This window comes from Rhinolophus ferrumequinum, chromosome 3 (assembly GCF_004115265.2).
Source record: "Rhinolophus ferrumequinum isolate MPI-CBG mRhiFer1 chromosome 3, mRhiFer1_v1.p, whole genome shotgun sequence".
Lineage (NCBI taxonomy): Eukaryota > Metazoa > Chordata > Mammalia > Chiroptera > Rhinolophidae > Rhinolophus > Rhinolophus ferrumequinum.
The window spans coordinates 62,106,959-62,395,316 of NC_046286.1; the positions used below are offsets into that span (position 1 = coordinate 62,106,959).

Sequence of the window (288,358 nt, forward strand, 5' to 3'; positions counted from 1 at the left end):
CTGCAAAATTTCAGAATACTGGCGTCAAAAAGGAAGATCCTACATGCTGTTTTCCTTGACAAATATTGTAGAACTAGTTAACTCTTTAAACTATGCTCTATTACAGTTCAACAAATATTTCTCAAGTGTCTACTTTGTTCAAAGAACCAGAATTCAGGGCTTTCACCTATTTTTTAAAAAGCGCAAAGGCTCCAGACAAATAAATCAGAAGCTCTGGGGTTGGGGCTCAGGTACTGGTAGGTTTTAAAAGTTCCCTAGGTGATTCTAAGGTGCAGCCAGGTTCAGAACCACAGTGCCACTATTGGGTCAGATGACAGCAAGCTATTGGATGACAGCAGGCTTAAGCACCAGTCCCTGTTCGTAAGCTTACAATTAAGTTGTCGAGTATTTAAGTGGTTAAGTACAATCGATCACAAAGCAGAGTGAGTTAAGTGTGTAAGAGAGGATTCAAACGAGGAAGGGATTTCTGGTAAGGGCTGCACTATCCAATACGGTAGCCATTTAAATTACTTAAAATAAAAATTTCACACTCACCACATGTCAAGCTCAAAATCCACATGTGGCTAATGGCTACCATACTGGACAGCACTATACCTGATGATGACATTTCCATCATCACAGAAGGGTCTCTTGGCCAGTGTTAGGCTAGAGGGACCAAAAAGAAGACATTTACAGCTGGACAGTTGAGTGAGAAAGCTGTCCAGACAGACCTGGGCAAAAGTATAGCTACGGTCAAGATGAGGAATGTTCAAGAGTCAGAAAGCAGAATTTGGCTAGAGCTTGATACCTGGACATTACAGCCTTGAACCAACACCTCCAAATAAGAAGAGGGGTTCTGGAATCCAGCTACTTGGCTACAGCTCTGTCAATAAATGGATGACCTGGGCAAGTTACTTAGGGTTTCCAGGACTTGGTCTTTTTGTTTGTGCAATGGGGATAATATTACCTATCTCACATGAAAAAAAAGCTTTATTACAATGCCAATACCTAGAAATTGCACAATAAATGAAAGCTATTATCATTACTGTTCCAAAACACATTCCAATAAGCTGTGAAAGCATAATTACCTGTGTGGCTCCTCTGGTGGATTGCTAAAAAGTGATTATACTTGAAGACTTTGCCACAGTCTTTACAACGGGCCTCATGGCCGACGGGGCGCTTTCTCCTTCCACAGACCCGCTTGGTGGAACTCTGGTCATCTTCATCCCCAACAAGTTTGTAATCTTTAAGTTTGATGGATCTCTGAATCCTCCGCTTGCTGAACCGAGTCTGGTGGTCCTGCCCATCCTGGGTCTTAGGATCACAGTTCTCATCTTTTTCAGCGGGCATTCCTTCCCCTCTCCCTGGGTCACAAGCAGGCTCAGACTCTTCCATTTCTTTTGCTGGAATCTGTTCATGTGGTACCCCATTTTCTCCCTCTTTAACCACAAAGTTTTGTCTGTTCTGAACTGAATTGTTCACTCTCAGCTGTACTTCTTCCTCTGCAGCCAGTTCTGATTTCCCCTCCTGCAAATTGTTGACTTTTCTTGGTCTTCCCCGTTTCCGCTTTGGAGGATCATTTTTCTTATTAGAAATAACAACCACTGGAACACCAGCCGTGTTCAAAGTTGTTGGCTTTGGGGAGCTATGGTTATTTTGAAAGTCTGTGTAAGCCTTTACCAGGTCATTGACTTTTAGGAACTGAGCAGTAGCCAGAATTTGTTCTGTACTTTTCTCACTGGCCTGCAGACAACCTGTGTAAATGAATTCCAGCAGGATACCAAATGTGTCGGCTACCATGCCTTCCAGCATATAAATGGACTGGCCAATCTCCCCCTCTTCAGCAAACATCATGGAGAAGTATTCGCTACTGGCAGCCAGTAAGGCTTTGTGGGCCCGGAAATGCACATTCTCCACGATTAAAGTAATGTCACAGAGAAAACCTTTCTTCCTCTGATCCTCAAAACTGGCCAGGACAGTGTCACTGTGAGTGTCTGAGTGTACAACAAGCTGCCCAGGAGGCTCTGATGATGTTTCTGCCATTTTCTTTAGAAGCCAAGGATTAAGCCTGAAATAAGAAAATGACTGAAAAAGAGGAAGCATTGACTAACAAAGTTAATCCCAGCCCCAAAGAACCTACTATTCACTCCACACTATTCACTGCAATGTACCACTTACCACTTTAAAAAGTACATTTAAAACTTAGCTTTAGGTTCTCACCCCTGTTGACCCATTACCTAGCTGCGTGAATTTCCAACATCCACTGTTACCTCTCACGGTCTATTTTCTCCTCTGCAAAATGAAGGTATTGGGACCAACCATCCTTCAAGTCCTTCCCAGCACTAACTTTCCATAGTTGTACAAATATCAGAATGAGAACTAACATCTCCATTTCCCATATTATTAGCCATTTTGTTCTGCGAAAACAAATATGAAAAGGGCGAAGAAAATGTACACGTGTGAAGTGAATTTTGGGGTAGCCGCAATTAAATAATAACGTGGGGCGCACGGAGCCTCGCTTTGGAAGGGCGGCGTGGATCGTCCAAGGCGGGCGCGCGGCGCGGAGCGGCGAGCTGACGACTCCCGGAGCTGGGGGCCCTCTGAGCTGGGAGCGGGGGTGGCCCTCACGTCCCGGGCCGGACCCGGAAGCGGACCGCTGGGGAGGGGTCGACGCGGCCGCAGGTCCCGCACCCACGGAAAGTGGGTTCCGGCGGACCTACCTCTCTGCAGGCCCGGCGAGGCCTGGATCGCGGCCGGCCCACCCAACAGCCTGGCGGGCGCACCCGCGCCGGGCCCGCCCAGGTCTTCAGCTCCGTGGGGCCTGAGGCTGCGGTTCCTGCGCCGCCCTGACTTCACCTCTTCGGCCGCCGCCGCCACAGCTGCTGCCAACCCGGAAACAGCGGCATTGGAAGCCGCTTGCGCGAAGACGCCGGACCACGTGGCCCACGGAGCAACCCCCGGCGGGGCGGGGCGGGGCCTAAAGTCCCCGGCGGAGCCGCCAGGGGAGCCCAGACAGGTCTAGTGTTTGCAGGGAATTGGGGGAGATGGGCAGGAATGGCGTTGTCACTCTGCAATAGTGTAAGTTTTATATCACCTTGGAAGCCGAAGCTCACATTGAGGTCTCGAATGTGTGACTGAATGAAATAGCCTTTACGTTTTTCTCTTTTTCCTCCCCCTCTTCTTCCTCCTCCTGCTCCATCATCATCATCATCATCACCTAATGCTAATATAACCTATTGTAATTCTATGTGCAAAGACTAGTGAGAATGAAACAATATTTAAAGATAATGATGAGAATTTTCCAGCATTGGTACAAAACACAAATCTACAGATTTGGGAAGCATAACAAATTCCAAGACGACTAAACAAAAAATCCACAGCTAGATATATGGTAGTCAAACTGCAAAACATCAAAGATAAAGAGATCTTAAAAGAATGTGGAAAGAAAATACTAATTACCTCTAAAGGAAACCCAGTTACACTTATAGATAACCTCTAAACAGCAACAGTAAATGGTATTTTCAAAATTCACCAATTTTTCCCTTTTAAATATTATGTTCACAGCAAAACTGAGCAGAACTACAGAGTTCCCATATACCTTCTGCACCACATATGCACAGCTTCCCCTGCTATCAACCTTTAGCATCAGAGAGGTACATTTGTTATACAACTGATGAATACATTGACCCAGCATTACCCCTCAAAGTCTACAGTGTACAGTAGGGTTCACTCTTGGTGTCACACATTTTATGGTTTGGACAAATGTATAATGACATGTATCCCCCATTATAGTATCATATAGAATAGTTTCACTGTCCTAAAAATCCTCTGCGCTCTACCTATTTATCCCTCTGTTCCTGCTAACCCTTGGAAACCATTGATCTTTCTGTCTCCATAATTTTGTCTTTCCTAGAATGTCATATAGTTGGAATCATACAGCATGTAGCCTTTTCAGTTGGCTTCTTTTACTTAGTAATATGCATTTAAGGTTCTTCCATGTCTTTTCATGGCTTAATAGTTTATTTCTTTGTAGTGTTGAGTAATATTCCATTGCCTGAATGTACCACAGTTTATCCATTCACCTAATGAAAGACATCTTAGTTGCTTTCAAGTTGTGGCGATTATGAATAGAGCTGCTATAAGTATCTTTGTGCAGGTTTTTGTGTGGACATAAATTTTCAACTCATTTGGGTAGATACCAATGAGTATTACTGATGGATCATATGGTAAGAGTGTGTTTAGTCTAGTAAGAAACCGTCATGGTGTCTTCCAAAGTGACTGTACCATTTTTGTATTTCCACCAGCAATGAATCAAAGTTCCTGTTCCTCATCCTTACCAGCATTTAGTGTTGTTGGTGGTTTTGATTTTCACCATTCTGATAGATACGTAGTAGTATCTCATTGTTGTTTTAATTTGCATTTCCCTAATGGTATATTATGTGGAGCATCTTTTCATATGCTTATTATACATCTACATATCTTCTTTAGTGAAGTGTCCATGTCTTTTGACCATTTTTGACTGGGTTATTACACTGAGTTTTAAGAATTCTTTGTATATTTTGAATAACAATACTTTATCAGATATGTCTTTTGCAAGTATTTTCTTCCAGTCTGTGATTGTCTTCTTATCTTGACAGTGTCTTTTGCAGGGCAGTTTTTCATTTTAATGAAGTCCAGCTTATCAATCGTTTCTTTCATGAATCATGCCTTTGGTGTAGTATCTAAAAAGTCATTGCCATATTCAAAGTAATCTAGGTTTTCTCCATGTTATCTTCCAGGAGTTTTATAGTTTTGCATTTTACATTTTGATCTGTGATCTACTTTGAGTTAATTATTGTGAAGGGTGCAAGGCCTGTGTCTAGATTCATTGTTTAACATGTGGATGTCTAGTTGTTCCTGTACCATTTGTAGAAAAGTCTATCTTTACTCCATTGTATTGCATTTGCTCCTTTGTTAAAGATCAATTGACTATATTTATGTAGGTCTATTTTGGGGGTCTCTTTTCTGTCCCATTGACCTATTTGTCTATTCTTTCACCAATTCAATTACAGTAGCTTTATAGTAGGTCTTGAAGTCAGGTAGCATCAGTTTTCTGACTTTGTTCTCCTTCAATATTGTGCTGGCTATTTCGCGTCTTTTGCCTCTTTACATAAACTTTAGAATCAGTTTATTGATATCTGCAAAATAGCTTACTGGGATTAAGATTAGGATTCCATTGAATATGTAGATGAAGTTGGGAAGAACTGACATCTTGACAATATTGAGTCTTCCTATCCATGAACGTAGAATTTATTAGTTCTTTAATTTCATTCATCAGAGTTTTGTGTACTTTTCCTCACATAGATATTGTACATATTTTGTTAGCTTTATACCTAAGTATTTATTTTATTTGGATGCTAATGTAACTGGTATTGTGTTTTTAATTTCAAATTCCACGTGTTCATTGCTGGCATATATGAAAGCAGTTGACTTTTGTATATTAACCTTGTATCCTGCAACTGTGCTATAATCACTTATTAATTCCAGGTGGGTTTTTGTTGATTATGGTGGATTTTCTACAGAGACAATCATGCTATCTGCAGACAAAGAGTCTTATTCTTCCTTCCCAATCAGTATATCTTTTATTTCCTTTTCTTGCCTTATTGCATTAGCTAGGACTTCCAGTATGATGTTGAAAAGAGTAGTGAGAGTAGTGAGAGGGGTCATCCTTGCCTTATTATCTGATCTTAGTGGAATATCCTCTTATTTCTCACCATTAGGTATGATGTAAGCTGTAAGTTCCTATAAATGTTCTTTATCAAGTTGAAGAAGTTCTCTTCTACTCCTAGTTCACTGAGAGTTTTTGTCAAAAATGAGTGTTGGAGTTTGTCAAATGCTTTTTCTGCATCTATTAATATGACCATGTGATTTTTCTTGTTAATGTGATGGATTACATTAATTGATTTTTGAATGTTGAAGTAGACTGGCATACCTGGAATAAGTCTCTCTTGGTTGTGATGTATAATTCTTTTTATTCTTGTTGGATTCAACTTGTTAATTTTTTTGTTGAGGACTTTTGCATCTGTGTTCATGAGAAATATTGGTCTGTAGTTTTTTTGTAATGTCTTTGTCTGGCTTTGATATAGGATAATGCTGGCCTCATAGAATGAAGAAGTAGTCCCTCTGTATCTATCTTCTGAAAGAGATTATAGAGAACTGGTATAATTTCTTCCTTAAATGTTTGGTAAATTTCATTGATGAGCCCATCTGGGCCCAGTGCTTTCTATTTTGTGAAATTATTATTTATTGATTCAATTTCTTTATAGATATAGGCCTATTTAGACTGTCTATTTCTATTTTTTTTAAATAAAATTATGATAAGGAACAAGGGGAAAATCAACAGAATTTTGGGCAAATACTCAAAGCATTAACACCAACAAACCTCTATTATAGAAAGGAAAATAACCCCAGAAGGAAAGTCTGAGATGTAAGGAACAGTGAGAAAACAAAACAAACAAACAAACAAAAATATAAACATGAAGAAAACCTAAGCCAACACTGATTATGAAAAGAAAGTGTCTAATTTGGATAGTAAACAAGTAGACCAGATAAAAAATATTGAATAAAAATAACATTTAAGATGGGAAGCTGGTGATTGGTATTAAGTGTTTTAAGGACAGAGATATTGATTACCTTTAGACTAAGTGTGCATGTTAAGAGTAGAGATAGTCACTCAATGGATATAAATAGAATGCATAACTTCAAAAACTTTAAAAGAGAAAATGGAATTAAAAAATCCTTAGTCAATCCAAAAGCAGGAATAAAAAAGAATTGGAGATGTTGAAAAGTTAGGCAGGGCTGTATCATTTAAGGTCTCTTATACTGTGTTAGAGTTCTTTAGAGAAACAGAACCAATAGGAGATATAAAGAGATTTAGATTTATTATAGAAATTGGCTTACACGATTATGGACGCTGGGAAGTCTAAAATCTGCAGGCGTCGGCCAATAGGCTTAAGACCCAGAAGAGCTGATGGTACAGATGAAGTCTGAGGGCATGCTGCTGGAGAATTCCCTCTTGCTCGTGGAGGTCAGTCTTTTGTTCTATTCAGGTCTTCAACTGATTATATAAGGCCCACCCACATGGAGGACAATCTGCTTATTCAAAGTTCACCAATTTACATTTTAATCTCATCCAAAATACCCTCCAAGTTGACATGTAAAATTAATTATATACATGCCAAGAGTAAGGAGTTTGGATTTTATTTTAACTGAAATTGAAAGCCATTGGAAGATCTTAAAAGGGACTGATGAAATCTAATTCATGTATTTAAAGACTACTCCAGGTGCTAAATGAAAACTAGATCTTAGAGGGACATGAATAGAGGCATAAAGATTAGGTGAGAGCAGTGCAAAACATGAGAAGAGCCCAGACTTATGGTTTATTTTGGAAGTAACTCTCTTTGACAGGACTCGTGGAGAGAGTAGATGTGGGGAGTGAGGGAAAGAATGATCTCTAGATTTGGAGCCAAATCAACTGAGTGTATGATATTACTATTAACTGATCTGGGGGAAAACTGGAAGAAGAGAAATTGGGTGGATAACAAGTGTGGGGTGGACATACTAAATTTGAGATGTCAGCTAGATAAACAAGTAAATATACACAGTAGGCAGTTATAGGGAAGGGTCTGGAGTTCAGAAGTGAAAATAGAATTTGAGATATTGATATTAGATTTAGCAGAGTACAGATTATAAATTATTATAAATAAGATCACTTACAGAGTGACTATTGATAGATAAGAGAGCTATCTAGACTTTTCTCTTTTCCCTCCAAATCCAATCTCCACCCTTCTCCCCATCTATGGCCCTGAGGGGCTGTAAGGACTTCTTCAACAGAGCCCAATACCTACCTGGCTTCTGGGTGGGTTGGGTCAATGGAGGATCTGGCAGGAGTTTGAAGGAAGGAGAGGGTCATGATCAGTTGGCAATTAGAAGTTGGTAGAAGTCCTTTGTCATTAAAAACATCCCTGCAAGCTGTGATGGTTGACTGATAACTGTAGCTGGAAGAAACTACAGTCCAAGGCTCATTATGATTTAAAGGGATTTGAGGGGAACAGGAGGGTAATTGACAATGTTCAATACAAATAGGGCATCTTTATAGGGATTTTATAGCACAAATTCAGTAATGCTCCAGTTTCAAGGCCCCATATGTCTTGATTTTATTATGAAATACATCATACAAAATATATGTAAAACAAGCTTCTAGTTTTTAATTAACATTGTTGAAATGACAAGGATCAAAGACAATATGGATGAACCTGAAGAACATCATGCTAAGTGAAGTAAGCCAGCCAGAGAAAGACAGATACTGTCTGTTTTCACTTTGTAATGGTTCAGAATGAGTCACCCCAAGATGTGCCTCTGGTATGTGGATTGAGCTAAAGGCATCCAAGAGCCTGCAGGCTCGAGAGAAACTTCTGCCACCAACCCACCCCAGCTACCTAGAAGAATTTAAATCAAGGGCCTCGTCCATAGTAAGTGTTATCACCATAATAACGTTTTATGATCTATATATAGGGCAGGCAAACTTCTACTTACTGCACATCTGTTTACCTTACTGTCCTGTGAATGACTTGCTTCCCCCTTGAAGCCCCAAGGTACCTTACCTTAGCTCAAAATGCCATCTATACATCATTTTAATTTTCTGTCCCTGAACCTCTCTTGTATGTGGGGTTTCTGACTCTCTCAGATATGAGGGGTTCTCATACTACATATGTCATTAAATTTGGTTATTTTCTCTTGTAAATCTGTCTCATGTAGATTGAATTATTAGACCAGCCAAAAGAACCTTGAGGGTAGGGGAAAGTTTACATGAAATCTAAAAAAGAAAAAAGGTCAAATTCATAGAAGCAGACAGTAGAATGATGAATGCTACGGGCTGGAGGCAGGAGAAATGGAGAGATATTGGTCAAATGGTACAAACTTTCAGTTATAAGATGAACAAATTCTGAAGATCTAATGTACAGCATGGTGACTATTGTTAATACAGAACTATGAACTCGAAATTTACTAACAGAGTGGTTCTTAAGCATATTAACTACACACACAGACACACTAAGTATGTAAGGTGATGGATGTTAACACATCCATCAAGTTAATTAACTTGATTGTGGTAAATATTTCACAATGTATACCTACATCAAAATCTTCACGTTGTAAGTATATATCGTTTTATTTGTCAATTATACCTCAATAAAGCTGAAAAAAGAGCTAACTCACTCATTTTAGAGATTAAGAAGCAAAGGCTCAGGGAAATTGAGATTTACCTAAGGTTACACAGGTTACAATTTTTATTTTTTTATTTTTTATTTTTAAATGATATTCTTTTTTTAAAAAATTTGTTTTAGAACTTTCATTTCCTTTTTTTTTTTAACTTTTATTTATTTAAGTGTGTTTTTCCAGGACCCATCAGCTCCAGGCCAAGTAGTTGTTTCAATCTAGTTGTGGAGGGTGCAGCTCACAGTGGCCCATGTAAGAATCGAACTGGCAAACCTGCTTGTTAAGAGCACGGCGCTCTAACCAACTGAGCTAACTGGCCACCCCCACAATTTTTACTTTTTAAAGAGTCAATATTGCTACTTCACAGTCTAGATTCCTTATACTGCTGCTGCTGAAAAGTTGATAATCATATTTTTAAAATCTCATTCACATTAAAATTTAGTAAGTTTTCTTCTAGCATATACTTCCTGATAATGTCATATAAGGCTCTAAATTTCATCCTTCTAAAAACTCCAGATAATTTCTAATTATAAAATAACGTATAAAGCATACTTTCTTGAATATTTAAGAAAAAGAAAAGAGGCAGCCACTTTGTTATCTCAAAATCCATTTATTTTGTTGGGAAAATGATAAAGTATCGTATGTTCATGAAGTTAACAACTCCTTATTTTGAAAGTGTAACCAATATTTCTATTTTATTTATATCAATGTTAATTTTGTTTCTTGACGCTTTCTAACATTTACTGAGTAATTTTCTTTAACAGAGACTGACTTTTCTACTGAAAATGTTAAAAAGGAAAATGAAAAATAGATTAAGTAAAATAAATTACCTAAATATTCTAAATGGAATTCTAAATGGAATAACCATTTTGTTGAAGCATGAAAGTTTAGGCCAAGAGCAAGAAACATTAAAATTACCTTAAAACATGCTTACAGAAGAGCACTCCTTCCTGGATGGCAGATATTTGAGTCTATTTGAGGTCTGGCCCATGGTACATCACTCAGGAGGGAAAAGTACATTAGAAAGGGTCAGAGTTTCAATCTATTTCCTTCTCTGCCTTTTAAGTAACTCTCGAAATTCTGGTTGCAGTTACCCAAGCAAACTATTCATTAATTGGGTCTATATTTTTAAGAGAGACAAATGTCCGTAATTTATGATCAAAGTCAATAGCTCTAAACTGAGGTTCCTTATATTTTCTGGTCATCTTGGCACCCAGGTATGTAATGAGTTCACATCTCTCCATAAACTGCTCCATCTTCTTCTTATACTTTTTTCTTGTATATTCAGAACCTTTGGGATTAAAGGCTGTAGAAAATTTCACAGAATTGTGAATGTTTTCTGTTAGGTTAGTGAATCATTAAATTACAGAGAAAGAGAACTGTGTGTGTGATTGAGTTGAATAGATATCCAAATCCCAAATAAAGTTTGGGGATTATTCTATTTTTAGATACAATTGCTTTTCACCTTCCTTTATGGCATGGATTATTGAGAGCTGACTATATTATTCAGTGTCCCTGCTTTAAAAACTAGATATTCTAAAAAACTAGAAATTTAGGTATTTTCATTAAAATATTTACACACATACACACACACACACATACACACACACACACACACACACACACACAACACCATTCAAAAGACCAACCCAGCTCAACAATCTTATCTATCACATACCAAGGTCTGACAATTAAGTTTGTGAACTTGTTGCAATGATGTTGCTAACCTTTTTTGATATCAGAGGGATTATTCATTATGAATTTGTACCAACTGGACAAACAGTTAACCAAATTTACTATTTGGAAGTGTTGAAAACGCTGTGTGAAAAAATTAGATGATCTGAACTTTTCGCCAACAATTCATGGCTCTTGCATCACAACAATGCACCAGCTCACACAGCACTGTCTGTGAGGCAGGTTTTAGCCCTTAAACAAATAACTGTATTGGAACACCCTCCCTGATCTGTCCCCAGTGACTTTCTTTCTTTACCTGAAGATAAAGGAAATATTGAAAGGAAGAGATTTGATGACATTCAGGACCTCGAGCGAATATGGCCAGTTCAGAAAGAGTTTCAAAATTGCTTTGAAGGGTGGACTAGGTGCTGGCATTGGTACATAGCTTCCCAACGGGAGTACTTCGAAGGTGCCCGTGGTGATATTCAGCAATGAGGTGTGTAGCACTTTCACTAGGATGAGTTCGCGAACTTAATTGACAGACCTCGTGTACTACAATTAATGTTAAATTATTTCTGAGTAGTATACTATTAAAAAAACCTACCTTTCAGATGAAATGCAATATAGAGTAGCGCAGATCTCTTTATACTTAAGAAAGGAAATTTGGGCTTTAAGCATCCTGCTGCATTCATTGCTTTAATTAGAGAAGTTGCGATACCCTGCAGGTAGGGAACAATTTAAATCATGTGCATATTTGAGTTTGGTTTCTATTCTTAGTGGCAAATAGATAAAGAGGTTATTCTTTGCCTCAAATAGCCTCCTGAGGTTGGGAATGGGGCTTATAAAGATGGTTAGCCAATAGAAAAGACAAAATACAGAAAAATAAAAATTACAAATTGGCTTAGTGCCAGCTAGGTAATGGGTAGATGGGCTTCATTACACAATTCTGTCTATTTTTATACATTTGACATGTCACGAAAACTTAAAAAGAAAGAAGGGGACAGTGGGCTTTGCGTTGTCTTGGCCCATCTCTGCTTCTATTGTTCAGAACTGGCCGGACTGGCTCCCACTATCAGGACCCTTGGCCAAGTGACAAGGGCTTCTAGACACGACAGTTACCACTGCAGTTAAGATTCTGGAGTCTGGGGGGGCAAAGAAGGTGTGAGGCCCCCCTTCTAATACAACTTGGCCTTTATGGGAATGCCCCTCTCTGGGTGGGCCTCTTCTTGCCTTTTGATATTAAACCAGATTGAAGGCCAAACATCTAGGAGAGTTGAAGAAAACAAAGTAAGAATTTGTGAGAAAGGTCTGAAATTGTACCCTGGGCACTTATTTTATAGAATTAAACATAGTGGTTGGCTACCGAAAATTTTTACTATGTTTAAAAAGATTTATATTTAGATAAATAAAATATGACTTGAGTAGATAGCTTTATCTGGATTTTGAGCAAAATATGGGTTTGGTGGTTTAGTCATAGTGACAGATCCGAGCAGGGAATAAACTTCTTAGAGACTGAATCTGTACGTTTCAAATTAAGAAAAGTTTTACAGACACTGAAATTCAAAATACAAACCAAACTACAAGTCAAATGTAAATAATTTTATGACAGTCTCCTCTCTCCATTTTAGTGCAGGTATTGGGGAACTAGCTATGGAAGCAGGGGCTTTTCACACATCTTACTTTCACAACCACCCATAAACAAAATAGGTTAAATGTGGATTTGCAGCTTAAAATCAGAAAACTCTGCCTTGAATTTCATCGTAACCAAAATCAAATTATTGTTAAAGAAGAGATCACTGTACTCTTCTAATATATATATATATATATGTATATACGTAGAAAATTATGTCACTGAACCTGTTCCAGATATCCAGGTAAAGGAAGACTAGTAAGATTGATCGGTTCCTTTAATGGGGGAAGTTTGTACGGAAGCTTCTGATTCCAGTATTTCAGTGGCAACCTAAGAAGACAAAGTTTATTAGAGGGATGCTCACAAATATACTCATTGTGTGCACATAGGAATGTAGATACACAAGAGACAATTAAAAGATAAAGTTCGCCACCTGTTTTCCTCCACTGGAGAAAATGATACAAGTGGGAAGACAGTGGCTCCTAGAAATTCATGACCACCACCTTCACATAGGCCCCTAGCCCTGCTCATCTCGTCTCAATTTTCTTATTTTTCACAACTATATAAAATTTTCTTTATTCTCCTTAGGCTTCTAACTCTCCCAAATAACCCCTTACGTGCGTGTGCACACACACACAAACACAAACACACACACAATCTCAGCATGCTGCATTAAACCTAGAAGATATTCAAGAAATATTTGTGACTTAGTCAATGGTCTCACCTCAGAAATTTTTGGAGTTTTTCATTACTCTCACAAATATATATACGATCACGATATTCTATGGCATATTTAATGTTACCAGGTACTAAGGCTTCATATCTGAAAGCAAAAAAGAAATCTATTGTATAATTAACATGTAGTACTGTACAAATAGAATATCAAAATGTTTTATTTTTCTACCTATGCAACTCAAGGACGAAATAGAATATTTTCCAGTTAAACAATAGTGATCTTTTGACCAAAATGTTAAGATTGTTATATGAACCTCGTATTCTGAGTGGACATATCATCCTGTATTTCCAGGAGGCTGAGGACTTGCCTTTGTTTTCCATCCTGATAGGTCACAGGACAGTAGCCGTGGAGCTCAGGACACTTAGGGAATCGTTTCTTCAGCTCTGACAGCGTCAGCCTTTTGGGGATCATATCGGCAGATGGGAGTGGATAAGGTGCTAATGGAGGCACATAGAATTCTGGGTTCTCCAAAAATTTCTATGAGAAAAGGATTACAGCAACAAGACATTTAAAACAAGAATACCATGCCAATCAAAAACCCACTGAGGCTCTCCTGATACTCTCCCCATTTTCAGTAGCTACGTTTGAGAGCCGCTTTCAGCCCTACAATGACTCCTTCCCTGGTTGGAAGTTCCTGAGAGTAATACTCCCAAGCGATCGTATCTACAGTCTCCCCTAAACTGACTCACTCACTCACTCTCACTCATCCATTCATACAAAAGTATTTGTTGAACTCCTACTATGTGCCAGGCACTGGAAAGCACAGTCACCTGCCCACTTATCTTCCTGTCCTGAAGTATAATTAACTAGTTGGATGCCCTTTGGCAGGTGGGCTGACTTCTCCAGCTTTAGTTATCACTCTGTAAAATGGAGGCCGCAGACAAGATACATGATCTCTACTCGCACTTCCAGTTTTAAAATTCTGTGATTACCATTTAAATGAACAGGAAGAAAGCAATGTCTCCTTAATAAAGTGATCAAAAACTCCCAATTCTTCCAACGAAAAGAAAATGTTCAGAGGCATCTGATTAGTTTACTACTACCAACCTTTTTATATCATCAAATTATGGACATTATAATATCAGAACAAATCTGTATTCTAGTCCATTAAACAAATATAAGGTATACAGGGAATTCTAATGATAGAAAAAAACTTAAAGCACAGAGACATGTCAACTCTTGCTTTATTCCTGACTTTGACTTCCCTTCTGCGCCCTTAAAGCTGAATTCCTAGGTGCCCACCTGCGGGCTGAGCCCTGATGCTCAGCATCCCCTCCATTGGTGGGGCACACCACTGGGTCTCCCCCCACTGTTAGGCTGGCCTAGGCCGAGCGCCCACCACTGACTGACCCACAAAGTTCTGCTTTGTGCCAAAATCTGCCCTGGAATGCAGCCTCAGCACTGGCCTCTGAGTTGCCTCAGCGGTCCCAGAGTCACAGGTTCCAATAACGGGACTCCTTGACCCCAGTCCCTGGGTGTTCCCAGCTGCGCCCACCCCTTCCTATTTGATGAATTCCGAGACAGGCATTTCCTTTCCATAGTAAACATCTGGAGTGAGGAGCAGACTTACATTCAGTTTTTCCCGAGAACTCATTTTATAATAGTGCCCTCTGAACTCTGCTGCAAATTCCAAGGACTCAGTTACAGAGCAGTCAATTAATTCATACGATTCTGCCAGGCTGACGGGGCAGAATTGTTCGAATTCGCCCAGGCGAGAAATAAGTTCCTGAGGTGTGATGCATAACTTGTCAATGCAGGCGGCTTTCCCTATTATTAACAGATTATCTATTATATATGTATATATATATTTTTTTCATAGAAAACATGAGTTTTTAAATTAAAATAATTTCAATTGCACAAGCAGTATACAAATGCATACATTGTAAAATTCTAAACAATAGAGTAAAAGTTAGTTTCTCTTCACACCTCTGTCTTTTCAAACCCTGCTGAGAGGTAATCACTGTTGAGTTTGTATCCTTTTCAGACATTTTTCTATACATTTGCATGTACACATGTGTGATTTTTGCATGTTGTATGCTTTTGCCACTATACTGAAACATTATTCTGCAACTGGTTTTTGTCAGTTAGTTACGGACTTTGACATCTTTCCAAATGATTTACCAAATTCTTTTTAACTGATGCATAGTGTTCCATTATATAAATATACATATAGTTTACTTAACCACCTATCTGTAAATGAATGGTTTGGTTGTTTTTAATTCTTAGCTATTATTTATTGCTTGGATTCCTGATCCATAGAAACTGTGTGTGTGTGTGTGTGTGTGTGTGTGTGTGTGTGTGTGTTATTTTAAGCTACTAAGGTTTGGAATAATTTGTTATGCAGTAATAGATAAATTAATACACTGTTTCATCTGTTATTTATGGCACAGATGAAAAGGTTAAGAAGCCCCAATATTGCTTTCCTACGAAGAATATTACACCACTATAATGCTATAGTGGTGTAATATTATTATTCTAAAGTATCACAATATATAGTACTATGATATAATAATATATAGTATTATTAAAGTATAAAGTATTATGTAGTGCTGTAATATTATACTATGTGGTACTATAGTATTACCATGCTATATATCCCTAGGTTGCTCTTTAGCTCAGATGTTCTGAACCTCACCAATCCTGACAGGTTTAGAAATTTAGAATCACCTGATTTCAAGTCCTAAATGACACTCAAATACCTTTCTCTGATTCTTGGGATATTCTTGATGACATTTGGCAATGTCTATATATTCTATTCTGGAATATGGCAGAAGGTGGAGAATCTCTTTAATCTTCTGGCCCTGACCTTGCTCCATCTCATTGGAGTAAACCTTGGCCCCTGATAGGGGAGGATCATTTGTGTAACATTAAAAGGAAATGTGGAATGAAAAAAATCTCAACTACATTTGCACACTCAGGTACAGACTAGATTGTCAGGTGGAAGTTGAAGCAGAAGAGCAAGAGGTCACTTCAATTAGATTAAACTATTCAAGGCAGAGAGGCAAGTATATATGGAATAATGAAGTGGATCCCATGGTTCCCCATCCAGATCCCTCCTCAGGGCTCACACACCCAGCCCCCAGCTGCTGGGAACATTGGTGTTGAAGGCTCAGAGTTGCACTGGGAATTGCCCCTCTGTTACAGGTTATACCCCCAGAGTGACTTATGGTCAGTGACAAGCCACTGGGAGGATATAAAGCCCGGCCCCTTCCCTCAATTGGGGAAATTTTGAAAATCCATCCCGGCTCCAGTGCTCCCCTATAGGACTTGCTGAGGCTTCTGTTTCCACTAGAAAGCAGGTTAGGTTCTCCCTCTGCCTAATTCTACTGCCCTTGCCCACAGGCGTATCTCCTGATTAGGGCTGTCGGATTAAATACAGTACTCCCCCATGCAATAGTTGGGACATACGTATACTAAAAATCATTCGTTATTTATCTGAAATTCAAATTTAACTGGGCATCTTGTATTTTTATTTTTTAAATCTGGCAAATCTACTCCTGAGACTACTTCCTGGTAAAGCTTCTGCACAAAACTTTTCATTTTTAGTCTGTTTCCAGGGAACCCAGTCTAAGGCAGGGAGGGTGAAATAAGGTCACAGAAAATGAATGAGGCACGATTTTTGCTTTCAAAGTCTGCTGTGGAATGTTTTACTAGTGTGATGCTATCCGAAACTTATTGGGAGTAGGTTTCTAAAAATTTAATTCTTCCTTCCCTTGCATTCTTATCTCATGCCTTAAATACACAGGGGAAACAAATTCCCAATGTACAGACAAACAGGAACCAGAGATATTTGTTATTTCTAAATAATAAAGCCAGTCAAGATTCAATGATACAATTATTATCAGAATCCTCGCTGCATTTTTCCTTGTACAAGATTCTCTCAGTCATGTTGCTCTATCATACCTTATAGTTCCTCTATAAGTTTCCAAAATCAAACAAAGTCATTAAACAGACGTCTGTGAGACCCCTACAGATAAATTCTTTGGAGTCATCATCACTCTTTTTAGAGGTATCAGATGCAGGTAACTTCTCTTCTATTTGTGTACTTTTGGAGAAAAATCAATAAACTTACAGGAATATATGATCAAACATTTTCTTTCATGGATTCCAAATATAGAGTAAAAGAATTTTGTGCTCAAGTTTTTTTATAGACTCAACATTTATATAATACTCTAATGAATGTAAATAGTAAAAATAACTTTAATTCTAGATTCCAAAACAAAATTTTGCCAAGTGTCACTCCACTGACCTCATACAACTACCATTCTTAAAAGTAGCTTTTTACATAGCATTCCACACATTATAAACTCTTCTAGTGAAAGACCATGTATTATTTTTATGTGCAAGATTCACACAGGTACTCAAAACATGATAGCTTGAGTAGCAGCAGTCATTTATTAGAACAAATATACATGTCTGCAATAATTGGATAGTACTATGTTTCAAATACTGATTAAAATTGTGGGAACAAATGTTCAGATTGAGTGAATTATGGTAACATGAGCCAAGCATGTGTAGCTTTAAATTCATATTTTATTCTATTTTAACAGTTAAATGTTTTCTCACCTGCTTTTATTTTTTCCAGGTATATCTGTATATGTTTATTCACCATTTGAATGTTCTTCATGACTTCATTCCATACCCACCATTTGCTGTGAAATCCATCAATCACATACCAGTTCTGCTGTTGCTCTTGGTAATATTGCCTAATCGCATCAATATTTTTGTGGTAACTTGAGTTCTTGACAGCGGTAATCTGCGTGCTATTGTGTAATGGATAAGGCAAGCTAATAGAGAAACAGAAAAGAAAGTGCAAAAGCTGTTTAAAACATACTTTCTTCTGGATGACTGAAGCTCATTCCTTTATCACTGTTTTCATCACATCCATTACCTTTGTTCCTTTTTTTTCTCCAGGAGCAATCTTTTGAAAATCTCCTTGGAAGGCACATCCAACTCAAAAATGACCATGGGGATGATTGACCTGGCTTCCAAGAGACTCATTTGGTATTTAGTTACAGGGAATCCATCGATGATAACACTAACGAGGAGAAACGTGAAAATAAAAATTTCAGGTTTCCTTTTTCTCATACCTTTCTGTCTTCCAGAACTAGTCTCTCTTTCGGAGTCGTCCCATGCTCTTATGTAACTCGATTTATCTTCTTGGCATTTTGTCCTCTTTAACTCTCTATTTTTCATCTTAGTCAGCCCAAGACCCTGGATGAGGGCAGCAAACATACAGACACAGCTCTGGATTCATACACTTAGCGTCACAGAGCTAGGTTTTGGCAAGATTTCAAGAGATAGATAAGACACATAACACCTTGAATATTGTGTTATTCAATTGAGGAGGCCAGGCCAGGGTGTAGAAGGGGAGGGGGGAGTTGGTGAGAGGAGCCCTGTGATATTTGGGAGAGAATCATTCCATCAGGACACCTCACGCCTCTGAGCAGAAAAGATGGAGAACTGAAGTTAGTCCAACAGTCGGAGATAATGAGAGTGTTCCTATCAGACTGAGGAGGAATAAAGGCTGTCTGCAAATTCTGGGAGGAGTGGCCCCCAAATTCAGGAAACACTCTGAGGTGGGAGCCACTCTGAGGTGGCTGACGGTCATCAAGAAGGACTAGTTTGGAGCAAGTCACAGGATGCCCTCCCTCTGTGCCCTCTAGCCAAGTCTTTAGGCACAAAGTACCTCTAAGTTCCACGGTCGAGAGGCCTGGAATTTAATATAGCCAGGCCAGCCCAGTAGAGAATGTATGGGGGTGCCATTGTTGTTGGTTTTAAATTGTTTTTTGAATGGAGAGTAGCTCAACTTGTTTGTTCTTGAGGGGCCCTCAGGATTAGGGAAATTCAGGGTGAATGGGCAGTCACTGTCTTGATATTAAGGTGAAATGAAACCTTTGGGACGAAACCAAGATTGCACTTACTGAGATTTCTTGTATGCAAAGCTGAACAGCAGGGAGGAGGTAACTCAATTTGCATGAGTCCTGGGGTCGTCTCTGGGGAAAAAGATAATCTGGCACCCCAGAATCTGCTCCCCATAACTGAAATTAGAACTGTCCAAGGACTTTATTAAGGATCAGTGGCAGCGAAGGGCAAGAGGGCGCCTAATATCAAACAACCTTGAGTAAATCAGGGGAATTCTAGGTCAGTGAACTGGGCTCAGGAGCAGAGCCTTAGGTGTCACTGGCTTTTACTACGAGGTGTGACCAGTAGCTGTGCCAGCGGAGCAGTGGGTGAGCTGGGGAGTGTAACTGAAGAGACAAGCCCAAGCACAGAGCTCTCCTGTACAGATGTGGCATTAAAGGGAAGGTGAGCTGGGCCAGTGAGAGAGCATCTCCATTGGACCAGTACCATCCAGGGGACAGGGAAGGGCCATTCCTTCATCACTGCACAGGGCAGTGAGAAGCTCTGCTGGGCTGTGGAAGTCACAGCGGCCTCCTTGGTTGGCTGTATAAGGCTGGAGACTTTTGGACATCTCAGGGGTTGCTGCAAGGAGTGAAGTGGCCTGCTTGCTAGCCTGGCATGTGAGTGTTCGAGCCAACTTTTAGCTTGACAGAAAATTAGAGTATGAGTATGTAACCATAAAGGTGCCCAAAGTTTGAGAAGCAGATCCCACCCTTCCCAAGAGCTGTAAACCCTACTTAAGGTGTTTTAAGTTCCAGTGAATAATTTTTTGGAAGAGTTAACCCTCCACCCACCCCTTGTACCCACTTACCCTGCAGTATTACATACACTTTCCATCAGACAGATTTCTAAGGACTCAACAGCCAGTTCATCAGGTGCTGTCATTCCTTTCTGAAGATGCCAATTTAACATAAGTGCCAGCTCTGTGTCTGGTTGGTTGTTTAATACAGAACGCAAGGCTTCTCCTACAGACAAACGCTTCAAGCCATATTCACTGGAAATTTTTTTGGCAACTGAAAAAACATTAAAACTTTAAACTTACTCCATTTCACAAATTCATCAGTGAACCTTAGTTTCAGATTCTGGTTAACTGATATCTACAGCAAACTAATTTTCACATTCCTGAAAGAGTAACTTCAAAAATTAAAATTGCTACATTTTACTGAATTAATATTGTCAAAAATCAATCATTATTAATACGTAAGGTATGTGGCTGATGGATCTGGGCAACAAGCCAACTTTGTGGGGTTTTATCATAACTGAATCAACATTTAAGTTTTCCTTCTGTATGAAGTAGCAATTTTTTTGAGAGCTTTACAAGGCATCTGATGTGTGCTATTAATATTTGGTATTATGTCCAAAATAACTCAGTTAATCCTCTAGGAAACAAAATTTTTAAAATTATAGTGGCATACCTGACATTTTCATAGTAATTTACAACGTATGAGGCACTTTTTCTTCTGTGACTATATTTGATATTTTCAACTATTCTACCAGGTGGATAGAATGAATATTGAAATTCCAGTTTTATAGATGAGAGAACTGAAGCCCAGTTGAATGGAATGCTTTGTCCACGATCACAAAGATGTTGCCATCGGTTGAAAGAGGACTAACCTTGGCCTCTGCTTCTCTTATATGAGACCAAGCAATGACTCCCAGTAACTAGTACCAAATGTGGGTGTGTTCTCAAAAATAGAAAATTACAGACCCATATCGCTGATGAATACAGATGCAAAAATCCTAAACAAAATTCTAGCAAGTCAAATACAACAATGCATTAGAAAAATTATACATCACGACCAAGTGGGGTTCATCCCAGAGGCACAAGGATAGTTCAACATACACAAATTGATCAATGTGATACGTCACAAAAGCAAAAGATAAAAATCATATGATTTTTATCAATAGATGCAGAAAAAGCATTTGACAAGCTACAAAATCCATTTATGATTAAAACACTCAATAAAATGGGTACAGAAGGAAAATACCAAAACCTAATAAGGGCTATATATGACAAACCTTCAGCTAATATCATAAATTAATGGTGAAAAAATGAAGCCTTTTGCTTTACGTTCAGGAACAAGACAGTGTTGCCCCCATCACCGCTGTTATTCAACATAGTATTGGAAGTCCTCGCTAGAGCAATCAGGCAAGAGAAAGAAATAAAAGGCATCCGAAGTGGGAATGCAGAAGTTCCATTATCACTTTTTGCAGATGACATGATTGTTTATTAAAAAAAACCCTAAAGACTCCACCAAAAAGCTATTAGAAACAATTAACAAATACAGTAAAGTTGCCGGCTACAAAGTCAATGTACAAAAATCCATTGCATTCCTGTATACTAACAATGAAATTTCAGAAAATGGAAAAAAAATTCCTTTTGCAATTCCAACAAAAAGAATAAAATACCTAGGAATAAACCTAACAAAGGATGTAAAGAACCTGTACAGTCAAAACTATAAGACATTTTTTAAAAGATATTGAAGAAGACACAAAGAAATGGAAAGACATTCTAGTCATGGATTGGAAGAATCAACATAGTTAAAATGGCCATATTACCCAAAGCAATATATGGATTTAATGCAATCCCCATCAAAATCCCAATGGCATTTTTTTAAAGAAGTAGAACAAAAAATCATCAGATTTGTAGGGAACCACGAAAGACCCCAAATAGCCAAAGCAATCCTAAGAAAAAAGAACAATGCTGGAGGTATCACACTCCCTGACTTCAGCTTGTGCTACAGGGCTACAATCATCAAAACAGTATGGTATTGGCAGAAAAACAGACACATAGACCAATGGAATAGAATTGAGAACCCAGAAATAAACCCACATAAATATGGACAGATAATTTTCAACAAAGGAGCCAAAAACATACAATGCAGAAAAGAAATCCTCTTCAATAAATGGTGTTGGGAAAACTGGAAAGCCATGTGCAAAAGAGTGATACCAGACTGCTATCTGTTTCCATGTACGTACTAAAATTAACTCAAAATGGATCAAAGACCTAAACATAAGATCTGAAACGATAAATTGCATAGAACTAAACTTATGGACCTTGGGTTCAAAGAGCATTTTATGAATTAGACCTCAAAGGCAAGGGAAGTAAAAGCTAAAATAAATGAATGGGACTATATCAAACTAACAAGCTTCAGCACAGCAAAAGAAACCATCAACGAAACAAAGAGGCAACCAACAGAACGGGAGAAGATATTTGCAAATAACGCCTCCAATAAGGGGCTAATGTCCAAAATATATAAGGAACACATACAACTCAACAACAAAAAGACACACAATCCTATTTAAAAATAGGCAGCAGACATGAACAGAAACTTCTCCTAAGAAGACATACAAATGGCCAACAGATATATGAAAAAATGCTCAACAGCACTAATCATTAGAGAAATGCAAATAAAAACCACAATGAGATATCACCTCACCCCTGTTAGAATGGCTATCAACAAGACAAACAGAAACAAGTGTTGGAGAGGCTATGGAGAAAAAGGAACCCTTGTACACTGTTGGTGGGAATGTAAATTGGTGCAGACACTATGGAAAACAGTATGGAGGTTCCTCAAGAAATTAAGAATAGAATTACCATATGATCTAGCAATCCCTCTCCTGGGTATTGACTCAAAAAAAAACCTGAAACATTTATCCGGAAAGATGTATGTACTCTGATATTCATTGCAGCATTATTTACTGTGGCCAAGACATGGAAACCACCAAAGCGTCCTTCGACAGATAAATGGATAAAGAAGTTGTGGTATATATATACAATTGAATACTATTTTGCCATAAGAAAAGATGAAATACTGCCATTTGTGACAACATGGATGGATCTTGAGATGATTATGCTAAGCGAAATAAGTCAGACAGAAAAAGTAGAGAACCATATGATTTTACTCATGTGGGATATAAAACTGAAAGCAACAAAGGAACAAGACAAAGAAAGAAAGAAACAAAAACTCATAGACACAGACAATAGTTTAGTGATTACCAGAGAGTAAGGGGGGAAAGGGGATATTAGACGAGTGTAAAGGGGGTCAAATGTATGGTGATGGAAGGAGAACTGACTCTGGGTGGTGAGCATACAATGGGATTTATAGATGATGTACAGAATTGTACACTTGAAATCTATGTAATTTTTACTAACCACTGTCACCCCAATAAATTTAATTAAAAAATGTGGATGTGTTCTGTTGAGGTCTATATACCCCGCCTCATCGCTGTCTGGAGACAGCATGTGTATAGGACACAGACACACACACACACACACACACACACACACACACACACACACACAAAGGGAGAGAGGGAGAGAGGAAAAGAGAAAGAGAGAAAGGGGGGGGGGAGAGGGAGAGAGAGAGAGAGAGAGAGAGATAGAGAGAGAGAGAGAGAGAGAGACCATCTAATCCCATGGGAATGCAGATGAACTGACCACAGTTAACCCCACTCAAAAGGGAAGTCCCTGTGAGAGCTACAGAACCCTTAGTCTCAACTTTGACACAAATGCTGGAGTCAAACCTATTGTTTTAAAGCCCTAAAAATAATTAAGCTTTTAAAATGTGACATTTTGTTAAAAAATTAACCTGTATTTTAACAAATAAATTAGAAATCAGATTGTTTCATCTCCATTTTCACTTTTTGGCTGCTGTTGTAGGATCTTAGTTTGAATGTCAATGTTCTGCTTTCTTTGGGAAATATCATTATCTTTGTGAACATTTAGAGTTTGACCATTAGGGCCTTGTTATAATAAGAAGTTTAAATAGGCAAAACAACCTTTTCATCTAGAGGTAGAACACAAAACTCTCCTTTATCATTCCTCGTGACAAATTAATCTTTGACCTCATCTTTCCCCATCATTTTCTATTCAGTCAGTCATGAAGTCCCACTGCTTTCCTTTTAAATACCTCATTTCGACCATCCACTGTTCATGTTGACTATTTGCCTTTATAAAAAAACCACACACCCAATCCAAAGTTATGCAAAATTCAAACATTAGAGGAATACATTTACCAAATGCCTTTTCAGCAATATTAAGATAATAGATTTTTACTCTTTAAACTATTAATATGTTAAAGTATTAATATTTATAAAATCTTTTAAAATAATTTTATGCTAATATAATCTTAATATACTGTTATTTGATTATATTCATAAGTAATACTAGTTTGTAATTTCCTTTCTTGTATTTGTTAGGTTTTGATATCAGGGTTATGCTAATTTAAAAATGTGTTTTTATTCTTTATACCTTTTGGATTATGTGGATTATATTCATTAATAAAAAAGAAACTCTAAATAAATTGGGAAGCATACTGTCTTTTCCCTTGCTCTGGAAAAGCTTATAAAAATATAGGAAGTATCTCTTGAATATTTAACCCTTTGAAAGTTTGCTATAATTTTCCTCCAAAACCATTTGATACTGGGCTGTTTCGGAGTGGGGCTATACTTTTGAATGCCTCCTCTTCAATGACTATGGGCTCTTTTAGATTTCCTATCTCTTTTTGAATCAATTTTGATAGTTGGTTTCCTGGAGAAGTGGCACTACTTTTCGGGGGATTCATTTATGTTTATGGATAACAAAGGCAAACACACCCTACCTGTAGTTTTCCCAGATTTTGGAGGCCCCACAATTGCAATCCTAACGGGCATAGTAGGCTTAGGTTTGGGTTGGCGTATATATTTGATTGGGTTCTTCATAAATTTTTCTTTAGTTTCCTTACTAGAAAAAAAATAAATATACTGACGATGGATTACAGGATAAAGTGGATTCTGTGAGTTTTCCACTGGCTTGATGGTCTCTCCTTCACTTAGCTGCAATATACACACATTTAAATTAGGAAGTTAGCTTTACTTCATACATCATTTCCCTCAATACATTTGAAAAACAACAATTTGTAAAATAAATATTTCTTATAGAATGAAACATTATAATCATATATTGATACTAAAAAACTGTGTGAAAAGAACAAATTATTTTATACCCACATGTAATTAATGTCATCTTTCTTAAGTGGCTTTCAGTTTATGACAATTATAGTTCTTCTATTTCCTTTATAATGTATTTAGTGTATACTGAATGTTTATGCCAAGCAATGTAAAGTTGTTTGGATATATTCATGGGCTTATTTATCTTTACAAATAGGTCCATTCCTAAGGTGGTGTTACAGATGGAAACATGCTCCCCAAAATTTATAGGTTGAAACCCTAACACCCAAGTGAATGTATCTGGAGATAGGCTTTTCAGGAGGTAATTAAGGTTAAATGAGTCAGGAGAGTGTGTCCCTAGTCCAATAGGACTGGTGTCCTTATAAGAAAAGGAAGAGGCACCAGGCGTGTATGAGTGTGAGCACAGAGAAAAGGCCATATGAGGACATAGTGAGAAGTGGCTGTCTACAAGCTAGTGAGAGAGGCCTCGCCTGAAAACCGCCCCGCTGGCACCCTGGTCTTGAATTTGCAGCCTCCAGAACTGTGACAAAATAAATTTCCATTGTTTAAGCCACCCAGTTTGTGGTATTCTATTATGGCAGCCTGAGTAAACAGGTGGGATCCTGGGGTATCTTTTAGGGTGTACTATCCTGGTAGGACAAATCCCACTGGCTTCTCTTCCATGTTTTTATACAAATGAAATTCCACGCACATAAACATTAACAGCAGCCACAAAAGGGAAAAATATACTAAACGGCCGACTAAGGTATAGGGAAGGGATGGAGTGGGAGGGGTAGTCCCACATCTGTATCGCTGATGATGAGAACTGGGTAATTAACTGATGGTAGTAGGTTTGAAGATCTTTTTTTGACAGCATCAGATGGCCAAGCCTCAGCCATTCCTGGATTTGACAGAGTAGATGTGAAGCAGTGTGATAATGTCACTCTTCCCCCAGAACTACTCCAGGACAGTTGTCATCCTTCAGTGGTATTATCAACACCATCATGACCATCACTCTTGGGCTGGAGTGACGTTCACGGCTGGGAGTAAATGCTAAGGATAAGGAGTAACTCGGAGAGGGTGGGAATATCTGCCCTACGCTTCGTATTGGTAACAAAAAAAAAACAAAACTGAACATTTAATGGTTTCATTTCAAATTCCTTACAATAGTTTCTGCTGTTGCCCAAAATACCTCGCATGCTTCCTCCTCTGCAGGTCAGGATACCCACAGTATTATCAACTCAGAAATATCAAATTGTCAGGCATTCAGAAAAATTCCCAACAGCCCTGAAAAATGATTCCTTATAAGCTTAAACCGCTCCTATGACCATGCACTCATTACTCCACAAAGCACTTTTGTACAATCCCAACTATATTTGGACATGGACTCCCCTTTCTTTCTCCCTAAATGGGGTTCTCACTTTGCCTGCTTCTTTCTCTCTCTTACCCATCTCAGAGAGAAGGCTAGGGCATGACTATTTTTCACAAGCTTTTCAGGTGATTCTAATACAAGCTTAACTATCCAGTTCTCTGTGGAGGCAACTGCCATGGTGTTTTATATTTTAGCATGATATTTGAAAAGGTTTCTCTTGAGATTCTTATGGTTAAGATAAATAAGATAGCACAATTAAGTACAACTGAAACTGATTGTGTCAATATCAACCATGAAAGAGGTTTCAAGAAACATGCACATGGCTCCATTTTGGACCCAGCCTCCAAAATACTTTTTGTCAGCGACCAATAATAGTAATACATATTCATAACAGCAATAACTCACATTAATTGAGAACTTACAAAAAAACCAAGCAGTGTTGCAAGCATTTCACAGTGATTAACTCATTTAATCATTGTAACAATATTGTAAGATAGAGACTATTCGTATTCCCATTGCAAAAATGGGAATGGCTCAGAGAGGTTACGTGATTTGTTCGAGGTCACTTAGCTAGTAAGGGGTGTTTTTGAACTCAGATAGTCTGGCTCCAGAGGTAACGGTCTTCTCCACTGTGCCACATCACTGACGGGAATGAGAAGGTACGCTAGTCGAGTGAGCCGCTCACGACTACATGACATTTCTTCATTGTCTACGTGGTGCTTAATAGTATCTGACAAGAACCTGTGCGCTCACTTATTGCCTATCCAACTAGAATATAAGCTCCATGACAAAAGAAAGCTTGTCTGTCTTGTTCACTACTTTATTTCCAAGAACTAGAGTAGTAGCTGGTATGTTCTTTGTTAAGATTTGTTGAAAACCATCCCACAATTGAAGGTATTAAATCTGTTTGTCCATGTAAGTACTGTATTTGCCAAAATATAGTACTTAGAAATAAGTTTGTTAGAAACATCAATGGCACATTCTGTATGGTGTCTCACACTTTCTGGAGGGCTTTATACTCTTACATTTGATGTCAGTGGCTTGGTGGCATTATTCTTCCATCTTACAGGTGAGGAAACAGAATCAAAGAGGTTAAATGACTTGCCTAAAATTACATAGCAAATTAGTATCAGAGCTCAGCTCTCTAGATGTTTAGTTTGAAAATATTTCCACTATCTTCTTCTGCTACTAAGTTAAAACCCAGTTGGAATTGGATTATCTCTATAGAAATAGACAAAAGAAATGAAAACCTTTCAACTACTTTTCCCACTTCAGAAAGGCAAAACAACCACATATTGTTATAGCTAGCTAAGAATACTGTACAGTGCTTCTATTTTTGAAATTACCTCGTCTTCCTAGACATACTTAAATAAAAGAAATAAAAAAAGAACTTCTTTTTTTTATGCATGCTTTCAGCTGCATTTGTTGACGTTACCTTTACAGGGTCCCAATAGCCGAATGTGCTTATATATTTATAGGTAACGCTGAGCATTTTCTGGGCAAGGCGTGATGATATTGGATAACATTTCTCAAAAATGCTTGCACGATTCTCCACCAGTGGTTTCAGTTTCATGTTCAACAAATATTGTACAATGTGAATTTTCCGAGCTCCATTAATGAGAAATACTGGTATTAAAAACTTGTCAAATTCATCCTGATTAGAAAAATCATGAAACCAAATATGTTTTAGTGGGAAGAAGGTGGTAGTACTGTCACAGCATACAGACATTGCTACGTCAGTCTAGAGCACAAATAGCTTTCAGTTTCCGAGTGAATGCATGCGGGCAGCTATTAGGTTGGTACAAAAGTAATTGTGGTTTAAAAGGTTAAAAATAATTGCAAACAAAGCAATTACTTTTGCACCAACCTAATAAACCCTTTGACCCTATGTGCCTTCCATGCTGCCCTTGATTTATTAACTTGTTTTCATAATTGAAAGTAGTACTAATAAAAGGGAATATAGCCCGAAAACACACATTTCTTTTGAAACGTGAAAAAAATAACCAAGGCATAAACCACATTTCTTTTGTTTCGTTCTCAAATGTCACTTATGAATTATGAAAAATGAAGGAAAATTAATAACCTGTATTCCTTGTAAATTAGTCATATCTGTTTCATATTTTTCTCCCAGTTCACCTTTCAGGCGTTCAAGTGCATCAGTCTCCTGTTCTTCTTCTTCCTCACTCATCGCTTCCTCATCTTTTGGAAATTCATCTTCGAGGATGTCGTCAATATAGTCATCATCATCATCTTCTTCAGCCCCTTCCTCACTAAGTTCTTCATCGTCTCTAACAACCTCAGGGAGAAAAGACTTCCTTTTACTATGCATATAAAATAGGTAACAAATCATACTGCTAACTAATCATCTGGAATATTTTGTATCACTGGATCTTAGTTGGTACGGCATGGCAACTTTCATCTAGTAACACAGTAAAATTTTAAATATCTGGCACCCAAAAATTTAATGCCTTCAAGATTCTGCCACCGTTGTGACCCCATATATAAATACACAGACAAGATATCAAATGCTATTTATGTCTATGGTTGTCAGAATCTTACGTTTTTGATGGTCTTCAGTAAAAATATTTAATGTAACTAAGAGTATAAAGCACTCACTAGCTGGGTTAGCTTGGACAAGATCAGTTTCCTCAACTGTAAAATAGGAATAATAAAAGTACCTACCTCACAGGTTTGTTGGGAAGATTAAATAAGTTAATACATGTAAAGCCCTTGGAAAAGTGGTCATGGTAACCATGCAAATGACAGCTATCATAGTTACTATGTTACTTTGTTTAAAGCATGTACTAATAGATTAGTATATGCCCTCTGGGAGGTTACAGCCTATATGAGGAAACAAGAACGATACATAAATGATTATTAAAGACTGTGACAGGATATTGATAATAAGTGGTGGTATATAGTTTTCAGTTTGCACAAAACCGAACCCTATAATATTGATCCTCCTGCACTGCCTCCACACTCTTCTCCCTGAAGTATTCCTTGTCTCAGAGCACTGCTTTCCAGTTGGAAACCTGAGTTATCTTAACTCCTCCCTCTCCATCTCTGCACATCCAGTTTCCCAGGACTGTCATCTAAAATAACACTCAGGGGCCGCCGGTTGGCTCAGTGGGTTAGAGCGTAGTGCTCATAATAGACCAAGGTCACTGGTTCCATTCCCACATGGGCCAGTGAGCAGCGCCCTCCACAACTAGATTGAAAACAACAACTTGACTTGGAGCTGATGGGTCCTGGAAAAACATACTGTTCCCCAATATTTCTCCACCCCCCCAAAAAAATAACGCTCTAAACTCCCTCCTTCTTGGTCCCACTCCACTGTTTGCTCTCTCATTATCTCTTGCCTGCTAATTTTCTGTTAGCTCGGTATTTCCTAATCTTTCTAATTGATTAGAACCTGGTTCGTTTAAAAGGCCCCTGGAGATGGGATTTGAACTTGAAGGTGCAGGGAGGAAGAAGAGAGGATAGGGCCCATCCTTGCTCTGGTTTGAGGCTCCTCTCACTACAAAAGGAGGTTGGCAATGGGATAGTGTTTTTTAGTTCTGATTCTTTTTCATTTGAATTTGGAAACCATTTGGTCCTCTTACTACGTCTTCCTTTTCCTTATATTGTGACCATTTTTTTTTTTTTTATCCTGAGATTTGATTTTCTAAGGGTTATTGGAAGTACGGTGGGATGAAGCCACAAGCTGGGGACACCTTAGTCCCCGATAGACTTGGCTCGCCTCTTTGGTTCTACTTAGTGGCTCTTCCAATTTGTTTGTTTAATTAAAATAAATAAGTAAATAAACTATATAAGTTTAAAAAAGAAATTCAATTTTGCTATAAAGATCAAATTATACAACATTGTATAGTGTACAAAAGTCTCTCTTCACACTCCCATCTTTGTTTCTAGTCTACCTGGAAATGATTTGGATTAACAATCTGATTGGGATTCTTTAGCTGTTTACACACACACACACACACACACACACACACACACACACATTTTATTTTATTTTAAATACAGAGGGTGCCAAAAAAAAGTATACACATTTTAAGAAAGGAAGAAACTATTAAAATTGTAATAATGTATACCGATAACAAAAGATGAATACAAGTCACAGTTGACTTCTGAAATTACAAGAGGTGCTCAAAGTGGTGACCATCCACGTCCAGACACTTCTGAGCACGGTGAACTACTACTGCCTGAGCAACATGGACTATCTCTTAAAACGTGTATATATATTTTTGGCACCTCTGGTATAAATGAGATTGTCCTATTTTCTACAACTTGCTTTAAACATAATTTAGCAATAAATTTAAAGTTCTGTCCATCTCAGAACACATATCTCATTATTTGTATTTAGCCATTCTTGCATTTAAAAAATGTGTTGTTGTTATTGTTGTTCTAATAGAAACCAATTTAGAAAGTAACCAAATAAATAGTAAAAGGTAGTCACTTTTGACTCTTGTGATATTTGGTTTCTCTTTCCTGCTAGTGATGATGAGGAATTTAACTAACTTATATTATTCCTCTTTCCTTTCTCTTCTGCCTGTTCCCTAGTTTTTTTTTTTTTTTTTTTTTTTCACCCTCATCCCCCACCCCCCAACCCCTTTACCTTCTGGTAACCACCAAATTACGTTCCCCAGATTAATATTCAAGCCCGTGGCCATCCTATGGTCACCGATTGCCCTCCAATCCCCTCACCCTCCTCCCCACCCCCCACCCCTCCCGCCCATCTAGCAACCCTCAGTTTTTCCTCATTGTCTCCCAAACTGTTTCTGATTAGTTCATTCACTTATTCTTTTCTTTAGAATCCGCAAATAAGTGAGATCATATGGTACTTATCTTTCTCTGTCTGACTTATTTCACTTAACATAATGTTCTCTAGATCCATCCATGTTGTTGCAAATGGTAAGATTTCTTTCTTCTTTATGGCTGCATAATACTCCATTGTATAAATGTACCACAGTTTCTTAATCCAGTCATCTACCGATGGGCATTTTGGTTGTTTCCATGTCTTAGCTATTGTGTATAGTGCTGCAATAAACATAGGAGTGCATAAAGATTTTTGAATTGAAGTTTTGGATTTCTCCGGATAGATACCTAGGAGTGGAATTACTGGATCATAAGGTAGTTCCATTTTCAGATTTTTGAGATACCTCCATATTGTTTTCCATAGCGGCTGCACCAATCTGCAATCCCACCAACAGTGCATAAGCGTTCCCTGTTCTCCACATCCGCGCCAGCACTTGTTGTTTGTTGATTTATTGATGATAGCCATTTTGACTGGGGTGAGGTGGTATCTCATTGTGGTTTTTATTTGCATTTCTCTGATGGTTAGTGAGGTTGAGCATTTCTTCATATGTCTGTTTGCCATCTGTATGTCCTTTTTAGAAAAATGTCTCTTCCAGTCCTCTGCCCATTTTTTAATTGGATCATTTGTTTTTTTTTTGGAGTTGAGTTGAGTGAGTTTTCCATAGATTTGTGATATTAATCCCTTATCAGATATATCATTGGCAAATATCTTTTCCCATTCAGTAGGATCCCTTCTTGTTTTATTGATGGTTTCCTTTGCTGTGAAAAAACTTTTTAGTTTGATATAATCCCATATGTTTATTTTTTCTCTTAGTTCCCTCGAGCGAGGGTATATATCAGTAAAAATCTTACTCCGGGTAATGTCTGAGAAGTTTCTTCCTATATTTTCTTCTAGGTATTTTATGGTTTCAGATCTTACATTTAAGTCTTTAAGCCATTTTGAATTTATTTTTGTATATGGTGTAAGGAGGTGGTCCAACTTCATTTTTTTGCATGTGTCTGTCCAGGTTTCCCAGCACCATTTATTGAATAGACTGTCATTACTCCATCGTACATTCTTGCTTCCATTGTCGTAGATTAAATGGCCATATAGGCATGGATTTATTTCTGGACTCTCTATTCTGTTCCATTGATCTATGTGTCTGTTTTTATGCCAGTACCATGCTGTTTTGATTACTGTAGCCTTGTAGTATAATCTGAAGTCAGGTATTGTTATACCTCCCACTTTGTTCTTATTTCTCAAGATTGCCTTTGCTATTCGGGGTCTTTTATGGTCCCATATAAATTTTAGGATTATATGTTCTATTTCTGTGAAAAACGACGTTGGCAGTTTAATAGGAATTGCATTGAATATGTATATTGCCTTAGGCAGTATGGACATTTTAACTATATTAATTCTTCCTATCCATGAACATGATATGTGTTTCCATCTATTTATATCTTCCTTCATTCCTTTCTTCAGTGTCTTATAATTTTCTGAGTATAGATCTTTTACTTCTTTGGTTAAATTTATTCCCAGGTATTTTATAGTCTTTGGAGCGATTGTAAATGGGATTGTTTTTTTAATTTCTCCTTCTGATGTTTTATTATTGGTATATACAAATGCAACTGATTTCTGAATATTAATTTTGTATCCTGCTACTTTACTAAATTCATCTATCAGCTCTAATAGCTTCTTGGTGGAGTCTTTAGGGTTCTCTATATATAGTATCATATCGTCTGCATACAATGATAACTTTACTTCCTCCTTACCAATCTGGATGCCTTTTATTTCTTTTTCTTGTCTGATTGCTGTGGCAAGAACTTCCAGAACTATGTTGAATAGAAGCGGAGATAGCGGGCAACCTTGCCTTGTTCCTGATCTTAGGGGGAATGGTTTTAGCTTTTCCCCATTGAGTATGATGTTAGCTGTGGGTTTGTCATATATGGCCTTTATTATGTTGAGATAAGATCCCTCTATTCCCACTTTCTTAAGGGTTTTTATCATAAATGGCTGTTGGATTTTATCAAATGCTTTTTCTGCATCTATTGATATGATCATGTGATTTTTATTTTTCATTTTGTTAATGTGGTGTATCACATTAATAGATTTGCGGATGTTGAACCACCCCTGCATACCAGGGATGAATCCCACTTGATCATGGTGAATGATCTTTGTAATGTATTGCTGAATTCTGTTCGCTAATATTTTGTTGAGGATTTTTGCATCTATGTTCATTAAAGATATCGGCCTGTAGTTTTCTTTTTTTGTGGTGTCTTTGTCTGATTTTGGGATCAGGGTGATAGTGGCTTCGTAAAAAGTGTTTGGGAGTCTTCCCTCCTTCTGGATTTTTTGGAAGAGCTTGAGGAGAATTGGTGATAATTCTTTTTTGAACGCTTTGTAAAATTCACCTGTAAAGCCATCTGGTCCAGGGCTTTTGTTTGTTGGGAGACTGTTGATTACTGATTCAATTTCCATGGTGGTAATCAGTCTATTCAGGCTTTCTGTTTCTTCTTGAGTTAGCCTTGGAAGGTTGTACGCCTCTAGAAAATTGTCCATTTCTTCCAAATTGTCAAATTTGTTGGCATATAGTTGCTCATAGTAACTTCTTAAAACTCTTTGTATTTCTGCAGTGTCCATTGTCACTTCTCCTCTTTCATTTCTGATTTTATTAATTTGGGTCCTCTCTCTCTTTTTTTTAATGAGTCTGGCTAAAGGTTTGTCGATTTTGTTTATCTTCTCTAAGAACCAACTCTTGGATTCATTGATCTTTTGTATTGTTTTTTCTGGTTTCTATTTCATTTATTTCTGCTCTGATCTTTATTACCTCCTTCCTTGTGTTCCCTTTGGGCTTATTTTGCTGTTCTTTTTCCAAATCCCTTAAATGTGAAGATAAACTGTTGATTAGTGATGTTTCTTGTTTCTTTAGGTAGGCCTGCAAAGCTATGAATTTCCCTCTTAGGACTGCTTTCGCGGCATCCCATAGATTTTGGGTCGTCGTGTTTTCATTTTCGTTTATCTCGAGATATCTTTTGATTTCTTCCTTGATCTCCTGCTTGACCCATTCATTATTTAGTAATAAGTTATTCAGCCTCCATGAATTGGTGTGCCTTCCAGTTTTTTTCCTGTAGTTCATTTCTAATTTCATAGCATTGTGATCAGAGAAGACAATTGGTATGATTTCAATTTTCTTAAATTTATCAAGACTTGTTTTGTGGCCTAACATATGATCTATCTTGGAGAATGTTCCATGTGCGCTTGAGAAAAAGGTGTATTTTGCAGCATTGGGGTGAAATGTTCTGAAAATATCGATTAAATCCAAGTGGTCCAATGTATCATTTAAGGCTGTTGTTTCCATATTGATTTTCTGTCTGGAAGACCTGTCCCTTGTTGTCAGAGGTGTGTTGAAGTCCCCGACTATAATAGTGTTACTGTTGATCTCTGCCTTTATGTCAGTCAGTACCTGTTTTATATATTTAGGTGCTCCTATGTTGGGTGCATAGATGTTTACTAGGGTTATGTCCTCTTGTCGGATCGATCCCTTTATTATTATATAGTGCCCATCTTTATCTTTTAGTATGTTCTTCATTTTAAAGTCTATTTTGTCAGATATAAGTATTGCAACTCCAGCTTTTTTCTCGTTTCCATTTGCATGAAATATCTTACTCCAACCCTTCACTTTCAGCCTGTGTGTGTCTTTTGTTCTGAGGTGAGTCTCTTGTATACAGCATATACAAGGGTCTTGCTGTCTTATCCAGTCAGCCACCCTATGTCTCTTGATTGGAGCATTTAATCCATTTACATTTAAAGTGATTATTGATAGGTACATAGATATTGCCATTTTTAAATTTATAGTTAGGTTGTTTTGATCTTTCTTCCATTTACAGAAGTCCTTTTAGTATTTCTTGCAATGCTGGCTTGGTGGTGATAAATTCCTTGAGCTTATTTTTTTCTGGAAAGCTCTTTATCTCTCCATCAACTTTAAATGATAGCCTTGCTGGATAAAGCAATCTAGGTTGTAGGCCTTTGTTTTCCATCACTTTGAGTATCTCCTGCCACTCCCTCCTGGCCTTCAATGTTTCTGTAGAAAAATCATTTGATAGTCTTATGGGAGTTCCCTTGTATGTAACCCTCCGTCTTTCTCTTGCTGCTTTTAGGATTCTCTCTTTGTCTTTAAGCTTTGCCATTTTAACTATAATGTGTCTTGGTGTGGACCTGTTTGGGTTAATCCTGGTTGGAACTCTCTGCACTTCCTGGACTTGAATGTTGGTTTCCTTCATCAGGTTGGGGAAGTTTTCAGACATTATTACTTCAAATATGTTCTCAATCCCTTGCTTGCTCTCTTCACCTTCTGGTATTCCTATGATGCGCATGTTGTTGCGCTTGATGTTATCCCAGAGGTCTCTTAGGCCATCCTCATTGTTTTTTATTCTTTTTTCTTTCTGTTGTTCCGTTTGGGTGATCTCTGCTACCTTGTCTTCTAAGTCGCTGATTCGATCCTCTGCTTCATCTAGCCTGCTGGTAATTCCTTCAAGTGAGTTCTTAATTTCGGTAATTGTGTTCTTTAGTTCTAACTGGTTTTTCGTTATGATTTCTACATCCTTCTTTATGTTTTCTCTAAGCTCATTTGTTATGATTTCTACATCCTTCTTTATGTCTTCTCTAAGCTCCTTAAACATTCTTATCACCAGTATTCTGAACTCTGTCTCTGAGAGGTTGGTTACGTCTGCTTCATTTGGTTCTAGTTGTGGAGGCTTCTTCTGTTCTTTTATTTGGGACGTGTATCTTTGTTTCCCCATTCTGGCTGACTGTGTTTATTTTGATATATTAGGTAGATCCCCTAGAGTTCTTAGTTCTTGCTAGGTTATCTTATGTAGTATGTGTCCTTTATATTTGACTCGCACCACGTCGTCCTCCTCTGCGTGTGCTCCAAAGGTGAGTCTTGTGTTGTGGACACTGTCCCGTTCAAGAAGATCTTTAATTGCTTCCCGCTAGTGAGCAGGTGGGGTCAACTCCTGGGCTGACCCGCCGTGAGACTTGGCTCTGCCCCCCGCAGGGCGCTCTGCTGCGTGAGGGTTGACCACCTCAATGTGATTTGGCCTCTATGGGCTCCAGAGCCTGCAGAGAACCCCCTCTAGGTGTGTAACCTGCAGGTCAAACCCGGCTGCACTCCGATTTGGTCTGGAGTTGGCCCCCGGATATGCCGAGTCCCGTGCCACCCAAGCTGGGCCCCGGCAGGGAAGTCCCAGAACAAGGCAAATCACCAAGCACAGCAGCAACGACAACAGCAAAGAAAAAAAAATCAAGTACATTCACATGCAAAAAACAAACAAACAAACAAAAAAAAACAGCCGATAACGCCCGCTCGACACAGGCAAAGATATCAAAGATACAAGACAAAGCAAAACAAAACCAAGCAAAGCAAAACAAAGCAAAACAAAAAGCAGCGACCGTCTCGGCTTGAGCCCACCAAGCAATGACCAGGTTGTCCTCTGCTGTACCAAAGAGCCCCCTGCTTATTGCGCAGGCAGAGCAGGTCACCTGGTGCCCAGAGAGATTTTGGGACTGCAGACTTAAATGCGTGGGCCTGAGGGGTCTGGATGATAGTCTCCACAAAGTCAGTGCAGCTTCTGCCCTTGTCCGCACGTATGCACACCGAGAGTAGGACCACCAGCCCTTTGTCCAGAACTCCAGAGTCCTAGGGCACTTCTTCAGTGTGTGTGTATGGGTGCGGGCGGGAGATTTCTGATCTGCTGACCGTGCCTCACAAGCTGGGCCCCGGCAGGGCAGTTTCAGAACAAAGCAAATCACCAAGCACAACAGCAACAACAACAACAAAGAAAAATATCAAATACGTTCACATGCAAAACCACCTGATAACCCCCACTCGACAGAGGCAAAGATATCCAAGATATAAAGACAAAGCAAAACATAACAAAACAAAGCAATACAAAAAGCAGCGACAGTCTCGGCCTAAGCCCACCAAGCAATGTCCAGGTTGTTCTCTGCTGTACCAAAGAGCCCCCTGCTTATTGCGCAGGCAGAGTCGGTCACCTGGTGCCCAGAGAGACTTTGGGACTGCAGACTTAAATGCGTGGGCCTGAGAGGTCTGGATGATAGTTTTTACAATGTCAGTGCAGTTTCTGCCCTTGCCTGCACATATGCACACTGAGAGTGGCACCACCAGATACGTGACCAGTACTTTTGAGTCTTAAGGCACCTCTTCAGTGTGTGTGTGTGAGTGCGGGCGGGAGATTTCTGATCTGCTGAAAGCCCAGAGCTGCGCCTGCCTCACTGCTGATCTCCGGGTGTGTCTCTGCAACTGCACCCACCCCACCCTAGGCAAGCCAGGAAGGGTGGGGGCTGGGGATGGAGGGGTCTTCACTCTCCCAGCCCAGCCGCGTGTCGCCCTCTTCCCGCAGGCCAGAAAAGGTGGTGGCTGGGGGTGGAGGCGTCTCTTCTCTCCTAGCGCAGCCAAAATCACGCACACTTCCCAGTCTGCCTGGGTCAGGGCTGCCCGTCAGGCTTCTCAAAGCCTGAGCGTTAGAGACCACTCCTCGGTTCAGGGGCCGGTTTAAGTCTCTGGAAGGGCGGAGTAAGATTGGAAGAGCGGGGCGGGGGAGGGGCCCAGGTATGGAGGCTATGTTCTTTGTCTGCGCTAGGGCTCTCCCGGTGGGAGAAATCAGCCGTGGGACGCAGGGAAAGAGCCCGCCTCCCGGTCTCTGCGCTCTCCGCTCCGCCTGGGCTCCCGTGCGTGCCCGGCACAGCGGGGCTCCGCAGCGGTTTCCAGTCCCAGTCTCTGGAAGGGTGGGGTAGGATTGGAAGAGCGGGGTGGGGGAGGGGCCCAGGTATGGAGTCTGTGCCCCCCGTCCGCCGCAGGGCGCGCCGCCTTCCGGAGGGAGAAATCAGCCGTGGGACGTAGGGGAAGAGCCCGCCTCCCGGTCTCTGCGCTCTCCGCTCCGCCTTGGGCTCCCGTGCGTGCCTGGCACAGCCTGTTCCCTAGTTTTAATCATATTTTTAATTCTTCATTCTGCTTTGACTGCCTGAAACTTTAAATATTATTGCCAAATATCTATTTATTCATGTCTATTTACAAATTTTGATTTATGTTTTGATTCCTCACGATTCAAGAGGATGTCCTTACTCTTCCTTGACTTTTTTCTCTCTTTAGTTTCTAAATTTTTGTCATCAATACTATTATAGTTCTGTCTTGTCACTGTAGTTAAATATTTAATGCCTCGTGTAGAAATTGATTCTAAAAACTGAAAGCAAATAAACCGCTTTAGATTGATTCTGGAAATGGAAATCCAATAAACAGCACTGCCATCTTTAATCACGTAATCCTTATTCACTACAGCCGCAGATATAGTGACAGAGGGGCTACCACTCTTTATCAGTTTCCATGAACTCTTTTTTTGCTCTCAGTTTTTTCACAACATCCTCTTCTTGTTTTATGGATACAAATTCTTGAATTTTCTGAGGGAAACTGAAATATTTTTAATGTGTAATAATATTCCCTGTATGGTCTATTTGTTTGAGAGTCAACTATTCTGTTTGTTCATATTAGCTCTTCTTCGTGCTGATACTTTTCCTCGAGTATATGGTAATTCTTGGTTGTTCATTCATTTTTATGAACAAAGGAATAAGTTGATTAACTCAGAGCAACTGCAAGCTCTGGGTATGTGAACAGGGCAAGCTGTATTACCCTTTCATTTGAGATGTAAGGCAGGTTGGATCTTGCCCCAAATAACGCAGGGCACCAATCAACATTCTGTGGCACCTAGCATATTCTAGGCAGATTATTTAACTACTTTAGAAATTGTTTACCATTTTTCTTCATGGGGGCAAATTTCACTGTTATATGAGGAGCTGGTGGGGGCAACCTTAAATAACTTTTATGTAATTAACCTCTTGGACTTTCTGGACAATCAAATTATATGCAAATGATGAGTTTAGTTCTTACCTTTTTTAACATGTATGCTATTTATCGTTCTTACAATATTGCTTTGGCTAGTTCCTTCAGTACAATGTTAAAATTTTTTAAGCTTAATATCTTAAAAATCTTCACAGCAGACGATCTGAGAGACCCACAGGTCAATTCTTCTTAGGGAAAAAAAGTTTTTATTTTTCTGTAAATGTCAATTTGACCTTTTGGAACAGTGCTTTCTCCCCCTGACATATTGCATCTTTTAGTCCTTGTGTTAGGAGATGCATGCTGTAAAATTCATGGTTTCAAAGATGTGCCTCTAGTATGAAGGAATAAGTTCACTTAGCCTCTAGCTGATAATAACCACAAAACATGGAACACACACACACACACACACACACACGTACATTTTATCTGTCTTTCTTGCTCATTCAAGGGGCTTTGGAGAGTCAACAAAGGCAGATTTTGGAAAGTAGTAAAATTTTGAGAAAGCAATTGGTTTAGGGTGAGTTCTCTGATTTTGTGCATTTTATCACAGGGCAGCCTGCAGTACAGTGGTGGTGGCAAAGGGTGGCTAAAACTCTGAGAGAAAGCTTGCTGTCTTTCCAGCTGGGGCAATCAGGGGACAGAGGCACAACCAGGGCACTGGAGAATGAGAGTAGATGCCAGAGTTGAGAGAGCTAGAGAAGGGAACACCAAGTTCAGTTTGTAAAGACTGTCCAAGTCTCAGGCTAATATCTGAACCTGCACATATGGGCTGTTTGAGAACAGTATAAATTGAACCGCCACCCACTGCAGGCATGACAAAATTTGCAGGTTTAGTCTTACCAAGTTAATTGCCTGCTACAACGAAAAAGCAGCCCTTTCTGGAGGCATATAACAGAATTCAGAATCCCCACAACATAACATTCATAATTTTAGGATATAATCCTAAATGAGGATCATGAGATGTGATCCATTCTCATAAGGAAAGAGATAATCATCAAATACCCAGTCCAGCTGTTAGAGTTACCAAACAAAAACTTTAAAGCAGTTATTATCACTATGATTAACAAGTAAAAGGAACATACACTCATAATAAAAGAAGAAATCACAGGAGGAAAATAAAAAAATATAAAAACAAATCAAATGAAAATTTTAGAAGGAAAAAATATAATATTTGAAATAAAAAATATTGGTTGGGCTTAAAATAGAATGGAGATGACAGAGAGAGGGAAGAATCAGTGAATTTGAAGACAGATCAATAGAAACTATCCAACTTAAGTTTCTTAAGAACAGAGAAAAAAAGGGTTGAAAAAATTAACAGCTCCAGGGACATGTAGAACAATAGTGAAAGATATAACCTATGAGTAATGGATTTTCAGAAAGAGAAGGCAGAGCAAATGGGGCAGAAAAAATATTTGAAGAAATTATGTCTGAAGTTTTCTGAAGTTTAGTGAAAGACATAAATTTACAGAGTAAAGAAGCTCAGTGAACCCCAAACTATATAAATATGAAGAAATCAAACCACTGAAAAGCAAAGATATAGAAAAAAATCTTGAATGCAGCCAGAGGAAAACAATTCAGATGATCACCTCCTTCTCATCCCTTTGGCTCCTATCATACCAGAGGAATGAAGGAAGAACACCAGGTAAATACCTGGATAAATGTAAAAGAGGATTTATTTTCCTCTTAACATATTTAAAATACACATGACTTTTAAAAACAAAAACTATAATTTTTTTCTTGTGGGGTTTATAATGTATTCGGTTGTAAAACACATGCCACTGGAGCATAGAGGATGTTGGCAGAGTGGGGTGGGTGTAAATGGATTTAACCAGTCACAAGGTTTCTGTAACATTACATGGAACAATATTACCTCTAAGTAGAGTGTGAAAAGCTAAGAATGTGTATATAATTTGAAAGCAACCACAAAAAAAATAATACATAGAGGTACAACTAAAAAGCCAATAGATAATTTAAATGGATTTCTAAAGTATTTTCAAATCATCCCAAAGAAGGCTGGAGAGGGGAAACAGAAAAGAGAGGAGACAAACAGAAAGCAAAAAAATTCATGGTCTCAGAGGATTAGGACTAGATTTGGGGTATGTTGTCATGACTATCAGTAGGGGAAGGTAGGGGGAACTTCTGCATCTGGGTGGAAGGTTATGCCAGGAGAGTGATACAGATTATAGTCAGAATGCTTACAAGTAGGGAGGAAATGAAAGAGGAAGGAATGAAAAAATGGAAGAAGGAGAAGTAAAAGACCTATTAGAGTTTGGAGGCTCTTCCCAAAACTGATGCTCACTATTCAGACAGTAGATTCCTTTATTACACTGGGGAGGTAAGGCTGCCTTCTAATTCTGGATTCTATTCTATACTACTGTCAACTATTTGGTTTTCAATGCCTTGAAAGTCAATCCCCAACCTGTGCACCCACGCACACTTTTGCTTGCTGTTCCATCCTAAAATGTCCTCCCACATAGGCCTTTGGGCCTGTGCACTCTGCCTTCTCCCTAGAAGCTCTCAGGGATGGTCCAGGCCTGGTATTTGGTCCTGAACCTTGTTTCGACCTCATTTGAATCCTGACTTTGGCTTCCCCTCAGTACTTACGGTATGTATCGCTACTAACTATTCACTCCTCCTGGTTTTTCCCTGGCCATGGCTACTCTACACCTAATAGAAGGGATGCAGGCACCAGAGAAGGAGCCAGTAGACAGGAAAAGAGCCAAGACACTTGAGTGAGGAGTAAGAGTAGAAGCAAGGCCTCTGAGGACGATGAAGATAGGCAATGTAAATCTCTATATGAGGGGGTTTGGCTTATAGAATATTCTATAATTAACTTTTATTGGGGTGACAATTGTTAGTAAAGTTACATAGATTTCAGGTGTACAATTCTGTATTACATCATCTATAAATCCCATTGTGTGTTCACCACCCAGAGTCAGTTCTCCTTCCATCACCATATATTTCATCCCCTTTACCCTCCTCACCTAGCATCCTCCTCCCCACTTACCCTCTGGTAACCACTAAACTATTGCCTGTGTCTATGAGTTTTTGTTTCTCATTTGTTTGTCTTGTTCCTTTGTTGTTTTCAGTTTTATATACCACATATCAGTGAAATCATATGGTTTTTGACTTTTCCTGTCTGACTTATTTTGCTTAGATTATAATCTCAAGATCCATCCATGTTGTCATGACAAATAATAACCAGTGTTTGAGAAGCTGTGGAGAAAAAGGAACCTTCATACACTGTTGGTGGGAATGCAGATTGGTGCAGCCGCTATGAAAAGCAGTAGGGAGATGCCTCAAAAAATTACAAATAGAATTACCATATGACTCAGCAATCCCTCTCTTGGGTATCTACCCCCAAAATTTGAAAACATTTATCTGTAAAGATACATGTGCTCCAATGTTCATTGCAGCTTTATTCACAGTGTCCAAAACATGGAAACAACCAGTGTCCTTTGATAGATGATTGGATAAAGAAGTTGTGGTATTTATACACAATGGAATACTATTCTGCCATAAGAATGGATGAAATAGTGCCATTGGTTCTTGACTTTTTCTGTCTGATTTATTTTGCTTAGCATAATAATCTCAAGATCCATCCATGTTGTCGCAAATGGCACTATTTCATCTTTTCTTTATGGCAGAATAGTATTCCATTAAAAAAAAAAGAATATTCTATAGTCACATTGGGAGACTAAAGTTTCACACGATGGCGACATTTTCCTATGAAATTAACGGAAGTAGTCACCTTGAGACTTTGAAGTGACTTCTAATGTTAAAATGTTTTATTTGCTGCTAAATAGTCAGCCAGTAAAGGCAAGGGTGAGAAGACAAACCTGGGAAGGGCTTTATCTGCATATGGTTCCCCGATTAGTTGTAAAGAGGTGAGTCATGGAGCTGCATATTCTGTACAAAGAGGCAAATGATGGGAAGGCCCCTGGTTCTGTTCACGAAAGCAAGCTCCAAGGTCTGTTTTGTCAGGATGGATTTGACTCAGTGTCGCATTAACTGATTATAACAACCACATTATGTGGTCTTTGAGATACCACATTTTGTTTAGTCTTTTTTTGTCTGAGACAGTAGCAGGACATATCTTATAAAATTCTCATAAAGGAGTTGGAAAGAAAATCAATACACAGTTTTAATCTTTGACTTACCAAAAATCTCAGGAATTGTCTTTCAAAAGTCAGTTTGTATAAATTAAGTGTGTGGCATACATAGCCAATTTCATAAAATATTAAGTCTCAAGAGAGCTAATTTACAAAAACCTGTTTAATTTATAAGATAGAATATTGAATCTTGGAATGAAAAATAAGAAAGCCCCCATCCATTCTAATGTTAACAAATGGAAAAGTTATAAATTAATAACATTTAAAATTTATCCTGAAAACTAATTCTCTTAAGAAAAAGAAGACTTAAGTAAACAATGGTAAAGAAGGGAAATTAAAGTATTGTTAACTAGGGGAACTAGGTATTATTAATTCTTCCCATTTTACAGTGAATAAACCTAGGCTCAGAGAGGTTAAGTAACTTGTTCAAGGTTATACAGCAGCAACAAAACAACTATAAGTTGACTGCCTACTATGTGTCAGCACTATGTTCGGCATTAGATAGCCACCAATGAACAAAGTCAGCAAGAACCGGAGAGATTATACCAGTTTAGGTAAACTCGACCCTGAAGTCTGAACTCTTGGTAATATGTCTGAGACATCTGAGGTGATTCATAAGGGGACCACTAGGGGCTCCCAAGGGCCTTAGATAGTTAACTGGTTGATCCCATGTTAGGATGTCTGACTTTTTGATCCTAAACATTAGCATGACTTCTTGAACAGAGTAGAGTTTCAGAACATGTTTGTTCAGACAATGAGCCTTAGAACGAGGCCAGAGATTTCTGTGAATTTTGTTCATGGCTGATTCTCCAGTGTCTGAAATAGTGTCGGGCACACAGCACTCAATTAAGATTTGCAGATGGACTCACTGACTGACCGAATGGATTAATGAAGAACAAAGCAAATAATGAAGAGGGTTCTTGTTTCTTAGATGGTACCATAACTTTCTCAGTCTAATGGTTTTAGATCAACTTCTGGTTATAAATACTTTGTTTGGACAAACAAATAATTGTTCTGGCTGCTCTTCTGCAATGTTTGGGCCCACAGTTACAGCTGCATTGTATCAGGAGTCTTCCGTACATAAACCTAGCATATCCACACCAGGGGACACATGGCTGAAGATGTAGTTATCCCTCTTTTCTCCTTCCCCTTGTTGGGTTGAACATTTTTATACAGATGGGAATCAGATTAAAGAAGAGACAGCCTTGAAAAGATTTTATAATGGTGCCTTGAACTAGAAGGAAATGCAAAAAGGCAGAGACTACCATATTATTTGCCTTGGTTACAAGGGTTACTTATAAACTGACTGTATAAATATGAGGCTCAGGTCCTTTACAGAACTAGCTGGTCTAGTCACACCTCCTCTTTAACTCCTGCACCCCCAAACAAGCTTGGCTGTAGCATTTGGGTCAGCTAGGTCAATTTGGGAATAGTTCCTCCTTAAACAAAACAACATCCACTATCTTGAAGGTTTATGTTTTTAAAAAATCAGCAGACGGAGGAAGGAGCTGTACTGCACAGTATATGAGTCTGAGGGTTCACAGGCTCTGCCCCGTTCCCTTCTTTATCTTGAGATAATCTGCATTTTAGTCCCAGTGCACCTTTACAGGTTCTCTGTCTACATCTTAACACCCAGCTCCCAGCCTATCTCCCTGTGGCATGGGACAAAGATTGATAAAAACAAAAATGTGTGAAAAGCAAAAATAAACATCCAAAAGAAGCATAGTTTAATGTAGCATTATATTTTGTATTAGATTATTTAAACATCTTTAGTGGTTTTCTTTCAGAGTGTTCATTTTTCTGATTTTAAAAATAATAAAAGGTCATTGTAAACTCTTATGGAATAACAAAAAGGATAAAGAAAATAAAAATGATATATATTTTCACTACTTCTACATAAACTGTGTATCATTCAAGACTTTTTTCTATGCATCTTTTTATTTTATACTGCACACACACACACACACACACACACACACAAAATGGGTGTCCTGCTTTAAAAAAAAAAAAGTCTTACTTACCTCCGCTTTCTTTTTTTTCTCTTTCTCTGCTAAAAGTTCAGCCCTTCTTCTAGATATCATATCATCCTATTAAGGAGACATTTAAATTTTTAATGGGTAATGATAAAATGACTTTCTATGTATTAGTATATTTACTTTCCCATATATATATTTCCCAAAGTGGGAATAACATTTGGATGGAAGGATGGTGAGCTTTCCCAAACAGTATGTGAGGGTGGTCATTATGCTCCGACATCCTTGTATCTCCAAACTGCTTGGTCAGCCATTTTCATACAGACGGATAAAGAACATATCGGGCCACACACTCTTCTACCAACTTTGGAATTCCTACTCACATGTATTACTTATTAGTTTGCTTTTGGTGAAGAGGTGGATTTTGCACATGGAGAAATAGGGAAAAACTTGGAGGCAATCTGTTGGAAATGTTTAATCTTTTATCAAACTATAAAATATAAGAGCCTACTAAAACCTAAAAATACGCATACCAGTGGGGAAAGCGTATGCACTTTGGATACGTTCACAGACATGATGTATGGGCAGTCCTCCGAGCTTTCCAGGGACCTCTAAATCTAATGCGATGGATCCTTTGATATATCCCCAAGGTTCACATGAAAACTAATCAGTCCCACTTTGATTCGGGGGGCTCATTGGCTCAGGGCTCTCCAAACTGGAGTCCCTTTAAGTCCTGAGAGATTAGAGTGATGCCTGAAGACATGCTCTGGGGGCTCAGGTCTAGACCAGCAGGACCCTGCTGCTTTTATCCGGCAACTAGTGAGTATATACTCTGGAGAACTTATGTTTTGTTGACACTCAACAAATACTTGTAGATAAAACGATAAAACTGAATGGAATAAAATTCATTTAGTTTTTGAGCCCCCCCAGAGATTCTATAGCTCTTTACAGGGTGAGAGGTTACAAAAACTCTTATTCCTTTTTTTTTAAAAACCAGAGTTTTACCAGAGGTGCTTTAACTGCAGAGTTGTGAAAACACAGTCTCCTTTGTGTTTTTGTAACATACATAGAGACCACTGTAGATACCATAATGAAGTGCAAAGTACGTACAATAACACACATATGTATTTTGAATCTATTTCTCCTCTGATCTTTTCACTCAAATTAAGTTGTGTTTAGTAAAGTTCAACTAATTATTGTATGTCTGCCAGATGCCATCTCTGTTCTGAGCACTGCAATACATATATTCTTCCATTTTTTGTTTAAACCGTATCTGCCAGGCAGACAGTTTTATTCTACCCTATAGGCAAGTTAATGAAGTCAGAGGGTTTAACTCATGCAATGTCACACGGCCAGTGGAGGGCAGTGTAAGAAACTTCCAGATATAGGAAAAGAAAAGCATAAGGCATGTTGGGTGCTACAGTTGTTTCTCAGTGGTTCCAACTGAGAAAGTTAGAAAGAGGATTTGGAACAAGATTGGTAGGCTTTCAATGCCAGACGAAGGAGTTCAGACCTTAACAGGGTGGCTATATCCAAACAGAGTTTTAGGAAGACAATCTTCTGGTGGCCAGAAGAATGGCCTGCAGGGCCCAGAGATGAAACCAGGAAGGAAGAGGAGGAGGTCACTGCATGAGTGCCGGGTGTGAGCTGAGAAGGAGGGGAACGAGGACAGCGCTGTGGGTGTGGAACAGGAGATGATGCATGATTTATGAACTAGCTCTTGAAACCTCCTCTTTTCTGTTCCATATCTCTCAAGTTCTCAGGGCAGGAGATGTCCAGGAGGGAGCTTCATTGCCCTAGAGCTGCTCTAATATGGTAGCTACTAGTTACTTGTGACTATATTAAAATTAATTAAAATTAAGTAAAACTAAGTATTTGGGTTCTCGGCCTCTCTAACACCATTCAAATGCTCAGTCCTCACCCGTGTGGCTCGTAGCTGCTGTTTGCAGGTGAAGACACCGGCCACAACAGTCCCACTGTCACAGGGCTCCGTGACAGCGCTGGTCTAGAGGTGTCCAGGACACAGTGAGGTAACACACAATGTGCTGTGGTAGTCCCTCTTCTATATTTCTGTTCCATTCCCACGCGGACAGACACTTTGGCCCATTTTCTTCAGAGAGATCAGGCAGCAGAACAGGGAAGAATGTCATCAAGAACAGTGTGAAGCTGGGTACCTTTCCACATCTCTCTCATTGCTTCCATAGTTTTTGGATGGCTGAGAGCTCAGCTTGCCTCCATTCTGGGTGGGATAGGGGTGGTCTGGGACACGCACTCTTAGTGTGGTAGAGCAGAAGGATGGATGGCAATGCCCTTGAAGGGATTTCCTCCAGCTAACTCCAAAAAGAGTTTGCCGATTGTGTCTCAGCGATGGAAGAGGAACGTCATGGTTTTTAACACTTTGTCTACAATGAGGATTGAGTTGTGAGAATGTATTAAGCAACTTAAGTTATATTATCTCAGAATTGGATTTAACTGATCAGCTCTCTGTCACTACAGAGAGGTTTTTTCCCCACAGCATTCCTGCCAAATGTCAATTCAGCCTGTGTTTATTGACAAATAGCTCACTGCTTTCAATCTTGGTTCTTTTTGGAAACTCTTACTAATAATGAAATACATCTCTCTGTACCTTCCTCCCGCCAATGGTTGTTCCTTCCCTTGAGGCCACATGGAACTACAAGCTCTCTTCAGCGTGAAAGCCCTTCAAAATAATTGAACACTGCTCTCATGTTCCATCTTAGTCTTCCTAGTTCCAGATTCGAAAGCTCCATTCTTTCTACTCCAGCCCAGATCTATAGATTTGCCATGTCAAGACATGTCATATAAATGTAATGAATCATGTAGTATGTACTATTTTTGCCTGGCTTCTTTCACTTAGCATAATGATTTTGATAATCATCCATGTTGTAGGATGTATCCACAGTTCATTTCCTTTTAATACTAAGTAGTAGCCATTATATGGATGCAGCACTTTGTTTATTTATTTAATCAGTTTTATAAAATGTTAAGATATTTAAAGTGTACATCGTGGTGATCTGATATATGTATACACTGTGAAAGGACACCTCCCATTTAGTTAATTAACACATGCATCACCTCACATATTTATCTTTTTTTTTTTTTTTTGGTAACAGCATTTAAGTTCTCTTTTAGAAAATTTGAATTATACAATGCCATGTGATCAACTATACATCAGATCTTCAGACCTTATTTATCTAACAGCTGAAAATTTGTACCCTGATACCAATCTCTCCCTATTTCCCCCAACTCCCAGGTTCCGGCAACTACAATATATGTGTGGGGTTATTTCTGGGCTCTCTATTCTTTTTCATTGATGTATGTGTCTAGTTTGCTATTGAACCTTTCTCTGTTGGATTTTTCAGTTCAGTTATTGTACTCTTCAACTCTGTGATTTCTGTTTGGTATTTTCTTATATTTTCTATCTCTTTCTTGAAATTCTCATTTTCTTCATGTGCTGTTCTCCCTCCTTGCTGAACATATTTATGACCATTATTTTAAACTCTCTATCAGGTAAATCACTTATCTCCTTTTCAGTAAGGTCTGTTTCTGGAGTTTTATCTTGTTCTCTTGTTTTGAAATAGTCCTTTGGTTCTTCATTTTCTTTGACTCTCTGTGTTGGTTTCTGCACATTAGATAAAACAGACACCTCTCCAAGTCTTGACAGAATCGTGTTGTGTAGAAGATGGACCTTATTGATCATCCTGGCCTGAGTTCTTGGCTGTCTCTCAAACCTTTGTGATTGTTCAAGCTACCTTCTGTGTTCTTTGTGGCTCCCAGTAGTTGAGAGTGTGTTATGACCCATCAATGTCCCAAAGGGGAGATTGCAGTCAACACAGGCTGATGGGAAGCTGAAACTTTGGGCAGCAGATATTTTGATATGGGTGATATGGATATTTTCTTATTCGCCCAATGTGTAGGAATAAAAGGTACAAACTCGCTCAGCTAGTTTCTGGGTTTCCTTCAGAGGGAATTGCTTTGTGTATAGCTATAGCTTCAGTGTGTCTATGGGAGGAGTTCAGGAGGCTCCTATGTCTCCATCTTGGGCCAGAACCCAGGGCAGTCTATCTGGATGTCTACCTCATTTAGTTTATCCATTCATCACTTGAGGGCATTGTATTTTTTCCACTTTTTGGCTATTATGAAAAATGTTGTAATGAACATTCATATACACATTTTTATGTGGACATGTTTCATTTCTGTTAGATTCCTAGAAGTAGAATTGTTGGCTTCCCTATGACACTTCTGAACACTGTACGGAATACTACTCACATTACAGTTTTAGAAAAGACATTCTAAGCTAATATCTGGATCTGTTTCAGTATAGGCTAATATGGCCTTCACGGTGGTGTCACAATTCCAGGAGCTAGTGAAAAAGCCACTGAGAGTTTTAATTCTTTGTGTTTCATGCTTGCTCCACTTGCTGCCTCTTCCACTAGCTCCTGTGTCTGGTACAGGGATACTTTAGTGCTACTACCATCTTTACTTTTATTTGCCTTGGAGAGAGAAGCATTACATGTTGATAATCACATAGGCCTCAAGTAATTCTTAACTCTTTAATTATAAATACTCTTAATATTTGTAGAAAAGTGTTTTCATATTGACTGTGGTGTTAAAATCAGAAAACTACATTTTTTTTAAAGACCACTTTTTAAATTGAATAGATGCTCAACCAATTTACTCCTATATTTTTTTTACATACCTTGATTTTTGCCTTCATTTCTTTAATGAGATTTTTCCTGTCCAATTTCTTCTTTTGTTTCAGCTTCCACTTTTCAATTAGGGGAGGCAGAAGGCGATCAGAAACATCTTGATCATCAACTTGTATAAAAACAGCAGCATCTGGGAAAAATCCATGTTCCCCCAGAAACTGGACCTCATCAGGATATCGTGGGAAACCATCTAATATAAAACCTGTGGAACTAGGTGGAAATTTAATAATTTACTTTATTTGTTCAAAATATTATATTATGGATATTGATTTAAAAATGAAAGAGTATCGATAAATTCCAACTTTATACAAGATGTGCAATGAATAGTTTAAAGTTTACTATAGCATCTCTTCTTTTAATATTTCTTTTTTAAAAATATTTAATAAAAAAATATATTTTTTCCAACCACCTGAGCCATTAGGCAGGCCCTCTTTTAATATTTCTATCTGTATAAAAATTATGTGTCTTCTCTCAAATGTATATAATTAATTTAAAATTATAATATTTTATACTTATATTTATACTATAGATAAGTTCTCTTTAGTTATAAATAGTCTTAGTATTTGATGAAACATTAAGAAAACAAATTCTCTGCCTGAGAGGAATGTCCAGCCAAATGAACGTGTCACTTTTTATGTAAAGGAGGGCTTGGCTAGCCCACCTCTAGTGGGAATCCACTTTTAGTAGTTTTTCTTTTAACAATGCTTCCTTTCATGAGACAATTCATACCGTCTTCCCCAGGTCCTCTTGTAACCAATGACAATTATTAATGTATGTATCTGGTTCATATGTGTAAGGTGATTCTATTCAAATAGGATTATTAAACTTGTTCAAGTATGATGAAACTTTAAGAATCCTGAAAATAACTGGAATGTTAACACATTTTCATTATGGAGTACCTATAAACAATCAGGCTTTGAGAACTTGGCTTTGTTTAGCTGACAAAGTCAATATTTTGAATGAGAATTTATACTGTTTATTTAAAATTTGGTTTGTTTAAATATTTGTATTTAAATATGTTTTCTTAATATGAACAGGACCTTCATGAACATTTGACAGTTTCAGTCCTTAATTGGCATTTTAAAATGTTTTCTCTAAGAAATAAAAGGCATCCAAATTGGGAATGAAGAAGTTAAATTGTCACTCTTTGTAGATGACATGATGCTATCTATATATAGAAAACCCTAAAGTCTCCACCAAAAAGCTATTAGAAACAATCAACGAATACAGTAAAGTTGCCGGCTACAAAATCAACGTACAAAAGTCCATTGCATTCCTATATACTAACAATGAAATCTCAGAAAAAGAAACAAAAAACCAATTCCTTTTGCAATTGCAGCAAAAAGAATAAAATACCTAAGAATAAACTTAACCAAGGAGGTGACAGACCTATATGCTGAAAACTACAAGACATTTTTAAAAGAAATTGAAGACACAAAGAAATGGAAAGACATTCCATGCTCATGGATTGGAAGAATCAACATAGTTAAAATGGCCATATTACCCAAAGCAATACACAGATTTAATGCAATCCCCATCAAAATCCCAATGGCATTTTTTAAAGAAGTAGAACAAAAAATCATCAGATTTGTTTGGAACCACAAAAGACCCCGCATAGCCAAAGCAATCTTAAGAAAAAAGAACAATGCTGGAGGTATCACACTCCCTGACTTTAGCTTGTACTACAGGGCTACAATAATCAAAACAGCATGGTATTGGCAGAAAAACAGACACATAGACCAATGGAATAGAATTGAGAACCCAGAAATAAAACCACATAAATATGGACAGATAATTTTTGACAAAGAAGCAAAAAACATACAATGGAGAAAAGACACCTCTTCAATAAATGGTGCTGGCAGAATTGGATAGCCACGTGCAAAAGAATGAAACTGGACTGCTATCTGTCACCATGTACCAAAATTAATTCAAAATGGATCAAAGACTTAAGTATAAGATCTGAAACAATAAACTGCATAGAAGAAAACATAGGTACTAAACTTATGGACCTTGGGTTCAAAGAGCATTTTATGAATTTGACTCCAAAGGCAAGGGAACTAAAAGCTAAAATAAATGAATGGGATTATATGAAACTTAAAAGTTTCTGCACAGCAAAAGAAACCATCAACAAAATAAAGAGGCAACCAACTGAATGGGAGAAGATTTTTGCAAACAGTGCCTCCGATAAAGGGCTAATATCCAAAGTATACAAGGAACTCATGCAACTCAACAACAAAAAAGCAAACAACCCAATTGAAAAATGGGCAGATGACCTGAAGAGACATTTCTCCAAAGAGGACATACAAATGGCAAACAGACATATGAAAAAATGCTCAACATCATTAATCATCAGAGAAATGCAAATAAAAACCACAATGAGATATCACCTCACCCCAGTCAGAATGGCTATCATCAACAAGACAGTAACAAGTGTTGGAGAGGCTGTGGTGAAAAAGGAACCCTCATACACTGTTGGTGGGAATGCAGATTGGTGTAGCCCCTATGGAAGCCAGTGAGGTTCCTCAAAAAATTACGAATAGAATTACCATATGACCCAGTAATCCCTCTCCTGGGTATCTATCCAAAAAATCTGAAAACATTTATACATAAAGACACGTGTGCTCCACTTTATTTACAATGGCCAAGACATGGAAACAACCAAAATGTCCTTCGATAGATGAATGGATAAAGAAGTTGTGGTATATATACACAATGGAATACTATTCGGCGGTAAGAAAAGATGAAATAGGACCATTTGTGACAACATGGATGGATCTTGAGAGTATAATGCTAAGCAAAATAGGTCAGACAGAAAAAGCAGAGAACCATATGATTTCACTGATATGTGGTATATAAACCACAAACAACAAAAGAACAAGACAAACAAATGAGAAACAAGAACTCATAGACACAGACAATAGTTTAGTGGTTACCAGAGGGTAAGGGGGGTGGGGGGTGGGAGGTGAGGGTCGGGGGATCAAATATATGGTGATGGAAGGAGAACTGACTCTGGGTGGTGAACACACAATGGGATTTATAGATGATGTAATACAGAATTGTTCACCTGAAATCTATGTAATTTTACTAACAATTGTCACCCCAATAAACTAAAAAAATTGAGAATAAAATACTAAAATAATTTTTAGAAAAATGAAAAAAATGTTTTCTCTTATTAAATGGGCAAATTCTATGTATTATCCATAAAATATGTGTCCTTTTCTTTGGAGATGCCTTCAGCATAGTCTCTTCTGTGAGGAACAATTTCATTCCTACGGTTCCAGTTGTCACTTCCTTGTCAATAACTTCTAAATCTTTACCTCTACACCCAACCTCTATTCTGAGTTTTGATTCGAAATTTTCAAAAACCTGTGTAGTTTTTCTTTCTGACTGCCCTTCAGGAATCATATATGCATCATTGTGTCAAGAATCATACTCATTGTTATCCTTCCACACTGCTATTCCTACTAACTCACTAGTATTCAGGTGGCAAACTTCAGAGACATTTGGACTGCTCCCTCATTCTCCCATATAGTAGCTAAATCCTGGTGCATCCTCTTCTGTATGCAAGTTTCCATTTCTAACATTACACCTTAGTTTAGGCACTTACGCCTTTCCAGACTAACGTACTAGCCTTTTAAAAATATGCTGATGTTTTTCCTGATTATAAAAGCAACAAATCTCACTATAGAAAAAGTAGACAATACTACATAAAAGCATGAAAAAAGGCAAAATTATCCATAATCTCATATTCCGTTCTCATGTTGACATTTTGTTTTCTTTCTTTCCAGTTTGTTCTTTATGTGTCCATCTCTCAACCATATTACAAATAACTGTATCTTCTTTGTAACTTAACATTATATAATAACATTTCTTATGCTACTACAAATTCTTCATTATAATACATTTCAATGGTTGCCTAATGTTCAGCTATTTTATCTGGGCTTTCAGAATTTCACCTTTTACTTTTGATTCTTCAAGCCATAAGTTTTTTTTTTTTTTTTAAGGAAATGTCTGGTGTGAGGTCAGGAGCTAAATTAATGAAGAACAACTCATGACTACTGCTGTAGGCAACTTACCTAAGTTCACTACAACTACTGATCTCATTTAGGGATCAGGAAATTAAAATTAAAGCTGATGACTAACAATCCCACTTACTCATTTAGTCCCTAAAGGCCAGGGACTAAGGGAAAGAGGGTCCCAAGGAGCACTGGGACTGGCTACTTACTTGATTTCTTTATGAAATAGTGTATCTCCAAAATTAGATGATAAAAGTTTCTATTCCACAGGGTAGTAGTAGGGATTTAGTAAATTAATATGAATAACGTATAGAACAGTACCTGGCACGTAAAATTTGTTCATCGATGTTTATATACTATTAATACTGTAAATATCATTTCCCTGTCTGATGGTGGATAAGGAGATTCTGGTTGGGAAAATGAAGTGAAGTTTTAAACTCTGGTGACCTGGAGATTACTACATATGTCCTGTCTGGCATAAGCCTTGTTCCTGGCTTTCGATAAAGGGATAACACCATATACAGCTATTAAGTGATTTTCACGGTAATTATTAAAAGGTGACAGGGAAAAGGGTCCAGCCCACCATTAGTGTACATAGGTTTAGAACATGGGCAGTCAACTGAAACTACACATTAGAATCATTTGGGGAGCTCTCAAAAATACCAGGGCCTGGATCCCAACCTTCCACTCCTAAAGGTTTTGATTTAATTGTTTTGGTTAGGGTCCCTGGCATCAGTGATTTTGTAATAATCCCCCAGATGTTTTTAATGTACAGAATCACATAGTTTAAATAAGAATAAAAGAGAAAATTCTTCAATTGATGTTGGATTACAATTTTAACTTTTGAGAATAAAGCAAATACAAGTCAATAAATGTATAAACCTATGTAGATTAAGGTACCGTATTGGTTCTTTAAACCACCACTCAGAAAGAATTGCTTCAAGAATTTCTGAAGGCAACAGCTCATTTTCCATTAGGTTTAATCTGATTGCTTCTTCTTCTTCTGTAAATTTTATTTCTGAAGGCTAAAAACAAAAATCAGAAAACAAAAAAAATTTTAAATTCTATATTAATAAACAATACTATATTATATAGTCGATTAAGATGAGACCTGCTTTCCAAAGGTTATTTTCTGTACTGTTGCTTGTAAACCTTTTAAAATTTGAGCTCTTTTCTTTAAACCCATATTGAATATGGTTTTAAATATTACATTATATCTACGATAGCTAAGAGGAATTACTAATGATTAGTATAACTGATTTTCATACATGGCCTCTGGATATCCGTCTCATCATTTTTGCTAAAACCTTGTTCAATCTAGATCACACATCTGTATGGCTTAACTGATTTTTGTCATCTATCTTCTATTTATTTAACCTAGATCCTGATTAAAGGATGGGCTAGCCAGGCAGCCATCTCAAATACAATATGTACCTGGGTCAATTTACAGGGGATCATTTAAGAAGAAAAGGGTCTAGCTATATCAGAAATGCTTAAAAAGTGAGCTACAATTAAGAACTTTTTCCCTACAACCCCAGATAGAAACTGTCTAAGAGATACATACAAACTTTCTTATCAGGGATCATTAGAAATTAATATTTTGAGATCTCCATTGGCACTGGAGCAGATTTTTATGATATATGGTTTAAAAAACCAGACAACACAATAATGGAAAACCTTATAGTCGAGGTGAGATATATCAAATAACATAGTCTCAAATAAATGCTATATAACATTCATGTCAGGAAAAGCTTTTCTGATTTTTATTAGAGACATGTAAAACTCAATTTATATTCTAGATGAACAGTAAGCTCTGCATCTAACATATGGGGAGGATGACTCTTAAATGACTTTTATGGGCTAATTCTTTCTGCTTCTTAGAAATTTTCCAGAGTTTTATACTGCATATATTCTACTTTCCAGAAGTAATACCAGTACACACAACTATTTGCAAAGACAGTATTAATATTAGTACCGGCTTCTTTGTATTTTCTTTCTCAATCGTGACATTGGCCTGAAATGCAAGCTCTTCAAGTTCTTGTTTTCTAATTTGTTCTTCCTCAGCATCTTCCTCAAATTCAGGTCCAATTTTCTTTTCAGTTTTGAGCATTAGTTTTTCTTGAAGAAATTCTTCAAACTGAATGTGAAAAATGCCCAATTTTTCTGCCAAATGTCTTCCACAGACAGTTTTGCCAGAGCCATGGGGGCCCAGAAGGCATATTCTTAATGGAGGAGCCTGTGGGGGGCAGTCAGGGAGAGGTGGGGAAAGGGAGAGTGAAGGAAAGGAAGTTTTGAGGAATTAAAACAAATAAGGCTAATTATTTGCCCTCCCTAAGACTGAAATATCACTTCACAAACTCAAGGATGTTCGACATTAGGGTATCAATTATCATGATTCATGGCATTGGAGCAACAGCAACCATAAGATCACCTTTATATCATGTGCCAAAGGGCCTTTAATAAAATAAAATGAGCTGTTTTAAAAAATAATTAATTTAAAAAAATGGAAAAGATACTTTTTTGACATGATAAAAAGTCAAACAATAAATTTTATTAAAACGGTATGTCAAAATGATCAAGCATTATGTGATCTATGTAGAAATACGTAAACTTCCTATGATATAATAAATGAAAAAAGATTATAAAACATTATATACACTAGAAAGAATATATACCCATGTGGAAGAGGAAGAAAAAGTAATACATAAAAACGAGGACTCTTGTCTAAAGCTCACGCTTTTATGTGTGTGCTTTGTTTTAAAAAATGAATAAAATGTTGCCACATGTTCTTTTATTATTATGCTAAAATATACATCACATAAAACTTACCATTTGAAGCATTTTTAAGTGTACAATTCAGTGGCATTAAGTACATTTGCCACTATCTCTCTCCAGAGCTTTCTCATCACCCCAAACTGGACCGCTGTACCGATTAAACAGCAACTTCTTTTCTCCCCTCCTCCCAGGCCCTGGCAACCACTCTTTTATTTTCTGTCCCTATGAATTTACGTATTCTAGCTAGCTGTATACGTCGAATCAGAAAGTATTTGTTCCTTTGTGCCTGGCTTTAATAAATATTTTTTAAAGGACGTAGAAAACAGTTCCAATGGTGATAAATAAGTAAGGATTAAAAAAAAAGTTCCCACAAACTTCGGAAAAGATTAATTGTTCTATACCCATTTAAACCAGTTTTAAAACAGTTTAACTGATCAAGGACACCACCTCAGGGAACACTCTTTTGCAATGTTTGAATCAGTGTCAGCCCTTGCTCTTGAGAGTCAAGCAATCAGGCACGGACTTGCCCCTATAACCATGCCTCCGAGTGTGAAACAGGTCACCAGCAGTCTCACCTGAATAATCATATGTCAACCCACCGAATGCCAACCCACTGAAAGAACACCAACCCCTAAATCCCATACCTCCCCTAAATCCTGTCTTATGATCAGCAGACTGCTCTGCTCAAAGAGACTAACCGGCATAGCTGTTTAAGGAATAAAATACATGTAATAATAAAATAAAATATAAATAAAATTCAATAAATGTATAAGCAGTAAATTCAACTGTGTCTTTTTATTTCAGCTAAAAAGACAGATATTAAGTGCCAGTTTGACACAAGGCATAACCATACAAATCAAAACAGATAATTATTTTAGGTTATATTCCCAAAAGTTGTTTGTGGAACTTAGATATTTTCACTACATCATTATATCATATTGAGGACCTCACTATTAAGTTAAATGGTGGATGTACTAAGTCCCCCCAAAAGAACACAATTGTTAGGACAGGAAAATGGTTCTCACTTTTAATGGTTCGTTATGAGCCACGTACTCCTGAGGATGCTCCAAAAATTTTTCTTTAGCCTCAGGACTTGAAAAGTAGTAGATCTTTTCTCGATATTTAGCTGCTTCTTCTATGTTGCCTGGTTGTAGGATGAAGTTTTCTTTGAGAACCACTGGACAAAAGTGCTTTGTATCTCCCAAATGCCTTTTCTTCTCTTTCACTCTCTCTTCATTCTAGAAATATTATTTAACATTTGGGAAATAATAGTTTAATACTAAATAGTTTAATACTAAACAGGGGATTGGAAAATAAGGTCGCTTGAATAATATTTAACCATAACAATACACCTTTAAAACAATTTGTAAAGGCCAGTTCTTATACTCTTTCAATTAATTAAAAAATCAGTTTCTCATATCCATCTAAGTTCACATCTCAAGCTTCTTTATTTTCATAAAGGAAATAAAGCAGCACTGAGAATCAAGGCGTCCCCAGCCCTCTACAGACACAGGTGTAATGGAAAACTCCAGGGCGTGCTGGTGCAGGGTCAGTTTCTCAAATAAAATTACTGCCAAGAAGTAACAGCTGAGTCAGGGTCACAACTTCTTACCCACTGAAAATGAGATGAGAGCCGTTTCAGGATTTGCTTTGTTTCCTTCTAAGTGGATATATAATCAAGTAATTTGGAACTATTTTATTTCAGTCCATTGGAAATGTGTAATATATTTTCAATTGTGAAAAATAAAGAAGCTATGTATAAAGCCTTTAAGCATTCCTGTAATTTATTTAAAGCAGTGGAAGTACATTTAAAAAATAATTTTCTGTGTTATAACATACATGCTTATTGTAAAATTATTCAAAACACATCACAATGCGTGAAGAATGAAGATTTCCTCTCACCTACCTTTTCCCTTCTAATACTATATTAACAATATACATACAAAAATAGATATTTAGGCACAAATACATAATTTTTAAAACTACCAATGGAAATACTTTATATGATTATTCTACTACATGCATCTATTTTCCCCCAAAACAAAATATAATGAACAACTTTCTGTAAAGATAAAAAAATGAGACTAATCTCTACCTTTCTTGTATCGCTCTTTTTTAATTTTTTTAATTTTTATCATTCTTATTTTTTAAATTTTATTTTAAATGTTAGTTTTCTAAATTACATTTTTCATTCAATATCATATTAGTTTCAGCTATACAGCATAGTAATCAGACATTTGTATAACTTACAAAGTGATCACCTTGATAAGTTTAGTATCCACTTAACACCATACATAGTTATTACAATATTACTGACTATATACTCTATGCTGTACTTTATATCCCTGTGACTAGTATCTTGCAACACTCTTGTTCAATGTTATATCAGGATTATGCAAGCTTCATAATGAGCTGGGAAGTATTGATCTTTTTCTATGATGTAGAAGAGTTAAAACAACATACGAATTATCTATTCAATGAAGGGATATTTGAAATGACCTAAAACTTCCCTCTATTATTTTTGTTTGTTCAGCTTTTATCTTTATTTCTAAGAAAATTTAATTATTTTGTATATTGACAATCCTTTTCATCTTGATTTAAAATTTATTAGTATAAAGTTCCTGTAATTTAAAATTACCCTCTTCTTAAAATCTGATTATATATTGGTAAATTTCTGTTTCAAATGTTATGTATTGCTTCTTCTTTTTACCTAATTTGACTTGTTAGAAATTTGTCTATTTATTGCTCTTGCTAGTGAACCAACTTTTCATTTTTTGAAATTAGGTCTATTTTTAAAATTTGGCCTTCTTTTCCTAGTTCATTAATTTTTGCCTTTTATCTCTTGCTTTCTCTTTTCCTTTGGTTTATTTTGTGGTGCTTTATTCCAGGTTCTTGACTTGAATGCTCAATTAATTTTTCCAGTCTTTCTTCTCTTTCAATAAATGCTCTAGGGGCACGGTGGCTCAGGTGGTTGGAGCGCCATGCTCCTAATGCCCGAGGTTGCTGGTTCGATTCCCACATGAGCCAGTGAGCTGTGCCCTCTACAACTAAGATTGTGAACAATGGCTCTCCCTGGAGCTGGGCTGCCAAGAATAGCCAGAGGTTGGCGTGAGCTGCCATGGGCTGCCGCAGGCTGCCGTGTGCTGCCAGGAGTGGCTGGAGGCCAGCGTGAGTGGCCAGCAACCGGCGAGAGCTGCCGTCAGCGGCCCAACGATGACTAATGACTGACTGCCTCAGCCGGTGGGGAGCGCAAGGCTCATAATACCAGTATGGGCCAGGGAGCTGTGGCCTACACAACTAGACTGAGAAACAATGGCTTGAACCGGAGTGGGGTGGGGGGAGGCGGAAGGGGAAAAAAAAATACTCTTAAAGTAGGGTTGTCAGACTTAGCAAATAAAAATGCAGGTTCTCCAGTTATATTTGAATTTCACAAAAAAATAAGGTTTCTAGTATATACCATACATAAGTATGTACCTTATATTAAAAAATTACTCATTTATCTGAAATTCAAATTTTTAATCTGGCAACTCTAATTTCTACTTCTGCCATGCAACAAAGCTTTTATATGTGATCTTTTAATTATCATTAATTACTAGTCTGTAACTTCATTTTTGATTTCTTATTTAACTTATCAACATTTAGAAAGAAAATATGTGTATTGTTAAAATTTCAAGTGTTTATATTGGGGGAATAGCGAAGTACTAGCCTTCCAGGGTTAATTTTTTGTTTTATTACATTGTGATCAGAGATGGTGATCTGTAAGATTTCTACTTTTTATACTTCATTGTGATTTTCTTTGTGAGCAAAGAAAGCATATGAGCATTAAAGAGAATGTTCATTCTTTATGGGTGTAGACTTGAACACTGACAGGTGACTGGATTTAAAAAATGGGGTATATTTACATACAATGGTATATTATTCAGCCGTAAAATAGAAGGAAATCCTGCAACTTGCAACAACATGGATGATCCTTGATGGCATTATGCTAAGTGAAATGAGTCAGAAAAAGACAAGTACTGTATGATCTGACTTATATGTGGAATCGGAGAAAGCCGAACTCATAGAAACAGAGAGTAGAGTAGTGGTAGCCAGGGATTGGGGTGTTGGGGAAATGGGGCGATGTTGGTCAAAAGGTACAAACTTCTAGTTATGAGTAAGTTCTAGGGATCCAATGTATGGCATGGTCACTACAGTTAACAATAATGTATTATATACTTCAAAGTTGCTAAGAGAGTAGATCTTAAATGCCCTCACCACACAAACAAAAAATTGTAATTAAGTGAGATGATGGATGTGTTAACTAACATTACTGTGGTGCTCATTTTGGAATATATATATATATCAAACCATCATGTTGTACAACTTTAAACTTACACAATGTTATTTGTCAGTTATTTCTCAATAAAGCTGGAAAAAAATTTTAAAAAGACTTTAATAAACACTAACATAATTTCTAACAGCTCAAGGCCACATCCCTAATATGACCCTACTCTCTTTTCGTGCCTGCCTAACTCAAGGCTGCCCAAAAAATGGACTGTTTGTTCCAGCCGGCACCTGAGGACAGGCTCTCTGTCTCCTCGTCTCTATGGGAGCAGAGAATCCTGACTTACATAACTGCTACCTAGCAGACACAGCTGGCTCAATTGTTAGTCAGTCAGTTAACTGACTGACTGACTAACCAACGCTTTATAATTTTTCACTCCTGCTTGCCCCGCTCCTTATTCCTTAATTCTCTCTTTCACTTCTGTATGTCCATTCAACTCAATCAAAGTTGATTTCAGCTCACACTGGACTCTTTTCCCTATTGCAATAGTTATGACTGATTAAAATTTGTTCTTAGCACTTTAACTAGTGCCCAGTTTTGTTTATTTTTTACAGTATAAAATATCTTTTTGCAGTAAAACATGCATTTCTCCTTGAATTCTATCTACTTTTATTGATATTCAGAATGCCATTTCTTTTTTTGTTGCTAGCATTTGCTTTTTATATCTTGATCCATTTGATCTATTTTGTTTTTACAGTTAATTGTTGTAAATGGCATATATTTTTTGACTCCAGTATTGACTCAGAATGGGTTGGCCTAGAATTATCCCTAAACAAATTTTAGAAGCAGAATGTGTGCTGTGATGATGGTGGTGGTGCCGTGCCTTGGAGCAGGGGATTCTGGAAAGGTGGTGATCTAAAGACACTCCTTCCTTTCTCTAACAACTCCTTAGAGTGAAATAACTGCTGGGGCAGGTGGTATCCATGCACATCTGAGGGAAGAAACCTGTGCAGCACTCTTTACCACTACGGGCTGGATGAGTACCTGGGGACAAACATCAGAGGGACCAGAGTACTAAGGTGGTAAGTCCTAAAAGGAATTTTGTTTTCAGAGATCTGTGGATTTCCTGGGGAACGTTAGCATCAGCAGCTTTCACCCAGGAGTGTTTGTGGTCTCTCTGACCTGCTCAAGACCAAGAAGGAGCTGTATGTGTGAGAGGAGTCCTCCTTGACTCTGAATCTGTGCTAATACGAGGATTCCAAACGACTAGGCTTGTCCAGGCCTCAGCAACAAATAGGTGGCCTATCTGCTACTACACTCCTGACCTATGCGGAGAGCAGTCACTTTGCCTGTCACAATTTTTGAGGATGTCACTGAGAGCACCCCAGCAATAGACCTGAAACCCCACAGAGAGAAAAAAAATGAGAGAACCACCATCTATAGGCTAAGGGAGCCTAACAGACTGAAAGATCTGTTAGATGAAATGGGCCATAAACACTGCAACACAGAGTTGGAAAAAACCCAATCTCTGACTACTCATACCTCTTCTTCTTCCTCATCTTCTTCTCCTAGCTCCTCATCAGCTTCCATTTCAGCCTGATAGTCTTCTGTTTCTTCTTCAAAATCTTCCAAACTTAGCTCCCATCCAGTATACTGGAAAGGTTCTATGAGAGAGAGAAAGAGAGATAGAGAGATAGAGAGATAGAGAGAGAGAGAGAGAGAGAGAGAGAGAGAGAGAGAGAGAGAGAGGGAGGGAGGGAGGGGGGGGGGAGAGAGAGAGAGAGAGAGACAGAGAGAGAGAAAGGTAGATATGGGAATACAATTTCATGATAAAATTATATTAGCATACTACAGTTGTCAAAGATTAAGAAAATGAATCATGATGACTGATCTCTTAGCTGAAATGTGTATGCAAATCAGCCTTTACAAAGGCTTTATGTGACAACTGGCCAGTGTGGCCAGTGCTGCTTGTGCCCCACCGCTTTTCTGATTGGTGGGTGCCTGTGCTGTGGGAGTTGTTAAATATTTTAAACATCATCCCTGGATATATTGAATGTTGTACGTCATGGACCATCAAGAAAAGCTTTAAACTTTCACAGTACATTTAATAATATTACCAGCTCTTGACAGTAAACGTTAGGATTACAGCCCTTACTTTCCATAGTCTCAACTACTTTTTGAAGTAGTTGCTCTGGAGTTTTCCCAGCAATCTCCAAGTTGAAAATCTGAGTGGAAGATTCAATGATTACTGTTTCCAGAGGTTTCCAGACAGAGCTGAAAGATTTAATCTTCTCTTTCATTGGTTCCATTTCAGGAACATCAGGATAAGCATCTTCTGGAAATTCGGGTAGTATGACTTTTGAGTAAAGGTTAAAGGAAAAAAAAAAGAGGCTTCAAACATGGTATCTTTAGCCATATTGCCAAAATAATTTATACTTTATAATATTTTAAAAACATTTGAAAGAAATAAACTTAGTGTTCTGAGCAATAATGTACATTTATAAATTCACATTTTAATTATGCTTCATTCCTTGTATTGGCTGTAGATAAATTATTACCTATTAATAAAATTATTTGGCTAATTAATGTGCATTTCATATAGTAACTTTAACTGTTAATAAAATAAAATTTGATGAAAAAAGTATTATAAGCTGGCTAGATACATTTTTAATGTAAGAAGCTAAATAAATATAACACATCAATTGGCAAACAATGTAGAAAAAAGTAAGTAGAAAGTTGGTACTATGCCTAAAATAAGGGACTAGACCCTTTGTAGGAGAATATGAAAAACACTTTTTATGCACTACTTTTATAAACTAACCTGTTTCAGGTAATTCAATTTCCAGGTCCTCTTTGGATTCTTTTGGAATTTCTGTTCCAAGTGTAGTTTCCCCAGTAGGCTCAGACACTTAAAAAAGAAATCTAATAGTTAGTGTTTTAATTTTAAAACATTGTTTCTTTATCAGAGTTTTGGCACAAAGAAAATTTCAAACACAATTTAAATTGTATACACTATGTTTAATTGAAAAATCCAGTTCTTGTTAGGTAAAGTATGGCCTAAAAATACCTAATAGTATAAGGAAGAAAATGAAGAATATTCTTAACTATACTAAAGGACATTGACCAGAATAATAATTGACACATGGAACATACAATTCTGATTGATAAGTCATGTCGACAGCATTGAGCTAGAACTGACTCTAAATGGAATAAGATGCTGGCTTTAGAACATCCAAAGGAGGTTCCCTGGGAGAAATAGTAAGGAGATAAAAGGCAATAAAACTAAATTGTCCCCTAGATCAGTTACATTAGTAAATACTAAATGTGAGACACTATGGAAACTGGAACTCTGGGGATATGTTTGATGTATTATATTTAATGGATGTCAGTTGCTCTTATTTCTTTTGATATTTTATGGACTATCTTGTAAAAGGTAGATGGTGGGAGAATTGTCAGCTTAATTGGTCAGATCCTAAAGAAAATAATGGGGTTTCTGGGTGGCAGCACAAGTAAATAGAGGTGTGGCACTCTTAAAAAAAAATTGGGTATTTCACCCTGCTAGCTCCTCTGTCTGGCACAAGGAAATCTAATTTTATTCTTATTGTCCCATAGAGCTAATACCAATCCTTGTGGTAAAAATGATCTATGTTGAATTTGAGATTTCTCGGTGTGAAAATTCCCCCTACTCCTCGTTCTTTTCCCAGCTAACAGCAGGTTTCCAGCTCTGAATTGTTCCAGGCTGGCATCTAGTTCCAAGTATCTGAAGACCTTCAGTTTATAGCATTAGTTTCGAATCCAATACTAACTCTGCTTGGAAGCGTTCACGAGCCTCACTCCCTCCACGGTGGGGTCCCCTGTATCTTGCTGCTTTAAGCCCACTCTCTGGTCCTGAGAGTGCCTTTCATCACCCACAGACTCCTTCTTGCCCTGCCTCATGCCAGCAAATTGCACCTCAGCAGCAGGGCTGGCTTCCCGGGTGTGTGACCTGTGCAGTTGTACAGAGCCTCTCACTCAGAATGGCCTCATGTTTAGTTTAATGCTCTGTGGTTGTCAATTTGAAAATTTTAATAATTTTTATCTTTGAACTGTGTTTTGTAAGCAAAATCCAAAGTGACTTCAACAGGACAACAGGGCACGCATATAATAAGCAGAGCTATGCACAATATGTGTTTGCCAGATCTTCCCATCTCATTCTTATGAGAGTTCCTGATGCCCCATCATGAGTGCAGAATTCCAGGGGACCCACGATGCGTGGGAGTACATGTGACTGAGTGGTGACAGCAGGCAGGGGAGGATGCTGAAGCCCTGAGAGACCATGCTTTCCCTTGGAACTAGAACTTGCTTCAGATGTAGAAAAAAGGTTAGAGCACTCAGAGAGACATGAATGACCAAGGAATCCCATCATATCCTTTCTTATTCTTGTTACTTTCCTGTAGTAGTTAAATACGTAGGCTGAAAATGATGACAGAAGGAAAAGAAAAGACAGGGCAACCCAATGTCCCTTTCCTTTCAGTCTTTCCTTAATCATTAGTAAGTTAAAGGTAGAGAGTGTTGGTAGAATATGTGCATATTAAGAAGTGAAATAAAAAGCTGATTTAGTTTTGTGCACAAAACGGACTCAGTGTTCTGGTGAGAATGAAATACCTATGTATGAGCTGTGAAATGTGAATTGTGTCATTTCAGTGATTCTGCATATGAGTTAAATGCTCATATTTTCATTTAAAAATGGCACTGCACAACATAAAGAAGAATGGTAAAATTCATGCTAATAATTTAAATTTTTAGTTTTTCTTTACTTAGAATGACATTAAATAGCAAATAAAAAGCAAAACATAATAAGTTGAGAGAGAGATTATGGAAGAAAAAGCTTTATATTTTCCTACCTTTAATGGCACTTTCCCCCTACTTTTTGAACAATGTGTCCCACAAATGACATAGCTGGCCCTGTTCCCGAGTGTCAGGACGGGCAGAGCAGAGCTGGCTTCCTACTGCACTTCAAACCATGTGTTGGAGTAAATGGCTGCTATCTGGAGGCTCCTTTTTCCATTCTTAGCCTGCTTCCATTTTATTAACAGATAAACATACACACACGCGTGCACACACGAACACACCAATAGACATGAATAGAATTAAGGACATGGCTGTCAATCAAGTCTAACCTGATTCAGGGACCAAGGACACTTCAGACTCCTCAGGTAAGGACCCCCCAGTCTCCTCGGCTACCTCAAGGGCCTCAGACCCTTCGGGAATCATAGTCTCATCACCTTCAATCTCCTCTTCAGCCTCAGGTTCAGGCTCCTCTGCTTTTAGAAAAAATAAATTATCATTCAGATAAGGTCAGCAAACATTTAATTGGGTGCCAAGCACTCTGATAAGTGCTCAGACCCTAACAAAGAATAAGGAATGGTCCCAGCCGTCCCAGAGCAAGGGGTTTACTGAGGGAAAGAGAGATACTCTATCTATGTATTTTACCTGTTAAAATGTAGTGGTAAGTAAAGGATTATCGTCATGTGCTCAAAGTGTTATGGGAGCACTAGCAGAAGGGTTAATTTAAAAGAGGAATTGTTTGTAGCAGTCCCAAATATTATAACAGTAAAAAAGTGGAAATAGCCCCGATGTCCAGCCAATAAGGGAATGGTTAGATCTGCACTGTCAGATATGTAGCCATTAACCATGTGTGACTATTGGGCACTTGAAATGTGGCTGGTTTAAACTGAGATGTGCTGTAAGCATAAAATACACAATGGATTTTACATTTAGTATGAAAAATTAAATGCAAAATATCAATAATTTTTGCATTGATTACATGTCAAAATAGAATCTTGGATATTGCATATTAAATAAAATATAATTAATTTCACTTGTTTCTTTTTACTTTTTATGTGTCTACTAGAAAATTTATCATTACATATGTGGCTTGCATTATATTTCTATTGGGCAGCACCTGGCTAGACTCTGTTTTCTTACAGCTAATAAGTAATAGAGTATATTGATCAATATGTTAAATGGAAATTTAAAAAGCATAACTCCAAATTTTCTGTAGTTGCTGATAACCACTATCAGAAATATGTGCATGGAAGTCTTTCAGGAAGGAGATGGAGTAAATGGTGGTGTCAGAAAAATCTATCTCCCCAACCCTTTAATATATTTGTGAAATTGACATAAAAACAAGGTACTTTCTATGCAGAGATGATATGAGAAAATAAACGAGCTTGTTTTCTGGATTCTTGTGGGAATCCCAGTGAGTACCTTCCAAGAATCACATTCTAGTGGTGTGTAATACCTCTGGCACGGGGATTTGTACCTAAATCTGGGTGATATAAGGATCCTGAAGTGTCCTTATATCTCGAGGTCTGACCAGGACTGCTAAACATATATATTCCTTTCGAGTATATGACTTAGAATGTGATGAATCTTTTGTGTTATATGAAGAATGTTATGGTGATACACAGGAGGGAGAAGCAGCATTTGCTGAATCCTATTAGGGTTTGGGATGAAGTTATGTGCCCTACACCAGAATCTCAAAATGTCTTTCAACTAAATATCTCCTAGAGTAAAAAAAATTAAAAAATAAAAAATAATTTAGAAAATCATATACCTCCAATATACACCTATTTAGTTATTTGTAAGTTGTATAGTAGGTACTTTGTAAAACATACAAATAAAAAAAATTTATATAATGATGCAGAAAACTGTAAAAAGTTTCAATACTGTTTTCTAGAACCCTAATGGATAATGTGAGTACCATGTAAGTCAGGAATGGACTGAAAAGTGTTCTATGATCCTTGTACTATCTGTGATTTTGATTAAATATATGTTGTATTACTATCTATAGCCTCATAATAAATTACCCCCAAATGTAGTGGTTAAAACAACAATCACATATTATCCTTGTAGTTTCTGGGGTCAGGAATTTGAGAGTGGCTTATTGATGGTTGTGGCTCTGGGTCTCTCGTAAGTCATACTGAAGATGTTAATCAGAGCTGCCGTACCCGAAGGCTTGAGTGGCGCCAGAGAATCTACTTCCAAGGTGGTTATTTAAAATCAGAATCGAGATTTTTGAGGAACAGAGATAAGCCTAAAGTCCTGACCCACAGACCGTGCGTATAATAAAAATGGTGGTTGTTTTACAGTTTTGAGGTGGCTTTTTGCACAGCAATGGGAAACTGAAACAGATACTCTACTCTTTTGAGCTATGGACCCCTTTGGAAGTCTGGTGAAACTTATGGACCCCTTCTTAGAATAATGCTTTCAATCTTATAAAATAAAATATGTAAGAAGCCAATTATATTGAAATAGTCATAAACATATCAAAAATTTTCTTGTGTTGTAAGAAATTTGTGCATCTTTACTAATGCATTAAATAACAAGAACTAATAGCTGGTTTAATAACTACCACAATTTGGGAGTAGGGATATACATAAATAAGATATATAAAACTAATATGGTGTAAAAATATCTTCATTTCTATTAGTGACAAAGTCAACTTACCGCTAATACTATTGTGGGTTTTTTTGCCTATATTAATTTCTAGTCTAAGGAAAAACTAAATTTCAATTAAAGGTTTAGTTAAAATAAAGTTATGATTCGTTTCTCATGCAAGTTACCAGACCCTTGAATTCTATCCTTGGACCCTAGGTTAAGAACTCCAGTCTTAAAAGAAACTTTTAGTAGTAAGTTCTTCTATAAGTTTAAGTGCAAAGACAATGGATATAGTAAGAGTTTGACTGTTTTCTCAACTTCTATAGGATCCTTTGAATAGAAATAATACCAATATGTGTCATCTATGACAAGGGCAACTATTTTAAGACGTGCTGCACATGTTGTCCTGCTGTGTACCCAGCCTTAGAGGGTGCGTGAGTAAGTATCTGTATCAGGAGTCTTTTTCCTATGAATTCATTACTACATATAAATTATTGTCCAAATTGGAACACTTTGAGAATTGAAAGGAGGTCAAAGAAATACATCAGAACCATAACCATAAACCTGAACTCTCTTGGGCAATTAGAGAAATATGGTCAGCCTGTCTATCATTCACTGAAATAATGCAGCTGCTTGCAGTAACAATACAAAATTAAATGACAAATTATTAGTCATATCAATCTGTGTTTTGCCTTTTCTTTTCTCATTCATAGCTTCCAGTATTCTTTGATTTTCTTCTTCTAGTCTCAATGCTTCTTCTTTGGCTTTTCTGAAATAAAAAAGTTCAAAATTTAATTATCTTAGGAAATTCACACATTTCACAAAATTATAGGATATAAGGCTTACAGTGGTAAAAAAAAAAGAGTAAATTGTTTATAATATTCATTACACTTTTTACTTTACAATGTAAATATTTAATTTACTCATATTGAGGTCAGTTAATTTTCAGGATTTTTGTTTTGAAAAACAAGTTGGAATACTGCACTTTGAAAAACTTTGACTATTAATTAGGAAACCTGTCAAAATTAAAAAAGGATTGTCTAACTCCAAGTGGAAAAGCCAAATGGGAGAAATTGTGCCATTTCCTTTTTTGATTAAAAGATAAATGTTGATAACATAATGTCAAGTGAAAAAAGTAGAATATAAAACTATGTATAATAGTTTCAATTCTGTAATTAAAATATACATAAATGATTAAAAGACTAGAGGAGAATTAGTCAAATTGTTATAATAGTAATTATCTCTGGATGGTGGCATTACGAGAGTTTTTAATTTTATTTAACTTTTTTACATTTAAAAAATTTTCTGTACTGAATAAATAGAAAATTTATTCATAGAAATTTAAAGAGATTTGGAATATGGGAACTTAAATATCTGGAAGGAATCTATTTTTCTTTAGGGATGAAGAACTCAACCTGCCTTAATGGTGAATACAGGTATAAGGAAAGTTAGTAAAATGATGGAGGGAGGCAGTATTTATAAAATTAAAATGTGTGTACTTTTGACATAGAAATTCAGTATCTAGGAATTTAGCCCTCAGGAATCAGCAAACTATTGCACAAAGGAATGTGTACAACAATGTTGCATTCTTTCAAAAATAATTTCATTTTTAAAACATAATACCAAAAACTGTACCAAGTTTTCACCAACAGGGAACTAGTTAAGTAAAGTAGAGCCCGTTCACATCAGTGGAACACTCTGGGACAGTCTTCCCTATAGGCTTGTCATTCTCTCATATTCAGTGTTCTTTGTGTCCTCTTCCCCTTCCTTTGAAAATCTAGTTATATACTATATTCTCTTCACAAGACAGTATCAGAACTCTTCTCCCAACAGATGTGTTTCTTGTTAATAGGGGGTGTTCTCCGACTGTATTCCGAATCCTGTGATTCAGCCTCAAGTTTTGATGTAATTTGAGTTCCCTTTGTTTTGTTTTTTTTTAATTAAAGTTTATTGGGGTGACAATTGTTAGTAAAGTTACATAAATTTCAGGTATACAATTCTGTATTACATCATCTATAAATCCCATTGTGTGTTCACCACCCAGAGTCAGTTCTCCTTCCATCACCATATATTTGATTCACTTTACCCTCATCTCCCACCCCCCACCCCCCTTACCCTCTGGTAACCACTAAACTATTGTCTGTGTCTATGAGTTTTTGTTTCTCATTTGCTTATCTTGTTCTTTTGTTGTTTTTGGTTTATTACTACATATCAGTGAAATCATATGGTTCTCTACATTTTCTGTCTGACTTATTTTGCTTAGCATTATAATCTCAAGATCCATCCATGTTGTCACAAATGGTCCTATTTCATCTTTTCTTACCGCCGAATAGTATTCCATTGTGTGTGTGTGTGGTGTGTGTGTGTGTGTGTGTGTGTATCTCACAACTTCTTTATCCATTCATCTATCGAAGGACATTTTGGTTGTTTCCATATGACCCAGCAATCCCTCTCCTGGGTATCTACCCAAAAAATCCGAAAACATTTATCCATAAAGACAAGTGTGCTCCAATGTTCACTGCAGCTTTATTTATGGTGGCCAAGGCATGGAAACAACCAGAGTTCCCTTTGTTTGTGACAAGACCTCTGAGATGACTGGGCATTGTTTCTGAATTTTTTCCCCATTTTGATCATGTATGAATTGGCAGTTCACACAGGACTTTTTTGTGAGACTCCCCTCATCCAAAATCTGGATAAGGCATTTTGGTTGTTTCCATGTCTTAGCTATTGTGTATAGTGCTGCAATAAACATAGGAGTGCATAAAGATTTTTGAATTGAAGTTTTGGATTTCTCCGGCACACCTGAAATCTATGTAATTTTACTAACAATTGTCACCCCAATAAATTAAAAAATAAAAAAAATAAAAAATAAAAAAAATAAAAAACAAAATCTGGATAAGGTATACTGCTGCTAAGAATCTAAACCTGGCAAGAACAAGGAAGACTTTTGCTGCCAGTTATTAGATACTTCGATAAACCACTTGGATAGATGGGTCAAAGACTAACTAATGGTGACAACAGAAATTATTCTGCATTTGACTAGCACATGTGGAAACTGATGCTGGAAAGATGTAGGATTCAGTGTGTCTTAAGATATTTGGCTCAACATGGAATTCTTAATCCTGTTATCTCTTATTCTAACCAAGTTGCAAGGTCTTTGAAAGAGTCTCTGACCATTTTTTTTTTCTGGTTCCATTTCAGATTTCATTTTCTGTAATATATGAAAAAAATGTTTGTTCTGAAATACTCATGTTGAATTTAAAAGGGAACATACAGACACATAGAAAAGCCTGCTTCAATCTGGGCAAGTCTTTGACATTAATAAGTTTAAAAAGATATAAACATTTAAAACCAAAAGCAGTAAAAAATTGATTATAGACATACCTCAGAAAATTCTATATGGTAAAAGCAAGGTGAAAGTAGAGTTGGGAGAAAGTAGAAAAGATCTCTTTTTCCTTTAAAAATAAATAATAAATGTAGAGTGATGTCAGAAACATGGCAGCATGAGGGGTCCCCCTTGATATCTCTCCTTGAAGTTACGACAAGTTGAACAGCTATAATTCAACAAAGGATTCCCTACATAACACACAAATATGCCTGATAGATCGACATTGAAACATCTGATGGTGGACGAATCAGGGCAAACAGGAGATGCGAGAAGGGAGAAGTGCAGAGACGGGAGCTGTGGGATGCAACCCAGAGCTCACTGCGGTCCCAGGAGATGGGGGGATTTAGACTGCAGATGCACTCTCTCTGTCCCCAGCAATCCTGCCTGAGTGACCAGCATATAATATGGCTGAACCCAGCGATCGGAGCAGAGACCTCGGGCAAAGACTGCATACAGAAGCACAACAATTGTGGTCTAACAGCCCTCACTGCCAGGCAGAAAACAAAGCCAGGGAGCCTGGAAGTCTCCCCATACCCTCCCAGAGCTCGCCTCTCCCACACCTTCCCAGTGCTAGCAGCAGGCTCCAGAAAAAAACTGTAGCATTATCAGATATTAAAGAATATCTACAGTCTTGAGAATTGGAGAGATAGATCCTGAGCACCAGACACACACTGTGGATAATTCCAAAGACGAGGGAGGAGATACAGGGGTGAGGCAAATAGAGAAATATGGTCACCCTGTCTATAAATCACTGAAATACTGCAGTTGCTTGTAGTAACAACACAAAGTTAAAGGCAGTCACCATTACTCAGAAGAAAACAGACACAAACACACTAGCGACCTCTCTTGAGCCCACTCTGCCCCCAACTTTTGCAGCTGATCCCAGCAGGGGCATACAGGGCTGGTGAGGCGCACAGCGCTACATCTGGCTGTGGGGGCAGCACTGGGGTTTTGGGGGCTCAGAACCCCATCACCCACCACATCCTCCCATGGGGAGTGGTACTCTGAGATCAAGGCAAACTGGTCACAGAGGAGACGCTCACCTCCCCAGGAAACCTCCCACCACACAAGAAGCTGGGACAGGGCAAGAGAAAATAGAATGCTCCAGCGCTACCTACTAGAAAACAAAAGAGAGACATGTTCATATCAACCTGCTGCAGAATTCATTCCTGTAAATGCCCAGGAAGAGAAACCATCCATCAGTTACCATGAATAACCAAGGTAACAAGGCAGCTCAAAAAGAAAATGAAAAATATCCAGAAAACAAACTTAAAGACAGGAAGGAGTGTAATCAAATATTCAAACTATTGAGAGAGACAAATTATTAGCCAAGAATAATATATCCAACAAAGTTATCCTTTAGATATGAAGGAGGAATAAAGATATACAGAAGCTGAAGAAATTTTCCACCACAAAGCCTGCATTACAATAAATACTGAAGGAGGCTATTCTACTTGAAACAAAAAGACAAAAGGATAAAAACTATACATAAAATTACCAATAGAAAGACAGCAGCAGGAAATGGCAACCCCTACACAGAACAGGGAACTATACACTTAAACAAAACATAAAAGGTAAAAGAAATAAAAAAAAAAGAGAGAGAGAGATTGAGAGAGAGAGAGAGAAAGAGAGAAGAAGAAGAAGAAGACAATTTGCTACTGCAACTCAGAAATGAACTCACAGCATAAATAGGGATAATTTGTGACCAAAAAAAAAAAAACATAAAAGGGGAGGGAGTAAAGATCTGAATTGACAAAGGAGAATGGAGATAAGATGCATGCTGAAGAAAATGGACTACTGTATATATGAAACTTTCTTTCACATAAATTAATGGTAACTACTCAAAAATAAATCTAGAACTGAGACACATAACATAAAAAAAAGAGGAAACAGAGGTAATAAATTATAGAATGCCACTAAAGTAAAATAACAGAAACACAAAGGCAAAGAAACAATGGAAACAACGAGCTACCAGAAAACAAAAGATAAAATGGCTATCGGAAACCCTCATATATCAACAATCACCCTAAATGTAAATAGACTGAATTCATGAATAACAAGGCACAGAGTAGCAGATTTGATTAAAAAACAAAACCCAACTATATGCTCCCTTCAAGAGACAAATATAGATTCAAAGTGAAACGGTGGAAAATGATACTCCAAGTAAATGGCATCCAGAGAAAAGTAGACATAGGCATATATCAAACGAAACAGACTTCAGTATGAAAAAGGTAACAAGAGACAAAGATGGACATTTCATAATGATAAAGGGGACAACACAACAAGAAGACAACACTTACCAATATATATGCTCCCAATCAGGGAGCATCAAAGTATACAAGGTCAGACAGACAATTAAGTTTGTGAACTTGTTGCAATGATGTTGCTAACCTTTTTTGATATTAGAGGGATTATTCATTATGAATTTGTACCAACCGGACAAACAGTTAACCAAGTTTACTATTTGGAAGTGCCGAAAAGGCTGCATGAAAAAGTTAGATGACTTGAACTTTTCACCAACACTTCATGGCTCTTGAATCACGACAATGCACCAGCTCACATGGCACTGTTTGTGAGGGAGTTTTTAGCCAGTAAACAAATAACTGTATTGGAACACCCTCCCTACTCACCTGATCTAGCCCCCAATGACTTTTTTCTTTACCCAAAAATAAAGGAAATATTGAAAGGAAGACATTTTGATGACATTCAGGACATCAAGGGTAATACAATGACAGTTCTGATGGCCATTCCAGAAAAAGTTCCAAAATTGCTTTGAAGGGTGGATTAGGTGCTGGCATCAGTGCATAGCTTCCCAAGGGGAGTACTTCAAAGGTGACTATAGTGATATTCAGCAATGAGGTATGTAGCACTTTTTCTAGGATGAGTTCGCGAACTTAATTGTCAGATCTTGTATACATGGGCAGGTAATATTAGACAAAGGAGCCAAAAACATCCAATGGAGACAAGAAAGCTACTTCAATAAATGATGCTGGGAAAACTGGAAAGCCACATGTGAAAGAATGAAACTAGACTGCTCTCTGTCACCATATAACAAAATTAACTCAAAATGGATCAAAGACCTAAACATAAGATCTGAAACAATGAATTGTATAGAAGAAAGCATTGGTACTAAACTTATGGACCTTGTGTTCAGAGAGGATTGTATGAAATTGACTTCAAAGCCAGGGGAAGTAAAAGCAAAAATAAATGAATGGGATTATATCAAACTAAAGAGCTTTTGCACAGGAAAAGTAACCATCAATAAAACAAATGGCAACCAACAGAATGGGAGAACATATTTGCAAGCAACACCTTCGATAAGGGGCTAATATCCCAAATATATCAAGAACTCATACAACTCAACAAAAACAAAAAAACAAACAATTCAATTTAAAAAATGGGCAGAAGACCTGAACAGACACTTCTCCCAAGAAGACATACAAACGGCTAAGAGATGTATGAAAAAATGATCAACTTCGTTAGCTATTATGGACATGCACATCAAAGCCACAATGAGATACTATCTCTTACCTGTTAGAATGGCTACTATCAACAAGACAAGTAATAATGTGTTGGAGAGGTTGTGGAGAAAAAGGAATCCTCATAAACTGTTGGTGGGAATGTAAATTGGTACAGCTACTACAGAAAACAGTATGGAGATTCCTCAAAAAATTAAGAATAGAATTACCATATGACCCAGAAATACCTCTTCTGAGTCATCTCCCCCCAAAATCTGAAAACATCCATAAAGGTATATGTACCCCTATGTTTACTGCAGCACTATTCATGGTGGCCAAGACATGGAAACAATTAGTGTCCTTAGATAGATGATTGGTAAAGAAGATGTGGTACATATACACAGTGGAGTATTATTTGGCCATAAGCTTTCATCTTTGAAATACTGCCATTTGCAACAACATGGATGGATCTTGAGATTATCATGCTAAGAGAAATAAGTCAGACAGAAAAAGTCGAGAACCATATGACTTCACTCATATCTGGGATATAAAACTGGAAGCAACAAATGAATAAGACAAACAAACAAAAAATGACAGACACAGAAAACAGTTTAGTTGTTACCAGAGTAAGGGGATGAAGTGTGATAGAAGAGGGAAAAGGCGGTCAAGTATCTGGTGATGGAAGGAGAACAGACTCTGGGTGGTGAATACACGATGCAATATATAGATGTTGTATTACAGAACTGTCCACTTGAAACCTATATAATTTTAGTAACCCATGTAACCCCAATAAATTTAATAAAAATTTAAAAAATTATAGACATATTTATTTTTTATGCATTTAAAATGTAGCAGACCTTTAGTCTAGAAATCACATGAACTTTGTTTTAGTCTTATGTCATTATCTTCATCTGTTCTCAAATATTTGACTATTTCTCATACACTGGAAAAAAGTTACGTAATCCCTTAAATCCTAGAAGATTTAGCTCTATTTGAAAGAAAACTTGTAAAAGCTAAAAATAAATGCAATCAGTTTGCAAGTATTACCTGAATTAATAATACTTTTTAGTCAATATGTCAAACAATCTCATTAATTAATCTAACTAAATTATACTTTGTATATTTTTGTGTTAAGTCCCTAAAGAAATGGCTAACTTAGAGGAATAATGAAAAAAAAATCCTCTGACACACTTATCAGTTATCTGCCCCCCTATCCTCCAATAACCCATATACTGGCTTCATAATTTCCAGAGTTTAAAGAGCTCTCCTAAATCCCAGCTCAAATTGTTAATATCTGAAGGGGAAAATGAAATAGCATTTGAGAAAGCTCGTACAGGTGCCATCATTAATTGTAGGAGGTTTAGTGGATTAACATAAAGAAATTTAGTTCTTAAATGTCTCAGTCTTTGTCACATTGAGAAGTAGGAATCCCAGTGGACAAATTAAAATGTCAAGTATCTAACATGTTTCAGCTAGGAAGAACAATTAGCAAATTAAGTCACTGTTTCTTATTATACTTTATTTCTCATTCTGAAGAACTTATATAGTTTCAAGGAGCGGAGTACAGCATTAGGAATAGAGACAGTGGAAATGTAATGGCTGTATGCGATGTCAGAGGAGTATTAGATGGGGGGATGGGAGGTTATCACTGTGTGAGGGATATAAATGATGAATGTCTAACTATTACATTGTTTTGTACATCTGAAACTAAAAAAAAAAAAAAAAGGAAAAAAAAAGAACTTGAGAGTTCTTGACCCCAGTCATGAAGAAACAGGTAGGTGTTCATATTTTTAAAAGTTCTTCATTGTACCCAGATTGGAGAATAAAGTCCTGATATTAAATCTGTGAATATAGTAAATAACTCGTCTAGTCCTTTCCTTATGTAGGACTTAGTCAAGCTTTGCATTTTAGTCCTATCACATAAGTGTATTTTCATTTAGTTTTTATCATATTATTTCTTCAATTTGTGGATTCTAGTTAGCAAAATTATTTAAGTCACAGATAAATATGGTGAAAAGAAAAAAAAATCTTATCCGTGCTCTTTTTTTTAGTATCTCTTAAGAGTGGACATTTGATTTAGAATGACTTTGATATGGGACGGTGAAAACATCCATAACTCTACGTTAGACATTCTGGAATTATTTGTGAAGTTACTGTTTTTCTTAGAATTAATTAGAATTGGATCAGTTAGATCACCATTTTGATATTAAAGAGATTTCATAAATATGAATCGTAAGTAGATATTTAACAGCTTCATAAAAGATTAATTAACCTGTTTTGTTATGCCAGGCAGATTTTACCTTGCTGCTTCTTTCTTTGCTTTTTCCTTTTGTAGTTCATCTAATAATCGTTCTAATATCTTAGAGTCAATTTCAGGTTTATTCTCTAAATATAGTCTATTAAGTAAACACTTTCCTGAAATATAAAGAGAATAATATTAATTTTGATGCTCTATAAAATATAGTGAGATGTACTTTGGAAATTAATAATAAAAAATTAATTCTCCCTATATCTAAACATTTTCCTTTAACCATTTATCTAAATAGAGCCCAGTTTCTTTAAAGTATTAAGAGACCAACTTAATCTTTTTTAAAAAGTATATATTGGCATGGTATAAATAACCAAAACATGAAAAAAGGCAGTATATTGTATTTCCACCCTGGAAACTCTTTTCAAATACATTTTCCTAAGAGGCAAAATGACAGAATATTCTTAGCCCTTGTGTCAAAGATTAGTTTACCACATAGGTGGGGGTTTATTTCTGGACTCTCTATTCTGTTCCATTGGTCTACGTGTCTGTTTTTATGCCAGTACCATACTGTTTTGATTATTATAGTTTTGTACAAAGTGAAAAAATAATTAAAATTTAGTTCTGCTATCTTTAAGTAGTTAATATTTCCCATTTGAGGTGAAGAAGGGCTAATATATAGTCTTTGCCCTAGACCTTACATGTATTTCATTTAGAAGTGCTGACTGAAGGGGACGGTGCTAATTTTCATCTCTAAAGAATAATCCTAAGGGCCTGATAGAACATTCAGTGATCCAGCACATTATGCTGGCCATCTGCTTGGTGGATGGATGCCTTATTTTGTGTATCTCGGGATCGTGAAAGGATTGCTGAGGCGGTATTTGTACCTATGGAGGGTGGAGATTTTCCCATTTTATATTTTAAATAAAAATATTATCATCAATAAAAACTTCAATTTCAAATTTGCATGATAAATATTTACCAACCATTGTTTTCTGTATTTGATAAGCAAACTACTAAATCTGGTGTAATTCCTTTCTCAACTAAGACTGTCCACAGTTCTTTTATAATAGGGCAGTTGTCCAGTATCCATCTTCCATATTTTGGGGCACCAGAAAACCTGTTCTTGTTTTCTTCAATTACCTGTGAAAAACGACACATTGATATTACCATGATAGCTAGACAAGTCAAGGGTGCTAGCTTGAGAAAACATTTCTGTGAACCTTAACCAATTATCTTTTGAGTCCTTCTGACTTTCAGAAGAAAAAAAAAAGAACCTCTTAATTTCAAAAGATAAACTTAAAGCAAGAAAGCTGTAAGTTTTAAAAATTAAGAATGGAAAGGAAAAGGCTTTGTTAAAGAAATATAACAACATATGTTTTTGCTATATGTTATTCAGTATTACAGAATTCAGATCCTAATTCAGAAGGTCTGGGATGAGACCCGAGGTGCATTTCTAATGTGCTCCCAGGTGATAATGGTCTATGAACCACTCTGAGTAGCAAGGTCCAGCTTGCCATTTTTAGTGACAACTTCCCTTTTGCTTTTCAGCCCTCAGTGAGAGCTGAGAGGTACTGAGATAGTTACTAATAGCCGTGGAGGGAACTGGGTCAAAACAAATCTTTCAGTTCAGTTCTGCTAAACTTACCCCAACCAACAACCAAACAGCAATAGCTTCAATACAAGTATAGATACGAGTAATGTGGATCTGTCAGTACAACGATTCTGAGGGTTTGTGTGCCATCAGGTAATCCCAGGATGTTAGAAGTAAGTCAAAGGGCTCACGTACCCCTCTGGCCCATGCAGAATTTCAGATTATGTGCTTTATGAATTTACATCTGAATGAAGACTTTTGAAAAAATGAATTTTAAACACTTTGAAATGTGTAACGTAAGAGAATTAAGGGGTAAAAAAAGAAAGTTATAGAGAAGAAATATAAGTGAAATAAGTCAGAGAAAGACAAATATTGTATGATTTCACTCATACGTAGAATCTAGAAAACCTGAATTCATAGAAACAGAAAACAGATTGGTGGTTGCCAGAGGTGGGGAAATAGGTAAAGGGGGTCAAAAAGTACAAACTTCCAGTTATAAGATAAATAGGTCCTGGAGATATAATGTACAGCATAGCAACTATAGTTAACAATGTTATACTGTATATTTGAAAGATGCTGAGAGAGTAATCTTAAAAGTTCTCACACACAGACAGAAAAATAACTATTAATATGTGAGGTGATGGATGTTAACTAAACTTATTGTGGTGATCATTTTGCATATATGCATATATCAGATCATTAATGTCAAATCATTATGTTGTACACCTTAAAAAACTACAATGTTATATGTCAATTATATCTCAATAAAACTGGAAAAAAATATAAATGGTTAATAAAAACTTTTACTGTCCAAGTTTCAAAGATACGAAGATTAAAGCAATATCAATATATAAATTATGGTTTCCCCATCTCATTTAATTAAAAAAAAAGACATCATAGTATTTTATCAAATGAATAAACCTTAATTTGTTCAATTATCCTCTTACTGTTAAACATTTATATAATTTATAATTTTATCATAACATTGTGATCATGTGATGAATATCTGTATATAAATCTTTGTTCAAACATATATTTCTTTATATATATAAACATATATATACTTTTTATTAAAGTTTATCGGGGTGACAATTGTTAGTAAAGTTACATAGATTTCAGGTGCACAATTCATCATCTGTATATCACATGTATATCACATATATTCTGGGTGTGTGTTCACCACCCAGAATCAGTTCTCCTTCCATCACCATATATTGATCCCTTCTACCCTCATCTCCCACCCTCCTCCCCCCTTACCCTCTGGTAACCACTAAACTAGTGTCTGTGTCTATGAGTTTTTGTTTCTTCATTTGCTTGTCTTGTTCTTTTGTTGTTTTCAGTTTTATATACCACATATCAGTGAAATGATATGGTTCTCTACTTTTTCTGTCTGATTTATTTCACTTAGCATTATAATCTCAAGATCCATCCATGTTGTCGTAAATGGTACTATTTCATCTTTTCTTATGGAAGAATAGTATTCCAATATATTTCTTTAGGTTGGATTCCTAGAAGGGCTTTTAGGTCAAGGAGGATAAAGGAATAAACGTTTTAAAGGCTTTCAATACACATTGCCACACTGCTTCAAAAATGTGTGTATTGATTTTCACTTCTCCCATCTGACTATATAACTAGAGGCTCACTAGTATGAATTGTTATAAGTTTAAAAAAAATCTTTGCCAATTTTATAGGTGAGAAATTGTATCTCATTATTTTAATTTTCATATTTTTATTGACACTTGAATATGAAAATTCTCAATTAAACATTTATATTTCTTCTTTGATGAAATAATCTGTTTACATCTTTTGCCTGCTTTTATGTTGTGATATTAGATTTTCCTTGATTTGTAAGAAATCTTTATATTAAGGAATTAATTTCATTTTATTATAAATCTTTCTCCAGTTTGATCTTTGCCCTAAAATTTTGATTTTCATATTTTTTTTATAGAGAATCATTATTAAGTATCCCCTCTATTGAGATTTTGCTTTAACAGTTCTTCCACTGCATTTGTTCCCTGAGTACTTGACCATTCAAAGATCATTTCAATATCACCACACTTTCTTCTAGTTAAAAAAAAATGCCATTTTTACATTTAACTAATTAATGTATATGAAGTTTATTTTAATTTTGATATAAGGTGAGTATCTAAATTAGTTTCCCCGAATAGTTAATTTTATCAACAGTATTAAATAATTCTTCCTTTCCTTTTTGGATTGTGATTTAACTTTAACACATACTCAATTTATTATCTATATTGAGGTCTGTTTCTGTACCTTTTCTGTGCATTTCAACACATTTTACTAGCTGGTAGAGCAAGTCTCTCTCTATTATAATTTGCCAAACTGTTCTTACCTAGTCTCAACTCTTAGTTCTTCCCAATAAATGGTAGAGTTATTTTGTCAGTTCCCAAAATATACTGAGATTTTTATTAGAATTGCATCAATCTATAAATTAATTTGAGAAAGACATCAAACAATGTTGTCTTTATATGTAAAAACTTAGTAACTAACTAGTTACTTTTTGAAAATAGGTTTCCTACTCACAGAGTAGAAATGGATGACAGGTCTCTGTTCCCTTGAGAAACAATCTCATATGAGCTTTGATGTCAAAAGCTCATGTGATTTAAACTCCCCTACAATCTCAGAGTCACAGTTCACCATCTAAAAACATTATTATATGTTCTTTTAGCAGAAGCGTTTTTAGTAGTACTCCCTATAGATTGTATCCTCCAAAATAAACTCTGAAGGGAATCGAGAAATTTTTCAGTGAGGGCAAGGATGGGACTTCCATGGGGCCATAGATGTCCCTCACTTGCATGTCTCCCCGCCCCGGGATGCTTTGTTTCACGTCCTAGGCAGAGCTGACAGCCCCTGCCTTTGTGAAATTCCTACATCTTGTACTATTCTATTTACTACTAAGCACAGAATTCACTTATTGGATTATCCGTCAGCCTTCCCCCACCTGATAGATAACTCCTTAAAGGGAAGTTCTGATTCATCTTCAGATCCCTAGGATCTAGCACAGTACAGGGCAAAGAGTAGGTGCTCAGAGTGATGACAGAACAACCTGATGAGATGCAGAGGAAGTTGAAAGATCTCTACTGGAAGCTCAGAGGGGGACAGCAACTCACCTTGGGTATAGCCTGGGGCTTGTGGAGACAACCCAGTGTGTTACAGAGTGGTTCTATACTCTCACAGAATAGTTTTTTTTCCTTCTCACATAATAATTGTAAATTGCATCATTTTCAAATTACACAGAAATATAGAAGTTCATTGAGAGTCCAAAACTGATTTGTTCTCTGACTTTGCTCTGAATGGTTACTCAAGGTCTCTATACAAAGCAGACCCCTACGGATATCTTGTTCTTTACAAACAAAAGATAAGCATTCTGATTTGCCATCAGTAGGACATAGTATCTGAGGCTTTATTTTCCCCTCAGATTGGAAAATAACTTGTGTCTATCCATCTCCATTACGAATACACATTCCCAGTGATTGGATGAAATTATCTATGGGGCAACATTTGTCTTGGTTTACAACTAATTAGCTCATAGATGAAATATCTAGCTTTGGTATTGGCTTCACTCGTACCATCTTTTAACCAAGTGAACTGAATTAAAGACAATAACAGTTAATGAAGAATTAATTTCATAGCTATGAAATTATACTGCGTAACTGTTGATAAGTGAAAATTTACCAAAGAGCATAAGCAACTGTTCTCTGGGGTACACTACACATAACAATGTTGACTATAAAATAAACATGCATTTGAAGGCTATAGATTTCAGTACTATCAAATGAGACTCTAAATTAATTACATACATATAAAAGGTTAACTTTCTCAGTTACTGCTAAATTAATGATAAAAATGAACAGCCTGGATTTCTTACCTCTTCTAGGACTTCCTCTAATATTTCAGCATGTTTTTCATATGGCTGTTCAAAGTTCATATCCTCTGTCATTTTCACAGTCTCTTTTATCATGGAAAGAACCTCTGGATGATCTGCAGTTACCTCTTCTATTGAGTCTTCTATTGAGTTTAAAGTAAAATAAGTTAATAAACTAACGCCATTAATAACTTTAGTGGACAATTCTATTTGCAATAGAGTATGATTGTTAATACGTGACGATCTTTGTGTTACTGCAGCACATGATAAAAGAAAGGGGAAACAGACGAGGGAAGAAATGTCAGGTCAGGAATCACAAAATATCAGAAAAGTGGCTTAAAGCCAGTGCATCAGAATGAAAGTGAATGAGGTGAGAAGTCAAGTCAGGCAGGAGTCAAAACCAGGAAGCCAGGGAGAAGAGGTAGGGACCAAAGAATTCTAGGAGTCAAGCTAAAACACAAGCATCTAGGGAATGATCAGATGACCACTTCTGATTGTAAGCATGAGATGACAAGGGACAGTAAGAGGACAGGAGGTACGCAAGTTGGAGGAAAGAGAAGAAAGGGTGACGTAGGCTGGTTTCTCAAGTGTTTCACTTGGTTCTGGCCCTCACTGCATGCTGAATGTCTCCTTACAAGGCTGAGCGGGCTCACAGGCTGCATGACGAAGCACACGAGACAAGAGCTGGGCAGCTCCACCTGATTCTGCTCTCTCTGTCTTTCCTAGTGTGCTCCCTGAGGAACTGCCCCAAGGTTCCATGTGTCAGGGTCTCCTGCCAGAGCCCAGTTGATCCCAGCCCAGAAAACCCCCAACGGGCCTTTGAAGAGCAGCGTCCAGCTGCCCTCCCTGCCGTGAAACAGGAAGTCTGTTCTCAGTGATGGAGAGATCCGGCAGTTCCTGGACAACCAGAGTGGAAGAGGCAAGAAGTCATGGTCTTCCTGTAGCCTTGGGAAGGGGGGCATGGAGAGGCAGAAATAGTCAGGCAAAGATACTAAATGTGCTAGAAGCTGCTAGCTTTCCACCCAATGTCCCTTTTCCTCTTGCTTAGTAACAGAACCTTGATTTTGTCGGGGTCAGCACTGTGCCCAGCTTAAAAAAAAAACCAACTTCCAACTTCTGACTGCTGAGTTATGGCTTGCATAGCCCATAGATAAGATGCCAGCAGAATTTTTTGAGGGGCAAGTCTTCCTCCTATCTCTTTAAAGAGGAATCACTCAGCTGGGGGAAGTGCCAGTTTTGTCCCTTGCCTTTTCTTCCTTCCTGTTAGGCACAGTGATATGATGGCTGGAGCACCAGCAGCCACACTGTAAATTGTTCTGGTAGCCACATGCCAGGAATGGCAGAATAGAAAGATAGATCTCCTGTCTTCCCAATGTTCTTTTTCACAAAAACAATATATTACGTGTTCTTTTTTCTGTGTTCGTGCACATCCAACTGTTTACAATAGAGTAGCGTTTGAGGTAGAATAAGTTGGGTATTAACAACGCTGTTTTGAAAAAATGACCTTTCTCCTCCAAAATTCTGAAGGCACTATTTGTGCTTTTTAGATCCACAATCTAAGAGAACCAAATTACTCAAATATTAATTTACCTTTTTTTGAAGCCAGCTTTAGATCTTGACTAATGTCCTGAGATCTTTTAATCATAGACGTTTCACTGATTTCTTTTTCATCTGTGAATAAACATTGTGAACACCTAAATAACAGCATTAAATTGTAGGTGATTCCCAAAGAAGATTATGGTATGGGTCCAGGGACCTAGGACTCGTGTTCTTAATTTTTATTTTAATTAAAGCTTATTGCAGTGACAATTGTTAGTAAAGTTACATAGGATTCAGGTGTACAATTCTGTAAAATATTACCTATATCTCACATTGTGTGTTCTCCACCCAGAGTCAGTTCTCTTTCCACCACCATATATTTGATCCCTTTTATCCTTATCTGCCACCCTCCTCCCCTCTTACCCTCTTGTAACTACTATAATATTGTCTGTGTCTATGAGATTTTGTTTCTTTATTTGTTTGCATTGTTCTTTTGTTGTTTTCAGTTTTGTATACCACATATCAGTGAAATCATATGGTTCTTGACTTTTTCTGTCTGACTTATTTCGCTTAGCATAATAATCTCAAGATCCATCCATGTTGTCGCAAATGGCACTATTTCATCTTTTCTTAATGTTTTAAATTAAAATGATAAGCATAATAATCAAATAGGTACACATATCTATCAGCAGTAGAAAATAAAGATAATAACTTAGTTAACCTATAACAAAACCAAGAGTAATTTCAGTTTCATATAATGCTAGTGGGTCTAAATTGAAAAAAAAAAACAACAAACCTCAAACTTTCCCTTCCGGAGGTAACTAACAGTGCCCTGGCTCCCAGAGGTAAGGGCTGTGCTTATCTCAGATACATGGGGCAGGGAGGGTGCCCTTCTACCAGGGAACACTGGCAGTGCTGGCATCCCTCCAGCAGTAGGGAAAAGCACTGACACTTGCTTCTAACTCAGACTGCCTCCCCCAAGGACAGAACAGACAGCATGAGGCAGGGGCGATCTTAGTGTCCTGGTGCTGGCAACTCTGCAGTCGCAGAGATGGGGCTCCCAGATGTCACTTGGCCAAAAATGTAATATTGAGGGTCTTTCTGTGAAATGTGAAAAACGTGTGTGTGTGTGTGTGTGTGTGTGTGTGTGTGTGGTGGATGGGTGGGGGTGGGCCTGTGTGTATGTTGGGGAAGAAGAGTGCCATACATAAGTTTCTGACTGCTCAGTTCAATTCCTACTAGGCTTGAAATAAACAGCAGGCAAGCACACATCTGCCTGAATCAGGAGGAGGGAGCAAACCAAAAATATCAGCTCTATGTTATATAACACAAGAAATTACAGATGCACTTAAAAAGTAAATACAAAAAGGTTGGACCAATTAAAAAAAAGAATATAAATGTATATTAAGTCTCTGATTGAGAGAAGACGTTTTAAGCCTGAAAATAAATGAAATAAAATCAACAAAAGGAAAGTAATGATTTGACTACAAAAATATAAAAAATTCCTCTACTTCATAAACAGCAAGGTGATTTAAAGGAGAAACTCTCCAATTTGGAAAAAGAATATGAAAAGTAAGTGATTAATATAGAAAGCTTATACAGGAACCATATAACTGATACAACAGTTTAGAAAAATAGGTTAAAAAAAAAGGTCACCTCAGAAAAGAAGAAACATAAATGGTTAACAAATATTAAAATTTTAAACTTGAGAAACAGTTAAAAAAATTAAAAAATAGTATTTAAAGAGACAATACCGAGGAAACAAAAACATGTACTTTGTATATTACCAAGTGGAACATAGTTTGGAACAACTTTTATGCAAAGCAACTTGACTCTGTCTACAGCTTCTTACTCATTAAACCAGTGACTCCACTTATGTCAACATGCAGACAAAACTTAAAGTAAAAAATTCATTGAAGCATTATTTTTAGTAGCAAACAAATCTGAAAAATAACTTGTTTCCAACATAAAGAACTAGTTAAAACTATTACCTACAAATAGGGAAACTGTACAGTAATTGAAAATGATGGAAGGAGAACTGACTCTGGGTTGGGAACACACATGCAACATAAAGATGATGTATTATAGAATTGTATACCTGAAACGCATATAATTTTACTAACCAATGTCACCCCAATAAATTTAATAAAAATAAATATAAAAAGAAAATGAGGGTTAAAATGTTTCCTAATAAAGTAATTTAATTAAAAATGTTACATTATAAATAAAAATAGGTAAAAATAGTTTACATTTATTAATATAAACATAGTAGGTTTCAATTAGGTTAAACATGTGTAAATATATTTAAACATATATTAATATGCAAACATATTAGCTTTCAATTAGGTTAAAATATGAATAGAAAAATTTTATAAAGGTAAATAGCACTAAATGGTAACATTTCACAGCTAAAACTCTGGGTTTATGATGGCTGGATTCTAACACAATAGGAAGTAGCAAGCTTTTAAGAAAGAATGTTACAATGATTGTATTATGTTTAGAAACATTAAAAAATTTGTGGTGGTTCTAATCATATTAAGCTCCTCTGTTTCTACATTTTCTTCTTCATTCTAGTAAACCTAGTTTTGTTCTATAGCTGTTCAGTTTAAATCTGTAAGAGAGAAACTAACTTTTTTCTCCTGAACTTTCCAATAAGGGGGATAGTTTAAGCTTCAATATAAACATTATAAAATATGAAATAAATGGAAATAAGAACCATAAGCATGGCATTAACTAGTTCATTTTGTTACCATCTTGACCAATTTTAGCATCTTGATCGATAACACACTTCATTTTCTCTTCTTCGTTGTCCTCTAAAAGGTTTTCTCTTTGGGATTCGAGAGTAAGCACTGCAATGCTTACAGTGAAAGAATAATATGCTTTATCAGCTAATCTGTTTATATTAATATTAGGAAAGACTTGGCCAATAACAGCAGTAATATATTTCTTTACCATCTTCATCAAGTGAGGAGGGCATCTCTTCTAAGCCTTTATCACTTGGGAAATTTTCATACTCTGACATTTCAAATTCTGTTTCGAGTTGTCTTAAAGCTGACGTGGCTGAAAGATAGTAATTTGCTGTGTTAGCAAAAGACACTTGGGGTAAGGAGACAGGTATAGTGATTAAATCCTCTGCTTTAACGTCAGGAAGACTTGGGTGTGAGTTCTGACTCATTAAGCGTGGCTTTGGTAAATCATTTGATCTCCTTGCCTCTATTTCTACTGCCCAAAATGAGGATCATCAAACCAAAAGCATGTTTGCAGGATTAAATACAATAATGGATGTTAATACTTAACTTAGAAAATGCTTGGCACACAGGAAGCCTGCACCATGTTAGCTGCCATCCTCTGTATTACTATAATTTTCTGCGTTAAAAAAAAACCCTCAATATTCTCCACTGAACTTTTCTTAAAAATATATTGAAGTAAAATTCACTAGCAAAAATGTTCCAATTTTTTAAATGTTAAGAAAGGTTAACCCTATTGTCAGATTTAGAATAATTTGTGAATTTGAAAAAGAAAGAGCCTTTACGTTTGCAGCCTATGAGAGATAGCATCTATTTCTATGTTCTGGTGGGAGAAGGCAATTTGTGGAATGCTTTAAAATCTATGATTTTATGCCGTAATGTGATATGAAAGGAATCACTACAGACTCCAAAAAACATTACACAGCACTGTTCTTCCTCCAGGAGCCAGGCAGGCTACCTTCCTCTTTAATCTAGGTTTCTGTTTAATGTCTCTCTCCTCTTCAGAGGTCTTCCATCGTCATTCTAATACTCCAGCCCCCCGACTGCACTCATTGCCTGCCCCATAACCGTCTACAAATTTGTCTGTGTTTACTTGTGTGTTTTTGCCCCTGTACTCTCTGTTAAAATGTAACTACCACAAGGACAGGAGCTTCATGTCTGTAGCCCAGTGCCTAGAATCACATCTAACACCAAGTAGGTACTCTAGCCTGTTGTTGAATGAATTAACAAATCCATTTCATCCAGCCTTAAATAGGGAATAACAAGCCATTTTAGTAGTCTGGGTCATTATTCTCAAGCTTTAGCTTGTAGGTTGGCTAAGAGTATTTTTAAACATTTTGATTTTTCATTTTGAAGATAATATACTAAAAATATAAATTAATTCTGGACCATCTGGATGATCATTTGGATGGCACGTAACTTCAATGCTCTTTTTGTTGTTTTTTTGTAATCCCTTGGGCACCATATTGAACTATTGTCTATAGGCTAATGAGAAAAAAGAGAGGCAGATTTATTAGGCAATAATGTGTTCTTACTTAGCAAAAGCTCAACATTGCCATGTAAAAAGAGATAATTTCCTTGCTATTTAAATAGTTTCAAGCATAGAAAATGATGGGAAGCTTCCCACTTTATGTAAAAAGTTAGTGAAACCCTGAGAACAAAATCTGACAAATACAGCACCAAAAAGAAAATGTTATATACAATTACACTTATAAATATAGAAAAAATCCTAGATTAAAAAACAAAAGAAAAAATATAAGAATAATGACTAAGGTTTATTTCAGAACTACAAAAATGGTTTAATTTGGAAAATACATTAATATAACTGATCAAATCAATAGGTCAAAAGATTAAAAACTGATCATCTTGACAGAGGCCACGAAGGCATTTGATAGTGTTCAACATCCATGCTAGATAAAAACACTTAATAACCTTATGGAGAAACATTGGAAAGAATCCATTTAAACAGGCCCACTACCACTGCTGCTATTTAATATCATTCTAGAACTGCTAGCACATAATTAGTCGAGAAAGGAAATAAGCATAAATAATGGGAAAAGAGGAGTTGAAACTATAATTCTTTTTCAAATGATATGAGTGGCTATCTGCAAAAGTTAAGAGATTCTTAACTTAAAAATCTACCAGAACTAGAAAGTCAGTTTAATAATGTGGACAGTTACAAACAAATGTATAAATATTTAACAGTTTTCTAATATGCTGGTAATAACTACTTAGAAAATATAACAGAAAAGTGATTACATTCAATAGTAACAAAATGACAAAATATCTAGGAATAAACTTATTAAGAGAAATGTAGGTAACACATGAAGAAAGCTACAAAATGTTAAGGAAGGATAAACTATTATACCAAAAAAATGGAGATTTCATTTGTCTGCATGAGAAGGCTTAATAGTAAAGATGCAAATTCTTGTCAAATTATTGTTTAATGTTAACATAATCATCCCACTGGGATTTGTTGTATTACAGAACTTGAAAAAATTCTACATGTATCCCAAAGCCTAGTACAGCTCCTGGCACACAGTAAGCATTCATTTTATGTAATAAGGGAAAGAATACTCAGCAATAATTTTAAGACAAAATGTTTTGTGAAGAGACTTGCATTACTAGTTTTAAATGCATCATAAAGCTTTAATAAGTATATTTGTATTAAAGGCTGTACTAGAAAAATGAATAGACTAGAAAATTCAGAAGTTTACACACACATATGAAATTAATATTAACGATGGCATTTCAAATCTCTAGTAAAATTATGGATAATTTAGTAAATGTTATTTGTAAAATTGGTCCACCATTTTGGAAATAATGAATTTAGATCCACATCTAACACACAATTTATTACAATAATTACATATTAATTAGAAAGAAGCATTATTTTAAAATGAGAGAATGCAATTTTGCACATATCATAGAATCACAATTAATCATTACAACATGAATAGAAAAAAGAGGGCTGGAGAATGCATCAAATTCTTAACAGGGGACATCACTGGAGAGTAAGTATGAGTGAATCTTTTTTCCATTTGCTCTTTCCAGTTTTCTGTGACCACCAGAGACAGGATAAGAGCACAGACATCAAATTGAATCTCAATCACTTGCTGGCTGTCAATTGTAGACAAGTTACTACACCCTTCTGAGCCTTAGTTTCTTAGTCTACTAAAAGTAGAGATGAAAATACCAACTTCACAGGTGTGTTATGAGAATAAAATATAGGGCGATGCATGCAGTGCATTTAGCATAGCCCTGTCGTATAGTAAATGCCCAATAAATATTATCTATTGTTACTTTTGTAATGAGAAAAACTTCATTAGGAGAAGAATTTTGGAATTGAGGCAGTGATGCCCGTATTAGAGGACAGGACACTGCCATAGCTCCTGAAAATCCAAACAGTAGTGGTTGAAGCTAGTCTAAAATTGCTGGAGTTAATCTCAAATTTTGGATCCAGATCTTAGAAAGTGAGAAAGATCCCATGTAGCGTATAGGAAGCGCTGCACTGAGGGTATCCCACCAAGAGGCGATGTTTAGATTAAGCTATTTTCACATGTTCTAATGGGACTGGTTACAAGGGCACCAACTATAGATATAAATTCTACCAAAGCCAATCAATGAATTCAAAAATAGCCATGAAATAAGGTCTCTCATTTTTCCTTTAGAAAAACAGAAAAAAAACCCCCAAACCCTTGTGTCTTTCTAAAATAGTATGTTGAAGAGTGAAATACAGAAGCAGCAGAATGGTCAGCAGAAAGAACACTGGGATTTTGGAAACGAGGGTTCAAGTCTCAGCTATGCTACCAGCCTGGTGCAGGAAGCCATTTAACCTCCATGTGCCTCAGTCTTCTCATCTATAAAGTTAGAGAATTGTTTCAATTGACCACTAAGGTTTCTTCCAGTTTCACCGATGGATAACATTTTGAATTTAAAATTGCTATTTTCCCCAAACAGAAAGATTTAATTTACAATCAGAGCTGATACACCAGCCCCAACAACAAACAACAACAATAGCAGCAACAACAGCAAACTCCATGAGTCAGGTGGAGCGGTGGTGGTGTCACAATTGGTGCAGTTAAAGGTAAAAGTTCTGCTCAGTCACTGGCCCGTAAGCTGACTCACGAAAGTAAAGAAATTTAAACTTGGAAGCTCTTTCTGATTCCTTTCCTTAGAAGTCTAGAATTGAAATTTTTTCTCTGTTTATGAATCAGGTTTATGTATACTCATTTCTTCAACCATTTATTAAGAGGCTACAATGTGCCAGGTGCGAGAGATATCAAGACAAGTGAACCAAGTCCTTGCCCTCAGGTAGCCAGGCTTAACCTTAAAAAACGTATTTTAAAAAGATGGGTCACCTTGTTTTTTAGCTTCTAGTTCTTTTAGAAGCCGTTCTTTCACACTTTTAATGGCTGCTTCAGTGGCCTCAGCTATGGTACTTTCTATTAATGTTTTAAGGGCTTCATCAAAACGCGGTTGAACAAGTTTGGCATAGTCAACTACCTGTAAAGAGTATTTGAGAAAACCAAATAAGCACAAGTTACCATGAAATTTAACACATTGTTCATCTATATCTATATCTCAAAAATTTTAATGCTGCTTGAAGTATGTTATTTTCAGAATTCACTGGGTTTTTGAGTATTTGCTTTCATAGAATTCAGTCACATTTTTCATGTAGGATTATATATTTATATATATCATATAATATATATTCAAGTTACATATATATTTTTAAAGTCAATTTTGTGTGTATAATTTACATACAAAAAAGTACCCACTTTAAGTATACAGTTTTATGAGTTTTTACAAATATATACATATAATAACAACTACAAGCAAGATATTACCCCACAAAGTTCCCTCATGCTTCTTTATAGTCAGTTCCTGGCTTCTGGCAACCACTTTCTGTTTTCTGAATTTCACATAAATGGCACCATACAGTGTGTAATCTTTTCCAAGCTTTTCTCCTTTATCATAATGTTTTTGAGATCTATCAGTGTAATTGTATGTATCAGTAATCTGTTAGTTTTTATTGTTGAGTAGTATTATTATATGAATATACCAATTTTTATTCTTTTAGTTATTGATGGACATTTGGGTTGTTTCCAGTCTTTGGCTATTGTAAACAAAGTAGTAATTAACATTTGTGAAGATATCTTTTTGTGGACATATATTTTCATTTCCCTTGGATAAATATCTAGGAGTGGAATTACTGGGTCATATGGTAAGTGTATATTTGACTTTACAATAACCATTAAACTATTTCCAAAGTAGTTGAACTATTTTACTTCCCTACCAGCAATGTATGAAACTAGCAGTTATCCTACCTCATCACCAACACTTGGTTTGTGAATCTTTTAAATTTTAACTGTTCTGAAGAAGTGTCTCATTGTAGTTTAAATTTACATTTCCCTAGTCACTAGCAATTTTGAACTTTTTATTTGCTTATCGGTCATTCACTTATCTTCTGTTTCTGAGCAAATGTCAACTTTTGCCCATTTAAAAAATTGGAATTTATATATATTCTCATATATATTATCAGGTAGATAATATACTTCACACTGAATTGTTAGAAATCAATTTCTATATGCCTTTTAAGTTTACATATTTCCATACTTCTAGATTCCATTTTGGCTTTTCTTCAAAATACTTATATTACTTTACTCCATGCCAATAAATATATATCTACACCATCATTTTTTAGTAGATGCACAGTATTGTATTAGGTGAATATATTACAATTTATTTAACTAAAATACCAATAATATATCTTTAGGTATACATGATTTTGCTATTATAAACTAGGCTATGATGAATACAGTTATGTATATATCTTCGTCTGATAGTTCCTTTAGGGAAAATCTATAAAATAGAATTGCCAGTTCAAATGATATACATGAATTTTAGGCTTTTATACATATTTCTAATTGCCTTCCCTAATGGTTATTCTTTCACCAGCAGTATATGAGAATGTTCTTTTCCCCATTTTAGTCACACACCAATATTGGGTGTTAACAGTGATCCTTCAACTCTAATAATGAGATTGACAAGACGTAACTGGTTTTTTGGTGTCTTTCTGTTTATTGGATATTTTTATCGATTATTTTGTAAATCATCTGTTTGCTATTTTTTTCCATTGGGGCTCCATCTGCATATTGATTTGTAAGAACTCTTTCTGTGTTAAAATGATAATTCCTTTGTCTGACACGTTGTGATGGTTTTAAAACATGTCCACAAATTCTTTAACACTTCTTCCTTCAGAAGATGGAGTCCAACTCTCCCCTCTTCAGTGCAGGCAGGACTTAGTGACTTGCTTTAAATGAAGAGGATGATGCATTTTTCACTAAAATATTCACGGGGATGTAAAGTACAGCATAGGGAATATAATCAATAATATTGTAATGAGTATGTACGGTGTGAGAAGAGTACTAGATTTACCAGGGGGATCACTTCGTGACTTACATAAATGTCTTATCACTGTGTTGTACACCTGAAACTAATATAATATTGTATGTCAACTGTAATTGAAAAATAAAAAAAAAATTATCTAAAAATGGGCAAGAGACTTGAACAAACACTTCAGAAAGAGAGTATCTGAATGATAAATAAACATATGTTCATTTAATGTTCAGCGTCATTAGTTACCCGGGAAATGCAAATTAAAACCACAGAGAGATATTAGAATGGCTAAAATTAGAAAGACTGCTCATAACCAAAGTTGGCAGGAGTGTGGAATAACAGAACTCGCATGCATTGCTGATAGGGCTGCAAATCAGTAGAATAGTTTGGAAAACAGTTTGGCATTATCTATACAAATTGAACATATGCATATGACCCTGTGTCCCAGAAATTTTACCCCTAGATACAGCTCTGAAATATTTATAAAGATATGCACATGTGCACTGACAGACATGTACAAGAATGTTTACAGCAATATTACTCGTAATAACCCACACTGGAATTAACCCAATTTTTATTGACATTCAAATGGACAAACAAATTATAATTCAATCAATATAATACAGTAAAACAATAAAAATGAATAAACTATAGTTATGTGCAACAACATGCACAAATAACATGTGTAAATATCACAATCACAATGTTAAGTGAAAGAAGTCAGGCACCAAGAACATACATTGTTTAAGCCTACAAAGTTAAAAGAACAAGGTGCCAAACTAACCTATGGTATTTGGATGTATGTTTACATGGTAAAACCATAAAAGAAAAGTACAGAAGTGAATACCATAAAGATCAGGGCAATGGTTACCTTCGTGGAAGGAGCAAGAGGACTGGTATTGGGAAGAGGCATGAGGGGGGCTTCTGGGGTGCTGGCAACATTCCATATTTGACCTGGGTGGTGGTTACATGAGGGTTTGTTTTGTGATAATTCAGTGAGCTTCACTTTTCTGTATGTTTGCCATATTTTACAATAAAAAAGTTAAAAGCAAATAAAAATGTTACCCCCGTGTTTAAGAGAATTCAATACCACTTAGAATAAATTCAAACTCCTTCCCGGGACCTGTGTTACTCTGACTACGTCTTCCGCCATTCATGTGGTGCCATTCCCCCTTTCACACCCTATACTCTCGCCACCCTGGCCTTCATACAATTTCTCTGTATTTCAATCCATCGTCAAATGCTACCCCAGGTCTACCCGCTTCTTACCACCTCCGCAGCTACGGCTGAGATCCAAGCCAAAAATAATTCACTTACTGAGGGTGGAGAACAAGGTGGGAGAGGTCAATGAATTGACAGGCCAGCGGTTTGGGAGGGTCATCTTTGTAGATACTAAAATTACCAAGAATTATGCCAGGAGTGAGTATGTGGAGAGAGTGACACTGAGCCAAGAGGGGTATAATCCAGGAAGCGGCAGACCAGTGGAAGCGAGAGAGACGACGGTGGCATCGCCTACATGATGTAACAGTAAAATCTGGGGGCTTCTGGGAATCAGGGAGGGGCTCTGGTCTGGAAGCTACAATCAACAGCAAGAAGGATGCCTCACCCACTCCAAACCCAGTGGAACAATTACCCCACTGACAGTGTAAGGTTCAGAAAACTGAGTACAAGTCCTACAAATTGTAATTAGTTACAGACAGGCGCAAAGCCAGCCAAATAGTTACCTTTCCTTTGTAATGGTCTGCCAGCAAATTGCTAAGTGTTGTTTTCCCTGAAGACTGAGGTCCAAATACGAATACTTTAAATGGTGGCGCTGGCATAGGTGGAAGGAGATAGGGACGCGGGTTCAATAAAAATTTTTTTAATGTTTCTTCTGATGACAGACAGTATATTTTACCTAGAAAACTTAAAATATGTCATAATCGTAAACAACTGAAAAGAGGCATGGGCAAGTTTAAAACCGAAGTTCTGAAAATCTTACGTACCTTACACAAAAGTCTGGCAATCCCAGGTTAATGTTACCTTCTTTTAAACTCACGGGACACGTCCGTCCCCATCTGCTTCTCTGCCATCTGTATCTTGGTGCAATATGTTTACAAGATGCAAGAGTACGGAACAGCTCATCCTGTTAATAACAAACACTACATTAAATATGTGGACATAAGCTTTGCTGAAATGAACAATATTAAGTATTTCATTTCTTGTTTGACAGTGCTTTACTACGTAAGAAATAATTTAGAAAGCAAATTTGGCTTTGTTTCTTAATTGCAACCATTCTATACTTGTCAAAAATTTAATAAAGTAGTTTCCATTTCTGTTATAAAACCTTGTTTAAATTTTACTGAGTATTTTCTATTATAAGGTAGAATGAGCATACAGTAGATAGAGTGTTTTCTATTATCTGTTTCAGAAAACAGATTCTGAAAAGTTCTCATTAAAAAGGTTTGAAAATGTACCAGATTCTTCGCCAATTTATTTAAGTTTTTAAATAGTAAGATGTTAGACTCTGATTATCTTTCAATTTACTTAGCTCTTTCATTCATCTTAAAATGTAAAGTTGCCCTCAGCAATCCTTTTTGTTGGTAACCTCCAGAAAAGTAAAGAACCAATTCTCTATAGACAACAGATGGCTAAAAAGTTCACTGTCCTTGTACCACCTTAGCAGGAGATGAGAGAACTGGAGAGAGATGGCATGGTGGGCAACTTCAGGGTCCAGGGTGGCTCCCGCCCACCTTCAGATAAGGATCTTACATTACTGGCTCCAGAGTTGATTGGAAGACCATAGAATGGGAGCTATGGTCTTGCCGGGACCGCTGCAGCATCAGAGAGCAAAGAGGCACGTACAGTGCAGCGATGCTGCATGAATGTCCCCAACTGAATGCTGGGAGAAGCAGCTAAGTGTAAAGGAATGTGTCAGCTTAGGGGAGCTGCTTGAAACCCAGAACCTCGTCAGTGGGGTTACCCCGCTTCTCCATGGAGTCTACAACCGATGATCCAGTCAAGTCAGGAAGCAGCCACTCTTTTCTTATCATCCCCATTTCCTGTCCCAACTTGGGAAAAGTGTTGAATAGCAGACAGTGTTTCTCTCAATGTCAAGACCCCAGAGCCACATGTCTAACAGGTGCTGAGTCGCAATGAGAAGATGAGTTTTTAAATGAGTTGGATAACACAGGCTTAAAAACAATCAGGACTGTCTCTGGTTAAACAAGGCAGAAAACACATGCATTTGTGTTTGCTGCTTTCTGAAAACCTCAGGAAAATAGCAGCAGAGGAATGAACTCTGGTCTCTTTTCCCTTCCAGAATAGATCGAATCCTCCAATTAAAGCCCCCGTGTCCTTGCTTCAGCACCATACACTCAAGCCCTGTGGACCTTCTTGCATTTAGCAATTATAAATGGATCACCGTCATATCCCTAATATGGGTACATCAGTGACAGGAACCCAGCAGTTATTCTAAAAAATTGGTTGAATCATTGAAGGAATGAATGAAGGCTTATAGAGCTGTGGGCTTTTATGTCTTTGCTTTTTTTGGTACTGCAAAAATTTTTAAGTGCACTTGGTTTTTTTCTTTCTCTTTATTTTTGTGGTTGGTTGTTCTGCTTTTATTGTTTTTCTTTGTTTCAAAACTTTTGTTGTATTTAGTGTTTATTAGAATATTGTGCTAATATTATAGCTTCTTTTCAAAAATCAAATCCATTTTTGTAAAAGGCATCCTGAAACTCCTTTTAAACCTTGAAAAGATACAAATTAAGGTAACAACATACAGTAAAAAGGTACACTTTCAAACAGTTAAAAATAACTTACATTTTCCATTGCCTCAGTCATTTCTTCCTCTGCACTCTGGAGTTTAGTTAAAATAGCTGCTTTTCTTAGGTTCAGATATTTAAGTCGATCCATAACTGTCTAAATTTAAAGAATAAATCTTTAAATTCATTGGCATTTGAATATTCTGAAAAAGTGATGAGCTCATGAGTGGAATACTTCCTTGCTTCTTCCTAGCTTTTGGTTGTTTGCTGGCAATCTTTGGTGTTCCTTGGCCAATCTCTGCCTTTGTTGTCACATAACTATCTTCTCCCTGTGTATCTGAGGCTCTTCGCTTATAAGGACACCAGTCATATTGTATGAGGGCCCACCCAGCTTCACTATGACCGAATCTTAACTTGATTGCATCTAAACAGATCCTATTTCCAAATAAGGTCACATTCATAGTTATGGGAGGTTAGGACCTCAAAATCTTTTCGGGGAACACAATTCAACCTATAACAGTCTATCCTCTGGTCCCCAAATAACCATGTCCTTAGAGGTCTTGCTCTACGGGACCTCTTTAGGCAGAGGAAAGACAGCCATGTGAAGACAGAGGCAGATATTGGAGTTATGCTGCCACAAGCCAATGGATGCTTGAGGGGTAGTATACCAGAAGCCAGAATAAGAAAGGATGGATCCTCCCCTAGAGATTTCGGAGGGAGCATGTACCTGCCAACACCTTAAGTTTGGACTTCTAACCTTCAGAACTGTGAGAGAATAAATCTCTGTCATTTGAAACCATCTAGTTTATGATACTTTATTATGGCAGCCGTTAGAAACTAATGCTTAGGCAACCCTAGACACTCTGTGGAAGAGTCTGAAACAGAGCCTGAGATGAGAGATGGTGAGATAGACAAAGTCCTGTTGGTATACAGCAATCTGTGGTGGATTGTATTCTTTGCTCACAATTTCCCCTTCCCTCCCTACCCTTGTTAATTCCCTAGTTCACGTTGGGTGGAGTATACTTCCCTATCGACTGGTATTGAGCTTTTCCATGCAACTTGTTTTGACCAATAGAATGTGGACAGAAGTGTCAGGCCCTAAGCCAACTGGGGCCCTAACAGGCTTGGCAAGTTTCAGCCAGGCCTATTGGAGTTTCTGCCCTCTCCTTGAGGAAAGTGTCCCAGGTTGCAAAAAGTGGTCAAATTCTGGATATACTTTGAAGGAGAAGCCTGATGTGTATACTTGATGGATTGGATGTGGGATGTGAGAAAAGGAGAAGAGCAGCTGGAAGGATGGATTTAACAGTTACCGAGAGGACAAAACTGTAGGAGGAATGTATTTGAGGCGGGATTGTAATGATAGTGAATCACGGGTTTTATCTCGTACATTTAAAGCTAAGATGCATATTAGACATCTGTGAGATCATGGAAAATAAATATTGGTCTCTGCCTTGGTATCTGGCACAGAGGTCGCCAAACCCTTGTAAATTCCCGAGTGATAAGAGCACTAGGAGCATCTGTTGTTCTAATATTTGGTCTCTGATCCATTCCTGACAAAGGGCTCCTAAAACCCTTGTGATTTCCTAAGTGATAAGAGCCCTACGAGCACGTTTTGTTCTATTGAGGAAAGCCTGCGTAAGTTCCTGGATGGCTGCAGGATGGGGGCTGGTTACCAGAAAGGTCAGGCCATGATGAGAAGCTTGGAATTTTCAGACCCACCCCCTAATATCCAGAGAAGGGAAAGGGGCTCGAAACAGAGTTAATAATTAATCATGCCTACGTAAGGAAGCCTCCATAAAATTCCAATAATACAGGTGTGGAGAACTTCCAGGTTGGTGAACACATCCACAATGGGAGGATGATACATTCCAACTCCATGGGGATAGAAGCTCCTGAGCGTGGGACCCTTCCAGACCTTGCCCCATGTATCTCTTCATCTGGCTGTTCATCTGTTATTCTTTATCGTATCTTTTAATAAACAGGTAACATAAGTACATGTTTCCATGAGTTCTGAGAGCCACTCTATCAAATTAATTGAACCTTAAGAGGGGGTCGTGTAAACCTCCAATTGTAGCCAAGTTAGAGAGAAGTTGTGGTAACCTGGGGACCTACTACTTGTGATTGGCACCTGCAGTGGGGTGGGAACAGTTGTGTGTGACTGAGCCCTTGACCGGTAGGACCTGACACTATCTCCAACTAGATAGTTTCAGAATTGAGTTAAATTTTAGGATACTCAGCTGGTATCACAGAGGATTGCTTGCTGTGGGGAAACCTCCACACATTTGGTGACCAAAAGGGTCGGAAGTGAAGTGTTCTGTGTGAGAGTAAAGAAAGATTCACAGGTGGAAACAGAGTTTTTCCAGTACAACATCCAACTGGATATATTGAGTAGTAGTTGATTATACAAGTGTGGAATTCAGGGGAAAGGTCCGGGGATAGTAGTAAGAATTTAAGAGTCACCAGAGGTTGTAAGGTATTGAAAGCCATTGGACTGGATGCAGCCTCCTAAGCAGTGAGGGAAGGCAGAGAAGAATGAACGAGGAGTGAGCTCTGGAATCCTCCAACTCTAGAGGTTGGACATGGAGAGTCCAGTGAGGCAGAAGGGCGTATAGTAGTGTGGGGTGCAAGAAGGGAAGAAAGAAACAAGGCAAATGCTGCTGCTAGGTGAATTAGATCAAGACTGAAGAATGAACAGTGGCTTTGGTCAGGAGAAGGTCACTGAGGGTCTTAGCAAGAACACATCCCCACTGAAGAGCTTCTCTACCACCAGCATTTACTATGTTGCCATTAATTACATCAAACCAGAAATCTGGGCATTATGTCTGACTTTTCTCTCTCCCTTCACACCTACGTTAAGTCACTCATCAAGTTCTGTCATGCAGACTTCTTAAATACCTTTTAGGTCCGTCTTCTGTCCATTCCCTCAGTCACTACCTTGGGTTAGGCCACCACCTCTTACTGGACCTACTGCAAGCGCCAGAGCTTGTCTTCTTAACCACCAATTTTATTTTTCCTCAGTTTTTTTCTTTGCATTGCAGTCTGAGTGATCTTTCTTTTTCAAACTGAAGCATATTTTAATTTATTTTTAAAGTAATTAAAAAAAATTTTCAGTTGCATTTGACATGCAATATTATATTAGTTTCAGGTGTACAACATAGAGTTTAGACATGTAACTTACGAGGTGATCACCCTGAGAAATCCAATACCCATCTGACACCATACATAGTTATTGCAATATTATTGACTATATTCCTTATGCTATTGAGTGACTTTTCTTAAATACAAGAAGGATCATTTTCATTCTCTGGCTTGAAACCTTTCGCTGGCTGCCCATTCCCTCACATTAAAGAGTTTAGGCCTCATCTTTACAATCCCTGCTTATTCCTTGGCACGATTCTACCTGTCCCATCCCCTCTTCTCCCAAACCCCACCTGTGTTCCAGTCCTACATTCAGTTCCTAGAACTCACTGCGCTCTTTCTTGCCTCTGGAGCTTCACACAGACTCTTCTCTCAACATGGACCATTGTCCCACCTCCCTACCCTCTCCTACCCTTCTAGGTCTAATTCTTACTCATCCTTAGAGTTCCAATTTAAAAATAATTTCAGACAAATGGCCCTCTTCACGAGACTAGGTTCTGCCCTTCTGCCATTTTACAATCCCACGAGCAATGTATGTAGGTTCCAATTTTTCTACATCCTTGCCAACACTTGTTAGTGCCTGATTTTTTTTTAAAATTTCAGCCAACTTAGTGAGTGTGAAGTAGTATCTCATTATGGTTTTGTTTTGCATTTTCCTAATGATACTTGTTAAGCATCTTATTGTGCTTATTGGCTGCTACTTGCTTTTAAGTGTCTTTGAGGCACTTTTTGTCATACAGAGATATTAAATTCAAATGTAGTTTTAGTTAAATATGGATAAATGAATAAATACAACATCAAATTTTTAAGTGTCAAAATGAAAATTTCAAAAATAAATGGTTTTAAAAATGCAAATGTATTTCCAATGTTTTATTAAAATAAGTACAATCCAGTCAACAATTTTTTGATTTTCCAAACCATGGGATATTCTGACTGAACATTACACTTACCGTGAAGAGCTCCTCTGGGGGCTTATTTCCATCTAGCTCAATGAGATACTGGGAATTGTGTTCAGCCATTACTTCCTGAAGATAACAGAAATTTTTTAATGCAGGATCATTAGGAAAACTAAATGCAAGACCAGAATCTTAATATACTATGCAAAAATCTTTAAAGCTAAATTGTTTTATACATGATATGATGTATGTTAATTTCAATGTTCAAGAGATCTTTTACCAAAGCCTAAAATAGTCATCTTACCATGAATTTTATTTTTTCTCTCTTTTTTTCAGTTTTTCTCTACACTGAAGTCTTAGAGTCCTTCCCATTAGAAAAATGTTCTGGGACATCTGTTTCTCTGCAGATATTTATAAAATAATTTATCAAACTGATAGTTAAAAAATGGGATTGGTTCACTTTACAGTCCCCTGGCTAAGGGGAGGTTCAGGATCCAGATCTCTGTCCACCACCTAACCATAACCTCTGTGCATTCTTCTATTAGATTGTTCGTTTTCCCTGACATTCACGGAAAGTCTTTAACCCATATCTATCACAGGAATGGCAAATATTTTACCTGCCTATGATTTATCTTTTGACTTTGTTTATGGTAGCTTCTGCAATGTAAAACATTTTTATAATGAAATATATGTTTTCATTGTTTCTGGATTTCCTTTCTTGCTTAGATTTTCTCTATCTCAAGATTATACTTCTATTCATCTAAATTTTCTTAGGCTATTTTTTTGTTTCTAAGATTAAAATCTAAAATCCACTGGATTTTATTTTTGTACATTGGCAATGCTGAACTCTATCTGAGCTCTGTGTTCCCAAAAAGTAGGAATGGTGAGAGCTAAGACCCATCTCCACTGTTCTTCAAGGACTCAGATAAGATTCATCTCCAACCTTCCTCATGATTCCCATAAAATTCGAGAATGGCTCTCTTGTTTACCTGCCTCCATAAAACCCCAGGTCCCCTTCCTTTTCTTTGAGAAGTTCCTCATTAATGAAGGTTCTCCCTATTACAATAGTCTGAACAAACATATGCCAGTATTATTTATTTAACCATAAATAACCGTGTTCTGAACAAGGAAGCACTCTTTCCTCAAGCCAGATTCTGAAGAGTGGACTTACTAAGTCGAAGGGTATGAACACTCCAGAGGCTAAAGATACACACACCAGGTGAAACCAGGAGTCAAGTTGGGATTTAAAGACAGGTAAGAATGAGGACTTGGTTTTGGATTACTCCTGAAGCAGGATATAAACCAGAAAATTATGCAGGTTAGTTTGCTCCCACTAGTTTTCCTCACGTCTCTTGGAGGCATACTGAATTTTGCTGGTGTTGGTCTCTCAAGTGAATTGATATCTCAGCCAGGTCAGAGGAGACTAGAACTGCTGGCTCCTACCTTTTCTGGCTCTCCCCCACCTCCTTCTAAACATACCAGGACCCTGGAATTACTGTATAAGGCAAGTGTTTTACTGTTAAGCAAGTTACCTAGGCCTAAAGTTTAGGTTCATGGCTTTGAAATTTTTGCTTTGTTGGCACCAGGATAATCAATTCTTATCTATGTTTTGCAGCAGGGCCTAGAAGTTTTCCACTCCTGGACTTCTTATGGACAAGCTATTAAAAAATGACCACACTGATTTCTGTTCCTTTCAACAGGGTATGCATGAGTGTTTGCTTTACCTTATTCTTGCTAGCATTAGAAATTCTTATTCTTTGTTCATCTTTTAAAATTTGATCATGGAAGTGATTCTTCATTACTTGGATGAGTATTTCTTTATAATCCGTGAAGCTGAACATTTTTCTAGAGACCTTTTACTCTTTTGTCTTTCACTGCTGCGAACTCTGTTCATATTTATGGCCTATTTATCTTGGAGGGTGAGAACATACAGGTTTAAAAAAATCAATTCTATGACTTTTTCGTAACTGATGTGGATATATTTCCAGTTTGTTGTCTTTTGAGCGAGGTTTTTTTAAAACAATTTATTTCCAAGTCTTATATGTAATGAAGTTGAAGCTATCATTTTTCGTTTTCCTTTGTGATCTCATCACTTGCTCATCTGAACATCTGTCAAGCATGTACCACTTGCCAGACTTTGGGCACTGCACTGGGTATCGGCGATGCTAGGATGAAAGAGCTGGTCCCTATCCTGGAAGAGACTGTCTCTGTTTATATTCCCCCTATGAACATAGTTTTCTAATTTTCTGAATCTTATTTTGATTATGTTTTATTTCTTATGCTATGCCAGCCACTTAAGGATGATGCAGGATATTTTAGTTGAATGAAAAAAGAACATTATACAGCATGGTATTGGCAGAAAAACAGACACTCAGACCAGTGGAATAGAATTGAGAACCCAGAAATAAACTCACAAAAATATGGATAGATAATTTTTGACAAAGAAGCAAAAAACATAGAATGGAGAAAAGACAGCCTCTTCAATAAATGGTGCTGGCAGAATTGGATAGCCACGTGCAAAAGAATGAAACTGGATTGCTATCTGTCGCCATGTACCAAAATTAATTCAAAATGGATCAAAGACTTAAGCATAAAACCTGAAACAATAAACTGCATAGAAGAAAACATAAGTACTAAACTTAGGGACGTAGGGTTCAAATAGCATTTTATGAATTTGACTCCAAAGGCAAGGGAACTAAAAGCTAAAATAAATGAATGGGACTATATCAAACTTAAAAGCTTCTGCACAGCAAAAGAAACCATCCACAAAACAAAGAGGCAACCAACTGAATGGGAGAAGATTTTTGCAAACAGTGCCTCTGATAAGTGGCTAATATCCAAAATATACAAGGAACTCATACAATTCAACAAAAAGCAAATAACCCAATTGAAAAATGGGCAGACGACCTGAAGAGACATTTCTCCAAAGAGGACATACAAATGGCAAACAGACATATGGAAAAATTCTCAACATCACTAATCATCAGAGAAATGCAAATAAAAACCACAATGAGATATCACCTCACCCCAGTCAGAATGGCTATCATCAATAAGACAAATAGTAATAAGTGCTGGAGAGGCTGTGGAGAAAAAGGAACCCTCATACACTGTTGGTGGGAATGCAGATTGGTGCAGCTGCTATGGAAGGCAGTGTGGAGATTCCTCAAAAAATTATCACATGACCCAGCATTCCCTCTCCTGGATATCTACTCCCAAAATCTGAAAACATTTATCCATAAAGTCATGTGTGCTCCAATGTTCATTTCAACTTTATTTACGGTGGACAAGACATGGAAACAACCAAAATGTCCTTCGATAGACGAATGGATAAAGAAGTTGTGGTATATATACACAAAGGAATACTATTCGGCAGTAAGAAAAGATGAAATAGCACCATTTGTGACAACATGGATGGATCTTAAGATTATAATGCTAAGCAAAATAAGTCAGACAGAAAAAGTAGAGAGTCATATTATTTCACTGATAATGTAGTATATAAAACTGAAAACAACAAAAGAACAAGACAAACAAATGAAGGAACAAAAACTCAAAGACTTAGACAATAGTTTAGGGGTTACCAAAGGCTAAGGGGGGGCTCTAGAAGAGGATAAATGGGGTCTAATATATGGTGATGGAAAGAGAACTGACTCTAGGTGCTAAACACACAATGTGAGATATAGATAATATATTACGAAATTGTACATCTGAAATCTATTTAACTTTCCTAACAATTGTCACCCCAATAAACTTTAATTTAAAAAAAAAAAGAATGCTATAGATAGACATGTAAATTACTCTTAAGAAGCTATGTTTAAAGGCCCGGGATAGAAGAGGAGGAAGTGAGGAATAAAGGTCATACATAAGAAAACAATTAAATTTGGTTCTCATTTTAGGGAGTAGATGATGAGAATGAAAATGATCCACTTACTTGTCTTTAAAATATATAACATTAAAAATCAGCATAAATCAAATTATTTTAATTTCTCTATCAGAAGGGAAGAGGCAATGTGACAACTGTTTTTCATTTGTCTTTGTAGTTCTACAGCTTAGCCTGGTGTCTGCCCAAATACCCAAGTTTAATAAATGTTTGTTGAACAAATTTCCAACACAAATTGGACAGTCTTCCCTGGATTTTTGGCTGTATAAAATATGTTTTTCATATATTGACTTTTAGTAATCATATTTTAAAACTTTCTTATTGCTACATATAATGGCCTTATCATGTTTACATATAATCAACTTTGAATGGGATAATGATAGAAACCAATCTGGGGATAATTCTTCTTTAGACTGCAATTTAAATAAGTTAACAATTCCTTTTAGAATAAAACATGCACCCTAAGTGTACATTTCTTTTGATAAACCCATAAATTACAGATTGAAAATGTTTTTACAAAATAGTCTCTTAACATGGGTTTTCCAACCTGCAACCATAAGTGAATTCCTGTAGTGGCTTTTGAAAAAATGCAGCACATTTATCACTTTTCAGCAACTCTGCTGCTTTGTAAAATAATACTGTTCTGTGAAACAGCTTTTGGGATGGAAGCCTTTTTTAATAGCATTTTACCAAGCTCAAGAGGAGCAGAATCAGGCAGATGAATAAATGTGAAAGCTACTTAAACAATGACAGAACACAAATGCGTATCAATATTCCCATTTTCAGCAATATATCTTGTTCTTACTTCTAAAGTAGGAAGAACTGTGTCCTTATAAAGTTTAACCATGTTCTCAACATTTTCCAAATAATCCTCAGGCCTCTGAATTAGATGTTGAAGAATTTCAGCCACCATCTGCATTTCAGCAATAAATGCCTATATGGAAAAGAAGAGATTTTATATATTTTTATCTTAATGACTACTTAATTTACAAGCCACATGCCATTTTGGGTTGAGAAGCAGGCAGAAGGGAAAAATCAGAGACTGAAGATTTTTATTTGAGACACTGAACACCCTGAGGGGCCCTTTATCAGATGGAATAAAACTTTAAATTGACTTTGAGACTTATTCATTTCTTTTTGTTCCTCAGTAAGTAGGGAAGAGCGGGGGGAAAGTATCAGATTTTTAGAGACAAAGAAATTAGATTTTTTCTGAATATCTGAGCTTCTAGTTCATTTGTTTGTTCATTCAGTAAAGATTGACTGGGTGCCTACTATGTGTCAGGTACTTCTAGGAGCTTGAGATACTACAGTGAATAAAACTAAGTAAGATGCCGGGGATGTAGAGCACACATTCCAGTTGGGGAAGACAAAACATAAACAGTAGACAAATAAATACAGAGGGTTTCAGAAACAATGCATACACATTTTAAGAAAGGAACAAACTGTGTTAAAATTGTAATATTCAATATATACCGATAACAAATGATGAATACAAGTCATGTGTATACATTTTTTTGGCACCCCTGGTATATAACAGGTAGGCGGTGGTAAGCAGGAAGAAGAAAGGTAATGCAGGATAGAGGGAATGGAGAGTAATGGGAGAAGTGTTATTTTAATCAGGTAGTCATGAAAGAAGTAACATTTGAAGAGAGCCCAGAAGGAAATGAGGGAGAGAGCCACACAGATTTCTGGAGAACGAACATTTCAAAGCAGAGGGAATAGTACATGTAAAAGTTCTCAGCCCAAGGCCTGGAAAATGTTCACTATCATATTTATTATCCTATTATTATATTTATTATCTAATTATTAATTCTAGTTTTTAATCAATGCATACATATCCATGTCTTATACCATTTGAACCACATTATCTATTATATAAGCCATTTACTAACTTATTTGAAATGCTTTAAATACTATTTTAATGGTCAAATAATATATTAATATCCTTAAATATGTGATTATTTAATCATTATTCTAGAGTTGGACAACAACTTAGAATGCTTCACATTTTTCACGATTATAAATAACGTTTCACTGAATACCTTTGTACATAAATCTTTATATTGCTAGCATTTTCCCTTAGAGTAGTTCCTAAAAGTAAAATTACCAGACCAAAGATTAAACATTTCAAAGTGGCTTAATACACACTGTCTTTTCCGAAAGATGCTATCGTTCTTCTCTCTCTAGCAGAGGGCTTTGCTAGGATTCTCGTGAATTCAATCAGTACACAACTTCTTATTAAGCACCTACCGTACGTCAGGACTGCTACAGGCTCGGGGGATATAGTCCCTGTTGCATAGAGCTTATCTTCATTGGGGCAGACAGATAATAAGCAACTAAACAAATACAATTTCAGAAAGGGATAAACGCTACGAGAAAAAGGCAGGAGGGTAAGGGGTGACCTGTGCTGTTCAGCTTGGTAGCTACCAGCCACTCGCACCGACTGAGAACGGAAATGTGACAGGTGCACACTGGAACGTGCTCCAAGTGTAAAGTGCACACCAGATTTCAAAAAGCTCACAGGAAAGAAGTGCATCATTCTCAGAATTTTTAAGTTGATTACATGTTGAAATAAAAGTTTGGATATATTGGTTTAAATAAATTACTAAAATTACTTTTGCCTGTTTTTTACTTTTTTAAAAAAAGTGGCTACGAGCACATTTAAAATCATATATGGCGGGGTATATTTCTGGGTTAGAGTCGCTTGCTGGACGGTCTCTGGAGATGTCATCCCTGGGGTGAGATGTGGCTGATGGGAATGAGTGAGCACATGAAGAGGGGCTGGAGGAGGGTGCGGTCAGCAGAGGCAGAGGAAACAGTAAGCACAAAGACGAGCTGAGACTGAGGTCAGCACAGGTAAACACTAGCTGGAAGGCCAAGGTGGCTGGAATGTGGGGAGCAAGTGGGGAGAAAAGGTGGGGCTGAGATCTGAGAGGCTGGGGCCACGGCCTTTTAACCATGTGAGGGTATTTGGATTTTCATCTACAGGTAACAGAAAGTCATCGAGGGTCATATTTAAAAAAAAAAAAAATGGCTCTGGCTTCTGTAAAGAAAGGAATGGGATGGGGTGGGTCGAGGAAAGTGGAAGCTAAGAGAACATTAACAAAGCTATTATAGCAGTTCAGGGAGATTGTAACGAGCTGTGGGAATACAAGGGTGAACACTTCCCCATCATCCACCCAGGTGGGAGGCAGGTTTGCTTCTGAACATGGCTGTGCCACCAGGCAGGGATCACAGCAAACTCGGGCCTGGGGGCTAATCCAGCCTGAAGGCATAATTTAATTATCTCCCACAGCATTGGCCTACATGATATTTTAAAATTTTCATATTAATTGCCAACTACTCGTATTTTAAAACACTGATTTCAGCTTCTCTGGAAAAACCAGACTACTGGTAAAAGCAGGCCAGCTTTCCCTCGTGGCAATAGTTAGTTGTCTGGGCTGGAGGTGAGAGGCAGCTGTTCTCTGAAGAAGGGCATACACCCTATAGCTGTCCAGAGGAACTTTCTGCAATAATGGAAACGTTCTGTATCTATGCTGTCCAATTTGGAAGACATAGCCACATCTGGACACTGAGCACTGGAAATGTGGCTAGTGCTACTGAGGAACTCAATTTTTAATTTTGTATAATTTTAATTAAACAGCCACATGGGGCCAGAGGCTACCATACTGGACAGCGCAATCCTAGCCTGCCTCGTCCTCCCTCTTCCCTGGCCAACATCACACACTGACATAACCGTGGCCCCTGCAACTATGAGAGTGAAACCATGAGAGTCTCTCACTGTCTTTGATTTAAGATGGTGTGCTGCATTCATGCTAAAATGATGCATGTTTATTCCTATTAGCTATGAGGTTTTCTTTTTTAAAAAACCAGATCTGGAATAGATACTGACAATTATTTAATGCCATAGTTGCACAGGGAAGATTATTTTATGTTTTTAAATGGGCTTTCTTATATTAGCAGGCTTTTTAAATTGAGATACAATTGATATAACATTATATTAGTTTTAGGTGTACAACATAATGATTCGTTATTTGTATACATTGCAAAATGATCACCATAGTAAGCCTAGTTACTATTCATTATCCCATATAAACAATTTGTTTCTTGTGATGAGAAATTTTAAGATCTGCTCTCAAATGAGAGAACAAATGTCAAAAACACATGGAACCTATTAGTGGTGGAGCCAGCAGGATAACAAAGCTGAAGTACACAGAGTCACGGAAATAAGACTGTGATATGAGTGAGAAGGCCGCTCAGTACCCTACAGGGCAATCAAACTGTAGCCTGCGGGATGATCTGGTCTCCCTGGGAAATGATTTGCAATGTGTCCATCTATAAATTAATAGAGTATAGGCCGTAATAGAAATGGCATTTACTTATAATAAATTTATACTACATTATAATGATATAAAATTATAAATTAATTAATTTATAATAGAAATCACAGGTATATTTCAGTAGAGTCGGGACTGGCAAACTATGGCCCATCCCACCTCTGTGGGCCAAATCCAGTCCACCACGTGTTAATAGATTTCTTAATCTCCAATTGTCCTCATTCCATCATGGTAGAAGCTTCCTTGGGTGCCTTGCTGCATTATGCCGACTACTATTGACTTGAGGACTGCTATAATGTGTGAAATTGTGTGAAATTGGGTTATAGAGGTCTTTTTATGTGCTCTCTTTGTCAGTTTGGAATCGGGGTTATATTAACTTCACAAATCGCATTATGCTTGGGCTACCTGCTCCCCACAATACACTCTGTCTTTTATGACTCTAACTCCTCACTCTAACTTGCACTGTGCTTGACACAAAGTGGGTGACCAATAACTGTGTTGCTATGAAATGAAGCCGATCAGCTGTCAGGATGTGGAGGGACTTCCATTCTGAGAAGGAGGCTAAATTTGATGACCTCCAGAGTATGATCTACTAGTTCTCGAAAACATGAAATATGTTTGCTATTTCCTCCAGACTGAATAATAACACAAAGAAAATGTAATTTCCTCTCGTATCTGCTATTTTCCTATTATCCATGCTATCATTTACTTTAACTGTTGTGAATTTTAAAGTGTAGTATATGGTACTGGGATATTACCTCTTCTTCTTCTTGCTCTTCTTCCTCTTCCCCTTCCTCTTCTCCTTTTCCTTCTTTCTGGGCTTCTCTCTTCCTTTTCCTACGATTCCCAATGGCTTCAGGATCCCACTGATCTCTTGTGTATATGTGCCCTGTAGCATTGTGCTGCCTTTGCCCAGAAACTCTTTGGCATAAATCAAAATCACGACACTAAGGAACAACGTTAGTAATCATTTAGAACATGTTAAATATGCCTTTATTTCCTTCATATACTATGCAATACACAAACCCCAAAATTCCTTAAAACCCTAAGCGAGTGCAATATTTATTGTCAGTGTCATTTTGTATCAGGTTTCATCACAAGGCAAGAGAGGCACAAGACACGACTTTTATGCTATGCCAACACTTATCTCTATCCAAAATTAATACATGTGAGAAAATATCAGAAGTTTTAAGATGAAAAAAGAGGGTTATAAGAATAGCAGAAAGAGGTAGAGAAATAGAAAAGAGAATCAGGTTAGTCTGCAAGAGGATTCTGTCAGATTAGTTTGAAAAGGCTGAGAAGGGAGGGAAATGGGGAACATCCATATATTTAGAACAAAAAATATAGTGCATTTACAATATTTACGATCACTTAGAGCATCACGAGTGTAGTATTTCATAAAATGGCAGTCATGAATGGGACCTACAAAGTCATCTCTTCTAGTCTAACCTTTTCATTTTGTAAATGAGAAAACTGAGCCTGGATGATAAAAAAAAAGCCCAAACCAAAGTCTAATAGTAATTTTCTTCCTTCAATGTGCTTTCCCATGTATAATATTTGATTCTATTCTTACACTAATCTTGTAAGAGAAATGACCCCCTATGCCGATTAATGCCATTCTGCCAATCAGAGGACTGCTCTGGTAGGTGAAGACACAGAATAGAGAATCAGGCTCGTCTGCATGCGGATTCACATCACACCGTCCTGAGTAGGGACATGACGTGGGACCAGGCCTTCTGATTCAGAGCCCAGCTCTGTGGCACATTATTAATGATAACTTCCGTTATTCTGCTCTGAATAATTTTCGGGATAAAAGACTCTGGTTGACATTCTATGGTGGTTCTCAAACATTAGGGTGTAACCGTGTATGGAGACTCATAAATAGAAATTTCTGCTGTCGTGATTTATGAAGTCTGGAGTGAGGTTTAGACATTTTAACAAGCATCCTCAATGATTCTGATGCCGACAGTTTATGTACCACATAAAGAAGCAAGAACCTTCCTCGCTCATTTTATGATTTCTTCCGGCCACCTCTATGTGGCGATGTGATGGGAATTTATTGAGGTAAGACTTTTATGTCGGTGTCCAAATTTTCACAAAAAAGATCTCAACCCATTTAGGTAATTTTTAATATGTGTATGTATTTCCCTTCTCCAGCAAGCCAGAACACTCACTTGTGGGTCCTTGACAAAGACGATTGCCTTCAGTTGTCTCCTGTTTCCACTTACAGGAAGTAATTAACAAGAGGGTGAACCTGAAGGACATGTTTCAGAGCCGTGGTCCTCAAGCTTCAGCAGGTGTCAGAGTCACCCGGAGAGCTTTTCAACAGATAGCTGGACGCCACCCCTCGAGTTTCTGACTCATAGTTCTGGGGTGGGGCCTGAGCATTTGCATTTCTAACAAGGTTCTGAGTGCTACCAATGTAGTTGGCTCTGGGACTGTACTCTGAGAATTACTGCTGTAGTAGATCACTGGTTCTTAACTTTTTTTTTTTAGTACAGACTCTTTTAGAATATGATGAAAGCCATAGGCTTTTGCTTCAGAAAAAATGCACGTATACATAAAATTTTGCATGTAATTTCAGGAGGTTTATGGATACTTAAAGATTCATGGATCCCAGGCTAAGAACTTCTGCTCTAGAAATTCCAAGCTTTATCCCTAAATAAGGCCAAACCATCAGAGAAGTGTGTTATACTGAGTTCTGTCTCATGGTAGGCCCTGGGATTACACTCTGGCTACCCTGTAGAAACTGCTGTGGATACCCACTCTTACACTTATAATATAAATGATACCCACTACCTCACTTATAACATAAATGGGGTTCAAGACTTCACTCTCTACATTAACAATCTCTTACATTAAGACCCATGTAAAAGACATTTCTCTCATTTTTAGTGGGAGTTTTGTTTTTCCTGAGGAATGGCTTGTCTTCATGGACAATGTGAATTTTATATAACTGCTCACGTTTCCCCTTCCATTTTGGCTGATCCAACTTACAACCAAATTGATACCTCAAATTTAGTAAGCACTTGGGGCCGTATAGCCTGTGGGCCCAGGTCTTAATTTCTTATATAGTCTATATTTTCCATAGCTTAGACTTTCTATTTGGCTTCAGTTAATTGCTCTTTCCTTCTCTCCATTATACACATGCTCACACGTGACATTCCCAGGATTACACAGGGGTTTTGATTGGCCTCTGACCATGACCTGTGGCTGGGGCTGCAAGTCCAGCACGGTAATGCGCCCCTCCCTCACAGCTGACCCTAACACACCACTGGGTCTCAACACCTCAGCTGAGAACCATCTAATTTATTCTGAGCTGTCAAGCCTGTTGGAGAATCGGGCAGTGTATGCATATAGAAGCTTGTCATTCAATTTTACATAAACAAGTAGTCCTCACCTCTCTGAATTCTTATCAACCCCATGGGGCAGCTATTATCATCTTTGTAAAGAGGAACTTGAGACTCCTAAATGTGACTTACCAAATTCTCACAGCTGAAAAAGGAGAGAATTGGGAACAGCACTCAGCCTTGATTCTTAATCAATTCAGTAACGTTCTTTAACACTCATACATCCAAATTATTTGTTTGTTCTTTCATTTTATTTAACTGGCAAACTATTGTGTCATCTATTGTACTAGTTGCTGTTTATATGAGTAAGACATGGTTCCTGCTTCAAGTAAGGCAGAGTCCAGAAGGAAAATGGGCAATGACAAGATAGTGAGGTAATATGATAGAAAGAAGAGAGTAACACGAATGGTCATCAGAGAAGTATTTAACTTTCCTGTGGTAAGTACTAATGTGTGTGGGGAAAGGAGAGAGGGAGGTGGAGAGGAAGGGAGGGAAGGAAGGAAGGGGAGAGGGAAAGAGAAGGAAACAGAGGGTAAGAGAGGGAGAGAGAGAGAATATTAGTTAATGTGTGCTGGTATGTAGGGGGTGGTCATCAGGGCAAGTTCTGAGGCAATGACGCCTGAACTGATTTTCAGAGGATGACTATGGTCAAGTCTGGTGAAGAGGCAAACAGATGTGTCCTGTAGATAGAGCTGCAGGTGCAAAAGCACAGAAGGATAAGAAAGTATAACTCAGTCCCTATAATTGATGCATAAGTTATTATTTCCCTAATAGCTTAACATTTTTGAAAGCATTCCTTTAATTTCACTATCATCAAAAAGACTGGTTAACTATACAAAGAAAAACAACTAATATTCTTACCTTAATATTGATTATAATATCAGGTTTCAAAGCTAAATTTTTAATTAATTCCATTTGCTGCAAAATAGTCACGGCATCTTCTGAAAGTGATGGTATTTCAGTGATAATATAACCTGTAGAGTAAAATAGAATTTTAAAGTTTTATAATAATATCCACATATGAGAGCTTGGATTTATTATTACTTTATAAAAAAATCATCTAGTTATTGATGAACACTAGCACAGGTCTTAAAATCATCTGCCAAAAATCTTTAAATTTTAAATCTTTAAATAACTATGAATAGTATTTTTCTGATAAATAAAATCATTGGGCTAGAAGGACATATCTTGAAAAACTCCAAATTAATTTATTTTCGGCACAGGAGGTGCCTAGGGAAGGAAATTCTATGCTAACAATTGTTTTAACTCATATTAGGAAAGCTCATATAATGAATGGTAAAGGTATATCATAGGGATTGTGTGGTATTTTTCTTTCTTAATGTTTTATAACATAACAGGGTATATGTGTTTATCACGTATATGTAAGTTATAGAGCATGACAAAACACCTCGCACACAGTGTAAGAAATTATCAATATGATTTGGGCACAGCACATCCATTGGGTTGCATTCCTACCTAGACACCCAAATCTCCTCATTGAAATTCACGCTGCTAACCAACATCACATTAATCTTAATATATTTCTCTAAGTATGTCACTGTCTTGCTTGATAAACTTTTTTCTTATTAATAGAATAAAGTCTCAACTTCTTCAGTGGGAATTCATAGGCCTTCAACCAATTTTCCCGCTATTTTAGTAGAACATTTTTTTTTCTTGGAATAATAACTGACAGATAAATTATGGTTATTCAGCTTTGAATATTTGACAGACATTTTGTAAAAAGTGAATGGAGTGAGACTGTTATGTCAAGGACAACAACTGACAGTATTTGTTGCTAATTATAAAATTCAAGTGAAAATTCGAAGTTTGGAAAACTTGTATCCACTGCCATAAGCGTAATAGCTTCCCAATTCTTCAAACTTGTCCTGATGAGATTGGTGGTGGTGTTAACAAATGGGATTTTTTTGATATTGTATAATGAAACGGGCCAACTTTTGGAAAGTGTGCATAACTCAGTGAACAAATATTTTGCAAACGACCAATGCATAATGCCACACAATCATGCATGGGTAAAAGACCCATTCCAAGTGCAAGACAGATCAATAGATTTTAATGGAACAGAGTTTGAAAAGTTCATTAATATGGTTTCAGATTCCACAATGCAACTACTCTTTAAGAAACTTCCGTTTGTCAAGTTTGGTGCAGAACCAAGAATATCCACAATTATTCTAAAGACAATTAAAATATTCCTCCGTTTTCCAACTACATATCTGTGTGAAGCTGGATTTTCTTCATGTACTTCAACAAAAACAATGTATCACAATAGATTAAGCAGAAGCTGATGTGAGAATCCAGCTAGGTATTCTCTTAAACCAGATATTAAAGAGGTTTGCAAAACTATAAAACAATACCACACTTCTCACTACATTTTTTGCTTTGAAGAATGATTATTTTTATAAAATATGTTGTTCATGTTAACATGTAACAGTTTTATTATTTTTAAACAAATATTTAAATCATGCCTTACTTTTAATTTCTAATGTGATAAGTATTGATAGATGTAATCCATGTAAGCAAAAGCTCTTTGGGGACCTCAAAAATTTTTATAAAATGGAGTTTTGAGAACAAAAAGCTTGAGAACTGCTATCCTATACAATGCCTAGAATAATATAAGAGCTGCTAAGCGTCTGTTGATAGATGAATGAAGGTGTTTAATAAGCCAACCTCAAAATCCTCATTTAAGAAAGAACATGCTGACCATAATCTTTCATTTTGAAAAATCAGATCAATAATTATCATGGTAATCCAAAATCTCATTAAATGCTTAGGCGTATGCCAATTTCTCCTAAGCTTTCTCAAACTCTTTATTTCTGCTAACTATGTGTTGAACACTGTCCAGAGAAGCAATCCTAAGTAGTTTAACTTCAAAAGGCAGAAAAGGAGACTTATTATCTTGGATTTGGATATATGAGCTGTAATCATGATTCCCTCCCGTCTTGCTATAATCCTTAGTTTCCAGCTTGGCTTACTTATTTGCTCTTGCTGTCGTCTTTGAAACACTTTGAAAATAGTGGCGGTATCCTAAGGTATTCATCCTATTTGAGGCTCTTTAAATGAGCTCAAGATACCCCTGCAAAAATACAGCCCTGCATGCATTGGCACTGTCTCAGGAATCAGGTCAGATGTCGCTGCTTGCTTCTTCCTGCTGTTCTTGCTTTTTGCTTTCTTGGCTCAGCACTCCCCTAGTTTGGTTTGACTCCTGTTGTTAATCTAGCCCCCACTTGATTAACAATCTTATTTGAACTTGTTTTCAAGACTTTGACCAGTGCCTCCTCTGGGACATGATGGCTGGCACTGCCTCCCCGGTCTGGCACATCACAATGGTGGGTACTGTGGTGAAGGGGACAGCTTGGCCTAGCCCTAGATTGAATTCATCCCTTGCCAGCTCACCCTTTCTGATCGGACAACTCCTGAGACCTGTCAGTGTCCAGAGTTCATGCCCTCCCCTTCTAAACACAATCCCTCCCTCTCGTCCCTCTGTTGGCAGCGCTGTCCAACATCTGTGTATCACAAGCAGATGACACAAAAATGCCTGGTATTCTGGTTACTGTGCTCTCCAGGACCCTGTGTGTTACTACAACCACTGCCACTGCCTGAGGCCTTATCAGGCATTCCAAGCGTGACCATAGGTATGCTAAACCTCAGGTGTCCTTGTATCTCTAAATGAGTTTCACACTTGGTCTCTTTCCTGAGGGAGGGTAACAGGAGAGGGGGTTGTTTCCACAGTCTGGCTCTCTCCGGACAGGTCACTGTTTGGGCTGCCTGAATGTCCTGAGCGAGGGATTTGGGGGCTCTACCCACTGAGATATGACCAGTTATCATCACATCCAAACCCTAGAAATGCATCTATGGAAAAGACGTGGGAGAGACAGTTATGTCACTTAAGTGTGTCTCACCCGTGAAGATTTACAGTAGAATAACAGTTCCCTAGACCTGACTCTGAGAAGATCTCAGGGGGATGCTTCTTTGTAAACAGACCAGAACTGCTCGTTGCAGAGACAAGAGTGGGAAGACAAAGCCCAGATGAGGACTCCCGGCCCCTGTCCCACACCTCCAGACATCATCACCAAGTCCTTGCCCTCCATGCTGAAGATAGAGGCATGTCAGACCCCACGCCACTCCTCGCTGGGAGCCTGAGCGTGTACTATCGGAGACAGAGCCGGCAGTCTGCAGGCTAGTCCCCAGCTTGCATCACCCCCACCAGGAGAAAACTGAAAGACCGTCCACCCCATTGCCCAGGGGGAACCAACCAGTCCATACTATCACTTTGTCCCCTCTTCCTGGCACGGTAGGAAGAAGAAGGTATTCCCTATTTCCACAAAACTGAAGATGGCATGCTACTGCTTTCAGACTGAGGTGATGAGAGTCAGAGATATCAGGAAGCTCCATGTCCAGCCAGTTCTTAAATCCATCCGGCCTCAGGCTAGCTTGGCATGAGTGGACACATTGGTGATCAATGATGTGCAAGACCATGCACAATGTGATACACTTGGGGTAGGGAATGCCCAGACCAGGGCTGTCCAACTAACTCCACATTTTCCTCTTGGGCGAGGATGTACTTCATGGAAGCTGATTTTGGCTCAAGGCCAACACAGCACAACAGGTTACAAATGAAAGGATTGTAATTATAGATTGCGTACGTTCCTTCTAAACAGTGATAGAAGCTCCCAGTGTAAAAGAGCTCTGGTGCAGAAAAAAACTGAGCTTGAACTTGGCAGTGCTCTACTGTGCAGTGCCCCCCACAGCATACATCTCCCTTGAGGGATCCTGGAGTCATCAATTACCCAGCCTCGTCCAGGCCCTAGCCCAAGTTACTATCCCTGCTTTGAAAGCCTTTAACTTCCAATTTTTCCTCTACCATCTGCCAGGCTGCTGAGTACGACCAAACATCAGAAGGAATCCTTGCTGAGCAGAGACTTTCAAACTGTGTCTACCAGAGTGCTAGGTTCCCAAGAAATTCCTTTGGGGATGCTACAGGATGGGTGAGGGGAGGCTGGGCAGAAGGGGCTCCACTGTAGTTTTTAAATGGGCTCAGTTGTGTACGCCTAGAACATGGCCATGCCCTTGCATGCTGAGAGTGGGCCCTCAGACTCCAGAAGTCATTTGGACCACTTTTCCTCTGCCAGCTCCCAAGTGAAATATAGGAAGTCTAGGGGACAGAGAACTTCATTAAATGATGGCAGGGGATGCAACCGCAAAATCCAGAATGTAGAAACACTAACAGACAAATAACCAGTTTCTTCAACAAAGAAAACACAAGATAATAGAAAGAGATAGGGGAACTGGTAGATTAAGTTCAAAAAGAATTCTTATCTTTCTGAGATATGTACAAAACATTTACAGATAAACTGATATGCTATGGATTAGCTTCAAAACAAAGTAGGTTAGGGGAGGGGTGTAAGTAGAAGTATATATGAAACAAGATTAGACAAAAGTGGTCATTGCAGAAACTGGGTGATGGATACACATGGGGGCGGATTTTATATCAATCTCTCTCCTTTTGTTTGAAATTTTCCATAATAAGAAGTAAAAAAGGTTATGAACTTTGTGCATAACATAGCTGAGTAGGTTTATTTTTTCATGTTTTTTTTCCTTTCTCTTTTTGCCAATACTCATAATTTATGCCATCTTTTTGTAGCCATGTAAATCACTCTAAATTTTTGAAGAGGTAAGATGAGATAAAGTATAAACAAAAAGATATTTGCCTCCTTACCTTATACATGCTTCATTTTAAATCATTATGTTCTTTGAGGTCTTCTAGTGGGGGGTGCCAAAAAAATGTATACACATGACTCGTATTCATCTTTTGTTATCGGTATATATTGAGTATTGCAATTTTAATACAGTTTTCCTTTCTTAAAACGTGTATACATTTCTTTGGCCCCCTCTGTATTGACCTACGTTGAAATTCTGTGATTGTCCTTTTTACTCATTTAACCTCCCACATCCTGGGTGTTTTTACCAAGTTCACCCTCTTTATCACTGATCAGTAGATAAAGTGTATGTGTGTATATATATGTATATATGTATATATATATATATATATACACATATATATATACATATATATATACATATATATTAATATATACACATCTATAATAGATGACATACAGACATATGTCTATACATGGATGGATATAGTTCATTCTATATATCACCTATACAGGAGAGATCTTTCTATCGATACAGTTTGCAGTGACAAGTCTGCTTTTGCTACTACTATCATTGATTTGCTTTGTAATTATGGTTTTCACTTTACTGCACTTTTCTTTTATCCCTATATTTTTAACAATCACTACGTTCTCTCTTAAATTAATGAGAATGTAAAACAGCTTTCTAAATTTTTCTTTTTCTTTCATTCAATAAATCTATTTCAGATGGGTGATTTCCTCCCAAACACATCTTTACTTTTCTTCCTGCTTTTGCAAATGTCATAGTTTGCTCCTTTGTTTTCCATCGCTCTGAGCCCCAGTTTTCCTTGTTCTGAGAAGTTAGGTCCAGAGCCCAGGCTCCACAACGTGTGAGTGCAAGAGACCTCTCGGGCCCAGAGTCAGAGGGCAGGCAGGCGGGGTGAACAGGCTCACCTGGGGCTATTCTACTTCCTGCTCCTGCCTTGTAAGTGTGGATTAATGCCGAGAAAACTAACTATTGACAGGACTTAATAATAAAACTCAGGGTGAATGTGAAAGCAGTCAGCAGAGTGTGTCAGCACTGTAAGAAGGACCGCAGCAGAGTTTTATGCTTTTGCTGGATAACACAATGCTATTATTAGGTTGGTGCACAAGTAATTGCAGTTTTTGCAATTATTTTTTAACCTTTTAAACCACAATCACTTTTGCACCAACTTAATAAAAGAAGATTGGATCATATAAACTTAATCTTTTTATTTTTTATTTTTTGTTTTTACAAATGTAGAATATGAATAATGCAAATAAGTAAATAAGCAAATAATATCTGAGCTGCTCAACTGAATTCAGGCTCTGGGATCTGTACTAGGGCAAAAGAAAGAGCAACTCCAGAAATTATTAGTGCCTCAGACAAACCATGAGTTCTAAGGCTGCTTTGATAGCCACTGATGTATAAAAACAAACATACCAAAGTGGGCAACTTCTAGGGAGTTCAGCTTCTCCAACATTAGCTTTGTGACAAGTTCATCTGGAATGCTTTGCCCACTGACCAGCATCGATTGCAACTAAGAACAAGCACAGGTATTGCACATTACTGAATAATATACCTATAATACAGAGTTGTTGTTTTTTTAATCATAATAAGTTTGAAATTTAGATTTATTTACCATAACTCCTGATTCGGTTTCACTGGCAATTTGTTCTTCCAAAACTGTTAAAGCTAAAATATGAATTCGAAATATTAGCACAAATGGGCATCAGAATTGCCAAATTAAGAAACATATTTGCGTGCTTTGTAACTGGGAACAAAGATTAATATTTGTTAATAATATCACTTTAGAGTTTACAAAGCACATTTATACACATTATGTCATTTAAGCCTAACCAAAGTGTGAGGCAGCAGAATGTATTCCACAGAGCACATGTCTCTGCCACCTGCTAGCTAAAGGATCTTGGGGAAGCTAACTTCTGAAACACACCTCTGCACTTTTGTGCGTATGCCCTGTGTGGTACACAAGAGAATGTAGGATGAAATGAAGTTGGGTATATGACAGAGATTTGGAAATTGTAAAGTATCACACAAAGTACACACTAATATTATTAGTCCAAATACTTTTTTAAGCTTTCAGTTATATCCAGAGCCCACTAATTTTACACATTGATTGTATAAAAGGAAAATAGACATCAGGAAATGTTAAAATCGATAAACATTGATTAGAAAAAGGGGGCCTGAGGCTGAAATTTGAATAACGTGTCTCCTTTTTAAGAGGAACTATTCCATCCCTTGGTGGGAGACATCCTGGGATAGCAATGACAGGGCCATGACCCAGGGGAGGACCCAGGAGCTCAATTATGTCCTTCGCTGCTAATACTCTATTGAACATTTGGTATTCTTTAAGATTTCTTAAAATGAATTTTTTTGATCAAAGAAAGAGGCAAATTTAAAAGTTGTGTGTGTGTGTGTGTGTGTTATGCTTTCCTTAAAGAAGCATATCAGATTGCAATAGCACGTGGAATGCTCATTTCATAGCATTCTTGCCAACAATAATTGTAGAAAATTTAAAAATTCACTGCCCATTTGATAGACAATATGGATCAGTGTTTCTTTAATTAGCATTTCTTTGAATAACAATAAGGTTAAACTCTTTTTTCTTATATTTGTCTATTTTTGTTTCTACTTTCATGAATTGACAATTCATTCTTTTGCTTAATTTTCTATTAGGGCATAAATAGTTTTATTGATTAAAAGAATATTTATATATCAAGATATCAATCTTTGTCTTATGTATTGCAAAGAATTAAAATGAATTTATAAATAACAAAAAATAAAATTCATCACTGAAGATAATTAAGTAATGGAAAATATTCCCAAGAGCAGCTGTGAGAGTTCCTTCTCTTCTCATTTTTCATAGGGAGACACCACAAACACACATATCCCCAATAGCTCTAAATTATAAAATCAGAGAATTGGAAGCAGTAGAATGGAGTCAAAGACACTTTATAAACCCTCCTAAACTCTATGAACAAAACCAGGAGTAAAGAGAAATGCAAAACATGGTTGATGTTATTATAAACATAACATTCACTTTGTTGAATGTGATGTGTGACAAAGCAAATACACGCAAAATGTCAATCATAGAGTCTAGATGGTGAGTAGATGGGTATATGAATGTTCACTGTATAATTCTTTACATTGTATGCATGTTTGAATGCATAAAATATTGGGGAAAAGAGTAAAATTTACCTTCTACACGAATACATCTCCTTGCTTGTGCTATCTGCTGGGCTAATGTTGTCTTTCCAACTCCCTTAAAAAGAAAGATGTTATTTAATACCCAATACAACAGCTATTTGCCAGTGAAACAGGTATTCTCATTTTTAAAGCTTCTATTGATGGATACAATATTATCAAGTAAATTTTTTCCCCACAAAATAAATGAAGAGTAGAACTTAGATATTTGTAGTTTCATTTTTCTCTACTAATTGTTGCATTTGCTGTATTTTGTGAAGTGATTTAAATAATTTTTTAAGTTAAGAAAATAGCCCTGAAACCAGGAAGCTGTACCAAAATGGTATGCCAAGTATTATACACTTTTTATTGTCAAATTTTGTAATTTTGAACACAAATTATTGTGATTATATTGAGATTCATGATTTTATTTCCTTCCTAAAGTTTATAATCATGAATGCTTTAACAGACTTCCATTTATTAACTTCCAAAGAGCAAAACAGTCCTTAATGGACGTCTCTGAAAAGTATATTTTAAAGATAAAAGATCATTTTCATGATGTAACATTTGCATCTGATTGTTTTCACTGTTGATTTTTTAAATTCTGTTATGTTTTTACAAACATAATGAAAGTTACTGGAACTATTTCTTGGTATCTGCCCCAGGGTCCATATAAAATTAAGTCAAATACAGGATGCAGCCCTTAGTCTCTGCCATTCTGGAAATACTCTTTAAGCAGTTCAGCTCCTCTAATAGTAACTACCAACTGGCTCTCTGACTGAAAATAGCTCTTATCTAGAGGTCCTTACTAGAAGTGCCTAGAAAGGCAAGCTATCTTCTAACAATCATTTTTGGTTTCTTCCTGTTTTGTGGAAAGACAATACACAGGTCCACTAACACACTACGAGCAAAGGTGAGACACCTTTCCTCTCAATAGCTTCAGATAGCAACAGGAGAACCTCCCATTTGTCCCAATAGTGTCTTACCTTCACATATCCAGAGAACCTTGCAATAAATTTCACAGAAAGTTTTATATGCAGATTGAGTCTGAAATAACCTTGGATCGCTTACTACTAACAATTGTCATGGTGCGGTGCTTTGATGAGTTAATTTCTTCATAATATAAAACCATAGAAAAATGCAAACTAGGTTCCTTCTCAATTATAGTGTACAAGAGAGGAAGTTATCAATTTATAACCAATATGGTATCAGAATTTAAGTTATACAATGAAAGTCTAACAAACACTCAAAAAATTAGCACACTGTGGTTTTCATTCTTGCACGGTAATGTAAGATTATGATTTTAAAAATAAATATTATATTAAATAAGTTAGAAGAGGTAACTTACTGGTTTCCCAAATACAATAAAGCAAACAGGTTTTGACAACAAAAAGTCTTTTTCAGCTTCATCTTCATTAAATATATCCACAAAAGGATGCTCTTCTATCTTCTCTTGAGAAGTCATAATACAAAATACTATAATAAGAAAGAGTAAGCGTATTAAAACACCTAATTTAGCTGGAAAAGGTAGTCAGGATAGGGAGTATTAGAATATCCTGTGAATTTACTTAGCCCAGAAGGCATCTCACACCACTAAACACATAGATTTTGCCAATAATTGAAAATAACTTAAACTCATCTAACAATATTAGATATAAAAAGAGACAGGACTATGGAGATAATAATGCTGCAGCTATAGATAATAAGAGGATATCATAAACAAAGTTATGCAAAATAAATTTGAAAACTTAAACAAAATTGATACATTCCTAGAAAAATCAGCTTCTCAAGGAAAAAAAGAAAACCTGCATAGTTCTATAACCATTAAGGAAACGGAGTCAAGAACTAAAAATCTTCCCACAAAAAACCAGATGGTATTATTGAAGAGATCTAGGTATTACAATCTTACAAAGACTCTTTCAGAGAAAAGATAAAGTGTAGACTTCCTACATAAATTTCTGCTTCTCATATAACCTCCATACTTAGACCAGAGAAGAGTGTGAAAAAGCAAATTATGTGCCAATTTCATTCATCAACAAGATTTAGAAATCCTAACCAAAATATTAGCAAATTGAATCCAGCAATATATAGAAAAGATAACAACATCATGACCGAGTTGGGTTTTCCTGAGGAATTCAAGGCTGGTTCAATATGAGAAAATTTATATTAAAAAAAAAACTAAAGGAGAAAAACTATGTGATCATCTTAACGGAAAAATGTAAGAAACAATACAATACCTTTTAGTGATTAATAGAAGAAAGCCTCTTAGCAATTAAGACTAGAACAGCTTTAACCCGATAAAGGATATGAACAAAAAGACAAACATTATATTTAATAATTAAATATTCGATATGTTCCTTTTAAGGTCATAACAAGATAAAAGAAAGAAAACTGTAATAATTCCCAGTTGATACAATTACCTACATAGAAGACTCAATCACGGATAAATTTTAAGAATTAAAAAATGAGATAATCCAATTTGCCTGATTCAAAATCATTATATAAAATTCAATTGCATTTCTATACACCAAAAAAATAGCTAGAAAATGTAACCAAAGATAAATATGACTTACCTTAACCTCAAAAATATAAAATAACCAGGATTAACTATAACAAAAGATATATAAGCCCTTCATGGAAAAATTACAAAATCTTATAAAAAGACTTTAATAAACAGACTTCAAAAATGGAACAAAACTATGTCCCAGTAGTCTGGGGCACTGTTCATGGAACAATAAATATGGATTGAAGCGATATACGCTTCCAGGTAAATGGGCTTAATATACTAATATTATTTTAAGATGTCATTATAAAACAAGACATTGCAAGAAACATTACTAGTATATTAAAAAGATTTGAGATGAAGACTTCATGAACTAAAGGGCTGAAATTTTAAGTATTTTTAACACCAAAAATAAGTATTAATACTATAAAATGTAGTTCTAAGGGGAAAACGCTAAATATTTTAGCGAGATGGTACATTTATGTAAAAATCTCTATTATGTACTAAAACCAGGGCTCTAAGGCCTGGGATAGGGCTTTCGAGGTAGATGCCTAAATGCCTTATATCCTCAAATTACCCTGAATGCTCTGCATTACCAGAAAATTTCTGGTAACGGAAATAGGTCATTTCTGGAAGATAGCAGCCTCTTCTTGCCTGGCTTGAGGCAGATGCCTCAGAAGACAATGCTTGCCCTCCACAAGACTTGCTTTCACCTTCCCTCATAGTTTCTAGAGAAATAACTGGGGTCAAGTGTCAGCCCAGCCCAACGGGGAGGCACTGGTACAGGAAGAAAGGTATCAGGCACTGAAAGAGCTGAAGGGTCTGGCGATGATGTGTCAGGAGAACGCGCCTTGGAGATCCTGGGGGTGCTGGGTAGGGCAATGTAGACTGGATAAGTGTTTATTGATACGTGGGCTCTCTCCCAGGACTCATGCTTTCACATCCTGGCTAGGTCACCTGGAGCGGGTCCTAATTCACTTGGTCAAGGGTCTGGAAGGAACAAGATTGGAAGATAAGAGGAAAAGAGTTTGGGGGATGAAGCCTGTAAATGGACCTATGAAAGTAGTGTAGAGAACATATTTTAAGATGACCTCTAATGAGTTACACCCTTGTATAATTCTCTTTTTTTGAGTGCAGGTGGAGTGTCACGCCCATGATAACATTACGTTATATAAGACTCCACCTTAGTAGACTGGAGAGAGATTCCCTGGTTGGCTCTGAAGAAGTAAGTTGCCATGTAGTAAAAGGACCATATGGCATGGAACAGTGGGTGGCCGCCAGAAGCTGAAAGCAGCCACCGGCCAACAGCTAGGAAAACTGGGACCTCAGTCCTTCAACCACAAACAGATGAACTTTGCCAACAATACGAACTTGGAAGTGGAGTCTTTCCTAGTCGGGCCTCCAGATGAAAATGCAGCCCAGCCAACACCTTGATTGCAGCCTGTGAGACCCTTTACAGAGGACCCAGCTAAGCTACACCAGGACTCCTGGACATGGAAACTGAGAGAAAATAAATGTGTGTTGTTTTAAGCTGCTAAATTTTTGGTAATTTGTTATGCAGCATAGAAAACACAAGTGGATACAAAATATGTGGATCTTTGTTTCTCACAAAGCGTCCATCTCAGAAGAGGCACTCATCAACCAGGCACTCGTCTACAGGATGATTATCCAGTGGATGCCAATCAGTCTCTGTCGTCGGTCACCTCAGTGCCTGCCTCAAGGCTCATGAATGCAGTAGGCATGGTCAGGATGGAGGCGATGGAGGCAACGCTATGCATGGGCTCAGCGAGGCTTCCTCTCATCAGGCTGATCCAGCTACTACCACCCCTGGATGTCCTACCTGTCCACAGCAAAGACTGAGAGGATAGGCCCTCAATACATCCATTCAGTGACAAATTGATTGCACAGGACCCCTTCACCTTGGAGAGGGCAACAGGTTACATGTGTTCCTACTATGGGTTTGCCTTCCCTACCTACAGTGCCTTGGCCAGCACCACTTTCTGAGGGGTTGGAGTTGTCTTATTTATCACGGGATCCCATATACTAGTGCCTTGGATCAAAGGACCTTCTTTACAGTAAAGGAGAGATGATAAGAGAGATCCACTGATCCTACCGATGCTGCTCAAACTGAATGCTGAAATGGCCTCTTAAAGGTACAGCTAAAGCACCAGTTTGGGATTGTGTGGGACTGAGACACTGTACTTCAAGATGAGGAATATGCTTTAAACCAAGGATTTGGCAGGAGTGGTCCCTCCCACCATCACTCTCAGTGATTGACAGGAGGAATTGATACCACCTTTCCTCACAACTTGAGGTTCTGCTGGACGGGAGGTCCTGATTTTTTACTGAGGAGAGAGATGCTTCTAGCAGGGGACCCACTTAGTTTTTACTCAACCTGAAAATGCTGTTGCCACCTGGTCGTGTTTGGTGCCACATGCCCTTAAAGAGTTATTGCACTGGCAGGTGGAGGTAGGGCTGCTGCTACACAATTGGGGCAGGGAGATGTATGTCTTAAAGTTGGGATTCCCTGAGATCCTCTTGATGCTTTCGTGTCCAGTAAATGGATAATTGTAGCAACCACAACCTGATAAGGAGATGATAACCAGAGGCTTACACCACTCAGGGATGAAGGCTGGTTACGTTACTAGGAAAACAACTTAGACCAGGAGTGCTGGCCAAGGATAAGGGAAGTTTAGAATGGGTGGTAAAGGAGGGAAGTAATGAATTGTCAGTTACAGACCTAAGATTAATTGTGTGGTGGATTCTGTAGCTTGTCTTACTAATCATATTTTTGTGAGTCCTCTTCTTTTAGAAATTGGGACCAGACACCACCTTGAAGAATCAGTGATGGATGGTGTGAACTTAAAATGGGGGAGGAGTGGATATGAGTGGTGCAAAGGTTGGAACAGAGATCTTATTAGTGCCCTGCCCATATCTATTTGGCATACACCTTTTCCATGCATGGCCAGCCCAACTTCCAACTGCTGGCATGTGTGATTCTTTGCCTCTCTCTGGCTGCCAGAACCTATTCTGCATGAGCACAGGGCAGACTGAAGCTCCAGAGAATTAATGTTCTGCCAGTGCAGGTCTCAGCCAATAACTGGTAGGGGTTGGTGAATAAATACCCCAGGTCCCTTGCCCCTTAAGAGGAAATAACTGACACATACATCCAAGTATTCCCCAATGAATTCAGCCCACAAAGAAATTTGCTTGATAATATTCCCTTTAGTAGCTTCCTTCCCTTCCCTGTTGTTGTTTGTTAGATTATTGCCCATATAAACCATTGCTCTTCAATTTTTTTGTCTCAGAATCTGCTTCTGGGTGAACCAAATTAAGACAAGATTCAAATGGAAGTGCTTAATTATAATATAATATAATAATTGAAAACTATATATTGGAAAACTAGAATTCCATGGCTATTTTAAGAATTGTTACCCTATCAACAAGCTCCCAAAAAACAGAAGTCCTGGACTAGATGGCTTCACAGGTGAATTTTATAAAACATTCAAAAAAGAATTAACACCTGTTCTCCTCAAACTATTCCAAAAAATCCAGAAAGAGGGAAGGCTCCCAAGCACATTTCACAAGGCCACTATTATTCTGATCCCCAAACCAGGCAAAGACATTACTAAAAAAGAAAACTACAGGCCTATGTCCCTAACGAACACAGACGCAAAAATCCTCAACAAAATACTAGCAAATCGGATTCAGCAACACATTAAAAAGATCACACAAGTGAGATTCATTCCTGGTATGCAAGGTTGGTTCAGTATCCACAAATCAATTAATGTGATACACCACATTAACAACATGAAAAATAAAAATCATATGATCATATCAATAGATGCAGAAAAAGCATTTGACAAAATCCAGCAGCCATCTATGATAAAAACTCTTAGCAAAGTAGGAATAGAAGGATCATATCTCAACATAATGAAGGCCATATATGATATACCCACAGCTAACATCTTATTCAACAGGGAAAGGCTAAAACCTTTCCCCTTAAGATGAGGAACAAGACAAGGCTGCCCACTTTCACCACTTTTATTCAACATAGTTCTAGAAGTTCTAGCCACAGCATATGACAAGAAAAAGAAATAAAAGGCATCCAAATTGGAAAGGAGGAAATAAAAGTGTCTTTATATGGAGATAACATGATACTATACATAGAGGATTCCAAAGACTCCACCAAAAAACTATTAGAACTGATAATCAAATTTTGTAAAGTAGCAGGATACAAAATTAATATTCAGAGATCAGTTGCATGTGTATATACCAACAGTAAACTATCAGAAGAGGAAAATCAAGAAATTAATCCCATTTACAATTGCTTCAAAAACAATAATTTACCTAGTTATAAATGTAACCAAAGAAGTGAAAGACCTGTACTCAGAAAATTATAAGACCCTGAGAGAGAAATCAAAGAAGATACAAATAAATGGCAACACCTACCATGTTCATGGATAGGAAGAATTAATATAGTTAAAAAACGTCAACACTACCTAAGGCAATATATAGATTCAATGCAATTCCTATCAAACTACCAGTGACATTTTTCTCAGAAATAGAACATATAATCCTAAAATTTATATGGAACCATAAAAGACCCCGAATAGCCAGGGCAATCTTAAGAACTAGAACAAAGTTAGAGGTATCACGCTACCCGACATCAAATCATACTACAAGGCTATAGTGGTCAAAACAGTGTGGTACTGGCATAAAAACAGACACATAGATCAATGGACCAGAATAGAGAGCCCAGAAATTAACCCATTCATACACGGTCATTTAATCTATGATAATGGAAGCAAAAATTTACATTGGGGTAAAGACAGTCTATTTAATAAATGGTTCTGGGTAAAGTGGACAGACACAGGCAAAAAAATGAAACTGGACCACCTCCTTATGCCATATACAAGAACAAATTCAAAATGGATTAAAGACTTAAATGTAAGACCTGAAACCATAAAACTCCTAGAAGAAAATATAGGGAGTAAATTCACAGACATTATTCTGAGTAATATTTTTACTTGAGCAAGGGAAATAAAAGAAAAAATAAACATGGGATTACATCAAACAAAAGTATTTTCACAGCAAAGGAAACTATCAATAAAACATAAAGGCAGCCTTCTGAATGGGAGAAGGTATTTGTCAATGATACATCTGAGAAGGGGTTAATATCCAACATTTATAAAACACTCATTCAGCTCAACACCAAAAAAACGAGCAACCCAATTAAAAAATGGGCAGAGGACATGAAGAGACATTTCTCTAAAGAGGACATGCAGATGGCCGATAGACATATAGAAAAATGCTCAGCCTCACTAATCATTAGAGAAATGCAAATAAAAACTACAATGAGACACTACCTCACTCCGGTCAGAATGGCTATCATCAATAAATCAACAAACAACAAGTGTTGGGGAAGTTGTGGAGAAAAGGGAACCCTGGAGCACTGTTGGTGGGATTGCAGATTGGTGCAGCCACTATGGAAATCAGTATGGAGGTATCTCAAAAAACGAAATGAAACTACCTATGTCCCAGCAATTCCACTCTTAGGTATCTATCTAGAGAAATACAAGATACTAATTAGAAAAAATATATGCACCCCTATGTTTATTGCAGCGCTATTTACAATAGCCGAGACTTGGAACAAGCGAAATGACTATTGGTAGATGACTGGATTAAGAAACTGTGGTACATTTATATAATAGAGTGAGTATTACGCGGCTATAAAGAAGAATGAAATCTTACCATTTGCAACGATATAGATGGACATAGAGAACATTATGCTAAGTGAAATAAGTCAGAGAAAGACAAATACCATGTGATCTCACTTATATGGGGAATCTAAAGAACTGAATAAATTGAGCAAAGTAAACAGAAACAATCTCAGAGATATAGAGGAACAAGTGATGGTCGCTAGAAGGGAGTGGGGGGAGACGAGGTAGAAGGGGAAGGGATTAGAAAGCACAAACTGGTAACTACAACATGGCCACGGGGATATGAAAGAGAGTTTGGGGAATATAATCAATAATGTTATAAAGATTTTGTAGGGTGGCAGATGGGCACTTGTCTTGTTAGGGAGACCACTTCATGGATGGTGTAGATGCTTGACAACTGCACTGTACACCTGAAGCCGAAGCTGAATAATATTGTATGTCAACTGTAATTATATAGATATAATATATATAATTATATATGTTATATATATATATATATATATATATATATATATATATATATATATAGTCACGGGATATGGAATACAGCATAGGGAATGGAGTCAATGGAATTGTAATAGATATATCGATCAGAGAGGCAATAGATTGGGGAAGGGGGTTACCACTTTGTCAGGGGTGAATGTCTACTAATTGGATTATTTTGTACACCTGAAACTAATTAAAAACACACAAAAGAATTGTTATCCTAAATAACAACATTGTGCAAATATTTAACTCATATTCAGAAGAGCTGGTTTCCATTATGAAATGGAACAGGACTAAATATTTTTCCCAGTTAAAAGATCCAAGTCAATGCAAAATGCCAGAATTGACATGGTCACCTTCCTAGTTCTTAATAAAAGTTGTATCAAATTGTGAAAGAAAATTTAAAATATTTTAAAAGTTCTGTAATTTCTCCATTTTGAATTTACAATATTATCTCTAATATCACATTGTTATATAATCTCTAATATTACATTTTATGTGTTTACACTATAATTTAATACAAATTTTTAAAATTTCCTCACGTTTTTAGTAGTTGAAAAACTCTCTAGCAGTGGGTTGTGTCCAGTTTACAGGAGGCTCAACTCCTGGGAAACCTAGCACTCTGCATAGGCTAGGTTAGCAGCCACTTCAGTACATTTTATGCTCTCACAGTAGGTGCTCAGTAAATATTTGTGGAATGAAAACATTAGTCGCTGAAAGGGTGATTTTTAAAAAGCGGAATTTACGCACATCTCCAAGTTTAGTTATGCAAGAAAAGGAACTGGTCTGGGGTCCCTGCAAGAGGTGGGATTCCCCTCAATCTATCCCAAAATGCCTCCAGGCAGTGGACTACGACCCCTACTTACCTGGTCGCAGTGGACCCCAGCGGACCCCACTGACTAGCGGCAGCCGCCTCCGGGGACTCTCGGATTTGTTGAGCGGTTGCCGAGGCAACCCCTGGCGGTGCTGCGTACAGGGCCTCTAGGGGTGGGGTGGCAGCGAGGGCGGGGCTTTAAGGGGGGGGTGGCTTAAATTAAGAAAAAAATATTTTATTTTAAATATTCACCTTTTGTAATCATAATTGTATTCATGAATACCTAATTTTATATTCATAATTATAATGCAATGCTTTTCATAAATATGGAAGGCGACAGAGAGGGTACATGCATTGCCCATTTATGTTCACAAACATCAAATGGAAAAAACCTTATTTTAGCGCAGAACTGCCTGACTCCAAAGCCAGCGTTACACTACACTGCACTACACTACCCTCGAGAGTTTACTTGTAGAATTTACACACGGTTAGCCTCAGGCACAAATACATGGCAAAGTCCAAAATTTCCAACTTCTGGTGATTTTTTCTAAAATTCCTTGAACCACTCACTTCTCGGACGATATGGATTTTGTGACTCGTAAGGGTAAAACAGACAACAAGGAGACGTGAGGGGAAAACACCGACAACTCAGTAAAGCACCATCACAAAGGTAGGTTTCCAGGAAAATAAAGGCAGAAGGAGACAGTGGAAAAACAGACCAACTTGGGAATGGATCTGTCTGCAACTTGGAAAAATACTTCAAAAGAAGTAATAGAGCTCCAAGTCCCCCTTTCCAAAAAAAAGGACCAAATACACGAGAGACTTAATTAATCCGCTACCTTTCCTCCGCCGTTTTTTTCTCCTGCCCGCACTAAAAATGGCGTCCTTCGCTTCCTTCCTTTTCAGTACGCAGGTTCTGGGAACCTCTACCCTAACTCTCTATGGTAAATCCTCCAGCCCTGCCCCGATGGGGCGGGGCTGGCCTGGAGGTGGGACGTCGGGATCCGGAAACACCTGAGCTGTTGCGGGTCATCTATATCTTCATCTTTAGGGCCCTGGAGTTGTCTAGGGTCTGAGGTGTCTTCTCTCTGGGTCTCCTTGGGCAATCGCAGGCTGCCGCAACCTGGGCCGCACCGCCTGGTGCCCTTTCGTGGGGCCCCCCATTTGCTCGGGCCATGCCCACGGCCGCCGCTCCCATCATCAGCTCGGTCCAGAAGCTGGTTCTGTATGAGACCAGAGCTGTGAGTACCCGACGCGACGGGGTGCGGGCGGGAGGATGGCGGGCGAGTGAATATGAGGCCTTAGGGCAGAGGCAGCGTACCCCCCACCCCCCATCCTCCAGTTCCCTAATCCCAGCCTAGGGGTATATGTCTGAGGGGGGCTTTGCCCTGCTGTCGCACCCAGGACACTGGTGCTTTCGCATCTACGTATTTCCATTTAAAAGCCACGGTTGGCACATGCTGGAAACAGCTGCTTGTGGTATCTCAGAAACTGTTCATGAGGTTCTGTAGGAGTTACTGGATTCTTTTCAACTTTCAGAAAGTTTGTTAGAGTTCTACAGTTCACTAGTTACAGGACAGGCATGGGTATGAAAAGGTATTTTTGACCTATGAATGGGTAACTTGTCTGTTTTACTATTCCATGGCATGCCGTCACTATGATCAATGTTAATTACCAGTAGTTTTATTGCTGAAATGTTCGGTTTTCTTTATTTGAAAGGAAAGAAAAACTTGTTTTGTTTACATACAGCTGATTTGTTTGGATAAAATTATTTTGCTTTTCAATAGACTTTTTTCCAACACATGTCTTTTATTTTATTACTTCAAGTGGCCATGTAAATAGTTACTAGTCGAATAGCAGATCAGTTTTTATGTTTAGCTTACTAGTTCCCTAAAATTTAGGGAATGGTGTTTATAGAAGTACAGTACATATTTTGTCATTTGTGTGGTTGGAAAATAAAGCATATCTTTTCTAAATTGGTGTATTGGGCTCTGTTTAAAATTGCACGTCATGATAACAAGATTGCATATGCTGGAAGCCTGCGTAATACTCTTTCTTATGCTATGGAGTGTCTTATGAGGCACATTTTGTGGAACTTGGATTGTCTTCATTAGATAGAGGAGTACAAGAAGGTGCTTAGCTTAATAGTTTCTCAGTTATAACATGGTCCTAATATCATGTCTGCCTCAGGTCATCATAGTGTAGAAACATTTTTGACCCTAAATTAATTTTACTAACAACTTCATTTGATGAGATCCAGACCAGAAGACGAAATTATCTACTATACTGTATTTGCAAATATCTTCAGTTTTTCTCTGAGAAGAGTCATACAGAAGTTATCATTCTCACATGAAAGCAAAACCTTCAGCTTTCTGTACAATATGCTGGTAAATGTCCCTAGTTAGAAATATAAACACTACTGAAAACACAGAAATTTCAGCTCATTAATAAGCTGAGCATTCGTGAGGACTGGCTGAGATGTTCTTTCTAAAGCACAATTCATATAGGGCTCTTCTGCTCAGAAACCTTCAGTGGCCCCCATTTTGAGGAGAGTAAATGCTGAATCCCTTAGTTTGACATATGATTGGTCGTCAACTTGTCTGTCCGATCTTATATCTAGTTTAATATCAATTCAGCAAACATTTATTGAGGATTAACTGTGTACTTTTATGTGCTTTACTTTGCAGCAAAATTGTATTTCTTTCAGTTCCTTTTCCGCTGTTCTCTCTCCTTGTAATGTCCCACCCCTTCTTCTCCTGTCAAAATCTTGCTCGTCCGCATAGCCCAGATCTGGTACATTGCTTTGAAAAAGGTAGGCTCTTAATAGATGCTCGTGGAGGGGGTTTAACACAAAGAGATTCGTGTTCTAGAACTCAGCTGTGACGCCTCAGCCATCTAAGTAGTGGAGACTAACTCTAACCAGCTTAGAGATAAAAAGCAAATTTATCACAAGGATGCTGAAGGAGCCGTTGCATAGAAGAACCATGGAGGAGCCTAACTCTCCAACCTGTGGGAAGACAGAAACACACATCAGGGTCTGAGAACCCTCTCAAGAGCGCTACCAAGGACGGAGCATAGTGCTGACAGAAGGAATCGGACTCATCTATGATTGGGAATCTGCTCCTGGGTGGACAAACCATCGTGGCCAAGAAGGGTCTGGCAGTAATGACTTGTCTATGGAACCATTGCTTTGTTTCAGGGAATGGTTGGGCCAAGGCAACCTCCTGAGCCATGTCTGCTGCATTTAATCTTTGAACTTCAATTTCTTCATTAGTACAGTAGGTGAATTTTTGACTTAAGCAAAGATATAAGCAAAAGATTTTTTTGAGTAATAAACTCAAAGTTTAAGGGATGTAAATAATTCAGAAAAAGGCATGAAATTACTGGCAACTAAATAGATCCTAGGAATTAAAAAAAAAAACTAGCAAGTTGTATTAATGAGAATTATCACTAACGCTCATGGAGCACTTGTATGCGAGGCATTGCAAAGCAGTCTACATAGATTTTATTATTCAGTCCTCATAAATCCTCTAAGAGGTAAATGTTGTTCCACTACTACTACTACTATTATTATTCGGTGAAGAAAAAAATGAGGCAAAGAGAGATTAGGACAGGGCTACTGAGAGGGGTCGGTAACTGCTGCTAGGCATAGTTTGTAACTGGACTGTGACAGACTGTGACAAATTGTACATAGAAATTGAGTAAATGATTAGAAACTTTTATAGCAGTTTGACAGTAATTATATTTCTGAGGCATCAGATAATTTAGAACATTTGGCTTGTGGTTTTTCTTTTTGGTTTTTAGCTTTTTTATTATGGAAATTTTAAGCATATACAAAGTAGTAAACAGAATGAGATAATAAACTCTATATATCCATCACCCAGATTCAAAATTACCAACATCTGTCATCTTTTATTATCTCTAAGTTGTTCCATTTGCTACCTACCACTTCGCTATATTATTGTTTTCATATATTGCTAGATTCTGTTTGCTAATATTTTGTTAAGGATTCTTACATTTATGTTCAGGACATTGGTCTATCATTTTCTTTGACATCTTTGCCTGATTTTGATATCAGGGTAACTCTGGCCTCATAAAATGAGTTGAGAAGTGTTCCTTCTCCTATTTTCTGAAAGTGATTGTATAAGATTTCTATTGTTTCTTTCTTTAAATGTTTTCTAGAATTTACTACGAAAAGCATTTGGGTTTGGAGTTGCTTTGTGAGGCAAATTTTAATAATGAATCAATTTATAGAGCAGATATAGGGCTATGCAGATTTTTCATGGGTCTTGAGTCAGTTCTGATAAATTGTGTTTTTCAAGAAATTTGCCTATTTCATTTTAATTGTTGAATTTATTGTCATCAAGTTATTCCCTTATTAACCTTGGGATTCTCTAGAATTTGTAGTGAAACTCCTTCTTTCATTTCTGACATTGGTGTTTTGTGTTTTCTCATTTTTTCTTGATCCATCTTGCTAGGTGTTTATCAATTTTATTATTCTTTTGAAAGAACCAACTTTTGACTTGGTTAATTTTTCCTATTGTTTGTTTTCTATTTAATCAATTTCTGCTCTTAAGCTTATTTTCTTCCTCTTAGGAATTTTAGATTAATCAGTTCATTTTTTCTAGATTCATAAGGTAGACATTTAGATCATTGACTTAATTTTTCTCTTTTCTAATAGAAAACGTTTAAAACTATGAATGTAAATAAAAAATAGTCAAAAGACTACAGAGACAGTATTAGGTTGATACAAAAGTAATTGCGGTTTTCGCAATTATTTTTAACCTTTTAAACGGCAATTACTTTTGCATCAACCTAATATTAATAGCCTGAAAGATGGGTAAAATAGCATATTCTTACATGCAAAAAATGTATAGATTAGTTTGTAAAATAAAACACCGGACAAAAAAGAACAAGGACATGAATAGGTAATTAGCCAAAAAGAAGTATGAATATGAAAAGATATTCAACTTGCTATTAATGAAGGCAATACAATGAAAATAGATTCCCATTTTTCACCTGTCAGAATAGCAAAGATTGACCCAAGGTCATTGTTGGCAAGTACGTGAAAGAAATGGGCATTCTTGTTTGGGTTTCTGGGAGTGTATTAATTGGTTATGAAGGAATTAGGGACACATTAAGGAACAAAAGAGACATTGGGCAAGATCAGTGGCTCTTGTCCTGAGTCTGCATTTAGAAGGATAGTTGAGTAGAACTGCTCCTGAGGTGAAGTTCAGGCTGTCATTGTTACCTGTGTTTAGAGGTGAAGAAGTTTGAGGACTATTTGGAGAGGAAAGGGAGGCAGGTAGCAGGCAGGAAGTGTCGTTGGGGTCTTGTGCAGGGTCTGCTTCCTCCCAGACTTACCTGTTCTCCCTGGCACCCAGCACCTTCATGCTGCCCTTTGGCTCCTGCAACCCAGCTCTAGCCCTTACCTGCCCTGTGACCCAGTCCCACATATGAACTAAGGCCTGACCCAGCCCTGATATTCATGCAACCCAGTGCAACTAGGAGTTTTAGCAACCTCAAGTTTTCCTGGGTGAAACTGCAATTTACCTTAGATGATTTACAATGTATAGCTCTTGCTTCATGTGTGATGCCCTAGGGGGTCTTACCATTGCAATAAGTGACCATTTCATAACAAAGAAATGAACGCATAGCAGTTGACTTTAAAATTGGTAGCTGAATAGAAAGAATTGTGGCAGATTATTGTGTCTGCATGTGTGCTTTGCGGGGGTGACGTTAGCATCACCTTTACTCTTACTGGCTCAAAACTGGTTGTATGTATGCAGGTAGGCAGATAGGTAGTGTGTACTTAATTCCTGTCTCGTTCCAAAAGGATTTAAGGAAGCTTCCCCCTACTTCCCACCCCATCATATAAAATAGTATAAAGTAAGAACCACATCATGAGGAATGCAGCTTACTCAATGAGCCTTCATATTAGCCTTAATTTGTGTCATTAGGGAACAGAATTAGGGGTTGGATCAGGGAATGAAATTATACAAAGTAGGGGAGAGAAGCATAGCTGATTTGGAAGGTGTGGTTGGAGGTGCCAAAGTTTCACACTTGTAGGTACAGGGGATTTGAAGCTTCCCCATCAGTAAAGCTCTGCATCTGTAGAGTGGCCTTGGAGACGTGCCTTTTGCCTAGCAGCGGACCATTTCCCTTTCTGGGCTGCATTACTGATTGTGGGATTACTGGAAAAAGTGAGGAGGCAGGTCTGTAATACTGTTAGGTAGTGAGAAGTAACTTCATGATGATCTTTAAAAATAATACCTTTATTCTGATAGTTCAAGTGGAGTTTAACGTTAATTGAAGTTATCAGACAACCTAAAATTTCTTGTCTATCAAGAAGACTGATTTTCTTCCCTCAAATGAAAAGTGAGTGATTAATTAGCCTGTCATTATAAAAGGAGATAATAATGTTAATAGATACCGAATTTCCTGTTAAACGGGTTACCTATTGTATTCCATTTGGAGTTCATGTATATATTTTAGAAACATGTGCATCTTTATACTAAGTTAACCACTTGTAAAGCTACATATTGACATTTTAAGTGTTTTCTTGAATACCGATGCTTAACTTTCGGAAGAGAGCAAGCTCAGGTCATCTGTCTTAATGGGCGTTTTAATATAGCTTTTGTTTGGCTTCTTAATTCTGCACCCCAACTCCTACCAAGCCCCCAACCCCCAACACATCTATAAGCACATACACAAACGTTTTCCCCTGATTCATGCGCACCTGCGTGTATGTGGGCATTCAGGCAATCCAGCGGACGTAAGCCGGGTCAGTGGAAATCCTGTACACGCCAATTACTGCTCCTTTTCGTTCTCTGTTGCTTTTGGGCATTTTATTTCCCTCCTTTTTCATCTTTACCCTTTGAACTTCAGACTACCTGTACTTGAGATGACCTTCTTTCTACAAGCGCTAGCTCTTATTAAGTACTTAACAATGAATTCAACCTCAACTTTCCCAGATGTTTAAAATCTCCGGTAGGTCCTCTTTTCGGTCTCGTCTTCTTGAAGCAATGGCTCGAATCTAGACTGCTTGCTCCTGAGGGCTGCAGCAAGCTGCTGTCCTGCCTAGTCACCATCATCCTACAGCTGCCCTTGTGATGATTTCCTTATTTTCCCAGATCCTGTGTCTTCCTCTTTCTTGACTTTATTCCCTCATTTTGGTGGAATGCCTCTTCCAATTGCTTCATGAGAAAGGATTCATGGACGATAAATTATTTTGCGCCCATGCAAGTTTGAAAATGTCCTCATCCTATCCTCATGTTTGATAGATTTAATGTTAAATTAAAGATTGAAATTAATTTTCCCTTAAAACTTGAAAGGTATTAATTATGTCCCTGGCTTCCACCTTCCGGTGTTGCTTACTGAGAATTTCTACTGTTATTCTATTCTTGATCTTTAGTTTCAAGCTTGTATTTTCCTCTTTAGAAGCTTGTGCTACCTTCTTTTTATCTTGTTTTCTGAAATTTTACATTCCTACCTCCAGAGATAAGAGATGCCACACATTTTGACACCTTTTGGAAGTTCTGTGGTGTAAGTTGGATTGCTTCTTGACTTTCCCATTGCCAGCGTAGGATTCAGCTTTCTTGGGCATGCTTTTCAGTTTTAAATAATTTTTTTGCTGCTATCTCCTTCACTTTTCCTTTTGTTCTTGGGGCATAAAAGTACTTCATTATAGTTTTAGTGAAGTGTTTTGGGAGGAACAGAGGTGGTCACTCTTCCATCTTTACCCAGAAGACTATCCATTTGCTCTTCAACCAGCTGGGTCATGGATCTTGCCCCCATCAGCACTGAGACCACCCACGGAAAGGCCACTCTGCAAATTTCAGTTGTCAGATCCTTTGGGCACTTCTCTCTCCTCATCTTACTTGACCTCTCAGCCGCATTTGATGTGGATCTGACTATTCCCTCCTTTTCCAAATGATTTCCTTTTGCTTTGATGACTCAACCTTGTCTTGGGTTTTTTCCTAATCACTGGCTCTTCCCCTCAGTCTTCTCAGCTATTTCCTTCTCCATATCCAGCCTCTAAATAACGAAGTGTCTCAGCCTATTTTTGAGCTCTGCCCCACCTTCATTCTCCCTAGTAGGTTTCAGCCAGTCCCTTGACTTTAAATGCCATGTATGTACCAATAACATGCAAGACAAAGGCAGTCAAGACAAAGGTCATGCAAGACAGGCAGGGGGACTATTCTAGATTAAAATATTTTTTAAAAGACATGGTAACCAAATGTTATGCATGATCTGTGATTGGATTCTGGTTTCTAAAAAGCCAGGTATAAAGGATATTATAGGGATACTTGGGGAAATTTAAATATGGATTGTATATAGATAATATTGTATTATATTGTATATAGATACAATGTATATGGATTGTATATAGATAATATGATTATAGAGGAGGATGTCCTTGTTTTTAGGAAACACAAGTTGAAGTTTTTAGGGGTGTTGTGTTATGATCCTGCAACTCATTTTCAAATGGTTCAGAAGGAAAAAAGCTTATCTCTAGAGAAAGGGAGTAAACAAATGTAGCAAAATGTTAACAACTGGTGAATCTAGGTGAAAGGTATATGGGTTTTTATTGTATATTCTGTTCATCTCACTGTAGGTTGGAAAAGTTTTCAAAATAAGAAAATATAAAAATAGCAGTGGAGAAGAATTTAAGGAAAAGATATTTAAGGACAATTTTTAAGCCCCCAAATGCTGAAGTCCGTTTTGAAGCAAATGGGTTGTAATGTAACAAAGTCTAAGGATATTCTTACATAGTTATAGAGTTGATATATTTAATAGGAAGAAAATTAAGCCGAGTAGAAATAAGGGCTTTCTGGAAGTTACTATCTCTTTTAAAAATTTGGTGTGAAAGTCAATGGTCAACTGCCCACCAGAGGGCAGTGCAGGAGAGTGATTCTGTCCGGAGCACAACAGCTGAGGGCTGTGCTTTTCTTTCCCACATAACTGGCTTCCTCTTCTCTGCACAAAACATTTTTAGGATTCTTAGACTATTTTAGAAGAGAGAAAATGTAGGTATTTATACCACATTCCTGTTTCTTTCTCACCACTCAGATCCGCTCCAAAATTCTGTGGATTTTAGCTTTGGCTCCCCTGCTTACTAGAGGCTTTGGAGGGGTCTGGAAATGGCAGGTGTTAAGTCTGCCCTCCTATATGTATCTGCTCCAAGGGCCAGAATGCATTTGCCCACTAACAGCTCAAATCTCAGGAAATGTGTGTGTGTGTGTATGTGTGTATTTTTTTTTACGAACTGCCAAATCATAGTCTTACTGCAATTAATCTTCAGAGTTCCTAGGATCTATTAAAATTTCAGGAATTTCATTCCGGGATTTTACCTCCCATAAAGCTGTGATGTTCTTCCTTACTGAGTGGTTGACCAAAAGAGCCGTCTTTCTGTGTGCTTACCCAAAAACTATGGGTTCGTGTAGATGTTGTAGAAAGTTACCCAGCAAATTAAATGATTAGTCTGTGGTGGGCAGTGTTCTTTCACCTACCATTTACCCAATGCCTGTGGAACCAGGCTGTACCCCTAGGCTGGAATTAAAAACCACAGAGGTTAGGGTGTTAGCCCTCGTCCCCTGAGCCGCATATAATTAGATGAAGGGGACAGACGTGCCCCCAACAAATTTAGACAAGGCCTTCAGAAGTAAGTGCTACATTTAGATATCCATAAAAGTGCTTTGGTGGGGGCCGGTGATGAGAGGATTGTTACAGGCGGACGTGGTGGGTATCCCTTGTCTAGCGTGGCTCAGTATATACCGAGTCCTATTTTAGAGGTCCCTCAAGGCCACACTCCACATCAGGACAATACTAGCCTCTTTGGGTAGCTTGCTTTGACCCTCCCCAAATGGATTAGGTGCCCATCCTGTCAAGTTGTCATTGCATCCAGTTCATATCTCTATTATTGCCTGCTACTCATGGTTGTTGATTTGCATGCTCTTCTCTCCTGAGGACAAAGACTGATTACTAACAGATGTGTACATTCTTCTATTATCTGGTTCCATTCTGGTCTTACACATGCTTTTCTTCCACTGAGGTCCTTTTTTTTACTGTTTTTTCCCCTTTTTCTCAAATTTAATGTCATAAACTCGCTGATATCTTACAAAGTATAGGAGAGAAAAGAAACTAACACTCATTGAGTGCTTTGTGTTGAACACTATTCATTGTGTTAGGTGTCCTAGGAGCATTTTCTCACTTACCTGTAATCTTGTTCCTCTAACAAAAACACCAAGCTTCTTCCTTTCATGTCTTTGCACTCGCTGCTGCTTCTCCCAGGAACTGTTTTTCCTTAGATCCTCAAGAAGCCGGCTCCCTTTTCTGCTAACAAACATGTATAGTTTGCAAACCATTCTTCTGAAGTTAACCTTATTACCTGGTTACCCCTCCCCTCTGGGCAGGGACTCAGGGAAGAAATTAGATGAGGCCAGGCTGAGAATTTGGAGCTCCTCCCTCTCTGTCTCCTTGCCTTTCTATACCCAATGCATCAAGTCCTGGTCACTTGAAGTGCCAGGACGTCTGGAAGTAGTTTACTAATTTTTATTACAATTGCTTTTCTCCCACCTCATTATAACTGGTCGTGTCATCCAGACTTTACCTCTCCTAGGAGATGAGGGATTCGGTTTATTGGTTAGCCTTCCTCTTGAGATAGAACTAACCCAGCATCTTTTAACACATAGTTTTGTTCTTTATAACCTGGAAGTCTAGATCAGACCTTTACTAACCGATATATACTTAATAAAAAACTCGTCATTTCTACAGATTTAGTGTTAAAACAATATAACCAAGTGCTTACATTCTGATACACAGTAAAATCTTACTAAAATCTTACCCATCCTTTATGGTTCAATTTAGGTCCTGACTCCACTGACATTCTCTGCATCAACAGTAATCCACATTAATCTTTCTTGCTCTGAATTGCTATGGTCTTTACACTTCACTTTGGCCATTAATCTAGAGAATTTTATTTAATTGCTTTGTGTATCTTATCTCGTTTGACCAATGAGATGGTAAGATGCCAGTTGATTGTGGCATTGTCTTCTCAGTTTTTGCAATGTTGAAGACGTGGCACTTTTTAAAGGACATTTCTGAAGGAAAATATATTTAAGTAAGTTATTTTTGTTAATGGAGATTTATTCTCTTAAATGCAATTTTAAAATGATTCATCTTGTTTAGGTTTTCTTAAATGCATTTTCATTTAAATATAAGATTATTCTTTTTCTACAGTTTTATTATTCACTTTATTCTCAGTATTCATGTAAGAAGACTAATATGTTCAGGTATAATGATCCAAGAAAGTGTTTCTTTCAGAAAATAAAGAATATTAATTATTTCTTGTAGCTTATCTATAAAAAGCCATTTGAGAAAGTGCACTCATTTTAAACTTTCATAAGATTTTGGAGTGGATTTTTACATTGCTATATTAAAGTCATTTTCAGTCTTCTATAGAAAATGTGTAAAGATTTATTTGATACATTATCAATATTTTAATAGTGATAATTGAGCATTTCTAATTATATGCTGAGCTTTCTAATTCTTACCAGAGCTGCTCCTTCCTGGCAAAGTTTAAACATCAGTCTCCAATCAGTTAGGTTAATCTCTATATAATATAATTAAATTCATCTGACCTGGTTACTGGGTACGTTTCAGATATCAGACTGATGCTTATCATGAAACCACTAAGAATATTTCAATGTTAAAACTGACCTTTTGAATCAGCCTTTCTTTTAATGTGCCAGTGTTAACAGAAATGTTTCTTTTAAAAATTAATCTCACTTTATTAATGTATTTATTTCAAAAACTGACATGATTATTAAATGTGTTTAAGGCAAAATGCCTTAAAAAACTAATGACATTCCTTTTTATTTATAGAGATACTTTCTGGTTGGGAGCAATCATGCAGAAACAAAATACCGTGTTTTGAAAATTGATAGAACAGAACCAAAAGATTTGGTCATAATTGATGATAGGGTAAGTATCTTGCAAACCTGAGTACAAACATAAACTTTTGTACTTGTTTAAAGGATATGAAATATCCTTACACCTTCTAGTGATACGTAATTTTTTTATCATGCGTCTAACAATTACAATTATTTTTCATGATTGACTAGAATTTGAATCTCTAATGTGGTTTCTACAAATTACTGATGTCAAGTAATATGCCAGCATGACACTTTGTTCTTCATTTTGATTTGTTTTACAAAGCAAACTCTTTGGCTAAGAATATATTTTCTTAAAGGTGACATTTTAATAATTCAGTAGAACTCTTAATATTTCATTACCCAAGAGAGTATTTATTACTATGCTTTAATAGGAAGTTACTTGAAGTCACAAAGGACCTCCCTACTGCAGACTTTATTATTTTGCTAAAAAAATCACCTGCACGACCTCTCTTGATGACTTACTATGCACTAGAAAAATGATAAAGTATTTTTATCCAGATGTTATATTACCCAGTCAGGAATACGAGACTTAATTTGAGTGGCACAAAAACACGAGGCTGTTAGTCAAAATATGGTGGTGTTGAACAGTTAATTTTAACTCTTTCAAATGAGAGAACCTAACTTACCCTTTGTATTAAAGTTCCAGTTCATGAATATTTCTGAAAACATGTAGATTCCTGGTTTTTCAAATGTATTAGTAACTACAGTTTGGAACCAATTTTCACTAAGCTCTTGCAAAATTTTCTGTGTTATAATAATTTTAGATAAATTCTATTTTGTGATTTCCTGCACTCCTGGGTGTCGTGATCTCTTGTACTCCCCAAATCTGGGAGTTTTTATTAATACAATGTAATAATTTATTTGGGGGTAGGAATGATTGATCAGGGTTCTCTTTGAGAATCTAAAAAAGCTACAGGCCTTCTTATAAAACATGCACATACAACAAAAACTTTACCTATAATTTTAGGTTTACAGAGTTCTTGAAATTTGTGAATCCCTTAAATCTCTGGTTCAGGAGATAAGGTTTGATACAGTTTTATGGTATAGCAACCTGATCTGATAACCACCCTTCATTGCCAATAGTAAATAATTGGTTGCCTTTTTAAAATTGTAGCTTAGTCCTGCACTGTTATATACTTATCTGTGAAATAACTAATGATTCTTGTAATGATTCTTTTAATTTTCAGGAGTAAAGAATAAATAATCAATGTAAAAAGTAAGCACAACCTTACAGATTAAATTTGCTTATTTTTAGCATGTGTATTCTCCACAAGAAGTGAGAGAACTTCTTGGTCGCTTGGATCTAGGAAATAGAACAAAGATGGGACAGAAAGGTTCCTCCGGGTTGTTTCGAGCTGTTTCTGCTTTTGGTGTCGTGGGTAAGAAACATAACTCCCTCTTACTACCTTTTTTTTTTTTTTCCTACATAGACTTCTTAAGACTAGTTTGCAAGGCTATATAAATGCTTTATACTTATAACCCATTTTCTGTAGCTTTGGTTGTTTAAAACTTCATTATCCATCAATCAGATGTCAAACAGCCTTTGTATAGCATCTGCTATACACTCAGCGCTGTGCTGGTGTCATCAAGGATGCAAACAAATGCAGACAATGGTTGGGGCCGTTAAGGAGTTTGGCTTGTTGAGGAATGATCTTGGATTGTAAACATCTGCCCTGCTGTTCATCAGATGGAAAAACTAGCTTGAAAATTAACAGTAATTTTTCCCAGAGACATGCTACAGTGTAAAGTGTCCTAACTTCCTTCCGTGAATGACTGCTGCATTCTTGCTCGTTGAGAAACTTTGTTCTCTAGAATCAGACTGTCAGACACTTTGCTATTTGAAATTTTGTCAGTGAGAGAAAACACCCCCTCTTGCCTGGATGATCTAAGCCGCTTTGACACAGAGAAGCAGCCTCGATTTACAACTCAGATGCAGAGCTTCAGATAAGGGGTTTGTGGACACAGCAGTCTACAGGTGTTCTAACTACACTGTTTTCAAGGAAACGGGACACTGATTCGGCTTCACAGTCCAGACTTGATATTCGTCTCTTTACATACGGTCCTGCTTTGTATGATCCTCTTCATTTCAATTTTACCTAAACTCTTCCCTCAAATCCTATAACTCCATTACTTTATTTATTCATGAACAAAGATAGATATGATTTCGGCCTTTAAGGAGTGTGCTGTCTGGCAGGTGGGGCCTCTGTGAGTGCCCCACAGTGTTCTGGTATGCTCGTCCCTCACTGCAGAGGATCAGTAAACCCGTCTGTGCTGTACTGCGGGTTTGTTCCTGCGCGTCTTAGGATGATTACACTGGGGTGGCAGACAGAAACCAATGCCCATGAAAGAACTCCAAGGTTCTAATTAAGGGCCGAGCAATGTAGTAAAAGCTAAATGGTGTTGGAAGTTACATAAGAGGTAGATCACTTGGGTCTGGCATGGCCAGGAAAGGTTTCCTGGAGAAGATGAGACTTGGGCTGGACCCTGAAGGCCGAACAAGATTTGGATGGATGTGGGGAGAAGAGGAGAGAACTCTAGTAGGGCTGTCAGCAGAGGTACAGGCATGAAGAAGCCTGTGGGTCCTGGAACGTTGGCAGGCAGTGGTGTGAGGCCCAATGGGGCCTTGGAAGCGAAAATGAGGGCAATTGTATCTCACCTTCTCAGTTGGCAGAACTATATTTCAAGTCTATTTTTTAAAACACTTACAAAATGACCTCTGTGCCTCTTAAACCTACTGTACTGCATACATCATGGAGTGACCGATTGCTTTCTACAAATATTAAAATTAATATGGCCCTAACTATGCGGTAGTTTCAAATTCTTATGTTAGTAGGTTGGTGCAAAAGTAATTGTGCTTGTTGCAATTATTTTTAACCTTTTAAACCGCAATTATTTTTGCACCAACCTAACAGTTTTTCTGAGTAGCACTTTGTATTTTGTAATTCTGTATTTGTTGATACTTTGATTATATTCTGCCATATTGGAAGTTTGTTTTTTTTCGGTGTGCTTTCAGAACTCTTCATATGTAATCCCTGTAAGTCCATTTGGTGTCTTAGATGGCTGCCAGGGAAGGTCAGGTGTGGTTAGTTGATAGTTAGTTTCATCTCCTTAGGACTGGCCCCTTTTCTACACCTTCTGCTCAGTCCCGAAAAGTACCTTGAGGTTACTTACATGTCTAATAGATAAGTGTTTGTGGGTATGTGCGTGTCTGTGTATGTCATATGAGTTCACATGTTTAAATTCCATAAATTCCATATATATTAAATTTCACTTTAAGTGGTGATTATATTTTAAAGAAAAAATTTGGAAGTAAAATGTGTCTTAAATACAGTAGGTAGGCTCAATTTAAGTTACTTAATAGGTTAAACTTATTCCTTTAAATGTTGATACTTTACTACAACTTTTTGAAATAGAAATTTCCTAAGGCATATGTAATATTGAATGCCTCATTAGCCAGGGTTTATTATTCAAAATTGAACTTTCTTTGATGATTAAGTATAACACAGTGAAGATCAGTTATTGAATAGTGCTTAAAAATAGGTTCCCTTGGGTATTCTGGAGTTATATTTGGGCAGTTTGCCTTTACATTAAATGGCCCCTAGTCTGCTATACTGTTGTTTTTCTGGTACATTAGTCACTCTTAATTGTCCTTGGCACATTTGCTTTTAGCAATATTCTTGCCTCATTTTAAATCTATTGATAAATAAGCTTGTAAAATCAGAAGCTTTATTTTTATCAATTGATAACCAACTTTGTAATCAGATATTTATTTTATACATAAGTATTGATTAATAACCTCTGAGTAAGGGCTGAAGGTGTCTCCATGTTTCTTTTAAAGGTGACATACTTAGGTGTTATAATAGATACTTTTGCTTAGGCCTCTCAGGTGTGAGACTCTTCCTGGAGATGAAGTCACTGAAAGAGTGACCTACCAGTAAAGTAACAAAGCAATGTACAAAGTAAGCATTTATTATTTTTAGGGAAATGCCTTTTATGTATTTTAATACAACCATACTGTCCAGAACTTGTCTGCACCTTGGACCACATGTGAGTCATCACACAAGTTCAGTAATACCCAAACTAGTCTATACCCTGTTTGAAGCATGTTCATTAATCATGCGCTCAGATTTTGTAGCAATCTCAAATTGTTGTAACGTTTCTAAACCTTTACTTTCAGTTTGTTCATGAGCTGGTACCAGAAGTTCATGGACTCTCACTCATCCCTAGACATGGATTGATCCAGTCCTGTAGCGACCTTGCCCATTTCCGACCTGCTCTATTGTTATCTGACGGCCAGCAGGAAGTTTGGGAAATCACTGGATGGGATGAAGAGCATCTTTCACAGAAGTTGCTTTATCAGGTCTAGGGGCACGTCGATAAAGTGCCCCACGAGTTGGGGGCTCGTGGCCTGTAGTCCTCGCTACTCTCCTCAGCTGGGATTGGGACCGCCCCAGCCCCTTTCAATAGCCTCAGGTCTGTCTTTTTTCTGCCTGTGTCACCTGTCAGAGGATCCTCTTTTAAGCTGCTAGTACACTGGAGAAAAGTGGTAGAATAAGAAGTTTTATTACTTCTTATATAAGAAGCCGAATAAGTAATGGACTCAGTTATTATTTAAAATTGTACACTTAGAAATTGATTGCAGATCTAAGTTAATAATGAAAACAACAGCAATATCAAAGTGTGAGCCTCAGACTAGCAAGGGAGCAATAGATTTGGTGTTAGGGAGTCCCTCTGGTTCCAGAGGGCTCTGTTGTGTAAAAGCCCTAGGTACCTTGTGGAGGTTTTTCAAACCTCGCCGCCAGAATGCTGTTCTCCCTATAGGCTTTCAAGATAATGACTAGCTGGCATGGTGATTCCATCTCCCTAAACAGGGTATCATGTTCTTCCCTGTGGGTGGGCTGGCGGGGTCCTCTCCATAAGTACATAGAATGAAGATGAAAAAACTTGTTTTGATGTCCGTGTGTTAAAGTGATGAATAGGCTGACTCTTGGCAGATGTCTGTGCCAAACTGAAACGTTTTCATTGTTGGCTGTCTGTATTTGATAGGAACCTTTTAAAAAAGAGAGTGCTGCTTCCAATTTGTAGTAAAAAGGAAGGAGAAAATACTCTCATATGTAATATAATATACTGAAGGCATTTTTTTTTTCTGGGAGAAAAAAATCTCTTTTGTGCAATATATTTACTTTCCTTTATACAAGTTATAAAGGGACAGGTAGAGTGATATTAGTCTACAGCTAAAAACGTAAAATTAAAATTCAGTTGGAATGCAAGTCGAGAGAAATTATTATAGAGATTTTTTTATGTAAAAAATAAGTACATAGCAAGAGTAAAAGGGAAAATCATTCATCTTGGAAATATTTATTACTTAAACCCAATTATATTCTCTTTTTGAGTGTTTTTATGCTGCTTCTGAGAGCCTTACTTTTGTAAGTTTATCCTTCTAAAAGGATAACTACTTCCTAACTTGCTATTACTGTGATTTTCATTCCCATTCCTAGATCCTTTAGCTTTAGTCAGGGAATTTTTGGCTAGTCTCTAAGGTGAGCAAAGGAATATAAATGAACATTTTTTAAAAAGTACTTTGTGCTGTGTGGATCTCTAAAATATAAGTATTTTTCCTTGTTAATAGCATTTTTTCTCGGTAGTGTGGCTCCTTGAAGCGTAAACTCCTCGAAGCATCTTTCTAATATATTTCAGCTCATTTATGTTAGTGTATTCAATCACTAGTTTCCTTTTTTGTCAGCCACGAATAACAAGATGCAGACAATGGGTATTTGTCAATTCTAGAACAAAAATTCATAGCACCAGGATCCTAGCTCAGATTTTATAGAATATAACACTCTGAGAGACAGACAGAGACAGACAGCAACAGAGAAAGAGAGAAAGAGAGAGAGAGAGAGAGAGAGAGAGAGAGAACAAGCATATTCACAGGTGCACAAAAGAAAGTTAGTTTTGAAAGATATTTACACTAGATACAAGATTCTTGATTGACAGTTTTTTTTTCCAGTGCTTTGGATGTGTTATCTCACAGCCTTCTGGCCTCTGTGCTTCTGATAGGAAGTCAGCTGTATATGACTGTATCTGACTAGCCCTATGAGTGAGCTGGGTGAGGGGGATCGAGACCCAGTATTCTTGACCATTTATGCTGGGGTAGAGTCTCTACCCTGAGTAGGAGCTGAGTAGAAGAAATGAGCCCAGATCTCAGCTCTTGCTTGGAATAGAGCTTCTGTAACGCAGAGCTGAAGGGAATGAGGAATTCTGGTGGCCTGCACCTCCTGAGCAGAAACCATGGCCCAAGACTGAGGACTGGGCAGAGAAAGGGGAGCACTATCTTCTTGGCTGCACCTGCCTGGAATAGATACTCTGTCACACTGAACTGGGTGAGAGGTACGGAAGGAAAGCAGGTAATTCAAATGCCACAGACCTTCTGTTTTTACCAAAGTTTAGTAGATTTTCTTGAATAAGTGTCTCTCTGTTTGCTAAATTGCATTAGGGCAATTTCCAGAAACTTTCAACTTAAAAAAAATAATAATTTTCCCCAGTTATGGTTGTTCCACTGGAGAGAGGGTCCCAAACTCCTCGTGTTGCTATTCTGGGAGTGACTGCCGACCACCACCACCACCACCTAGAGAGTTAATTTTAACTCCCAAAGCAAAAGTTCGGGGAACCAGAAAATTTTGACCAAGGCTCTGTGGTAACTAGTGTGTTGCTGAGAACTTAGTGTTACTGAACATTAATACATACAATCTTTCATTTAATCACTAGTATAGAACATGTGCATTCCAATGATTTGACATAAAATGTAACTTTATAATACTCCAATACTCCAACATTCATAAAATGCTCAACTATCAGAAGTGATATTTGTGGGAGTTGCATGAAAGATATGCTATTTACTGGATATGTTGTCTTGTTTGATCAACTAGTTTTCTGGGAACTGGCACCAACTCCCCCTGCCCTACTTAAATCATCTACCGGTAGTTATTGTATTGAATGGCTTCCAATGTAATGTTACTCTATTCCTTGGCTACAGTTGATTGGTCGAGGGATGGGCACCCAATCCATGTTGGGCCAATGCAAGTACTTCCTTAGGAATTCTGGAATTGAGCTTGCTAAAGAAGTTGTTTCTTTCCAGGGAAGCTTTTGGATGTAAAGCCTAGAGCTATTAGCAACTGTGTTTCCCACCACATGATCCAGAGAAGTGGAGGAACCTGGTCTATGGAGAGAGATGAGAGTGGAGCAATGCAGAGATGCATCTTGACTAGGGTTTTTTCTGAGGCCCAATCATATTGTTGCCCATTGGTGTCATGGATCACCTCAGTATCCTTCATATTAATTCCCTTTTTAAAAGCTGGCTCAAAAATGAAGCTGGACCACCTCCTTACACAATATACAAGAATAAATTCATAATGGGGTAAAGACTTCAATGTAAGATCTGAAACCATAAAACTCCTAGAAGAAAATATAGGACGAAAATTTGCAGACATTACCTGGCGTAAGATTTTTACTGATATATCCCCTCGGGCAAGGGAAGTAAGAGAAAAAATAAACCTGTGGGATTACATCAAACTAAAAAGTTTTTTCACAGCAAAAGAAACCATCAATAAAACAAAAAGGGATCCTACTGAATGGGACAAGATATTTGCCAATGATATATCCGATAAGGGGTTAATAACCAAAATTTATTAAAAACTCACTCAACTCAACTCCAAAAAAACAAACAACCCAATTAAAAAATGGGCAAAGGACATGAAGAGACATTTTTCTAAAGAGGACATACAGGTGGCAAATAGACATATGAAAAAATGCTCAACCTCACTAACCATCAGAGAAATGCAAATAAAAACCACAATGAGATACCACCTCACCCCAGTCAGAATGGCTTATCATCTATAAATCAACAAACAACAAGTGCTGGCGAAGATGTGGAGAAAAGGGAACCCTGGTGCACTGTTGGTGGGATTGCAGATGGGTGCAGCCACTATGGAAAACAGTATGGAGGTATCTCAAAAGACTGAAAATGGAACTACCCTATGACCCAGCAGTTCCACTCCTAGGTATCTATCCAGAGAAATCCAAAACTCTAATTCAAAAAAATTTATGCACCCCTATGTTTATTAGACCCCTATGTTTATATGCACCCCTATGTTTATATACTGTACTAATTCAAAAAAATTTATGCACCCCTATGTTTATTGGATCCCTATGTTCATATGCACCCCTATGTTTATATACTATACACAATAGCCAAGACATGAAAACAACCGAAATGCCCATTGGTAGACAACTGGATTGAGAAACTGTGGTACATTTATACAATGGAGTATTACGCAGCCATAAAGAAGAATGAAATCTTACCATTTGCAACAATATAGATGGACCTAGAGAACATTATGCTAAGTGAAATAAGTCAGACAGAGAAAGACAAATACCATAAGATCTCACTTATATGTGTAATCTAAAGAAAAGAATAAATGAACGAATTAATCAGAAACAGTCTCAGAGACATAGAGGAAAAACTGAGGGTTGCTATTTGGGGGTTGGGGGTTGGGGATAAGGGGGAAGGTGAGGGGATTAGAAAGCACAATCAGTAACCACAAGATTGCCACGGGGATACGAAAGTCAATTTGGGGAAAGTAATCAATAATGTTGTAAAGATTTTGTAGGGTATCCAATGGACACTTGTCTCATTAGGAAGACCACCTCAGGGATGATGTAGATGCCTGATCACTGCACTGTACACCTGAAGCTGACCAATAATGAACGTCAACTATAATTTTGTGTATATGTGTGTGTGTGTGTGTGTGTATAGTTACAAGAAGTGGAGTACAGCATTAGGAATAGAAACAGTGGAAATGTAATGGCTGTATGCGATGTCAGAGGAGTATTAGATGGGGGGATGGGAGGTTATCACTGTGTGAGGGATATAAATGATAAATGTCTATTACATTGTTTTGTATACCTGAAACAAACAAATAAATAAATAAAAACTGGAAACAATCTACATAAATAAATAAATTAAATAAATAAATAAATAAATAAATAAATAAATAAATAAATAAATAAATAAATAAATGAAAGCTGGCTCAAGTTGGGTTTTGCCTCTAGTAATCAAGAATCCATGAAATTTGTTCTTACTTTTGAGCAACATATTTCAAAGTATGTTCCTCAGAATATGTATTTATCTATTGGCTAATTTCTTTTTGAAAAGGAGATGAGGTTTCTTGATCAAACAAATCTATGGTGATGCTTAATCTTTGTCCCTCCTCAAGATTCACAGTGCATGTTCGCACAGTACTATAAGTTCTGAGAATTAAAGTGGTTTTTACATACGTGTTACTAATGCATATTGATTTATTTTACAGATGTATGTACAAAACGTAACATAGTATGAAAGTTACAATCTTAGCCATTTTTAACTGTACAGTACAGTGGTGTTAACTATTTGTACCTTGCTGTGCAACAGATCTCCAGAACTTTTCATCTTGCAAAACTGAAACTCTTATACTCATTGAACAACTCTTCTTAATCTTGTACATATTTTTGCTTACAGCCCTTAAGTCCTATTTGGAATGACACTTAATGTGAAAGAATGAATGAAGGAAATAAAATTGTTTAGAGTGCTTTTTTTAAGTGAGATAAATGTCATTTTAGATAGTTCTAGAGAATAGTTCTAAGACAACTGAAAATTTGTATGACTATAAATCATAGAGAGAAGTAAAGTAGGAAATGTGTCAAAATCATTTTGCTTTTAAATATATTATCTAAAAGCATTACTAAGTTTAGGAAACATTGTCTTTTCTGTTCTGTAGGTTTCGTCAGATTTTTAGAAGGCTATTATATTGTGTTAATAACAAAAAGGAGGAAGATGGCAGATATTGGAGGTCATGCAATATATAAAATTGAAGATACAAATATGATCTATATACCCAATGACTCGGTACGAATTACTCATCCTGATGAAGCTAGGTATGTGCTGGTGGTAACTACTATTTTTTTAAATGTAGTAGAGCAATTAGAAAGCTAGAAAAGATTATAAATGTTATGTTAAAAACACTTTCCAACTTAAAATTATGATGGTTCACAAGTTTTTTCGTTGTTTTTGTTACTCTCCTCTCTCCAACCTCAAAGCATTTACAAAGCACATTGTAAAAACAAGAACAGTATTTACTTCTGTCTTCCCCAAGTCCAGGTACCCTCCCCCCCAGCTCGCGACCCCCCACCCCCACAGGTAAGTGCATGACTTTCCCTCTGTGGCATAATCAGTGATGAGGAAATGGTCAAACTATAAGGTTAAGAGTCTCTGAAAGGATGATCAACAGACTTAGAAATTGCTTCAGATGAAATCACTAATCCAGTTATGGATTGAATTCCTCAGTTTTAATGAACATATTTACAAACATAAATGTATATATGAGTTTATGGTAAGCTATAAAAAATAATAGTATTTTATGCATGTAATATGCTTTTATTTTTTTTAATTTGTTTTTTAGGTATCTACGAATATTTCAAAATGTGGACCTATCTAGCAATTTTTACTTTAGGTAAGTTTGAGCTTAATTTTTCTCCTATCACTCACTTAAATGTTTATATTATTTTCCAGGGTATAAAAACGGAATCAGAGGACACAGTATATTTCCTGTATTCTTTTTTTTAAATGGCCAAATAATATTCCATTGTGTATATGTACCACATTTAAGTCTTTATTCCATTTTGAGTTAATTTTTGTGAGTGGTGTAGGACAGGGGTCCAGTTTTGTTCTTCTGCAGGTGGTTATCCAGTCTTCTCAGCACTATTTATTGAAGAGACTAGCCTTTCCCCATTGCATCTTTTTGACTTCCTTGTCAAATATTAGTTGACTATATATGAGTGGGTTTATTTTGGGACTCTCAATTCTGTCCCATTGTTCTGTGTGTCCTTCTTTTATGCTAGTATCATACTGCTTTGAATGCAGTAGCTTTGTAATAAAATTTGAAATTAGGAAGTGCTATGCCTCCAGCTTTGTTCTTTTTTCTTAGGATTGCTTTGGCTATTAGGGATCTTTTGTGGTTCTATATGAATTTTAGAATTGTTCTTTCTATTTCTGTGAAAAATGTCATTGGAATTTTGATAGGGATTTCACTGAATCTATAGATAACTTCAGACAGTATGAACACTGAAGCAATATTAATTCTTCTCATGAACACAGGCTATTTTTCCATTTAGTTGTGTCTTCTTCGGTTTATTTCATCAATGTCGTACAATTTTTAACCTACAGATTTTTTTACTTCCTTGGTTAAATTTATTCCTAAGTATTTTTTTTTTTCTGATGCTCTTGTAGGTGGGATTGAAAAACCAACTTCTTAATACAGTTTTTATCCCAGTGAGATTAGTTGGCAGTAAATTAATTGCTCTATCAAACAAATGTCGTGAAAATGAATTTCACAGATGAAACAAATCAATTTCAATGAAATTATATAAGTAAAAGAAGAAATAATAATTAAAATATAATGGAGGAGTCTTCAGGCACAATTATAACCACCGTAAAATATGACTAAAATATTTTACATATTTGTATAAACCTAAAGAATCTAGATACCTTCTGAAATTATATGCTAAAACTATGTAGCTAGAAAGATACTTATGAAAATTATTAAGTATGTGAATCAGAATTGTAAAGGGTTTCTTTTGGCTTAAAGGCCAAATTTTACTTGCACAGACTGTTCAAACTGTTAGAATTTCCTGGGTGGCTGTCACTTTCCTAAAACATGTTCCACTGTAATGGCTTATGTTATATTCTTATTCCTGTTTTATTACAAAGTCAGTTATAGTACCACCATTAATAATTAATACAATTATTTTAGTTCATAGGTAAACTGGAGTACAGACCATGCACTATTGAAGTAGATACTGTAACATCTGTAAACGATATTCAGATATATATGAGAGGGTGACCCTTTTTTACAAAGCCATGAAGTTAGATTGATTTTAATGTGAAGCAAAAAATGTACTTTGCAAATCAATGAACGTAGATTATTCACATTATATTGTATATGTTATATTTCTAGCCATGCAGGTGCCTAAGTCATGCAGTGATTTTTGAATCAATTACATTCATGGTTTACTCTGTTTTACGGTGTTCACTTGAACAGCATTGCTTTTAGGTAAAGTAACAGGTGCTAAGTAATTTAGTTCACAGTTTTTAATTCCATATGGGAACCAAGACCCTGAAATATGTTTTGCTAATGTAATTCTTATTAAGTTTCAGTTCTGTTCTCAGTTACAGCTATGATTTGTCCCACTCACTTCAATATAATCTCACTGTCTTGCGAATGCCCCTGGAAATGTTAAAGTCAGAAACGACCCAGACTCGCCAGGAGAGTTTCGACATCTTTGAAGATGAAGGATTAATTACACAGGGTGGAAGTGGTAGGTGGTTTTCAGCACATCTAATGTATGTTAATGTGGCTTCCATATAATGGCACTCATAAAATTCATTCACATTTCCCTCATATTTCTGCATCCCTCATTGCTCTTTGTCCTTACATGAGGTTGTTTCAGATATATGAACTTGACCAATTCATTTTTATAGAGATTAATCACTGGGTGATTTTATTTGTAGGCGAGCCAGGAAATGGTATGCTGACATCTTGTAGCAAATTTTCATGTACTTTTTATGGAATACATTCAGGTCTACACTTTGGTGAAGCTGAAATGGAGAATTTTGTTTCTAAGTACTGGAGAATACACACTACTCCCACCTTATTTTCTTTTATAGAGACCAGCTCAGTATGGGCTGAGTTTTAGAGAAAAATTACCAGGAGTTGTCTGTTGTGTCCTAGCAATTTACATACAATGCCTCTAATCACCATTAAAACTGCTCAGTAGGTATAATGCCACTTTTAAAGAAATAAGGACTAAGCAGGAAACGGAGGCCTGGGATGAAGCCCACATGGCCAATACCCAGAGAATCCAGTGCAGCGGGTCAGAGGCTATTCTTACGTTGGTCCCAGTTTGCCCCCCCGGGTCCCGTATAGGCCCTGCTTTTGTCAGGCCCACTGTAGGACCACTGCAGGACCACGGTGCGACTAGTTTAGGGTGACACTGGAGATCCTGGACTAACCAGTCTCACAGCAGAACTGGCATCTTTATCCTAAAGTTTTGGGTTGGTCTAGAACTCTAAAGCCAGAGGCCTTGCTAAAGTGAATGTGAAGGAACCATTTCAAACTTATAGCCAAGGCTGTTTAGCTGAATTAGACTTACTATGGAAGCGTAATAAGTCAGCAGCATCTCGGGCACCTTGCTTTATGCAACTTAAATGATAGTGATGAACATGGGGGTGCAGGAGGTAGGATGTAATCTAAAGTTCCAGAAGTTTTGTCCTTGTAGGACACACAAGAAGAGGCTGTGCTCTGGTACCATTTTGCCGAAGGTTCCGATCCACCCCAAGAAGATTTAGACTGTTACTTAAACTGAATGCCATCTCTGTCATTGCCCTGGACTCTTGTCAGTTTATTGGATTGACTATTGCTTGAGCTAAGATCAAACCCCATGCACCCTCCCTACCCCAGAACAGCTAGATCACATAAATTTGCCCTTATTCAGAACCCGAATTGTAACATATATTTCTAGATACAGGTAGAGAGTAAGATAACGTGTGCCTGAATATTTGCTTGCAACGTTTCTTCTAAATATCACCTTTTGTAATAGAAAAGCTAAAAGGATTACTAAATTTTCATCCCAGATATGAGTTTGAATATCTGTTCTGGGATCTGAATTAAGCCTCTGAAGCCACTTACTTTTGTACTATCATTAGAGCAATTCTACTTGATAGATACGAATAACAGTGTGTATTAGGTTTTTATAGCTGCTATAACAAATTACCACAAACTTAGTGGCTTAAAACTATATAAATGTATTATCTTACAGAAGTCAGAAGTCCAAAATAGGTCTCAGTGGACTCAAATTTGGGTGTTGGCAGGGCTGCCTTTCTTTATTGAGAACTTAGTGGAAAATCCATTTTCTTGTCCTTTCCATCTTCTAAAGGCTGCCTGTCTCACACTCCTCTTTTCCTCTTCATTTATAAGGATCCTATGATTATATTGGGCCGACCTGAATAATCCAAATAAACCTCTCCATCCAAAGTCATCTGATTAGCAACATTAATTCCATCTGCAACTTTAATTCTTCCTTGTCGTGTAACGGAACATATTCAGAGGTGCTGGTGATTAGGACGTAGACGTCCTTTTTTGGTGTTGGGGGGCATTGTTCTCCTGCCACACAGGGGAAAACTGACAGGAAACATAGAAGGTATGGGGGTAGGTAGAAAAATAAAATAATACATTTTTTAAAAAGTCTCTACTGGGTCAGGTAGTGTATTAGTTACTTTGTGTATATTGTTTAATCTGAACAATATTTCTGAAATGAGTAGTTGTATCATTTTACAGTTTAGAAAATTGAGGTTCAGAGACATTAAGTAACTTGCCAAAGATCACAGAGCTGGTAAGTGACATAGACAGGACTCCAATCCGAGTCTGTACTAAGCATGCTCTTTGTAATACATTAAAAGGACAGAGAAGTTTCCGCTTTTATGACTCAAACCAAATGTATTTGTCATAGTATATAAACACGCTTAACATATGTTTTGAGAATAAACGTAGTATTGATTGCCTGCTATCCAGAACTGTTACAACCTTTTAAACCATTATTATAAATATACTCATTTTTTGCTTTATATAACTTTTATAAAACTCATTGATGTTTAATAAATGTATCTAGATATACTGAAATCATGTTTGATAAAATTCATTTCTTTATGTACAAAAAGCCTGATGCACTAATAACACCACTTATGGAAGTATCAATAAGCACTTTATGTACATTGTCAGCCTATTCCATCTTTACAACAACCACATGATCCAGGTCCAGGTGAGGAAGCAGGGGCACTGAGATAGTAAGTGACAGTGCTAGTCACACGTGCCACCCTGTGATGAGAGCAGAGCCAGGATTTGAACCCAGGCACTCTGACCCCAGATCAGCGCTCCCAGCCACTGACTGCTCTGTGCTGTCTCTTGGCCTTGTTTGTATATTCATACAGGAGTCCTTAATTTCCCTCTTGTTTCCTTTCCTTTTAGGTTAAAAACTCACAGATCAGAAAATGTGTTTTTTCAGAATCAGCACAGTGTTCTGGGTAATGATACAAATGATATCCACTGAAAATGGCAATGCTATTAATCAGGCATCTTATTTTGAAGTTAAAAATGGGAGTTTAAGATCTTATAAATGAGTTGAGTATCAACCAATTTCCTTATCTTTCTGATAATCACTTTTTATTTTTCAGGTGTATTTGGGATCTGTAGTGAGCCTTACATGAAGTATGTGTGGAATGGTGAACTTCTGGATATAATTAAAAATACTGTGCATCGTGACTGGCTGCTGTATATTATTCATGGATTCTGTGGGCAGTCAAGTATCCTTTTTTTTTAAAAAAAGATACATATTATTAAACTTATATTGTAGCAATTTGTAGAAAGCTATAGATGAATTATAAGATTATAATTATCACGATAGGTACCTATGGAAAACTTAACCCATGATGCCATGTAATAGAAATACAGAGAGGAGTGCAAATCACTTGAAGAGATCTATTATGTACGCCGAAAGATAAATAATAAGGAAGAAGATGCAATGTGCCTAGTAAGTTGTATAGGTGGTAAATATCATTCTTACCCGAGAGAGGGAGCAGAATTACTGACAGGTTGGGAGGATGGGGCAGGCTCCTAGGAAAAGTTGAACTTGGCCTGGGCCCTAAACAAAAGTCAGGCCTTAGCAGCGAGTAAGGAGCAGCGAGTAAGGGTTGGGGAAGCATTATGGGTGCAGAGGTGGAAGAGTTTATGGGAGCGTTCTTGTGGCTTGTGTTAAAAACCCCTTGAAGGTACAGTGTAAGGGGAAGGAGACTGCTAGGGGAGTCAGATTGCCAGTTACTGGGTTGCTTTGGTGGTCAGACTAAGGACTTCGGGTTTGGTGCTAGAAGTTTTGAAAGTTTTTTTTTTTTTAAGCGGGTCATGTACAAAGCGGAGCTGAGTAATCCCTGAGTTGACAGCCATTTTTAAACTGGATTAAGACTAGAACAAGGGAAGTGAGTTATGAAAAAATTGTAGTGGTTCAGGCATAATGTAATAAAGGCTTTAATTAGAAAGGGGCATAATAGATTAAATAGAAGTAGCCTTGGGTTAAGCAGATGAGGTCAATTTTATAAATACTATTTTTCCTTTCCATTTAATTTCTACCGTGTTTCCCCGAAAATAAGACCTAGCCGGACAATCAGCTCTAATGCGTCTTTTGGAGCTAAAATTAATATAAGACCCGATCTTATTTTAATATAAGACCGGGTATAATATAATATAATACTGGGTCTTATATAAGATCGGGTCTTATATTAATTTTTGCTCCAAAAGACGCTTTAGAGCTGATGTTCCAGCTAGGTCTTATTTTCCAGGAAACAACGGTAGCTATGTTGAAACCTTTCAAAGAAGTGCTATTATGAGGCTTAGGAATGCAAGTGTATACTTTCTAGAAGTGGTACCGCCTTCCTGGTGGCAAGTGAGGGAGAGGAGAGGCTACATAAAGATACAAAGCGAAGTTTGAAATGAAGATGAGTAAGATTCCTGTGCTACAGTTTCTAAAGGCAGTTTCTAAAAGGTAGTTCTAGGCTGTTTTGTATTGCCAAGAGCTAACTCAGGGCCTGGCATATATTGAACACAATAAACGTTTGTTTTTATGAAGTAGTGAATAGCACCATAGATTATAATTTGAAAGCTCATTAGTTTAGATGATGAATCTGGTCTCCTAGTTTATCAAGCATGTAGTGAATTCTGGAAGTCTATATGATGATACAAGTAATTAAAAGTAATTACTATCCATTGAACATTTACTACAGGCCAGGCACCAGTTTTACACACATTTCCTAACCTAGTCCTCCCAACCACCTAATACAATTAGTTACATTATTAATACTTACACCATTTTATGTTACAAGAAGGTGAAACAGGCTTAGAAAGTTAAATGAAGTGGTAGAACTAATAAGCTGTATGTTGGTTAAACGTGCAGTGTTCAGTGTTTGCAGTTAGGTGACACATTTGGATTGTTTTAAACTCACTCCATTCGCTCAGTATTATATATTGCTTTTAATTTAAATAGCCTGTTAGGTGACATGTTCTCTTTGAGAGATGTATGCTCTCTGAAGACTAAGGGAGGTTTAGTTGTACCTCTTTACATCCTTTAGTTGGCTATAAGGAGAGACCAGGTCTTCCCTTGGTCAGTAACCTTACACCTGGTTACCATTTCCTCTGAAATTCTTAGAAACCACCCCTTAGGGAAGTGTGTTTTTGCCTTAAATACTTGCACCATTCGAAGCATAGTTGGACTCAATGCTGTTCATTCTTGGGTGGAGCTTTTAAACTCAAGATCTGTTTAAATGTGTATTTAAGGTATAATGATCCTCTTGGTTTTGTGTGACAGTCATGAATGCTAAACAACTTTAACTTGATTTCTAAGAGTTGTTGATCTATGGACGACCAGTGTATGTCACTCTAATAGCTAGAAGATCCAGTAAGTTTGCTGGGACCCGTTTTCTCAAGAGAGGTGCAAACTGCGAGGTAAGATGGAGAAATAACAGTGCTGCTGGTATTTTAACCTTTTACATCAGCTTTGCTAGCAGATGAAGCAAAGTGGAATTATAGAAGGTGGAATGTCTTAGGTTGGGACATTATCAAGAGAATAATTTTCCAGAATATCTTCTTATATATTAGTCATATTTCTCACAAGGTGTTCTAAAGAATCAGCTATCTTAGAATGAGTTATACAATTCCTTAGGGAGTTACGAAATGTCTAATGTTTGGGAGGGCTCACCCTTTCTGTAATACATGAGAAAATGTACATATTTAGTGTAGAGACTAAAATAGCAAAGCACCTCCACCCAAGGAATAAGTGGAGGAGAGCACTGTTGTTGGGAACGCATCCATGATAAGACTAAGGAGAGCAAAGCATGGGAAACCCTTTACCCGCTTCCCTCTGCTTTAGTTTGGCTCAAGAGAGACTCCTTATTCTGTTCCCTACCAGAAAATAACAAAAATTCATCTTTCCTGCGATCAGTCATGTAATCCCCATGGAGTGCTCCATCTGTTTGCAGTAGGTACTATTTGAGTCTTAAGCAGATGTGTGATTGAGTAGACAGATTGAGTGAGACATTAGTTTTTGATCCTGGCTTAAAATAGCAAAATTGTTCCTAGAATTGTATCAATAATGAAAATAGCTGTAACAGGTGCTTTAAAAAATCAGAATTTTGTAGCTATATTATTTACTTTCAGATATTCAAAGGATAACCAAACAGACATGTTGTTTATGCCTCTAAAATTATTTGTCATATCCATATATACTCTTTTTTTAATGATTATTTTTTTCAGTTACAGTTGACAATTCAGTATTTTATATTAGTGCAGCATAGTGGTTAGACACTTGTATAATTTATGCAGTGATCCATATATGCCCTTGTAAGTAAAGTGACCTCAAGACCCTTTTTTCCTTCTGTGTATCAGGCCTTATTTGAATCTCACTCTCGTCCTTTCATTCCTTCTTGGTCTTCAGAAGCAGACTTTTTTTTTTTTTTTTTTAAAGATTTTATTGGGGAAGGAGAACAGGACTTTATTGGGGAACAGTGTGTACTTCCAGGCCTGTTTTCCAAGTCAAGTTGTTGTCCTTTCAGTCTTAGTTGTGGAGGGTGCCGTTCAACTTCAAGTTGTTGTCCTTTCAGTCTTAGTTGTGTCAGGCGCAGCTCAGCTCCAGGTCCAGTTGCCGTTGCTAGTTGCAGGGGGCGCAGCCCACCATCCCTTGCGGGTTACCAGCAACCTTGTGGTTGAGAGGATGCACTCCAACCAACTGAGCCATCCGGGAGCTCAGCGGCAGCTCAGCTCAAGGTGCCTTGTTCAATCTTAGTTGCAGGGGGCGGAGCCCACCATCCCTTGCGGGACTCGAGGATTTGAACTGGCAACCTTGTGGTTAAGAGCCCACTGGCCCATGTGGGAATCGAACCGGCAGCCTTCGGAGTTAGGAGCATGGAGCTCTAACCGCCTGAGCCACCGGGTCGGCCCCAGAAGCAGATTTTTATATTCCACTGGTCTTCCTAACTTCCTATATAATTTCATGTAATTGTTTTTCTTTTCTCTCCCTCTCTGCCATTTATATCACTCAAGCTATTCTCTACTATTTGTATTCGTAGCTATTTAGTTTTATTTTTTTCTAGTCTTATCTCTGCTATTTTAAATTGCCTGCCTTTATTACATTTTAATGGTTTTCCTTTTCTAATGTGCACATTGACTATTGATCAACATTTACATGTTTTAAAACATTGAGAATAAGAATTAGAATTTCATTGCGTACTTGAAATGTTTTCCATGAAAAATTCTAAGAACATAAAATCCATTTAAATGCACCTTTCTTTACAGGGTGATGTTGCAAATGAAGTCGAGACTGAGCAAATACTCTGCGATGCTTCTGTGATGTCTTTTACTGCAGGAAGTTACTCTTCTTATGTGCAAGTCAGAGGATCAGTTCCTTTATACTGGTCTCAGGACATTTCAACTATGATGCCTAAACCACCTATTACATGTGCGTGGAACAGTGTTTTCAATAGTAACTTTTCTGCATACACATTTAGAGATAATGCACTGTTGTCAACAGAGATCTCATAAATGCTTAGGTGTTAATCAAGTTTTAGTCCGAGAGAGATAATTTGGAAGAGGGACTTCTGTTATTTTTATGCAGTAACTTTATATTTTTTCTTTAATTTTGGGTGCTAGTAAATTATTTATATTTCACATCAGAAATGGAAGAATCGTTCTCATTCCATATATACATGTGGAATGAGTGTCTAATAAGCTCGAGAGGAATTTGGGAAGTGAAACTACTAGAAGATTCGTTGAATGGCATCTTTAAACATTAAAAAACTACACAAAATTCTATATTCCTTTTATTCTTGCTTTATCATTTTCATTCTGATATTTGTTCCTGTTTTCTCCCCAGTGGATCAGGCAGATCCATTTGCGCATGTGGCTGCCCTTCACTTTGACCAGATGCTTCAGAGGTTTGGCTCCCCCATCATCATCCTGAATTTAGTGAAGGTACGACGTGCTCACCTGTCTGGTTATGAAGGTCAGCCACACTGGACAACCTCTTCCTCAGCACAAAAGGGTTTCACAAGCTTGTATTACCTCTTCCCAGAGGAAAGACTTGTAGACCTATCATGCTGTGATGGTTCACTGTGTCAGCTGTCTGAGCCGCTGTCCTTTGGCCTCAGATTGCATGTGACCTCTTCCCTGGATACCTAGGAGAATGGCATGTGTCCAAGGGAAGAGAGCGATGCAATCTCCTGATTTCCATGAGTAAACTAGGCATGGGTGAAATTCTGCCTTCGTTTCCAGGACTGCCTGGAGAAGGAAGTACGGAGATGAAACATCCACCGCCCAGTCTTGGTACAGCCCTTCCCTTGACAATCAGAAGATCTCCTGGGCAAGTTACTGTGTAGCAATAGGATCTAAAGGCTAGATTCAGAAATTGGGGTGCCACTGTGTCTCAAGAATCAGGCGGACACAGTGGTGGCATGGCCTCAGTTCTATGTTTCCTTTTTAGAGCACAGTGTCTGGTCACCATGGTCATGTATATGAATTGGCTCTCAGGTCAGAAGCCTAGGGTGGAGGGCAGGGAGACCAGACGATAAATTGTATCTGTATATGGTGCAGCCAAGTGAACTGAAAGACTCTCAGTCCCCAGTCAAGAGAGTATGAAAAGCAAGGGTTTTGTTATTGTTGTGACAGCCACCAACGACCTAGTAGTGTCAGATTATTCTGAGAGGTTGGTTATAAATATAACTCAATTCCATAAAAAAAAAAACCAAGGAGTCCTGTGTTCATTTAGCCCATCACTTAACAAGTATTTTTGAAGGTTTCCTTTGTGTGAAGGCAATCATAGAAACACTTCCGGCCTTCACAGAGCTAACAGTCCAGAAGAGGAGAAGGTGAAGTAATGCACAGGTACCAAGACAGGGTAAATGGTGCTATGAGAGCTTACAATGGGGGAGAAGTCTTCCCTGAGGAACTGACGAGTCAGTGCAGCCTGAAGGAAGAGGCATTAGTTAGGCCAAGAAGAAAAAGAATAATATTCAACTCAGAACAGCAGGTACAAAGTCCCTGGGACAGGAGCGGACATGGTGCATTTGAGGATGAAAGGCCTGTATCTGTATGGCTGGGGCCCAGAGGATGAGGGCAAGAGAGGCTTTGGTGAGATGAGGCGGAACAGATGTCCCAGACGGACAATGCCGAGCCTTGTGGGATGTGTGAGTGAGTCTGGTCATCCTGAGAGTCATGGAAAACCATTGAAGGTTCTGCATGGTTGAGAGGCGTATGCTCAGATTATCCTGAGCTCAACATAGACAACAAATGCATTGGTACAAGACTAAAATCAGCCCTGGAAGACCACATAAGAGGCTACTATTATTATCCAGGAAACGCATGACTCTGCCTTCCACTAGGGTGGTGTGGGGGAGATGGAGAGAGGTGGATGGCGGCAGTAGACTTGGTGACGGGCTGGATGTAAGATGAGGGAGAGGATGAGGTCAGGCTTGCTTCCTAGGTTTCTGGTCTATTTCGGTGGATGGACGGGGATGCCGTTCGCTAAAATGGGGAACACTGCCTCCATCTGTGGGGGAAGATGACGAGTATGGTTGGGAAAGGCTGAGGTTTGAGGGGTACTCGAGTCCTCTCAAAGGAGATGGCAAGTAGGTGGCCAGTGTGAACTGGAAGCTCAGAGAAGAGGGCTGAGCCCAGATGTGATTTTGTGACTCATCTGTGTCCAGGTGCTATTTGAGGCCGGGCATGGATGGGAAGCCCATAGGGAGGGTACAGCGTGAGAAGAGGGAAGACCTCAGGTCCAATCTTGAGAATCTCCAGCTCTTAATGTCCAGGTAGAGTGTATAGAAGAATCAACCAAGCAAAAAAGTGGGAGGAAAACCAGGTGAGTGCTGTGTTATAAACACCACCAGAAAGCATGCTTCACCATGAAGGAGGGAAGTGGTCAGCAGTGGCAAGTGCTGCTAACAGGTCAAGTAAGATGAAAAGGGGGAAATGCTCCCTGGTGTGAGTGACCCTGAGGTCGCTGACCGAAGCCTACTGAGGCGTGGGACAAACACGAGCAAGTGGTGGCAGTGGGCAGAGTCCTTTTTCCCTCCCCCCGGGGAGTGCCTATGAAAAATGAAAGAGTTCGCATTTTTGTTGGTTTTTTTTTTTAAAGAGGTTATAATGATGTGTTCAAACGCCTGTGGGAAGGATCCATTTGAGATCCTTGAGGAGAGGTGGAAAACAGGAGAGAGAAGGGATGGTCAGTGGCACTATGTACTCAAGAAAAGGAGAAAGGAGGAAATTGGAAACAGAGATGGAGGAATTACTTTAGTGGGAGGACAGAGCATAGTAAGGGCGTGCGCACCCACACGCTCCCTGCTGATGGCTTTACCTTCTCCCTAAGGTAGGAGGGGAGATCAGCAGCCCAGAGTGGAGGTTTGAGGGCCGTGGAGAAGGGTTAACAGTCTTTGCGTATGTGGGAGGGTAAGTTGACTAGTGACGTCCAGCCAATGCTAAGGGCTAATTTCAGGTTGGCGATCAGGATTTCTTAAATGGAACCATTCTGCTATCGTCTGGCTTTTTCTGGCAGGGTTTCTGAATGGGTATAATCACAGATAAAATAGATAATTGGGTTCATTTAGTTTTGCCATCCAGGTGTGACAGGATCAAAGGAGTTTTGAATATTGGCAATAATATAATTGAAGTGGACGATGAAGTCTGAGCTGGAGAAGAAAGGGGAATAATGGAGTGGGCTTGATGGAGAAGGTGGGGCTGTCAGTGGATTGAAGCCCCTGTAAGATGGGGGTAGTTAAAACAAGCAATCTGAAAACACAACAGGCTCTGAACAGGCAAGTGGAAGGCAGAGGAGTTACCGTGATGATGACTAGATGTAAGACGGGAGGGTGAGAGTGACGACGTCTCTGTCCTGACAGTGGTCCCGGGTGGAGCCAGAGGCTGGAGTCCGGACGAAGGCTGTGAGCCAGTTGCCAGGAGAGGACCGCGTAACTATTAGGTTGCTGCAAAAGTATCTGCAGTTTAACAGGTTAAAAAAAATTGCAAAAACCGCACCGCAGTTACTTTAGCACCAACCTAATAAATGCACAGGTTCAAAGGTGCGGGGGGCGGGGGTGGGGTGTGTGTGTGTGTGTGTGTGTGTGTGTGTGTGTGTGTGTGTGTAAACAAGAGTTTAGAAGATCATGGCCTGAAAGTGGCCAGGCTACTGGGGGGGAATATAAGAGAGGGGAGCCGTGGACAATGAGTCAATCACCTTCATTTCTTCCTTTGTTGCTCTTTGGTTTATGTAATTACTGCATCCTACCAGGGACTGACTTTGTAAAACAAATCATACAGATATTAACTATGTCGTTTTCTAGACTTGTTCACATTATTTCAGAAGTTTCATTTTCAGGTCTCTCTCCCTGTCAAGTGAGAGTAACATAAGGCAATGTAGTTGGATAATCTGTAACCTTAGCCTACTATAATATACGTAATTCAAAAATTAAAGGAGCAAAACGCTAAGAACAAAAACCTTCCTGAGCGCTTCTCTAGTAAATGTGTAGAAAATAAGATATTTGTTAGTATAGACATAAATCCTTGCTAAAGCACGAAATTACAAAGTGTCTCTGGAATATAAACTTCAACCTAAATTAGTGAATCTTTGTCATACTTTAGAGTCCTTACAGTATGATTAAAAGCTGTGGTCAAATGGAGATTCAGTCTACGATGTTTGAAATAATTCTCTATTAAAATGTGCAGATTCAAAAAATAATGTTTGATACATGTGATTTCTCAAATCTACGTGTTTTTAAATATTTAAAGGCCAGTCAGTGGATTTTAAAACTACTTGTTTATTGTTCCATTTTCATAAAAATACTGCAATAACTAGAGATTAACTAGAGAATAGTCTAGAGATTAAATTGCTGTTTTGAGGAATAGGAAATAATGTTTTTTGTTATTTTTGTCATTAGTTATTATATTCAGAGGATAAAGGAAAATGTTTATTCAGTTCATTTGGAAGAAATCATTAACTTGTGATTAAACAGTCGAAGAATGAATGTGTGTAGAATGATACTGAGGGATATTTGCTCTTTATTCTGCCTCCATATGAGGTTACTAAAGTGAAATACTTTTCTTGGTTTCTTTTATTTTTCACCCTGTGTTGTGAACCCTGCCCCCCCACAATTGTGGAAGTCTCAGGCACTGGTTGACAGACATTCTGCACGAATCTTGACGCTTTCAGTGCTGCTACTGGGGGAGCAATAGGAAGTCAGCCTGGGATGAGCATCACTGCACATCAGAGGGGGCCGTGGATGGCCAGCGAGGGGTCTCTGAACCCTTTGAGGTGAAACACAAAATCACCTGTACATGTGAAGGTTTCGTTTGGTTAAGGGGGCCTGTGAGCCTATGCAGGCCGACTAACCAGCCCACCAACGCTTATCCACCATGGCCGATTCCTTACATAGAGATGATCAAAAGTTGATTAAATAACCTTTTCTCTCCATCTCATAAAACATCAGATGTGATACAAGAATTTCAAGAAGTTTTTGTTTCCCTACTTGACTGAAAGTACTTTTGAAAAAATATCACTAAGAGCAGTGTCAGAGTTCACTGTCTATGTTTTCTTCTAGGAGTTGTATGGTTTCGGGTCTTACATTTAAGTCTTTAATCCATTTTGAATTTATTCTTGTATATGGTATAAGAAGATGGTCCAGTTTCATTTTTTTTGCATGTATCTGTCCAGTTTTCCCAACCCTATCTAACCACTATGCTGTACATTTGAAACTAATATAAAATAATATTGAATGTCAACCGCAACTGAACAAATAATTAAAAACATAAAATGTTTTTGAGAAAAATTCCAGTATATAATTTTCTCAGATGTAAAAGTAAGCTAAATATGTTCATCCTAAACTGATATAACAGTTTTTAATCAGCTCTTATCTAACCCCTCCATTTGATTTATTCAGCTGTGCAAAATTGACACCCTTTTTTGTTTCCATAGTGGTTGTCCAATTACATTCATGACAACTGAAAAGTAATCACCATGATTGAAAATAACCAAGACCTATTTTACTGCCAGCAATAGTGTCTCAATATCACGTCAGTGTCAACATTGCTGATTTAACTGTTTTTCTTTGTTTCTAAGTAAAGGTTGGCTCAGGGTAACAATAAAATAGTTAATTTTTATGAACACCTACCATGTGCCAGAAGCTGTGATACGAAATGATCATGTTTTATCCCAATTAAACCTCACATGCATGCTGTAAGGGAGATACCATTGTTAGCCCATTATACAGATGAAGACATGGAGGCCTAGGACAGTTGGCCAGTAAAGGACAGACCCAGCATTCCAGCCACACAGTTGTCCAGTCATGCGCTAGCTCCTCTTGAATGAGAGGCAGTGTAATATCTAAGGAGGTACAGCAGGCAAGGAGGCAGAAGGTAAAGTGTAGACATGAACGCCTCTCAACTTCAGTTTTTTCACCCACAGCATAAAAGGGAAAAGGGACCTACCTTGGTTACCTCCTAGGATATTTTACGATAATCAAATTTTAAAACATGCAGAGGCTGCGAAAGCACCCTCTGCAATGCCAGTTTGGGGATTATCCATTGACCCATTTGATTTCTGCCTGGTCCGTAGCTGACTGGACTTGGGAGTTCCCTTGGGGATTCTCCTCTGTCAGAGTGGGGTGTGGACCTGTGTAGACCGGACCTGTGTAGGGTAAGCTGAGCTTCTTGGAGCTGCGGTAGGTTACTGAGAAGAGACCTGATCTCCCTGAGTCTTAAAAGTTCATTATCTGTTGACTTTAATTCAATGAAATATTTATTTCTTTGTATTTATATTATTTTCATTTGGGTAGGTAGGTTTCATTTCTGTATATTTAAGACTTAGGTTTTTGTCTTGTCTTAGCTGAAAAATAAACATGTTAAGAGTCTGTTCTTCTGATTTAAGGTAATTAGAACACTGAGGATAATTAGAATACTGAAAATGTTTAATTTTTGGTAAAGGAACGAGAGAAAAGAAAGCATGAGAGAATTCTGAGTGAAGAGCTCGTAGCTGCCGTGACATATCTCAACCAGTTTTTGCCTCCTGAGCACACCATTATTTACATCCCTTGGGATATGGCCAAGTACACCAAAAGGCGAGTAGACGTTTGTATGTCTGGTCGGATGTTTTCCTTTTCTTCTGATGTAAGATAGCAGGAAGCTGATCTCTGTGGTCATTTCCTTCAGCAACCTGCTGAGGGGCTGTTTTGCTGCTGGTGTAGAACTTGAGTGCTTAGATTAATTGACCAAACGTTTTTTGCCCACTATTTATACCATTTGCAAATCCTTTTTGAAGTAGTATCTAGTCATTGAAGAACATCTCTACTCCACTTCCTTTCCTTCAAGGCATTGGTTTCACTTGGTTTCACTTGGTTCAATTTCGTTCTAGCTCCCTGTTTAGTCACTTTCTCTGACACCTCTTGCAGATGATCTCACTCGTGGAGGAACCTGCAGTAACTCCTGAGTGTTTGAAGTAAATCCAAACTCCTTAGTGTGATGTTAAAGCCCTGTCACCTAGTCTGTTCCAGAATGTAACAACTTTTTTATTTCTAGGGCTGTTCTGTTTCAGAAAAACTAAACTTTATGCTCTGCCCCCCAGCATAGCAGCCTTTGTTTCTGTTGTTCACTCACCCTCCTTTCTTCTCAATGAGCTTTCCTACCTCTTTTACTTGTCAGGAGCTGATTCAAAGCTCATTTCATCCAAGGAACTTCCTTTCATTAACCTTGCATTGTCTTTTTGCTCATTTACTAGGCATCATACAAACACTGAGTTTATTTTGAGGTCTCACTTTTTAATGTTACTGTATTGCTTTGCATTTAACTCTTACTTTTTTCTAGATCATTTTATGTGGTTAGATACACACACACACAAACACACACACAACGCACACACGCACGCATGTACTTTCCCAGAGTAAAACAAGCTTGATTACAGGTTGGTGCGATTCATATTAATTTATTGTCCAGTGTTTTCTTCCCCTGCCACCCGCAGTATATTGTGCTCTCTTTACAGTCATTTTCTGAATGCATATTGACGTGACTGACTCGACTCCTGAGAAGTGAAAAGCTTTGGGAAAAGTTCTTGCAGGGATGTAATGTGCCAAGATTAAGGCTTGCCAATAGTTAATATTAAGTTACAGGCCCTTCCTGTCTCTTTGCACCACATCTTGTTAGTTATTGAGTATACATTATATTCCAAAAATTGTTACAATGTCCCAACTGAGTACACACCAGAGATTTTTAAAATTAAATCCCTAAATATCATTACTGTAGACTTTATTTGCTTTCGATGTAAGGATAAATATTAATTAAAACTTGGACTCTTCTCACTTTTCTAATTCTTCCTTCTCTCCTCAGCAAGCTGTGTAATGTTCTTGATCGACTAAATGTGATCGCAGAAAGTGTGGTGAAGAAAACAGGTTTCTTTGTAAACCGCCCCGATTCTTACTGTAGCATTTTGCGGCCAGATGAAAAGTATGTATAGTGTTTGAAAACTTAAAATAAATTAAGAATTTTGCTCCACGGATAAAAATATTCTAAATATGAGCAGTTTGTACTAGTTGGAAGATAGATGAACTTTTTCCTATGGGGAGACAATACAAGGTGCTCATGGGACTGTAAAACGAGCATTCACTGTGGGCATGAGATTTCCGCAGGTGGTTGTACACCTTCCGATGGAAGCCATGGACTCTGTCTCTTGCTTCATGGAATAAATATTATGTAAAATACTTTTGTAAATAAAAATTTCTGCAATGAATTCTACTTTTCAGTATTAAATAAGAGCAGGAAAGTTTTTTCCTTATAGACTAAATACTAACATTTTAATGACAGTAATATTTATCATTGTATTATAGTTATTTGCTCACATATCTTCACTACTACTTTGAGTATCTTCAGATCAAAGATCTGTGCTTCATTTATCTTTTAAGGAACCGATATATATTTCTAGCATTTTATTTTCAGTTAACAGAGTTAACTGTAATGGTTAAAAAAAAAAAGAGCAAAAAATAACCAACTACTAGTATGTATGTCTTTAGAAGTAATCCTTTGGTAACAGTTTGAATTTTAGGGCAGTTGTGACAGGGGTCCCCAAGACCGCTCCCAGGCTCAGTGATTCACTAAGAGAACTCAAAGAACTCGGCATTTTGTACTCATGGCTATGATTTATCACAGTCAAAAGATACAAAGCAGAATCAGCTAAGGAAAAAGCCAGTGGGCGGCGCAAGCTTCCAGAGACCTCCTAGTAGTCACACAGGACACACTAATTCCCCCAGCAACTTGTGACAGCATGTGTGAAATCTTGCCAACCAAGGGAGGTTATTAGAGACTCAGTGCCAGGATTTTTTATCAGAGGCGGCCCCTTAGGCAGCCTCTGCCTGGCACATACCAAAATTCCAGACTCCCAGAAGGAAAGAAGATATTCTTCAAAACTGTATTGTTTCTACAGGCAGTTTAGGCACAGTGAGCCCCTCTTGTCTCTTCTGGGAACGGTGGGAACCCAAGTTCTGAGATGTACCACCTTTCTGAGGGTAGCAGTCAGGCCTGCTATGTTAACTCTTCTGCACTACATCTTCTGTTAAATAATCAAAATAAAATATCAATGTCATTCTGCAGTACTTAGAATGAATCTCCCTGCTGTCATTAGCACATGGAGAACATGTAGTAGGAATATAATAAGGGAAGTCTGCAAAAACAGCCAAAGGACATAGCAAGAAACAGAAGGACATAGTAATACTTCTAAGAAAACAGAACAAAAAATATAACCAAAGGAATGTGACAAAGCTCCATGAAGAAAAGCTGGAGGAGCTAGAGAATCCTAATGTTGAGGGTAGAAGGATAAGACTTGGAAGATTTGATTAGGAAGATGCCCTGCAATTATTATTCATGTCTGTAGAAGCGAAGCAAGAAATGAGCTTGAATTCAAGCAAGAGCGATTGTGGTTGGATCTGGGTGACCAGATGGCAGGGTGTGGGGCACGGGGACAAGTTCGGATGCTGCCTTCCTGGGCTCTCTTTGAGGAGGGCATGGATAGCGTCCCATCGCGGTTATCTGCATGTTCAGTTACCAGAAAGAAGGAAAGTAAGCAGAATCAGCTGATGATTTCAGCGCAGTTAGCTCTATTACTTTTATATGATTCTTAATAAAGATCTAGTACCAAAAATGAATATAGATTATGCTACTAAAACTTTTTATACACCTGAAATTAATACAATATTGTATGTGAGCTACATTTGAATAAAAACCTTTAAAAATAAATAAATGAAACCTCTAAAAAACCTTTTTTTAAAGCATGTATTTTTAAACACAGGTGGAATGACCTAGGAGGATGTGTGATTCCCACTGGTCGCCTGCAGGTATAGACGACGTTATATTAATAATGAACAGAATCTGTATCCACAGTGTATGATGGTTTGTGACAGCAACCATGGAGAGACATCCTTCTTATTTAATGCAAAATTATTAATCATTTGAGAATAATTTTAAAAGCCTTACTGCTAGTGTTTAACTCCTATAGAGGATGTGCAGCTAAAATAATGGCCCACAGATTTTTTTCTGTATATTATAGATTTTATTAATAGAAATAAAAACATAAACAGAAATGTGAAAACAATAAGTTAGGATGACTTTGGGCAATGAGCCAGGTATGATTACTGTATTTACTCATTATGCTTTACCGTGTTTCCCCGAAAATAAGACCTAGCCGGACTATCAGCTCTAATGCATCTTTTGGAGCAAAAATTAATATAAGACCTGGTATTATGTTATGTTATGTTATGTTATATTATATTATATTATATTATATTATATTAACCGGGTCTTAAGACCCGGTCTTAATTTTTGCTCCAAAAGACGCATTAGAGCTGATGGTCCGGCTAGGTCTTATTTTCGGGGAAACATGGTAACAGTGATATATATGGTCTCAACCACTGAATACTTGGTTTGTACAGTAAAGGAGATATATCAGGGAAAAAAGCACATATTTTACTAATTGGTACATGTGGAAAATGTTAGCTATGTGGTTTATCTTGTTAAATTAAAGAAGAAAATTCAAATATAGGTTAGAAAGTGTAATGATGCTGTTACAGCAATATTAAGTGAGCAGCAAATCTGACCTTTTATAATGTAAGAAGTGTTCATCATTATTTGTTCAAGAATAATACCAAGCCTACAGCTTTTCTTCTACTTCCTAAAGAAAATAAATCTTAAGTATGGAAGTCGTTTTGGTGACAGAATAATGATTAAAAGTCTTACGGTATTTCTCTTTAGACTGGTGTTCTTCGAACAAACTGTGTGGACTGTTTAGATCGCACCAACACAGCACAGTTTATGGTGGGAAAATGTGCTCTGGCTTATCAGCTCTATTCCTTGGGATTGATTGACAAACCTAATCTGCAGTTTGATACAGATGCTGTCAGGTAAGCCTTATGTTCTGCCTTTTGCATGCTGATAATGACAGAAAGCAAACCTGATTAATTATTATGAGGATTTTATGAAATCGTTTCTACTTTTAGCTTCTCAGAAATGATGTTGCTAATTATTGAAGTTAATTCTGTAATAAATATTTCTATTAAAGACTTATGTGTTGTTGCTATGTTTTTTTGGTTTGTGTTAATTATCAGTAAACACTGTTCTTCAGATAAATCTGAAGTGCTCTAGATAAATCCAAACTAGTGGAACTTTTAAAAAACAAACCCAGCCTACATTAGGAAAAAAAGTAATTGATTGATTAAAAGATTGAGTCTTCATTAAGGACTGGTTTCTTCACTATCCATTGGATCCATGGCATTGCTTAAAGTACTGCTTCTTTTTTTTTTTTTTTTTTCGTTTCAGGTGTACAAAACCATGTAATAGTTACATATTTACACCCCTCACAAAGTGATACCCCCCCCCCTTTACTACCCTTCTGATACCGTATATAGCTGTTACAATTCCATTGACTATGTTCCCTATGCTGTAGTCCACATCCTGTGACTATATACATGTATACCGGGGGTGCCAAAAATATGTATACACATGACTTGTATTCATCTTTCGTTATCAGTATATATTGAGTATTATAAATTTAATACAGTTTTTTCCATTCTTAAATGTATATACATTTTTTTGGCACCCTCTGTATATGTATTTAATTATAGTCAACATTCAGTATTATTCAACTTCAGCTTCAGGTGTACAGTGCTTTGGTCAGGCATCTATACAGTCTATGAAGTGGTCTCCCTAATAAGTCCAGTGCCCATCTGGCACCCTACATGATCTCAACAACATTATGGATTATATTCCCTAAACCGTGAAGTACTATTTCTTGAAAATACAATGATAGCTGTTATCGGTCATGTGAGATAGTCAGAAAGACTCAATCAAGGGAAGTGATCAGCTTACAAGTGTCACATCCACAGATATCATTGCACTGAAAGTCTTTAAAAGGCACTTGAAGAAACGCAAGTTTCAAACATGTATTTTCAGGAAAGAATATGGTTTATCTGTGATCAGAGCATGTCCTTTTTTCAAAAGGCAATTCAAAGAGAACAGAAAATTCTGTCATGTGAGGTAAATTGGTCTGAAAGTTTGCATAAAGTTAGGCGTCTTTTATATTTTAATATTTTTTTTATCCTGAGAAGTAATTCTTTTTAATTTTTATTAAATGTTTTGTGGTGACATTGGTTAGTAAAATTATATAGGTTTCAAGTGTACAATTCTGTAATACATCATCTATATATTGCATTGTTGATCACCACCCAGAGTCATTTCTCCTTCCATCACCATATATTTGATCCCTTTTACCCTCATCTACTGCCCCCTTCCCACCTTATCCTCAGGTAACCACTAAACTGTTGTCTGTGTCTATGAGTTTTTGTTTATTTGTCTTGTTCTTTTGTTGCTTTCAGCTTTATATCCCACATATGAGTGCAATCATATGGTTCTTGACTTTTTCTGTCTGACTTATTTTGCTTAGCATGATAATCTCAAGATCCATCCATGTTGTCACAAATGGCAGTATTTCATCTTCTCTTATGGCCGAGTAATATTTCATTCTATGTATGTACCACATCTTTATCCAATCATCTATGGAGGGACACCTTGGCTAATATCCAAAATATATAAAGAACTCATGTAACTCTACCACGAAAAACCAAACAATCCAATTAAAAAATGGGCAGGAGACCTGAACAGACACTTTTCCTAAGAAGACAAACAAACAGCTAACAGATATATGAAAAAGTGCTCAACTTCACTAGCTATTAGGGAAATGCAAATCAAAACCACAATGAGCTATTACCTCACACCAGTGAGAGTGGCTATTATCAACAAAACTTATAATAACAACTGTTGGAGAGGCTGTGGAGAAAAAGGAAAAAGGAACTCCTATATACCGCTGGTGGGAATGTAAATTGGTGCAGCCACTATGGAAGGCAGTGTGGAGGTTCCTCAGAAAAATTAAGAATAGAATTACCATGTGACCCAGGAATCCCTCTTCTGGATATCTATCCAAAAAATCTGAAAACATTTTTGTCTGTATAGACATATGTACCCCTATGTTCATTGCAGCATTATTCATGGTGGCCAAGACATGGAAACAACCAAAGTGTCCTTCGGAAGATGATTGGATATAGGCATCTTTTAATAAAGTTAGAACCAGCTTGGTCTGGCTTTGGTGGGTTATATATTTGGGGCCCCACTTCTTTTTTAGTGTTTTCTGTGACTTTGTTGCTTATTAGACTATATCTATAAAATATAATATATTTTGCATTTGCATTTCTATTCAAGATGCTCACAAATCTTCTTGAAAGGAAAGGTTCAGAGAATTCCTAAAAAACATCTTTTGAGTTTGTGACTAAATGAATAACATGTGTGATACTTTTTCTAAAATTACTTAATATCTGTGTTTTTTTTGCTTAGGTTATTTGAGGAACTCTATGAAGATCATGGGGATACCTTGTCCCTTCAGTATGGTGGTTCTCAACTTGTTCATCGTGTAAAAACCTACAGAAAGATAGCGCCGTGGACCCAGCACTCAAAAGACATCATGCAGACCCTGTCTAGATATTACAGCAATGCTTTTTCAGGTAATTCTGGAGCATTAGGCATTTCTAAGTCTCATCCCAATGTGCATTTTTCTTCTTATACATATACTTTTTTTTTTTTTTTTTTTTTTTTTTTTTTTTTTTTTTTTAGCTATCTGGCTAAGTAAAATTTCAAAATTAAATATTTAAAAAGTTTAAGTAAAATAGTCTGTCACTGAGAAGGTGCTCAGTAAACATTTGTTCAGTAAATGAATCAACTTTGTATTTTAAATAGGGCACTTTTGCATTTTGCTACTCATAACTGGAACTTTTACATAATGCAAAATACTTTGATTCCTTGACTTCTGTCTCCTATATTTCTGCTTGCAATATATAGATAAAAGTGTTTGAGTGTGTTGAATAATTTTTTAAATAGAGTTCATAATCTTGACAATTGTCTAAGAATATAAATATTGCTGTGTTTATTTAAATAATGTCAGAAATGAATCCTATCCCTTTACCATATCCCACCAACACACAAGGGAAATCTGTATACGTTTCCTAGGGGTGCTATAACAAAACAGCACAGTTAGAAATGAATGATAACATTAACACTAAATTATTTTCTTATTTTATGACTTGTGAATACTAAAAGTAACAGGTTGTTAAAAATGTTACTTTTCCTGCCTCCATTCTGATGGAATTTCCAACATAATAGATATCACAGACCAAAGTGATTGTGAGATAAATCCCCATGCACAGAATTTACAAAGCAAGTGCCCAGTGACTGATTCTGTGAGTCTTAGGCTCTTGAACCAGATCAAGGATAAAAATGTTTACAGGATGTGAAGAAGGCAGATTGCTAAAGAGATACTTTGAAGCAAACTGTTGCCATGCAGTGACTGTCACTCCACCCACTCTTTCACCTGAAGCTTAGAACAGGCTTCCACAGGACTGGGCAAGTGCAGTGTGTCCTGTGGTTGGAGCTGTTGGCTTTGGGCTCCTGTGGAGCAGACTGAAGGAGATGGATGGACTAAGGTGACGGCTGCCATGTTGGCAATGGCCTCCCCTCCTAGGGTTGGTTGGGCCACGTGTTTACTAGTTAAGTGTTTACTGGTGACCAGATCTAGGCCTCATGGAGAAGGGTGCTGATATGGGGTTGGCCTGAGTCCTGGCCAGAGGGATCCTAACAGCAAGAAATCAGGATAAGGTGATCACTGGATTCCTAAGGAAGGAGTTGCAAGAAACTGACTAATATGAAAAGTTGCATGTGCCCACAGCAAGGGAACTGCAGGAGAGACCCAGTGATGGGAACCTCAGAAGTGGGCATGAAAGCATCCACAAGAGTCATCTTTCAACATTTTACATGCCCAGAGAGAATGCAAAGCCAGTTTCCTATGCTACTGTTCAAGAATATTAGTTTTCTATGTTGTGTAACAAATTACTAAAAACTTAGCAGCTCAAAACAACATGTGTTTATTATTTTATGATTTTTGTGGATTAGAAGTCCAGGCACAACTTAACTGCATTCTCTGCATAGAGTCTCACAAAGCTGCAGTCAAGATGTCAGCCAGGCTGTGGTCTTATCTGGAGGTCTTACTAGGGAAGGAGCGACTGTCCCACTCGTGTGTTTGTTGGAATTCAATTCCTTATACTTCCTTGTGTTGTAGGACTCATAGCAGCTTGCCTCTTCACATCCAGCAAGGGAAGGAGTTCTAGGATGAGTCTTCTAGCAAGACAGTCTTTTATAACATAATGTAACCATAAGCGTGACATCCTATCCCTTTGCCATATCCCACCAACATACAGGGAAATCTGTACACATTTCCTAGGGGTGCTATAATAAAACAGCACAAACTGGGTGACTTACAACAATAGAAATTTGTTATCTCATAGTTCTGGAGGCTAGAAATCCAAAATCAAGTCGGTAGCTGAGCTAGGCTCTCTGAAACCTGTAGGGGAGAATCCTTACTTCTCCGTAACCTCTGGTAGTTTTGCCAGCAATCCTTGCTGTTCCTAGGCTTGCAACTGCAGCACTTTAATCTGTGGTCACATGGCCTTCCTCCTTCATGTGTCTGTCAAATTTCTCTCTTCTTATAAGGACACCAGTCACATCTCATTAGGGCCCACCCTAATTCAGTATGACATCATCTTAATTTGATTACATCTGCAAAGACCCTGTTTCCAAATAAGGTCACCTTCATGGGTATTGGGGATTAAGACTTCAATGTATATTTTTGGGGAGACAGAGTTTACCCCATAGCAAAGAGTATTACACTGTGGTTTGAAGACCAGGAGGTGGACATCATGGAGGCCACTTTGGACTCTACCACACCAAGTACCTTCCCTATTCACACACTATGGGGGAGTCAGAAACTGGTTGGCAACTTTGTCGGTGCAGGAAGGAGTGCAAGACAGACCTAGAGGTTCTACACGGTCTGGCCCTGCCTACCTTGACATCCTGGCATTCACTCCTATCTCCATCCTCCATCGCTACTCTCCAGACACACTGTCCTTCTCATAGGTTCCTAAGTTACACTTCTTTTGCCAGAGGCCCCTTAATCATATGCTGTTACACCCACTGGAACACATGACTGCAAGTAAGCTTCTTCTAGTTAATTCCTAGCCAGCCTTTAGAGCTCACTCTACTTTCACTTTCTCAAGGAAGGTCCTCCAATTTTTGTTGTAGAATTCTGTACTTTTCCTTTGTAGCACTTGGCACAATTACAGTTAAATCATTAACTATGCAATTAATTGTTTTCCATATCTTCCCCACCCCCCACAATGAGACCTGAGAGCTCCATATACAGCTTGTTCACTATGATGTCCCCAAGGCTTGCTTTTGGCAGAGTAAATATTTGTGGGATGAATTAATAAATGCATGAGTTAATTTATTACCTAGGTCCTAACAAATTCCCCCTTTTCCCTGAATTGAAAAATTGGACTAAGTATATCAGCCTAATAATATGTAGCCTATCCGTGGCACTCTTAGGCTGCTCAGATCATTTCTTTAGAATTCACTGTACTACTCTGCCCATTGTACTACTCTGGATAAGCTGAATGTATACTGTAAACTTAGTGGTAACCACTCAAAAAAAACCCCAAAAAACAGAAACGGTCAACATTAAAAAAAGAGGAAACAGGAAAAAAATCCATAGAATACCACCAAAGTTAAATAACAGGAAGAAACACAAAGGCAAAGAAACAATGGAGACACTGAGCTACCAGAAAACAAAAGATACAATGACTACAGGAAATCCTCACATATCAATAATCACCTTAAATGTAAATGGCCTGAACTCACCAATAACAAGGACAGAGTAGTAGATTGAATCAAAAAACAAAACCCAACCATATGCTGCCTTCATGAGACACATCTCAGCTGCAAGGACAAATATAGACCCAAAGTGAAAGGGTGGAAAACGATACTCCAAGTAAATGGTATCCAGGGAAAAGTGGGTGTAGCCATACTTACATCTGACAAAACGGACTTCAGGATAAAAAAGGTAACAAGAGACAAACATGGACATTTCATAGTGATAAAGGGAACAGCACAACAAGAAGACATAACACTCATCAATATATGTGCTCCCAATCAGGGAGCACCAAAGTATGTAAAGCAACTACTAAGAACTAAAGGGAGAAACTGACAAAAACACAGTTATAGTAAGGGACAATGTAGCTATAGTAGGAGACCTAAATACTCCATTGACAGCTTTGGATAGAGCATCTAAACAGAAAATCAGTAAGGAAATATCAGCCTTAAATAACATATTAGACCAAATGGACATAACTGCCATTTACAGAGCCCTTCATCCTAGAGCACCAGACTAAACATTCCATACTAGTATACATGTAACATTCTCAAGGGTAGATCATATGTTCAGACACAAAACTAGCCTCAGCAAATTTAAGAAGATTGAAATCATACCAAGCATATTCTCCAACCACAGTGCTTTGAAATTGGAGATCAACTGCAAAAAAAAAAAAAAAAATAAAACAAAACAAAACAAAAAACAGCAGGAAAAATCTAGAAAACTCTAAGGACTCCACCAAACGGCTATTAGACGCAATAAACAAATACAGTAAAGTTGCAGGATACAAAATCAATGTGCAAAAATCCATTGCATTTCTACATACTAAAAATGAAATTTCAGAAAAAGAAATGAAAAAAAAATACCTTTTGGAAGTGCAACAAAAAGAATAAAATACTTAGGAATAAACTTAACAAAGGATGTGTAGGGCCTATACACTGAAAACTAAGAGGACACAAAGAAATGGAAAGATATTCCATGTTCGTGGATTGGAAGAATCAACATAATTAAAATGGCCATATTACTCAAAGCAATATACAGATTTAATGCAATCTCCGTCAAAATCCCAGTGGCATTTTTTAAAGAAATAGAACAAAAAAATCTTCAGATTTGTATGGAATCACAGAAGACCCCAAATAGCCAAAGCAATCCTGAGGAAAAAGAACAAGACTGGCGGTATCACACTTCCTGAATTCAGTTTATACTACAAAGTGACAATAATCAAAACAGCATGGTATTCGCAGAAAAATGGACATACAGACCAATAGAATAAAATTCAGAGCCCAGAAATAAACCTACATATACATAGGGAGTTAATTTTAGCCAAAGGAGCTAAAACATACAATGGAGAAAAGAAAGCCACTTCAGTAAATGGTGCTGGGAAAATTGGAAAGCCACGTGCAAAAGAATGAAAATAGACTGCTGTCTGTCACCATATACCAAAATTAAAATAGATCAAAAACCTAAACATAAGACCTGAAACAATAAATTGCATTGAAGAAAGCATAGGTACTAAACTTAGGGACCTTGGGTTCAAAGAGGATTTTATGAAATTGACCTCAAAGGCAAGGGAAGTAAAAGTAAAAATAAATGAATGGGACTATGTCAAACTAAAAGGCTTCCACACAGCAAATGAAATTAACAAAACAACCAGATGGGAGAAGATATTGCAAATAACACCTTCAATAAGGGGCTAATATCACAAATATATAAAGAACTCATACAATTCAACAACAAAAAAACAAACAATCCAATTAAAAAATGGACAGAAGACCTAAACAGAAGCTTCTCCCAAGAAGACAAAGAAACGGCCAACAGATATATGAAAAAATGCTCAACTTCATTAGTTATTAGGGAAATGCAAATCAAAACCACAATGAGATACTACCTCATACCTGTTAGAATGGCTATTATCAACAAGACAAGTAATAATGTGTTGGAGAGGTTGTGGAGAAAAAGGAACCCTCATACATTGCTGGTGGGAATATAAATTGGTACAGCCACTAGGGAAAACAGTGTGGAGGTTCCTCAAAAAATTAAGAATAGAATTACCGTACGACCCAGCAATCCCTCTTTTGGGTATCTACGCGAAAAAATCTGTAAAGATATGTGTACCCCTATGTTCACTGCAGCATTATTCATGGTGGCCAAGACATGTAAACAACCAACATGTCCTTCGATAGATAATTGGATAAGGAAGATGTGGTACATACGAGTATATACAATGGAATATTACTCAGCCATTAGAAAAGATGAAGTATTGCCATTTGTGACAACCTGGGTGGATCTTGAGATTATCATTCTAAGAGAAATAAGTCAGACAGAAAAAGTTGAGAACCATATGACTTCACTTATATGTGGGATATAAAACTGAAAACAACAAACGAACAAGACAGACAAACAAAAAATCATAGACACAGACAACAGGTTACCAGTGGGTAAGGAGGCAAGAGGGCGGTAGAAGAGGGGAAAGGAGGTCAAGTATATGGTGATGGAAGGAGAACTGACTCGAGGTGGTGAGCATACAATGCAATATGTAGATGATTTATTACAGAAATGTGCACTTGAAACCTATATAATTTTACTAACCAATGTCACCCCAATGAATTTAATAAAATTTTTCTTTCCTTTTTAAAGAAGGGTGCAGATCAAAGTGGCCCATGTGGGGATCGAACCGGCAACCTTGGTGTTAGTACCGTAGCAACACATTCTACCCAACTGAGCTAACAGGCAGCCCTAAAAATTTTATAAAATAGTAACATGCACAAGTGGAAAGGCAAGGCAAAATTACATGCGCAACTGAAAGAGGAACTAGTATGACGGGAATTACTTCACAGGAATTATTTTATGAATAATGGTGCTAAGATAGACTTTATTTTGAGAAGCATGGTGTCATTGGGGTGTACAACTTATTTTTAAATTACAATGAATATTATATAATATATTTATAGAACCATATTCTTTAAAGCACTCAAGATGACTTAAAACTCAATTAATGTCCTCATGTTATGCCTGCAGGTAAGCAGGAAGATGTTTGAAATTAGGTTGTTAGGAATTTTATTGTTGGTTTGTATAGATAGATTGATGCTATATGGACAACCCACCTGACTTCCTTTCGAACTCATTTTAAAAACTGTTCCTAAGGCTTCACATATTAGTACGCTCTGAGGTTTGTCTCTAAGCAGCATCTTTTCATTTCTAACATAACTGGTTACATAATCAGTTGACGTGTGCCAACAAGGAAAGAAGAGGTACCTAGATACTCACTTTGGATATTAGGAAGAGCTTTGTAATTATAATTGCCTTAAGGACCTTGATAAGCTCTTTCTGATTTTTTTTTTTACATTTACATTTTTGTAAGCCTGAATTTTATTTTTGCTGAGGCTCACTGAATTTAAATACTATTATAAGGGAAAAAATAGGATATCTACAGCAGTGAATAACAGATCTGTATATATGCATACAAACATACATATGTACACACATGTACAATTTAAACGTAAGCGTGTGTGTATGCATGCATGGAGGGGAATCATAGCCTCCTCAAACAGAGATTTTAAAATGAAAAAGCGTTCAGGGTAAAGACTTCAAAGCTTACCAGGTGCAGAAAACAGTAATTACAGAAAACTGTCAAGATGGTATCATCTAGCATTATGATAGTACTATAAGGTGGTGCAGCTGTGTCCCTTCCTGCTCGTCACTGAAAGAGGTAAAGGCCAGGGAGCGTGCTAAGCGTTTTAGTTTATCAAGAAGCGTGAGATAGCCTACTGAGGTCATTCTTCCAACAGCATGTTTACAGTGAATAAGCTGTTTGGCTAAAGCGGAAAGAGGACAATTGGAAACATGTTTTGCTTTAATGACATTTTAAATAGCATTAGTAACTCTGATTAAAACACAACTATCCATCTCTCCCACAATTAAACGTGGCAAAAGAAAAAGTTTTAACTTACTACCTTCAGTTTAAACTGACTGCAGTGACAGCGTGACAGCTACTATACTACATTTCCCTGGTATGTTCATGCTCCCACTCTCCAAAACGACCATTTCATACCTATCCTTTCTCTAATCCTATAGCCCTCCAATCTCAGCTGATGACCTTGCTTCATACTTTGTTGAGAAAATGTCATTGAGGTGAACTCCCACTTTGTCTTACCACCAAATGCAGAGCCTGCCCTTAGCGCACCCATAGTTTCTACCTTGTGTTGTGTTATCGTGGTTGGAGTGGCCCTGCCCCCTCTACTGTGCTCTGAAATCCCTTCCCTCCTGTAGTCCCATAATTAATTATGTGCTCCTTGCTGTACCTGGTCCATTTCTCCCTCTTTACTGCCTCTTTTCCATTAGCATGAAAGCACACCTTAGTGTTTTCCATCTCACCTTTCCTTCTAGCCTTAATCCCACATGCCATTTCTCTACATAAGCAAAACCTCTTGAAAGAATTACCTGCGTGCCTGTTTCCTCTCTCAGTCCTATTCTCTCCATCTGCTTCACTGCCCTGTATCATGCCACTGAAACTGTGCTTGTCAAAATCACCGACTATTCCCACATTGCCAAATCCCAGGGGTCACTTTTCTATCTTTATCAACTCAGCCTTGCAGCAGCTCTTATCACAGTCAAATAATGTTCCTTTTCATTACTGATGTCAGGGCCCTTTTATCACACACTTAATAAAATATTAGAATAACAAATTTTCTACTTCCAAAATAAAGTTTTTGGCTGATTAAAAAGAATTGTAATAGTCAAGCCTGATCTATTTAAATACAGTGTATAATAAAACTGGTTAGTGTTTAGCTGTTTGAACGGAGTTTGAATTGGCGCATATTCTTTTTTCCTTTGAAGCATGATTGAGTACAAAAATAGGTAATCGTTTTATTCTACAGAGAACTTTCCTGTTTTAGGCTATTGTCTATATCCAAAATACCACAAGTACTTCCTGAGCGTGATTGTCTTACTTGCTGTCAAAAAGAGCCAGGAAAAAATCTTCAAGCTCATTAGGCCTGGCTTTATAGTCCAAGCTTAACAAGTGACCATCAGCTCCATAGATATATACTAAGTTATAACAATAGTAGTACCTTGAAGAAGTCTTCATTGTGATCCTTTGAAGGACTATTCTTTATTTGGTTATGTTTCTCACATCCTGTATTTTTTCATACTTGCTAAAAATTGAAGCTACCCTTAGGTTTAAAGGATGAAAGAAACTCCTTGAAAACATGGCTAAAAAATGGCAAGCTTCTCTAGATAGCATTAAGATATTTTGAGGTACCACATAGATGAGTTAGTAAGTGTCATTAAGACTATTCAAGAAGCATAAGGAATGTAATTACTATAAAAGCAGTATGTTTACTTTTGTATTGTGTAAAGAGGATGCGATAATGTCTACATCATTTAACACGTGATGTTTTCTCTCAACAAATGGCACAAAAAGCCCCCAAATATATTCAGCATATAAACACATCACTTTTATATATTACTTTTAGCTTGAAAGCGCTGTTTTAATGGAATATTTCCTGTCAAAATACTAATAACTCAAATACATGTTTGGGGTACCATATTGTGTTTATTGCTTTTGCTGAAATGACCAAATAGCCCAATGAGAACAATGTTGCTAATTTCAGGTATATGTGTTCATAATATCTATTGGAAGAAAATTGATTTTATGATAATGTTATTTCAAAAACAGTCATTTGTACTGGGCTATGTTTTGAGTTCCATGCTCATTTTCAGAAAGAGGTCATTATTTGTATTGTGGATATCTGCCCCAAACTTGAGTACCTAGAGCTCTGAGACAAGAATGAAGAGAAGGAAGTGAGGGGAAAGAAAAAAGGATGCTGGGGGAGATGGTGCAGAGTGGGAAGGGAAGTTTATAAGACCACTTCAGAGCTTGTCATCATTTTTACCAAAATTTAATTAGAAGAGGAAGAGGAAATACAACATATACATACATGGCCAGTAATTTGGAGTGATTGAGTGGTTAGAATGAGGCCATTATCAGTGTGCCTGTTCTGCCTTTATTAGCAAACACAAAAGGGAATGGGCCAGGTCCTCAGCGGGGCGGGCAGGAGAGCAGGAAATGTTGTAAACACATTCTCTGCTAAAGAAATGGAGAACAGCTTTTCTAGGATTCAAAGTGGAAACTATGTGAACTAACTTCTTCAAGAATGTGCAACAGAATATGGGTAGGAATTGGGTTATTTTATTTGTCTCTAATATCTCTGCTTTGCAATAAAGTGGAGATGTATTTATTTCAATAAAACTAACAAATGGTGAGAATATATTTTAATCCTAAAAATCACTGTGGTATTATGGCAGTTCTTAAAGATTTTTAAGAGCCTCTCAAAGTTTAAGAAGTAGTTTCTGTGCAGTATCCTCTATATTATGAGAGGTATGGAGCAAAAAGAAAACATTTTGAAGCAAATTTTAAACTCTGCTCAAAATCTTGGTTTTAGATTTCTTTGTGTATGGCTTTTGAAGTATAAATACTGTTATTTTCAAAGATATATTCCATGAAATCACAGTTGTACTCATTCTCCTGAGAAAACGTTCTTCTGAGTTGTATATGTCAGTAATGGATTCCTGAAATTTTTGCTTTTTAGATGCTGACAGACAAGATGCCATTAATCTCTTCTTGGGAGTTTTCCATCCCACTGAAGGGAAACCTCATCTCTGGGAACTCCCAACAGATTTTTATTTGCATCATAAAAACACCATGAGACTTTTACCAACAAGGAGGTATTTTTCTTCCTAGTCTACTATGTAAACTCAGATTTGATGTTATTTTGAAAATGAAACTTTTGTTTTGTTTTGTTTTGTTTTGAGAAATAATTACATATTACTGACGTAGTCAGTCTTTCTACATGTTTGCCATGAGGAATTTAGTATTGTTGACGTCCTGATAGTAGGTTTGAAAAATTGTCCTTAACAATTGGTGTTTTGCATTGTCCGCAAGATACAAAGTTTCAGAACTTCCTTATTGAATGTAAGTTATAGCTTCATTAAAGCAAACCATCACCATCATTTTTGAGTGCTTCCTACAACCAGGGAACTCTAAAGAATTCTGACATTTAAGGAGTCAGCCTTTGGTTTTTCAAGGGTGGTGTCTAAGCAGCATCACTTTGGAATTCCTCCAGTGTTTTTTCCTCCAGGAAGCACGACCAACTCTTGGTGATACTAGTAAATACAGGAAACTAGAGCAGTGACTTCAGTGGCAGATACCACTCCCATCACCTCTACCACTCAATTTGGGCTTTTTAGAGACATTCATCAGGTCAGGTCATTTTGATGACAGTTAAATTGGTATTAATGTTCTCAAAAGAGATGAACTGTTTACCTGAAGTGTTTTAACAGGACAACTTTAAGTGTGGGCCTCAGGGTCAGAGAGTTGAGTAGCTGCAGTTGTGTGCCCTTGGACCAGTTAACCTCTCTAAGCCTCATTTTCCTCATCTGCAAAATGTAAATGACAGGACACGCCTCACAGTTATTGTGAGGATTTCATGAGAACACTCATGGTTTTAATTGAGGAGTCATGTCCTAATATAATCAGTTTTGCCCCATAAGCGCAATTTTCACATATGTATATGAGTTTGAAGCCTCGTCCATTCTGCTCACAGGCCCATAATGTCAAGTTCTCTCATAATGCTCTTCTCGCGCAGCACCAGTTTGATATAGCCCTTATTTTGTGCACTGACACCTCCCAAACACTACAGGGGTTATTGACAGTCTGCGATAATTATGTGGATAGACCACAAACAACTGGGGAATTAGCAAATGCGGATGTTACACCTGTTAAACCAAATTCTGTTACTTCAGGAATATTTAAAATATTAGGGAAGTGTCAGACTTCATAAGTTTCTCAGATTTGTTCTGATATGTGCATATTACTGGAATAACCACCTTAATGCTTGAGCTTACTTTCCCTATAAATGAAGCTCTGCTGGTTTTTACATTAAATTTAATATTAATAAATGATTGCCTATGTAAATTTTGGCTGACAAACAAAAAATTTGGAACTAATTACATTTATCTGGGGAGAAATGAACATAAATACCTATATTTAGCATTGGTGATACAATTGACTGGGTAAATGTGTTTGATTTTCTGAAATTTTATATTGCTTCTAAGTATTGAAACTATTAAGACAAGTTGGAAACAACAAAAACTTGATTTTCTACTGCAGAAATTAGCTAGTATTTTTCAAGGGTAAATTAAACCACTTGTTTACCTTGAGTTACATAACTAAGGCAGGCAGTGTTAGAGCTTATTTGGGGAAATAAAAAGAAGCTGGTGTTATATCCCCATTTTCTAGAAAAAAGGATACTGAGGTGTGAAGAGAATGTATCTTGACAGATTATTCAGCTAGTTAGGTGATTTAACAAGAATCAGCTACAAGCCTGCTACTAAAAATAAAGTTTTATCGAAGTAGCTGATATGGCTCTCTCTCAGTTGTTTTTGCTTTTTTTCTCCAGAACGTCAAGAATCCCAAAAATTGGTTAATCATGTCAAAAATTGATACTGCCTATAAACAGTAGTTATAAATACTGTAAGATAAATTTCAGTGTTTTATTTTGGACTTTTAGTGTCACCCACTATACTGATTATTTTGATGACAGTTACAGCAATATAATTCTCAGAAGAAATGAACCATTTAGCCAGAGGCACTAACAGGACAAGAGCATAATGGAGATCACTATGCACACCTCACAAGGTTGTTTTGCCGATTAAATGAGGAAATGTGAGGGAAGTACCTGGTACTGGGTCTGACACAGAATAAACACAGCCCTGAAGCAGTCAGGTGATGGAGAGACTGCCTCCAGTTACTACCCGGGAGACTGTGAGCACATCATGTAACTGGTCTGATTCTCTGTCCACATCAGTAAAACAGAGATAATAGGGTATAACTTGTAGGTTTTTCTGAGAATCAGATTAGATAATACAAATGCTTAGCACATACTCCAATCCAGTAGATATCAGTATTGTTTTTATTCTTTAAGTAGATCACATTCCCTAGTTGTAACATTTATTAAAAATCATATAGTTGGCCATAAAATCTGGAAACTTAGGTAATATTATTTTATCGCTTATTATAATATAAATATAAACTTTATTATGTATTTGCTTGTTTCCAAATTTGGTGATCATCCTGTATTCTATACTGTGTTTATCATTGATTTATTCTGAAATAATATTTTTATTGAATGGTAAAGGAATAATAAACCTAGCTCTGCCTAAAGTTCATCCAAACCAAGTCCCTTATAGGTAACTACTTGTTACTCAAAATCCCACATTTGTTGAACAGCTCAAAACTACTAATTGAAGCTTTGTTCTGAATTAGGTTGTGGCATCCATCATCTAAGTGTTTATAATGTCACCAAGATGTTGTTAGATATGAAGCATTAATTATTTCATTGACTCAGAGTTGGGAGGTTTCCTGGCTCCACTCACTGTCTGCTAGGGGACGTTCCTCTGTATCTGCCCAGCGAGAGGTCATCTGGTCGATGCTTGACTCGTCCTCATTTGTCAACCAGCACAAGCCTGGTTGAGGAGGCAGTTGTTTCAGAAAGTTCACTTACACAATTCTTCCTCATATCATGCTGAGACCTGCTTCTCTGTACTTTACCTACGAACCTTAGTTCAACCCACTGAGACCTTCTGAACATGATTTCCTCATCCACTTGATCATCTTTTAAATATTTGAAGACAAGTTCATACATTCTCAAAATCTCGTCTTCTCCAGGTTAAATGGCCCCACTTTCTTCAGCTATTCCTCATATACTGTGGTATCAAGTCTCTTTGGCATTCAGAATTCTCTCCTCTGTATGGATTCCAGTCGGTGTCAATGTTCTTTTTAAACTGGTATCCAAACGTGGGTCCAATCATAGTCAGAGTCAAACGTGGGTCCAATCATAGTCAGAGTTTGGTCTGATTGGTGCCAACTACTATGGGACCATTATTCCTCTGTCCTTGGTACTCTATTTTTATCATTAAGTGTAAGATTGCATTAACTGTTTCCAGCCTTGCCATCATAGTGTTAACTCGGAGCTTCCTGTCCGTTAGAACTCCCAAGTCTTTTTAACATGTCGTGCTGCCATGCCTTATTTATACCAGGCTGTGTTCATTTGAGCATTCTTGTCCTGCTCATATATGCTTCGACTGCTTCCCCAAAAAAGTATTTAAATGTGTGTCCTTTTTATTAACTATTCATCTTAGTAGCTTTGTAGCTTCTTCACGTTTAATCATCTGGGCCACCTTGATTCTAATAAAAGTCTGTTATGAAAACTGTTGAATGGAATAGGGTAGCTGGCCTGTGGAATACCACCAGACAATTCCTTAAAATTGTTCCATCATTTTTGGTTGGAATCATTTCAACAGCTGTAACTTACTGTATTGTTATCGCTTAACTATACTGTCATCCTGCCCACATTTCTGTGTCTTGTTCACAGATATTGATTGCTTTGCTCAAGTCTATCTATGTTATTTCAGAGGGCTCCCAAGTTAGCTTGGGGAACTAAAGAGTCATTTTTAATCTCCTTAACCTTTCTACGTGAGCCGGTGGAACTGAGCATTCTTAATACTGGGGACTGAAAAAGAGAAAAGATGCTGACTTACTAGGTATTGTATATACACAGAGAAAGAACTGACACCAACTTGCATCTCCTTCCTCTGATCCCTGGTCCCAGAGGAGGTTTCTGTCCTGGTGCAGGTGTTCTTCCTCTGAATAAATGTACCTGGTGCTGGAGGTAATGAAGATTCCCCGTCCTGGGCTTGGTCTTCTCATGCTCTCATCCTTCATCCATCTCAGTTCATCTTTCCCAGGGCACATATTTCTCCTGGGCTTCTTTTCTTCTGAGACCCACTTAGAGGAGGTGGACTTCCAAAAAAGTATTGTTAAGTTGCTTTGTCTTGCTTAGGAAATACAGTTTAGTGTTATTTAGAAAAAAATTACGTCATGGTCTCAAATCACTAATACAAGATTATCTCATAATTCTTTTTCTCCACATGGTACACTCTGAATTAAAACACGCTTTTATAATATTTACTTTTTATTGACTAAGCTGGGTATATTTTGTTTCATATTTCTTTTCTTCATCATGCTTGGTTATGTACACATATTCTGCTTGCCATCTCCAAAGAGAGTTCTCTGTGTTGCCTATTTCGTTTAAATACTCCTCCATTCTTCATAATTGGGATTATCCAAGATTATAATGTCAGCATTTTATATTTAGAAAGACTTTCACTTCTTTAAAGTTATATTTTCAGCATTTTTGTCCATAGGCTCTTTTTTCTGAACCTTTTGAAAAGGTGTTTTTTTTAAAAGTTTTGATATGCCACCGCACATCATTCCCCTCCCTAGTTCTCGTGAACTTTGATGTAGCATTTTTTCTTTAAATATCCACTTCATCAGAATTTGATTTATAATCAAATTCAGTGTTCAGCGAGAAGGCTCTTTCAGATTCTCTGCTCAGAGCAGATGAGTGTTCAAGCAGAAATCAGATCATTGAAATTCCCTGCCTTACTCTCACTTGATTACTCTGATCAAGTAATGAATACTTAGAAAGAGAAACAGGGCTTATACTATTTTCTGAGGGAACTTGCTCTTTAGGACTATCCATTCACTTCATGATTTTGCTGAACTGTTTTAAGTAACTATACACACAGACCCATGCACATAGAGCAGAGAAGAATAGGTAATCTAACTCTCAGATAATTACGTACAAGCCAATCCTGGCGGCCAAGGCCCTGCCACTCACCGGGTGCCAGTCCCCTCCCTGGGGACAAGTAACAGCAGCTCATAGAATCTGGCTTAGTATACCCAAATCTTGTTTTAGCAAAAAGTAAGTACATCAGAGCATCTTGACTCTCAGATGTGTTCATGACATTTTTGTAGATCTGTGACACAGTTGAAACAAGAAAGGGGTTGGGAAAGGAATTAACATATTGAAGAGTTACCGTGCGAAAAGCTTCACAAACGTGTTTTAAAAAGAAAAAGAAAAAAAAACTTTGATGTATGAGGCACTATCTTACCATAAATCATACAATCCCTTTAATCCAGTGAATTGTAGAAAACCAACATTTACATTTAATCCATCTTTCTTTTATTTTATTTTATAGTTATACTTACTGGTGGACACCAGAGATAATAAAACATTTACCACTGCCTTATGATGAAGGTAAGTATGTTGTTTCTCTTTTAGTTTTCATACTAACGTTTTGGGATTATTCCTACATGAGCTTGAAGTATTAAACTCTTGGCATATAATATTTTGTTAGAAAGAAATGAATAGCTACTCAGTGTTATAATGGGGGATTGAGACATCTTAGACAGCTTTTTAAAGGGCAGGGATTGTTTTAAACTTCTTTTATCTAAGTAGGCCAGTGCCTTGTATTGTGTCTTACACTTATTAGGTTATGTCCCTCACATGTCTAGTAGATATAAAATACTACTTCATCATTTCAAATTAGTACTGATTGTATTTCTAGATGTTTGGTGGGAATGGGGAGAAAGTGAAGACCCATTTACAAGGAGAAATTAAACCTTTTCCTATACCTAAGCAGTGAAAAAAGGTACAGATGTGTTTATAAAAGTATCTTTTAGTCACTAAAGTTTAAATTAAATTTTATTAATTGGTCAGAAAGGCAGGAAAATTTTTGTATTAAAAAATATTCTCCAATGTATAATACATTAGAATGATGTTTCCGAATTTAAATAACTGCTCAGTTTTAAATAGGGTTTGGCCCTGGTTCTGCTTCTGATTCCCCTGACCTTGGGCAAGCCAATTTTTTTACGTGTTAAAGGGAAGTATGATTACTGCCCGTCTGGAATGCTCCGGTTGGGGACGCCATGTAGTCGTGGTTAGCCATCCCAGCTCTGGGTGGTGAAGCCATGAAGTAAGAAGATCGCAAATGATTTTTAGTTCTTAATAAATTATTAATTGATTTTTTAAAAGTATTTGGAAGCTTAAAATTCTGGGCAAAATGATCACTCATATTGCTACGAAGGTTCTAGAAGAAAGGAAAGGACTTTTAACAGTTTAACATTGGCCATAAACAGGATTTGAAATATACAAGAAAATTTAGTGAAATAGCTGCTCGATTTTTATCTAGAAGGCCAGAGGGCACTTATTTAAGAGCAGAAAGGAACTGAAAGAGCTGAGTCATGTGACTTCTAAAACAACTCCTTGCTTCTGCCCTCTTACAGCCTGTGACACTCGGCTTTACATTGTATATTCTGTGCACATATATTTTGTCTCTTTCCTGAATGCCAGACAGAAACGAACCTTGTTCAGTGCGCTGTTTGGAAACAGTTGATAGTTACCGACATGTTTACTAGATGTAATCAAAAGAGTAACAGGCAGTATCTCTCTTAGTTATCTGTGCTGCGAACTTAAAGAAGTTGATAGTGAAGAAATTTCACAAATACGAAGAAGAGATTGACATCCACAACGAGTTCTTCCGACCGTACGAACTGAGCAGTTTTGACGATACCTTTTGCTTGGCTATGACAAGTTCCGCACGGTATGTCATGAGCATTCTGCTCCTGTAAGGATTTGGGAACTGCAGCTGTCCTGGTTTATAGAGACATGTCTTTACCCGAAATCTGTTCTGCAAGCCTGAATACCTCCTGTGATGGGGAGCCCACCACTTCAGGAGGGAGTCCCTTCTATTGTTAGACAACTGGAATTAATTGCTGCCCTTTGATCAGTTGAAACCCGCCTCTCACTCGTCCTACTTTGTCATTTGAAGTAAACTCAGTTTTTTTCCATTGAACATAGAAGTTGAGAGCTAACATAATTCATGGGGAAAAAACATAGTCTTTGGTACTAGAAAGGCCGGGATGTGAATCTTAGACCAGCCACTGCCTACCTGTGTGACTTTGAGAAAATTATCCAATGTATCTTGAGTCTCCATTTCTTCATTTCTTACACATAGGGTGTGTGTGACACGCACACACCTACACACATAAATACTATACACACACATGCCAAGTGCCTAATGTGCCTGACACAGGTAGGTGTGTAATAAAGGGTGGCTACCATTATATTACTGTTTTTATTGGGCACAGTGTGAGTCTAGTTCTTCTATAGTTCAACCTGCTAGACATTGGAGGAAGCAGTAGTAATTTTTTTCAGGGTAAATATCTTCCATTCTTTCTTTCGTAAGTCATGTGACCTTGCTTCCAGACTCTCCCCGTCCTGGTCTGTCACCCCTGAACATAACTTCATTTTTCTGGGTCTCTTTTAGACTTTGGTGTGGGGCGTTTTAGGAAAATGATAGAACTAGCATAAGAAAATTAGGTAAAGCATAGCACTTTTTGATTATTATGTTTAATGCTGAAGTTTACATTTTTATATTTTAAATTTTCTTCAAATGTGATATATGTATGCCTAAGCTTAACATGGTACACGTGGAAATGTTTTGTGGTTTTTATTTCCTAGAAATCACTCTACATTTTGCTTCAGTTTTAGATGGAAAGTTTGGAGTTTTTACTTGCTTGATTTTCAATTAAATTTGTTAAAGTTTAGCAGTTTTAACTATAAGCTCATTGTCATTTCCAGAATATTTCAATTCAGCAAAGGATGAATGATGTTAGGTATATGCGTACATACAGGTATACATGGGTTTTCTGTATTTACAGGACTTATGTTCTATAAAGCTCCTGAAAACACTGAATTAGAGACCAGTGAATCCCCGCTCCTAGGGGAAACACACTGGTAGGTTCCTGAAAGCCACTGGTCACATTCTCGTCAGCCATTGTTTTGTGTGTTTCTGTTTAAAGACACCTTATTTAATACATATTGTCAGTTCATTAACATTGAATGCACAGCAACAGCACTATGGCTCCTGCCTGAATGAAGCTTCTCTAACACACGTATTTTCTCTATAACACACAGCTGTCTTGTGCTCTAAAACACAAGACAGCTTCAGCACTATGCTTGGGGGCCATTTTAGACAGAGATCACCAACACAAAGCACAAAAATGTGAAAACCATGGCACCGTATAGACTGTGGAAAGGATACTTGTTTACAGCATGAGAGCTAATACCGAAAGGCAGACTGTCACCTTGTTCTGCCTCAGCTGGGAACAGGAGCAGTGGCTTACTCTAAGTGTTCACGCTTTTGCACATGCACACATCTGGGAGGGATCGCGAAAGCTCTGAGTGTTGATTTTCGGATTAGAAATAAATTTCAGCGAGTAAGCAAATTCTCAAATATGGAGTTCACTGATAATGAGGATCAACTACATGTTCAAAAAGGAAGAAAAATTAAACCACTTACATTTTACAAACAACATTTTCAAACTGTTAAAGAGGCATTTTGAGTCAGAGTCAATTTTACTTTCTTTTCCTTCAAAAAAATGTAATGTTGAATCACACTTGGAGCAGTATCCTTGCCAATAACTCTTGCTTTTTTTAGCAGCTAGTAAGGAGTTTGATCTGACTTCAGCAGTGATAGTTAGGTAGGTCTTGCATAGTGAGGAAGTAGCGTTAGCTTATCTTAGTAGGTGGTAACAATTTCTATTTGAAGTGTTCCACCAGTGTTTTAATGAATAAACCTTAGCCTACTGAGGTAGATGTTGATAACATTAATTTGTGCCACTGTATTTTTTATCATTATGTCCGCTTCCTTAGGAGGTATAGTGTAATGAAAACGTTGTGCATAAAACCGAGTGGCTTAGTGTTTTAAAAAGTCAGTGGGTTTTATGAGTTTAATTTTACCTGAAAACTAATCGTAATACATAACCAGAGGGTATACATCTTAGTAGTAATTTAGATATCAACTCTGTTCGAGTACACAAAATCTTAAATTCCTAACTTATAATCATAAAGAAAATTCATAATGAAGACTAATAACATTGCAGTTGCCTAGTGCCGTTAGTTCATAGGGTTTTATGGCCCTGACCACCTAAAACCCCCCACGACATTTGGCTTCGAATGTATGGAACTCCAAGGGCTAAGAAGGAATAGTATACAAATGTGAATTGAATGGAAGCCAGTATCGTCTGGATGGACAGAGATTCAGATGTAATTTTTTTTCTCTTTTCTTCAGTGACTTTATGCCTAAGACTGTTGGTATTGATCCAAGTCCATTTACTGTGCGTAAACCGGATGAAACCGGAAAATCAGTGTTGGGGTAAGATTTGCATATAGAATGAAATTTTAAAGATTCATGTAAAATAAGATAGCATTTGCAATGTAATTTCCACCAAAAACTAATGACTTTAAGTCACATAGTTTTGGGCACAGTCCATTTATTGCAGCTATACAGGTAGTTTGTTTGTAGCACTGGGATCACTAAAGTATTCAATGTGCAAAGTAGAATTTATGGGAATTTCAGCCACATGGTGAGTTTTTTAATTTTTAATTAGAAATATCACAGATGGCATAATGTATGTCCAGTGAATAACTCAGCATCCTCTATTTCCCTCAACATAAAATACTTAGGTAAAAATTTATATTCAACATATTTATTTTTGTTGGCATCCTGAGGAAGCATTAAAGCAAATATGTTCAGATAGAGAGATTAATAGATTTTCTGTATATAAATGTAACATTGTTTTGAGGGAGACTTTTTTTCTTATATCCAATAATATGGAGAAGACAACGATCCATGTTTACGTCTTCATGCTTAGAGACTGGAGTGAATTGAGTTGTGTTCTAGCATAAGAATCTGTTACTGCCTCTGACCTGAATAAACGCGATGATAATATTTCTTCTAGACCCTGACCAGACTGTAGGTGCTGAGTCCTAATTATACTTAGGAGTGTGTATAGGGTCCTAATTAGATTCTAGCTACATGTGATTTATACAATGAAATATATACTACTATTTTTCAGACACACCATTTCTGTGGCTTAAATATGTGGCTTTAAATAGTATATGTTAAGCCCTGGGCCAGAAGCCTAGGATGTCCTGAGGAGTTTAGAATTTAAGGAGTTCCTGGGACAAATACGTAAATGACTAGCTATATTAGTATATGGCACAGAAATGCTATCAACTTTAATTTTTAATTGTTGAAAGTAGAAACTAATTTATTTTCTAAATTATCCAACCGACAGTCAGTATTACATTTTCCTTTCCTAGAACATTTCAGAATATTGTGGTATTTTATATCCCTTGCAGAGAACTTTTTAAAGAGAGTGAAATATTAAACATTTTTAATAAAAGCCAAAATTATTACTATAAAATATTTTTTGAATCAAAAACACAATATTCTTACTACTCTCAAATTTGGAACTAAAATAAAAATAAATTCTTTTATAAGTCTGGGTATTTTTTCTGTTCCCCTCCCCCCCACCCCCATCTATCCCTTACTATTAGAAGGAATGTTCAGCAAATATAGTTATTTACTAATAACAGTAAATTTTAAAATTTAGTTTATGTTCATTAATTACTCACTACTTTGGTACAAATAATCTGCTGATACTGTGATTGATAAAAATCACAGGAAGGAAGGAAATATACATGGATTTGCTATTGAAGCTTTTACAAGTTATAGGTAATTTTCTAATACCTCAAACAGATAGTCTATTATTGTACCATACATTTTGAAAATATTGATTTCAGTTACCAAAGGAAGGCACAGTAACTAAGTGGTCAGAAGACTTTTCTGCACTGGCTTACACTCACATTCTGGTTTATTTTCTGAATTTGTAACAGGGCTCAAATTCGTATAAAGTCAGTACCTGTACATGGTAAAAATACTAAGGTTTTCCCATTAGCACAACTTGAGCTTAGAAACCAGTTTCTCACAGTCATTTTCTTATGCTTCACTAGGACTAAGGCTTTGGGGTAGAATGCTGCACAGCGTGTGTTGAGGGTTTGCTTTAAAGATGCTTCACCTCCATATTGGTCTTTCAAAGAAACAAAAGCAATCGAGAAGAAGCTGTATTACAGCGGAAAACGGCAGCCAGCGCCCCGCCACCCCCCAGCGAGGAGGCTGTGTCCAGCAGCTCTGAGGATGACTCTGGGACCGACAGGGAAGAGGAGGGCTCTGTGTCGCAGCGCTCCACCCCAGTGAAGATGACCGACACGGGAGACAGCGCCAAAGTGACCGAGGTGTGTGGGCCAGCGGGAGGCTCTGAGGAAAGAGCTCTAAAATTCTACTTTCAGTTAAAAGGCTGAGAAAAGGTCACGTTATCTCACTCACACTAGTCCAATGTGCGGTGGTTGAGGCGCTGAATACATTTAGCATCGACAGAATTGCAAATGGTTTCATTTCGAGAAAAGATTGGCATTTTTGCTCCCAGGTATAATGGTGAATTCTTATCACTTCAGAATTTTAAAGAGAATTTTATCCCTCTTTAAGCAGCCCGTTGTTGGAATGAATACAGGGTTTGGACCTGGGCCTCACAATCTTTGCATAGCTTCAGTGGGAAATTCATCCTGTTCAATTTGATATAACCAATATATTAAGGGAAAATAAAGGGACGTAAACAACAAAAGAACTGAATCTAGCTTTGGGGAAATTTAATTTCTAGAATTTGCTAAAAGTCATTAGAGGTAGAGATGGCAAATAAAATGTGATAATATAAGAACTAAATCCATTATTCCAGGAATCAGCAAACTGCAACCAGATTGGCCAAATCCAGCCTGCTGCCTGTTTTTGTAAATAAAGTTTTATTGGCACCCTGCCATGCCTGTTTGTTTATATGTTTTCTGTGGTGGCCTTTGCACTGTAACAGCAGAGTTGAGTAGTTGCAGCAGAGATGGTATGACCCAAAGAACCTAAAATATTTACTGTCTGAACCTTTAGAAAAAGTTTGCCAATACCTGCCATCATACAAAAGCAACTGGTAATTATTTAAGTATTTTACCCTAAAATAAACTATTTTCAGTGGAAATGAAATCAGATTTTATAAAACCTTTAAATGAGAAGTATAATGAATAAGATTGAAGAAATATTGTGATTACTTTTGTGGAAAAATTCACAGATTCATTTTTCTTCATCTTTGGACATAATTAATATGCTAGATGTCTAAAAATTCTTCCTCGTTCTTTTTTTTTTTAACCCCAGAATGTGGTCCAGCCCATGAAAGAGGTATATGGAATTAATCTCTTTGATGGCCTCTCAGAAGAAGATCTCTCCATTTATTCAAGGTGAACTACTTCCATGTAGAGATTAAGGAAAAAAATGCAAATTATTATTACAATAACATCTAGTTATAGACTGTGAAAAGGATAATTGTTTACAGTATGAGAGCTAAAACAAAAAGACAGTGTCACCTTGTTCTGCCTCAGCTGGGCACATTGCGTTGGGTTACTCTAATTTTTCACTGTTCTGTACATGTACATGTCTGGGAGTGATCGTGAAAGCTCTGAGAGTATAACTTTGAAAAACTGAAAATAGTCAATACAGAGGGAAATGAATTCCACTTGGAGTACAGTCATAGCGTTTAGGTCAAATTTGGAAACACTGATTTATATTTGGAGTTAAAGGGCCTACTGCCTGAGACTATCTCAGTGCCCCTCAGTGATAAAAAGTAGTGATACGTACATGTATTTTCACTGTGCACATATAAGCTGCAGACTGAAGTACATATACGTTTCTGCATTAACAAATCCTTAAGATCAGGTACCTTCTTATACAATGAACCTGGGATATTCACAATTGAGGACCTTACATTCGCTTTATTTCTGGGCCGCTGGGGGGAGTGGTGGCTGAGCATGAAAAAGGAAGCAGTGACACAGGATGCCAATTCAGAATGCTACCTACCTTTATGAGGCAGACCTAGCTGAAAGGACAGGATCCACCAAAAGGCATTCCCTGAAATTACTAATACACATAATTTTGTATATCTGAGAAGATTCATAGTTATCAGATTCTCAAAAGAATCCCTTACTTAGAAATCCCCAAGAACCTGACGAGACCACTGGAAACACCCCCTCAGCCTAGGACATGCACTGAAAAGACTTAATTACTGTATGTGAACACCATCCCACTTCATTCATATCAGTTTGGCTTATGTAAACTCTGTAATATAAAGGAGCACTGATCTTCCATTCTTTTCTAAGGAGAGTATTTCATTTGCAGAATCCATTGAACTGGATATTGTTAGCTTTTTACTTCAAACTAGTAAGATCTCCTGCGTCATATGTAAAATACAAAAATGCACAGCATTCTTGACTGCAAAAACACTGGCGTGACTACATCACTGTCTTAGGAGAAGCCAATTTAGTCATTCAGAACTCGGCCGCACCCGCCTCATGCCTGGACACACAGATGTGCAGTCACATCAGTGCAGCTAAAAACTCTTCATTAGTTGAAGTGGGTCTTTGTAAGCAGCACGGTCTGGCAGCCCGAGTTATCTGGGGTTCGTGACTGAATAATATGACTTTGCTTATCGCAGAGAGCGTGAGTGTACATGTCAAGCACTGACATTCTGGCTCATCTTAATTAAGCAAAACATACCTCTTGCTTCAGGCGTGACTTTCACCTGGAGCCTTTGTATAATAGCTCAGGCTGCCCCTGAGGCCCACTTCTACCTACTTCACCCTTCTCGAGAAGTAAGATACAGCCTTGTTCAGCCACAACATCCCTGGGAAACAATCTAAGAAGCGTACAAGGGCAGGCTTCTGGGGAAGGGGTAACCACAGGACTGGAAGGAATCCATGTCCTGCACTAAGATTCTGGCTTGGATATTCTGAAGAACAACACCTCCTTCTTTGATGTGTATAACACTTTACCGTGTTTCAGTTGTTTTTTCAGACAGCTCTGTAATAGACTGAAAAGATATTATTATCTCTTTTTATGTGCTGAGAGCACAGAAAGAGCCATTCAGTGACTTACCCAGGAGCTCTAGCCTGTGCTTCTTAGGTGTGCTGTGATCTTAGACTGTACCTTCCTCTTTATTCTCTTAGTAATATCAGCTGCCCCTGCTTATGAGGCAGACTGGGGTCCAGGCCATCTCTTCCTCTCTCTGTGAGTAGCCCCTTCCTCTGGGCAGACTGCCCCTCTGAGCAGTAGGGGCGTCTCCCCTCTCTGAGACCTGTCACGGGCCTTGTTGTGGGCAGAGGAAGCCTCCCTCTGTCATCATCTGGGGGATGGGTAGCTGTGCCACGGGGCGGCCAAGAATGTTCAGGGACTGACTGGCGTCCCCTTTTGCCCCCACTGGGCCCAAGGCTCTCTTAGTGCCTCCCCTGAGCCAGAGGGGAGAGCTTCAAGGGCAGGGCAAGAGCCCATGTAGTCCTGCCCTAAATTGTGAGGTGCCCTCTCCCATTGCAGTTCTGTACCCGACTCGGCTGGTACCCCCAAACTTTGTGCTTGTAACGAAGGTGCCTTGTCCTGGCTATCCTGTCACAGTTCCCACGTGGGCTACCATAGAACAAAGGTGCAGGGAAGTGATGCAGCTAGAGTTGGCTTCTGTGGCTGTCTCGCAGCTTCCTGCTCTCTTGCCTGTTTTTCCTACGTTGGCTCTCAACCACCATCAAACTCCTGAGGATTTCTTGGTTTTATGGTTTTGTTGTAATTGCTGAGCCCGATTCCCTGTACCTTCCTTTGTCCTCATCCTTTCTGGTAGCTTTGGTTTGCTATCTTGACCAGACCCAGAACTTTTCTACGTACTTCCGCAAAGCCTCAGACCCCCACGAAATCTTTTTTTTTTTAATTCTGACAGTGATTGTGTACATGATTTGGTGAGTTTAAAGTTCTGTACAAATATTAGATATTATGTGACATTCTTTTAAAAAAATGCATCAAAAGTGTTCACTTGATAAAGATAAAAAGTTGTGTAAAAGTGAGCTATTTAAAAGTTTTCAGTAGCATTGTGATGATTTAAGAATTGGTAGTTCTACAGCACTTCGTTTGACCTTAAAAAAGCTAACTAAAAAATAAATTCATAAAAGTATCCATAGTCATCAAAAGAAAATGTTTTAAATAGCAGAAAAGTGGAAAGGGAATTAGCCCTTTAATCCTGCCCTGTAACCTCCCAGGGGCACATTAGAACAAAACTACAAGCCACAACCCTGAGGGGAAGATGGAGGCATGTAGCACAGGCCACCTTTAGACAGATCTGCGCTTGAGAAATAGCTGGGCCCATCTTAGATATCCTCTGACCTGGCGGCTCTTAGCTTCAGGCCTAGGTTAATATCGTTCCAGTCTTCTCTAAGGAGGGCTGGTATACAGTGGTGCTCAGCAGATGGTCTCCTCAGTCCCCTCCACCTTGTTGAAAGTACTCTTAGGAGTGAGAGGAGTGTACTTGGGGATTCTTCTGGTCCTAAGGAAACTGAGTCCATTTCCTGGGTTCTCAGCGGCGTCCCTGCTTTAGGAGATGGATCCCTAGCCCAATCCTGCCCTGTCCCTGTCACGTGTCTCACCACAAATATTTCCCCATGTTTCCTGCCACAGTCACCCTTAGATATGGGAGGTCCTAAAAGATCATCTGGTTGGCTTTAGGAATGTTTTGATTCAGTTCTGTATCACATTTAAGTAGATAGAAATACAATGAAGTACACATTTCGTTTCATTCTTATATCCATGGTTCTGCAGAATCTCTCCTTCTTTATGACTAACAAACCCACTCTAAAATCAGACAACCATTTGTAAGTAAAGTCTTTTGTTACATAGAGTACTTGTGTGCTTTTCTGAAATAAGCATACTACCATGATACCTCGGTTTTCTAACATAATCCATTCCGGAAGATAGTTCAAGTTCTGAAACGTTTGAAAACTAAGGCATGGTTTCCCAATAGAAAGTCATGCAAAATGGATTAATCCGTTCCAGACCTTAAAAATCAACCCCTAAAACTGCAAATTTAGCACGAATTTTACTAATGATACCATAGATCCATAAAATTTACAGCGTTCGTAAACCGAAATGTTCCTCAACGGACACGTTCAAAAACCGAGGTATTACTGTATTGTCATTTGAAAGCTCATTCCATTTTGTGTGATCTACTGAACTTATTGCAAGTAGTTTCTTCTTTAGCTTACTTTTTATCCATTGTAATGTATAGATTTGTCCAGCTGGGTCAGAGTCAACATCAACAAGACAAGAGCAGCCAGCAGCTCTGTTCCAGGTGCCCAGATGGAGTTACAAAATTGTAAGTACTAGATTAGAGCTTTAAAAAAAGAAAAATCTTCGTATTCATGCCATTCATAGTGCTTTTTTTGAAGACTTTGTAAAAAAAAAAAAAAATCTTCTCAACACATTAGTGTAAGCACCATAGCATCTCCTCCTAGTACCTTATCCAAGGAAAACTGGGGAGCTAAGGGATGGAGAAGAGATTGGGAGCCTTGACGGTACTTGAAATGCATCCTTTGGATTAGGGTTGGAGTTGAGGGAGGCTTCTCGCCATGAACTCTGCTCTCCACTGTGTAGAGGTGGGACGACAACACAGCTCTGACCCTGCAGACAGGCTCCTCAAGTTTAATACAAGCCCTTCAAGGGCAGGGATGGGCTTGTCTCTTCTAGCTATATATCCTCACCAGTTCTTAACTTGCTATAAAGTTAAATGGGTGTGTAGTCAATTCTTAAACAGAACTAGGTTCATATCCTGAATCATAGCTCTACCATATTTTATCACAGCCTTCAAAATGGCTATTTATCCCTTTGTTCTCTCCCCATCGGGATTTTTTTCTGTTTTTCCTCTTTTTTTAAAAAAAAAAAAAACATACAAACTCCTATTAGAGACAGTTTTGTTCCCTTATGTCTAATTAGCATGTGGAAGTATGGGTTTCTAAATGAATTGAAATAGACGTGGCCAAAGAAGGAAAGTATTTAAATGTGTTAGTAAAATAAGAGACTCTGTTAACCAAATTGTATTATACAAATTGATTATTCCATTAAAATAGTGTGGCACAACTGAGGAGAAGAAGATGATGATATGAATATAGCATACAAACTAAAAGAAAACCTTTTCCCCTGTTTCCTTTGACACTGGGACTACTTTGATGCATAATTGATCTTGCAGTTATTACTTTTAAATTGTTTTCTTAAAATATTTAGTATTTGCTTTCCTGAGTTCTAGGACATATGAAAACCATGTGGATCTAGAATTTTTTTTAACCTTTTCCAATTAATTAGTGCAGAGTCTAAGTTGAGTGTGTTTTTGCACAGCATCTTCAGCAGGAGAACAAAGAGCCTCGTGGGCTCTGCATTATGTTGTCATGGCAACTGCCCAAGAGTGTTATTGTTGTTTTGGGGGGGGGTGTGTCTGTGTTTGTACATGGTTGTGCACTTTAAATTGAAACCACTCTGTAAGTTCTTAAAATGTCAACTATTCATTTTTAGATTGCCAAAGCTATGCCAAAACCAAGAGAAGTTAGATTTGTATGAGATTACCGAGATTCTCATCTTGTTATGTTTTAGGTTCTAGTAAGATTTTAAAAGGGTAATTAGTTTATTTTAAGTTTATATACATACGTAGCTACTCTTCTCTGGATAACTCATAATCTATCCAATTTTTCTTGAAATCATGAGGCAAACCATTCCTTTTCTAAATATGAGGTAAATACAACAACGGAAGTACAGAAGCCTATTAGGTTGGTGCAAAAGTAATTGTGGCTTTTGCAATTATTTTTGCACCAACCTAATAAGGGAGCTGGACATTTTCACCCAAGGTCTTCTTGCAAGACATTTATTAGAAATGGATGTGTTAAAGCAAAACTGGGCAGGGTCTGCACTGTCAGCCCACTCAAAGCTGTACTTTGTTTGCGTGTGACCCCTCCCTTTGACTCATACCACTTCCTAAGTGGATGCGTGGTGATCAGGGAGAAATAACAGCCAACACTTACAGAGCGAGCACTGGGTAAGCACTGTTCTTAACCTGTATTAACGCCATTCTCACAATAAGCCTATGAAGTAGATCTTACTATCACCTTTATTTTGCACATGAGAAACTGAAGTACACAGAAATATGTAATTTGCCCAAAGTCAAACAGCTAACGAGTGAAGGAACCCAGATTCAAACCCCGACTGGCTGGATCTCCACCACTAAGCTGTAAATGCATTGTGTGACCAGCTGCTTTTGTAGGCACAGTGGCAGAAGTACTTTGTCATTAGTGTTAATAAGCCCTCCCTTTGGTTCTCTGACACGATCTGGATTTGTACACACCTTTACGTGCAGACATACTCTCTCTGCTCTCTTGATCTTTAATTTTGTTAATATTTAAAGAAAATACAGAGGGTGCCAAAAAAATTGTATGCACATTTTAAGAAGGGAAAAAACGGTATTAATATATACTGATAACAAAAGATGAATACAATAATTCATCTTCTGTAATTACAAGAGGTGCTCAAAGTGGTACCATCAGCGTCTGGAAACTTCTAATTATGGCGGACTACTGCTTGAGCAACGCTGACCAAAGTGTTAACATCTCTTACGATGTGTCGACATCCTCTTGGCACCCCCAGTATACACCTCTCTTCTTGTCCCCGTACCCAGCGCATCGTCCCTAATGTAGACGCTTCCTGGGCAAGCATGCTTTGCCTGACTCCCGCCACAGTGCAGACACTGTTCAGCCAGCCTCAGAACGGTGTTCAGCCAGCCTCAGAACGGTGCTGCTGCCACTTAGGGTTATCGCTGTCCTAGCAGGTGATAAGTTCCCAGAGAGCAGCCCAGGTTTGGTGTTCCCTGCTGCCCCCAAAACAGTAGCTGAGACTGAGTGCTCAGGAAATACTTGTTGAAATGGACTGCACCTCGCCTCCCAGACCCTCTCATTACTGTCAGAGGGTGTATGAGGCCGCCTGAGCTTCCCTCGAGGCTCACCTCACCCGCCCGCCCTGGTTTTCCGCCATCCTCCCGGTGACTCCTTCCCCCCTCATCCCATCCTTGAACTTTTCTTTTAGTTCTTCCCCTATTCTGTTTCCTGCTTGTAAGCCCTCTGCCTCCTCCTGGTTTTTTTTTTTGTTGTTGTTCCCGGACTGCCTTCTGATAGAAGAAAAAATGTAAGCACACCAAGTTTTGAGCCTTTTTTCCCTCTGTCCTGCTTCCACTTGCATCTGTGACCAAATGCAGAGTGAGAAGGACCCAAGTGGGAGGACTTGCTGTGCCCGGGCGGGTGGGGTGCTGTACTTACGGCCTGGCAGTGATTCACTGTATTCATTCAAGACCAGCCTGTTCTCATTTTACATTCCAACCAGTTCTCTGGGAGTTTTTCACGGAGCAACAAAGGCCAATCGGTGTGGGTTAAAAAGAACAAGGACACATATCATTAGTGCCTGCTCTTCTGTAGCTCACCTATTCCAGGAATATGTCTCACTCATTTAGAAATTACCTCTAAGAAATGGTTCAAAATATAACATGTAGGGTTTGGATAAATACTGTCTTAGGATTTTTCCAATGCAGAGTGAGCTGAAATGTAATATAAGGTAAATAAGTATGTTAACTGTTACAGGACCATAAGGTTGAAATTATTCCCTGAGTGCATCTCATAATAAGAATCCTGTATTGACCTTAGAGTGAATGCCCCCTGGGTGTGGGCTTCGTCAGGGGAAGCGTTTCACACATGAGAGTGTGTTCTTACACAGAATTAGCACACCTTTTCACACTGATGCGTGTCACACAATGGCCATGACTAACTCAACTTTGTTTGCTTTTCATGATAACATTTTCAATAGTGTGCTTTCTATATACAAGGCACTCTCCGGGGTCCCCCGCCCCTCCAGTTGATTCCATCTAGTCCTCTGAAGATAATGCTCTGGTCTCTGTGCTGAAGGCTAAATAATTTCCTCCTCAATGGGTGACTCGTGTTATCTTTCCCCAACACCGCAGAGTACAGTCTTCAAAGGCTTAAGGATTAGAGAGGTTGGGAGGCCAGGATCAATGATTAATCAGCTAATTCCCTCCATAGGCAGGAGATGATAGGTGACAGTTCCATAGCCCCAAGAAACGAGGCTGTGACCTCTTCCCTCACCCCAGAAATTACCTCAACAGCCTTTCTTCCTCTTTCATTCTGGCCTTTACTTCGCTCTCTTTTTCTTTAACCCTCTCTGGCTTTCCCCCTCTATATCTTTTTTATTTCTAAATTAGCTTGTTCTGTTTCATTCCCCACCCACCACCCCCATTTATTTTACTTTTATCTTCCTCTTTCCCTCTTCCTCCCTTGCCATCCTTTCTCCATTCCTTCCAGGGTATTTTCACTTTTTTTGTTTTTGTTTTTTAATACAGGAATCTCTCCAAAATAGAAGTTTCCTTCCTTTATGTATTCTAGGACAGTGCTTTTCAGACTGTAATTCTTGATTTACTAGTGGGTCATGAAATTTATTTTGTAGGCTCCCACACAGTGAAATGAAATAAAACTGAACTGAAACCAACAGAAAGTTGCAGTGCTTGCCCACAGTATATGATTAAGTCTTATTTCATGAAATTTTGTTTCTATGCATAAACACACCATGTATGTACTGGTTTGCCACGCAAAGTACATTTCTTACTGTGGAGAACAGTCACAGGTTGGATTTATGTGAATGAACCTTTTCTGGATTCACATGAATTACAAAACTTAGCTCTGTTCCTGGAATCTAGACACTGAATAAATGTTTGTTGATTGAATGAAAGTATGTGTGAGTGATTCCTGTTGGGAATAATTAGAAAAAGAGAAGATAGATCAGGAAGAAAAGAGGTCAGTAAGAGATGAGAGAGGTTTCTGTGGTGTGTCTATAGTGGGTAAAAGAAATGCAGACCTTGGGGAATACACTCTCATTACTTACGATGAATTGAGAGCTGGGATGAGCCTGCACGGAAGCTACAACTGAAAGTCAAAATGAAAAAGCCATTAGATAGATACAGTGCGTGCCTCTTTGTCTGAATATTATCTAAAATAGCATCTGCATACTATGTTAAACAACGTAAGTTCAAAGAAACAGGGTGAATGTATTGAAACTTTCAGGGAGGACTACCCTGAAAGGTTTCTGGCATATAAGGCATAATAAATATAACTTTAATTGTAGGTACTTATGTTATTAATTTAAGGTATCTAAAATGATTTGGATGTATTTTTTTAAATTTAATGTATTGCCTGTTTTATTTTGATCACTACAGAGCATACCCTTTATGGGAGCTTTCACAGTGCACGTGAGGTGTTATGTACCCACTTAACGGGTTTTTTATTGTTGTTTTTCGGGAATGTAGATCTCTAAGGTAAGGTATACTTACCTTACTGGTGAGACATTAAAGGCATTCGATGACAGATATTTACTGAAAGCTTCTCACTGTGTGCCAGGTTAGGTGCTCACAATACAGAGTGGAATGAGATGTAGTCCCCGAGGCTGAGGGTTTACCCTGCGGGGTGAGTCAGTGATTCTAGGGCTGGCGAGGTGTGAAGGTTTAGCAGAGGAGGTCGTAAGAGTATAGGGAGAACCAAATCAAGCAGAGATTCCTGGGCAGGCTTAACACTTGGGGTAAATTCTAAGGGAAAGATGGAGTTATCTGCTTAAAAAGGCAAGGAGGGCAAAGGGCCGAGGCTCCAGACACCACTTTGGAGACTCATACACAATTCGGTGCTTCATGCCAGTGGATAGTCAAGGAGGATACAAGAGATACAGACAGGAACGGATCAGACGGAGATGCTAAGTGAGAGAGCGTGACACTTATCCTAAAAGTGTGCTTTAATCAGGGGAGTGACAGGCTTATATTTGCGTTTTAGAAAGTTCACTTCTGGAAATAGCATAGCGAGTGGATCGGAGGCAAGGAAATAAACAACATATCTGTTGGAAACATCAGGACAAAGTGACTGGAGTACTATTGGCAACTGAAATAAAGAAAGGGGTTATTTTGTAAATGTAGAATCTGTAGAGCTTGGTAAAAAAAAAAAAAATAAATGCTCCATCTGCCACATGTAGGTAATGGATTGGGTGTGGGGAACACGTGAGAGCAAGAGTTTTCTAGCTTTGTTGACTAGATAGGGTGGTGGGTCATCAGGAATTGGCAGTACATGACGTGAAATATGGGGACTAAGGTGGTTCATTTGTGACAGCAATAAGACTTCCAAGATGATTTGGCTGGAGCTCAAGATGTTTTACGTTAAAGATAGTGAATAATTTAGTTTTTTTTTTTTTTCTGCTCTTGATTTAAAAAGCAAGTAAGTGAAATTTCTTAACTTGCTCTGAAGGGGTCCAAGTTAAATAGATTATCATACGTGCTCTTTAAATTTCTTGGAGAGTCATGGTCAGATTACAGGGAAAACAATCCTTTAATTACTGATAGGAAGAATTTGTTATAGTTCCAAGTGAATTTTAACTTATAAAACGCTGTCATGAGCAAGCAGGTTAATCCTGTGGGAACAGGTTTGGATATCGGCTATAGCCACGCGAGGGTTATTACTCATTGGTTCTCTTAGCTCTATACACAAGAGTCATATTTTGTTGCAACTGTTTAACCTTTTGATATTTTGCTATTTTACCAAATTCTGATCATTTTTGTGTATGGAAGGGGAGTGGGGTGATGGGGGCAGATGGCGCATTTATTGAGCCTGTGCCAGGTCACCATGGCTTCCTGACAGCCTTTTTTTCCTTTGCACAATGAAGATGTGTGCCCAGGTATGGTGTATTCATTGCCATTGTCTTTGACCAAACACGAGTAGTCTTTTCAGTTAAGGTACACTTTAGTATTACATGCAAGAGAAAGCATTTCAATTTTATATTTAAATATAGGTTTACCATTCTATGAGTCACTTAGAACCCCTTGGGGTTTTTACACATGGTTGAAAAAGTAAAGTACAAATTCCACTAAGTCCTAATTTGTTTAAAATTCACCAACAGGCTTCGATAGTCTTTAATGTTATATCAGTAATTCTTCGTGTTTAATATTGTAATATTACTATTATTCATTTTCTTTATGGTCTCATGAAGAAATTTGAGGAATACTACCATAGAAATTAATTGCATTATGTCTTCATAATTAAAGGACTGCTCATATTTTATAAAGATCCTTATGCTATCCCTCTCAATTTTATGGGAACCGAAAGTCCTTGATAAATAGAACCCACCATGTGGTATTTTTAATCTAAAACAAATCTAAAAAAGACGATGAGTTACTTGAGGCCAGGGCTTATCTGCCTTTGTATCCTCAGGCCTTTGCACAATACCTGGTAACAGTCAGCATTAAATAAATTACAAATGAGTAATACTTGATATTCAGTAGTATTACCTCTTCTAGGAATGTCATGCAGTAATTAAGTGTGAGGGAAAAAGAGGGAGAAATGCCAGGGTTAACAAATTGAAGCAAATGGCAAAACAAATAATAAATATTTGTAAGTTGTATTTCACTATAGTTTATTTTCAATTTTAGATGTAGTAACAACTCAGAGATTTTGGCAGGTATCTCAGGATTTTTTCAAATGATAAACTATTGCTGTCCTTATTAGTTAATTTATATGTTAATGTTAGTAGGACAAGCTAAAATACAATCATGATTCTTTAAATTTAATTTTTTCCAGCTTTACTGAGATATAATTGACCTATACTGTGTAAATTTAAGGTGTACAACGTAATGACTTGCTGTGTATATACTGCAAAATGATCGCCACAATGAGGTTAGCTAACACCTCTCTCCCCTAACATAGTGTGTGTATGTGTATGAATGATGAAAACTTATAAAACCTACTCCCTTAACAACTTGCAAATATGCAATACAATATTATTAACTATAGCCACCATGCTGTACATTATATACCCAGAACTTACTTCTTTTATAACAGGAAGTTTGTACCTTTTGACCACCTCTACCCATTTCCCCATCTCCTACCCCTGCCTTCGGTAAGCACCAATCTGTTCTCTGATTCTATTGATTTTTTTTTGTTTTGTTTTTCGATTCCATGTGTTAATGAGATCATATGGGATTTATCTTTCTCTGACTTATTTCACTTAGCATAATGTTGTCAAGGTCCATCCATTTTGTTGCAAATGCCAAGGTTTCCTATCTTTTTATGGCTGAAAAATATGCCATTACATATATACCATATCTTTTTTATTCATAAATCCATCTCTGGACACTTAGGTTGTTTCCATATCCTGGCTATTGTAAATAATGCTGCAATGAACATGTGGTGAATATGTCTTTTCATGTTAGTGTTTTCGTTTTCTTCAGATAAATACCCAGAATTGGAATTGCTGAATCATATGATAGTCCTATTTTTAATATTTTGAGGCACCTTCATACTGGCTTCTGTAGTGGTACACAGTTTACATTACCACCAGCAGTGTACAAGGATTCCCTTTTCTCCACATGTTTGCCAGCACTTGTTATTTCTCATCTTATTGATAATAGCTATCACCTATTAGAATAGGTGTTAAGTGGTTTTGATTTGCATCTCCTTGATGATTAGTGATGTTGAGCATCTTTTCATGTTCCTGTTTGCCATTTGTATGTCTTCTTTGGAAGAACGTCTATTCAAGTCCTTTGCCCATTTTTTAATTGGATTATTTATTTTTGTTCTATTGAGTCGTATGAGTTCCTTATATATTTTGGATAACTCTTTATCAGACACGTGGTTTGCAAATATTAACTCCCATTCCATAGGTTGCCTTTTCATTTTGTTGATCATTTCTTTTGCTGCACAGAAGGTTTTTAGTTTGATAAAATCCCATCTGTTTATTTTTGGCTTTGTTGCTTATGCTTTTGGGATAATATTCATAAAATCATTGCCAAGACCAATTTCCAAGAGGTTTTCCCCTGTTTTCTTCTTGGAGTTATATGCTCTCAGGTCTTACATGTAAGTCTTTAATCTATTTTGAATTAATTTTTGTGTGTGGTGTAAGATAGGGGTTCATTTTCATTCGTTTGTGTATGTATATCCAGTTTTCCCAGAACCATTTATTGAATAGGTTATCTTTTCTCTATCAAGTATTCTTGACTCCCTTGTCAAATATTATTTGACCATATATGCATGGGTTATTTCTGGGTTCTCAATTCTGTTCCATTGGTCTGTGTCTTTTTTTATGCCAGTACCATACTGTTTTGATTCTTATAGCTTTGTAATATAATTTGAAATCAGGATGTGTGATGATTCCAGCTTCGTTCTTCTTTCTCAGGATTGCTTTGGCTGTTTGGGATCTTTTGTGTGTCCATACAAATTTAAGGATTATTTGTTCTATTTTGTAAAACATGCCATTGGAATCTTGATAGAGTTCATAATTAATAGATTGTATATTAATAGATTACTTGTAATTATAGATTACTTTGGGTAGTATGAACTTTTTAACAGCATTAATTCTTCCAGTCCATGAACACAGAATATCTTTCCATTGATTTATGTCTTCTTCCAATTTCATTCATCAGTGTCTTATAGTTTTTATTATATAGATCGTTCACCTTTTGATAAATTTATTTCTAAGTACTTTATTGCTTTTTTATATTGTAAATAGGATTGTTTTTTTTCATTTCTTTTTCAGATAATTTGTTGTTAGTGTATAGAAGAGCAATTGAATTTTGTTCCTTGATTTTATATCATGCAAATTTACTGAATTTGTTTATTAGTTCTAACAGTTTTTTTGGTGGAGTCTTTAGAGATTTTCTATATATAAGATCATGTCATCTGCAAACAGAGATAATTTTATTTCATCCTTTCTGATTTGGATCCCTTTTATTTTTCTTGTCTGATTGTTCTAGCTAGGACTTTCAGTACTATGTTGAATAGAATTGGTGAGAGTGGGCAACTTTGTATTGTTCATGATCTTAGAGGAAAAGCTTTCAGCTTTTCACCATTGAATATGATCTTTGCTGTGGGCTTGTCATATCTTGTTTTTATTATGTTGAGGAACACTTCTTCTATACACAGTTTGTTGAGAGTTTTTATCATGAATGGATGTTGAATTTTTTCAATTTTTTTGCATCTATTGAGATGGTCATGTGATTTTTATCTCATTTTACTAATGTAGTGTATCACATTTATTGATTTGTATATGTTGAACCATCCTTGCTGCCCAGGGGTGAATCCCACTTGATCATGGTGTATGACCCCTTTAATGTGCTGTTGAAGTTGATTGGCTAGTATTTTGTAGAGAATTTTTGCATCTATATTCATTGAGGATATTGGCCTGTAGTTTTCTTTTCTTGTAATATCCTTATTCTTGTAATATCCTTATCCTCAATATTCATTGAGCATATTGGCTTTGGTATCAGTATAATACGGGCCTCATAAAATGATTTTGCATGTTTCTTCCTCTTCAGTTCATTGGAAGAGTTTGAGAAAGATTGGTGTTAAGTCTTTAAATCTTTGGTAGAATTAATCAGTGAAACCATCTGGTCCTGGGTTTTGTTGGGAGCTTTTTTATTACCGATTCAATTTCCTTACTTATTATTAGTCTGTTCAGATTTCTATTTCTTCATGATTCAGCCTTGATAGGTTGTAAGTTTTTAGGAATTTATCCAGTTCTTGTAGGTTGTCCAATTTGTTGGTATGTAATTGCTCATCATTGTCTCTTACAATCCTTTGTATTTCTATGGTACCATTTGTAATGTCTCCTCTTTCATTTATAATTTTATTCAATTGGGTTCTCTCTCTCTCTCTCTCTCTCTCTCTCTCTCTCTCTCTCTCTCTCTCTCTCTCTCTCTCGGTTAGTCTAGCTAAAAGTTCATCTTTTTTTTTATCTTTTCAAAGAACCAACCCTTAGTTTGTTAATCTTTTTTAATTTTTTTCTGTTCTCTATTTCATTATTTCTACTATAATCTTTATTATTTTCTTTCTTCTGCTAACTCTTGGCTTTGTTTGTTCATTTTTGTTGTTCCTTGAGGTGTTAGGTTAGGTTTTGTGTTTTTTTTGAGATCTTTTTTTCTTCTTGATGAATGTGTTCATCTCTATAAAACTTCCTCTTGTAACTATTTTTCCTGCATCCCATAAGTTTTAGTATGTTGTGTTTCCATTCTCATTTGTTTCAAAATATTTTTTACTTCCATTTTAATTTTTTCTTTGCTCCATTGGTTGTTCAAGAGTGTATTGTTTAATTTATGTGTATTTGTGAATTTTCCAGCTTTCTCCTGTTATTGATTTCTAACTCCATTCCATTATGGTTGGAAAAGGTACTTGGTATGATTTTAACCTTCTTGAATTTGTTGAGACTCGTTTTATGGTCCAACATATGATCTATCCTAGAAAACATTCCATGAGTGCTTGAAAAGAATGTGAGTTCTGCCGCTGTTAGATGGAATATTCTGTACATGCCTATTAGGTCTATCTGATCTATAGTGTTTAGAGTCTCAGTTTTGTTACTGAATCTCTCTCTGGATGATCAATCTGGTATTGAGAGTGGGGTGTTAAAGTCTCCAACTATTACTGTATTGCTGTTTATTTCTCCTTTTAGTTTTGTTAGTATTTGCATTATATATGTAGGTGCTCTGATATTGGGTACATATTTACAATTATTATATCTTCTTGATGGATTGACCTCCTTTATCATTATATGACTTTGTCCTTTCGACCATTAAAGTCTGTTTTGTCTGATATAAATATATAGCTACTCATGCTTTCTTTTGGTTATCAGTTGCTTGAAATATCTTTTTTTTTCATCTCTTCATTCTCAGTCTATGTGTTCTGAAAGTTAAAGTGAATTTCTTGTAGGCAGCATATCATTGGGTCTTGTTTTTTAATCTATTCAGTCACTCTGTCTTTTGATTAGAGAATTTAATCCATTTATATTTAAAGAAATTGATAGGTAAGGACTTATGATTGCCATTATGTTCATTGTTTTCTGTTTTGTAGATCCTTTGTCCCTTGCTTCCTCTCTTGCTGTTTTCCTCTGTAATTTGATGACTTTTTATAGCAGTATACTTTGACTCCTTTGTCATAATCTTTTGTGTATCTACTGCAGGTTTTTCCTTTGTGGTTACCATGAGGCTTACATAAAATATCTTATATTTATAACATCCTGGTTTTAGTTGATAACTTCAATAGCGTATAGAAACTTCATACTTTTACATCTCCCCCCTTACATTTTAGGGTACTGATATTATCATTTACATCTTTTTTTATATTATGTATTCAATAGCAAATTATTGTAGTTATGGTTATTTTTAAAATTAGTTACTTTTAAACTAGTGAATTACACACCATCATTACAATATCAGAGAATCTGATTTTACTATATATTTACTATTAATGGTGAGAGTTACACATTCTTATGTTTTTGTGATATTAATTAGTATCCTTTTATTTCCACTGCACACTAAGCTCCCTGGCCAGACAGAGCCATGAGCTCAGCTCTGAGGATGGAAAGAGCCCCTGGCTGGGATCTCTTTTCAGTTGTAGTTTCAAGGATAAATGTGGTCTGCCAAAATCTGAGTGCTGGTTACTGTAAGCCCCTCCCCCTTCTTCATTTCTGTCTGATTCTCTGTGGTCAAAACCCAAAGATTTCAGCAGTGATCCCTGTGAGGCGAGACCCAAGTGGACTCCCTGGGAAGTGCCCTGTTCTAGAAGAAAAGAGGAATTGAGACTATTCTGACGTTTTTAACCATTTTGTTTTACTACTTATAATTGTGTTATAAGTTCATTAATTAATGTCAAAATAAAGTCAATTAGTGCTTTTTAAGTGTTGCACATCAAAATAATACTTCTTTAACAATAAAACTCTTTTAGGCTTATTTCAACAGATGAATAGCTAAATTGGTAGTTCCTTTATCAGGATGTATTTTACTCAGATATTTTGGGGCTTAATTATGTTTTGGTGACATCATACAGACAGAATAGAAACCATGACCCTTTACTAATGGAATATAAACCATCTTATAAAGAGTGTTTTGCAAGCTAATGGAAAGTGGATTTGAGTGGGAAGATTTTTTTTAAATGTAAAAAATTTCATCCTTTGCAACTGAGATCAAACAGTCATAATTTTTTTTTTTAGTCATAAGATTCTATGAGTAAGTTACATATAAAAACAAAGCAAACCTTTTTAGTGCTTCATGTGTTTGGAAACAACAGCCAAATGAAAATCAGGAAATCCTGGTTTAATTCTAGACATGTTGATTAAGGGATTCCAAGAGCTAGTTACATATGGGGGGAAATTCTTTTGAAGAATTTCTTTGAATTGCTTCAGCAATTCGGTAGCAGGGAACTGAAAATCAGAAAATCATGGATCAAGATGGTGACATAGGTTATTCCCAGATTCAATCTCCCTCACAAGAAGACCAACGAGCAACTCTCCATAGACAAGAGACCATTGTGAAAATCTCAAAACCCAAGAGTGAGGCTGACTCACCCCACTATACCCAAAGAGACTAACAGGGACAGCATTAGAAGGGTAAAGGAGTGACTACATTCTGATCTTACTGTCCTTCCTCCGGATCATGAACTGAGAGGGTCCCCCGGGCTTATACAGGGATAAAGCTGGGACTCAAATCCATTTCTTTGGTTCTTAAACCCAAAGTCCAATAACATGCTGGCCTGAGTCAGGCAGCTGGAATTTCCCCAATCCATACGCCTACTGGGTGCAGTTAAAAGTGGGGAGCCTCCCCTAGGAAGCATGGACTGTAACAAATAGTGACAGCTAGAAGGTTGTCACCAAAGGAAGAAAAGGTTAAAGATAAAAAGCATGAAGCAATGAGTGTCAAAATGTGGTCTGCAAACTCCTGGGGGTTCCAAGACTCTTTGATTGGGTTTATGAGATCAAAGTAGAGGCACCGAACTGTACTGGTAGTCATTTTCTTCATTGCTACACACTTATAGCAGAATGAGAGAGAGGGAGCGGAAGGAGAGAGGAAAGGAGGCCAGTTACACTTACATTGTACACTTACACTGCCTTGATGAAGCAGTAAAAATTAACTATCAGCCCTTGAATGTATTTCTTTTTAGTATTCTTTGTGACAAAATGGGAAATACATCTAAAACACTTCCACTGCATATCAAAATATGATGGTGTTTCAAGGAAAAGCACTTGTGAAATTGTCTAAGTTGTGAGCTTGAACTCACCCCTTTTTCACGGAACACCAATTTAAGTAATTATAATAAAAAATAAGAATTTCACTTCAAGAGAAACAACTGATAATATTTGTTAATCATAAATGTGGATATTTCAAGCCAAAATCAGAAAACTTGTAGCCATCATAATGAACAATACTGGTGTGATGGGTAGTGATGTTAATATTTATTGGGTTTATTATTACTATTTTTAAATGAATTAATAAATATTTACAAAATTTCTCATACAGTAAATATCAGTAGATATAACACATATAAACCAAAGTTCAGTAATGTTTTTAAGTGTATAAAGAGGCCCTAAGACTAAAAAGGACTAGAATATTTAACCATTTATGTCAGTGTGTGGCGCAGAGGTAACCAAGACATTGATACATTATAGCTTTACTCAGTTCTGGCCAGCAGAATGATAGTCTTTTTTTTCTTTTTTTAACTTTTATTTATTTTAAGTGTGTTTTTCCAGGACCCATCAGCTCCAAGTCAAGCAGTTGTTTCAATCTAGTTGTGGAGGGCACAGCTCACAGTGGCCCATGCGGGAATCGAACCGGTAACCACGGTGTTATGAGCACCACGCTCTAACCAACTGAGCTAACTGGCAGCCCCCAGAACGATATTCTTGACTGGTTGAAGAAATGTTTATTTATTTATTTTTATTGTTTAAAGAATTAAGGCAGCAAATATTTTCTTTTTAAAGATTTCTATCAAAAAGTTGTTTGAACTTCTTTGGATACTTTCAGCTCCAAATAACAGAACATCTCACCCAGTTGATTTGAGCGATAAGATAATTTATAATTTTACTTCACTGAAAGATTGCTGATAGTGCAGGCTCTGGAGTTGGTTGATTCAGGCTTCCTGGGATCATAAAGTGTCCAGTTTTTTCCATGTCTCTGCTCTTTCATCTTCAGACTGGTAGCAAGATGGCCGTAGCAGGTCCAAGTACCACAGTCAGACCCAGTGGTGCCAAAGGGAGAAAAGGAAATGTTCCGTGTGTCTCCTTCTTAGGAGCAAGGAGTCCCAGAACCTGCCCAGCAGACTTTTCGTGCCTCATGGGCCAGGATTGGGTCACATGCCAGTCCCTAAACTTGTCACTGCCAAGGGCCGTGAGCTAGCTATGATTGGCTTAAAATAATCATTTTGGGGGACGTGGATGTGAGAAGGTCATTCACAACAACTTGGTTTTTAAACAGAAAACAAAACAAAATCCTTCCTACTTATCCAGTTAGCTGGAAATGTATTTGCACCAGAGCCCAATAAGAGAGGCAGCATGAAACTGTGGAAAGAAACCCGAGAATCAGGAGCCCTGGGGCTTGGTCCCACGTCTGGCATTGTTGAACTAGGAGTTCTTCCCTGTCAGGGCCATGTTCCTTCATCTGTAAAATGAGGGCTTGGACAAGAGCACTAGCTGAGACATCCTCTGGCTCGTCAGTTTCTTTTTCTACAGTCTCACTCCTTCAGGAATACTTAGAATGCTTACTCTACTTGGAAGTCACAGGGAAGGACACACATATGCACCGAGATGCTGCCTGTTTAACCACGACACACGTTCTTCCTCCCTCATTCCACACACATTGAAAGCCCAAAGGGGAGTAAGATCCAAACTGTTTTTTCACTCGTAGAATAAACTGTTTCATGCCTTCAGCAAAGAGCCCTTGCCACAATGCTCATTAGCAAAGTTATAATGTGAGAGTTCTCTCTCATCTTATTAAAATTTATTCACAAGTGAGAACACAGACCCAAAGATCTATTCTGAAAAATATAAGTCTTTGTCCTCGGGAAAGATGCATGTGGGCTTGGCTGTCAGTGATTGTTGCAGTTCTCTCAGTATCAGAAAGAGTGTGATGCAGAGAAGCAGGCTGTTAAGAGCAGAAAGACAGCCATGGGAAATGAGACCATGGTCTCTGAATACCCCAGGCCACTCTCACACTTTATTTTTCAGATAAAATGCTTAGAAAGGATTTAGTTTTTTAAACCAAGCTGCTAAATTTTTGGAGACCTTTCTCATGTGCAGTGTTGGTTAATTTTTCATGTCACATGAAGTATAGAGATAACTGGGAGTATTTATCTCAGAAAAGAGAATTAGGAGTCATGTGATCATTCTCTCAAGTAATATTTGAATCACTATCAGGTGAAGCAGGGAATTTTTTCACTTTGGAGACCAATAAGCAAAATATACAGGGAGGAAGATTGAGGGCCGCTGAAGTGAAAATCTTTCAAACAGTTAGAGCTATCAACAATGACATGTAGACATTCCATTATGAAAAGTCATGGGTTGTCCTATTACTGAGAATACTAAAGCTGAGGCTGGATAACCTATCAGCAATGTTGTGGAGAGTTTCTTCATTGGATTTGAAGTTGGACAAGAAGATTTGGAAGGAAGGTCATCTCTAAGATTCTGTAATTATCATTATTACAACCATGGGACATCTGATGGTTGGGATCATTAGCAGTTTGAAACAAGAAGTAGGTGATTTGTTTATTCACTAAATATTTTTTAAGCCCCTACTATGCGTCAGGCGCTGTTTGAGACACTGGAGATATAGTAAAGAACGAGACTGACAAAGTCCCTTAGGAGGTGTACGTTTTAGGGTAGGCAGACAAACATTGAACTAATAAATAAGGCAATTTTACATTAGAATCAATGTCCCAAAGAACACAAACCAGGGTGATGAGAGAGAGTGATTGGGGCAGCTAAAGGTTGAGATCTGTTTTAATTTAAGTTTTGAGCTGAGACTTGAATGAAAAGGAGGTGCCTGCCGCGAGATGACTTGGGAATACTGTTCAGAGCAGGGAGAATGTGCACAAAGCCCAGGGCAGGAACCGGCTTGGCAGGTTTGAGAAGCAAGCAGAAGGCTGAAGGAGAGGGCCAGAGGAATGTGCTGTGGGAAGGAGGCAAGCGTCGTGGGGGCCAGGGCCCTCAGGAGCTTAGCTAGTCTTCTGTCCCCGGGGAAGCCACTGGAGGATTTTCCGTGGAGTGGCGTGCTCTGAGTCACAGCTCTAAAAGATGACTAGGTGCTTTCTGGCGGATGAATTGTAGGGGGCAAAGATGAAAGCCAAGAGGGAAATAGGAGGAAACTCAAGAGAAGTGTGGTTTCGCAGAAGCCAAAAGAACATGTTTCTAGAAAGAAGGAGTGGGCAGCAGTGCTGAATACAGAAAAATGAACCGACAAGTTATTGATGGCCGTGATGGGAAAATGTTTATGGATGGTCGCCCACTTGAAGTGAATTTAGGAAGAAATGGGAAGTGAGTAAGAGGACATGGGGAATAGAAACCATTCTTTCAAAAAAATGCTTTAAAAGGGTGCAGAAAAATAGGACTGTATCTGGAGAGGAATATGAAATCAAGAAATTATTTCTAAGCTGTGAGTCACTACAACAGCTTCCCTGTGCTGATGGAAAGGGGTCTGCAAGAGAGGCCGATGCTGAGGATTCTGGATAAAGAGTGGGTAACCACAGGAGCGAGATCCTCAAAGGGCACTGTGAATTGACTGCATTTTATTGACATCCATAATTTCATTGTCTTTGATGTTGATTAGTTCGTTGGGATTTTCTGTATTAAGGTGAACCATATGAAATTGCCAGTATTTTCTGAACCACATGAAATACGAAATACCAATATTCACACATTTTGACCTATAAAAACAGCTGTGTCATGTAGTTCTACCTAATAGAATTAGGATTTTCTATTTTAACTTAGACAACTTTAAATTTCTCTCATAGGTCTTTATAATTTATATACATTTTAATCTGGAAAAAAATCTCAAATTTATCTAAAAGTTGCAACTACAGGACAAAGAACACTCCCTGAAAACCGTTTGAGAGTAAGTTGCAGACCTGATATCCTATCTCTCCCTAACATTCCAGGGGGTATTACCTATAAATAAGAACATTCTCCTACAAAATCACAGTACAGTCCGGTAAAGTCAGGAAGTTAACATCAATACATTGATCCTCTGATGAAGCTACTGAAACCCCATTCAAGTTTTTTGCCAGTTGTTTCAATAAGGTCTTTAATCCCAAAGGGATCTAGTCCAGTATCTCACATTACTTTTAGTTGTCATGTTTCTTTAGTCTCCTTCATTCTGGAATAATTCCCCCATTCTTCCTTGATTTTCATGACCTCGACACTTTGAAAAATACAGGCCAATTGCTTGTAGAATGGCCATCGATTTGGGTTTGTCATGATTATTTTCAGGTTATGAATCTTGGGCAGTGTGGTGGCCAACCTTCAGATTGGCTTTACCGCCTGTTATTCACACCCTGTGCAGTCTCCTCCCACATTATACCAGAGTTGATTTTTGTGATCAAGAGCATATAGCAGAAGTGATCAGGTTATGAAAGTGATCTCTTGGATCCCCTGCTCTGGGGGAAGCAAGCTTCCTGTTGTGAGCGGCCCTATGGATAGGCCCAAATGGCAAGGAACTGAAGCATCTAATCAACAGGCAGTGAGAAACTGAGGCCTACCAGCTATGTGAAGTGAACTTGGCAGTGAACTCTTCAGCCCCAGTTAATCCTTGAGTTGACTGTCATCCTAGGCAACATCTTGACTTCGACCTTGTGAGAGACCTTGAACTGGAGCCAGTCCCAGATTCCTGACTCCCAGAAACTGTGACATTATAAATGTTTGTTGGCTTAAGGTACATATGAATAGAGGCAGGCCTATCACACAAGGATGGTGGGTTCTGTTCATTGCATCCTATCAGGTGCCACACAATTTCAATTCGTCCCATTACTAACGATCTTTATTTCAATCCCTTGATTAAAGTGGTATTGTATCTTCTGGGTGTTTTCACTGTGAAGTTGCTCTTTCTTTCTTCTTTAAATGAGTGAATATTTTGTGGAAGATGCTTTGAAACTATATAAATATCCCTTTCTTCATCAAACTTTCAATTTTTTTCATTTATGTATTTTTCTCAGTATGAGATCTTCGTCTCCTATTTTGTTCAATGGGGAATAATCTGTTGCTATCATTATTTATTTGGATGCTCAAATTGCCCCAATTTCACCAGCGTCCCTTTAACCTAGCTTCTGTGTTCTTTGGACATGTCCTCATTATTTTTTGAGCACTTCCTTGATTTCTGGCACAAGATGTTCTAAGCTCATCATGTTCTTTGCCTGCCCCAGCCCCGAAATCAGCCATTTCTCTAAGGATCCCTGGATCTTATTTAGTGGAAAATGGTATTAAAGCCAAGATCTGGGACTGGGTGTGCCATTGCCACTGGGGTATTGCTGCTCCCAAGCCCATTCATAGGACATGTACACATTTACATATGCATATATATGTAAATGTATGCAGACATCTATGTGTAACTATACATATACGTATATGTATACACAAGTATATAATGCATAAATATTTAGTATATAACATAAATGTATTTATAAATATAATGTAAATAAATATAGGTAAATATAGACAGATAGATGGATAGATTTAAATCCATAAATTTATACTGATACCAGTCATTGTAGGGTACCCAGCATTTATTCTGTCCTCCCTTTCCGTATTAGTGACTTCCTTCTCCAGTAGTGAGAAGCTTGGCTCCTGTTACCCTTATTATATTTATTTATTTGATTAATCCCCCCATACATACCCAGTCTCCCATCAGCACTGCATCCACCCCTTCCCTCACACAGATGCCCTCCATTCAGGCTCACACTCCCACTGCAGAGACACCTACCCTCCTGAACGCACTCCTCATCCCTTGGGCTGCAGGTCACCCCACCACATGGGTGCTCACACCCGCCTCTCCCTGCTCAGGCTGCCCCACATGGACGCCCTCCTCACCCCTCTTGGGCTCCAGTTCCCCACATGCTGTCACCGGCTGTCTCTCCTTGCCCTGCCCCATCTAATAATGGCTTTAGGCTGACTTGTGGGGGAGGAGCAGGGTTCTATGATTTGATAATGGACATCAGCACTGAAAGGGACGTTCTGCTCCTCCACAGCTGAATCTGTGTTTCTTCTGTAGTAGCAGGTTCCAAATGTCTTGTTACACCAGAATATCTTGTTGAAATACAAATCCCAAAGCAAACAAAAGACAACAATAAAAACAGGGAGCAACCAGAGTATCCCTAGAAAATGCTTAAATATGTAGATTATGGGGAGGCATTCAGTTTTCATTTTGGATTTTGTGGTTACTCTTTAAAGTTTCTACATTTATACTTTTATTTATATTAATAATACTGACATTATGCACCATGTTTTCTTTATAATTTTCTGTATTCAAAACAAAATTAGCATTATTATTTTCTTTTTAAAGGGATCAAAAATACAGAATTCAAAGCCCTATTGCTAGAAATTCTAATTCAGTACACCTGGGCTAAGGCCCGGGAATACGTGCTTTATAAAATTCTCCGTTTGGGTGTCATGATCAGCCAGGTTGGGAAACCCCTGCTCCACTGAATCCCCCACAGAAATCCCTTCAGCAGCTGTCCGGATATCCACTGGCCAGCGCACCCAACGCGCTGTCACAGACGACCAGGAAGTTACAGGGTCTTTCTGAAAACTCAGGACAGTTAGGATTTGTTTTGAAGGCTCATGATCCTACTGATAGCTCCTTCCGAGAGACAGTTTTTCTTTGATTCTTAGTAAAGGAAAGGCCAACTCTGAGAGACGCAGATTAAGTACTCTTCAAAACTATCAGGGTCATTCTCACACAAGAAAAAGCTAAAGGAGTTTATCACCACCAAACCAATATTACAAGAAATGTTAAAAGGACTTATTTAAGAAGAAAAATAATAAAAAATATGAATAATAAAATGGCAATAACTACATACCTATCAATAATTATTTGAAATGTAAATGGATTAAATGCTTCAATCAAAAGACATAGGGTGGCTGAATGGATTAAGAAAACAAGACCCTTACATATGCTGCCTACAAGAGACCCGCTTCAGATTGAAAGACACTCACAGACTGAAAGTAAAGGGATGGAAAAAGGTATTTCATGAAAAAGATGGGGTAGCAGTACTTATACCAGACAAAATAGACTTTAACAGAAAGGCTATTAACAAGAGACAGAGAAAGACCAAGTAATTTCACTTCTGGGTATTTATCCAAAGAAACCCAAAATGCTAATTCAAAAAGACAGAGGCATACGTATATTCATTGCAGCATTATTTATAGTAGCCAAGATATGGAAGCAAACTAAGTGTCCATCAGCAGATGAATAAAGAAGTGGTACATATGTACAATATTACTCAGCCTAAAAAAGAATGAAATCTTGCCATCTGCAACAACGTGAACAAACCTAGAGGGCATTATGCTAAGTGAAATAAGTCAGACAGAGAAAGACAAATAACATATGATTCACTTTATGTGGAATCTAAAAAATAATAAATGAACAAACAAAATAGAAACATTCATAGATACAGAGAACATTTTGATGGTTGCCAGATGGGAGGGGGGCTAGGGGGATGAGTGAAAAAGGTGAAGGGATTAAGAAGTACAAATTGGTAGTTACAAAATAGTCCTGAGGATGTAAAGTACAGCATAGGGAATAGTCAATAATATTGTAACACGTAACTATGCTGTCAGATGGGTACTAGATTTATTGGGGTGATCACTTAATAAGTTATATAGATGTCTAATCACTATATTGTGCACCTGAAACTAATATAATATCGTATGTCAACTGTAATTGAAAAATAAAAAAATTATTTAAAAAAAATCAGGGTCATCAAAAACAAGGAAAGTCTACTGTCACCGCCACGAGAAACGTAAAGAGACATATTGACTAAATGTAACGTATCCTGGATGGGATCCTGGAGCAGAAAAACGATATTGGGTCAAAACTAAGTCTGGACTTTAGTTAATAACAATGTGTCAATATCAGCTTGTTAATTGCAACAAATATACCATGCTAATGGAAGATGTTACTGATAGGAGAAAATGGAGTGGGCTATGTGGGAACTCTGTCCTCTGCACAATAATTTTATAAATCTAAAGTGGTTCTAAGATTAAAGGTTAGAAAAAAAGATGCAGGGGCGACCAGATGGCTCAGTTGGTTAGAGCACGAGCTCCCAACAACAGGGTTGCTGGTTCAATTCCTGCATGGAATGGTGGGCTGCACCCCCTGAAACTAACGATTGAAAACGGTGACTGGACTTGGAGCTGAGCTGCGCCCTCCACAACTAGATTGAAGGACAACGACTTGGAGCTGATGGGCCCTGGAGAAACACACTATTCCCCAACTGTCCCCAATAAAAATTAAAAAAAAAAAAAGATGCAGGTTACAAGAGATGTAATGATGTGACATGGTCAACTCAATGGTAGCCCTTTGTGAATCATCCAGGAAAAGGTGAAAATACCTGAATGGGCAAGAAGAATATAAGTAGGGTGTCATCGCCTCCATGTGGGCGATAAGACACCTGACCACTACAGTAACCCATTGGTCTGAGGTTTGAAGGAGTGACAGACCTTTGCTGCTGCTGTTGCAGGTATTTGAGTACAGAAGGGACAGATGGCTCCCAGAGGTCACAGTGTAAATGTCCGATAGATGACTGGTTAACCTGGGGGAGAGTCAGGGCTGCACACAGGCAGGGAAAATAGGAGGACTCTAGGCAGTGCGGCCCTTTCTTTGCCCTTTGGGAACAGCTGTGAGGTCCCTGATGTGCAGCCCGCCCTTTATTGGCAGAACAGACCTAGTGTTGTGCAGGGTAACCATTCCCTGAGGTCTGTGGCTCAAAGCTAAGTGTTCTCTCATTAAACAACAGCTGAAATGTTCACCTTACAGCCTACAAAACAATGCAGCCCAATACTGTTGGCCACTCCCCCAGTGTTTGTAATAAAAACGCAGCTGGAACAGAGCAAAACTGCATTTCGTTCTATAACAGGGTAGATACTATGTCCTATAGATGGGAGGAAATCCATACGGTTTATAAATTGCACTGTACATTGGAAGCATTTTACCTGTTTCAAGCTCGAAAATCATTCTGCTTTATTTCTCTAAAACCAAAAGATCTTTTAAAAACACAATTACATTCTCATTTTACAGTTCTCAGACAGAATGTAAAAACAGTGTCATTCTGCCATACCTGGACCAATGAAGATATTAATGGTATGGGCAAAACATACAAAGTACCACCATGAACACTCATCAGTGTGCTTTGGTAGACTATCCCTTCCGTCTCCATGGACAGCAAACAGACACATGTATGTGCCCAATGGCTGGAAGTATCCTCTTCCCTCTAGAACCATCGAGGAACGGGTCACCTAGGAACCTGGCTGTCTGCTCTGGGTAAAGCAAGAGAGAGCTGGATCTGGCTGTGCTTTGCTCATTGGCTAGCAATGGTGATCAGAGCTCAGTTGCAGAAAACAATCCACTCTAGTAGATTAAATAGACAGTGATTTATTACAGGATTTTAGGTGGTTTTCAGAATCACTGAGGGCCAAAGAGACTATAGGCCAAGCTTCCAGGAACAACTCCCAAAACCATATGGCAAACTATCAAAGGGGCTGCTGCATCTGCCTTGATCAGGAAGCTATCACAGCAGCTCTGGCTGCAAAACCAGCCATCTCAGCTATAATCAAGAAGCTGCCACTGCAGTGGCCAACTGAAGAATATGTCAGCTTTGCCACAGTCTGCAAAACATATCCTATATCTTGCTTCTTTCCATATGACTCAGTTCCAAATCAAAGCCTCTTGTGAGTACAAGTGGTGAGTAGAATCTAAATCACGTTTTGAACCTGAATTGCAAGGGAGTCTGGGATATTGCTTTTCAGCTTCTACATGCTAGAAGGGGAGTTCAAATGGATATTGAAAAACCTCCTTCTTGTTGTCCAGTTATCCACGCGTACTCTTCTTGCTATAGGTAGAACCCAGTCCCCACCCCCCACCATAAGTTACTGTATTCCACTCAAAGTCCAGGATCTCTGGATTTTGTGTTAGCTCTCTTTATCTGGTCCAGATGAGGTGGCTTGTAATTTAGTGACCTATAAACAAAAAGACTGACTGTTCCTAATATATAATGGTGACAAAGGAAAAGGAAAACTGTCATTCACAAAGGAGAGAATGGGAACATACAACTGCCATATGTCAATGATCAAGTCCCATTAGGCAAGAATAAGGAAAGCACCCTGCTTGGATAGTAGAGTAAGGTACGTGGTATACTAGCCATACTCCCATTAGCTAATGGGAGACGCAATAAAAGTATAGCTGGTAGCCTGTCATTTTTTCATGCCCCTAACTCTACATGTACTGCTGCCAGATTGGCACTGCCTGACTAGCCAGATGTAGAAGAACTACGGGGACTAAGGGCTCTACCACCTTCTCCCCAGCGCCCCCTCTGGCAAGCTTGTAACAGTTTCTAAGGCTCTAGTGTGTATTGCATTGATCATATATACAGAGGGTGCCAAAAAAATGTATACGTTTTAAGAAAGGAGGAAACTATCAAAATTGTAATAATACATACCAATAACAAAAGATGAATACAAGTCATGTGTACACAGTTTTTGGCACCCCAGTACATAACAGTATAAATAAAAAGTTACCTTCTAAGATGTTCCAGGTCCGTCTAAGAAATAGTAGATGTTACAGTGTGGTATCTAGATTTATTGGCTCCAGTACCCTAGACGCTCATCAGCTATATACTTCTGTGCCAGTATCTTCACACTAAAATGGGCATTGTTCAGTGAGTTCACATGGACTCATTTGAAGTACATCACTTTGTGGGGAAGGTTGTAATACATATATACTGCCCTTTCCTCAGCATTGTGTTTAAAAAATGCGTACATGTATATAGCAGTGTATATAGCCATCACTACGTTACAGGTAAATATATCTATTACATACAGTCGTGTGTGCATGCACATACATACACTGTTTTTTCATCTAGTGGGTCTGATGACAAATGAATCTTCAAAAGATAGAGTTTAGCAGTCTTAGACATTCATTACAACTGCATAAATTTCTTTGAGCTATATTAAGGTCATTGTGTACATTCTTCTGTAAATAATTGTTCTGTGTGTTCACGTTGCTTAGGCGTACGCGTAAAATCCTCAACTTTTGTGAGACTGCAGTGCCTTTCACGGCGCCCCTGCAGGCTGAAGGCAGATACGTGTCTAAGAAACACACACAGACAGTAAAGGTTCTGCTGTCCTGATGAACAAAATGCTCCCTTGTTCCACTTTTATCAAAATCTTTAAACACCTAGTCTGCTCTAAGGAGTTGAGATTCCTTGTTGCCGAGCCTTTGAAGGGCCTTCTATGCAGACACGGGAGCTGCAGCATTTTCTGTTCCAGCATTTTCTGTTCCAGCAGCATAGATGATTTCCTTCACTTCTCATCACCCCTTTTATTCCTCCTAATGGTGGTTTGTGAAGGGACTGGCATTGTCGTCTTCGCTTTAATGGATCCTAACCTGCCTGTGAATGTCCAACCCTCCCTTCAGTGTCAGTGCTGGGGGACAGTTCAGTCATCCTGTTATCATAGCAGCTGTTAAAAGGATTCGGAACTGTTGAGGTTTGGAGTCAGATTTGTTTCCTGTTTTGTGTCACGTTCATTGGCTCTCAATGGCATAATAAGATTGAAATAATTGGACTTTGCTGGGGGCTGTGTATCAGATTCATAGCATTTTGTGTATGTGAGAACTTGTTGTCTTTTAGGAGTAAAGGGGAATTAATTATTATTCTTTACCTTGATGATGTTTAGAATGTCATCAGCAGCTAATAACATGGTTCAGTTTCCCAATACACGGCAAGTGCTGCTTGCCCCTCAAGCCTGTCACCTTTGCTCTATCATACACCTATATTTTCCCAAAGACGTGAAAGTGCCCTGCGGGGGGGAAGGGGCAAGGCAGCAGTAATCCTGAGTGCTTACTCAACTTCCAATACTGCAATTGGTGGGACAGGGTATATAAAAGTGAGTACAGGCAGAGCCTGCTTTCTAGGATCCCAGAATATGGGGGTGTATTTTGCCTTTTGTTTCATTGTAGTAGAGGTGGTTTGAAGATTGACACTTTCCTCTTGACTTCAGCCCTTTAGTAAATGTATTAATCTCTGTGAGACACCATTTTGTCACCTCTAAAGAGGGGTAAGAACTCACCCCTCCTGTCTTACCCTTGTTTTTTGAGCCCCTTTGATAGCTTTGCTCCTCTAGAGAGCACTGCAGCTTTCCCACAGTTTTCTAGTTCACCTGTGATCCATCTAAGGAACCTAAGGGCGAGGCTTGTGATGGAAAATAGAGTATAGCTTCCCTATAGTCTAGAATAATCCAGATCACACTAAATTCAGGTTCTGCATTTAGAAAGCCAAGGTAAAATCACCTTCCTTAACCAGACATCATTTATTCAGTCAGCAAATAATTATTGAGCGCTTACTACGTGTCTGGTGTTCTTCTGGGCACTGGGGATAAAGGGGTGACAGAGATGGAGTTCACGTCCAAGTAAGTAAATAAATACATAAGTAAATGATTGGATAGTGATAAATGCTCTGCAGAAACATATTATATTAGGGTAATGGGTCTAGAAAGACATAAAAGTACCCAGAATTTCTGAGGAAAAAAATAACAGGAAAGTGGTTCTAAAACAGTCTTTCCGATAGAACTTCCTGTGATGATGGAAAAATTCTGTATCTGCACCAATACAGTGCCCATGGGCTGCTGTGGCCATCAGGCTTTAAACATGTGACCAATGCTGCTGAGAAACTAATTTTAAATTTTATTTAATTTTAATTAATTTAAGTAGCCACATGTGGCTTATGGCTACCATGTTGGACAAGTGCAGTTTGAGAGCTGCATTTTGGACTTAGGTGTCTACACTTGTGCAAGGAAGGTGAGTACTGTGCAGCATTGTCTTGATCTTTTTAACATGAAGAAGCAAGCACGTTCTCACTGCGTCATCTTGGTAGACTAGATTCATGGCGAGGCTTCAGTGTATGAGGGCCTTGTTGTAAAGATACAAGCTACCTAACAAGGGGACTAAAGAGAAGCAGTGGATGGTCACCAAAAAAATGTTCGAATGGCATCCACAAGGGACGGCTAAAGGCTCTGAGCAATATTGAAGGCGGAGCCAGAGGACATCGTGGCATGGTAATGTGTACCGTTAGATGCTAAGGGTTATTATTTCCTAGTAGAAATGCCCAAACGGGCAGAAAGACACATAGACTAATAATCAAGGGCTGGTGCTACTCAAGCATTTGCTGAGGTTTTGTTCACTGAGACAGAGCATCTGATCGACGTGAAACTGCCCCTAGTAGTTTTCTCCTGGGAAGTAGAAGGAATGAGAGAAATGCCCTAATGGGGATGGTCATCTGCAAATCGAGGGGCTGGCCACGGTCTGCGGTCAGGTCCTCTCAGCTCTATAGTCTCTTCATTCTGTGATTCAGTCATGACCAACAAAGGATGATTTGGTGAGGTGCAAACAGCCCTGTTGGGAGAAAACTTAGAGTTTGTGTAGCAACAGAAGGGACCACTGGAAGGGAAACCTATTCTGTGACTAGAGCCATTACAAAATTTTCTGGAAATGCCAAATGGGGTTTGATGCATGCCAAAATGCTAATCATAGAGAAAGTATAATAAGATTTTAACATATGGGAAAGTGTCACATATATAAAATTATTGAAATTATATGAATATTGTCTAGTTTTTCTATCATCAACTACATTACTAAATTAAAGAGATTTTAATCTGAATTAAATATTTTCTTGTGACTATATATATATTTATGTATATATTTAATTATAGTTGACATTCAATATTTTTCCACTTGAGCTTGAGGTCAGGCATCTACACAGTGTATGAAGTGGTTTCCCTAATTAGTCCAGTGCCCATCTGGCACCCGACGTGATCTCTACAACATTAGTGACTGTATTTCCCAAACTGCATTTCACATCCCTGGGACTGTTTTGTGACTACCCATTTGTACTTTCTAATCCCTTCTCCTTCTCCCCCATCCCTCAAACCCCCTCCCATCTAGCAACCATCAGTTTTTTTCTCTGTATCTCTGAGTCTATTTCTGTTTTGTTTCCACATTTATTCTGTATTATGTTGTTTTGTACACCTGAAACTAATTACATGTATGTATATACACACATATATAAAATACTTTCTAATATATATATATATGTGTGTGTGTGTGTGTGTGTATATATATATATATATATATATATATATATATATATATATATAAAACTTTCTTGTGAAACCAGAATATGTTTATTGGGTTCTCAATACATGTAAGTCAGAAAAAATCCTCAACAGGAATTGAACTTTAAAAGAAACTCAAACATTAGTTCTGCATTCAAGTGTAAGATATGGTTGTTATCAGACATGGTCACATTTTAACCAAGTGAGTAATGCCACACTTAAGAAAGAGGATAAAAGGGCAAGAATAAGAATTTTCTTTAAAAGCACGTGGTGTGTCTAATTAATTTCTGCCCGAAGCGTTGCTCCTCTATGAATGGGAGCTGCGGTTAAGGCTAAGTGTCATCAATCCTTGGAGTTTGAGTAAGCAATATAGGTTAAGCAACCCATAAATGAACTGGCAAATACATTATTCTAAATAAGACTGTAAGAGCTCTCCTTGAAGATAGAACTAAGTTTTATAGATAAAAAGAAATAAGCCTACAGATTTGTAATTGTAATGCTTTATCTCCAGAAATACAACTAGCATTGGAATTAGGGGCAACAGGTCTTGTGCCTCTGGGGTCTGTGAGGAGAAGCTGAAAAAAAAAAACAATTCCCTCTTTATGGTCAGGAGAGAAATATGGAACCATTGTTTTCCACCGTGAAAGTGCAACCATAATCCAGCTCTTTCTACTGGAATGAATAAAAGAAAGTAGTCTCACAATTTCCATATCATTTAGTGTTTAAAGACTGGTTTTCACATCCCAAAACAGATGCCACCTAAACTAATAAAAAAGACTATTCCGTGTAGTATTGGAAGCGTTACTGGGTTTTCCTCCATCTCTTTCCAGTCCCTGCTGAGACAAGTGCCAACCCGTGGATGTTTTCGTATTTCTTTCCCACCTTGGATATGTGTAAGCCAATGGGGAAATCAAAAGTGTCTCCTCATGAGGAAGTGTGTGATGAATCTAATACTGCTGCTTATCTTTATAATTAAATGTTTAGTAATGCCTTCTTAATGTATGGTTAGTAGTAGTATATCATTTAAGAAAAAAGTTCTTGCTTTAAAATGTTCAGTGCTGCTGGTTGACCACAAATAAGGGCTTATTTAGCATGTTATGTACAATTGGTCTCCTTAGACCAAGGGTTCTCCACCTTTAGCAAGTGTCAGAATCACCTGGAGGACTCATTAAACACCGTTGCTGGGCCCCACCCTCAGAGTTTCCAATTCAGTAAGTCTGGACTAGGCCTGAGAATCGACATTTCTCACAAGTTCCCAGGTGACGCGAATGCCCCTGGTCTGGGGACCATACTTGGAGAACCACTGCCCTAAAACCATGAGGAGCCCATTGTGACTGGCTTTTGATATCTGAGGAAACAGGTTTCTTTGTGAACCCATTTCTTCCTGCTCTTTTTTCTGACTCTGCCAACAACATGGGGTATGTCTTAAGCTTCTTCCTGGCCCAGATCCACTAACAAACATTTTAACGTCACAATTTTGTTAATATAAACTTTGAATCTAGAAGAGTAACAAGGACAAAGGGGGTAATGGATGCATTTTCTGACTCCGTACATTGTTTTGCAACTATAGAGAGGAGGTGGTGGAGCCCTGAACCCACCTGCCACTCAGTCTGCTACCATTTAAGGCTGATGTTTGGCATTCGTATTTAGAGTGTTTGTAATGGCTTCCCATGATGCCACGGGGCAGTAAAGCAATTTACTCAGAAGCAGGGGGTGAGGACTCCCGATTGATTTACTGACAAGAAACCCAAGGCCCTGGGTGGAAATGGCTGGTCTGTGGCCCCGCCTGTGGTTGTCCTGGCCTTAGGTCATCAGGAGCCCTGCTCCTGTTACCTCCCACAGCCCGCCTGCCTGTGTCTGCCGCTGAGGCCTCTGAAGGGTAAAGCAGTGTCTCGGTGACTTGGCACGCTCCTTCTGAGCTACATTAAGGTGTAATTCCAGATGGTAGCTGCCTATGTCTGTTGGCTGTCTGGTGTGATTTCTGCCAGAGAGGCCTTCATTAAGGCCTTCATAAGGGTCCTGGCAAAGGTCAGGCTTCAGAGACAGGACAGAAACCATTAGTCCCATTTGAAAGCCATCCCACCTCAAATGTCTCATCTCTAAAATGGACAGTGCAATCCTTGTGCTTCCTGCCTCCAACATGGGTGTGAAAAGTAAATAAGATAATACATGTGAAAGGGATGTGAGAAGGAGAAGATACTAGACAGGTGTAGGTGGTGTGTGAGGCTGTGGCCGGTGCTTTGATAATTATCTTTAAAAATGCTAATGAGCCTCCTTTTTAAAGGTTCAGGTTAAAATGGTTTGACCCTGAATATTATCAACCATTAAAGGATTCTAGTATCTCACTTGGAATTATGTAAATGACGATAGAGTTGCTGTGCCTTTGTGAGAGAAAATTGGGAAGAAAAATTCATATATTAATCATCCTAATTATTCACCATTATAACGTGTTAGCCACAGACATGACAATAACTAACTTCTGTATTTTGAAGGAAAGCACTGCTGTCAGGCTGACATTCAAAGTGAGATTCAAACATCTCAGGATCCTTTCACCTTGGTCTTTAATTTTTTTTTAACTTTGAGTAAATCGTTTTACCTTTGTTTTTTGTTTACTTAAGTAAGAATACATTCTCTAAGATTATATGAAATTATCAGAGTGCTTTGAAAAAAATGGGAGTATTTCATAAACTATCTACCAAATTTGAGTTGAAATATATTACCCTGAGGTGAAAACAGTTGAGGTTGGCTTCCAGAAAGAATATTTCACCTCTAGTTGTATTTTATTTTAATGCGATTTTATTTAATGTGACTTAATGCAGAGTCTCCTGCCATGGCAGGATGTGTTAGTGTTCTAGATAAAAGCAAATACAGTAAGCTGCCTTGACTGTTTTCTGGGAGAGTAAGAAAGACCCACGTTTAGTTGTAACACATTCTATCAGGATCAAGGGTGTTAGTGTATAACTGCTGTCTTCCGTGTGTGTCTACACTTCCTCGTGTCCCTTGAAATGTTGATGACATGCCAAGTACAGATCTAACTGGGTCTGAGGTCCAATTCTGCTTCTGACTGCAGGCTCTCTCCCCGAGCCTAGGAGTCCCAGCTAAGCAAACAGCAGCATACAGGATGCTGTCCTGTGATTCCTCTGATAAGATGTGCATGAACAAGGCGAGGTGCCAGCCTAGCAGAACAGATTCTCCAGATCTTTCTCTGTGTTATCTTGGTGCCCGGGAATGGAGAACTCCCCTCCACCTGGCAGGGCCAGCCCTGGGCAGAGTGGTGGAGTGTGTTGTCATTGCACTCCCAATGCCCCACACATCTTTTTAGTTTACCATCCTCCCCTGTCAGTGACCTCTTCCTGACCTTCCACCCACACTGTACTCGCGGACTCACTCTGCATCACACCTGACTTGGTTGACTCATCCCTTGAGGCCCTGCCTCCCGCTAAGGATGTAATAACTAGTAGGTGCTCACCCTTGGATGAGTAGAGGGTATGTCAGACAGCGAGATGCATTTTCACAGCACCTCCCCCCAAGGGGTGTATGGCAATTTTGAGCGCTACACTGGGTTAGGTGAGGTGGGAATGGAGGGGTATTTTTGAATAGAGAGATTCTTGGGCACTTTTCAAATCATCCCAGAAAGGAAGGAAGCTGCCTAGTACAGATCAACAATCTCTTATCCTAAAGCCTGAGGCTATTTCAGAATTCAGAATTTTGGGGGTGTTAGCACACCACAGTGGAACATATACCTTGTCTGATAATGAAACACACTAATACTCACAGGAAATGGGCTGAGTATTGTTAGTTCAGGTTAGGATGTGCCACTGTCATGCAGGGAGTCACGCAGGGTCTCTGGTCCCGCTCCCCACGTAAGAACGCAGGACATGGTGAGGCCAAAAAGGAACACACACGGAGCCATAGATAGGGGAGTCATACCACTATATTCTCGCTGGCGGCTGGGTTGGAGTCACAGGAAGCAGGTGCCACATGATCCACAACCTGCCGTCCACTTCTCTCTGCCAACCCACCTCACTTGCTAGCTGCAACCCACTGTGCTAACTGCAATCCACGCTTGCTACCTCAGCCACCATCTTCTTGCTAGCCCCCATTTTCTGCTAGCGTAGCCATGGCAGTTATATTAGTGGCCAATGGCTCACTGGTTACAGCTGACGGCCAACTAGCCACAGCTGATGGCCATCCAATCACAGTTGATGGCCATTTACTACCTGAGCCAGCACCTTTCCACGTGAGGCCGAGAGCCTGGAAACTGCACTCCTGGCTCTGTCCCCACAGCCACCAAATGAGTTTCAATTGGATCAGGTTTTACCAGCAAAGTAACGTTAGGTTATTAAAGCTTTTAGGATGTCAGAATTGCAGATAAGGAATTAAGCACGTATCATTATTAACAACGGTTCACATTTACTGAGCACTTACAGTGTGCCAGGCGCTATGCTAAGTGAGCACTTTACACATAAGCTCATTTACTCCTCTAATCAATGTGTGACATAGGAATTATTAGTATCTTCTAGTTCACTGATTCCTGCTAAATCTTCCTTAAAAAACGACTATTGATAACTGTTAGAATTAATAGATGAATTCAGTAAAGTTACAGGATACCAAATCAATATACAAAAAAAGGAGCAAAAAGTCTGTACAGCGCCCACCTAACGCGACTCCAGTCATGTGAGGGAGGCATTTGGATACATAGACATGGTTGCCCAGGGCTGTGGGAACAGAGTAGGGGTGCCCGCCTGGCCTGTGCTTCAGGGAAAGCTCCCTGGGCAGTTGCTGGTCCAGCTCTGTCCTCCAGGCAGAGGAGGAAGCCATCTGAGAGGGACAGGGGAGGTCACTACGCCACTTGTTACTACTAAGCCCACTCATTCAAGGTCAGTAGCTCTCAAACACTTGGAGACCACCGCTCCCTGTGGTCCTTCACTTTATTTCTTTAACATAACCTTCTCTTCTCTTCTGTTTTATAGAACACCCATCTCGGCTTTCTCACAAGACAACATCTATGAAGTTCAGCCTCCAAGAGTAGATAGAAAATCCACAGAGATCTTCCAGGCCCACATCCAGGCCAGTCACGGTATCACGCAGCCCCTTGGGAAAGAAGACACCTCTGTGTATCGAGAATATATCAGAAACCGCTATCTGTGAAGGGAGGTCCCCACGGTGGCCCTGACGGGGACCAACAAAGTCAGTTTGCTTATGTTGTGATCTGTTTTGTCTCATCTGAAAAAGGTAATTGCCTGTCAGTCCTTTACATCAGAAGGTTTTTCCTCGTTTTGTAATTGGTGAATTATAAACTATAGGTAATAAAGAAATGACTGAATATTGTACTGTCATTGCCTTTGCTTTATTTTAGAAATACTTTGTTTAGATTTGTGATCAATATAGTCTCATACCATGACATTAAGAAACTAATAGCCATTTCTTGAGCACTTGCTATGTGTCAGGCACTTGGGAGGGCCTGGGAGTATCACAGAAAGAACAACAGGACCGAAATTCCTCTCCTGTGCAAAAGGAGTAGTTTTCTTTGTAGTTAACATATTTTTCTCATTTATTCTGATGATTATTATGTTAAGTTTGTGTTTTGATCTAAAATTTATTACTTTGAAAGGCCTTGTTCTTAGAAAATAAACACTGAAGTATTTATGGGTAAAGGGACAGATGTCAACAAAGTGCTAATGATTCAGGAAAAACAGAGCAAATGGGACAAAATATTAGTAATTGGTAAATCTGAGAAAGACTAAAAAGGAGTTCTTTGAACTATTCTTACAATTTTTCTATAAATGTGAAATTATAAATATTAAAAATAAAACATTAAAAAGTTGTTACTCTGCATAACTTTTGTGGTGTACAATTCTGTTTACATGTGGTGTCCAATCAGAGTTGACTCCTCTTGTACACATATGGTTTGTTCTCCGTTTAGTCAAACATAATAGGGACAACTTTCTGCATTTTCTAATAGTTGAACGCAAATGACTTGATCTCATTATCTCTCTGCTTTTTTTAAAAAACAAGTTGTCTCAGTTCTCCCTCCTCATAGATAAAATAAAGAAGAAAACCAAGCCGTCTAATGGGAGAAGGAAAACTGATCAGCCTAACTGACCTTGAAAGTATCTCCAACCCCAAGATTCTGGGATTTTTTTTTTAATTGCAGATAGAAGTTAAGCACTAATTAACAGACATTTTTTATTTGATGCCATCATAAAATTAGGATTAAAGAATGACAAAATAATAGGCAAAAGGAATGTTGTGTTGTCTGGTCAGAAAAAAGTGGCTTAGAGTGGCCAGAGAAGGTGAAGGTGGTCTAATGTCCCAAACATGCTTTTCTTGAAATCACGTTTTGCTGTTTTAAAACCAGTTTAAAGACACACTCTCTTTTTCTGGTGTGCCCTCCTGCTATTTTTTAATTTGTTTTGTTGAGATAAATACCACTTCTCAGAATCTCTCCTAACAGTAGAGCTAATTGATAATTTTTATGGTTAAGTGAATCCTTTATTGAAGGAAGGATGATCTATTTTACTTCCTTATGGAGACTTAATGTGCTCCCTTTGGAAGAGGTGATGAATCCACACCTCTTTGGAAACTGCACGTGTTCTGATATGCTCCTACGGTAGCTCAGGTTTCTCTACCCACACATGAGCAACTTCCTTCAATGGACTCTTGAGTCCCCTTTTCATTTTCAGAAGCTGGAGGGCCATTTACTAATAAAGAACAGTAAGCTATCATTTAACTCTTGCTACCCACACACAAAGTATTTTTATGGGCTCATTTCTTTGATACATTCATCTAAGTGGCCTCCAATGTAATTGCCATCCAATTGGTAAATAAGAACTATAGTCCGAAATTGAACTTCAGTAGTTTATGAAGATGTTTTCATAAAGAAAATCACAAAACTAAACCACTAGCATTAGTTTATAAAGAGAAGGACTGTGAAATATGAGTTGCTAAAGTAGGTAGCAACCAGGCTCCTGATCAGAAGCAAGAGAAGCATGGCATGGATGCTGAGGGGAGAGTCCCAAATACCGTGGTCCCCCAAGTGAGTCACAGAAACAAGGGAAGGGCCTCCATCTTCATTTTCTTTGCTGCTAAAAAGCAAATGACTCCAGCACTCCCTCAACACCATCACTTTTCCTTTTAAAATGGGAATTATAATTTAAATACAACGTTTCTTTCTCTTCCCTTGTCACTCGCTCTATCCCTCAATCATCGTAGTTTAGAGGTGGTTGGGCTGGTGATAAATTTTACCATCTGGTCTCAAGGTGGCAGAATAGCTAAGACAGGCGCGTCCCCAAAATCCTCAGTATCATTACGAAAGTGGTTTGACCTGACCGACTCCCTGAACGAGCCTGGAGAACTCCCATGGGCCCATGAGCCACATTCTGAGAACTACTGTGCTAAGAGATCACGGTCTTGAGTGTTACCAGTGGACAGGTGGCACCAGTAAGGGTCTGGAAGAGAGTGCCTCGGCTGGACACGTTCCCCTCTGGGTGCTACCGCATCCTGGCTTCTTGCAGCACTTACCACACTGTTCTGCAGAGTGGGTTAAATGTCTGTCTCCCCAAGAAGACTGAGCATTGTCAGAGCACAGCCACGCCACACTCATTGGCATCTCTCCAGCCCAGAGCCCCTCCAGCTGACACTCAGTAAATGCTCTGAGGGTGACTGGCAGTACTGTGACACTGGAGGCTCAGGACCAGAAACAAGGGACTTGAATCATCCTCTTGCCCTTAGTGTCGATCCCATTTAGAAAGATGTTTACTTATTTCTGTTTTAAAAGACATCTGAGGGAGGTTAGACGGCACCTCCCTAAAACCCCTCACTCCCCAACCTGTGGTGTGTTCCTGCTAGCAGCAGGGCTGTTCTGAGTCCAGACTATATGCCTTGTCTTTCTGGAGAAGAAAAGATTTATGTAAACACAGATTTTGCTTTTATTTATCACATCCAAAAGGATCAGCTAGTCCAAAACCTCAATTTTGTTGGATTTGGTCATTGCAACATACTAGAAATTGTATTGACAATATTGAAAATTCTTAAATATGGACTTTTTCCACTATATTTACTTTCTATTGCTCCTTAGCAGGGGAAAGTACACTATAGATTATATTAACATGCTTTCTTTCTTTTTTTTTACACTATTCACAAGGTAGACTAGAGATTATTATGCTTTTTTTTACTATTCACTTAACTGTGGAGAATTAGTTTAACTTTTCACTTCCAGATGCACTAACTGTAGAGGTCTGTTTTTCTCTAAGAGATATGGATAAAATTTAGTTAAGTTTGTCTTTGCCTCAATAAAATCTAATGCTTCTGAAAAATCAATTTGAGAAAAGATGCCACATGTTGGCAAATCACGTGTGATAAAAGCCTGTATGAATCTCTCTTCCCTGGTTATGAAGTCATCTTTAATTCAGTTCAATAAAACATTTAATTTTGTCTGTATCTTCAGAAAGAGAAATTCACAGGTCAGCTTGTTCACAGAAAACATTTAGTAAATGGAAATATATGACCTTTCTAATCATTATTTCAGGCCAATTAAGCCTATGTTAAAAAACAATCTATATTTTCCTCATGTAATCTTTGGGACAAAGATTTAAATCTTTGGGATAATAAAATTAAATGTCTCTATAAACCTTCTGAGAGTCTTCTACGTTTAAAAAAAAATTGTCTATCCAGGAAACTCAATTTACTACCTGCGTTAAGGATTCTATCTTACATACACTTACCAGAGTGAGTTTGTTACTATTTTTTTTAAACAAAATCAGCTTGCAGAGGGTTGGCAGACACAGTGAAAAGGCTCCTCTGGATCTGGGTCAGAACTGGCTGTAAGTGGAAATGCCCAAACCTACGTTACCCAGGGGACGTAATGTACCCCAGAGCAAGGACCCATCCAGGGCTATATGAAACCATTCTGTTTTTACATAGTGGCACTCATCTCCTCCTTTTGCCCTGGGGGGTGATATTTTATGATGCATGATGTTGGCCCATGAGGAGGGAGCCCTCTGAAAGATTTCCACTTGGTCATCTCCATTCTCAGAACTATTAACCCATAGTCCAAGGATCCCATGTGGATGTCACACCCTCTGCCAAGTATGACAGTTCCAGTTACATACTGGACTATAGGCTGTTCTCTATTGATTACCTGGCCCCTGGGAGCCCTCATTCTGACGCGGGGCCATGATGACACATTGCATATCCAGGTATCACTGTCAACTCAGATCGGTGTGTAAGAGTGAGTGAAATGTCTAGTTCCCTTTCCCCAGTGTCCAGTCACTTAAGCAAATGGCCACTGATCACTTTGGAGAAAGACAGGAGGAATCGCCATGGAATATACTTGCTGTGTGACAGCATCCTTCCCATGGATGCAACGACGTCGTCAGTTAGATCTGAAAACTGCGACGTCGTCAGTTAGATCAGACAAACCTGGAGCCCTGAAGGACTCCGTAGCCTTAAGAATGCGCCACAAATCTTGACATTTCCAGAGACGAGTGCTCCCAGGAACTTTCTGAGCCAAACACTGTCTGCCTGGTAACCTTCCCCCAGCACTTGGACTTCTCCCACAAGTATATCTTCTGAATGTTACCCTTCCCATGCCCCACCACACAACCACCACCTATCTATGTCACTCTTCCTGTCTTAAGAGGTCCCTATCCTCCTCCAACTGAGGCCCACAAAGATGATGAGAAGATGGCTACCTAACTAACATGAATGAATCCATTCACTCCTTGGCTTAAGCACGCCTCCTAAGCTAACTCATTCAACAAACTGGTTTTTTCTTTTCTTTTTTTTTGCTTTTTTGGTGCATTGGCCATGTGCTAGACAGGGTGGAAGCACAGAGAGACTGTAGAATTAGGGACCAGGTCTCCTCAAGTGTGTCTGCCAGTTACCAAAAGGAAAAGGCAGCTCTTGCCATGTGGCAAAGTTGGACCATTATAGGATTAAACCTGAACCCCTACTATGGGCTAGGCTCTTTGCTAGAGATTGAGAATACACTGGCAAGCAAAACAGAGTTCCTTTCCTCAAAGAGTTGATTTTTTGATAGGGAATATGGGTGAGAAAAGGACACTTTGTATCCATAATGGTAAGTGTGATGGTATGTGGTACACACATTGGGCGAGAGCACACAGGAGGGCACCCCGGCCAGCAGCACTCTGCTGGTTAGGTAGAGATAATACTTAACACAAAGCATTATCCAGAGGTTCTCCATTGGTGCAGGAATCCCTTCACAAATGTGCTCTCCATCTTTAATTGGTGTGTGTAACTCATTTAGCGACTGCTGAGTGTCCATAGAGCAGGGCCATGTTGTGAGATAGCAGGTGACGGGGCTGCTTGGGCCATGTGACGTGGACCAGGCCCGGGAGAGCTCCGCATCCTGACCTGTAGGAGAACTCGGCCCTGGAACACTGGAGTGGTGTCTGGGCAGCAGCCTTTCTGTTCATAGCACGCTGAAGGCCAGGCTGGAAATCAGATCACCGTGCTACACCGTGGTAAGGGCTGTGCTGCCGAGACCGTTGGCAGGTTTGGCATTGTTCTCGTCTTTCCGCACCCTCACATGGATCAGCAAGCCTTTCACGATCAGAAAGAACGCTGTGATCACAAAAAGTTGAGAATTGCTGCATGACAGTCTAAGCCACAGAGAAGCAAAGGTGTTGCATTTTCTGCTTCCAGCACAAGTAAGGACAACACAGGCTGAGCCCCTCGCGTGCCTCTTCCTTGCTCTGAGAGAGTGAAAGCTCAGCAGTGAAAGGATTTAGGCAAACTTTCCCTCTTGCCATCCACGACAAAGCCATCTATCTACACATTTTTTGAAAAAATTGTTTTCATTCTGAGAGCTTGACTGTAGTCCCACTTTCTGAGGAAAGGGCAGAAGATATTAAAGAGTTTCTTTGGCACTGCAGGCAACAAATTATCCACAAAAGTTTTCAAGACAGGAACCCTGTGCAAACACGACCACTGGCCACAGCCTTCTTTCAGGTTGGCCCACCTGAAGAGGGGGAAAGTGACTCTTTGTCAGCAGGGCTGCTTATATTCCTGCACTTATTCCTGCACTTATATCCCTGCACTTTCGCCGTGACCTCACAGGCTGGAATGCTTTGAAGACTCCACTCTTTGGAGACCCAGACACTGAATTTGAAAACCACCAGTCACTCTGCACTCAATCACCAGCCAAACGCCCACCAATGTGGGCCTCCTCATCAGCTCACACAGACGGTCTGGGCTGAAGTGAGGCGCTGCCAGGGTGACCCTCAGGGCAACGGGAAGCTGGTGAGTGGAATGGGGTCTCTCAGAGACGGAGAGGCATTTTAGAGCCATAAAGGGCCTTAGCAAATAGCATTTCTCTCTCCAGATGCCTTTAAAGGACTACTTACGTGTCCCCACCAGCAAGTCCAAGTATATATTAATTCACTCTCCTCAAGTCAACCCTGCTCAGCAACAGCAACTCGCCTGCTGGGCCACACCCTGAAGTGGGGTTGTCCCCACAGAGAAAGGACAGGCGAGATTCAGCACAAGTTTAACTGCCAGGGCTTTGCATGTGTTCTCACTTTAAGTCTCACAACAAGTCTATGAGATACTTATTTTCCTTGTGGTGGGAGAATGTTGAGGAGCATAATCTTCCTCCTGATATTTCACCCTTTTCTCTCCCCACAGCCAGGCCATTTATGAACCACAACAATTGCAAAGGAAACAAGGGGAGCATTTTTGGGTTGCTTTCCACGAGCCAGTGACACGGGAGAAAAGCAAGGTCTACTGGAATTATGAAATTGTTTGAGGATTTAAAAAAAAAAAGAGGAGGAATTCTCTTTTGCCTTCCCCGACTCCCCCCGCACTGCTGCCCCAACACACACACACACACACACACACACACGGAAGAGATGATGGCAAAACAAGAATACAATTTGGAGGATCCTAGAGAGATGGGCTGTCCCCCATCTCACATGCTCTCCTTACAATGTGACTGACGGTCTTCCCAAAGGGAGCTGGGGTCTATGTCCCCTCACCTTAAGTCTGGGCGGGCTGGAGACCATGGTTGCGGCAACATTATGTGGATTCTGAGAGTCGTTCTTAAAAGGCCATGCAGCTCTGCTTGGGAGCTGAGACAGTCACTTGTGGAGCCCTACATAGCCATGCTGTGAGAAAGCCGGGGCATATCGAGGGGTCCAGGGAGGGGTCCTGGCCAGCAGCCCCCGCTGACGTCCCTGCTGACAGCTGCCATCCACAGCTATGCATGTGAGGGAAGAACACTCCAGATGATTCCAGCTCTCAGCTGTAGTTGAGCCTGTCTGAGGCTTCAGATTTTAGAGCAGAGAGAGGGAAAGTGTCCCTATGTGCTCTTTGTGAATTGCTGACCCATAGATTCCATAAGCATAAAAATAACAGTTGTTCTAAGGCACTAAATTTGGGGGTAATTTGTTATGCAGAAACAACCAGAACAGAACCCAGCCTTTTTTTCCAGGGCTGAAGAGACCGGTAAGTCCTACTGGTGGGTTCCAAGATTGCAGAACAGAGGCTCTGTGTTTCTGGAGAGCTCTGGGGTAAGAGCTCAGAGACCGAATGGTGATATCGTGATAGGGCTGAGGGCAGCTTCTCAGGTTCAGAAATCTAGAGTGCTCTAGAATCAGTAAGATGATTCCTTTACTCACATGCAGGCGCAGGTGGGAAGAGACGAGAAAGAAGTGGTCACCTGGGAGGGCAGGTGACCGAGGTCAGACGTGGTTCAGAACAAGCCATGCGGGCAGACAGCACCGAGGAGCAGGTGCCCCCGTGGCCTCCTGCAGCCCAGCCCAGTGCTTGGCAATATGGGAGCCCCAGAACTGAGACTCCGCTAAAATCTTCAGGCTCTGCGGCTAACGTACCACGTGGCCCTTCTGGAGTCCGGAGGTTAGAGACTAGGGACAAAGGCTTGGTCCCAGGGGAGAACCCCTGTGCTAAGAAGAGGTGGCGATGCATGCCATTTCATGTCCGGTCGGCATGTCTGCCCCACGTGGTAGCATCAACTGGGAGAAGCACAAGCTTGCGTCTCTGGTTTCGTCAGAACACCAAGAACCTCATGGTGGACTAGACCATAAAGAGCCCAGTTAGTACTGGCCAGTGTGAGTTTGGGTGGAGTTGTCTTGGACCCCCCAAAAGAACAGAGATGGGACTGCTGAGTCCCGCGAGAGTGTGGGTTCAACACATTCATCTCCTTTCCTGCATTAAGCTGTCAGGACCGGGGAGGGAAAGGTGGCTGGGACCTACACAAGGTCTCCTTGCAGAGACCCCAGGACACCCCACAGAGGGAGAATGGCCGTGTCATCTGCCTGGGAGACCGGCCATTGAACGTCCCCAATGAGATCCCTGAACTCAGTTCCAGCAAGGCCCAGATCAAGAGAAGCTTAGAAGCCACCAACTGCCATGGATGTGGGCAGCCTCCAGAAAGAAACCGGGGAGGCCTCGTGGTGACCTGTGCCAACCAACAGCTGGTCACAGAGGGGGTGACGGATGTTCCAGTAGATTGAGGACCACCTCGGACCCTCCCCAGCTCACTGTCCCACATGTTCCCCAGTAAAAACAAGGACACAGTCCTGGAAAATATGAAAGGACACTAGCAGGGATCAGAACAGGTCACCCCAAAATATTGGCGCACTGATTATTTTAAGCTAAATACAATTGAAAATGATCAGATGCAGGAAGGGCTCTCTGACCTCTCCGTTTCTACCTAAAAGCAGAGCATACCTTCCCTCGAAAAGGTCCCCTCCCTGTACCAGGACGAGAAGAACATTCTTACCACTGCAAATGGGGAGCTGACAGAGATGAGTCTATACAAACACATCTACTAAAATAACCTTTATCATCCATTAATCTCCCCCATATATTTCCTAGTCACTTCCCCACAGTTTACTCCCCCAGTCCCAAACCCTTTTTTCCTTTGTCTTATTGTCTCCATAATTTATCATTCTTTGTTAAAATGGTATAGAAGCTCTCAGGCCGATCTACTTCTTTAGGTCTTCGTTTCTTGAATACGAAGGCCTCCATGTACGCATAAAAATATCAACCTCAAACAAAATTGATATGCTTTTCTCCTACTGATCTGTCTTTTGTCAGTTTAATTCTCAGGTCCAGTCACAGATCATAAGAGGATAGAGAAAAAGTCTTTCCTCCCCACAAAAGTGATACAAAAGTGACACAAAAGTGACGGAAAGTATAAGTCTCCATTACCTCTGGGGAACCAATATATACATGGAGCTCCAGAGAAGCAAAGATATGTATTTCACACATACCTGGACTTGTGGTCTGAGATTTGTACCCACAGGCAGGAGCTGGCTCCTTGAATATCACCAACAGAACCTGTGGATAAGACAAAGACGAGTTTACTCCTTAGTGCAGTAGGAGAGAACACCAACTCCATCTAAGCAGGGTCTCCGAGCAGGGGAAGGAAAGGTCAGGACTGACCGAGAATTAGAAGTTTGGTTGAAGGCAGTCCTTACAACAGGGACCTGGTTAGGTTTGGGTAAGAATCATGATATGGAAGTCCAGGATGGGTGGAAAGAGCAAGGTGAGGATCTGGAGGGGTTCAAAGCATCTTGTCTGATGATGCTTTCCATAGAAGAGTTGATGAGCCTTACAGGAAGTTCCTGTAATAAACAGTCAAAATTTTGCCTGGGCAGGAGGGTCCTAGAAAAGTAAAGTCCTGCTAATGAAGACATGCTAAAGATTTGCTAATGAAGATAACAAAATCAGGTTCACTAGACAATAAGGGTGGTTTTGGCTCTAAGTTTCTGGGCTCAGTGTGGTAGTGGACCTGCTCTGTTCTCACCACTATAACCCCATTTCACAATGAGGAAACCTTGGGGTTAGAGAGGCTGAGTAATGTACGCAAAGTCACAAAGCGAGTAAGACCAAACTGTACAGTGGTTAAGAGCATAGGCTCTGAAATTAAACTGTTTGGGACCGTACGCGAGTTTAGAAAGTTACTTAATTTCTCAGTTTATCATCTGTAAAATGAAGGTACAACTGGCAATTAGCATATAGCGTTGTGGTGAGGATTAAATGCAATAACTCCAGGAAAGCTCTTAGCACAGTGCCAGGGGTTTAACAAATGATAGCTAGCAGTAGTAAGAGTTGCACAACAGTAAAAGTGGTAGTAGTAATAATAAGTGTAGATCAGAGTTTGAACCCGTTCTGACAGATTCCAGAGAAGACTCGGCTGTGTAATTTGCCCTGCACAAAATGAAAATGCAGAGCCCCTTGTCCGAACACTATTAAGAATTTCCAGGCAGCAACAGTAGCACAGTTCACCAAGCGTGGGGCCCTTCTAACAGCCAGGCCCTCTGTGCCTGCCCAGGTGGCACTGCCATGAAGCTGGCTCTGTTCCACAGCTCCTTTTAAAAAGAATCTGTTATGCTTTTAACTAACACTGCACTGTACCAACGAGTTTCTCCCACATCACAGCTACCATCTGAGAAGTTTGGAGTCCCAGTGCAAGGCTGCCTTCCTGCAAAATATACAGCTGCTTTCCTAACACAGATGCTGCAAGACCTGACATTCCTGTACCCCTCAAGTGGCACCAAGCACCAGTGCCCATGCCTTTTGGGCAGCCTCTTCTGTGGAAAGGAAAGCAAAAGAGACACTGGGAATGCCCCTCATACCTACCACATGACCCCAAGACACACCAGGCTCAGACTTCAAGTCTGATTCTCTGAATCTTTCACTTGAAAGTTATTTATGTCTGCCTCTGTTCAGAGGAATTGTAAGTGAGGTGGTTTTGCGATGAACTTTGAGATGCCATCTAGTTCTGTTTGGGACAACACTGAGGGGAATAGTTTATGTGGTCCAAACTATTAACAAGAGTAAACAAAGCAAAACAACCAGAGTAGAAGTTTACACAAAAAGTTGGGGTTTGATTCTGACATCAAATTGCTCCCTGGGCATTCAAGATTTTAGGCAATGACTCGCCAACTCCGGCTTCACTAGAAAAGAAAATTTCAAATGTGGTCTTACAGCACTGGCTCAAATGAGTAAGACTCATTTAGGAAAAACTATTACTGTATAGTGAAAATGTCATTGCCTTTCCTGATTCTTGTAATTAAAGTCTCTAGCCTCGTTCTGAGGAAGATAATGAGTTTTAATGTTTTTCAATGAATGATGATGCAGTGTGTGAATCACTGAATATGGAGAACAATGACGTTAGCACAGGATTACTGCTGCCTGCTTTTCCTGAGTCCCTGAGCCACCAGTTGCTTTCCCCCATGGAGCACACCTCTGTTTCCCAGATCTAGTGTAGTATTCCCAGGATGGGTGATCCAGTCCCTGACCTCCCAGCAGAGGGGGTGGGGAAATAAAGTGCATAAAATTACAGCTGGTGGTTGAGGTGGGAGAAAAAAGCAAGAAGGGGAGAGAAAAGGGTGAGGGGCAGGGCTCTTGAGGAGAGTGGCCTAGTCTTGGTCATCTCAGGAGCCATAACTTGTCACCCAGATCACTTAGCTCGGGACAGGATAGTGGACATATTCCTGAGGGGCAACAGGAGCTAGATGTGCCGTGAAATTCTTCCATATGTGCAAGTGGGGTCTGCAATCTTCAATTGTACAAATTCTAGGTCAATAAAAAACTTTTTTCTGTATTATCACATAAAGCACAGAAATAGAGTGAAATTTACACACAGCTGACTGTATGAGAAACTCAAAGTCCCAAATGATGGAGGGAATCTCTTCCCAAAGACCCCGTGCCCAACCCGGGCCCTCCTTAACTGTCCCCTCCCCCAGAAAAAGAACTTGATTCCACCCTTTGAGAACAGGGCTCATGAAGGATGGGAGCCAATCATAGTGAAGCCAAATTCATGTCTTATCGAAGTTGGCATTACTGTTGGGTGCATTACTGAGGGAGTGTTCTGGTTGTGTGTGTGGGAAGGCGGGGGGGGGGGGGGGGGGGGGGGGGGGGGGGGGGGGGGGAGTGAAATGAGCGGAGTTCTCTTCCTGTTGTCCCCTCCACTCCTTTCCAAGGACCCACTCGATGCCTTTGGGTGTTTCTGGTGATAGCACTATGGCCTTCTTCCATCCAGCCTCTGGGCTCATGTTTGTTTTACTCATTTATTCATTAATTCATTTGTTCACCAAATGAGCGCTGATCCTGTGCCAGGCAGGTGCTAGGAGCTAGAGATAAAAACACAAACGCTTTGTGGAGACATAAGCACTCTTGGCCTCTTTCCTGAGAGCCCTGCCTGCAGCCTTTGAGAACTAGCCATCTTTAAATGTGCAAATACAAGTGTATATTGAGCACTGACTATGTGCCAAATGCTGTTCTGAACATGTGAGATGTGAGAACTCAACCTTAACTGTCACAACAATCCTTTGAAATAAATAATATTAGCATCCCCCTTTGGCGCAAGGGTAACTGAGGCCCAGAGAAAGTAACTCGCTGCTAAGTAGAGGAGCCAGGACTCAAATCAGGCATTTTGGCCTTGGATCCTGAGCTCTTAACCACTATTCCCAAACTATAGTGTCTCTGGACAAATCCTAGGACAAGGCAGGGCTGCTTTGGGACAAGTGTAACAGAAATGTGATAGAAAGTTGAGGGAAAAGGACTCCCCCCCTGCAGTCCTTTGAAACAGCACAGGAAATGTTTCCACACAACTAAAGGGGTGGACAGCAAGGCTCAGAAGCAGCCACAGCCCCGGAGGGAGCCGCAGTAACCGCAGCAAGGGCCCAGCCTGTTCTGCAGTGATAGAGGCACCGGGGCATCTCCAGGAACAGTGGCGATTGTACCCCTGGCGGAAGAGACCACCATATAGGGGCCTCCGAACTTAGCGCTTCCGCTTCCGTAGTGGAGACGGAGCAGTAGAGGCAACACCAGGCAGAGAGAAGGGTAAGGCTGCGGCGCCCCCTGTGGCTGGGTGAGCGCAGGGGCTCCTTTCATGAACACACGATACTCACCGGGGGACCCTGACGGGCTCCTCTGAAGAGAGCCAGGGCGCCCCAAGTGGGGGGATGGAAAACAGCAAGAGGTTCACTGTTTCTAATTGTTCTTTTTGTCCCCAAGCCTATATGAGACCTACGGAAATAGAGTTTTTGTGTAGAATTTCAGGTTCCATCCTGAAGAATTGATCTGCTTACCTCAGAGACCTGGCGCAGGTGTTTATATTAATAGTGACAGAGAAAAAAGCTTGACGTGAGTATCAAAAGTGGAGTGGAAGAGCCTTGCGTCTCCTTCGCCCTAAGCCCTGAATGTACACATGGGGAAACTGAGACCTAGAGACACTGTGTGACTTTCAGATCACACGGTTAGAGTGTTTCAGAACTAAGTCAGGACCTCTCGTGTATTACTCTTTGTCTGTGTTCTTAGAGTCCGATGTATCATCGGAATATGAACACGACAGTGGGATTATTCCTTTCTCTGTATCTACCTCAGCACCTAGCACATACCTGGTATATAACAGGCCCTCAAGGAACGTGTGCCAAGTAAGCGCATAGCCAGATTAGTTCTAGAAGAAGTGCAGCTGGAGAAACGTGCCCATGGCTGCTTGCCGGGGCCCCGCCTGTTCCCAGCCTGTGTGTATGTGACTGGCAGGCATAGACCAGAGAACGAGCCACAGGATGGTCTTCCAGCCACTGAAGAGATCTTAATGCCCTAGACAGTTCTGGTTTAGCAATTCACTCTTCATTTCCAGGAGAAGTTTTCATAAAAGAAGATGACTTTAGTCTCTGCGATTGGCTGGATTTACATTCATTTATGGTGTAGAGTCTACTCTTTGATTTCAGTACTCCCTTCAAGTCCTTTTCCAAAAATGGGCGGTCCATTAAGAGTTGGATTTCACCCTCTATCCTGTCACTACCACGTATGTCTCTATAACCTTACAAAAATTCTCTGTCTCAGGTACTGATCCGATCTGTGCTCTCTCTGTGGGAGCCAGATTTATTTATGTCACAGAGGTGTTTTTCCTTCTCTTCCTCTTTAGCAATTTGTTCGCTGCCATTAAGGACAGTTTTGTGATTGGGGGGGAGGTGTTAAGTTTTCATTTATCCAATAGCAGCGAGTACGGGGAGAAGGAGGAGCTCATGAAGATTCCCTGGGCACCAGCCTGAGTCACAATCCAAGATTCATGCAAATCCTCTTGCTGAGAGCGGAGAGGGTGGTACCCTGCTTCTGACTGCTGACAGGGCACTTTTGCACCTTAGCTGGTCCTGTAGGACATTCACCTGGCCAGGCCACTGTCCTCCTTGGCACAGTGAGAGAGCATCTGCCCTCCTGATCCTGGTAGCTGGGTGGGCATGTGAGAACCATCTGGGAAGCTCTGATAAAAATACCACCACCTGGCCCAGTCTCTGATTTCATTGGTCAGGGGCTGGGCCTAGGCACCAGCATTTCTGAGTTCCCCAGGGGACCCCTAAGGGCAGCCTGGCCTGGGATTTAGGGAGCTAGATTAAAGGCAGGACTGAGTAGCATGTTACTCTTGTTGCCTGTAGCATCAAAACTTCTACAAACGTTCTGAGTAGGACAGAAGTTTTGATATGGTGCCTTCTAACCTGGAGAGTCTCCGACTCAGTAAATGATGGTTTGAGCCCAGGAAATTTAGTAGGAGAAAAAGAAAATGGCTTGATCCACAAAACTACTAACAGGCTCTCAGCCAGTTGCTTCTTTAAAAGAAGTTAGAATCCAGTAGTTTTAATAAATGACCCTGTCTCTGTGAGAGAGTACAAAACAAAAGTAAGAGAGAGAGAGAGAGAGAGAGAGAGAGAGAGAGAGAGAGAGAGAGAGAGAGAGAGAAGGAAAGAAAGAAAGAAAGAAAGAAAGAAAGAAAGAAAGAAAGAAAGAAAGAAAGAAAGAACCAGTTATGTTTTAAGACAGTGGCAGTAATAAATAATGGTTAAGTACAGGAATTAGGATAGAAATGTGTGACCATAACCTCAGTCTTTCTTTTCCTACCTGCAATGTGGCTTTCTAAACAATCACTCCATGTCTTTGTCGGACAGCCTCGCATCTGGCCTCTCAATTTGCTCTGAAGGTCAGCCAGTGAGAGCCAGGAGACATGGTAGCAGAGGTTGTACCCCCTAAGACCAGGAAAGAGGGACCCACCCCAGACTCTGAGCTTTAGATGGCCCAGCTCTGGCCCAAACCCCACCATACTTCTCTCCATGGGCCAGGAATCCATAGGGTCAAGAAGAAGTGCCCGCTCAGAGCCCATGAGTCCTCCCCTTCTAGGCTGGGCACCAGGTATCCAGGACCCAGTGTTTCCTTCCTACTGTGGAGTGAATGTTTGTGTTCTCCAAATTCATATGTTGAAACCCTAATCCCCAATGTGACAGTATTAGAAGATGGGGCCTTTGGGAAATAATGAACTAGTCATGATGGAGAGCTCTCATGATGGGATTAGTGCTCTCGTGAGAAGAGGCATGAAGGATCAGAGCTCTGTCCCCATGACGTGAGGATACAGCAAGAAAGGTGGCCATCTGGGAAACAGGAAGAGTGCCCTCACCAGACACGAATGGGCTGACGCCTGAATCTTGCACTTCCCAGCCTCCAGAAGCGTGAGAAATAAATGTCTGGTATTTCGGCCACCCAGTCTGTAGAATTCTGTTGTATTATAGATGCCCGAGCAGCCTAAGACATCCCCCAGTGTCCCTGAGCTCACTGCTGGACCCTGAATGGGCCTCTTCCCCAGGCCATCATCCCACAGCTGACAGCTATGCTGGTACTTGTGTCCCTGGGCCTGAGGGGTGGCTGAGGGCGGCTGTGTGCAGGGGGGTGTCCATATGTGTGGGAGACGGAGCCAAGGGTAGGGCAATAAGGATGGGGTGCCCCAGGCTGGTGCTCACTGTCCCACCACAGTCAGGCATAGCGCTGAGATCCTGAATTTCAACCTGGTCCTTCCAAATCATTATGAAGATGTATTTGTCAAAATAGGAGGATAAAACACACTTTACTTGGTGGTTTATTAGCTTGATTAATAACTTCTAGAGACTTAGACCTACGGGGTGTGGACCTTCCTTTGCACTCCTGTGTGGGGATGCAATGCTGAGGTGTACACAGTGCTACATGCACCAAATACACAACCAAGTACTCTTCACACGCCGAGAGCCTTTCTACATTTCTATTGTATTTCATGAAAAACATGTATACAGAGGTCATTTCTACTTGCTGAGTGTTTCTATTCATCGCTATCAGATTTTCCATGCTTGACTTGGAAACGCCTCATGTTCTTATAGTTGCTTGAAAGGCAGTCAGTTTATGAGCAGTGTGCCAATGACAAAACCCCTACAGCAGTCTTGTGAACAGCCGGGGGAATGCTAACAAGTCAATCATTTCTTCTTTAGTGGAAGAGCAATTCCAAAGGCGTCTGCTTCCTAGCTCACAGATTACTCATTGCTCCTTTGAGGCCTGGTAGGTGCTTCTTTCACAATATTTGCAGAAAGCTGTTTTGTCTTCTCCACCAGGTTCAGAGCTCCTCAAAAGCAGGTATTGCACCTTCTTCCTCCTTCGATTTCTAGCACCCAGCCCCTGCTCAGCATATACATAATGAGTATTACGCTGTGGTGTCATAGTATATATATTATGTATAGTATGTGTTCCTGGGTCCTGGCACACAGCTCCTAAAGCCCTTGGAATTTCCTGAGTGACAGGAGGGCCTTCTGTGGGCGCAGGTGCAGGGGAGGTGGCTAAATAGCTTCAGGATGGGGGGCTGATGGCCAGAAAAAGCAACCACATAATTTAGAGGGTTGGAACTTTCAGTCCCCGTCCTCACACCCCAAACATCTATGGAGGGTAGAGGAGCTGGAGATTTCGTCAATGGCTAATGCTTTCATCAGCCGTGTCTACGTAATAAAGTCTTGATTAAAATGCTGAAAAAGTGAAGCTAGGGAAGCTTTTGTGTTGGTGAACACATCGATGTGCTGGAAGGGTGGCGGACCCAGGCAGGACGTGGAAGCTCTGTGCCCGCGCCACTGCAGAGGCCTTGCCCTATGCATCTCTTCCCTTTAGCTGTTCCTGAAGTGTGTCCTGTACAATAAACCACAGATTGTAAGTAACGTGCCTTCCTGAGCCCTCTGAGTCATTCTAGCAAACTATCAAATTTGAAAGAGGGTAAAATTTCAAGATTTTGGCTACCAAAATTTGTAGCCATGTTGGGCATTAGTGTGGGTCACCTCACGACCCTGGTGTTGCAACTGGCATCTGAAGTGAGTGGCAGTCTGAGGGGCTGAGCCCTTAACTGGGGTCTGCGCTAACTCGGGGTACACAGTGTCAGCACTGCATTGAATTGTGAGCCATCCAATGGGTGTCAGAGAGCTGGACAGTTAGTGGGTATTGGAATACCATACTTGTTGTTGGAGAAATGATACTACCTATATACAGTAACACTGAAGAAAAAGCGTAAAACGTGACTTGACTCTAAGGGCGAATATTCTCCGCTGTTACAAATATTAAGAAGTTCATCTATGACAGTTTAACATGCCTTTTACTGAGAGATAGGGGACATCCTTCCTTGAATATAGGCAGGTTTATAACTTCTCCAACCAATAGAGTATGGTGGAAGTGACGCCATTTGCCTCCAAGGCTAGATCATAAAAGGTCATGCAATTTCCATCTGGTCCTCCCTCGGAATTTTCACTCTGCTGAGTCTCCCTTTTGGAACCCAGCGGCCATACAGCGAGAAGCCCTAGCGCCCAGGTAAGCCCCGCACAAGGGTTCTGCTTGACTGTCCCAGCTGTCAAGTCCTGCTTTGCTAAGTGCCAGCCATGTGAATACAGAAACCTCCAGATGTTTATAGCTCCCAGATGTTTGAGACACCTCAGCCATTCAACTTCCCAGCTAAAGACCCAGAACCCTGGAGCAGAGACATGCCATCCCTTATCCAAATTCCTGACCCACAAAACCCAGGAGTATAATCAAAGGACTGTTGTTTATGCCACTGTATTTGGGGGTAGTGTTTCACAGCAATAGTAACTGGAACCGTGTCCTCAACACTGTGTAATGGCCAGCTTTCTGAAACTCTTTGTTATTTATTCTGAGTGATTCTATTTGTTATAAGGGCTGTGGCATTGCAAATGTCTATAAAAATTAGACCATCAGAATTCTGGTCTTTTTGAAAGAACTAGTGATTTTTTAAAACATAAAAATTATAGCTTTTCAGGATGTGGGGAAATACTCTTCATGTATGGCAATTCTCTTACTACATAAATCTTACTACATAAATCTTCCTACATGTCTCTGAGTGTTCCCTTAGATAAATTCCTATAAAAGGATCTGTTGGGTCAAGTGACATGCACGTTTTAAACGCTATTATTGAGTCACACAACCAAGTTGCTGTATTTCACACCTAACTTAATGCCCTCCCTGCACCCAGGCTTGGGGAGCTGCCTGGGGAGAGGGCATGGCTGCTCTCTCATGCTTGCTCCTCCCCCTCACTCTGCGTTTCCAGGTTCCCCAGAGCAGAGTGTAGGGAGAGGTGGAAGAGATAGAACAGGGGCAAACATCTTCGTCCCTGGTGTTGTCCTGTCTTGGCTTGCATGGCCTCTGGGTCTTGGGCAGCTGGAAGCTCACTGTCTTGTGGAGCATTTGATAGGTTCTTCAGGAGCCCTGTGGGACACCCCCCCATGCAGTTACCTCACACAGCAGACATGCTTCTATTGGACCTCATCCTCCCCCCTCAAATCCAGCCCACACTAGAAAAACCCACAGTCTCTTGCTGCTGGTCTGTCTCCAGGACAGGGTGCCAACGAGGCACCCAAGGCTCACTTCCTTCTGCGGCATCCACTTGGCCACAGCAGCTCATGTCCCATTATCACACCAGATGACGTGGGTGGGCCAAGAGCTGGTGGCTCCCTCTCTTTGCAGCACCCTTCCTAACCCGTTCCTTTCTCCTGCTCAGACAGTACGGAACACAGATCAGCAATTGTACTCTAAGCAAATATTCATGGGGTGAGATGCTATCTCTCCTCAGATACTCTCAAACCTTACCATTCATCTGGATACGGGGTTAGGGACGCGCTCTTCCCTAGGTTAGGAACTCCCTATCCAAAGCCTCCTCCAATTTCCACATGTTGGGCCTATAGAAATTGTCAGGGGCCCAGGGAGGGGGTGAGTCAGGCACTATGGGGATGGGTCTGGGAGCCCTTGTAGAATAATGCGATAGGCAGGGCCTCTGCTCCCCAGTCCTGGCTTTCGCCCCAGGAATCAGACAACAGGAAAAGTTCCATATGACATTCTTTCATAGTGATTGGTCAAATAATTACAGTATATTCTCTATGAAGGAATAAAATGTAGCCATTCGAAATCTGAAGACTACTTAATGGGAAGTATTTACTGATATGCATCATTTATTGACATACATTTCATGATATATGTTTGCTAAATGAAGAACTCAAGCTTCCAAACCACATAATTCCTGAAATACACAGTGTATGTTTTTAGATGCGTAGAAAAAAATCATTAGAACATTTGCCACACCATTGTTTTCCGAGAGAGAAAGAATGATAGGTGATTTTCTTTTCTTTTGTGTGCTTTTTCGGGGTTTTCATGTTTCTATGAACACATCCTACTTTGATAAGTACAAATTTTTTTTCTAAAATGTAAAATTAAATGTTAACCTCCCCCTTATCCACATACCCCTACACATGTTTTTTTTAATTAATTTTCGAGTTTTCAGTACCGATGAAGCTATTCCTTTTCAAAGCAAATGAAGGAACAGAAATAAACCCCACACGTGCTGATACTAAGTTCTCAGCAGTCAGCAAAAGCACACTTGATGTGGCACCTGCTTTTACAGAGATTAGCAGAGCTCAAATAAGGCTGCCTCATCAGCAAGTGTTGCAGGAAGAGTGCCTGGGTCAGAGGTCCGCATCCGGGCTGCACACTGGAACTACCTGTGGTGCTTTAAGAACACCTGATGCTGGGACAGCAGGAGTAAAACCCTGAGGTGATTCCAACGTGCAGCCAAAGTGAAAAACCCCTGGAAGCCTCACCCAGAAGCCCGTCTCCCTCATTGCCCAGGCACCTTCGCTGGGCGTTGCCTATGTCTTCTCCTATATCAATTGTTTGAAAGTACTTGATTACAAATGTAATCTCCCAAATTATAAGTAGAAGCAGGGAGCAGGAAGATGAAGGCTTTTAGGCCACGTATCAAATCAAATAGTGTCCCCAAAAGATTCATGTCTACGCAGAACCTTGGAATGTGACCCTATTTGAAAATAGGGTCTTTGCAGATATAATAAAGTTAAGATGACGTTGGACTGGATTAGGATGTGCCCTAAAGCCAATGACTGGTGTCCTTAACAAGAGAGAAAGATTGAAAGACACACACCATGGGAGAAGTCTCTGTGAGGACGCAGGCAGGAATTGGAGGGACGTAGCTACAAGGAACACCAAGGATTCTTGGCCCCCTCCAGAAGCCCAGAGACAGGCATGGAATGGAGTCTCCCTCACAGCCTCCAGAAGGAGCCAACCCTGCTAACACCTTGCTTTTGGGGTCCTGGCCTCTTGAGCTGTGAGAGATTAAGCCTGTTGTTATAAGCTACCCAGTTTGTGGTCATTTGTTACAGTAGCCCTAGGGAACGAATGCAAGCTGTTTCAAAGGTCTCCCTGATACATCTCTAGAAGAGGCAAATAAATGCTATCCTCAGCTCAGCTCTTTTCTGGCCTTCAGAGGTCTCTCCCCTGCGTGCCCCGTTTTCTCTGTGTGCATGGAAAAGAATGCTTCTTCGATAATATATGTCAATTTTCTTTCAATTATGTGTAGCACAGGAGCTGTTTGGTTTGCAAGGTGGGAAAAATCCCCACTCTACATTTTGTTCCATTACTTTTCCCAGCTCAGTCAGGAGACTTTTCTTATTAGATTCACTCACCTGGTAACTAATGAGAATTGCCAGCCTTTGAAAAGCAATCACTTCTAAGTAAAATAAGCACTTCTCTGAAAGAGTCAGAAAAAGGTTGTACATACAGTAAACAATGTACTATACGAGAGGGATTTTGCTGTTCCTGCTTCAACCTTGAAAAACTGCTTACATCAGGACCCTTTTTAATAAAGAATGGGCAAGTGATGAAACCTTACATGGTTGTTTATTATCCAGCTTTCCAATGCGTAGCACCAACTATTTAAATTAAGTTGCATTCAACTGAATAAATAATTATTGCATGCCCTCTATGCTACAGGCAGGAGACGCAAAGAGACCACTGCCCTCAGGAGAACCATAGCCCATAAGGAAGGCAGAAAAGTAACAACGAATTAGAGCCTAAGTGGGATGCAGAAGTATCTACCAGCTAAAGAAGTGGCTTGGGATGACCTTCCAATTATGCGTGGTCAATTGAACATGAATGTTTATCTCGGCTCCCTCCTGAAAATGTATTAAAATGAAAGTAATGGGGGGAAAAGGGCAAGGAGAATTGGGGAAGAGACCATAACAAATGAGAATCACATTGGATTTGGAAGGATGGGAACTAGAGGAAATAGGGAAATCTGACTACCACGTGCCTACAAGAGAACTGGAGACATTTGAACTGTGAGAAGTCATGGTAGGTGTGAAGTGAAGAACAAGAGGTTTGGCTGAAATTCTGTTTAAGAAGAAATTAGATCCCAAGTCCCTTGCCCATCTGGAGCAGCTAAGGGGCCACCCCTCCCCACCCAAGTGGGAGATTTATTTTTGGACAGCGGGATCAAGAGGGGCTGCAGTCACAGCCGAGAGCAGACCAAGTGCTGTTCTGAGAGTGAATGCTGACATCTGAACCACGAGGCTCTCAGCCCTCTGCCCCCGTTCCCCACTCCTAGGAGTTCTGACACCAGGCCTATAGCCCTCAGGGAGAGACTAGTAGATTTTCTCTGGAGAAAATAAATGGCCCCAAGGAAAAGATATACACAGATAATGACAGCTGGGCTTTCTGAAACAAACAAACAAAAAAAAAAAAAAAAAAAAGAAAGAAAGAAAAAAGGGAAAGAAAACCCAAGTGCTCCCTGAGTTATCCTACAGATCCCCACCCTAAACTTTACACGTACATGGACAAGCCCCTCCCCCCAATGCACACGCAGAGCTTCAATCAATCTTTTAGTGTTGAATGAACAGCCCAAGTCTCCTCCGACACCTGAGGAAAGTGTTTAACATGGAAAATAGAAATCAAAATAAGTAAACAACAAAAGGCAAACTCAGCAGAAACAGAAAACCAGAAAGAAACACTTCTATAATTAATAGCCTTGAAGAGAAAATGCATCTCCAAACCAAGAAGAGTCTGCCATTTTTAAAAAAAATGTCATTCACAGGAACCAAGGAGTGGAAACAACCTAAATATCCGTAGACTAATAAAAGGTTAAAGAAAATGTGTTATATAGTATATACAATAGAATATTGTCCAGCCTTCAAAAAGAAGGAAACCCTGTCAAATGCGAAACATGGGTGAAACTGAAGGACATAATGCTGAGTGAAATAAGCCAGTCACAGAAAGACAAATACTGCATGATTCCACTTTTATGAGGTGTGTAAAGTAGTCAGACTAATAGAGGCAGAAAGCAGAATGGTGGTTTTCAGAGCCTGGAGGGAGAGGGAAATTGGATGAGTTGTTCAATGGATATTGAATTTCAGTCACATAAGATAAAAAAAGTTGTAAACGTTTGCTGTACAATGTGCAGATAATTAACAATACTGTACTATATACTTAAGATTTGTTAAGAGGGTAGATTTCATGTTATGTGTTTCTTTTAATCACAATTAAAAAAAAACACACAAAACTCAGCTCTGGCCCATACCAGCTTTGCAACCTTAAGTTAATTCCTTTGCCTGTCTAAACCTTCGTTTTCTTATAGTTATAAAGTGGGGATAAATACCTTGCTGAGATGTGGTGAGGATTCAAGTACATAATGCATATAAAGCATTAAATCCAGCAGGAGAGAACAATAACAACAACAAATAAATAGTGGGAGAACGATATAAAACTCGTGGGCATTTAAAAATATGGTAGCAGGAACAAATATTGAACTCAATGACTTAATCATGTGGAAAATGGCTTTCAGAGGAATTTAACATTTCTGTTGGAGAATTTGTGAAGAATCTGTGATAGTGATAGTAAGCTAAAAAAAGGAAAAGTTGATAAATATCTATGGGAAAACAAAGTTGTACAAAGAAAGAAATGGAATTGTATCATAGTATTTGGCTTGGCAGTAAATGACAACTAAATGATCAAAATAATGTAAACAATGAACACTAAAAATGTGTTATGGGGCATTATGCTAAGTGAAATAAGGGACATTATGCTAAGTGACATAAGTCAGACAGAGAAACACACATACCATATGATCTCATTTACATGTGGAATCTAAAAACAAAACAAAAAGCAGGCTCATTGATACAGAGAACAGACTGGTGGTTGCCAGAAGGGAAGGGAGTTGGGCAGTGGGGGGGAAATGGGTGTAGGTGGTCAAAATGTACAAAATGCCAGTTATGAAATAAATAAGTCCTCGGGATGTAATGCACAGCTGGTGACTATAGTTAACATTGTATTGTGTATTTGAAAGTTGTTAAGAAGGTAAATCTTAAAAGTCCTCATCACAAGAAAAAGAAAGAAAAAAATTTTTGTGACTATGTATAGTGACGAACGGTCACTAGATTTATTGTGATCATTTCACAGTGTATACAAATATTGAATCCGTATGTTATGCATCTGAAACCAATATAACGCTATATGTCAAATATACCTCAATTAAAAAATAAAATAAATAATGTAATCACTTAATAACTGAAAATGTGACATCACTTAACTGTGAAGTTGGAAGGAGGGAAATTGGTAGTGAAGAGTAAGAGTGCTAAATCCTCATAATAGAAAGTCAATAACTAACGCACAAAATTGATAAGTCAGGGAGGGAATAGTGCTGTAAAAATTTCTTAGAAGCACTGAATGGGCCCCCAATTCATAAGGGACAATTGAAAGAGTTAAGAAGGCTTTTTCCTGGGGAGCCAGACTCAAGTTAGGGATAGGGGGAAAGCCATAGACTACTATTTTTATTATAAACTTTGTAGTATCACTTGACTTTTTAAATATGTGAATGTCTGACTTTGGTAAAAAGAAATAAAAAAGAAAGCTTAATAAAAGGAGGTAGTACTGAGGAAGACGTGGTTAACCTTATTTGGAATGTGTTCAGTGTATTAGATTCAGGCCACATAACAAAAAGCTATGGACTCAGTGGCTTAAATGACAGAGATCTATTTTCTCACGGTTCTGGAGGCTGGCAGTCAGAGATCAGGGCGCCAGCATGGCTGGGCTCTGGTGCAGCCTGTCTTCCTGGCTTGTAGATAGTTGCCTGCTCACTGTGTGCTCACATGACTTCTCTGTGCACGCGCAGGAGGAGGAAGAGCAAGAGAGGAAGCAGCTCTCTGGTGTCTCATCGTATAAGGGCACTAATCCCTTCATGAAGGTCCCACCCTCCTGACCTCATCTAACCATAACTACCTGCAAAGGGCCATCTCTAATACCATCATTTCAGCATTAGGTTTTAAATACATGAATTCTGGGGGGGCGCAATTCAGTACACAGCACTCAGTCAAGTCTTCCTAGGGAAGGTGACATGTCAACTGGTACTAAGAGTAAGCAAACAGAAAAGTGAAGCTTTTCAGGAAGGGATGGAGGAGGAAAAATACAGGGCATGCCATTGCCTGGAGTGTGTCAAAGGGAGTACCTTTGCCCTCTCCTGGCTTTCGTCCTGTGGGAGAGATTTTCTTGAGCACAAACCTAGACATTCTTGGTCCCTATTCCTCCTGGCCTCTGGTGAGGTGCTGTCTCACCGTCTCACTGACCTCTGATGGGGAGCCACGCTTCCTGTGAGCTGAGTTGTGCAGGGGGGACAGGTTGCCCCTGCCCAGAGCTGTCCCCAGCCTGTTGGCTGGGGGACATATCCTCCAGCTTAGCCTCAGTCAGCAATAGGTGTCTGTACCTTCATCTGCCACTTCTCTTATATCTTCACTCTTTTCTGGGGTTGTAACGCTGTCTAGTCATTAGAAAGACAGGGTCTCTAGACAGTGCCCAGCACATCACTGAAAGGACAGCCAGGGAGCTCTCCTGCTCATTTCTGAATCTTTGATAGTTTTTTTCTGACAGTCTTTATTGATATTTTGTCCCCAGAATTCTGCACGGGAGAATAAAATTTCAGATAGAAATTGTACATTCTGGTTTCAATATTGGCTCAGTGGATGAACAAAGATGCGGAATTGAATAATGAAAGAAGCAGACTTTATTTTCAAAAACAAAAGTTGTGTTTCCTCTAGTTTCTCCTCTGGAATTTGTCTCCAAACTTGGTAAGATCCTAATGAGACAGCGGCTTTTAATTATGTGGAAATTTCAATTCATTTTCTAATAGTAACTTTTATTGATATAAAAAATGAAACTTAACAAAGAAGAAACAATTACCTTGAGAGAAACTACTTGTAATTCTATGAGCTCAAAAGAGCTTTTTTTTGCCTAAGCTTAAAAACAGAAACAAAACAAAAATACAACTAATAGACAAAAAACCTCGGGAAAGAAATATTTTTAAATAGAAATGTTTACTCATCCAGAAAAGGAAGTAGTTCAACTGATTGACATGGCAGATTGACCTAGATATGTTTTGTGAAGAATCCCCAAATTAAACTTTTTGTACTAAAGGAAACACATTTTTAAAAATTGTTTTAAATTATGGTAAAATATACATAATATGAAACTTACCATTTTAACCATTTTTAAGGGTACAATTCAGTGGCATTAAGTATATTCACAATGTCGTGCCACCATCACTGTTATCTATTTCCAGAACTTTGTCATCATCTCAAACTGACACTCTGCACCCATTAAACCACAGCTCACGATTCCCCCTATCCTGGCCCTGGTAATCTGTATTCTACTTTCTGTCTCCATGAATGTGTCTATTCTAGGTTCCTCATATAAGTGGAAGCAGACATTTGTCCTTTTGTGCCTGGCTTATTCCACTTGGCATAATGTCGTCAAGGTTTATCCGCATTACAGCACGAGGCACCACATTTTATAAATACAAGCTAATGTCCAAAAGACGACTAGGCAAGAAAAAGAAATTCTTCCTACTTAATTTAGCTCATTCAACCCTTCACCTACACCCTTGATAACCAATGTTACTGAAGTTTGCTATTCATCTTTAGAGCCAGGGGTGCACCTTGATTTCTCTTGTGTCCCTTTCATTCTCCACATCATCAAACAGTGTTAAAAGATGCCCTTCCTTTCACCATTTCTTAAGCTCCCGTACATTCCCGTATAGTTTGGGGTCAGGGAAAGGGTCCTGCACTTGATGTGACCTTGGGCAATTCAGTTAGTTTCCATGACCTTTAGTATCAGTGAAATGGAGACAAGAAAAGTTGTGACCTGGCAGAGTTGTTGAGAGAATTGAAAGATATGTCAAATTGCTTTGCAAACTGTAAAACACTACACAAATATCAAGTTCGGCTGATCAGAGTAGGCCCTTGTGGGGCACGTGAATAAAGTGCTGTCCTTCCACACAAAGCTGCCTACACCGTTTTCAATCACGATCCTACTTACCATTTAGGTAAGAACAGCGGCTAGTAATACCTCACAGGACAGGAAGACAACAGCTGGGATGGTTGTGGTGTCTGTTACACACGAGATATTATTCCTTCTACAGTCCTCCCTCTACAATACTGGCGTCTTGGTGGTTATACAAAGTAACTAATACCTGAAAAATATTGTCTTGCTCCTTGCTCTGTGAGACCAGCAGACAGTCAACTCTGGGTGACCTGCGGATGGCGAAAGGACTAGAAGGAATAGCTATGTCCACAGAGAAGAAGATTCTCATTTTGCCAATTGGTTCAATCTGCCCACCACCATCTGTCCAGAGTTGCTAATGAGTGGCAAAATTGACTGCTCTCACCTCTTCTCACAGCAAGGGCTCGATTCTACTGAAGTGCTAATGAGCAAGACACTGTTCTCAGCAGGAGGTCAAGGAGAAGTAAGAATCCTGAATAATCCACTTACTGTCACAGAATATTCCAGAATCAGTTATAAAGGGGAACAACCATCTTTTCCCCAGCTTCTCCTGCTTGGTCAGAAATCTCCAGATTCTGCTTTTTGCACCAGGGTGAATCAACACAGGTATCTCATTGTGTCAGTCCTCAGACCTTCAATGCTGTCAGACCAGAGAGGGACTCAGTCACTCAACTTGACGACTGGCCCCTCAGGAAGCAGAGAGCACTGAGCACGAAAGTCCACCCCGCGTTGTGTCTCCCCCACCACCCTTCATCCTGTTCCCCACCAGACTGGGTAATAGCTACTCCAAAGACACTGAGCACAGAGGAAATACAGGTAGGATGAAGGGAGCGTTCAAAACCTGTTTAAACAGGGAGGGTGGGAGAGGACCACGCAAGAGTCAGAACCAGGGGTTTGCTGTGCTGGAATGTGCGCGCTGGGATATGAGTGGACACACTTCAGGAAAGGTGTGAAAGGATGCAAGCCAGGCAGGGACAGACTTTACCACATGGCGATGGGTTGTGGGGTAGAGGTGGAGATGCAACTGCCAAAGGATAGCTTCCTCCCTGTCTGATTTGTAATAACAAGCATGGATAACTTTTGTATTAAAAAAATTCAATAACATGAAGGAGAATAAACAGTCTAGGGTTTTCCTTGTTGAACAACAGTATTTCATATCCTGTAAAACACTTCATTTTACACTGGAGATGAATTACTCCTGGTCTCCCAAAAGCCTAAACCATGAGCGTGGGTGGCTTTGCCCCTTTCTAGGTAAAAGTAATGAATTTTAAAATAAAATTGGTTATTTTATGACACCCCAAGGCCTCAGTTGTCTAAGAAGAGGGTGTTGTCGATTGGAAGCCTGACGAGCATAGAAAGTAAGGAGTTGTGTGGCCCCCGGTCTCGGTTCCCAGTTGTCCTGGCCTGTCAGCCAGAGGCACGGTGGGGACACTGAGCTCAGGGGCACCATAACCCAGGCAGTTATTGATGCCATTCAGTGGTGTGGTCTTTTGCAGCACCCTGGGAGCCAGCAATACCTTAAACTTGTTCCTCTGAGGAAGCAACAGGCCAGAATTCCTCCCGCCCCAGCGTTCCCTCTACCTGAGAGACAGCCTCAGAACTCGCTATCAATTTCGCTATAAAACAAGTCTGCGCACATATCCTTTGCCTCAGAGCCTGTCTCCTGCTGGAATCTCATAGCCCATCTTACTATCTTTTCTATTATATGAGCTTTGTGCAATTCTGTAGGGAGAAATAATAGAAAAGTAATCATCGTAATAGAAATTTTTATAATTTAGGGAAGGAGCTTATGAATATTGTTGGATGACACATCCTTCCCACCAAAGGTGACAACAAATGCAAGCAGAATAAAACCCCACCTACACTGATCTTCTGTTGCTGGGCTCGAGAGAGTCCTCGATCAAAGCATGCCCGTTGGGGTAGGACAGCGACATCAGTTATGTGAGATAACACTCAGTGCAGTTTCTCAAAAATGACACCAAAGGAGTCCTCCCAGAGATGTTAGATCAAGAATACAAAGAAGGAGAAAAGAAAAAATAATGACCCCACGGATAGGGCAGGTGTTTAAATTGCATGTAAAAAGGGATTAATTAAACTGATATAACAGGAGACCCTCCCTGAGGTCTGTAGACTGGACCACCAAGAACCGTTAGAGACTCTCCTTTTCTTGGCAGTTAGATACTTCCTTCTTTCTCTGTGTTGCTGTAGATCACTCCTTGCCTGCAGGGACTGAATGCACTGGGGCTATAAGGTCTCTTCTTGTTTTGGTCCCTAAGACTTTCTGCCTTTCTGGCTTCCCAGAATTCATCTTCCATTTGTTGTCAGAGATTCGTATAGGGCCTTTGCTCCCTACACAGGGCAATGCAAGAATTAGAAAGAATACAGATTCCTCGGGATTCCAGGAAGATCCCTTATGATTTATTTTATCTCCATCCACAGGGATGAGTTATAAAGATGTAGTATTTTCAAAGTTACCATTCCTTTTCCAAGTTTTCCCCAAAAAACATTTTTACCCCTTACAACCTGCTTGGCCTGATATCACATGTTGAATGAGTCAGAGCTGTCTCACTTAAATGCAGCTAACACTAAAATTGTGTTATCGATTTCTGATGCTCTCTTTACTTTTCCTTGCTGTTGGTTTGTAAGAGTTGGTTCAACTAATATTACTCTAAATATATAAAGCTGGCATTGGTTCTATCTTTTTCCCCACTTGCCTTGCTTACTGTCATTTATTGGAGTCATTTACGTCAAAAATTTTTTTTTTAATTTCAAATAATGGATTTTTTCATTCTAAAATAGGTCCAAATGTTATCCAGTCTCCTTTTGGCCATAATAGAGCATATCCGTGCCAATACGGTATGTTCCTTCTGAAATGCAGAGGGTAACAGTAAACCAGTACCGATACTACGTAGCACACAGGTTTGAGTACCAAAAGACCTGGGAGGAATCCTGGCTCCATCACAATTTTAGGCAAGTTGTTCAGCTTCTTTGGGCCTCAGTTTCCTCATTTATAAATTGAACTCTCTGTATTTATCTCCCAGGGTTTTTGTGAGGTAAATCACAGGAGATTATGTAGCTCGGGGGCGGGGGGCGGTTGTTAATATTATTCCTACGATTCTCTGACACCCCTACTCAGCTGTCTCTTAAATTGGAAGCACAACCAGATAAGGCAGATCAGGCTAATGGAGACCACGAGGACATGGACATGAAAAAGGCTATGACGTCTCCTCCTTAGTCCCCTGGCTAATGGCATCTCATCTTTCAGGACCAGCCTAAGAAAAAAAAATCACCTCCTTGACAAGACACCAGGTCAACACGGGCTTGCTTTTGTTTTCCAATAATATCTACCATAAATCTCTCCAACTAGGTGACATCAGAACCAGAAAATCCCTAGAGAATTAGAAGTTTAACACCTTATATGAAAATGTAGATTGAGGGGTGGAAGTTACAAGTGACTCTATTACACGATTGCATTCACCAAAATAAAATAATAAAGATGGCATCTTAGATAAAAAGATTGTTAATACCATATACACTTTCTGCATTCATGGTAATGTACATTGTACGATTAACATCTATTGGTTCAGAGAAAAATCTTTAGGCTCTCCCTTCCTCAGCTGATTCAACGAATTGCTTCAACATGAAAATTTTACTTTCTTACAGTTATTTGCTCAATAAAAAGGGATTCACTTTACTGTCTGTTTCACCATCCAAATGTTCAAAGCTTTTCTGATTTTATACATGGAATTGTTGGTTCCTGACTTCTGGCTCTCACTAATTCAAAATCACTTGAAGAATTGAGAAGCTTAGCTGCATAGAAGTGTTTCAATTCCCTCCCGTCCTCCATGGGTCATTTAGCCTTGGCTCTGTCCGTAAGTTCACGCACATCTCTTCCTTAGCTTTCCTGGTAAACATCTCTGCTTCTCTCCCTCCGGAGGGGGCTCCCACTTTTCTTGCTTTCTCCCCTAATATTGCAATGGAAATGTCTTCATTTCGACTCTGCCATTCACAATATCTTCCTTGTCCATTCTCTGCCCCAAGCTCCATCCTCTTCCACTGCCCCAATCTAATGACCTCCAATGGGAATGATTCAATGCATAAACACTACAGCTGGAATTGCTAAGATATATGCTAGAATTTCACGTGAGAAGAACTGAGGTTCTGGAGAATTATCATGGTAAGCACCTCTTAAGTGCCTGTCTCCCCCACAAACCATGAGTTTCTTGAGGATGGAAGTATTTTCTTATTCACTATTTTGTCTTTAGCATCAAAAGTCGTACAGACCCCGACCATGGGAGGCCCGGGATCCATACTGGTCAGGGGATGCATGCTTGCCAAAAGACCTTTTCGAGCCGTGGTCTACTTGTCAATTTCAGTCAGGTAAAATGAATTTTCTTGGATGTCCTCTTCCCAATGATCATTTCAACTATTAAATTAGAAAGCTGTGAAAAAGAGGTACAGAAAGGCTGAGGAAAAAGAAAGCAAAAGAAGCTAAAGATCAAGTTCTTAGCTAGCGGTGGGGGGTGGGGGGGCCAAGACAGAGAACCAGGCTGCCAGGGAGTCTTTAGAGAGCAGCCCCGGAGGTTGGGAAAGGCTCGGGGCACATCAGGGAAAACTTCGGAAATGAGCCACACACCTCCTGCTGGCTGGTGTCACCGTGAGCCCTGCCGGGACTGGGACCCTCCTCCACAGGCTGACTGAGCCAGGACCAAAGTGTCTGCGTGGATTGTACCGCCACCTCCCTCTCCAACCTTTCCCCGAGGCCCAGTCTGACAGCTTCTAGGGAATGTTCACTCTGAGTTCTGACTTACCCTCAGCTTGGGGACACGCCAGGGCTGCCCAGTGCCAAGGCACGCACATGTACAACCAACCTCTCTGCCTGCCGTGAGTGCACTCTTGGGGGGGAGCAGACTGTTTTTTGGGGAACTAAGCAATCCTGCAGTAGTTCTTCTCTTGCACATGAAAAAGAGGGGAAAGCTCACAGAAGCCAGGTTTCAGGACAAGCCTGAGAAGCCCATGTCCTTCTGTCAGGAGGAGCAGGTTGTGCCAGGGTGAGGTGGTGTGCGGGGGGAGGGCCAGAGATGGTGCAAGTCTTGGTATTCGGTCAACAGGAACCGAACATTCATGGAGAAACCACTTATCTTCATGCTTGCAGGTCTTGAAAACTTCCCAGTTAATCACAGCAAATTTGTGTATGTTTTCACAATAGAATTAATGCATAGAGTCATGTTACTCAACAGTCCTAGAGAAAAAATAACATCCCACTGATTATAGTTACTCCAAGACCACATCCAAATACTGGATCTATTATACTTTTTTGAGATGTCAACTCACTGAAACAGTTGACGTACTCTTTTTTAAATTAATTAACTTTGTTTTTCGCAAAAGCTTTAGGTTTACAGAAAAACTGAGCAAAAAGTAGAGTTCCCATGTGCCCCACCCTCTAATTCCCCCCCCCCCCCAGTTTCCCTATTAACATCTTGAATTAGTGGGGCACCTTTGTTACAACTGATGAACCAATATTGATTATTATCTATTTATATGTTTATTATGTACCTACATGAATCTTAGGTTTATGATATAGCATATATTTTTATTATTACATTAGTTAAGGTCCACAGTTTACACTAAGTCGCTCTTCGCATTGTACATTCTATGAGTTTGACAAATGCATAATGTCCTGTAGCCACCATTACAGTATCATACAGAATAGTCTCACTGCCCTAAACAGCCCCTGTGCTCCACCTATTCTGAGTTTGAGTTAAGCCTTCAATTAGAAAGAGAAGAAGTTTTAAATGGGATGAGGACACAACTTTTGATTTCAGACAAAACTGGACTTTTAATATCTCAAAATGACCAGAAAAATCTATGGGATCTGCCTGAGATTGCATTCGTAACTGGGGATAAATGGTCTAAGAGTGCGGGCATGGAAGGCTGTAGAGGGAAGAAAATTAAGTAGGGTGCTGCTTATACCCTACAGAACCCATGTGTTAGTATCCGTAGGCTACCGTCACATAGACACCCAAAAGCGAGGTGTTGGCAGGGCCATGCTTCTTTCCAAAGACTCTAGGGGAGGATCCTTTCTTGCATCTTCCAGCTTCTGGTGGTCCCAGGCATTCCTTGGCTTTTGGCAGCATACCTCTATTCTGTCTCCAGGGGGTCTTTCCTCTGTCTCTGTATCTTCATGTCCTCACACGATATTCTCCTTGTGTGTCTGTGTCCGGTTTGCCTCTTCTTATACGGACACAAGTCATACTGGATTAAAGCCCACCCTAATCATCTCATCTTAACTTGATTACATCTGCAAAGAGCCTATTTCCAATAAGGTCACATTCATAGGGACTGCGGTTTAGGACTTCAGCATATCCTTTTCAGTGTTGGCAGGTTTCCTATCTTCTGAGGTCTCCCTTTGTACGTTGCTGACGGCCGCCTCCTCTCTCTCCTCATATGGTCCTTGCTCCGTGTGGGAACATGCCTGTGTCTGAATTTCTTCTCATAAGAACACCAGTTATACTGGACTAGGACTCAACCTAGTCCATTTTAACTTAATTACTTCTTTAAAGACCCTATCTCCAAATATAGTTACAGTCTGAGGTACTGGGGGCTAGGACTTCAACATGAATCCATAACATAATGCCAGCACGTAACCTTCACTAATTTTTATGTAAAAATATGCTTTTTTTGCAAAAATGGGGATCGTCATGTAATTACTATTTTGTAACCTGCTTAACATTTTTTTAAAATATGTGCTATTTCTATGCCAGTGGACATAGGATGGGTTCTGGTTCAAGACCGATGGACTGAGTAGATGCATTTGCCTCCCACTCCCTCCTACATCTGAACTCCTAACAATAGCTCACATTTACTGGGTGTTCATTGTGTGCCAGACACGGTCATGACTACTTTGCGGGTATTCAATTATTGTATTCTCGCCACTCTGTATGATGGGCATTATCTCCATTTCTCAGAGGTTGGGGGTTAAAGAGAGTCGATGCTATTTCGAGGGCAGGACTAGGAGTTTTCTTTCCCGCAGGGAGAGCCTGGAGTGTGTTTATAGACGCAGGGAAGGACGGGGGTGGGGGGCAGTTTAGAGGGGGCTCCTCCATGCTCAGACCCACCTGTCCTCTGGCGTCCGCACCCTGGTGTGGTCCTGGCCACTGTAGGGAGCTGCCCTGACTCCCACTCTAATCCCAGGGTGCCCTGCATCCCAGCACCCAGCCGTGCACCTCCCGCATAATAAGCTTGTATAAATACCTGTTGAAATAAATATTCACTAATAGGAGCACCCTGACAGCCTCTGTTATAGAATCATTCTTATAGTTTTAAAGGTTTTTAAGACATTTTAAAGCTTTCTGGGGGTTGAGGGCAAGCATTCTCAGCTCAGTGAGTTCCACTTCTGGCCATAGTTGAATACAACACATTTTTATTATTAAGTGGGAGAAAGGAACTGAAGAAATGTAGAAAATCCCCCTGTGCTTCTACAAAAACAAAACACAACAAAACAAAAACCTGGCTAATGGCAATAGCATTGGTAAGATTTTACTTCACCATTTGCAAAGCATGTCAAGTGGCAGAGGTTCGAGGCCTACCTAACATGGAAGTAACTGTTCACCTAACATGAATGACAGTGCTCTCACCATCCCCATCCTCCTCCAGCTCCATTTAGGACACCTTGTTTCCCCAAGACCGTCATCAGCCTGGACCACACTCCAGCAGAGCCGGCTTTGCACGTTCCTCCCCTCCTCCACTGGTAGCATCCAGCCTGAGCACAGCTCTTTCCCTCTTCTCAACATCACTTCTCCATCTTCTCTACACCACCTCTCTCCACTCAAACCCTACAGAAAAGTCACCTCCACCATGAAGGCCTCCTAGACTCATTCTCCTGGTTTCTCCTGCTTAGCCCTTTCTTTCTCCCCTTAGTCCACAGGTATCTGAATCCCTGGATGAAAGAGTTGTCCATTAATTCTCCTGCTCCCTGAGCACAGACACAGCGAAGCCCCACGCCTGTGTCATTGGTCCTGATGTATCCGTATCACTAGATATGCGATGCCCACTGCTCCCAAGGGACAGGCCCAGGGCCACGTTTCTATGTTGGAGGATGCTTCACCCTGAGGCTGACTGGCACTGGCAGGGTTGGCCAGTCCTTGTACCTGTCCTGCTGTGTATTTCCCCACCTGCTTTCTAGGAGTTTTGAATCACTGTTGCAGCGGCTTCTCAAAGGGAACATTGCAAACGCTCACCAGCTTCGTCTTAATGATCAACATATCCTCATGCTAAGTTCATATTTTTTCTTGATATATATTTTTACACACACACACACACACCATTTACAGTTTTATTGTAAAGAATACAATTCAGGAACAGCCCAATAAAAAAGACAATTGCCAAATGGCAAAGTCTGGGATGTGACAGGGTCCCAAGCACAGGAATGTCTGTCCCCGTGGAGTCCAGTGTGCCTGATGCCTAGTTAATGTAAAAAGCCCTTAAGCTGCCTTCTTTTGCATCTGTCTCCTTACCGCATAGAATAAGAAGAAAGCAAGACACAGAGAAGGAACAAATCGCTGTGTCCTCTTGCAGCCCTTCCCTTCTATTTTCCTACAGCTACTCAGGCTGAATAAATTGATCTCAGTCATAACTGTGAAAAGACAATCCTAATCACACCACTAGCAATTTCCTATCATTCTTACAAACAAAGAAAATTCCCAGCTTCTAATTTGTCCACACACACACACACACAGACACACACACACACAAATTTGTGAAGGGAACAACAAAATGTACATGGTTCTTATTAGCCTGGTTTCTCTATGTCCCCTGAAGAGGATGTACTGTACAGGAAACACAAAGTACTACATTTAGGGCAGTATAAACAGGCAATTCTGGAGAAATTATTTTAAACAAACAACTGCAAAAAGAACAGAGCCTCAAAAAAGTTTTTTTTTCCCCGAAAGGAAGAAACCTACAAGACAACTGATTGCCTACTGTTGCAGGTGGCTTGTCCTTCAAGGAGGAAACAAAGCTCAAACTTCTCTTCTATTGCCATCCAGTGTGTGCAAAATGGTCAATAGTCACTATTTTTTCTCTGCTACTCAGCCTTCCTCCCCAGCATCACACAGGTTCTCACAGGATGAGGACATCCAGGCACCCACAGAAGCATGCAGCCCTTAGGACCCTGAGATGCAGGACAAGGGTGTTTCTATCTAAGTGTAACTGTGGTCTGAACCAATGGTGAGCCGTGTGTGGGGTGGGGGTGGGGCTCCTCTAGCCTTTGAGGAGGAAGATGGTCTCTTTTGTTCCTCCAAAGTTGGGGTGGAGGGGTGCAGGGTTGTAGGTTGGGGAGGGAGCAGTGAGCAATAGGCAAGAGCTGCTACAAGCAACCCCTGAGACAGAGGGGGCCAGTGGGATTCCCTGAACCCCCCTTCTAGGCATCCTGACCAACCATAGCCTGAGAGGCATGTGAGAGTGAGAGCCAGCGTAGAGGGCTGCCTGACAAGGGCCAAGGACTTCCAGGGCTGCAATTCAGTGGTGAAGAAGTTGCCTTCCCAGTTAGGAGATTAGCAGTTCAGTCTGGTGACCTAGGGGGAGTCACTTCACTTCTTGGAGTCTCGATTTGCTAAACTCTAAAATCTAAGATTCACCCCAGTGACACTAGAGACTTACTCTAAAGACAAAACCAGATAATGTGTATTAAAGACATTATTAAACTAAACATCCTCTAACCTTATGACCCAGCAATCACACTCCTTAGTATTTATGCAAAGGAGTTGAAAACACGTCCACACAAAACCCTGCACGAGGATGGCTATCGCAGCTTTACTCATAATCATAATCGCCAAAACTGGTAAGCAACCAACATGTCCTTCAGTAAGTAAATGGATAAATAAACTGGTCCATCCAGACAAGGGAGTATTATTCAGTGCTAAAAAAAAAAAAAAAAAAAAAAAAAAAAAGAGCTATCAAGTCATGAAAAGACATGGAGGAAACTTTAATGCACAATTACTAAGTGAAAGAAGCAAATCTTAAAAGTCTACATTTGGTATGGTTCCAAGTATGATAAAGGACAAAGTTATAGAGACAGTAAAAAGATGAGTGGTTGCCAGGGGTGTGGAGAGAGGGAGTGGTGAATAGATGGAGCACAGGGGATTTTTAGGGCAACAAGATTATTCAGTATGATACTATAATGGAAGATACGTGTCATTATACATTTGTCCAAACCCATAAAATGTCCGACACCAAGAGTGAACCCTAACATATACTATGGACTTGGGGTGATGACGTGTCCATGTAGATTCATCAATGAAACAAACGTACCACTTGGGGAGGACGTTGACAGTGGGAGAAGGTTGGGGCGGGATGTGGTATTTGGGAACACTGGACTTTCCACTCCATTTTGCTATGAACCTAAAACTCTTCTGAGAAATAAAGTCTAAAGTATAAAGTCTAAAAACATGCATGGTAGCATTATTCTGTTGTTGTTGTTATTATTGTTACTCCTGATGGTGACCTCAGTTGTAGTCAGGCTGGTACTGCTTGACTGAACCTTTAAACACAGTCATATTGTCAAACTAATTTTTCCTGCACTGAAAATTTTCTAATTAATAATAACACCTGTTGAAATAATGACTATTACTCACAACATGCCCCAGACGGAACTGAAGATAGCAACATTTGGAAGCTACTTTAAAAGTGAGCTCCCTATCTCAACTCTTGAATCTCATGTTCAAGTAGGACGTTCATGGCGGTAGGAGTAGGTGTGCAGGTTCCCTCGGGAGACCCCAGGGTTTCAGGGGGGTAAGTTCAGGATGTCACAGGCCAGTGTAGGATGCAATACCTGAGGCTACCCTGCTTGGACTCAGATGAGCGCCTCTGCCTGATGCACCCATGAAAATGCCAAGGGATCACCCAACTGCTGGGAAAAGCAGGGTGAAAAGCCTGGAGTCAGGTTTTGAAGGGGTGTGGGGTGAGGTGGGAGATGGGGGGTGGAGGGGTTGCCAATGGCCTGAGGCAGGGGAAGAAACCCCAGGCAGGAGAAATGCTTGCTGGAACCAACTGCTGGGGCAAAGGCAGACAGGCGAGAAGAGGGAGGATTCTGTGGAGACTGGAGCAAGGCCTGGGGTGGGCAGGTAGAGGGGAGAGAGCCTGAGCCTCAGCTCCAAATTTCCACTATGCTTCTCACTGACCTCCCAGGCTGGCTCTTCCCCCACGCACATCTCAATGCAGGCTTCTGCTGAGCCTGCGGATGGATTTGGGCTTTTTCCAGCACCACAGATAGATCCGCTGGCTACCATTTCTCATGTTCCAGAAAGCTTGAGGCCTTTTCTTGCTCAGAGCTGCCTCATGCCACACTCTCATCCCTCACTTAAGCTGCACTGGTCCCTTGCCTACAGTTGAGTCCTGCATGCTTTTGCGCCTGTCTAAGGCCACATCTCAAATCTAGGGGAGTGGGTTAGATTCTCCTGTTATAAGGGATTGAAGCGCAGCTCAAATCTACTTATGCCATGAGGAAATGATGGAAAGAAGGGTCAGAAATATCACTGAAAACCTCAGGAACCCCTGGATGGAGGGATCCAGAAGACATGAAGATCCAGGAACTCTTTCCACCTGCTGTTTCTATTTCTCCTGCCTCATGCTTATATCTTGCTACAGACTGGCTTATCTTCATGACAAAACAAACAAAAAACCAAACAAATGAACAGCCATGACTATAATAACACTGTTGAAAAAGTGTGATTTAAAAAATTCTAAGTTTTGCAATCTACAGTTTTAGCTTCCAAAGACTCTCTTGGTCCTAAGTCCAAGGGTTCCCATGAAAGTCCCTGAAGGAAAACAGGGCTTAAATTCCCACTGCAGATCAATCAATGATGGCCCCAGGGCACAGCCATGTCACACATTTCCTGGAGCCAAGATTTAGTACCTGTTGCTTAGTCTGACCTTTTCTGTCTTTCTCACCTGCCCACTAAAAAGGATGTTGCCTTATCCACTGAATTAAATTAGAAGGAAGAGATAATATACGTGAAGGTACTACATACGTGTCCAGTGACATTACTTTTATTTACTGGGGAAACCCCCAGGCTGCTGCCTGAAAATTTCCTCTTTGCCAGCCAGCTCTGATCTACATCTGTTATGAGGAAGAACAGAGTTCAAAGACACTACAAGAGAGAGGCTGCAGAGGTTAAAAAAGAGGCAGCAGGTGGAGGGGAAGGAAAAGGGAGGACTAACAGATGTACGAGAGAGTTGGGGTGGTAAGCGGCTTGGAAGAGGCTCTGGAGAAGCTGGGCAGTGAGGGGACCATGAAGGATGGAAGTGGGGTTAGCAAAAGACTAGGGTTGGACATGGACTGGAATCTCTGGAATGTTCTTCAGGAAATGTGACGAAATGTTACAATATCTTTATATTTAATGTTAGCTCCTGGATAACATGTAACTCCATGCAGAGAATAGACCATGTGGGGTTTTATTAATGTCAGATATAAAAATGTATACAATTCTGGGGATACTCAAAATGCTGATGGTGGTAGTGATGATACATTTATTGAACAATTACCAAGTGCCAGGCTCTGTGCCAAGCGTGTTACATGCATTTGATGTCCCAAACAATACTACTGGGAAGGTACACTTATTATCCTTTAAAAAAAACAACAACAGAGGGATTGTACATAAAAATGACAGTGTGAGGCGAGCCTCTCGAAATCTCCCCTGGAATTTGTAAATTGAACAACTGTAATTCCACAAAGGACACCCTGCACAGCAGACAGGCAAGACTAAGAGGCACGCAACTGAAGTCACCTAAAGGTGGGCAAATTGCACAAGTGGGGGAGGAGGGAAGCAGGAAGTGTGAAGACGCAGGCCTCAGGGGGCAGGACGCAGACAGGAGCTCTGAGTTCCCAACGTTCTGGAGCTACTGCAGCCACAGGACAGGGAAGAACTCGGACTGCTAGGGCTCCGCTTATGGCCCACAGTCCTGCCTGCGGGATCAGCATATAACACGGCTGAACCCAACGCTCATGGCAGAGACCTTGGAAGGGAAGACTAAGGGAAGAAGTGTGAAAATGGCAGTTTAAGCCCTCCATGTTAAGCAGAGAACTGAAGCCTTAGGCACTGAGCCTAGCTGACCCCTCCCGCCCCTCCCAGAGCTTGCCCCACCCCCAGCCTCCCAGGTCTAGAAGCGAAAAGGTAGCAGTGTCAGATCAAAAGAACAGAATATTTGCAGTTCTGAGAACTGTGGCCCACAGCCACAGACTTACAGCACAACAACCATGTTTCCCCGAAACTAAGACCTAGCTGGACCATCAGCTCTAATGCGTCTTTTGGAGCAAAACTTAATATAACACCCGGTATTATTATATTACATTATGTTATATTATATTATATTATATTAACATATTATATATTATACTGAGGCTTATATCATATCAAAATATGACCCGGTGTTATGTTATGTTATGTTATGTTATGTTATGTTATGTTATGTTATGTTATGTTATGTTATGTTATGTTATATAAGACCCAGTCTTATATCATATTAAAATAAGAGCAGGTCTTATATAAATTTTTGCTCCAAAAGACACATTAGAGCCGACGGTCCGGCTCGGTCTTATTTTCAGGGAAACATGGTATTTCCAGCAAAGGGGAGGGAATCCACCCATTGTGTGAGAAACCAGAATAGTGCAGAGAAAACATAACACTACAGTGTGAGAGAGAATAAAAGGCTGCAGTCGGAGAGAAAATAAAACATTCTACCAACTCCTACAGAAAAACAAAAGAAAGACCTCTTTCTAACAACCTCTTGCAGAACCCACTCCTATAGATGCCTAGGAAGAGAAATAATAATTCATTAATTGCTATGAGTAACCAAGGTAACAAGACAGCTCAGAAAGAAAATGAAAAGTCTCCAGAAAATAAACTTAAACACATGGAAATATGTGACTTAAATGACAGAGAATTCAAGATTGCAGTCTAAAAACTCAATGAGATGCAAGAAAATATAGACAGGCAGTTTAATGAACTCAAAAACACAATCAAAGAACAAAATGAACATTTTACCATAGAGACTGGAATTTTAAAAAAGAATCAAATAGAATTTCTGGAGATTAAGAACTCAATAAAAGAAATGAAGAATGAAATAGCCGGCTAGTAGAGTTGACCAGATGGAGGAAAGAATCAGTGACATCAAACATAGAAATCTGGAAATGACACGGATGGAAGAAGAAAGAGACTTGAGACTTAAAAGAAATGAAAGAATTCTACAAGAACTTTCTGACTCCATCAGAAAGAGTTATACAAGAATAATGGGCATATCAGAAGGAGAAGAAAGGGTGAAGGGAACAGAGAGTATATTCAAATAAATAGTCAATGAGAACTTCCCAAACTTGTGGAAAGAACTGGATCCTCAAATCCAGGAAGCAAATAGAAGACCTAATTACCTCAACCCCAACAGGCCTTCTCCAAGGCACACTGTATTGAAGCTGTCAAAAATCAACAACAAAGAAAGAATCCTCAGGGCGGCCAGATGGCTCATTTGGTTAGAGTGCGAGCTCTCAACACCAAGGTTGCTGGTTCAATTCTCACATGGCATGGCGGGCTGCGCCCCCTGCAACTAAGATTGAAAATGGCGACTGGACTTGGAGCTGAGCTGTGCCCTCCTCAACTAGACTGAAGGACAACGACTTGGAGCGGATGGTCCGTGGAGAAACACACTGTTCCAAAATATTCCCCAATACAATTTTTTAAAAAATAAATAAATAAAAAGAAAGAATGCTCAATGCCTATTAGAATATCATCAGATTTTTCAGCAGAAACTCTACAAGCCAGGAGGGAGAGGAATCAAATATTCAAACTATTGAAAGACAGAAATTCTGAGCCAAGAATAATATATACAGCAAAGATATCCTTTAGATATAAAGGAAGAATAAAGACCTTTCCAGACATACAGAAGCTGAAGGAATTTTCTAACACACACCTGCACTAACAAGAAATACTGAAGGAGGCTATTCCACCAAAACAACAAAAACATAAAAGGGGGGAGAGTAAAAGCCTGAACCAGAATACAGGAATGGAGAAAGCAAGCCTAAACTTAATGGTAACCACTCAAAAAAAAAAAAAAAATCCAGAATTGAAATATATAACATAATAAAAGAAGAAAGAGAGGGGAAAATCATAGAATACTACCACACTGAAATAATAGACAATAACAAAAAGGCAAAGAAACAATGGAGATGCCATCTTACCAGAAAACCAAAGATAGTATAATAGGAAATCCTCATATATCAATAATCACCCTAAATGTAAATGGACTGAATTCACCAATAAAAAGGCACAGAGTAGCAGATTGGATCAAAAAACTAAACCCAACCATACGCTGCCTCCAAGAAACACATCTCAGCTATAAGGACAAATATAGACTCAAGATGAAAGGGTGGAAATTGACAGACACTCCAAGCAAATGGTATCCAGAGAAAATCAATTGTAGTCATACTGATATCAGATGAAACAGACTTCAGGATAAAAAAGGTAGCAAGAGACAAAGATGGACATTTCAAAATGATAAAGGGGACTATACAACAAGAAGACATAACAGTCATCAATATTTATGGCCCCAATCAGGGAGCACCGAAATATAGCAAGCAACTACTAACATAACTAAAGGGAGAAATTGACCAAAACACAATTATACTAGGGAACCTAAATACATCATTGACAGCTATGGATAAATCATCCAAACAGAGAATAAAGAAAAAAATATCAGCCCTAAATGACACATTAGATGAAATGGACATAATTGACATTTATAGAGCACTTCATCCTAGAACATCACACTATACATTCTTTTCTAGTGTACATGGAACATTTTCAAGGACAGACCATATGTTGGGACATAAAACTAGCCTCAGCAAATTTTAAAAGATTGAAATCATACCAAGCATATTCTCTGATCACAAGGCTTTAAAATTGGACATCAACTGCAAAAAGAAAGCAGGAAAAACCACAAATATGTGGAGATTAAACAACATACTTTTAAAGAACAACTGGGTCAAAGATGAAATAAGAGGAGAAATCAAAAGATACATAGAAACAAATGAGAATGAAAATACATCCTACCAAAATTTTTGGGATGCAGCCAAAGCAGTTTTAAAAGGGAAATTTATATCATTATAGGCCTATCGCAAGAAACAAGAAAAATCCCAGATAAATAACCTCACGTTACACCATAGAGAACTAGAAAAAGAACAAATGAAACCCAAAGTCAGCAGAAGGAAGGAAATAATAAAAATCAGAGAACTAAATGAAATACAGAACAAAAAGACAATAGGAAAAATTAATCAGACAAAGAGCTGGTCCTTTGAAAAGATTAATAAAATTGACAAACCGTTGGCTAGATCACTAAGATAAAAAGAGAAAAGACACAAATAAACAAAATCAGAAATGAAAGAGGGGAATTTATCACGGATGCCACAGAAATACAAAGGATCGCCCAAGAATACTATGAAGGAGTATATGCCACCAAATTCAATAACCTAGAAGAAATGGTCAAGTTCTTAGAAACATATAGACTTCCCAGGCTGAATCACAAAGAACTGGAAAATCTAAACAGACTGATCACCAGTAAGGAAATTGAACAGTCATCCAAAACATTCCCAAAAGCAAAAGTCTGAGACTAGATGGCTTCACTAGTGAATTCTACGAAAAATTCAAAAAGGATCTAAAACCTGTCTTACTCAAAGTCTTCCAAAAAATTTGAGAAGAGACAACACTCCCTAACTCATTTTATGAGGCCAACATTATTCTGACACCAAAACCTGGTATGGACAACACAAAAAAAGAAAACTACAGACCCATATCTCTGATGAATACAGATGCAAAAATCCTAAACAAAGTTCTAGCAAATCGAATGAAACAATGTATTAAAAAGATTCTTTATCACAACCAAGTGGGATTCATCCCAGGGGCACAAGGATGGTTCAACATACGCAAATCCATCAATGTGATACATCACATAAACAAAATAAAGGACAAAAATCATATGATTATATCAATTGAAGCAGAAAAACCATTTGACAAGATACAACATCCATTTATGATTAAAACATTTAATAAAATAGGAATGGAAGGAAAATACCTTAACATAATAAAGGCCATATATGACAAACCCTCAGCTAATATCATAATTAATGGTGAAAAACTGAAGCCCTTTGCTCTAAATTCAGGAACATGACAGGGCTGACCCCTATCAACTCTGCTGTTCAACATAGTATTAGAAGTCCTAGCCAGAGCAATCAGGAAAGAGAAAGAAATAAAAGGCATCCAAATTGGGAATGAAGAAGTTAAATTGTCACTCTTTGCAGATGACATGATGCTATATATAGAAAACCCTAAAGAATCCACCAAAAATCTATTAGAAACCATAAACGAATACAGTCAAGTTGCTAGCTACAAAATCAACATACACAAGTCCATTGCATTTCTATATACTAACAATAAAATCTCAGAAAAAGAAATAAAAAAAACAATTCCTTTTGCAATTGCAACCAAAAGAATAAAATACTTAGGAATAAACTTAACCAAGGACGTGAAAGACCTATATACTGAAAACTATAACAGATTTTAAAAAGAAATTGAAGAAGACACAAAGAAATGGAAAGACATTCCATGTTCATGGATTGGAAGTATCAACATAGTTACAATGCAATGGTCCTAACACCCAAAGTAATATACTAAATCTGTATAATGCAATCCCCATCAAAATCCCAATGGCATTTTTCAAAGAAATAGAACAAAAAATCATCAGATTTATATGGAACCACAAAAGACTCTGAATAGCCAAAGCAATCCTAAGAATAAAAACAATGCTGGAGGTATCACACTCCTGGACTTCAGCTTGTACTACAGGGCAACAATAATCAAAACAGTATGTTATTGGCAGAAAACCAGACACACAGACCAATGGAATAGAATAGAGAAATAAAGGCACATTAATATGGACAGATAACTTTTCACAAAGAAGCCAAAAATACACAATGGAGAAAAGACAGCCTCTTCAATAAATGGTGCTGGGAGAATTGGAAAGCCACATGCAAAAGAATGAAACTAGACTGCTATCTGCCACCATGTACCAAAATTAATTCAAAATTGATCAAAGACCTAAACATAAGACCTGAAACAATAAACTGCATAGATGAAAACATAGGTACCAAAATTATGGACCTTGGGTTCAAAGAGCATTTTATGAATATGACTCCAAAGGCAAGGGAAGTAAAAGCTAAAAGAAATGAATGAGACTATATCAAACTAAAAATCTTCTGCACAGCAAAAGAAACCATCAACAAAATAAAGAGACAACCAACTGAATGGGAGAAGATTTTGCAAACAGTGCCTCTGATAAGGGGCTAATATCCAAAATATATAAGGAACTTACACAGTTCAACAACAAAAAACAAACAATCTAATTAAAAAATGGGCAGAGGATCTGAAGAGACATTTCTCGAAAGAGGACATACAAATGGCAAATAGACATATAAAAAAACGCTCAACATCACAAATCATTAGAGAAATGCAAATAAAAACCACAATGAGATATCACCTCACCCCAGTCAGAATGGCTGTCATCAACAAGACAAATAGTAACAAGTGTTGGAGAGGCTGTGGAGAAAAAGGAACCTTCATACACTGTTGGTGGGAATGCAGATTGGTGTAGCCACTATGGAAGCCAGTGAGGTTCCTCAAAAAATTAAGAATAGAATTACCATATGACCCAGCAATCCCTCTCCTGGGTATCTACCCAAAAAATCTCAAAACATTTATCCATAAAGACATATGTGCTCCAGTGTTCATTGCAGCTTTATTTACGATGGCCAAAACATGGAAACAACCAAAGTGCCCTTCAATAGATGAATGGGTAAAGAAGTTGTGGTATATATACACAATGGAATACTATTCGGCCATAAGATTAAATAGTACTATATGTGACAACATGGGTGGATCTTGAGATTATAATGCTAAGCGAAATAAGTCAGACAGAAAAAGCAGAGAACCATATGATTTCGCTGATATGTGGTATATAAAACTGACAACAACAAAAGAACAAGACAAACAAATGAAGAAAAAAATTCATAGATAATAGTTTAATCATTACCAGAGGTTGAGGGGGGAGGGAGGTGGCAGATGAGGGTAAAGGGGATCCAACATACGGTGATGGAAGGAGAACTGACTCTGGGTGGTGAACACATAATGTGAGATATAGATGATGATTACAGAATTGTACACCTGAAATCCATGTAACTTTACTAACAATTGTCACTCCAATAAACTTTAATTAAAAAAAATAAGGAACTATAAACAACAACAACAAAACAAACAGGTGAGGCACTTGAAGCTTAGAGAGGATAAATGACAAGTCCAAAGACACATCTGTAAGTGGCAGACCTGAGATTTGAATTTGTGTAGTGTGATTTCAGCTGGGAAATGAATGGGTGTGTGAGGTTGCTGCATAGTAAGAGATGACACCATTTCTAGAAAGTGGGTGCTAGGCAGACAGCCCTGCTAAGCCAAATGACTTTAACCCCTGCAGGGTTCCAGCGTCTGCTGGGCTTCTCTTAGCAGAGGGGTGCTCCTTGCCATTCGGGTCAGATTAAAACAGATGTTTCATGTTGTTTCAAAGTCCTTCACTAGTCCCCACTGACCTCTCTCCCTGAAACCCAAGATCTGATCTGGCCTCTGCAATCAGCACGGGCTGATGCGGCCCAGTGTCTCCTGGATGTAGCCCTCCAGCCATCTCACCTGCCTGCCTTTCTCGAGGCGGTAACCAGCCAGCAATACCACCCCTCACCTAACCTGTATTGTTAATTTAAAACAATGAAACATCAGAGGATCAGGTGGCATCAGAGTCAGGAGCCAGGGAAATGGGAAACTGAGCTTGGGGAGGCTTGGCAGTGGCGCTGCGACCCTGCCTCTGCGTGAGGATCAGAGGCCTCTCAGGAGGCTCTGGTCAGAACCCAGAGAGAGAAGAGGCCAGTGACGGGCACCGCTCTGCCAAGAGGTCCGGGATTGTGAGAACGAGTGTGTAAGACGAGGCCCGGGAAGCCCAGGAATAACCGAGGCATCAATGGGGCTTAGGGGACTGAAGTTTGTGCAATTTCAGGTTGAGGTGAAGACAACAACTTGCTTTACTCCAAGGCACATGTGGCTCCAGAAGCATCGGTCTTTTGGCTAACTTGTTTGTTTTAGGATGCTGCATTTTACCAACGTCACAAAGCGCTCATGCAGGTCACATTTCTGAGTCCACATGCCTTGTTTGGAGCATCTCCAAGCCCACAGCGACCACACAGGGCAACTCACTGACGACATGTCACCTAGAGACATATGTTGTACAGCCCATGGTGAGGGGGAGAGCGTGAAACACAGAAATCTCCTCTCTAGCAAAAGTGGCAGAATCCCTAGAGTGCTAGTTAGCCAAGCTCTTCTTTGAGAACTTCTCAGTGTAGTAGTAAAGGATTCCTGTCTCTATCCCCGACTACCACTGGCTGCAGTGAGGACCAGACTTCTCCTGGAGCAGCAGTCTGAGGCTGGAGGGAGGACCCCATGGGGCCATCAATTTCCACATCATGATGGGTCCAGGCAGTTGTTAACTAGGAGAGCCAAAGACCCATTAGCGATAATACAGTCAAAATGGAAACTCAAAATGGCTCAACCCCAAGACAAGAGCAGAATCTGTGAATTAAGAGATTGAGTCATCCTTTCTACGCCTAGGAAAAATATGTCAATTTATAGATTGTCACCTCAGTACCTGAGAGGGAGTTCAGAGAAATAGAAAAAGGATGAATTTGCAGAAGTTAAAGGTAACTTGTGTTCTGCTAGATCATTTATGATGGTAGTAGTAGTAGTAGAAGTAGTCATGCTTATATAATAATGCCACGAGCCTGGCACTGTTCTAAGCATTTTACACATATGAACTCATTTAATCTGACCACTGTGCAATATGATCAGTGTGGGTTTGCCCATTTCTTTAAGTAGCCTTGATTCCTGCCTTTTATAGGTGATCTAGGCTCATGTGAGATAAGGAATAACTTAGGCGTTAGCCTGTAGTAATTGCTTGAAAATCTATCAAGAGTCACTAGATAAAAATATTGATATTGGTTAAATTAAAATCCATCTGTAGGGGATAATCCTTTACATTAAAATATATATGTTAAATATCAACTGTATGTTAGACACTATCATAAACATTATTTCATTTAATTCTCATGGTCCAGAGAGTATTTGGTGTAAAATGAATTTCAGAGAGCCCAAGAAACACACACTCAGCTTCTCCCCCAAAAAAGTGGAGGGACCAGGACCTGAGCCTAAACACTAGCTCTGACAACACCCAGCATGTCCTGTCACCTTCTGACCCCAGCTCTAAACTAATATGTTTTCATTGATTACTACTGCATTCTGTGTTTTGAATAATGACTTTAATATGACCACAGGACAATCGTCACACCCAACAAAATTAACAATAATTCACAATAAAGCCCATGTTCCATTTTCCCTGGTTGCCTCAAATACATCTTCTTAAATTGGCTTGTTCAAATCAGCATCCAAACCAGAGCCACGCACTGCATTTGGCCTACATGTCTTTCTCTCCCTTTGACTTACAAAAAAAAAAAAAAAAAAAAATTGAAAAATCTTTCAACCCTACAGAAAAGTTGAAAGAATAGTTTAATTAACACCTGTGTATCTTTGAACAAGAATCACTAAATTTGGTATGTGTCTCAAATGTCATTTCATCTGTAATTGTTCCACTTCTTTTTTAAAAGGAGTCATTTATTTCTGGATCAAACTGGGTCATTTGACCTGTAGAATTTCCCACGTACTTAATATTTTCTATTCAATTACTCATGGTGTCATTGAACTCATGGTGTTCCTCTATGTCCCATATTTCCTGAAAATTGAGTTAGATGTAGAGTTTGATTACATTCAGGTTCTTTGTTTTTTGAGGGACGGGTAGAATAATGCTTCATAAGTCACACCATGTACCTCCAGTGGTAGCACATCAAGATGCTCATAACACATGCTTGGTTTAGTTTTGGGGTTCAGATGGTGTCAACCTGTGCCTTACCTTATAGAATTCCCAACCTTACCTAATGGCTTTAGCAGCCATTGGTGACTGTTGCCTGGAACCACTACTTTTATCAATGTTTGCCAACTGGAGAGTTCCCAATTTTATCATCCCTATTGTGTTTACTAGCTGGGTTTCTTCTGTAAAGAACTTCCTCATAGCAACTATTTGGCTGCCATGAGGTACAGGTTGTTTAGGAAAGGCAGGATAACTACTTGATTCTTTTACTTTATTTGTAAATTTTCAGAATAATGAGTTGGTGCTCTGGCGATTCCAAAGATGACTAAGGTTTTGCCTACTATGGTAGCAGGGGAGGGGTATCGGAGGTATGGAGTATCGCTATGAACCCAGAGACTTTGACATATTTGATGTATTTCAATCCACTGCAGTATGTTTGTTTTGTTTTTCCTTTTGATGATCAAACTGTCTCATCTTTGGTAAGTGGGGGCTCCTACTATGTCATTTTTATGTGATCACAGTAATCTTTGACGGCTTCCTTGCTTTCAGGCGTGACAAGATGTTCCAACTCAAGCAGGAAATGGCACCTAGAGACTACAATCTGGGAACTAGGGTGTCCGTTGTTATTAAGTTATCATTATTTCTCAATCTTTTCAGTGGACATCACTAGGAAATATCAAATTTTTAGAAAAAGAAAAATAAATCATGAGTTAATACTGATATTTTCAATTTGAAGTAAGAATACCAGGATTTTTTTTAAATGTCCTCATTTTATTCATTTATCTGTCTATATTTTACCTCTTTACACTGAAAAGCCCGGTTCCCTCCAAATGAGATCAGGGCAAACATGTTTTATTTTATGTTTTCAAAATAATAATATCAACCACTTACAACAAGATCACTAAATGCAGAGTAAGATTTCTGGATATCTCTGAGGCTCTTTTTGCCCTTGGGATAGAATTCACTAGAGGTGTATAATGAAAATCCTGTGGTTTATGTCATTTGAAATAAGCCTACTATGAGTAGTTAGATATCAGCTAGATATACAAGTAGGTTGTTTTCAGTTTGCTGTCCATTTTTAGGGGATTCTCTTTATTTGGCTAATTAAAAATTATATAAAACATTTACTGGTTCCAAGATCAAACTATAAAGCAAGGTGCATTCAGAGAGACAGAGAGATCTAGTTACTACTTAACTCAACTCCTTCCATCCTGTTCTCTCTCTTCCCCCATGGTAATATTTTTTAATGAGTGTGTGTGTGTGTGTGTGTTTGTACACATATACACACACATATATGTATATATACATATGTATATGTGTGTATGTGTGTGTGTGTGTGTGTGTGTATATATATATATATATATATATATATATATATATATATTTGTATATCATCTAGTATTTTTCCAGTGTGTCTTTGAGGTAGAATTCTAGAAGTGGGGTGACTGGGTCAAAGGGCAAATGAATCTGTAGCTGTGGTAGACATTGCCCAATTCCTGTTCCCAGTAGGGCCATTTTGAATTGCTCAGAACTAATGTGCACTAAGCGCCTGCTGTGTATCCACACTGTGCCAGGCTGCTTGTGAATATTAACATCTTGGTGATGTGCTGCCCTGGATCTTGAGAAAATTTGACTGCTTTGCTAATCAGCAAGGTTGTCAGCCAGCTTGGGCCTCCTGCTTTCCTTCTCCTCTTTCAAATCACAATCCAGTTTGGCATTACAAGCATATCGGGGCCATGGGTATGAGCAGAAATGTTCCTCTCAGAGTAGCTCAGAGATCTTGAGAAGCTGTATGAACTGCTGCGAGATCTTGTTCTGCAGCCAGAAATAATACTTATATTGTGTTGAGCCTGGTGGGCTGATGCTTCTAAGCATAAAATCCATCACAAAGGTGGGACTTATTCATAGCAACTGAGACTGAAAGAAAACCCCAAGTGAGTCAGTACTTCTGCATGCTGATTCTGACAAAGCTTATACTAGAGATTTGTACTTGGGAGGAGACTGAAGCTGTAACGGCCCTAAACCCATATCCATGGCTACTAGTTCCTTCCTGCGTTTGCTTTCCAAGCTCCTCTTCATCACTATAAACTGCCCCAGGTGGGGGTTCCCATCCTCCATTTTTTTTAGACCACCTTACCATACGGGAAATTGTAAGAGTGAAGTACATATCTTATTTAATACAACAATCATTTTACGAGGCAGGTCTTGTTATCTGCGATTTCTCGATGAGAAACAAGATTCAGAGAGGGTAGGCGACAGTCCCATTTTCAAACATGACGTAAGTAGTGAAGTCAGCCCGTGCTCTTAACCACAGCCCTGAGGCCCAAAGCCTCTGGGAAGATGAAGCCCCAGAAGGCCAGCTCCAAGAGCCTAGCACGTCCCCCAATTCCCATATATTTCTTATTCTGGGGAAGGGACCCGAGGAAGGGTATTGGATAATTTGCCTGCGCTGTGGGTTTGGTCTCATTGAGTTCCCCGAGGTCATCATTTGTCCCCACTCACCGGCCCTGCTCAGCCAGAGACACTGATGTGCAGCCACCTACACATTCAGGCCTCTTCTGTTGAGAAACCCAGGGAAGACAGGCCCACCCAGCTAGTACTCTCCGTGGGCGAGCCTCCAGCGCAGCTCCACAATCCATGGCAGCCATATGGCACGCGTGTGAGCACAAGCTGCTCCTTTCCTCTCTTACTTCTTGTCCCTTTCCCCATGCACCTATTTCTGACTGGATTCTTGGTCCTCATGTCATTCCCAGCTAGAAACAGTCAGGACCCCTCCGCTCTCAATACAAACCCCCAGGGCATATGATTTGAACCATGTACTTATCGGGCTAGCCAGTCCTAGGACTAGGCGGCACCCACCCACCTATAACTACAGAAGCTGACCACAGAGCCTACGTGCTGGGTGCCTCTATACATTGGGCCAATATTCAATGAATATTGTTATTATTATTATTGTTATTATTAGCAGCAGCAGTATGAAAATTCTTAGGTTTGGCATGTGATTGTTCCAAATGATAACCAAGACTTCCCAATTTAGCCATAGGATTCCAAAGACCTATGGGAATGGTGGGTAATAAAGTAGCATCTGGAAAAACCACTGCCTCATGGCTTTGGATGGTCATTAAGTCCTAAGTCACTAGCCAGGAGATTCTTTTCACAAGGACAATTCTGGGGTGGCTCTTTTGGGCCAAGGATCATGCCTGGCACACTTCTCCTGGTTACTGGTGCCTCCCAAGGTTTTGTAGTCTAACTTTTGTAGTCTGGATTGTTACTACTTGCTGTTCCTAGTGGTATGACTTCATCAGAAGCCACAAATGTGCCATGTGAGGGCTGGGTAGCACCTGATTTCAAATCCCAACCCTCTGGAGAGATATTTTGACAGTTTTCTCATCAGTGGGACAGCAGGGCCATGAAAGACTCATTAGAAATTATTGTAATTGTGGCACTGGGTCCAAGCTGTGGCTGTAAAACGTTGTGAAGGAAGAACTTAGAAGCTAGAACCTGTGCACTGAAACATTTACTGGATATAACTCTAAGCTTTTTGGAAATTGACAGGGAAGAAGGCAATAAATAATCTGTCACCCAAACCTGTCCACTGTCCTGAATAGTGGTTAATAATGAAATTATCCATAATACAGCCACCCAAGCCGAAGACCAAAATGTCATTCTAAATTCATTCTTCCTTCTCTTCTTCTCCAGTCATGTAAGCTACTAAGTCCTCATAATTTTACCATATTAACATGCTCCCATCTCACTGCCATGGCTTTAGTTCAAGCCTTCAGTTACTCAACTGCTTCAATTATCTCCTAACTGGTTTGTCTGCCCTCAGTCACACCCTTCTATCCAGCCGCCAAACCTGATCTCGTTACTCCCATGTTTAAAGCACCTTTCGCATCTCTCCATGGCCCAGAGTATCCAAACTCTTTAGCACAGAGAGAACTCCGTGCACCCAAACCTCCTGCCTATGGCTCTGTTGTCTCAATACAGATCCTT

The 288,358-nt window shown here is 38.8% G+C and overlaps 3 protein-coding genes across 8 annotated transcripts in view; 1 reads left to right on the plus strand and 2 right to left on the minus strand.

Moving 5' to 3' along the window:
• ZBTB24 (zinc finger and BTB domain containing 24) overlaps nucleotides 1-2,906 on the minus strand; it is an 18,370-nt gene extending 15,464 nt beyond the window's left edge. For all 6 annotated transcript variants that reach the window (XR_004422674.1, XR_004422672.1, XR_004422673.1 and 3 more), the window contains exons 1-2: nucleotides 2,700-2,906; nucleotides 1,068-2,047 (exon numbers count right to left, since the gene is read on the minus strand). Coding sequence is in view for 2 of the 6 variants with exons in the window: in XM_033102724.1 (XP_032958615.1) it covers nucleotides 1,068-2,022 (955 nt within the window). In the remaining 4 variants the exon portion in view is untranslated. The remainder of the gene's footprint in view (nucleotides 1-1,067; nucleotides 2,048-2,699) is intronic.
• A 6,955-nt stretch (nucleotides 2,907-9,861) lies between these two features.
• AK9 (adenylate kinase 9) lies at nucleotides 9,862-131,595 on the minus strand. Its single transcript, XM_033093976.1, has 40 exons — nucleotides 131,545-131,595; nucleotides 123,315-123,442; nucleotides 121,982-122,045; nucleotides 120,405-120,457; nucleotides 120,206-120,302; nucleotides 113,948-114,060; nucleotides 110,495-110,683; nucleotides 106,205-106,333; nucleotides 101,577-101,651; nucleotides 97,547-97,645; nucleotides 95,728-95,867; nucleotides 95,467-95,647; nucleotides 91,702-91,846; nucleotides 87,546-87,653; nucleotides 84,645-84,725; nucleotides 83,058-83,197; nucleotides 78,561-78,717; nucleotides 77,627-77,741; nucleotides 69,173-69,249; nucleotides 66,218-66,364; nucleotides 63,880-63,966; nucleotides 63,214-63,414; nucleotides 62,601-62,722; nucleotides 57,820-58,032; nucleotides 55,995-56,255; nucleotides 54,920-55,044; nucleotides 49,994-50,213; nucleotides 45,325-45,390; nucleotides 28,565-28,777; nucleotides 27,917-28,135; nucleotides 24,782-24,995; nucleotides 19,990-20,191; nucleotides 18,166-18,312; nucleotides 17,841-18,061; nucleotides 14,845-15,041; nucleotides 13,582-13,751; nucleotides 13,263-13,361; nucleotides 12,766-12,868; nucleotides 11,513-11,627; nucleotides 9,862-10,540 (listed from the first exon to the last, which is right to left on the minus strand). Exons 2-40 carry the CDS (start codon nucleotides 123,429-123,431, stop codon nucleotides 10,338-10,340), a joined length of 5,625 nt encoding a protein of 1,874 aa, XP_032949867.1. The 5' UTR covers nucleotides 123,432-123,442; nucleotides 131,545-131,595; the 3' UTR covers nucleotides 9,862-10,337.
• An 874-nt stretch (nucleotides 131,596-132,469) lies between these two features.
• Nucleotides 132,470-236,653, plus strand: FIG4 (FIG4 phosphoinositide 5-phosphatase). Its single transcript, XM_033103558.1, has 23 exons — nucleotides 132,470-132,733; nucleotides 143,379-143,477; nucleotides 144,705-144,828; nucleotides 153,262-153,418; nucleotides 153,943-153,993; nucleotides 155,709-155,857; nucleotides 158,769-158,897; nucleotides 160,985-161,085; nucleotides 162,931-163,093; nucleotides 163,508-163,605; nucleotides 169,606-169,739; nucleotides 171,001-171,117; nucleotides 172,952-172,997; nucleotides 173,911-174,059; nucleotides 176,542-176,708; nucleotides 186,550-186,685; nucleotides 192,062-192,120; nucleotides 193,318-193,465; nucleotides 195,998-196,081; nucleotides 197,811-198,006; nucleotides 198,965-199,047; nucleotides 202,902-202,988; nucleotides 235,843-236,653. Exons 1-23 carry the CDS (start codon nucleotides 132,668-132,670, stop codon nucleotides 236,018-236,020), a joined length of 2,721 nt encoding a protein of 906 aa, XP_032959449.1. The 5' UTR covers nucleotides 132,470-132,667; the 3' UTR covers nucleotides 236,021-236,653.
• Nucleotides 236,654-288,358: the final 51,705 nt, after the last annotated feature.

Bases quoted from the DNA above. Each gene is read 5' to 3' on its own strand.
- AK9 (XM_033093976.1), bottom strand. From the start codon at position 123,431: ATGACTTCTCAAGAGAAGATAGAAGAGCATCCTTTTGTGGATATATTT. The intron at 56,256-57,819 runs GTGAGAACCATT...TGCCCCCCACAG, and splicing joins CTCATAACGAACCATTAAAA to GCTCCTCCATTAAGAATATG. The intron at 15,042-17,840 runs GTGAGAAAACAT...TGTTAATAATAG, and splicing joins CCTGGAAAAAATAAAAGCAG to GGAAAGCCGCCTGCATTGAC.
- FIG4 (XM_033103558.1), top strand. From the start codon at position 132,668: ATGCCCACGGCCGCCGCTCCCATCATCAGCTCGGTCCAGAAGCTGGTT. The intron at 163,606-169,605 runs GTACGACGTGCT...TTTTTGGTAAAG, and splicing joins TCATCCTGAATTTAGTGAAG to GAACGAGAGAAAAGAAAGCA. The intron at 174,060-176,541 runs GTAAGCCTTATG...TTTTTTGCTTAG, and splicing joins TTTGATACAGATGCTGTCAG to GTTATTTGAGGAACTCTATG.